At 47.9% G+C, this 284,267-nt stretch overlaps 4 protein-coding genes across 7 annotated transcripts; 3 read left to right on the plus strand and 1 right to left on the minus strand.

Moving 5' to 3' along the window:
* Positions 1 to 9,004: 9,004 nt before the first annotated feature.
* On the plus strand, positions 9,005 to 112,927 carry IGDCC4 (immunoglobulin superfamily DCC subclass member 4). Of its 3 annotated transcripts, none has more exons than XM_052808361.1 (20): positions 9,005 to 9,214; positions 43,783 to 44,112; positions 54,933 to 55,074; positions 60,069 to 60,202; positions 78,317 to 78,451; positions 81,161 to 81,316; positions 81,821 to 82,231; positions 82,981 to 83,145; positions 84,271 to 84,408; positions 87,003 to 87,176; positions 87,753 to 87,986; positions 93,097 to 93,204; positions 93,980 to 94,163; positions 94,839 to 94,966; positions 95,913 to 96,083; positions 96,610 to 96,747; positions 97,245 to 97,350; positions 98,395 to 98,629; positions 105,786 to 105,950; positions 107,786 to 112,927. In XM_052808361.1, the coding sequence occupies exons 1-20, from the start codon at positions 9,109 to 9,111 to the stop codon at positions 108,314 to 108,316; spliced, it is 3,891 nt and encodes a 1,296-aa protein (XP_052664321.1). In that variant the 5' UTR covers positions 9,005 to 9,108; the 3' UTR covers positions 108,317 to 112,927. The 3 variants fall into 3 exon arrangements, with proteins under 3 accessions (XP_052664321.1, XP_052664323.1, XP_052664324.1); XM_052808363.1 differs by having other exon boundaries at positions 87,006 to 87,176; XM_052808364.1 differs by lacking the exon at positions 43,783 to 44,112.
* A 4,522-nt stretch (positions 112,928 to 117,449) lies between these two features.
* Positions 117,450 to 223,779, plus strand: IGDCC3 (immunoglobulin superfamily DCC subclass member 3). Its single transcript, XM_052808750.1, has 14 exons — positions 117,450 to 117,673; positions 129,200 to 129,505; positions 180,293 to 180,437; positions 183,138 to 183,268; positions 188,827 to 188,964; positions 195,887 to 196,045; positions 203,828 to 203,993; positions 214,612 to 214,859; positions 215,242 to 215,406; positions 220,406 to 220,594; positions 220,870 to 220,974; positions 222,051 to 222,189; positions 222,683 to 222,890; positions 223,000 to 223,779. Exons 1-14 carry the CDS (start codon positions 117,607 to 117,609, stop codon positions 223,162 to 223,164), a joined length of 2,331 nt encoding a protein of 776 aa, XP_052664710.1. The 5' UTR covers positions 117,450 to 117,606; the 3' UTR covers positions 223,165 to 223,779.
* A 36,295-nt stretch (positions 223,780 to 260,074) lies between these two features.
* On the plus strand, positions 260,075 to 265,782 carry PARP16 (poly(ADP-ribose) polymerase family member 16). Its single transcript, XM_052808413.1, has 6 exons — positions 260,075 to 260,373; positions 261,070 to 261,207; positions 262,011 to 262,217; positions 263,362 to 263,533; positions 264,305 to 264,446; positions 265,072 to 265,782. The coding sequence occupies exons 1-6, from the start codon at positions 260,176 to 260,178 to the stop codon at positions 265,214 to 265,216; spliced, it is 1,002 nt and encodes a 333-aa protein (XP_052664373.1). The 5' UTR covers positions 260,075 to 260,175; the 3' UTR covers positions 265,217 to 265,782.
* Positions 265,783 to 267,048: 1,266 nt separating this feature from the next.
* On the minus strand, positions 267,049 to 275,474 carry LOC128151207 (gonadotropin-releasing hormone II receptor-like). Of its 2 annotated transcripts, none has more exons than XM_052808411.1 (4): positions 275,134 to 275,474; positions 273,359 to 273,868; positions 272,592 to 272,793; positions 267,049 to 272,320 (listed from the first exon to the last, which is right to left on the minus strand). In XM_052808411.1, exons 2-4 carry the CDS (start codon positions 273,863 to 273,865, stop codon positions 271,911 to 271,913), a joined length of 1,119 nt encoding a protein of 372 aa, XP_052664371.1. In that variant the 5' UTR covers positions 273,866 to 273,868; positions 275,134 to 275,474; the 3' UTR covers positions 267,049 to 271,910. The 2 variants fall into 2 exon arrangements, with proteins under 2 accessions (XP_052664371.1, XP_052664370.1); XM_052808410.1 differs by having other exon boundaries at positions 273,359 to 273,871.
* Positions 275,475 to 284,267: the final 8,793 nt, after the last annotated feature.

Here is a 284,267-nt window from a genome sequence, read left to right on the forward strand (position 1 = left end):
CTGAGCCCTCAGATACTTGTAATTTAAATTAATACAAGTGCAGCTTAATTAATCTGATTAAATCCGGGGACAAGCAATGTACTGTCTGCAGCTTCCCGGAGTACGTTACAGGGAAAAGGAGTTTTTTAAGGTAATGCAGCTTCTTCGTCGGAGGGTCAGATGGGCTCAGCTGGTGAATCAAGGTACAAGAGTGAAGCTGCAGAAGATGCAACCCAAAAAACTGCGCAACGTGCAAGGTGAGAAGCTAGACCTGCAAAGCCAGGCACCTTTCAAATATCATAAAGACTGGCCCCTTGCTAGGGCTCCCTGCAAAAGGCAGGTGCAGTACAGCTGCTCTCTGGCTCTGCCCTGAGACCTGGCAGCCAGGCAAAGCTCATCACAGCTTCAGGGCCAGGGAAGGAGCTGAACTTCACAAACTCACAGCTACCGCTCTGGTTTTGGGGAGTCCTGACCTTCTTGGCACCAATAAATGAATTCCCCAGAAGGTGAGTTTAAGCCATTAGTGAGCATAACCCACAGCCTGATCTCCTTTGCAGTCACTGTCTTGATTTTTTTCTCCCTTCAGTGCTGCTGAGAGGAGATAACGTTTCTTTCCAGAAGTGAATAATCAGTTAAGTGGTTCTTCCTTACCCAAGGGACTAAGTCCCTGCCAGACACGAGCTGCCTTATTCCCCAGTGCTCCGGCAACGAGCAGAGCAGGACGAGCGAACAGAGCAGGCTGATGCGGAGGTAAGTTGACATGCCCCATCCAAGACATACCCACGCGGCAATTCCCTTCCCATCAAGAGTGTTTCTCCTCTGGTGATGTTTCTGGATACTGGGTGGTGGTAGTGGGGATTTTATTGTGGCTTGTCTGTATAGAGGACTAAATGCACCCTCCTGTGGGATATACATTGCAGTGTGTTCTCGCAGGTGTGCACCCATCTGCTTCCCGGCGTTGAGGGTTACTAACCTTTGCCAGGCAGATAACATCAGATACTCGACCGGTGTTTCTGTCTAGTTTTTTCCAGAATGCTCTGGGCTGACAGCTCTCAAGATTGATGTTCCCTGTCTGTACAGCTCAGACAGCTGCCATGCAGCCTTCTCCCTATGCTCCTGCTAATTTGCCTTAATCCCAAGTTTAAGTGAGCTCCCCTATGGATAAGGGTGGAATTCAGACCCCGTGATCCGTCCTAGCCTTGGTTTCTCTGTTGCCCACAAGCAGTCCATGTGGGACGGTGGCACAAGTCTGATATTTACACCAGTTGCCCAGAAGCCGGATGAAAACCTCTTCCAAGATCACCACAGCACATTTAGCAGCAAAGCACCAGCCCAGGACTTGTGCAGCTGCAGGTTGTTTCGGTTAGAGTACGGACGCTGTAAAATATGTTTTCTTTAAAAGCAGGAGATAATGCTATTATAGCAGTTGATTAATCTAATATTCTCCTTCATCTTCAAAAGAGAATTGCCTAAATAGCCAGAGAGAGACACATTTTATGAATCCTTCTTAAGGGCTATCAATCAAACTTTCCAAGAAAGGCATTGATGCCCTTTTTGCTCATGAGAGGGAAATGGGATTCCCCACGGCTTTGCTTTCAGCCTGCTGTAGCCTTGCAGTGTAATAGCTGCATCGCAAATGGTCTGGACATCCTTTTCTTCTACTGGTCTGGAGAAAAACCCCACACAGGGGAAACCTGTAAGAAGAGAGGGAAAACAGCCCAATTAGAGGCAATGATCTCTTAGCTCTCTGCCCTCTCCCCCCTCCCTGGATGAAGCAGATGTAAAACAATAGCTTTATTTGTGAAAATTTTAATTGGGTAGTTCAAAGGGAGCAGCGGAGGCTCTTTTGATCTCTTGGTGTGTTTGAATGCCACATTGCAACGGTGCCTGCTGGCCACGGCGGTGACCTCTTGTGTTAATTAGTGTTTATCTGAAATCGAATTAGCTCACAATTGGGAGAAAGCAGAGTGAAAATCAGAGGATAATCATAGATTTGTGTGATTCTCTATTAGAGGTAAAAGCAGGTCTTTGGCTGCAGAAGTTGACATTAAAATAACTCTAAGAACATTACATTTTTTGCTTTGTTATTCTAATATTCTTCGTCAGATGGTACTATTTCTCTTACTAATACCCCGTGCTGCCTTCATCTTTGCTGAGTCTGCTGGTCCGCGATGCTCATTGGAACTTAAACCATAAACCAACACCGAACAATGATGCATTATTTATAGCAGACCGAATGCTGTAAGGTTGACAATAGTGTAAAGCTTCTCTTTCTTGTGGTCAGTAATCCATAAATAAATACATCATCTATTTAGGTTTGCAGAACTGTCTGATGGATGGGAATAGCCTGCATTATACAACGAGGGCACTGAGGACGCTGTGAAAGCCAGCACCTGCTTTTGGTGCAAACTGGCCATTTCTGAGTACCAGCATTAAAACTCTTTATGTAGACATGGGGGTGCACGAACTGCCCAGCCACCTTTCTGGTGCTCTTCTGTGGGGCTCTCGGGAAGGTAAAGGGCAGTGGTGCTCTCGATACAGGAACAGAAATGCATAAAAGCATCAGGTTCTCTGTCTCTGTGTGAAATATTAGCAAAGGACAGAATTTTATAGCTAAAACTATCTCAAGAGGCAGGTATATGGTCCCAGTTTCTGAGTAGAAAATAGCCAGAGACATAGAAAACAAACATTTGTCCACCATGAACATCTGCAGACCTTCAGTGTGCTGGACTGGAATGAAATCCCATCCTCAGAGCAGCTCCAGATCCCAAAGTGTCCAAAATGCAGGAATGGTTTTATTCCAACCTTGCTTTTTGCTCCTAAGCTAGCTTCAAGTAACACCAGGCTAAAAGGTGGACCTTGCCACTTGCATATGCAGTGTGCTTATCAGCGTGGAGCAGGGCACTCCGAAAATAACCTGGTGGCATTTATGCCACGTCCTTGGGCATCCACAGCTATATTTTCTGGGGTTAGCCACAAGAGGGTGGCATGATGATGTGCACCACGCAGCCTCCCTGCTTCGGCTGCTTGGCTTCTAGCATGGCATTTTATAGCCAGCTCTGTAAATCTAATAAAACTTCGGAACAGATCCTTATTTTTGGCACATGAACACATTTCCCACTACAAAGGAGCCTGACGGGTGTTTCTGAAGGCAGCCCCGACTGTGCAGTATTCCTTGATGTTACATGTGTTCTTTATGCCTAAAACCAGCCTTAGTTAGTAGGTACCATAGCAGCGTATAAAATTTAGACTATTTAGGGATCAAAACTTTTATTGGTACTTGGTAACTGCTGTAGGGAGAAGTCCACAGATGTTGTTTACGAGCAAATATTATTTTTCATAGTCATGCATGTTTACAAGACAGTGATGTTCTATGTGACTGCTTTATAACACATTGCGATGTTTCTAGTAGGTCTTTATTTGATTATAGCTGACGGTGAACAAGCTGGTTAACAAATACGCACAAAAAAGACTCACATGACAGCAAGGGAGACTAACTGAAATGAAACAGATTCACTTCATCTAAAATCTACCCAGCCTGGATTGTCTTGGCATGTTTTTCTAAATCAGTACATCAGTAACCCAACCCAAGTCACTCGTCTCGAATAATGAATCGGCAGATGTGTCTCTGTGTAAGGCAAGTTACCATTTGATTTTGCAAAGCCTCACTTGGGTGACAAGTCCCAGTAAGAGCAAGGAACAGGGTACAGGGGACATCCAGGTGGCAATACAAATTGAAGAGGCAAAAAAACCCCTACTCCAAGTTTTATGTGCAAAGCTTTACAAATGCTAGAATTTTTTAATGTTACTTTAACATGATAGCTTTCCCCATGTAGACAGACAGGTGATGTTGATACTCAGAACAGACTTTAGCCTCACTGTTGTTTCATAGCCTGGCACTCATCTGAATCAAAACTCCCTCATCCTGGATCCATGCAGGTTTCTGCAGGGTGTGAGAGTCTCCACTCACTCACAGCTCTGGCTGTAGGGCCAGGGCCCTTGTTTGCAGAAATCCCTTTTGCCGTGAACATATTTTAAATACAAGCTTCCAAATCTCATTACTTGCTGTCTTTTCCTCTTCCATTCGTTTTTCTCCTAACAATGCACCTGCCAATATCTGCCCCTGAGCCCCATTTTAAGTAGCATTTTCCATAATTAATGTCACACTCTTGCTCCCTATCTATCTTTGGCAACTGTCGACCGCCTGCAGCAGGACCAGAGGAAGAGGGAAAGCCCTCCCTGTGTATAACAATAACACAACACCCATTCCTGGAAGAATGATGAGATAGGCTGTGTAATAAATATTTATAAGAGCAAGCGTAATGAAATGAATGTGTAGTATACTGAGGCTCCCTTAGGGTTTGGTCATCACATGTTTTTTTCCTCTTTTCTTTCTTCTCTGTTATACAGAATTGTCCTGATGTCCCTGGGTTGTCGAGCAAATTGCTTATTGTGTTGCTCACTTACACAATGCATGTTATTATGTGCAACCAGCTGCTCCTGTTTGGCATTGCTCACACATACAGAACAGGAGGCTACCGTCACTTTTCTCGTCTGGAAGTCAATGTTCCCTCTAGCGCCGAAGCTGCTGCCAGACCAGAAGAAGTCTGGCAACGAAGCGAGTCCTGGTGGTAAAGGTCCCTGAGAGACTCCTTTTCTGGGAAGACTAAGGTTACAGTTTTGCAATGAGTTTGAGCTGATCCAGCTTTGTGCTGACATTGAAAGCTTCCTCGTGCCTCTATCTGTGTATTCCCATTGCTTTCCTTGTGCTGGCAGTAACTCTTGGGTGGTTGCACGGGGAGCTGGAGCAGGGGACTGATTTCGTTGTTATTGTTGTTGCCAATTAAGTTTTCAGCACCATCATCCTTTCCTCTATCCAGCTCTGGGCTCATTCAAGCACTCATGCCATCACAAAGGAAAGAGCAGCCAGCTCTTCTGGTAACTCGAGCAGCTTAAATCCATCACAAAATGTCAACCTCAGTGCTGCAAACCTGTCTGGAGTTAGAGATGTTCAGAAACCAGAGCAAGGCTGTATTTTAGGCTGGAAAGTTTTATCCTGCTTCAGAGAGAAAGAACCTAAGCATGGGCCCAAACACGTCTCAGGCACTGACGACCTGCGAGATGGGGGCCGAGTAGCTGTGGGCAGCACTTCATACCCACCAAACTGGAGGGCACTAACCCCCGGGGGGATGCTTTCACTCGGAAGGAAAGTGCTTTTGAACAAGTGCATCTACAAAGGCCTCGATGTGCTTTAACTTTAGAGCTTGAGGCTTTGGCAGCGTGGGGATTTGTGTCTGAGCTGCTGTTCCTGATCAGTGGTCTGGTGGGGGGGCACACTCAATCTGCAAAGTGCCTATTCCAAATTTAAACAGTCCTGTTCAGTGTGAAGTGGATTAAACTAAGAGAACATAAAGCAACCTCTGCCTGGAATAAGAACATCCTCATCATGATTTTTAAAATAGCTATTTTGCTTTAAATTGCTATCTCCTTTAACTTTGAATTAACTTCCATTTCTTTCATTTGCTTTATCTGCTCTGACCCTGGACCACAGCTTCTCGATGCTCTGAACTCCAACCCACGGGAGACAGCCAGACAGCATTTTCAGTGGTAGGATTCAGACTGAACCTAGAACTGAGACAATACTGTGCTGCCTATTGAATAAAAACATGCATTGTGCTCTGAATCTTCTTGTTCCTCACTGCTTTCTCTCTGAAATGGCTTTTCCCTGTTCTTCGGATTTCTTTTATTTTAGGGGGTCTTCTTTGGGAACAAGCATTGTTCTTTACCTGCATGTGTTTAGTGTCTTGCACAACTGGATCCTGGTAGTCTGAATCCTACAGCTGCCAGCTGGAAGTGGACATGGGCTGCTTAACATGGGTTTGCATTCAGAGCCTGGAGAAATTCTGGTTCAGATACCCCTGTAACACATGTTGCTGTGTTTCGAGGCCTCTTGCATGTACGCCAACCTTTCAAAAGCATGGAGCCCCTCTTGGCTACAGGCTGGCTGTATGGGAAAAGCTCCTGCTGAGCTAGATAAATTTATAGCAGCTTTTGCTGGATTTCCCTAATGAGCTTTTCATTGCTGGGATCTTATACAAACCAAGAGATGTGTACGATATACTGTCCATATACCTGACTCACTAAAGATTTTTTTTTTGAGGACAGAAATAATGTCTCCCGAAGGGGGAACAAAAGCTGAACTACAAACACCTGCCACTTGCTGCTGCTACTCTTTGCCATTCACACTTTCTCAGCTCGAAGTATCAGAGGTTTCAGCTATTGAAAGGTAAAAAGAAACTCCTTGCTGACAGGGACAGGAACACTGGGGAGTCTGCAGCACATAAATGGGGGCTTTTGCTTGCTGTAAGTACTGGGGCAGAAATGCCATTTTCTGGGGAAGGAATGTCCCTTCTGTTGGCATGTCTGCTGTCACTTTGTTCTTTACAGACTTACAGCCAGGGAGTTATCTGATCCTTCCTGAATCTAGAGAGTGGCTTTTTCTCCAGGCTCTCCTTCCTCTGTAAGTGCTGCAAGAAGTCATTTCACACAGTGCAGGGCATCCCTGCGGGTGGCTGAAGCAGCTAATGCCTACCAGGGAGGTGTGACACCAGGAATGCCTCCCTGCAGCCACAGGACTAGCTCCTGCGAACACAAGCGTCAGCCAGCGTTGGCTTCAGTTGTGAAGGAGTCGCCCTGCAGAAACGTTGGTTGTTGCGAGCTCAGTTTGTCTGTGCCGATGCGGGTGAGAGGGGTGGACAGTGGGGACTTGGTGTTACTCTCGCAGAGTACGCCTGTTGTTCAGTGTGAAAGGAGCTGGTGCTGTGGGTCACGTTACTGGTGCATTCACAGCTCAGGGGCTGTTTGCTAAGTCTTTTTTTTTTTCCCCAGGGATAGATATTGAAGGAATGTATCTGTTGCAAGCTTGGGTTTGTCAAAATGCTGGTTTAATTCCTGTTTCCACTGACATGCAGGAAGACAGAGAGGTGCCAAGGAGGAATCGAGGGACACTGTAATATCAGGCAGAGAGCAAAGAATTAGACCTGGGTCTTTTGAAGCTAGTGCCTGCTTCTAACCCTGACCTGTTGGCAGGGAGCTGGGTCAATGCCTTAACATAGGCAGGTGCCATTAGTCAGCGTGCAGTATTTTGCAGACCACTAGCAGTTTTCATTATTTATATTATGCCAGACTCGCCTGACTTTTAGGTAAAGGTTTCCTTGCTTAAAGGGAGGGAGAACTGTCTGCGATTTGAGGAAAAAAGGGCAGGGGTGTGTCTGAAAGAAACCACTGGCAGACACAATGAGGAGACATTCTTCTATAGCCTAGTTAAAGCAATCTGACAGCACCTTTAAAACTACCTCGCGCAGAAAAGAGCAGGTGGGAAAGGCCCAAAGAGAAAGGAGGGTTTGCAGAGGTTGTTAATCTTTAGCTCCACGCTGGAATAGCGCAGAAGGGAGTGTGGCTATTACTATCCCCTTTTCCTTCCGCAGGGAGGTATGTGTATGGATGGTGCAGGAACAGGGTCAGTGGATTTGCTGTGGCCTTAATATTCCCTCCTTTCCAGCGAGGTGTGCAGCGAGTGCCCACCCAGCTGGGAGGGCCCCGATGCTGGGCAAAGCCTCCCTGCACGTCTGTCCAGAGCAGGGGGCTGCTGGCTCCCAGGGCTTGTCTGCGCTGATAGTGCCAAGTACTAACTTACAGTTGCATAACTCATACACACGAGAAACCTGCTTCCCACCATGCAGCCTTTCTGGTTTCATTTAAGTTTTTATAGTTCATTATACAAGCTAATAAATAGGAGGGTCTGGATTAAAAAGGTTTCTTTTTTCATATTCTGCATAGCTGGAGCCCTCTCTGCATTCCACACCGCTGCGATAAAACATCCCGGTGCGCTGAGCAGCCTCTTCTTTCGGAGGCTGAAGCAGACCCCCTCCTACCCGCTCCGGATGCGGCTGCCCTCCTGTTTGGCGCCAGCCGCCGCTGCCGAAAGAACGTCTTGGTGTCATTTGCCCTCAGGACTAAGCCTGCACCTGCGGCTTTACGGGCAGACGTGCAGCGTAACTTTGGACCTGGGACCCAGCCAAGCTGGGGAGGCAGCGGCCTCGGTCTCCATCTTTCAGCACCCTTCGGCTCCCTGCCTCATTTCCACTGCTTTGGCTTGGCTGGCGGATGGGTCCTGCCTCTCTCCGCTGCGACGGAGTGCAGACAGGCTGCGCCATGTATTTTATTTTCTTTATTTTTAAAGAGAGCCGAGACGCATAGGCTAGACTTTGACGCCTGAAAAGCCCAATGAACGATACTACACCTGAAGGAGTTGCGCTTCCAAACGAGCCCCTGCGGGACTGCAAACCGATGGCAATATGGTCATTGGTGTCCGTTTGCGTCCGCAGCCCGGCCGGGCTGTGCGGGGTGGCAGCCTCCCCCCCTCCCCACAGACCCAGGCCTGCACCCGCTGAGAGCACGGCCCGTGGGAGGGCGGCCATCAGCCCTCGGGTGGCCGTCGCCAGCCCCGGGCCGGCTGTGGTGGTGTGAGCTGCTGGGTGCTTTGTGCCTGCCCGTCCGTCTGTCAGCGGAAAGCAGCCGGCGGCCAAGGGTGGACCCTGACGGGACTGAGGGGCTGGCAGAGGTGTGTGTGTGTGTGTCCTCCCCCGGGGCACCGTGAAGGGGATGGCTGGTGGTAGCACGGTGTCCCCCACGCTCACCTGCGGCAAAAAGGGAAAACCCCCAACAACTAAAGAGAAGGGGGGGGAATAAAAAAAGACACAAAATGTTTATAACCCCCCCGTTTGCCGGCCTGGGGAGCTGCCGGCCCGGCGGAGGCGCCCCGCACCTGCCGCGGCAGCCCGTTCCCGCTTCCCCCCGCTCAGGATAAGGGGCCGCTCCCCCCTCGCCGCGGGCTGGCAGCAACCTGTTGGTCCCGCCGCTGTCGAGGAGGGCGGGAGAAGACACCCCCACCCCCCCCGCCTCGGATCGGCGGCGAACCCGCTGACAAAGGCGGAGCAGCGGCAGCCCAGAGCCGCCCCCGCCCCCCGCCCCCGGCAGCGGGGCCCGGCGGCGCCGGCGGGCAGCGCGGGGCTGGGGCGCTCGCACAAGATGGCGGTGGGGCGGCGGGAGAGCGCGCTCCCCTCTTAGATGCGGCCGCGGCGGCCCCTGCTCCCGGCGCCCGGCGGGGCTTACATGGCGCTGGAGGACCTGCTTTGTCTCTGCTTCTCCGCCCTCGCCGTCCTGGCCGTGCAAGGTGGGTGAGGAAGGAGGGGAGGGGGGGTCGGGCGGGGGTCGGTGCCCATCCTGAGCCCACGGGCGGCCGCGGTCGCGCGGGGGGCCGCCGCGCCACCTGCCTTAGAGCCGCACCCCGCTCGGCCCTGGGCAGCAGCCAGCTCTCCGTGGGGATGCGCTCCGCGGCCGGGACCCTCTCCCCCACCGGTTCTCACCCCTCCCATAGCAGCCCTTAGTGGCCTTTACTCCACAGTTGCCCTCTCCCACCCCCCAGTAGCCGTCCCCCGTCCCCCCCCACCGTGGCCATATTTCACACACCCCCTCTCCCTCCCCTTCTTTCCCCTGTCTGCTTTTCGTCCCACTGAGTCGGGCGACGGCCACGCTCATGGCCTCAACCCGTGTCTGGATGGTGCCTCCTTTGGGGTCACCTTTTGGGGGTGACACAGGGTGTCCCCCGCAGGGAGCCCCCCTCGGGGCCGGGCTGGGGGGGTGGAGCAGGCCAGCAGCAGCGACCCCCGGGCTTCCACCTTGCCAGTGGCAAGTTTCCTCTGGAGGGATGGCTGCTGTGCCAGGCTGGCCGGGGGACAAAGTGCTTGTCTGGCATGGGGCTGGCCTGGAGCAGGCCCAGGTGTCTGGCAGGGCTGTGGTGGGGACCCTCGCCCTGCTCCCGCCAGCGCAGGACTCCTGGGTGGGCAGATGTCCTGTTGGTCAAGGAAGAGACCCAGGAATAGCCGTGCTCCTTGCGCCCCTGTTTTGCAATGGTTATGCAAACGGCTCCGTGCACGGGTACACGTACGCCTGTCGTGCTGGCTGACTTTCTGCGTTTGCTGTTGAAGTTTGCATCGAGGGTCGTTGGAGCTGCGGACCTTGGGGTGCGTGGTTTGTTGCCTGTGCATGAACAGACCCGCAAAAGCTTTTGTCCTCGTCCCTGAGAAGGGGTTGGACAGGTGTAGGCTGGCAGAGCTGTGCCGAAAAATGTGAGCTGTGCGTGTGCCCTGGAGTTGCTCTCATTTAAAAGAGCCTCCTAAACGAGGGATTGCAGTGGAGGAGCCATCCCTATGTCATTGTACGTTTTTATTCCTTTTTATGATGCATTCAGGTTCGGCAGAACATAATAACAGCACAAAGGATGTTTAGTCTTTATGGCTTTGAAAATAGCCTTTTGGGGGAGAATACAGTGTGATGGACGGCTGCAGGGTTGTTTTCTTTCTTTTTTTCAGAACATTGAGCTCCCGTAAGGTGTAGGTTATCATTTGATATAGGTGCAGCGTTATGGTGGCTGTGTGTAGAAATGAATAGTGGTCCATGTAAATGGCCCATTGTCATCTGTGCCCGTGGGTTTTTTTAGATGGATGGCAGTCTGTGACCCCACCAGCAGATGAATGGGTAAGCTGAGGCGGGTGGGAGCTGCATCTCCTGCATGTTTGAGCTAACAGCTAAGTGGATCCCGAGGCTTGTAACAGAAAACAATGATTTAAAAAAAAGAAAAAGAAAAAGGCAGGGTGCTGGAGTGGATGTTGTTTTTCAAACCCACTTCAACAAGAAAACTTCAAATGCTTTGTGGGAATTTGCAGTTGTGGCTTCTCTGCATTTTTTGGAAGCCAGTAGGCAACTAGTGAAAATTGTTTCTGTTTGTTTTCTAACAATGGGCTACATATTGTGTAGAGAGGTGGTGAGTGCGTTCGCGCAGTCTGTGGACGTGCCACTTGGTACGTACAGATGTGCTTTCCAACAGGTGGGTTTCATTCAGAAAAGAAAAACAGGGACTTGTTTCAATCTGAAATTAATTTGGCGGAAGATTGAAATGGTTTTGGGAAAGTCTGCATTTGATCCCAAAGCCCATGTGTTTTGATCCAAAGTTCAAGCCTCACTGGGTATGGAATACCTAGGAGAGAAGTAGACTGGAAAACCTTCCCCCTTCTGTGGACTTGATGGAAGCTGTGCCAGTTTACACTAGCTGGGGATGTGATCCAGTGTTTTGAAAGCCTTCTGCCTGTCCAACTTTGAGACTGTTTTCCCTGCAGTAGCAGGCAAGGGTTTAAGGAAAAAAACAAACAAAACAAACAACAAAACAACCCCTCTTCAGTTGACTCTGGCAAGGGGGTTGTGCTGGTTGCTTTCCTTGGGGCTCTCTACAGGGGATGTGTCGGTGGGAAGTGGGCTGAGCTTTCCGTTCGAACGATCAGCTGAAATCCGTCTGGGTTTATGTCATTTGGATTTGTGGTTGAGTCCTCTTGCGGCAGAACAGATTTCCTTTTTCAACATCACCTAACTTTAGGTCTGATTTGTTTTATCCTTCCTGTCACATCTGGCTTGGCAGTGTAACCCTGCAGCCAGCTGTGTGGAGTTAGTGCCTCTGCCTGGGGAAGTCAGTGTTACCATTGTTTGGGGATCGTGCGTCTCTGCTGCTGCGGTTGCCTGCGCTTTGCAGGATGTCACCTGCATGCAGATCCGCTTGCCCTGTTGACTGTGGTGTTGCGCTGTCGCCTGTTCATGGGCTGGGTTGCAGGGAGGCAGGATGAGCAGTGCAGGGAAGGGGTATTTCTTACAGTCCCCAAGAAACGGGGGGCACTGGCAGTGCCAAACACTTGTGCACACCACATTAGCGAGGTTTTGCCTCTATCGTGTTTCCAGGGGCAGGTTTCTTGTGCGGGAGCTTGCTGCCGTTGTGCTGCGGCTGTCATGACAGCCAGTCTCTGAGCCCTGATGGCAGAGGCTGTTCGAAAGCGGGGAACGTCTCTGCTGGCGTTTCTCTGTTTTTCTTCTGGTGTGCTTGGCTGAAGGAGAAACCGCTCGGGCTTGGTTCTGGTTTTGTTTTCCCTAGCTTTTTTGTTTTCCTTTTTTGTGCCCTCTCCTTTCACTACCTTGAGGTCCAAAGTGAAGCAGAACCTGCTAATTTTCTGATGTCTCCCCCCTTTCTGCAGCAGACTTTCTCCTGGCAGCTGTAGAAAGTTTGATCTGCTGCAGGGGGCCCCATGCAGGGTGGGTGTATCGCTGATGGTACACGAGCCACTTCAGAGTGGCGAAAGTAGTAATTTAAAAAGAAAATGTTTGGCAATGTGCCTTTCCCTGAAGAAGGGAGACGATTCTCCCTGCATGCATGCTTGCAGCCTGATCTAGAGCTGGAGGTAGCTTCTGTGGTACAGCACAGGTCTCTCTGCATGGGGGGCACCAGAACCCCTTGCTTTTGGGAACTGCTGGGGTGGGCTGGGTGTTGCTGCAGCATACAGGACATCTCACTTGAGTGCCCACTGTGATCCTGGGCCAGTTGCTTCATCTGCTATGGTGTCCTCAGGGCCCATCTTTAGACAAAAGTAGAGACACTGCACACTTCTCTCTGTCAAAGGTGTTGAGAAGATAAAAATCCATCAATGAGGGTGAAATCCATCAATAAGTATTCAGCATGTATATGATCTTTGTCACTATAGTGTACAACTGTCCCAAGGGCAGAGTGCTGCATTGTCCCATGTTGGCTCACGAATTTGTGCCTCCTGATACTGTATTGCTTGCTGGGTGATTTGAACTCTGACTCCCTCCGAGCTGCCTTCCCAAAGGCTGGCTGTTTTCCCAGGGAAGAATCCAGGTGCTTGTGAACCAGATTGAGCATTTGCAGCTTAAGAGATGCTGCTTGCACGATTTACATGCTCCTCTCCTGTTTAAATGGCTGCCTGGCCATTAAGCCTAGTCATGGTTATATAATTAAGATGGGAATTAATATTTAATCTGATTGTAATTTGTTGCTGGAATCCATCCCAAACTGTATCTCTGTGTGAGGTGAGTGTGTACCTGAGGGAAAACTGAGGCCAGTGTTACATGCAGGGGATTTTCTGCTTGGACACTGGGAATTATAGGCCTGCCTTGGGTGACGGCAGAAACCCTAACCTTTACAAACCTCGAGCAATCATAGTCATTTTGTTATCTGTAGGAAGCAAATGTTTGCTTTTAGTCAGCTGTAATACTAGATGGGATATGGTAAATCCTTGTTATCAGTATTTGCCAAGTGTGTGTTGGGCCAAAATCAACTCTGGTGCAATTTTGGTACTTTCTGGAGAAGAACTGGACCCACTTGTCTACAGTATTTTTAGCCTGGTTTTCTAAGGAAAAGAGACTTACGTAGTCATGCTGTCTGGTTGTCTGTCTATCTCCCTTTCCTTTTCTAAATAATTCTTGGACCTGCTGGTCAGTCATAGCTAGTGTGGATATGGAGAATTCAGACCTTTTGAAAATAAGTGATCAAGTAGAGGAGAGAGATGCAGTTTCTGCATGGACTGAAGGAGAGGCACTGGAAAACCCACCTAGGAGAGGAACCTGAAGTGCTTCAACTGCAGGAAGAGCTTTGAACAGATCTTGCAACCTGTTAGGGTAGGACAGGGTAATCCAGTCACAAGACACAAAGCTGCAGGAAATCGCTATCTCAAGTCCTTGTGTCCACTTGTGTATTTTATTTTTGAAGTCTTTTATGCTTTAAAACGTGCTGTTGTTTTATGGTTATGCCAGCATTCGTGTCACAGGGCTTGGTAGTTGTTTTGCTTTCCTCTCTTCTTGGGAAAGCATTTTCCAAACACAGGACTTGGAGCTGCTGTGATATTGGCTCTTTCTGTAGGCTTTGTGTTGGTCACTTGCTGTCTCTGCCTCAGTTTTCCTGTTTGTTTCAGCTGGGCAGAAGATGCTGTCGCACACTGTAAACATATAAAGAACACTGTCACTCTAAGTACCCTTCCTGCATTTATTAAAATCCCATGAGTAAGTGACCTCCAAGTGCTTCTGATGCTTTTCTGACTTAACGGCTTCTTGGTGAGAGGATCCACAGTTGTTAAAACTGAATCTGCCATCTTCATAAAAAGCAGAGTTGAGCTGTGTTTTCATGAGCCTTTCTAGAGATGCTAAACCCCACACCAGATGTGGGGGGAAGGACCAAAGAGCTCCTTCTAGTTTGTCTGACTTTCACTGGTATGCTGAAGTCATCCTTAAAAGACCATTGAATTTCCTAATTCTGAAGAGTAACAGAGCCTTCATAGGGAGGGGAAGAGTTGGTCAGTGTTTACTTCCAGGAAGGTAGATACCTGCTAGAGTTGCAGCTGCTGAGAAGAGACATTCTCCCTGGGAGAACCCCAACATTTGTCATCAGCCTTGTTTGAGCATATCTAACACTTTCCTCTTTGCACGTGTCAAGACACTTTGCTCATGAGTGTGTAGGTCGTGGTGCTTCTCCCTTGGATGTGTTTTTGTTCATGTCACTGATGCCCTTTGGTTTCTCTCTTTGAGTCAGATCCTCTCCTGCTCTTAATCCATGGGATCCTGCTGTTGTGATATGGGCCTGCTTTATCTGAGAAGTCCAGCAGATGCAGTGTGTTATCTCTGTGGCTAATAAACATACTTGGTGGTGGTTATGATAAACAATTACTGTATTCCACTGAAACTTTCATATGAGATGTTCTGAAATTATTTAAAAATCTGTATCTGCATTTTAAATGCAGTTGCCTATTACTGCCATATTAAATTCAGCAGAGCTATTGAATAACCTGATTTATTATTATGCTTTCTTGTTTTTTAACTTTTTAATTTTTTTTCAAGATCTCTCGTGGTTTTCTTGAGGACAGGTCGTTAATATTAAAGGTGTGTTAATGAAATGTGAGCATCCCCAGAGGTTGCTCTCAGCCCAAATTGGTGGGAAAATTAAAATCTAGTGCATGAAGCTATTGCACCTGTGCTCAGTCTGCTGTGGCCCTTTCCCTTATTCTCACTGATTTCTCTGCTCTCATTTCCTGCTTGGGTCTTTGAACCACAATCCCTTTTGAGTCGGGATGGCTTAGTGCCTTGTTAAATACAAGAATTTGGGAAATTAAACAGTTAGAACTCCAGAGAAAGGTGCTGGGATAGCAGAACTTGGAGCAGAGGTAGAGCAAACCTGGGCTGCAGAAGTGATGCCAGGCTGGCGGGGGTTGGGGGGAATGCGATAAGGTCCTCCTTTATGTTTCACTGTCTGTGCTGGGAAATGTGTGTCCTTGATAGTTTATAAATGGACTGTTAATTGGTGTGACTAAAAAGGTCATTACTTAACGGGATGGATTTCCTGTGCTGTGTTGTGTGAATACACCAAGGGTTTTGGCAAAACCTGGCTGTTTATGCATGCAGGGCTTTAATAAATCTTTTTCAAAAGCATCAGCAGTGCTTATAGGTTTTAAAATTACCTGAAGTTTTGCACTTGATGCAAGACTGTCCTCTGTGTCTCTTGGCTGGCTAGCTGGATCCGACTTGCAGAATGGGTGCATGTATTTTCCAGATAAAAGTGGAATTGTGCCCAATATTAAAAGAAAACTAGTCAAGTGTTTACTGATTTGTTATTACTGCAACTGAGAAGGCTTTTATGTTCCTTTGGAAATTTTTGTCCCCTTTTTGTCTCTTTATTTTGGAGATGGCCTAGTGAAAAACTCCAGTGTGCTCCTTATAGTGCTAATGCCACGTGCTGTTACCCTTCTGGAAATATCATTCTGTAGTCCTTCTCTTAATCATGTTGACCCAGAGGGACTGGGCTGGTTGCAGCCCATTTCTATGCCCTACCAGTCCCGCTCAGTCCTGCTCGCCTGTTTGACTCCTGGCAAAGCCTTGAGAGAGCTCGTAAGGAGACTTGGAGCTTCTCGTGACAAAAAAAGACAAAGGTTGGGGAGGACAGAGAATTAGCAGATGTTCAGGCTGATGTTCAGGGGGTTTAGCCTGTGGTGTTGGGATGGGACCTGTCACTGTATGGGAGATAAGGCTTGTGTACAAGATGCTGGGGCTCATTTGAGGTTATCTTCAGCATTGGGTAAGAAATGTGGCATGGGGTGGGGGATCTGAGGCTGCTGGCTTGACTCCATTATTTCCTGCTTGATTGGTATTTTCCCCTGCCATAGAGGCTCAGGCAGCCCTGCTGTTAGAGAATTTAGGTTGTTATAGGAGGGCGATCATGTGCTCCACAGGTTTGTGTGTGCTTGCAAAGGCACTATGGGTTGTTGCATAGCAAGGCATCTTGGCGAAATACACATAGAAGATAAAAGGGGAAAAAAACCCCCAGCATCTGATCCAATACCAGCTCCTTTGCTGGATTGGCAAAAATCGTTTAGATCCTCCTTCCCAAGAACGATTTTGTAAACATAATACTGCCTATTAGCCATGTAAATTACTGTCATTGGTGGCAATTGTTGTGATGGAAAGATAAGTGTCTTGAAACTCTGGTTTGATTTACCCCTCCTGCCCCCCCAGGCTTGCTAACCAGTTGTTTATGTCAGTACTGATTGCGGCTTTTGTCAGAGAAATCAAAATATTGATCAAAATTATTTAGCTGTTTTTCCTAGGTCACAGTAAACACAACTTTTCTTTCTTTTCCTTTGTACTCTTTTCTCTGTACTGAAAACAAAGCGAACCTTTCCTCGAGGAGATGAGCCGTATGTGCCTGAAGTCAAATGTCATCCGCTTGAAGAGGGTCCTTAGGAGCAGACTTCATATCTGGAGGCTTTCCTCAAGAGTCTGTCAGTTGAAAATCTGGCTAGCAGCATTATCTCAAGTACTATTGTGGGGTTTTCTTTACGTGCAAAGTGGGGAGAAAAGGAAGTTTCTCCCAGCTGCTGGCAGAGAATAGCTTCCCATTTACTTAACGCTTGTGGCTGCTGCCAGAATTTTCTCTTTAGCAGCAGAGGATGTTAAGTGTGGGGTGAAAGGCTCCAGCATCCGGGCACGAGGCTGAGCTGTCAAATAATTCTTCTCACTCTTTGTTTTTTATACCAGTCAAGGCACTTGGATAGTGTTGTAGGTTTAAGGCTAGTGAGGTTGCACTGCCTTCATGTGTACTGCGGGAAGCTGAGGACATTTCTTGTTTCGGGTTTAATGGTTGTGCTTGAACAAAAGCATGTCTTAAAGAGCAACACCCACTTCTGACTTAAAAATGTGTTGTGCATGCTTGTCCGTCACAGCCCCTTGGTAAGCTGGTTTGATGTCCTTGCCCAGTAATGTGCACCTTCATTCAGTCTGAATTTACCTAGCTGTGGTTTATAGGTGTATATGAAGACAGGTACTGGTATGAAAAGCCTCCCTGTGAGTATGTGTACACTGATCAAATTTCCTGGTAACCTGCTCTTTACTAAGCAGAATACATGCAGGTCCTTGAGTCTTTCACCTGTTTTCCATCCCTTAATCTCAGCCTTCTGCAGCTAACACTAGTGTAAGTAAGAGCCCTGCTTTTCTCAGCAGTTAGGTGTTTGCTCAGCGATGGAAATTTCTTAGCTGCTTTGATTCAGAGCCTGACTTTTTGGATCTGGACCCTGCAAGTCCCTTGGGGCACCTGTTCCCCTGCAGCTTAGCACAGAGTCGCCATTTAGCTCGGACAGCCAGTACTGGATGTGGCTTTCCAGATGTGATGGGATCGGAGCCAAGCAGAGGGAAAAGTAAAGAAACCTTCAGCTCCAAGAGCACCTCTTTGGTGAGCAGCCGAGCTGTTGCTGAGGCAGATTTCGGGTGTTGCAGCAGGACGCTCGCACATGGGAAACTAGAGGAAGAATCAGGATGGGGCACATATGTGCAGCTTCCATATAGCTTTTAAAGAGAAAGACTGCCATCTAAGCCAGAATCATGCTGTGTGGTTACACTTGCATAGAAAAATACTGTCTTAGTCTTACAGCAGCTTTCACCAAGTAACACCTCAGCCATGTCCTCCATCAGCACTTCAAGTACAGCTGGAGCATATGGAGCTTTGCCCTCTCCCACTCATAAAGATGCCTCTGCCCTTTTCCATGTCGCCTACACAATGCAGTTTTTATATTCTTATGTAAATGTTGCCAGCCCCTGCCCAGTGTCCATGAAGCAGCAGTGAGCCTTCAGAATTAGGAAACCAATAGTAGGACTTCTTGGGCATTTAGTTCCCTGCTGCATGACACACTTAAGAGTGGCTTCAGGCCATTTTGTCTGCATCATATTTTTTAATTTGTAAAATGAGGTATTAAAATTCCTGTCTGAGAGGCTGAATATGAATACTCTCGGGGTGGAGGCATTCAGATGCTGCGGGGCAGTGTGCTGCAGGTGTGTGTTTCAGATGTAGAGCCCTGTAGAGATGGGGAATAGGTGCTGTACAAAATGCATCAGTTTATGTGGCTGTGCAGACATAGTTGTGCCTACCTGTTTGTGGTGCATCAACTCTGGATGTGTGCGGGTTCAGTGTGAATACAGAGATGTGTACATGGTGGGTGCAGGCCTGTAAATGAAAATTCGTGATTACTTGTTTATGTATTTTAAAGTTTGTGGGTTTAAAAAAATACTACCCTCATAGGGAATATTTTCTTCTCACCAGAAACTTGTTAGACTGGAAATTTCACAGTACTAATTTTTATGGCACTTCCTAAGCTGAACTAATTGGGTATTTTGGAAGGGGGAAGACAAGGGTGTGGATGTACGTTTTTATGTAGATTTCGTTAAAAATGTGACTTGGATTATCCTGCTAGCTATCTGAGCGATGTGAAGGTCTCTGCTGGAAAATGCAAGTGATTATAGGCTGGTGACTAACAAATAATCCTTGGCTAATATGGGGTAGGCTCAATTAATGTTAATCCCTGCTCAGCAGTAGTAAAAGTTGGATAAAGTCAAGGAGATTTTGCAAGGCTGTTACTGACCTGAACATGAGAATGACCACACAGCATTCCCTAAAATGAAACCGGTTCTTTGGAAGAGCCATCATTCTCATCATTTCCTTCTTACACTAGAGCTATTCAAAATGGCCCAAAATTGCCTGGTTATGAAGATGAGGATTTCTTTTGTGCTGATGTTACGTGCTGAGACACACAGGACCTCATTAAAAGAGGAGCAGCAGTAATTAGTCTAGATTAATGGAAATAAATCTGGTTTTAGTAATAAATGAGGTTGTGTTCCTTGGTCGAGAGCAGCCACCATCTATAGTGCTCACCTAGCAGTCTGATGCACAGAGGCAAAACCTTTCCTCACTGTGGAGAAAAATGGGCAATTTGGGTGTTTTCGCTGAAATCTCGGTATAAGTCTGGGTGTTGTTTTTAGATGTGTTTTGGTGAAATAAGCAGAAGCCCAGAGACAGCAGGGAGAAGCATTATGTCCGAGCTTGGACCCCGTTGATACTGGAGGGCCCCAGAGTGGTGTGATGGTCCCCACAGGCATTGTGCTGCTTGGATACTGGACCGTTGAAAGCGTGTCCTTCACCATTTGGAAGCAGACTCAGTCCTTTTACTGCTTTGTCCTCAAACTGTCAGGTTTCAGCTGGCTGCAGCTTTGGAAAAAGGATAAATTTATGTGCTCTGAAGAGAAACTTGCACTGAGAGTGGGTAAATGTACTGTAGATGTTGGAAAGTTAAACGGCCAAGTAGGTGTGAGGATTTTGGAACATAAGGCTATGAAATATATTTTCCTCCTGTTTTTATGGTAGAAGTAAGTTTAAATTTGGAAATGGGAGGGCAAATTCCCACCTATTCTGACCCTCGGTCCTAACCATCTTCAAAAGGTGGTACTGCTCATTCTTTTCCTCCACCTTCAAGTGCATCCCAGTAGCCATGGATATGGGTGTTACCTTGCTATTTCTCCCCACATGATCGCTGAGCTGTAAGAGCTCACTTTGCATTTTCAATGATAACTGAGTTTCCAGATCACAATCAGATACTGTCTTTTAAAACTGGACCAGGTGAGATGTTACACCAGGAGGATGCAAAGTCCTGAGATGGTCAAGTCCTTGGTAAGTTCATTGCATTGCCTAGCTGTGGGCACTCCTTTGACTTAACAGTTTAGCATCTCCTGTTTTATTATTTTCAGTGTCTCCTTCTCAAACCTACCCTCTTATCTGCTATTGTCCAAGTAAGGCTGATTGGCTAGCTGTATTGATAATGTACCTTTGTGGGTTAAGTGATAACAGAAAGAAGCAGAGCGTGGCTAGATAAAGCCAGGGGTAGTCCACACCCTTGGAGGGAGCTGGTGTCGGACACTGCAGCCTGTAGCCAGGCAGTGAAGCACAGGTGGGTTTTGTGACTTCCCAGAGGCCGTGCAGCACATGGTGACAAAGCTGTGCCTGGACAGAGTCTGTTGCTTTGTCTGGACTGCCCACGCTGTCTGTTCTCTGCAAAATTAACTCATGGCATAAGCCCCCCTCACCTTTCTCTTGTGTTCCCATGCTGCGTGGGTGGAGTGTGCTCTCTGCTGTCCTTGTGTCCTCCCAGAGAAGTGAAAGCTCTCTTGGGGTGATGCAGGCTTGCAGTGACAGTCGTCTGCAGTGAGCTGTTAAAACATACTTTCCCATTAGTTTTCTTTGTTGCTGTTCTGAATTGTCTTCTCTTCCCCTGTGTGCTGGCTCATTATTTCTCATTAATTCATGGTTTGTGCAATTACCTGGGAAATGCAGGGGAGTTGGCAGGAGTCTGATGAGCCTGACTTCTCTTCTTGGGGGTGGGTGACTTTGTAACGATACAGCATGGGAGAGTTGGTTCTTGTCTTCTTGGAGCAGCAAGTTGCACACCCAGGCCTCACTGCTGGGGCTCTGTGGGACAGGTTGGCTGTTTTGAAGAGAGCTGGAAAGCACAAGGGGCAGAGACAGGGGCTATATGTGCAGATTTCTTGGGTACCTGGTAGGACTGAAACTGGAACCATTCTTGGCGTTTTGTATCTGTTCTGTATTACGACACTTTACACCCTGTCCTGAAGAGACTCTCCAGACTTGAACCCCAGCCTATCAAGAAAATGTGAGCAAACAAGGGAGGCTCTTTGCTTAACTTTAAAAAACAGAAATGTACAGTAAATAGTTCTAAATTCATGCCAGGGGATTTTGTTTGTTGTGAAAGCTTTCAGCTCAGTCTGAGGGGTGCATGTGTCTTGGGATGTGTGTCAGAGCAGTGTCACCCCTGCAGAAGGGTTCTTTGCCCTTTTTCTTTGCAGACTGCATTTCAGGTAAGAACAGAGATGTGACCTGGTCCCTTTTTGGGAGGAGAAAGCCAGCCCACAGCAAGATAAAAGGGCTGTCACTGATTAAAACATCACAGTTTCTCTGCTTGTAGCTGGTGTTTTACTGGCAAATGTGTCATGCCACTGGTTTCCCCATATGAATGCTCCTCTTTTTTGAGGGTTGTATTCAGAGGTGGACTTCCCAGCTGCTAGGAAGGACCTCTTGAGGGAAGCTGGACTAAGCTGTTTGACGGATGGTTTCGCAGTTAGAGTTCAGGCTGTTGGTGGAGAAGGGGCTTTACCTGCCTTCCTCCTTCCTTTTTTATTTTCAGGTGAATGGCAGAATCTCATTACCAACAGCACTGGCAGGGCTTTGAAGATTTCTGGCCTAATTATCTTATTTGCGCTGCGAGTAGCAGTGAAATCCATGTGCTGTCAGGGAGACTTAGCTATTGTGCCAGCTGTACAGGGGTGGGAGAAAAAGGCCTCATGAAAGGGCTTGTGTGGAGGGTTTGTTTCTGATGGCGCAGGCTGGCCTTGGTTGCATGCACATTCCCCAGCTGTACGGGTGCTGCAGGATTTCCTGCAAGACCTGGATGGGGTGAATGAGATGCAAGCGAGAAGCTACCGTGTTCTGGACTCCATCCGTGGCCATGCAGGTGCCTTTTTTGGGTAATGCTTGTGAAGGTGCAGCCTGCAAGGTTGAGTTCTTTTTTCATCAGAACTGTAAAAGCAGATTAATGATATCTAGAATCTGCCAGTTGGCTAAACATCATCTGCTGTCCTTGCGCAAGGTTCAGGACTGTTTTCTGTGTATGTGACTTCCTAATGTCTTCCTCAGCAGGAAGTTTTAGGTACCTTCACATAATTACCAACAGTCTTACATATGGAGGGTTTTGGCAAACTGAATTTTTCCCTCTTTTCTATTCAGCTCACTTCTAACAGGAGAGAGATGTGGAGCAAGACTGTAACCTTGAGAATGGCAGTGGCAGAAGGAGCTGTGTTGGAGGCAGTGGTCCCTGGAGCACATCAAGGGCTTGCAAACTCTTAGCATAGCCAGAGGCCTTCTCTGGAAGAAAAACTGGACAGGGCACAGCTGATGGGTTGTAACAGGAGATGGCCAAAGATACCCAGGAAGGGAAGAGGAGGTGTTTGCTGAGGCTGCGTGAAGCAGTTTCACAAACTAACTTAAGGACCAAAATTGAGATGGATATTCCCAAAAGAAAGCAGCTGCAGCCCTCTTTTTCGGAGGAGAGGCAGGATCCTGGAGCCACAGAGGTGGCAGCTCCATTCTCACTTGGGATGTAGATGTGTCTCTTCTGTGTCAAGGTGGGCCAGAGTGAGGTGGCAGTGGGGATTGAGCTGTGTCTTGCCTGGGGGCTTTCCCTCTGACTTGGCTAGAAAATGCTGGGTGCTTCACAGAGGTCTTCTGTGAACATGGGTGCCTAGCCACTGCTGTGGAGATGCATCCTGTGATCCCTCTCTCTGCGGAGGGGCTGTTTGGTTGTTGCATGGTTTTGCGTGCTATGATATATAATTACAAAGGGGGTGGGTCAAATGTAGCAAGTTTCAGTGGTGTGTGTGCGGGGGCTGTGATAGAGCCATGTATTTGCACCTCATTTCTGAGACTCTGATAGAGATATATCTCTGTATTTATGCTCGGATATTGGATACAAGGAATTATCTGCTATTTGAGTGAAATGGGTCAAAATATTATTAACTCTAGCTATTCCCATCCTGAAGCTTTAGCAAAGTGTTGCCACATCTCTTGTGTAGACAAGGAGCTTCTGAGGCAGCTATGGTCTAAGTAACACTAAACTGCATGTAGCAAGAAGGCAAGGAAAAAGAGTACAGGAATATTTGATGCCTTGATCATCAGTTGAAGGCAGAGGGATGAGAAAGATCTTTGATGCTTAAGATCTTTGGTCTTTAAGATGATGAAAATTCAGAAACACTGGAATGTACTCCATCCTGGCACAGTTCCTTGGGTCTTCTCTTGGTCAGTATCTCTGTGCTGCCCTTTCATCATGGGAACAGGCATGACCACAGCCAAAAAGCATCAAGGGCAATAGCTTGTTTTTCGGATGCTAGAGGTGACTGGACACCGAGGAGGCTGTAAGAGCTGTTTCCTCTGGCCTTCTATCTTAGCTGTTGTTGTATGCGTTGAGAGTCATCTTCCAAGTTTATGTGCAATTGTGGCTGGGTGGAAGGCAATCGATGGTGTCCTGTGGCAAGCTGACCTGGCACAAAAGCTTGGCAAAATGCTGAAGTTCCCCCTTGTACGGCTTGAGGGGTCTGAGTGAACCCTCCCAGTACTGCTTTGTACGTGAAGCCAACCAGTCGCTACAAGGTTATTGCTTAGTCCTAATAACACTCTCTGTGGCTTGTATATCCAGAACACTGACTGCTGAGTAAAACGAGTGTGTAAAGTCAAGGAATCCTTGCACATCTTGAGTATTGCTTTCCCTTTCTGTGGTTCCAGATAGCAGCTGGGAGAAAGTTGGTTTGGAAAACAAAGCTGTTAGGAACCATTTGTTTAGACACAAGGCAAAATGAAAGTGGAAAACATAATCTGTCTGTTCCCCTCAGCCTCCCACCTTCTTTTTGTTTAAAATGTCCACATGCCATTTACTTTCAATAAACAAAAGATGTTTCTTGTAAGCTGGTGTTTACTAGTAGGGAAATGTGATTTATTAGAGAACAGAAATCCCTGCTCGTGCCTGTGTTTTCAAACTGGAGCAAGAGTTCATAATTTTATAGACCTTTCAAGAATGGATTTCCTAAAGCAAACAGTGAGGAACTGTTAAATTATAGCCATGTAAAGCAACAGTATAATAGTGTGATTGCTCAGTACTAATGGCTTTATTATTCTGTACCAAATAGGAGTGGTTTGGGCTGGTGAGAGATAACATGCCTTTCCTGAGATAGCTTTGGAGCCAATTCAGAGCAGAAGCCAATTTGAGATTCTTGGGCAACTTCTTTCCCTTGTAATGAGGGAGATAAGGACTGTATGGGTGTTCTCTTACTCCAGCTTTCTTCCAGGATCATGCAGGGAGGAGCAGCTTCCAGAAAAGCAAAGTATGGTTTCTCTCTACAGTCTGACAGCCACTAAAGTCTCACACTGCCCCTCTGAGTTAGGGTCTCAGCTTTCCCAGCATCTGCTTGGGGCATCTCTGTGACCTGTTTGCCCTTTAGAGGGAATAGGGGAGCGATGCAGTTCCCCTCCAGAATCATGGGTGGTGGAGGCTGTGTCGATGCCTTTCTTCAGCCCTGTCTGAGCTCACCAGCCCTGCAGGACTCCTAGGCAGTTGGAGTGCAGTGTTCAAGCCAGGGACTTTGGGACTGAGCTGCTGTGGGGGCTGCTGAATTCTTCAAATCCCTGGGCTTGAGCAGAAATGACCTTGGAGTGCCTGGCACCAACATCTCTGGATCCTGTTGAGACGCAAGTTTGTACCCCATCTACCCATTTCTTTCCACAGCTGCTTATGTGGAGCTTAAGCAAGTTAAGGTGCCAGATGCCTGGTCTTGTCTCTGTCTTCCATGTGTCTGTCACCTCCAGGTGTTGGTGGCTCAGTGTTGTGCTGACCTGGCTGTGAATGAAGCTCTGAAAATAGTGGCCATCTGAGGAGGGTCTGTGCTCCCTTGTGCAGCCAGCCATTACCTTCTTGGCTGTGCTGGGCAGTTTGTCACTACAGGTAGTGAGAAGCACAAGAGTATGGGTGGTCTCAGCTTGGAGCTCCAGTCTTGCAGTTAGCATGTGTCTGAGGATGCCTGCCTGGAGCCTGGGTGGGATCTCTAACAGATGCATGCACGGTGCCCTGGCCCTTCTCCAGCTTGAAGCCTCTGCTTCGTGACCTCTGCTGAGACATGTGTGTTGAAAGGGACCGATCTCCTGTGTTTCTTGGTTTCTTTCTCCTGGTTCTCAACTTCTACATGATATATTGGGCTCATTTCTGGCTGCCCTACACATATGAATGCTGGAAAACCTTGTTACCAGCTTAGTTGGGCTCTTGGAAGAAACAGTCTTTGCAAAGAGAGCTGTGGCTTGTAATGAAATAACTTTGCAGTAACATAGTTTCAGTGCTGCAGTATGTCTGTGCTGGCTTTCAGGTTGTTCCTGGGCTAAAAATATGGCCCATTAGGACTTCTGGAACAGGATGTATCCGTATTTTAAAGATACTTTATTCCTTATGTGTTATTGCTAAGTGATTTGACTGATACTGCATTTGGAGACCTACTTTGTAAGATCACTTTGTCTGAAGTGGAAGCTGAGAAAAGAATCAAGTGTGTATGTGTTTCTGATAGTGAGGACGTGGTGCTGCCTTGGAGGGCTGGGAGGCTCGGGTGTTGCACTGGTGTCTGATGCTGACTGATTGGGGCCGCTGGACAGCTATTTCCATTTCTGATCTTTACTGCCCTCGGAAGACAAAAGATTCAGAATTGCATGGAAAAGATTAGCATTAGGAGTTTTACCACCTACTTCATTTGAAACTGGATGCGCTTGAGATGTGTTGAACAAATGGACAGTGGCCTTTCTTCTCCCTGGGGACAGCTTTTACATGGATGGGAAGCTACAGATGGGGCCCAAGGCAGAAATGCAAATAGGCAGGGCTGTGATACGAAGCATTTGGCAGGATCACAGGCTTAAAAGCTCCCTCCCCACGGCTGCTTGATCCTGCTTTTTCGGTTGTGCTGACACAGCTGGTTGTGGGCTGCACTGTGAACTGTTTGAGTGGAGCTTTGGCCTCAAAACTGTGGGATTAGGGCCTGTGCTGCTGGCACCGTGAAGCTGGCCAAGCCCAGTCCATCCTAGTGCTGCTGGTAAGAAGCCCTCAGAGGTGTACTCGCTTCAAAATGACTGCTGTGATTACAGCTTTGCAGAGAAGCGCAGTAGTGAGCTGAACAGCTAATTAGTCTTTATAACCCTCTTTTGTTTGCTTTTGAAGACACAAGTCCCTTGCTTGCCTGGCTCCCATTCGGTGTCGTGACAATGTCAGCGCGAGTGTGTGAAGCTCATGTTACGCAGGGAGAGTTCAGACAGGTTTGGTTTCAGCACAGGTCTTGTCCCTGAGCTGTTCCAGCACTTTCCTGACAGGAGGCAATTGGTATTAGAACAGGTTTGGCCCTGAGACTGTGAACAAAACAGTTTTGAGGGGCAGATCGCCCATGGTAATGAGTTCAGTGGAGGCCTGACTGTTTTTTGTAGATGAAAAGGTCAGATCTGTTGCCTGGCTTATGTAGAAAGGTTTTGTTCTGGAACAGCCTGCTCCTGATCAGCTCCAGTCTCTGCTGAGCTGCCAGGTGCTGGTCTGAACAGTGTTTTTCCTACGTTTTCCTCATTGGTGAGTGTTGGAGAGTTTACTTTTTAGGTGAGTATGTTCGTTTAAGGCTGTGAAGTTCTGAGTTCAGATCAGCAACTTGGACAAACTTAAAACACCCCTGGTTTTGAGCCTGCCCTACTTGGAGTTTGGTTTTAATCACAAGTTTTAACAAATTGAGCCTATTGAAAACATTCTTAGTGAAACACCCTCTTTTTTTTTTTTCCCAGAAGCTGTTAGCTGTCTTCAAGAAACAATATTTTAATTGAAGTCATGATAAAAGCAAAGCGGCAGTGGTTGTTGTAAAGCTTAATTATTAAACAGCCTTGTTTTTAATGCAAAAAAATCTGTAAAGAAAAAAAAGCTATGCACTTTAAAACTGTCAAAATAAAACCTAAAACTTTGAAGTCTTAAAATACTTTGGGAAATGCTGAATGTTTTTGACTGGTTATATGGAACAGCTGAACTGACTTAACTGGAACAAAATTAGAGGAACAAAGAGGTTTTGTTTCCAGAGTGTATTCTTTGCCCTTTGACAGCACTGTCTGGCTCACACTCAGAGTTACATACCCAGAACAGGTCACTGTCAGCTTCCCCTCTTTGGTTAGACTTTCCACATAACTAGTCTGCTGGAACAACAGTAATATGCTTGTAAATGAGTAAAAATCACAGGAAGATTCAGGGGCAAGAGCAGAATTTGAAGCTCCTGTAACTGTTGTGTTGTTTTTTTGAAAGAGTCTGAATCTCATATTGACAGTTCCTCTTCCCTAGTGCCACACGTTAGTGCTGAGTTTGAGGTTACCGCAGGCTAGCAGGGTTTTTCCTGGCTGGTGATTGATGTTGAATCCTACACAGTTGGACCTTCTCAACATGGTCTCAAAGTGAGAGGCTTGCCTTCCATGGAAGGTGCTCTGAAAGTCTCCCAATGTACACACAAAGTCTTCCCATGTACACAGCAGCTTTCATCAGCAAAATGGTGAGATGGTTTCTATGCACGTGGGTTATCCTTAGCATGGTAGCTGGCACTCTGGCTCTGGGAGGTGCTCATGTGCTCTGTTCTGTTGTTCAGGGCTATTTGCATGGAAACAAGCTCTCTGTAAAGTCTGTTTTCTGTTGGGGAAGGATAGACAGCAGGAGGAGATGAGCAGCTGAGAAACGGAGCTCTTATTTCCATGCAAGTATCCTATAAAGAACAAAAGAGGGTGAGAAGCATGCTCAGAGATGGGATCTGCAAGCAGAAAGGCTCCGGAGTTGTCTTCCATGAAGCAACATCAGGTCCATGTGAATGTAATTTTTACACTGTTGTGTGCTGTGGGTCTCATGGGTGAGTCACAGATGCTGCTTTTGTTTTGAACTTCTCCAGGGCTAAATCCTCCGCTCTGTCTGGGAGTTTTGCTGCTGACTTCACTACACTAGGATTAGGGCTTTTAGGATCTGCTGCTGAAATGATGCAAGTTATCTGTTCTTCCCAAGTCCCAGCTTATAGAGGAGGTAGGATGCAAAATAACACTAAAGTTGCCTCATCTCCCCCTGTAGTATACTCAGTGTGGCTGGCGCTGAGGATCCTGGGGGCATATTTCACTGTCTTTAGGACTGCCCTGTGATTTCTTTCCCAGTGCATTGGAGAGAGCTTATTTCTCTTTCCTTGGCACCTGCGGGTGATGGGAAGATGTCAGAGGATGGGAAGCCCTGCATCCCAGCTAAGACCACTAGCAAAACAGTGTTGTGAACAGCAGCCTCACTGGAGTCCCCTTGAGCTTGCAGCGCTGCCAAGCTTGAAGGTCTTTGAGAGGAGGTGGCACTGGAGATGGGGACAGCCTCGCAGCGTACTCAAATTCATGTGGCAATGGCAAAGAGCTCTTGGGGACTGATTGGCATTCACTGCAGCAGGCAGCTGGGGTGGTTTGAGACTTGGCTGCTCAGAGCTGCCTGTCCCTGTGGTAGAGGGTACCAGCTTGATAACACAGGTAGCAGGAGCAAATGTATGTCTCCCTCTTCCATCACTGCCTCAAGCAAGGCACAGACCTCTGTTTATCAGTGTTCATGTCCTTTTGACCTACAGGTATTGAGTTAGTTGCAAGCCAGTTCACTGCCTGAGCAGATGTACCTGAATTTTGTAGCTACCATAGAAATAAGTGTCAGCAAGATGTCAGAGAGGTTAGGCTCATTATTAGATCTCATTAATTCTGTGGAATACCCTGTAGAGAATATATTAATATTCTTATTCTGTTGACATATATTAACATATATAATAGTTGTATAATTGTTACTAATAATTATGATAATAATAAGCTTCTTCTCGTAGACAGTAGTCAAAATAGATATTCAGAAGTCCCCATAGGTACTCTTAAATCACAGCTGATGGACAGGAAGGTGGTGGTGTGTGTACAACGTGGTGAGAAGTGCGTTTTCTGCCTGCTTCTGCCTGGGAAGAGTGTGAGCCTGGAGGCCAGATTTCACAGGTGCAATTGAATGTGTTTATCTGTGCTGGTTGGTTGGGTCAGGCAGTTTGGGTCAGGAAGTTCCTATGCTTTTAGCTGGAAATTACTGTTCCCTACCCTGGCATTTGCTGCCATTCAGTAGAAGCACGGTAATTTGATGTGTGCGTGCTCCTATGCCACTGCAGTGATGCAAAAGTAAAAGGACATTGTTTAAATCACCTTCAGCCTAAAGTGTCAGTTTGGAGAAGCCCATTCTTTGCCTTGCAGAAAGATCACAGTCAGTGATAGTCTCATCTGGAGGTGTCCTTTCTGAAAGCACTCTAACTCCAGGCTTTTCAGATTACTACCCTAGATGAGATAAAGCTCTTGGTTGTGCGTGTTATATTTGCCTATATAGTTGCTCCCCTATTAGTTATAACAGAAAACCAGAGAGTGCCCTGATTTTTGGATCATTAAAAGAACTCTAAGACACATGGAGCTCAAAAGGTTCTGGATTAAAATGTGTTCTGCTGTTTTCTTAAATATACAACCTTCTAAAATCACATGGAGACCCACAGCAATTACAATACAAGGCTTGGCTCAAAGGGTACAGCTCTTCTTGGTTTGTTGGAAAATAATACCCTGTGGCATATCTGAAAGCCAGATACAGGGTGACAAACCAGCATGATTATGGCAAAGAAGTAATATTCAGGATTGTCCAAAGAAAGATTAACTTTTCAATCCAACTTTTACTGATGCAAATTGTCAATCACTGTGTTGTAATAAAGAGTAGAAATAACTAAATATGAAATGCTGACTTGAAAAGGGGAGTCATCTAAAGTGCTTTGTGTTGCAAGATTTTATGAAAGTGGTTTTGAAATGTTCAGCTGCATCTGCCTTACAGAGAGGCCAGTTCTGCCAGCAGGCAGGTGCTCTCGGCAGTGCATCATCCTGGAGATGTTTGGGGTGGAGCATGTGTGCTAGAACATCCTGTCTGTCTTGCAGGGGTCAAAACTGGATTGTTCCCAGTGGTGCCTTTTTAAAAAAAAAAAAAATTTTAAAAAGACTTTGTCCAGTGCAGTGTAACTCCAGCTTGGTTTTCAGTCTCTTTTTTTCTGGGCAGCAGTTCCAAATTACTACCTTCCCTGGCAGGGGGATGACTCTCTAAAATATATCTTAGGGTTCCTGGTCTGTAGGATCAATGCAAGTTGTGTTCAGTGAACATCTCTTTCATTAAGTTTGTATTGTACAATATAAAGTACATTTTTCTTCCTTCCTAGTGTGATCCTGTTGCTCTGTGTTGTAGTTCCCTTGCATCTGGTGTCCAGTGTTACAGCTCCTGTTTCCTTTAGGAATTGCTCTTTCTGCTGCTTTGATTGTTATCCTTACCTGGTTTGGGTTTTTGTGGGGGTTTTGTGTTTGGGTTTTTTTTTTCTTTTTTTTAATAGCCCGCATTAAAGTTGCGCATTCTTTGCAGCAACCATCTTGGGCTTCATTTTTATTTTGTGTTTTTGAAGCATCCAGTGCAGTTTTGCCTTGATCTTCAAGCAAGACCACCCCAAGTAAAATAATGCAGCCTGCAGTCCTTATCCTGCTAAAGCTTAGAGGTTCTGATTTCCCTGGGTTTTGCCAAGACCCTGCTGGGCTGGATCCAAAAGGTGAATTCAGACACCACCCAGCTTCTCTAGAACTTTGCTTCCAGCTTCAATCCTTGCATCCTCTCCCCTTAGTCTAATTAAAACCCTCTGTAACAAATGCTGTGAAGCCAGCTGCCATGCTTTGGCAGGTAGCAAACGCAGGGCAGTGAAACCTCCAGCTAATCCATCCATGCTATGAAGTCATAAGAATCTTGTTAATTTTTAAAAAGCCCTTGATGCCCACTAATCCAAATCAATTTTCCTTTCTTTCATAAAGTTGTGCTTCCATTTAGGCTTCAGCTAAGAATTACAGCTAATTTGTTCGATTTTATAACAGTGTAATTGAAAAAGTGATTTTAATGTCCTGGCAACCATATTCCCTTTCTTTGGTTGTTAATGAAAGAATCCATTAAAGTTAAATGATTTGGGCACAGATTCAAGTTGAATCGCCTGAATATTCTAGGGGAGTGTTTTTGACCATCTGCTGCTCTGTCATTGGCGTTTGTGTTGTAAATGGGACTGAGAGAAGGACTTCACAGGTCTTGTTTGAACCATTAAGCGTAAAATATCATTTTAATTTTCTGATCTCAGTGTAAATAGTGGAAATACTCGGGAGAGTTGGAACTGTTCTGGTCTGTGGTATCCTGCGCTCATAAATATCGTGGCTGAACTGTACTTCCACATCCTTTTCAGGGGATCTCATGGCTATTTGTATTGATTACAGTATATCATTCAGTGCCGTATTGTAAGTTCCTTTTAATGACAGGCAAGACAACTGGAAGTGGAGCCTATGAAGGGGAGAGTACACGTGATGGAGAAGCATTTCTCCCGCTGCCTTGAGTCACACTCATCGTTTCTGTCTCGTTGCAAATAGAGCAGTGCATCCTAGTGCAGGGTTGGTGAGTATGAACAGAGACAACTAATAAATCAGAGCAGCTGTTGTCATTGACTTACTTCCTTGCGTATTGCCATGGTGGGTGATTTAGGGCTGTTGGGCCAAGCTGGCATTTGGAAGCACAGGCCTTGTATATTCAAGCAAGGGCAGAGTCAAAGGGACCGCGTCCTCCTTTCCCTGTAACGTGCTCTTCCTTTTTCCTTTGTTGCCAAGCTTTCTTGCTGTCCTCAGTGACACACAGCATGGCTGACCTGCTGGGAAGCAAAATGGACAATGAACCGTGCCATGAAATCCACTGGGGATGGCTATGGCTCTCATTGTGGATGAGTCTTTGGGTGCTCCGTTAAAGCTGGAAGCATGTCCATCTTCTTAAGGATAGCTCAAGCAGCCATCCCCGCATTGCGATCTCAGGCTGCTTATTGTAGGGTTAATATTTACCCACTCAGCCAGGGTGGCTCTCCATCCCTGTTACAACAGCCTGGCAATGGGGGGGTGGGGAGGGGTGGGAATTATACATCGTGTCTTTCTTTGGAAATTACAAAGCGTAGCCCAAGTTTCTGGAGGCCTTTAAAATGAGGGAGATACAGGTTATGCTCTGTCAGTTTGGTCCAGAGCTGTATGCTGCATTTTGTATATAAAAGTTTCAGTTCCAGAGGCTAAAGGATTGTCTGGTAGAGAGGATGGGATTTATTTGCTGGAAAGTTTGGCTGCTAGTTTCAAACCTGCAGTGGGGACACTGTTGATTCCTCTTTGCACTGACTTTTCCCAAGGTTTGAAATTGGGCATGATGCTTCCCCCCCCCCCCCCCCCTTCTCTGTAATGTGGTGAGAAATTGACAGATGAAATATTCACTGTTGGAGCTGAATGTATTTCAATTTAATGTGTTTGCATTTGTATCTTTGGAATATACAAAGCCACTAACAGAGGGGAAAAGAGCTACAAAATATACTTAAGAATTTTAACTGTAGCTCACAGGTGAAAGATCTTTGTGTATTTTATTTGGTAATTTTAGTTTCTGGTTACTGACTGTTCTCAAGAGGCATGATACTGAAGCTTGTATCATATTGCATACTTTTAGCTTTCTCAGGCATGGAGAGATGAAAGTATATCCTAAAAATATGCTAAACTTAAATAGTTCAAGTGCAAAAATAGGTAACGTAACAGGAGATCTTGTTTCAGACTCCCCGTGTTGTTTGCAGATCAAACATGTATATGATGTGTGAAATAAAATCAGGAACTTCTGCATCTAACAAAAGCAAAATGACTGTGTTTCCTTTCCAACATCAGTGAAAAATGCAGGAAGTAGTTATGTGTTTAAATGTTGTCTGTGAAATCATGCAAATCTAAGCCAGTCATTCTAGCATGTTGTGGTCCTTTAAAATGGCAAATATCAGGCTTATTCAGCTCGGACTGCTGCTCAGCAGCGAAATTATAGTCACTGTGGCAAATGGGCCTTCAAATGTTAACACCAGCAGGTAACAAAAATAGCATTTAATAACTTTCATTAGAGTTACTGTTTCTAGGGCTTTGGGGCTTTGCTCTTTCAAATAATTTACATAATTTGCAGGTACAAGCTGCTGTGCCAGACTGTCCATCTGATTCTCTCTCTGATCAGAGCATATTAATGCACTTGTTTGATGGTCTGTTACCAATAATTACCTTGGATTGCATTAGGAGCATTTCCAACATTGCAGCTGGTCTATATTTTTCACTAAGTGTATTTCAGGGCCCAATTACAGGACTCTGATGTGTTATTGTTCCAGTGCGCTTGTTCAAGCTTGTAATTTTAATATGCCTCTACACTGTAAATTTATGAATGCAAAAGCCAAGGCTCTGTCCTGAGTTCCCTGTGCATCCCGTGCTTGCAGCAGCTTCTGCAGAGATCATTTCAGCTGTTTCTTATTGGTTTTTTAAGAAGGGAAAGATGACAGCTAGGAGATGGAGGCTTCCTCAGAGATGTTTATAGAGCAAAGCCTGAAGTTTGGTGTGCTGTGTGCTTGGCATGGAGCAGGTGGGAAAGGGACAGAAACAGCTCAGCCGTGCTTGGGTCGGGCAGTGTAGGGGATTGTGAAGAGGTTTTCAGCAATTTTAGTGTTGAAGTCACTTTGGCACTTTAAATAAGCATCCCTCAATGCAAGGAAGGCTAGTGCTGATATTACTGTACACAGGGACAGCTCTCCCTGTTCCGCTGTCAGTAGCGCGAGACACCCTGGGGAGAAGACCTGAAAAAGGCCTAGATTAACAAGTCTAGATTTTAGCCTCCTCTAGACTTCAGCTGCTGTTTCAGAAGCCTTTCTGGGGTCAGAGAGGAGAAAGTACAAAGGCTTAACCTTCATGAAAGACTCAAGCACTTTATTGTTATGATTGCTGTTGACAATTCAACACGATGAATAAATTATAACTGCTATTGATTTGTTTCATCTTTCTAGACCATTTGTTTGCAGGGGATACATGGGAGTAACAGACCTCTCAATGAAACTGAACTCAATCTCGAGAGCTGCTTTTGTGTTTATCCCTATCTGCTAGGCATCATCTGTAGATAGAGATAAGATGTTTGGGCAAACCTGATGCTTCTACAGAAGCAGGAGAGCATTTAGTCCTTCCTAGGAATCAGTTGATACTTTACTGGATTGGAGTCTGCAGGGTTATGTGAGCCGTGGGTTGGTGACTCCAGTGGTCTTGGGTGGATGAAATGAGCAGCTGCAGTTGGCTTTAGTGTTAGGAGCATCAGAAGTGTCTTTAAAAATACTTAGATGGGGACCTTTTCGGCTGTTTTATTTCCTTGATGCCTGGTGTGTTATATTTATACACAAAGATATTCATTTACCCAGGGCTTTGGCAGCCTTTGCTTTTATCTAAGTGAGTCTAGTCATTAACCTATTTACCTTAATTACAGCTTTAGATAATATCAAGCTTTTCAGGTATGGCCTATAAAGAGTGATGTGGCATTGCATGTGTTTTAGATAGTGTTTCTTTCATGCCATCCTTTCTGCTCTCTTGCTTTTAACTGGGGGTTTGAACAGAACAAAGGCAAGAGGTTCTTGCCCAGCATCATTTGTCAGGGAGAGTTGCATTTGGAACATGCTACAACAAATTGATAAATTATGATTAATTTAACTTTGCAATGGAGGGGCTTTGTATACATGTGAAAATATAATAATGGACCACTATGAAGTGAGTGGGTTGGATCAATGTTCCGAAGACACAAAGCCTCGTAAAGATTTGTTAGATGCAAAGATCTTTATAATTAAGTAAAGTAAAGCTGGATGAAGAGGGTATTTTTGTGCATACTCCCTCCACTGATCTTGTTGCAGTAACTGGGCTCCCTTTTGACCTTTACAGGGATGCACAGCTCGCCTGCTTGGACAGATGCAGTTGATAGGGCTCAAGTATGTTTGCTCCCATGTGACACTGTGCTCAGAAGGGTGTTTGGACCATGATCCCCTTAAAGCTTTAGAGCAATGGATGTCATCCTGAGAGGATATTACAAAGTATTTCTGTCTAAATAGCAGTTCTAGAGCTGTCTGTAGCTGTTGAAACTGGCCTAGGGTATGGGATGGTCAAGCCTGTGCTCAGCAGCCAGCTGCAGGGCATTTCCACTGGACTGGACTGTGTGTGGATGGAGCTGAGCTTGCCCTGCCAGTGCTCATCCTGGGTCCTGATGTGTACCGGGACCTGAGGGGCACTACTGTGCTCCCCAGCCCAAGCTGGGGAGTGACCATGACACTGCACACTCCTCCCCTGCAGCTGGGTCTGTGCAGGGTGTGAGGGGATCACTCCTGGCTTGGCCTTGTACCCTACCCCTTAACGCGGGGATGGTGTGATGGTCTCTGAGTGCAGTCTCTTGCTGCACGTGGTGCCGGTCTGGCACCCAGCTGCTCATGAAAGGCTGGGATCTGCTTAGTGACAGGGGATGATCTGAAAGTCCCTTGCTGCCAGCTGGGTAAATATTCCTGCAGCAGTGGGAGATGCTGCATTATTAAATAAACCATCTAGCTTGCTTATATGCAGAATTAGGATAAGGCCTGCTTCCCACTGGCAAGTGCTCCTCAGTACTGAAGCTGCTCTGCTGTGCGTGGATATCAAGTGTTAATAAAATGGTCTTTCCAGCAGCACTGGAGATAGTTTTAGGAGCCCTCTGTTCCAGAGAGGCTAAATGGAGGCTGAAGGTGTAACTTTCTTATTCTTAGCTTGTTTGCATTGCCATTACAAGGTGGAAAGTTCCAGTAACATCTGGTAACTGGGCAGGGAATGTAGGGATCTTGACCCCTCCATTTCACGGGCCTTGTTACGGTTCAGTGGAGGAATGTTTTCTGTTTTATTGTGTTACGGGGAGGCTGAAGGCCTGATGCACAACGACATTTAGGTGCCCAGCTCGTCTTTCAACCTCCTGTTCTGTAGAGACCATGGGAGTCGGGTGCTCCAACCCCAGAGCTCCTCTGGTTCTGCTTTCAGTGCCAATGTTGCTGAGCATCCAGAATGCAGACTTCGTCAGAGACCTCCGTCCAGATTTCTTTCTGGGTCACCACTTGCCAAGTGCAGTTGCCCTAAAAACAGGCTGAGACCAAGCTATTGACTTTTAATTGTTGACGCATAAAGTTTCCAAGAAGAAAGAGGGCTTTGTGTTGCTTTAATGGGGACACACTGAAGTATAGTCGCTCTTTGAATTAGACAATGGGAATGTAAAGATTTTCTACAGCTCTAAGAGCATCTGAAGAGCATCAGCAGAAGGTTACATTGAGCAGAACAATGGCACAGTAGTTGGCTTGCTGAGAGGTAGGAAAACCCTTTGGAAGTAGTAACTCCACTTTTCTTCAGTGCTGTTCACTCCCGATTAAATGAGATTAATTGTGCTGTTGAGTTCCACGAGTTCAGCATCCAAAATAAATACATAAATTAAGACAGGCGACAGTGCAGAGGCTGAACTGCAGTTTGAATTCCTGCCACCTCCTGTGGGATGTGCAGAGGAGAGAGGAGCCCTTTCCTCTTACCGCCTGATATCCCGCAGGACACACACGAAGACCGAGCGCTTTGCTCGCCTTGCCTGAGCCGCTTTCCTTGCTCTCGGGAAGGTTTTCTTTGGCTGGAGCTCTGCAAGGTGCACAAGCCAGTTCCAAAGTGCCAGATGTGTGTGGAATAGGAAATGTGTTGGCCAGGCTCCAGGCTGTGGGACCTGCAGCACAACAGCGGCTGCCCAGGAAAATCTCCGGCTGCCAAGAACTAGAAGTGATGTCAGCTCTGGAAGTGTGTCAGATTAGAAACCCTTGTACTTTGCTCTCTGTGAAGTATTAATCTCCCAAGGCCTGTGCTGTAATGGGTCCTGTCTGGCTTGGCGCAACTTTATTTGTTTTGTGCTGGAAGTGTCTGAGGGTTTTTGCGTGAAGACACTGGAAGCTGTCAGTGGTTTAGCTGCTTGGGGTTGGGTCCTGTTCTTGAGTTGATCCTGGGGCCTCTCTCAGCTGCGCTAAAGATGGGCCTCCCCTGCCTTGAAGTGAAGGTCTATACCTTGTAATTGCCAGGCTGTGTGTTTGTAGGAATGGGCTGGTTTTTTTAGGAATGATCATACCTTGGGATCTTGCACGTGCCTAAACCTCTTTGAATTCCCCCAGCTGGATCAGTTTGTTGAAGAGAAGATAGTACCTCTCCCCCAAATACTAGCTTTCTGTCTGCTCTTGGGACAGCTCCTTTGGGTGGTGGGTTGGTTGGTGACAAGATTGTGGCTGTGATGGGAAGCTGTTGGAGCTGTCCTCACACCAGCCAGTGAAGAGCATGAGCTGTGCTGCATAACTGGGATGGGTTTATCTGCTAAGTTTATGGCAGTGCTGCATTTGCAGCTGGGGCATACGCTGGCTGTCTGAACCAGCATGACAGCGCTGTGTGTCCTCATGGTGATGTGCCATTTGGGTGCTGGCAGTAAGCTTACTCACGGACCTTACTCAGGGATCGTGGATCAGCTGATGATTGCAGCTGTGCTAGGTGCTGTACAAAAAAAAAGCAGCATAGATACACCAGTGCACAGAAAGGCATCCCTTTTGGTTTATGCCTGTATGTTTTGTTTCGAAAGTAATTACTAAAACACAACTCCTCCTCCTGTGAACAAAGCCATTTGTCTCCTGTTGAACAGTAACCTTTTATTTACTCGTGCTGTGTAACAGAGCTCAAGGACATGTTTACTGCTGATAGCCAAAATTTCACCAGAACAACCATCTCCCTTGTCTAGGTCTTTCCTCCTTGATTTAAGTGGTTAAATCCCAGGGAAGGGAAATAACCCTATGTACAAGGAGACAAGTGAGGTTTTGTGCTGTTCTCAGCCATGCAGTGCAAGCTCCCAACAGATCTGTGGGCTTGGAGTATTGTGTGTCTTGGATGTGAAAATACTGCTCTGAGCGTCTTGCCTCTGATCAAGTAATTGCATTGTCAGGAATCTGTCAAACCTCACTCTATTGCTAGCTCACACTTCACCTGGTTATTTATGGTTTTGAAGTTACAAACCCAAGAGAATTTATTCTTTTTCCCTTTTTGCTCAGTGGTAAGTTGGGCTATTCCTGCCTCCGTTTGATGTCAGGGAGAGGAGATGATAGGAGTGGGTTTTGGCTGTACCTTCTGATGCATGGTTTCGGAAGGGAGATGTTGGCTGGTTTAACGTGGATTTTCAGATGCCTGCTTTGGATCTGGAATCAAGCCTGCTGCTGGCAGGGGCTGTGCTCCCATGGAGGGCAAAGGACAGTTTTGTGCCTTGAAGATTTTACAATCTTTGTTCATCTGAAACGCCCTGTGTTTATGCCACTCAACAGGAGACTTTTTAATTTACCTCACTGGGCCTGGACACTGGAGGTGGATGGCTGGCTGCTGGAAGTGAGGAAATAGATGGGAGAAAAAACACATTTTTCTCCTGGGCTGTTTTTGTATGTAATGTAGTGTAGGGGATAGCAACATGGGAGAGAGTAACAAAAACCCTGCAGAGCCTGGGTCAGAAAATATAATTTTCATGGGAACAAAATGCTTTTAACTTGCTGCATCAAAGACCCTCCCTTTCGGGGCATGCTCTACATTTGAATACATCTGCATTCCCCCAGAACTCTGTGTACATGAACGCACATGCATGTGGTATATATCTACATGTAAGTGTGTATTTGGACATACATTTATAATCTCAATGCTGCTACTGTCTGCCTTGGAATAGCTCAGCAGTTTGCTGGGCTTAGTGGAATTTAGTATGAACTCTGCTGGTTACCTCCAACTGGCTGGGCACAGACTGCACTGTTCTTCTCTCCTCACAACTCACGACTCTGCTTTTGGCCCCTTTTCCCCTAGAGAGGTATTTTGAGATGTTCTCAGTTGTGTTGGGTCATTTCTGGGTGGTCAGTAGACCGGGGGGTTTGTGTGCTGTGATGTAAAACCCTGCTTTGAATGTATATGTGATGTTGCCCACCGTAGGGCAGCGCTGTACAGGGTTCCCTGGCCTCAATTTAGAGATCCATGAGCTGAAAACTTCCAGTTCTGCCAGGCTTTGATGCATGAAACTACATCCAGGAGGAGCCAAAGGCAAAAAGCTCTCCAGCTCCAAAGCACAGATCTGTAGCCGAAACACCTGCCTTGAACTGATGCGTGGAAAGACCTTCTGGCTTCTGACTTGGAAGCCCACCTCTGTGTTATTATTGATGTCCATTGGAGTAGTTGTATTTGCTGTATGAAGCAGGTGGCTGTTCTGGGTAGTCTTCACTACATTCGTTACGGCATTACCTCCAGCAGGTAAGAGGGTGAAGGCGAGCAGGAGGCTGTGTGAGTGTGTGGCTGTATATTTAAGCAGGGTTGTATCCATTTCTTTCACTATATGAAGAAGAATGGAGGTTGGAAATAGTCAGCAGCTTCTGTAAGCACTTAACATTCCTGATTTCATTTGTCTTTGATCTCACTTGGAGTAATTTTACTGTCTTCTGATCCTTTCCCTTGAAGGGCCTTTTATCTCATTGTCAGGCTTGCTAATTTAGTGCAGTGTTTTGAACCTCCTATGTTTCCAGAGCCTGGAAGGTATTTTTTCCTTAATCAGGGAGTGTTTATACAGTTCTTTGAACATCTTAGGACAAGACTCGTAGTGGGGCTTTTTCCAATGCCAAGTCTGGGTCCTGGGTCCTGCTGCTCCAACCTCAGTGTGTGCAAATGGCCTGTCCCCAAAAACCTGCAGTATTTTGGGGCCAAAAGGGCAGGAAGGAGGGCTGGGTGATTTGGGGCAGGTCAGAGCAGCCTGATGTCAGTTGGGGGCTTCATTTGCCCAGCTAGAAGCCTTCCCAGGCTCTGTTAAGTGACAGACAGTGATGGGTGGTCACATGTGTTTGACCTTGTCATGGTCTTCTGCCAGGTGCTCAGTTTGAACCCTGAGGGTTCTGAGTACATTTGGGTTTTTATGTGGCTTCTTGGTCTAGAAACATTTTTGGTGCTCCTGGAGCAAAGGGCAGTGGTTTGAGTGTGGTCAAGAGCTCTCACCATCGTGTGGAGCCTGCATTGCTAGGCAATGCAGTAGACGCTTGCAAGTAGAAACATACCGATACCATGGAGGTTGGTTGCTTGTAAATGGTTTCTGCTGTTACTGCGTGGATTATGTGGTTGGAACAGGTTTCTGGGAAAGGAGTGACTATTGCTCGTTAAAGATGTTGTGCAATTGTGTTTATTGGTGTGAAGGCATGAAAGAAGGCAACCTCCTCCTGTCAATAGTCAGTGAGATGGCATTGTCATCACCAGCTCAGCAAGTGCAGCAAATATTGATGATAGAAACAGACCACTCTGGCTGCTACTGGAGGATCCTTTGCTCCTGGTGTTAGTATGTTCCTTGGTGAGTGTGCTCCTGGGCTGTGGCAGAACAGTTGCCTGTGAGGTCCAGGCTTCAAATGCATTTACCTTCAATGGTTGTTTCTCTTCTCTTGGTATAGCAGAGAGAGACCTGAACCAGGCTGTTGGGTTTGGTGTGGGTGAGCTCTGCAGTCCAGCGCTGAGTTTTGTAACTGGCTTTTTTTTCTCTAACATACCAGCCAGAAGCTTGGATCCAGGTAGGTTTTGACTTTGGGGAAAAGAGCTGGGTGATAGTTAGGGATATAGAAACATCATCACATGTTTTTAAAAAACAAATGCTGCTTCTGCTGTGATGCAAAGTATGGAACTGTCTGTTCTTACTCCACTGCAAACAGGTTGAGTTGATTTTTAAGGGACTGAAGTTTGAGAGGCTGATAATTGCTTCTTACCGACCTGTGCTGGCGTGGGAATCTGCACTGCAGATCTCTGCTCTATTCCTGTCTGCCGGAGCCAGCCAGCTGTCCCCTCGCGCTTCACCTTTTGAAGAGGAGGAGTATTTTCAGCAAAATGCCATTTTAATTGTTGTCTGAAGAAAATTGAAAATAGGACAGATATACGGGCAGTTTCCCCAAGTGATGTACAGGAGTGCCTGGCATGGAGCAGGAGCCCATGGAGAAAATGAAGGCAGGAGGACATCCCGTGTGTGTGGTGGCAGGGTGCAGGTGGGATGCCCAGCATGCAGAGCCAGCTGATTCCACGTGGCTGTGCCCACCCAGCCCTGCTGCATTACAGGAGAGTTGGTGTTGGAGGAGGGTAAGAGTAGGCACAGCCAACATTGGTGCCCATAATGCTGGTGCTGCACAAGAGCTGTCCGAGATGCGTTGATGTGTCGCTGCTGGCAGTGATGTGTAAAGGAGGAGTTGAGGGGGAAGATGCAGAGAGAAAGCTGGAGCCATTGGCTAACGGGTCTGACTTGTGACCTAAGTTAATTCCTTGTCTCCTCAGTCTCTACTTGGGCTTCTAAAGACAACAAATTTAAGGAAAGGCAAAGGATTAAGACTTTAGCCAACAAAGTTTCAACATCTTTTGAAATAAGCTCTGCATCACATGCCTCAGCCTTTGCCTTAGCAGCCCTACCTCCCTGGAGGTGGTGTATACACACAGGCTGACTAAGCCCCGTGTGACGTGCTGCCAGGAGCAGCTACTTCAGGGAGATCCCTTTAGACAAGTGTCTGGGTTGCTGCTCCTCCATGGATGGGTGTTCTCATGACAGTGATGTGGCTCTGAGTGTGCCTCCTGTCCTTAGCTCAGCTGAGTTTTCCCCAGCCTCAAACTGTTAACCTTCTGTGTTTGGCCATGTCACCTGCACATGTATTTGGTGGTAATTTGATCTGTGCTTAACTTCTCCCTATTTCATACAGTTTTTTTTGTACCGGCTGTCTTGGATAGAAGTCTTCCAGTGACAGTGTCTTTCTGGAGCGTTTGGGGCAGCCTTTCAGCTTCATGTTCCCCTACTTCTAGCCTCCTGTGGAGCCAGTGAGTGAGTTTTGTAGCTTGCTCAAATGACTAATCTTCCCTAGGAGACACGAACAGGCAGAATTGCCCTTACAGGAGGGCATTTGCTGAAAGTCCCTGTATAGTGGCATTCCTCAGCTTGCTCCTTGGCCTGAAGGGGGCTGGGCAGCAAGGAACCTGCCAGGGCTGTGCTGGCTGACAAATCCAGGAATTACATTGCGATGTGTGCACGTTCGGAGCACGATGATGTCTGCTGCTTCTTGCTGTGCCTTCTTCCTGCAGAGTGTGAGTTAGCAGCACAGTGGAAGCATCTGTGTGGGAAGACCCTAAATCCAGGGACTGGCAGGCAGCTCCGTGTTGGTGGTAGCTGCCCCTTTGTCATGGGGTACAGTGCCTGGCTTTTGTGCTGGCTGCATAGCATGGTGTGAAATGGGCATCTCTGCATCCTGCCGGGGTTTGGCTTTGGGGGCTGGGAGATTGTCCCCTGGATGTCCTAGTGAAGATGATGGTGCTTGGGGCAGGGTCTGTTCTGTCCTGTAACGATGGCAATCAACATGCAGCAGATGGGTAAGATTCTTGTGTAGCCTCCTCATCACTGAAGGGACATAGCTGGCCAACATCAGGTTCTTGGTGGTCATTCTGCAAACCAGCAATGACGGCAAACCTGACAAGTTCCCATCCCCACGGGCTTGGGTGGCACTGAATCAGCCCCGCGTGTGGGCAGGATTAGGCCCTTCCTTTCAGGGGCACCTGCAGTTTCCGGCACACGCCTTGAAATAATTCCATCTCCCTGCATGTGTAATTTTGCGTGTCATTGCCCCTAATTGCATGCTTAACACCCACTCTTTTAAAATGTAGCCCTTTTATCAGCAGTAGGTAGTAGCGGGTTTAATAGGGTGTTTGAATTCCTATAAAATTAATCTGTAGCCTTCTGCGATAGGAGATGGGCAGGGAGCCATGTGGTTCATATCCAGTGTTGATAAACTTGTTATAGAGGCAGGAAACATTTCTGATTGGAGCAGTGACAAAATAATTTGGAGTGGAGCCATAAAAAGAGTGGATGGTGGTGGTTCGAGCACAGCAGAGATTGAAATTGCTGGTGTGTGGAAGCAGTGCTGCCAGCTAACATTGACTTAGTGTCTCTGGAGAACTCTAACAGCAAATGCATTTTATTAATGACAATATTCTTTTAGGAAATGCTGAGCCTTGTTTCAGAGGTGGAGCTCTCCTACAACTACATGGGTTGGAAATCAGCCAGACCAAGACCTCTTCAGCTTAGCTTGCTGCTGGTCACTGCTCTGGTGTCTGGCTGCAGCAGACAGATTGCCTAAGGGCATGTTCTGGGTACTGGCCACTTGCAGCTGGAATATCCTTTTCTAGTGGGGAAAATCCATCCGTCCGTTCCCATTCTGGATTCACCTATATGGGATAAAACGCTCAGAGACAGCAGGTGGCATTTTTAGCCATTCTTTTGTTGTCTTTCCTTTGAAATGAGTTTCCCAGTACATGAACATCAGTGGGAGATGCTGTCTTTCAGGATTCCCAGCTGGGCTTGAGCTCTTACTGCCAGTTCCCCCTCAGGGGGAACTGTTCCAACCAAGTTGTGATCATTGGCATCGGGATGCCAAGCTGGGCTTGAATACCTTTGCTTGCACTTAGTTGTCTTGTGGAGGTTGATCAGCCTTGGAGCAGGCTCTGGTATGCAGGCAGGTGAGGGGGACCCCTCACTTGTCATGGGCAGCCATGGCAGGTTGCGGCCCTTGCTGCATCTTCTGTGCTTGTTGTCACTTCACCTTCTTCCAGTTGTTCTTCTCTGCTTGAATCCAGCATGGAAAAAGTAAGTGTGGACAGAAGGGGTGGCTGCTGGGTACAGTGTGGGGTGGCAGAAATGGTACAGGTTGTGCAGCCCTAGGGATGCGTGATGGAGAATGCAGTGCACAAGTGTTGTGGGAGGTGCTGGTCACCTAACAGGGCTGAATTTCACCTGTTTCAGTGAATTTCACCACACTCATGGAGAACTGTGCTTCCTTCGCTGTGTAAAGCTGGGATGTGATTAAACCAAGGAAAGCAACCCCCGCTGCAATGCTGTCTTTTCTTTGCAGGGAGGCTGTTGGAAGGGGATTCTCTGGAGCTGAGCTGTAGTGCTGGTCCTGCAAAGGTGATACTGGAGCCAAACCAAGTCGTGGTTTTGGACTGTAACCTGGCCCCTGTTGAGCAGGTGATCAATATCACGTGGAAGAAGAATGGGTTTCCATTAGTGGAGCAGGAACATCTCCATGTGCTTCCAAATGGATCACTCTTCATCTCATCCCAGGCTGTGGCAAAGGACAGTAAATATCCTGAGAGGGCTGGTGCTGAGGGTAATTACTCCTGCGTGTCTCACAGCTCCTTAGGGGCTGTCACCAGTCAAACGGCTGCAGTCAGATTTTCAAGTAAGTGTTGGGGTTTTTTGTTTTGTTGATTTTCTTTTTTTCCCTTCCTGGTGTTTATACAGACCATCTGCCTCCCAGAGTGTTTGAGATGAAGTGTCTATGAAGTGAAATTCTATTAATGATGTGTAGGTGGGATTTGGGGTAGTTCACAAATAAGCAGTGGTGTCTTTCTGTTATCCCACTGTTAACATCCTGTGTAACTCTCCCAGGTAAGTGCCATCAGCCATGAATTAAAAACAGGACCCTCCTCACTCTCCAAAAGACAGTGCTTGTTTTTGCAGAGAACTTGACACTTCAGAGCCCTAAGTGCAGCACCCTCTGCCTGGGGAGGTGGCTGTGGGGGTCTGGCTATGACAGCTCTGGCTCTCCTGGCCAAGACTATTATGGGCTTGTTGCCCCAGTGACATAGATAAGGAGCACTGCCCTGAATCTGTGAGCGCTGACTGAAGCTAAGGGGCTGGGTGATGAGGAAGTGGTTGGGCAGAAACATCCATTGCCTTTCCTCTGCATGAGTCACCTCTGGATGGTGTGTGCAGGAATGTACCTGCATTACTTGCGTGGGGACAGCTGGAAGGACTGGCTGTGTTTGGGACAGGGCCACTTGCATTGGTGTGCTATGTGCTCCCAGCTTGGCTGTGCTGAGCTCTTTATCCCATCCACACCTCAGAGATGGCAGTGGGTGGCCTGCAATTCTGTCCAGATCAGGATCTGCCCTGAGTGAAGAGTGTGGATACACTGAGTTAATTGCCAAGAGACAGTCAGGTGGACGTGGGTGGTCACCTGAGGGGCAAAAAGCACTGGAAACAAGCCAGGCTGTACTTGGGTGGTCCAAGTTTCCCTTTGGTCCTGCTCTTAGTGGCTTGCTTAGATCTTAACAGGCTTCTAGGAGCACCTAGTACACTCCCTGTTTGGAACGTCTGGTGACACTGACAGCTTTACTGTGTCTGAATACAGCCTTACGAAAATGACAAAGACTGTGAACATAGCTGGGAACTGATGCACCAAGGGAGGCCTTGGGATCTTTCATCTTCTGTGCTGTGAGGCCATGATGGATAGGACGTTGGATGTCTCCCCTTCTGATGGCTTTTGTTTGTGAAAGCTTAGCTCTGCCTTTAGCATGGTGAGTAGCGGAAGAGCAGGAGCTTAATCTTCGGCAAAGCGACTTATCTGATGAGAGCCCAGGCTGGTGACTTTAGTGAGCAGGAGTGTTGAGGCTCTCTGTGTGCCTGGTGGAGCCGAGGGAGGTACCAGGGTCCTAGTAGGAACAGATGCACTGAATTTCAGTTCCCAAACATGCTCTCTTAAAGCACAGTGCTGCTGATTTTCGGTGGGGAAGGAAAACAGGTAAGCCAAAACAGTTTTACAATGCTTTGGTGCCAGTGAGCATGTCCTAGCACAGAAGGATGTGTCCAGCACCCTGCTTTTCAACTGCATTATGCAGTGGGAGAACAGTGTGCTCGGGGCTTCTGGATGAGGAAATCTTTGCGCATCAGCATGGTCTGAAATGCCTACAATGAGATCCTCCCCTCCCACAGAGACCAAACTAGACTGTGGCATTGGACTTGTGCTCCCAGGAAGCCTTCTACTATCATCTCTTTCCGTGTCTGACAAATCTTGCCAGGCCCCCATGGCTAGGCAGGACCCAGAGCTCCTGGCCCCATGGCTGCCTCTCCTCCCCTCTTCCCTCTGATGCAGGTTACTGGGCTGTTCTTGTCCTTGACTTTCTAATGGCGCATTTGAGTGGTGTTGGCAATATCAGAACTGCAAAAGGGGGAGTTTGAACTGAAATGGGCAGGCAGAGCAGGGTAACCTTTTCTGAAATCTTTTTGCTAATCTGAAAGTTCCCCTCCTGCAGTCCCAGTTCTTGGTGCTGGGCCTGAAGAGCTGGGTGCAATGCAAATGAGGAGCTGATCAAATACTTTCCAGCCTGTCCTGCTGTGACAGGGTGGTCTGGTCTCGTAAGGACTTGGAAAAGCTTTTCTGTAAGGAACTGAGAGCAAGTGCAACTGGGGAGCTGCAGGGAGGAGGTCACAGCCCTGAGCAGAGAGGATGGTAGCGCTGGGAATGTGCTCTAGGTCTTATGCACTGGATTTGGCTGTGCACATCAGCTCAGCTGCCTCCAGGTCACCGTTGGTCTCTTCTGGGTTCCCTGGTAAACAGTCAGCACAGTTAGGGGAGGAGCACGGAGGGGACTTGGGGAGTTTGATGCTGAGCAAGGAATGTTGAGACCAGGGCAGAGCCAAGCAGCTATAGCTCCCTCAGTAGCTGGTGAATGCAGTAGGTGCTGCTGGGTTTGCTCAAATGTTTCCAACAGGCAGAATTTACCCCATCTCAGCATGGTGGAAGTCTCTGAACTCCAGGGGAAACTCCAGACAATGAAGAGCAGTATGGAGGCTCGGACAGACGGCTGTCTACATGACAAAGAATCTGCGGCTCCACTTGGTGTCAGGACTGTCTTGTGAGGTGAATATCTCTTTATAATGGAAGAGATGAAAGAAAGGGCTCTTCAGGCTGTTTTTCCTTTCGATCTCCAAGAATGATGCTCCAAGATCTGAACCACTGACTCTTTGCACAGTGTTCAAGAATAATATTCCTTTGTATTCAGGAATGGCTCCTGGAGCTATTTTAAGTGTGTGAGTGCCAATAAATGATTCCTTGACCTACCAAACAGGTGAGGTTAGAAAATAATGCAAATACAGTAACATTTCTCTCCAGTGACTTATGTAAATAGAATCATAGAATCATTTAGGTTGGAAAAGACCTTCAAGATCATTGAGTCCAACCATCTTCCATGCGACTAAACCATGTTCTAGAGTGCCTTGTCTACGCGCTTTTTGAATACCTCCAGGGATGGTGACTCAACCACTTCCCTGGGCAGCCAGTTCCAATGCTTGACAACCCTTTCAGTGAAGAAATTTTTCCTGATATCCAGTCTAAACCTCCCCTGGCACAACTTGAGGCCATTTCCTCTTGTCCTGTTGCTTGTTACTTGGGAGAAGAGACCGACACCCACCTCGCTACAACCTCCTTTCACGTAGTTGTAGAGAATGATAAGGTCTCCCCTCAGCCTCCTTTTCTCCAGGCTAAACCCCAGTTCCCTCAGCCTCTCCTCATAAAACTTGTTCTCTAGACCCTTCACCACCTTCATTGCCCTTCTCTGGACACGCTCCAACACCTCAATGTCTTTCCTATAGTGAAGGGCCCGAAACTGAACACAGTATTCCAGGTGTGGCCTCACCAGTGCCAAGTACAGGGGGACGATCCCTTCCCTAGTCCTGCTGGCCACACTATTTCTGATACAGGCCAGGATGCCGTTGGCCGCCTTGGCAATCTGGGCACACTGCTGGCTCATATTCAGCTGGCTGTCAACCAGCACCCCCAGGTCTTTCTCTGCCAGGCAGCTTTCCAGCCACTCTTCCCCAAGCCCGTAGCACTGCATGGGGTCACCATGACCGAAGTGCAGGACCAGGCACTTGGCCTTGTTGAACCTCATACAATTGGCTTCGGCCCATCAATCTAGCCTGTCCAGATCTCTCTGTAGAGCCTTCCTACCCTCAAGCAGATCAACCCTGCCTCCCAATTTGGTGTCATCTGCAAACTTGCTGAGGGTGCACTCAATCCCCTCGTCCAGATCATTGATAAAGATATTAAACAGAATCAGCCCCAACACTGAGTCCTGGGGAACACCACTTGTGACCCGCCACCAACTGGATTTAACTCCATTCACCACAACCCTCTGGGCTCGTCCATCCAGCCCGTTTTTCACCCAGCGAAGAGTACACTTGTCTAAGCCACGAGACGCCAGCTTCTCAAGGAGTAGTCAAAGGCCTTGCTGAAGTCAAGGAAGATAACATCCACAGCCTTTCCCTCATGCACTAGGTGGGACACCTGGTCATAGGAGGAGATCAGGCTGGTCAAGCAGGACCTGCCTTTCGTAAACCCGTGTTGACTGGGCCTGATCCCCTGTTTGTCCTGGACATGCCATGTGAGCGCTCTCAAGACGAATTGTTCCATAATCTTCCCTGGTACCGAGGTCAGGCCGACAGGCCTGCAGTTCCCCGGATCCTCCCTCCAACCCTTCTTGTAAATGGGTGTCACATTGGCAAGCCTCCAGTCATCTGGGACCTCCCCCGTTGACCAGGATTGCCGATAGATGATGGAGGGCGGCTTGGCAAGCACCTCCGCCAGTTCCCTCAGTACTCTTGGATGGATCCCGTCTGGTCCCATAGATTTGTGAGTGTCCAGATGGTGTAGTAGGTCACTAACTATTTCCTTCTGGATTAAGGGGGTATATTCTGCGCTTCATCCTCGCCTTCCAGCTCAGGCGGCGGAGTACCCTGAGGATAACTGGTCTCCCTATTACAGACTGAGGCAAAGAAGGCATTAAGTACCTCAGCCTTTTCCTCATCTCTCGTGGCAACATTCCCTTCTGTATCCATTAAAGGATAGATATTCTCCTTGGGTTTCTTTTTACTATTAACATATTTGTAAAACCATTTTTTTGTTGTCCCTTACAACAAATGTTGATGAATGCAGCTGCGCAGCACACCATCAGGGCCGAGGTGCTTTTGCACTTGCTCAGAGCTGTGGTAGGTGAAGATGCAGAGCAGATGTCCTAACACCCACTTTATTCTGTGATGTATTTAGCCTCTGGTACCCCAGGCAGGGTGGTCCAGGTTTGGCCAAGCGTGTGTGTTAGTCTGTGAGCACTGTGCTGTAGAAACCAGCACTCCTGATGGCAGGTGAAGCTTTTGCCAGATCGGGGGAAAATCTTTGACCTTTGCAACGTGTCCTCCTTTTCTGCTCAGAAAACGTTTAGCATGCAGCACCCACAGATTGCTGGTCACCCATCCCTCCTGTTTCCTCCATTCAGTGATTTGTAGTGCCAGATAAATACCTGGTTCCAGTATTTCATTAAGCAAAGGGACCCCTGAGGGCTGGGAAGATGGAGTCAGGGACCCTGCATGCAGATATTGTCTGGGGAGGTGGGAGACCTGGAGTATGAAAGGTGTCATTAATCTGGGAGGATTTATTTCGCTGTTCCCACCCCAATCCCAGCCACCCTGAATTAGGATATATTCCCTTCTAGAGGTGACTTGCGTTGAGGTTTGCACCATGCCTCTTGCCCAGTGGCAATGGTTTGTGCATCTGTTACGGACCTGGATTTATTGTTTGGTGTCTCACGAGTGAGAACAGCGGAGGCATCTCAAAACCAGGAGACTGACTTAAATTGCCCTTCCCTCCCCCTGGATTTTTCTAGAGAAGCGTGCATAGGTGACATGTCTCTCCATCCCGTTCTGGGTTTCTCCCAGAAACAGGGAATTTCAGGTGAACTCTCTCCTTGTGCATACTCATATGTCTCCTTTTATTACCATCTGCACAGGGAAAGTGCTGCTTCTGTGGCACATGCATGCACCTGACATGACATACTCATTTCTGAATGGAGAGCAGCGAGGGAATTGATTAATGAAATGCATCTCTCCCTTCGATTTGTTTTGTGGGTTTGGCAGAAGCACTTGCTACATTAGCATTCAGCTGGTGCAAATGAGGATTGTAAAGGCCTGGTTTTTTTCCCCCTGCCACTGAATACAGTAGTCTATACAAAGCTGTTTATGTGTAGATGGAGTTATTCTTCGTCCTGATTGCCCTGGGCACTGCTGATCAGTATGGGGCAATAGAAGAAAACCTGTTCAACAGGTGGGATATGTTATCCCTGCCATCAGCTTGTGCTTCTGACCCACAGTGTGTTTCCTTTCCTGGGCTGGGGATCCATCCATGGTCGGCCATCCACACCTTGTGGCAGTGGTGACCGTGGCAAATGAGGAGGAGTGAGTCTGTGATGGCTCTTGGTGTGACTGTGCCTGTTAACAGCTGCTCAGGCTGATGAATTAGATTTGCAGGTTTCTCCGAGCCCTGCGTGCTCCCACGTGGAATACCAGGGGCGTTAGTTTAGTTGTGGGAAGGTGTAGCTATCTACCTGTTAATAACTACATTTGTGAAAATTTGTTAAAGCTGTTAATTTAGCTTAAACATTTTGTGCGAGGGAGGTTCTAGAAAATTACAGTAATTGTGACTGTCAGATGAAGACATTTGCTGTGCCTGGAGGGAATGGGCCTGCGTTGCGTGGCTGCTGGCAGTGAGTGCAGGAGAGGTTTGGGATGTTACTGTACCTGGAGGTACAGGCCACAGCAGGAGTCAATGCACACGGGCTTTCATGATCCGCTCTCCACAAGGAGAGTGTATCTTCTCTGTGACGCACAGCGTGTCTGGGATTTGAGTAAAGGCAGACTGGGATTTACTCTTATTTTAAAGATTTATTTTATGGATTTTATGCTATTTATTTGGTGGATTAGGTGCACAGGTGAGTGAAGGCCAGTGACTGTATGCAGAGCCAGGCTGGGCAGGAAAACCTCCAGCAGATGAATGCACAGGCCCTGGACCATCCACAGATGTGACTTTCAGACGCTGTTTTGAGTAGGTGGGGAACTGGCATCTGTGAAGAGACAGGAGCAAGCCCTGTACGGATTAGCTGGGCAGCACAGGACCTGTGCTGCCATATGGCCCTGCAGACCAAGAGCTGTTCTGGCTCTGCCTCTGCTGTGCTGTGGGGCCATGGCAAATTGCTTCCATGACTTTCTGTGTGTGTTTCCCTTCTACTCCCCAGGCCTGATCAGAGGTGAGCCGTTCAGAGACACGTCATCTGGGTGGTGTATGTGATCTCAGTGGGGGCTGAATTTGCCCCCATCTTAGAAATACCTACTAATAATTGTAAAAGATACAAAGGAGACGAGCACCCTGAGAGTCTGGGGGCAAAGCGCTGTGGGAGAGAGCAGCAAGCCCATTTCAGAAGGCTGAATTCCTTGCATAGACTGCATTTTCTGCCTGGGGTGTAGTGTTGCTGGCTGGCAGTCTTTCCAAGCTCATGGCCTCCTGCACCGATCAGGCTGCTGGGAGAGGGGGAGGGTGCTGTGTTTCACCATACTGCAGTCACCCCTGGGCTTTGGGCTAAAAGCCTTGGCACACACGGCTTGGCTCCAGCTGGGTTTAACATGTCAGCAGGGAGGGAGCTGCGTGCTCCGTTCCTGAAGCCACAGAGCCTGGAGCTTTGGCGTGTTGCTGAGGACAGTGTGCTGTAATGCTCTTCACCTTCTCACCTGCAGTAGGTAATTTTTACTGAGGTAATCAGTGTAACAGGGCTGGGAGGTGTTTTGTGGTTTGGGATGGCTTTGCAAGCTAAACTCTAGCTAAGGAGTTGAAAATAATGTCGAGTATGTATCTGTCATCTTTGTTTCCCTTTTACCCTCAAGCATCTTCTTTCCCTGCCTGCCTACGTGAAAACCTCTCACTCTGCAGCACTTCTGCAGTAGTCCCTTCCATCAGAACATGTTTCTGGGAGGAGAACAGCCCCTCCTAAGGATCCCTCTGGCCCTAGGGTGAGCAGTGTGTTGGAGCCTGTCTTGTGCTCGCTGTGACCCGCATGCACGTCTGTGCAGTGCATCAGAGTAGCAGGACCTGCTTTCCAGTCCTCTCCTTCCACAGCAGGCTTGCCTTGCTCTGGCTGGTTATCTTCTTTCCTCCCAGCGCCAGCTGTTTGCAGCACAGCTCTGAGCCTAGGTTGGGTCTCACTGTAGTTGCTGGACATGTTCTGCCTTCTCCGTTCTACCTGGTACCCCTTGGGATGACAGAGGAAGAACACAAGGAATCACAGCACGCTGTGGTCTTGGCCCCAAGCTGATGCAGAGGACGCTTGTGGAGCAGCAATGAGCCTGACCAGCGAGTCTGTCTCTGTCTGAGCCTTGCCAGTGCTGAGATCCAGGGTTCTTGTTCAGTCCTGCATCAGAGAAATCTTTTCACCATTCTTATCTTATTTTGGTGTTGCTTACTGTGCACAAAAGATCCCTGTTCACGTTCCCTGTCCTCTCCTTCACTGGGGAGGCTGCAGGCTGCTTCTTTCAGAGCTTGCAGAGGTGATTTTTTTCAGGCTGTCCTCAGTGATCCCCACTATCCCTATCCTGATCCTGTAAAAGGAATGTGATGGAGCTGCTCAGCCTCTGAATCCCACCCCAAGAGTTATCATGAGAAGACACTAGAAGACACTAAAAGACACTAAATGGTTTGCTCTGCATTGCCACGGTTGAACCTCCAGCACCCACCGAGCTCTCAGCCTTTGCTGGCTCTGCCGGGGAGCTGTGACTCTGCTTGGGAACCCTGGCTGTTTCTGCATGCTGCCCGGAGCAAGAGGGACACTGCGCTCCCTAATCAGGGTCGCTGTTTAGTCACGGTCCTCCATATCCTAATGAGAAATCTGTCACGGGTGCATTTCTTGGCTCTTTGCTTTTGAAGAGCCATTCCAGAGCCCAGCACAGCAGGCAGATGGGGCTGGAGGGAGGTGAAGGGCAGGATCTGGTTCTCAGCAGGGAATTTCAAGCTTGCAGGTCTGGCAGGTGATGGGGAGGAATAGGCAGCAGCCCCTTGCTTTGGGACAGGTTATTGTCTGGGCAACCCTGGGGAGACCAGGAGGCACTGTCACCTTTTGTATGCCTTTGCACTTCATGCCAAAATGTGCAGAGTTAAGCCTGGCTTGCTAAACATTCTGCATCTCTTACCAAACTGTGCAAAATGTACACGCATGTAGCTGTGAGGGAGAGCAAAGAGAGTGGGGAGATGCCAGCTGGGATTTATGGAGCCTTTTCACCGCTGTTGGTGACAGTGGCGTTGCTGTTCATGCACACCATGTGTTACTTAGGTTCTCCAGTCTCTGGAGACTGATCTAAAGCTGCTGTAAACTTTGGGGCCTTACCATATCAGCTTAAATGATGCCACATCATAATGAACAGGTGACCTGACATGAAGTGGAGGGAACAGAGGTGCCTACAGATTTCATCTTTTTAGAAGGATTCCTGCCTCCCATCATGACCTTTCTGGGTACGTGACCCTTCATAGCCTCTCATTTACACTTGTAGGATGAAAAGAGAATAACAGGAAAGAGCATTAAGGGTATCTGCTGCCAGGAGAATGTTGTTTTGATGGTGCCATCCTGAACGTGCGCTGGCATTTGATGGATTTTCTTTTAAACTCTTGGGTTCAGCAAGTTTTATTAACATGAGCTTAAAAGATCTTGTAATCCGTAGAAACTACTCTGTGTTAAACTGGTCTGCAGTGTATATTTGAAAATACTAAAGCACTTGGCTGAATTGGGGCCTTACATATTAATGTATTTTTCAAATTTTTCCAGGAAAACTTTTTTTATTGCCATTTGTATTGAATTGAAAAACTAGACTTGGCGGACAGCTGGTGGGAGAATTCAGTCTGTAGCTGCTGTGGAGAGCAATGAGTTGCTTTAAACATGTGATAACTATTTAAATTAAAGAAAACCACTAATGACAGCTGAGAATAGGCCAAGGTTAAAATGGGTCACATAAAAGCATTTAATTTTCAAAACTGTACATACTTTCTCAAGCTAACACTGCAATAAAGTGTGTATGTGTGTGTATGTATGTTTGAGTGTGTGTGATGCAAAGGAAACTTCAGTTTTGGAGTCCTATAAAATCCAAAGCAATGATGGATGTTCTTGGGAAGCAGTGGTGGCACAAGCACATAATTGTGTTGGAGGACCAGAAGGTCACTTGGGGTCCTTATAAGCACAGCGCTGTGCTTGACCTAGCAGTCAAGCCTGTTTTCTGGCTGAAATTTATGTTTATTGTGCCACGTTCAGGATTTCTGGCACTTGTGTTATAGCATTGCTGGATGAATTCGTACGGCAGGGTGGGTTTAACAGCAAAGGCGGTTTAACAGAGACCTATTGAAAGCAGAAGCCAGTTCTTCTGGTGGAGAAGAATACAAGCTTTCTGCCCCCATCAAGGAGCCTGCATGCATATTCAAAACTCCACCGTGTGACTGAGATGCCTTCGGGTTATACTATTGATAGGACATCTGGTGACAGCCCCAGGGGAAGGATTTCTGTTCCACTGAAGTCAGTGGGGTTTTGCTGTGTGCATGGAAGGGGAGGAAGATGAGGCAGCTGCATACGAACGATGGGAAGGGTGCGGTCCAAGAGCAATCATAAATATTAGTGCTTTGTCTCTGAAGCAAGTTCAGCCTCTGTAGTATAGAAAGAAGCATATAGACAGGGGTGAGCCTTGGAGAGCAAATAAGTGTCCCGGCATGTAGGAAATCTATCCTCCTCCTCTTAGGAAGGTGACTGTGTCTGTATCCCCTTGGCTGCATCTCCTCTGCTTGAGTAGGATGAAGTTGGTTTTTGCAGGTAAAGCTGTTCACTATGGAGAAGAAGGATCATAATCCTTATGGTCTCTTCCCCTAGTCTCCAGCACTGCCAGCCTGTGGGCAGTTGTTTTGTGTAAGTAACTTGACATCTGGCTTTGTTCTTCCTCTTGCCTTGTTTTAATTTCCTGCGGCTGCGGGAATGCCGCAAGGCAAGGGGAAACTCTGGTCTCTCAGGGTTGTTTTGTTTCTCCCTCTTCTTTTTCTCATTCTACATGTCCTTCCTGAATGGAGCAAGTGAACAAACAAGGAAGCAATTTAGGAAGGCAACTGCTGAAACCCAGTAATTGCCTATCTTTTCTCTCACACTGTTGCCTTAAAGGAGAAAATGAAGCAAGAAGCAAATCTGCACATTGAAACCTTTTAGTTACTGTTTCTAGGACGGCTGAGGGTCTGTAGGGTGTGGGAAAGTGAGGAATTGCATTTCAGGCTATCTTTAGGAGGGAAAAGCCTTCCTCATAACTCATCATCATAACAGGTTTGCATTTCTCAGGAGAAACACTGAGTTATTAACTTTCCTTCCCTTCTTCTTTCCCCAGCCTTATCACGTTTTTTCCAACAGCCAGAGTCGCAGACCGTGGAAGAAAATGGCATGGCCCGGTTTGAGTGTCGGATTGAAGGACTGCCCTCCCCTGTCATCACGTGGGAGAAGGACCATGAAGCTGTTCCAGCAGAACCCAGGTGATGCCCTGATTTTTTTCCTGGGTTACCTTGGAAAAAAGCAAAACAAAACCTGACCATTTACGATGTGGAAATCCTTCATAAAAAGGTAGAATGAAGAGAGAGATGATAGAAGCACCTAAATAAAATTAACATTCCCCCAAACATCATCCAACCCACCAAAAAAAAAGAACCAAGCCCTTTTTTATTACTGATCTCTTGTTCTGGAACCTTTCCCATGATGGACCAAGTGCTTGGGGCTAATGATTCTTCTAGACTAGTGTCTGTGCTCAGTAATCTGGGAGGTTTTTCCATTTGTTTTATTCCTATATTTAGAGGTCATCTAGTAAAAGACCCTGAATTTTCTTTTTTTAGGGGAAAAGATAAGAATCCTGCAGTATGATACCTTTTCCTTAATGAAAGTCAGTTACAGGCATGAGAAGAAGATAAACCATTAGTTGGCTGTTAGTTGGTCTGTAGATATGACTTCTGCAGGGGATCAGTGACTGCATTGTCCTTCAGTTCTTAAAAACTCATTTTCTGTTCTGCAGAAGGAGCGGTTTCCCCCCAGGGAAGTTAAGGCAAGAGGCAGGAGAAGAGGAAGGAAAGAGGGGTGGGGTAAGGTTTAGGAATAATTTTGCAGTAATGACTGTTTCTGTAAGAATGACCGCTTATATCTTTGAGTCTGAAGTGTGGCATCTAAAGGTTTACAGGAGGCTGTTGCTTTGTAATGAGAAGGAAATTAATTAATTAATTAAAAAAAAAAAAGGCGAAAAAGAAGGGGTTGCAGGCGGAAGTGTGCCATAGATAGAGCAATGGCTTTTTAATGAGACAGCTCGATGGATGTTGTGAAATTACTTACTCGGAGATTGCTTTCAACACAGGCAGCCTGAAAATTGTTTTCCTTGTAAAAGCCAGACTGTAATCTCTGGCTGCAGATCTTGCTTTTTAAATCATGTTTCAGCTAATATGCTTTTTCAGAAGTGTTTGCTTTTTTGTTGTTGTCTAGTTGTTGTTGGATTTAATATAACTGGCTTTCGAAGGAATTAAGTGAATTCCAGGAAATGTTGGCTGCCAACCAGAGCTCTCTATTATCCTTACTGCATCATGCCTAAGGACCCGTTCTCAGGCCAGCCTGATTACTGTGGGCTCCTTCCTGTGCACGCTTCTGATGAGCCTGTGAAAATGCAATCATTTGGATAGGTAGGCGTCAGGATGATGATTTCATATTCCAGAATAGCATGGTTAGGTGTTTGTACAAAATCAGGCTCTAGGGCTATAGATACAACCCTTGAGATAATGCTACTACATCAATGTTTATGATTTCTTTTAAGAGGGATAGAATAATCATGGGAAACTGACATTGCTTTTTGTTTTTTTTCCCTTTTCTTTTTGGTGTTTTTTTTTTTTTTTCCTTTTTTTGTGTTGATCTTACCTTTGGGCAGTGTCTTCAGCCTTTGCCCTTGGGTGCAGGTTCTAGCATGGTGCCAACCTCGAGGGTGCTGAAGGCTGAGCTTAAAAAATACTTAGACAGCCCAAAGGGCAGAGAAGTGCTTAGTGATGTTTTCAGAATACCTTTCCTGCCCTGCTGAAGTTCAGGACAAAATCTAACTTTCATATGTAAGGCACAGAAGTATTTTGCAATTCTGGCTCTGAGGTACTTCTAAAAACATCGTCTTAAATCTGTAGCAGCTGCTGAGAGGTGGCTTGCAGGATTTCTCTAGAATGCAGTTGCTTTGGGGTGTGTGCTACTTCTCTTGGCATAATCTCTTCTCTGTTTTAGGTGCTGGCTGGCTTTCACACCAGGCTCCAAATTGCTGTTTATTTTCTCTAGAGCTAAGATGAGTACTTGCTAGGAACTGGAGGTCTTTAGAGGTCTGCACGTAGGCACATACCCTATAGATCACATGGTCTGCAATCACAATGTCTTTTTCCACATTTTGGCTAAGTGACGGTTTTATCTGTGTGGAGAGTTTGCTTCTGTCGTGTGTCAGGAGTGCCTTAATATGGCTTACGTTCACTTACAGGGCTCTTGAGCTGTGAGCAAAAGGGCTTGCAAACTTTGAGTCTGCAACAAAGCTGCAGGTTCCTAACTTGTCCTGAGGACTGGTGCTTTAGTCTATTTTGTGTACCTTCAAAAGGCTGCGAGGAAGGATGTGCCAGCAGTTTATTGAGGAGAAAGTAAGAAAGGGAGTTGGACTGTTGATACCGGAATATTCTCTGCTATACCCACAGCATAGTGCACTGAGCTGTAGGGTTGCAGGGTTTGGACACAAGGCAGCGGTGCTTGATTTCAGCTCTTGAGCACTGCCCTGGTAATCGTCACTGAAGAGGTGAGCAGCTGTCAGCCCCTCTGTGCTCTCTTGTAGAGTCTGTTCAGGGAGGAGCACAGAGGGGAACAGCTACATGTTTGTGCCCTGTTGCTCTTGTAGCTTGCTGCCTTCTGTGCCCATGGTAACTGGGCCCTGGTCTGAGTGTGCTACCCTTTAACCAGCTACCTGCTGCAAGTGGGGGGCTTGCCTTTTGCCCCCATTCAAGGCAGTCTCCTGTGAGATCCTGGTGCTATAGCTGTCAATGGCAAAACTCCTGAGACTGCTGAGGTGCCAGCATTTCTGTTTTTCCCAGGGCCTTTGTCTGTCCTTTGGGTTTTGTTTTCTGTTTAATCCATAGTGAAGGTGAGCAGACAAAGATCAGCCCTTTGTGTGGAAGGAAAGCTAGCATCAGCTGTCTGCTCAGAATCATCAGGCAAACTTAGCTTCCTTAAAGAGCCTGGGGATGGAGCAGAATGCCCTTGCAGGCTGCTTGGGGGCTTCTAGTCCAGGGCTGCTGGGAGCCTGAAGAACTGGAGGCTTTGTGAGCAGCTGGGAGAAATTGTGGGTAGAGAAATCCTGCCTTTCTTCCCTCCTTGCTTCCCTGGGAGAGCGATGCTCACCTCCATCGTGCTTTCCCAACAGGACGTACTGCATTAAGTAGATATCTCTACTGCTGGTCTTGCCGAAGGGACCATCTTGAGCTATGTGTCGACTGAGTCTCCCCACTCACTCCCCCTTGCCTCCAGCTCCTGCTTTCTTTAGAAACACAGTGCCTTGTTTTCTGCCCTCAAGAGAAGCTGGGTGTGTTGGCTGAGCATGACTGTGGACACAGTCCTGAGCAACCTGGTCTAGCTGACCCTGCACTGAAAGAGGAAAGACCATAGACAATTTTGAGAGGTCCTTCCCAGCCTCAGTGAATCTGTGATACATAATTGGAGTGTCTTTTTGTGGCTGGGAGATGCCTTGCCTAGTGTTTGAAATATGTTGATATTAATTACAGACTCAAATGGCAGATGCACGACAAAAATAAATATTATCGCAGTGGGAGGCTTTCCCTCCACAGAGCTGAGAGGATGCAAATATTTGTCTCCTTTCTCCTGTGTCCTGATGAGGCATTTTGATGAGGGCTTTCTGGGTGCCACCTCCTCTGAGGCCTCTGGAGCCTGATCCTGAGAAAAGTGTCTTTGTAAGTAGCGGGAGCATGGCTTTAGGGATGTGGGGCAGTTGCCTTTGTGTACGTGGGAAGCTTCAGCAAGTCTGTGTCCATGAATCAGGCTGTAGGATTGTGCCAGTAGAGACAGTACGGTCACTGGAAGAGCTCTGTTAGCTCTTCTGTTTCTTCATCAGCTGTGAAGAGGACAAGAAGTGATGAGCTCAGATTGCAGCAACTGAGGTCCAGGATAGACACTAGACTCGCAGCTGGAACAGACTGCTTTAGGGCAAGGGAGGTATTTCCATCACTGGAGATTTAGGATAAAAGTTTGCAGGAGCAGGTGTGCTGTTGGTGACCATGGCTTGAACACAGGATAGGTGATCTCTTAAGGCCCTCCTGGTGCCATGACCCTTGCTCATGGCACTCCAGCTGTCTCAGCACCTGGAATACCACAGTTCTACTTACTGGTTGTACTTATTGGGATCTTTGTGGATGGAAGGACTGGCATTCATGATTATAACTTGTCTTTGTGCTGTTCCCATGGAAGAGCTGCTATCCCTCCCCTTAGCAAGTGCCTTTGAATGTGTCCTCTTCATAATGAAGACTGATAACCCAGAGCTGCCTGTCAAAGCTCGGCAGCTCTGTTTATAGAGGCTTGCAATTAAAAATGAATCTCATATATAATTAAAAAGGATCACGTAGGCTTTGCGCCTTGCATTCAAGAATAAAGAGGCTGCCATCTAGGAATCCAGGCAGAAAATGGAGATGCTGACAGCCAGCTCCTACTTTTATGCTAATTGCTAATCATTTGCTTTGTTCAGTATAATGCAGCAAGGATTGTGTTCATGTTATGAGCCACGTAGCCATTTCACTCCATGGAAGTGTTGCCCAGTAGCACTCCATGGGAAAATGGGGGGGATACTGAATGCCCGGCTGTAAGTTTGTCAGCTTGTGAAAGCCAGAAACTTGTGGAAGAGCAAAAGGAATCAACACAACCCAGGAATGGTGCAGCTTCAGGCAGCTGTGTCCTGGCTGCTTTGGGCCATGAAGTTGCAGCTGTCTATCAGCTGGTCCCTTCACGTGCTTGAGGTGCAGCAGGAAAAAGATGATGTTCAGGCTTCTTTGCAATGTATTTTTTTCTCTGGCTCCCAAACCTTTGTGAAAACCAAGTGGTGAAACTGGCTGTAGTGTGTGCAAAGGCACTTCACTTGGAGACATGTGCAAATATGTATGTAGAAATGTGCATGTGTGTATATAGTTGTTTTGTACTATGCAGTTGGTTTGTATCAGCAAAGTCCTATTGGCCTGGTCTCCCAAAAGCAGATCCTATGTTGTGAAGACTCCAGGGTGACAGATAGGTCTGTACCTGCTGCTTTTTAAGAACCACCAGTTGGGTTGCTCAAAGGTTTCTTGGTTCCATTCTGCTGTGGTTACCAGGACCTGCACATGATACATTTGCAGGAGAAAAGGAAGGGATAAAAGGGCTTTGAGTTGATGAATAGCTCAGGTAAGGCATAGCCTGTGTCTCACTCTTCGTTTTGGTCACTCAGGTTTATAACTCTTCCAAATGGTGTTCTCCAAATTGTGGATGTGCGGGAGAGCGATGCTGGGGCTTATCACTGCGTGGCAACCAACGCCGCCCGAAAACGCTACAGCAATGATGCAGTCCTCAGTGTCCTGAAAGGTAAGGTGCAGGCAGCAGCATGTTGGGCTGGGCACACGTCTACCGGATAGCCATTGTGTGTGATGGCAAGCTGAGCTGAAATATTGGTGATGATCTCTTCTGATGGTGTGGGTCTGCATGTGGCAGGCTTTGGTTAAAACTTGCAGAGAAGGTGTTTTATTAAAGATTTTTTCTTTATTCTCATGGGAGAAGCAGGCTGGTTTGGGAGATATTGCCGCCTGGGAGTCGCAGCTGGCTGCTCTGGCCAGCCACAGGATTAGGCAGCCAACAATAATAATGGGGTTGTTTCTCTCTGTACCCAGGGATTTTCTTTTGCAGGTGGATTGTAACAGCAGGTGCATTTTGACAGCCCTAGACAGCCCTAGACTCTTTTATGCTCTGGGGCTCTTAGAAGGGGTCAGGTACCCTGCTTGCGCTTGGGGAAGTGCAGTGTTTTTGTGATCTTATCTTCAGTGGCCTTGGATGGCAACAGAAGCAAAGGCTGGCACAGACAGAGGAAGGTGCCTGCCCAAGCTAGCAAGAGAAATAGTTGGAGTAGTTGGCAGGGCTGTGTCTACCCCAGGTTGCCTAGTGGAGTCCAGAGGATGTTAAGCATGGTGACATCTGACTTGCATTCTGTGTCCCTATTGCTGGCTCTTTGCTGAGCTGTTGGGTAGGCTCCAGAGATCTTTTTGTGGTATTTGGGAACAGTTTCAGCTGGGATTTCTTCTGGTGACACAGACTGTTGGAGCAAGGCTTTGGGTATGGGCTGTCCTTCATCTCCCAATCTGGGCCTCAGTCTCTGAGTGCTTTTTTTCTTTGTAAACCAAGAGTGCAGTGGGCAAGTCTGGACATGAGAATGTAGCTGAAAGCATAAGTGCAGTGGGGGTCTCCAGACTCCAGCATCCTTCCCAGCACGCCTGACTGCCTCCCCAGTATTGTATAATCCCTGTCCTGCAAGTGGACAGATTCACCAGGGCTGGGAGTCTGGCTGAGCTGTCCCTTCTCTCGGGACAGTGCCCTGCTGCCATGTCTGTCTCCTGTTCATGCTGACCCCAGTGTATTTTGTAGGCAGCTTTAACCCTGAAAGCTCTGAAATCCTTCCCAGCCCCTTTTGTCTTTGTTTAGGATTGCATTGCTTGGCATTCTGCTACCAATGTATTTTCACGGAGGTGGCTTTGCCATTCATCCATCAGCAGCGAGTGTAATTAACTGTGGAGCCTGAGAATACACCTCTGATCAATGGATTGCGTCGTGGAGGTAATCTGTGTGGAATCTGCAGAGAATTCGTGAGCGCTTGAATGCTCTGTATCTAATTGCCAGCCCTTGCCAGATCCTCTGTGTGCTTAATGAAGCACAGAGGCGAGGGGAGCGCTTGCGATGGGCAGTTCCACACTCCAGAGACAGGTCCCGTGCTGGGTCTGGTTCGCTATTGATAAGTAATATTGATCAAGCTACAAAGGTGAATATGCTGTCCTTGGCATCATAACTCATGCTGCATAATTGTATCTTGTAACTCTGCAATGTTTAATCTGCTTTGCAAATGGAGGCAATGGAAGAGGTTAAATGGGAAGCGTTCCTTCTGGAGCACCAGCCGGCCTGAGCAGATTTCTGCTTGGAGTTCTCACCCAAATCTCACTTCTGCAGCACCATACCACCCGCTGGCTGCAAAAACAAATATGCGAGGTTGAGTTTTTCACCAGATTGAGCTGATAGTGATGAAAAACATGCCTGTTAAATCTCTGGGGTTTTTTATAATTGGGGAGAAGTATCTCTGAGACAGATGGGAAACTGCAGTGACCTGTGCGGGCTGCAAACTCCTCCATGAGTGACTGGCATGGTATTGATCCTTTTTTGTTTCAGCACTTCACCATCAGAGGCACTTTTTTGGACGCCTGGTCTGGCTTGAGGAGTCTTTTCCTCCCTGTTCAGAAGCAGCTGATAGTAGTTGGAGTCAACTGGTCAGGCAGAAATCCTTTGTTGGTTGTAAAAAATAAAACCAAACTAAACCAAAACAAAAAATTCTGGTGGCGGGGCGGGGGGGGAACCCCAAAGAATAATAGCCTGAAATACAGCTATTTAGTGTTGCTTAAGTTGCTTATTTGGAAATTTCAGGGGCCAAAGTCCTATGTGTCTGCAGGCAGGAGCAACTAAACTACTTCTTCCCTCCCTGCTGATGGCTAGTGAGTCATTTGTGCTGAGGTAAGATGGGAGTCCAGTCTTTCAGTCCTGCTGCACTGCCAAGGCCCCTGGAAAAGGTTTGTGCAGTGGGACTTATTGTCTCCTTACCAACTGTGCCTGCAGGTTTGGTGTCCCACTGACAGCACTGGGCAGTGTTGTGTGATGCTGACCAAATCTGTGTGCTCGTGTCAGATTTTGGGGCCGTGTTGGTTATAATGCAAACACTTCCACTTGCGCTGGGTTGCCAGCCCTCAGGCCTGGGAACATCTTGTGTTCATGCCTCTGCCCCTGCCAGACAACGCTGGATTTGAACTGGCTGTGCATAGCAAAAGAATCCATTTCCCTATAGCTCTTCTGCCCAGTTGTCCTTTTCCTCCCCCCCTCCCCCTTGTTCCCGATATGATGGCTGGGAATTGTTCCGTCTCCCTTACTAAAGGCCTTTTCCCAGTAGAGGCAGCAATTAGCACGACCCCCTTCTGTCATATTTGCATGGCCTAAAAACCCCAAAAGTGTTATTTCCCTTGACGGTGTGACTTCCCCATCATGTGGGGAAGGCTGTATTGTGTGTTGGTGGCTAAACACATGCTGGCCTTACATGGGCAGGGCAGAGAGCAGCGGTGCACAGCGGTGCTGTAAGCACTGCAGATGTTTTGGCTGTGCAGACTTCATGGTGCAAATTTCCAGACGTTCCCTGGGGAAGTGGCATTTGAGCTGGAAGGGAAGAGAGCAGACAGGAGAGCAGGATACAGTCACGCAGCCCTGAAACAGAGCCTGCTGTCGAAATAGGGATAACTTGGATTTTCCCCTTGGATCTCCACTGCTCCCCGGTGGACAGAATGCCAAACACATCTGGCAGCTCCGTCCCTTCACCCCTCACCTGGACAGATGAACGCGGCAGCCTTTCTGTGCTCTCTGCCAAAAAGGGCATTAGGAGCTGGCTGCAGGATGCTTTTCCCAGGCATTCTGTCTGTGCGTGCTGCCTTTGCTTGGGGTCAGTTCTCAGCAGGGCTGTGTCTTGTTTCTTGTAGGTCCTTTTCCTGGAAGCAGGCTCTGGAGCCCTACTCTAAACTTGTATATAAAGTTAATTCCCTGCGTATCCCAGTCATGTTCCCACATCCTTGACGTACACAAGGAAGTGTTGCCATGCTTCATAAAGCAGATCTCAAAGAAGAGTAGCAGAAAGGCTTGGGGAACACGACATTGTGTGGTCTCAGCAGGTCACTGCTTATCACTTCACTTTTTCCCTCCATGTCATGCACGTGCTTGCTCTTTGTGTGTTTTCTTGGGGATAGGGACTACCTCTTGCTATGTTTTTGCCCCACGACTGGTACAATGTGGCTTGCATCCCCAGTGCGGCACAAATAACCGTCAGAGGCTGTGCTTCTGCGAGCACACTACATTTTTGCAAGGACTTCATCCATTCTGTTTTTAAATGACACAAGGAGTCTGGATCCCCTTAACTCCCATTGCATCTTCCCCATTGAATGGAGACTGGGATCTCTAGTCTCCATAGCTAACCGAAATTTTACTTTCCTGCAGTTCATCTTCTTATTTCTAGTTACACAGTGTTGGGGGTCTTGAAAAAATTCTCCTTCCTCCTTGGTTTTTAATCCCTTTGAGTATGTATAGGCAGTGTAGCGTCCCCTAAGTGACGTAAAGAAAGTTAAAGATCTTAGCAATTTTAGAGTATAATAGAGTTTTGACTGGGCTGGGAGAAGTACAAAAGGTTAAAACAAGACCACCCATTTTGAGATACTGACCCCACAGCTCCTTTCTGTAGATTTCAGTGTTTGTATCTTTTCACATTTACAGGATGGTCATTGCAGAAAAGTGAACAAAGCATGGTCCTGGGAGCCAGGACTCTTGCGTTCTCCTTTCCTCTCTGTTATTGGGCCGTAGAGGAGAATCGGTTCCTCAACACCTTTAATTTCTGCCTCTGTAAAGAGGGATAATGCAATAGCCTTGGAGTTGCCCTCTTAGAAGTGATAGGTCAGTCTGGAGAGTGATTATGGGCATTTGGTGCTGGAGGTCTGTCTGCTCAGGTGAGCTGGGCACTGAGGTGCACTTGCAGAGGAAGATGCAGATATGTACCTGATTGTGGGTGTGGTGTTTTTCTTCCCTATGTCCTCTGCACCCTATTCCTGATGTGTGCATGCAGGGTAGTCATGATTGCTGTGACATGTATATGGGTAAAACCTTTGCCTCAGACCAGGCTGGCAAGAATCAGAATGTGCAACAGCCTTGCCCCAACACTGACAAAACGTCTGTGCAGTGATGTTTGTGTGGTGGTCTCACAGGTGTGCTCTGTGTGATCCTCTGCCTGTGCTGCAATAAATGCAGGAATGGGGAGAACAGATCAGGATAATGGGCGTAGGTATGGCAGGGCTGAGGTCTGGGCTGAGCATGCCACTGAAGAGTCTTCCAGCAGATGAGCACGTCCCCTGTGAATTGGGATTTAGTACTGTGTTATTAGAGATGACACTGCAAGATTGCCGTTGGCAGAACATCATTTACGTTGACAGTTGTAGCAGCTTGCTGCAGCAGTGTCCCAGGAAATGTATTTTTCAGCCAAATATTTGTATGAAATATGATAACAGGGACAGTGCTTGGAGGCAGCTGAAACACCTTCATGTTTTTTATTCTTTTGGTGTTTGTATTGTAGTGGCTTGCAGTTACCAAGGGAGAGCCTGGCTCTGGGTGCTGGGACCTGGGTGGTTCCTGCTCCAAAGGACTGTAGGAGAATACAGCTATTGAATGGGATGAGCTTTGGAGATGGAGGGGAAGGTGGTGATGAAGTGAGCAGCACTCACAGTTGGCCACCACCTCGCAGAAACAGACGTGCTGTTACCACAAGTGGATTTTCAGTCCCTGCATGTGCGAATGACATGCTGGATGCTGGGCTGGCGCTCAGCCTGAGCCCTGACGACACGTGCTGTGCTCCCCTCGCAGTTTTGAACATGGATACTGTGCAGTCTAGGGACAGGGAAGTTCAGATTTGGGTCAGCGCTGCTCTGGTCTGACCTCCCTGACTGCAGCCGGGTGTTGATCCCATTGTCTGTGCTGCCATTGATGGCGAAGGGCAGCATTAACCAGAGTGGGGTGATGGTCCCACCTGGTCAGGGGTGGTCTTTCTCCAGCAGGAACCCATGCGGCAGAGGCAGCAGGGCCCTGTGGTGTTATGGGGGGCAGAGCTGCAGGGGGAGAGCTTCCACAGCTGTGTTTGTGGGCACAGGAGGCTGCTAAAGGCTTTGCTTCTGGGACGCGAGAGGGTCATGGATATGCGTAGAGAGAGGAGACATGGGTTGGGATAAGACAGCTGTATGTTTACTGTGAGTTGTTGATTTAACCAGCAAGCGATGCTTCACCTCTGGAGAAGGGGACATCCCAGTTCCAGCCTGCAACTGCTGTGTCCCTGTTCCATGTGCCTCTTCTGCTGGGCGCAGACCTCTGTTGCTTTTCCCCTCTCTTCTTTTAGCATCCTGTTTTTCTTTGCCCTTTCCTCTTTCACTTTACTAACAGTTAAGCAGGGAACCGCTCTCCACTTGACATCCGTAAAGCTCAGCCATGAGGACTCTGTTTATGTGTGTTTTGAAGCCCCAGTTTCCTGGGCAGCAGGTATCTGAAGCTGTTTGCATAATGCATCTGCTGGGTTGTGAAAAATGCTCTTGATCCTTCTCTGTGGCAGAGGATGCTAAGCAAACCATGGTAAGTGTGAATTCAGAGAATGGCAAGATCAAGGAGGAGATACACAGCATTTCTAGCTTAATAAATAGACCTTTAAAGCCTAACATGAGCTGTAAACTTGCACTCCATTTCCCTTTTACTGAGCCTAGCAATGCTAGTGATTTCAAGCACGCATGGAACAGGAGTGAGACCACAGATTTTGGGTGAAACTTGTGAAGGGCTGGTGCAGACATGTGTCAGGCACCCGCCCAAACACACAGCTCTCTCTTTGGCTGGAGTTCGTACGGGGCCAGCATGCATCACACCACTCATGTTGCCGAGAGAAAGCTTCTGGTAGCTCAAGTGTCAGCAGCCTGTTCCCAGGAGCCGCAGGGGGAGTTTCAGCTCAGCTGTCTGTGAAGTTCGGTGGGGCTATGATATGCCACGCTCCTGACAGCTCTAGCAGCCTGCGGTGACAGAGGATTTGATAGAAAATTCAGAGCCCTCACCTCCCATTAAGCAGAACAGCTAAGCCCGGGGTTGGCACTGAAGTGAGTGGCAACAGAGGTGTCAAGGATAATAGAGCAGAACAAGGGATGTACAGCTGGGAATAGGTGAGCTGTTTCCAGGTCCTGAGGGGAAACCGGTCTCTCCTACATGCAATGTTGGCTATTTATGATGTTTGGAGCTGTCAGGTATGGCCAGACTCATGTGTTACAGACAGCTCTGCCTCTGACTCCTGAAGACCAAGGATGGTGGGATTCAGGGATGGTTTGCAGTCTTCCAGCGTTCTCCACATGCAGCTCTTATTAATCCAGATCTGCTGTGCTTTTGAGGCTTCCTGAAATAAGAGCTGGTGTTTGGTAAGTCTCTGACTGAAGCAGGGTTTAAGCGTCAGGCTTCATTCAGCTCTCCTCTGAGAGTCTTTTGGTGGTGGTGTAACCGTGTGGTGCATCAGCACATCTGCACTCCGGGGATCACACCTGGCCTCTCCCAGAGGGTATTGAACAGGCTGTGCCTGCACCGTGAGGCTGGAAGGGAGCTAAGAATAGAGATCATAATTAGGTCAGCAGCTTGCAGTGGGCTGTGGGACAGGAAGGTTGATGTGGTTGGGTTCCTGATGGCACTTGTTAATTATTAATTGTCTGTGTTACAGCAGAGCCTCAGTAGCTCTCTGAGGTCGAGGGCTAGCAGTGCCCTACGGCACTTACAGCATCCTAACAGCTGGAGTGAAGACGTTGCAAGTGTCCAGAGGCATAGCAAAGCTCATGGTCTTGTTGCTTTAGACATGGGACAGGCATATGGAGGAGGCTTGTCCCTGCCTCAAAGACCCACCAGTACCTACAGGCCCAGTGGTGCTAAGGAACAAGAATGGGGTGAGTCAGCCCAGATCGTGGGGGAGGCTGAATCAGGAGCCAAGCCATGCTGCTCTGAGCCCTTGCTTGGATATCTGGGATGCCAGGGATCGCTCAGGACACAGCTGGGAGTTTGCCTTCAGTAACTGAGAGATGCTTTTGCCCAACTCTTGTTTCCAGTGCAGCCAAGGGGCAATACCACATGGATTGTGGACTAGATTGAGAAGCAGGAAAGAAAAGAAGGATGGGATAAGGAGGGGCAGGTGGTGTTACCAAACACTGTGTCTTCAGGCACAGTCTTAGACAGATCAAGGCTCTCTGCGGCACTCAGCAAGTGTCCAGCCGGAGGGCTTTGACAGAATCTTTGGATATCACTAATGATCTTTCCCCATGGAAAGCCAGCTTTCCTTCCAGACTTTTCCTAGAAAAACAGATTTGTATTGTCCTGAGTTAATGCAGATGCATCCATCTGCTTTTAGTTCTTCCTTCCAAGTTGGCAGTCTTTGTTTGCTGCCAGACTGTGTTACTGTAGGCTCCCAGCATGTTGTGTGTTTGAAGCGTAGCTTGTAGGAAGCATTCTGTGTACCTGGCATCAGGGAGACCACACTATGAGGTGGCTTCCCATAATGTTTCTCTTTTCAAAGCCGTGTATGACAGTAATGTGAATGGCCGTCTCTGGCAGACAGAATGGGGCAGAGCACAAGCCCTGGTGGTGAAAAAAGCAGGTTGTGTCCTTCTATACAGCCTAGAGCCTTCAGCCTGTTGCCTCTCTGCTGTGACTAGATGTACGTGAATTGCAGATAGATCTGATGTTGCAAATAAATCTGAACTGCAAATAGATCTGATGAAATAGGTGTCAGCCCCTGGGAAACATCAGCCTCTGAGCACAAGGAGGAAGTTACTGGAGTGAATTGGCTCCAGTCACTGAGACAATGTGAGGTGACTGACTAAGGAGGAATTTCAGGGCTTGTGACCTTGAGCCAGAAAGGTCTTCACTTGACCATCTCTCTGCCTCCTTTCTGTGCAAGAGGTAGCAGAGTATCTTTACTTGCCTTACAGCCTTTTTTCTTGGAGATTTCTTCTGCATCATCCTGGAAGGTGGTGTGCTGGCCTAGGAAAATGATGAAGAGAGCTGGTGTAATGATGGTTAAAGAAGTGTGGGAATGTTTCCACTGAATCCCAGAGACTGGCAAGCTTAGGTCCCCAGGGCCATTTGGTGTTTACTGATTTGGAGAGAGTCTACATTTAAATCTCTGATACCGTGGCTTTTGTTAAGGGTCTTCTGATGCTCTCTGGCTATTACTTTTGCACCTTCACTTTATGAATTAGCTAAGTTACAAACTGAGCAGATGGAGTCGTGGAGATGCCGAGAGATGTGCTGACAGCAGCACAGTGAGTTAGTGGCACAGATCACATCAAGGAAGGGGTCTGGTTATGCCCTTGTGCTGCTGAGAATGGTGTGTTGCAGTAGCATCAGTGTTGTCAGCTGTGGGACATGCCTGGTGTAGCGTGGTGGTTCCTGTTCTGGTGATAACTTTGCAAAGCGTCCTCCTGTAGCCCTTGTCTGTCTTGTCTGTGTTTCTGGCAGCTGCTGGGGAATGGCTGGGGCTTGCAGTGCTTTAAGGCTTCATCTTTAGTAACATAAGCTGTCTGGGTCTTAGGGTTAGGGCAGTGAGACTGCTCTGCCATTCTCTAAACTGCTTCAGAGACACTGAGGTACCTCTGCTCCTTTCTTCACTACTTCTTTTTGTTGGTCTCTCATCCAATCTAGAGGCTTAACTCCTACTGTACACTGAATAACTTTCTTTTAAGGAGTTTGTTTGCACTAAGGTCTGTGAAAATGTGCCAAGAATGGTTAAAGGCTTATTAATTAATAGTTATTATCTAAAATGGTGACATTATCAATACTGCTCCAGCACAGTCCTTCTGGTAGGTCTCAGTTTCCACAGTGCCCTGAACTTGGGTTTCCTATTGCCTCTGCCACATTCTGGCTTGTGGTCTGCTTCTTCTGCCTCCCAGAAACTCTCTGTGATATATCTTCAGGTTTCTGAGGATTCAGATATGTGGCCTGAGGTCTCCAACCCTTTGGCTGACTTGGGCCTGTGGCAGAAAACGAGAAGAGCCCTAATTCTCGTAAGAAGCAGCAGCCGTCCTTGTGCAGTGGGGCTACAGGGCTGCATGACCATGGTGGCTGTCGGCATGGCACCTCCTGGTTATTTTGCCTAGCTACTGCTCAGAGCAGTGCAAATGTAGGCGTTTCCAAGCGCTTGCTGGGGAAGCGAGCAGGAATTCGGCATGCAGTCTGGCTGGCTCCCATCCCTTTTGGCGTGATGAAGAGCAGTTCCAAATGCATGTACACAAACAGAGAGCCAATGTTGACGGCTTTACAGGAGGTGGAGCGGTGGGTAAAGCACACTCCGACTGCTTTGCAGCAGAGCTAAATGTACCCTGGACGTGTAAAACTCCGTAACCTGAAGGATCAAGGGTTTGGGGAAGAGCCCCCTAAAAATCCAATGCAATTCCTGGAAACCTTCTACTGCTGTGCTTTTCTGGGCTTCTGGTTATGTACAGCTCAGGGTGTCAACTTGTGACTGAGCTAGTACATTAAAGGATTTAATTTCTGAGCTGAAATCTGTCAGCTGTATAAAGAAGTCGAGGCGAATGAAAGAGGATTGCCTGATGGCCCTTCTGCCTGTCTGGATGGGATCTGTGTGCTCCCCAGGCTTCCAGACACAGGACCTAGAGCTGGGGAAAATGTTTAACAAGCTGTTTCTCAAGCCAAGTGAAAAGCAGTTCCTAGAGCAGCTCCTCCTGCCACACATGGCATGTAACATGTTCCATGGAGAGACACCAGAAGCTGTGGCAGATGCTGGTCTGAGGAATGTGTCCAGGTAGTAAATGAACACTCGTCATCCAAACTCATTAATCTCTCTTTTTTTTTTTTTTTTTTAAATCATAGAAGTGTATTTCATCTATTAAATTCTCCATTTTGCATGTACGTATATGCGGACATTAAAGGAGCAGGTTTTGTGCCTGCTGTTAGAAGTGTAGGTTGCACCATGTATTTTGGGATCTGTTTGCTGACTTCTTTTTTGGGGATTTTGTGATAGTAGTTTGAGGTACAAGTGCTGTAGGTGGAGGTCTCTTAATAGCACTAAGAAAGTGATTGAACTTCTGTGTTTTAATCATTTCTGCATGTTTCTTTGGATGCTGCTTTAAAGATGACAAATGATGTGTAGCTGCTCTGCTGCAGCACTAACTTAATAAGTAGGAAGAGAGACTCTCTCTCTATTCCAGAACATGGAGATAAATTCTTCCCTGTTCAGCTTCTCCGTTAAATGTTTGCATTGACAAATGCATAACTGCTTACAAAATGTTTTGAAGGTATGTGGTAAAAAGACAATACAAAACTGATTTACTGAGCTCATTTATATTATTGGGCAGAAAAAAACCATTACGCCAATACAGTGTCACTTCTGCAATAAAAGCTGGGCTCCTTTTCAGCCTTCCTTCTGAGATGACTCGTGCGCTGACCCAGGCACACTGCAGCTGCCTGAAAAGGGAAAGATGACGGAGGCTATGGGCACTGGTGCCGCCAGATTGCTCTGGGACAACTTTTGCACTTCCAGTACCCAGGCATTGTCAGTACTGGAATTTCTGCTGAGGCACACACCTAAAAGCTCCTGTAAGGCTTGTGTGCTAAAGCCTGATCCTCTGTAGAGGAGGAGTTTTCAAGGCTGAGAACAATCAAAGCGGTACCAAATGTTTGGTGAATTGAGTCCATGATCTTGTAACCAGAAGTCATCCTTCCCCAACTTCAGTGACAGGAAAACAGAACTTGGATCCAAACTGCCACAGTGGCTGGTATAGCAAATGTGGAAGAAAAACCCAAAGAAGCAAATGGTAATTTTCGGAAAGGATGCGTGGTTGTGAGAGCTGTGTTTGGGGAGAAGAGAAGAGGAGGCAGTGTTTGACTTGTGATACTTTGGAGAGGCCTGAATTGTAGGGTGTTGGAAGGACAGCACCCAGCATCTCTAGCCACATCTGAAGAATCACCGGTGCCAGTCCTCTCTTGGCTGCTTTGCTTTCCTGTTTGCAAAGCTGTGCCTTGCTGTATTCAGATGAAAACAGTTACAAAAGAAGAAATGCTTATTGCTAAGCATGCTCAGGTTTGAGATCTGATATTGTTTATATTGCCCCCAAAGCAGATATGCCAAAGTGCTAGGATATAGTTAGGCAAGCATCCTACCTAGAGATGTTGCGTGCTAGTTATCTCCTGTCCTGGGTCTAGCCCAGAAGTAGAAATAAATTGTAGATAAATTTCCAGGACGGTGTAAAGTGAGGAGGAAGGAAGGTGTGGAGGATGTTTTTTTTTTCTCCTTCATGCTTGCTGTTAGCTTTCTCCCTGAACAGTCCAGGAGGTCTGTGAGTTGTGTGAGAAAAAGGAGAGCGCTAGGGAGCGGGAGTAGGACATGCTCTGCAAACACAGCGCCTGCATTTTTGAAGGTGTGCTTTGCAATGGGTAATTTGCTCCTTTATTGTCTGTAGAATAACAGCAGTGACAGCATTGACTTTCTCTAATGAACAGCTGCTCAGTGCTAGAATCTATTCCCAGAGGAGGCTCGCAGGGATGAATAAGGTTTCATGCTCCTCCTCCAGAGAGGGTGAGAAAGTTCGCAGAACAGAAGATTGTTGCTTGATTGTTGGATATCTCCAAATCTTGAACTGCTGACAGCTGAGAGCTGAATGTGTCACCATGCAAGTCATGTTTAACCTTCCAGCACTTTTGCCGAGGCAGGGTGTTTATGGAGTCAGGAGAGAGGTGTTAGTTCCTGTCCAAGAAGTCATCCTCTTGTCACTGCAAACGACAGTCACAAATTGACTGAACAAAAAAGCATTTCTCCTGTTGCACTGCCTGAATTCTTCAGTGATACTCTGCGCTAACAAGAGCAGGGAGGCAGGAGAGGATAGCTGATGAATTATGGATGTATTAGAGGCAGACCCAAGTTGTAAACTCTTGGAGTTTGAAATCACTTGTGTATGTTATAACTCAAGCTATAACTTCAAATAAACATTTTGAGCTTTGTCCCAGGCAGCTCCCCATAGTGCCTCCCTTAACATCCCTGCTCACAGTTCTCCTTCACTTTGAAATGATACAGATTGGATTTTTGAGGTTAGGCAGCCTGTGTGCTGAGGTCTGTCTGGCATGCTCACTTGCTGTCTCAAGGTTCCCTGTACTCCCCTCCCCACCTCCTTTTGGTTTTGTACTACACTTGATCATAAGCAATTTGTTTTATTTCCTCTGTGCCTGCCCACCACCTGGCCCTGGAACCCAACTCCAGATGCTGAGAGATGCCTGTGAAAGAAATGGTACAAAGAAGTGGAGCACCCAAATTTGGCCTGACTTTTGTGTTTCATGACAGGAAAGTGGAAAAATGCATAAACTGAGAAGTCTTCTGTCGTGAGTTGCTCGTAAACAATAAACCTTGGGGAATATTTTGAAATATTTCTACAAATTATCAGTAAGTCTTGTCTCTTGCTCTGTGATGGCACCCTTGCTGTCTTCCTGTGCAAACACAAGTGTGTGGACAGGTTGACAAACTGTGCAGGAAAAGTGCCACCTTCTTTAACTCTTTCAGTGCCCAGAGGATTTCTCAGTGGCCAGAGGATTTCTCTCAGTCCTAGTGCACTACTCCAAGTCATCCCAGAGCTGCATTTGGCACCCTACAGGCATTTTTTCAGTAAAAGAGGGTGAAATTGATCCATCTGATTCAGAAGGGCAAAAAGTCCACAAAGGTCATCAGTGACAGCAAGTTTTGATATGAATCCATGGGTTGTGCCTTGGGCTGTGCAAAGCTTTTGCCTAGAGCAGTTTTGCTACTTGGAGAGACAAAACAAAGCTGGGGGGCAGTGAGAAGTCTCAAAGATGAAGTTTTAGATAGCAGCACTGTGAAAGCTTTTAGTACCACAGAATGGACAGCATGGTGCAGGTGCATTCAGTGACCTGTTTTGTTCAGGCAGTGAAAGATGTCTTGGAAACTGCAGCTCTTTTTTCCTTTGCCTCTAACAATATTCCCTCTTGACCTGAAATTGTCTTACTGGTAGTGGAGACGAAAATGTTAGTTTTAATCTTTGATGTTTGTTGGAATCCCCTGTGTGGAGGTTTTCCTGGTTAGCTTAGTACCGTTCTTGGGAACTCTACAAACCAAATGAAACCCAGTTCATAGCAGTTAACCTATGATCCATCCTCACAGCCAGGATCCATGTCCAACCAGCCTATTGAGACAGCAAGTGAAAAATGTACTCTAAAGGGGGCTCAGCTTAAGGAGGAGCTTTTCTTGTAGGCTTGCTCTGACAGACCCACAGTGAAATACAAAGCTGAAGAGAAATGCGTTTGTGTGTGCAAGTGGTGTATGGGGTATTCATCCATGCACACACCCAGGAATGTACTGGGAAAGAAAGCAGAACTGTTTGGTTTTGTAATATAATTTCAATAATAATCAGTGACAAACAGACATAGGGTCTGGGCTAATATGTTTTCCCAATAGTTTTTCAAGGCTGAAACCAAAGTTTTGGCCAAGGGAGAAGGAAGCAGAAATGGATGTTTGAGCTACAGATCCCTGTGGCTGTTACCGCTCTTGGTTGTCAGAGAGACCTTGAGTTGTGCCCTTGGATTTGACTGTCAGGAAGCCCCAATATCAGCTCTCTTTCTACCTTCTGCAGAGTGAGTATGGAGCTAAGAAGTAGCTAATTGTCAGCCCTTTTGGGTTGCCTGGCCTGTTTTCTACTGGCTGGCTACCTGGCCACCAGCGAGCTCCTTGCTCTTTCCCTTCCCAAGTACCCAGGGTGTGGGACAGGCAGCACCAGAGGGAACTTCGGCATGTGGTGCTGCTGCAGGACTGTTCAGGGTGAGGGTGGAAGTGTTTCGTTGGTCCTTCCCCAGCCAGCAGAATTGCGAGGCCCCAAGGAAAGGTGAAGCTATAGGCTGTGTCTTTACAGCAGTGCTTCAGAGTGGCTCTGCTAAACCAGGAGATTGTGGAGCTGGGCTGATGTCTCCTGGGGCCATTTCAGAGTGAGGGTTTGTGCAGCTCATAAAATCCCTCTCCTAGTGACTGGCAGCACTGCAAGGCAGCTGTCTAGGGACCGAGTGATGTGATCTCAGGTATGGGACAAGTGCCTTCGCATGAAGTTTCTGTAACCTGTAAGGTGCCTTTGCCGGCTGGCACTTGGGGCCATGCATCTGAATGCAACAGATGAGTGTTTAAGTCAGGTTTGAGGAGCTTTCTCTCTTCCTCTGCCCTAAGCTTGGTAGAGAAAGCTGCTTGGAAATCTGGCAGGGAATATATAGCCATCTGGCTGGTGGTTTTTTTTTTTTCTCTAGATTTATTTTTTTCCCCCAGCACTACAGAAAAGGACAGCTTTATGCACACAGACGCGTTTCAGCCATGTTCTGCCCAGCAGGTACACGGGCAGCCGGTGACGTTGGGTAAAGAAGCTCACTCCCGTGCTAGGCTGGAAGTCTGTTCCCGTATACGCCTGCTCCCAGGACCTGGGGTGTAGGCTGCTGCTCTGTTTGTTTTCATCAAAAGCTGCTGTGGCCCCACAATGGGTGATGGGTCTCTAGGGTGGCAGTTGAGGCTTGCAGAGCCCTGAGCAGGGTGAGCCAGGCCTGAGCCTGTGGTCTCTGGAGGTATGCGACCGCGTCCAGCCATGCTGCCAGCCCCTCAGCAGAGAGCAACTCCTCACCTGGCTCCTTTGCAACTCTTTTCCCAGCTCACTCTTAAAACCAACCTCATCATAACTTGTTTGTTTCTCCAGTGTCTTCCCAGCACTGTGGCCTTCCCTGTAATGGCTGCTATAGAAGCCTTTTCCTTTGCTTCTGGTGCTTTCTCATGTGTTTCCTTCCAAATTCTGGCTGGAAAGCTCCTTCTCCTTGTTCTTTCTCCAACGTTGCCTCATCCCTCTCTGCTATATGGGGTAGAGAAAGGGTAGAGGCCTCACATTAGTAATGTGCTGAGCAGCCTCACCGATCCAGCTGGGTCTCGCTGGAGTCCCTGTGCTCAGATGTTTTGGAGGACTAATGATTACTTGTGGATTTTAGTGCTTTGTTGAACTGGAGCTGGAGTTAAAAGAAAGCTGCTGTTCCAAAGAGCCTTGCATTTCTCTGATCCTTCAGCTTACGTGCCTGTTGTGGAAGCTCTCGTGCCTGTTTTTGCATTAAGCCCATTTTCTGTCTCAGTAGTTCTCAAGCCCGGCCTTGGCGCCACAGTTAAGAGCGGCCAGGACTTTGATCTGTTTGTCAATGAGGCCTCTGAATCCATAGTCTTATGTGGTTTCCTCTTGTCCCTGTTCTGTCCCCCAAGTTGTCCTGCTGTGGCTGGACGTGATGGCTGTGAGGCTGGAAGTGTAGGCATGAACGATGTGAACAGCTAATGTACGTGAATTTAGCAAAGCCCTGGCCAGCCCACACTGTGCTGTAAGCACAAAAGGAGATTGTATGTGCCTGTACACACCAGGCCCTCTGTGTAGCATACTTGTTCCACTGGAAGGAGGATAGCTGGCTTGGCTTTTCCTTTGTGCCCCATGGCAGCTCTTATTGCTGGTGTTTGCCCAGGGCTTGGGTTGCAGTTCAGTGTGGTCCAGCCGTTGCCCCCGGTGGGGGACCGTGGGTGCTCCTCGGTCTCTGCTTCCATCTGCTGGACAAGCAGTGGCTCCTGCTCTCTCCTGTTTTCCTTTAGCGCCTCAGGGGTTTTGCTAGGTCCTTTTAAACTGTACTCACATAATACTACAGATGGAAATCCCTTTCATGCATGTATGGACTGCAAGAAAATGTCAGTGTTGAACCAACTCTCTTTGGCAAGACTGCTGTGCTAGACTAAATGGCAACGAGCCTGGAGATGGGCTGAGCATGGCATGTTTGGTGCAGCAGTGTGTAGCCTCCTACCATGCAGGCAGGCCTGCATGCTGAGGCCAAAGCTTCTCTGGTTTATATTCACAAGAAAGTCAAGTATGAATGAGTGCTCCTTGGATGCCACATGAACGGCCAGTGTGGGCCATGCCAGAGGTCCAGCCATTGCAGTGCCATCTCCAAAAGTGACCACAGCAGATGCAGGAAGAAAGCATGTAAAAAAAACTGGGCAGGGAGGACATGGTGCTTTCCTTGGACATCTCCCTCAGCATCTGACAGTCAGGGATGTGGGAACTTCTTGGGCTGGAGACTGCAGTGAGACCTTCGTATTTAAGAGTCCTGGTAAATGTGTCCTTCGTGAGCTTGTCCAAACCTCTTGGTTTTTGAACTGGCAGCATCCTGAGACAGTGAGTTTGTACTGTGCAAAAAGGTCCTGCTTTCATTTGAGACCTGCTGCCAACAACTTTCTCCGCTAGATCATGGGAGCATCTGGAGCAGGCCTAAGAATTACTTGTACTATGTTACTCATCTGCAGTTATTTTTCCCTTCATGAGGACAACAACAAAAGTGTCCCTCAGAGTTAGGCATATTTGGGAGAGCTGGAAGAACAGGGTTGCTGCTGTTGAGGGTCATGAACAGTCTGGTCTGCTCAAGAGTGCTGCGGTTGTTTTCATCTCACAACAGAAGTTTGGCTGCTGCAAAGGTATTTCCTTAACCTTCCCTTAACCTCTGTTCAGCAGTGGGCAAACACAGGCAGAAGGTTCATTTCAAGCAAAAAATCCGCATCCTGTTCTCAAGACATTGTGCAACGTAGCCTATAGATCTTCCTGTAAACGTTACTTGATTTATGTGTTGGCTGTTCATCTATGCATGTATAAGCTAAATAGCATGCTCTCCTCTAGATGTATAATGACTGATTTAGTCTTTGTACTATCAAGTGAAGGCCTGGACACAGAGGCTTGACCTCTCTTTGTTGCAGTTTACAGTACAACGTCTAGATGTTAAAATTTCTTTAACCAAGTTCTAGATTATTTCTGCGCTGTTACAATGCCTTGGCAAAGGGTGTGTTGTGTTGCTGTTGCTCTGTTTGAGGATAGCAGTGTCTTGTTTCATCTAATTAACAAACATCCATTTAGCAACAATCAATGAAGGTGCTTGTCCTGGTTTCAGCTGGGATAGAGTTAACTGTCTTCCTAGTAGCTGGTACAGTGCTATGTTTTGAGTTCAGAGCGAAGAATGTTGATAACACTGATGTTTTCAGTTGTTGCTCAGTAGTGTTTAGACTAATGTCAAGGATTTTTCAGCTTCTCATGCCCAGCCAGTGAGAAAGCTGGAGGGGCACAAGAAGTTGGCACAGGACACAGCCAGGGCACCTGACCCAAACTGGCCAACGGTGTATTCCATACCATGTGACGTCCCATCCAGTACAGAAACGGGGAAGTGGGGGGCAGGGATTTCGCCGCTCGGGGGACTGGCTGGGTGTCGGTCGGCGGGTGGTGAGCAATTGCACTGCGTATCATTTGTACATTCCAATCCTTTCATTATTGCTGTTGTCATTTTATTAGTGTTATCATTATCATTATTAGTTTCTTCTTTTCTGTTCTATTAAACCGTTCTTATCTCAACCCACGGGTTTTGCTTCTTCTCCCGATTTTCTCCCCCATCCCACTGGGTGGGGGGGAGTGAGTGAGCGGCTGCGTGGTGTTTAGTTGCTGGCTGGGGTTAAACCACGACAGTGCTGTATTGAAACTATTTATTTTCCATGTGAAAATCCTGATATTAATTTTTACTAGGGCCAGCATGATTAGAGTAAATCTGCAGGGCACCCCTTTGTTCATTTCTTTAGCAAAAATATTGTAGTCATATAGAAGCAAGACCTGCTTTTCTCCTTCAAGTGGGCATGAACCATTACCACACGTGAGACTACCTGGGGAAGCGTGGCCGAGGTGTCTGGGCTCTACGTTCTGTGTTTTTCTAGGGACTTTGCAATTTGGAAAGACAGACTTTTCTTTTTGTTTTTGACATTAGGTTCTCAGCCAGCAGGAGGAGATGTCACCATCCTCGCTGCTCCGGAGAACACCACGGTGGTGGCCGGGGAGAGTGTGGTGATGGAGTGCATGGCGGCTGCCGATCCCACCCCCTTCGTCTCCTGGATACGACAGGGTGAGCATGAGGGACAGAATTAAGCTTTTGTTGTCAAGAGGAACCTGTGGATACTTTATTTAAAAAAAAATCAATGAAAAAGCAGAAAAATCTGTGGGACAGGAAGGGTGCTTGTTAATTCAGTACCTAATGATGCAGGTGGTGTTGCAGTGTAGGGTGTCCTTGCTAAACTGGAATTGCTAATTAAATCTAGAAGGTTACAAAGCACACAGTTCACTTTATAGTTGTTTGATCTGTGAAATATGTGAAGTTCTAGTGCTTGGATTCCTTTTGATCTAAATTAGTCATTCTCATTGTATGACCTTGAGCAGTGAAGGTCATGAGATGGGGTCAGGTCTATGCCACTCCTCCAGGGACTCAGAGGTTAGTAGGGATTCTGTGGAATCTGCCATTGCATTGGAGAAATAACCTGTATTATCTTGCAGGATTATAAAACATGGTAAGATCTGTTAATCATTGGAGTGACTGGGTGTGTTGATGGGAGGTTTTTATTAAAAAATATTACTGTGGTCAGATTGGTAGTGGAAGGATTGAGAAGATGCTTGGGTCTCGTCAGAGGTGTACAAATGAGCCAGACTGGCATGTGTTACCCAGGGCTGATAGCCTAAGTCACAAGTAGGATGCTAGTGTCACTTCACTGAGTGTCACATCCATCAGATGTCTTTCAGAGGCTCTGACTGAAGACGTTCTCAGCTCAGGAGTCGATTCTTCCCCAGAAAAAGCTCTCAGTCATTTTCATAAATCCGGGTCACAATTTAAGAATCCTCTCCCCTGTAACCATTTATTGTGCTTGGTCTTCAGCCCAGACTTGTCCACAGGCAGTGATTTTAGTGTATATAAATATTTCCTCTTCCCCACAAAAAAGGAGCAAAAAAATCTTAGAGGATACAACTTTGGAAGTCAAATCAGCAAGGATTAAATGTTCTGGCAGAAATGTTTCTGGTTTATCCTGTGCACTTCTCAATTACAAATACTCAGTTTTCCCATGCTAGATCTCTTATTGCTTTACTGAGAGCTACTGATGCCCATAGTAGAGTAGGTATTATTAGAGTTAATTATCACTATGAAAGTTTTTTGGATGGGAGAAAGAGGAGGGGGAAGGGGGGAAAGGCTGATGAAACAGTTCCTCGCATGCTTTATTTTAAAGTGGTTGCTTGGTCCCCCTCTGCTTCCTGGTGTGGACTCTTCAATTAGAAAAGATGGATTAACAGTGCTAGGAATTCTGTGTTATACAAGCATGTTTCTTTCCAAGACTTCGTTAGGGAGCAGGCTGGGTTACTGGACAATGAGTCATGTAGATAACACTGAAGATTGTACCTCCAGGTTGCCAGTTTGGCTCTTGCCAGCCTTGGTGGTGTCAGCTAATTGCTACCATCTGGAGTCAGATTTTCAAACCGCTCCAGTGCAAATGGGGTCCACAGGTTTTTCTCCTCCTCTGAGCATGCAGCCACTGAACTGTGAGGCCATCTAAAGACCCCCAAAATGGATGGAGAGGGCAGAGGATCTGATCTCAGCTGCATTCCCTGCTGATGGTGCTAAGTAGGTGCAGCTGCTCACAGTGGAGGTGGAGAGCTTGCTTCTGTCTCGAGGTACAGGCTCAGCTGAATCTGTGAGAGCTAAAGGCAGGCCAGTGCTGGTTTTTGCTGTCTGAAAGACATTTGTGCTTCTGCAGGTGGAGAGGGACAAGGTCTAGTGTTGCACAGTACAGCACAAATTGGCTGGCTCTCCCAGTCTGCTAACTTGTGCCAGAGCTGGCCATGGGTGCCTCACCTCCCATCCAAGCCTTTCCTTGGCCAGTCTGTGCTTGCCCATACTCTCTCCCCAGCTCTTGGCTTTGCTTCCCCATACTCATTCAGAGGTGCCAACGCCATGGTCCCCATGTTTCTCACATCAGAGCAGTGCTGAGAATAAGCGGTGCCGAGAATAAGCAGTGCCCAGCACCATCCTACTGCCTTGTCCATGACATGCTAAGGAACCTAGGGCTACTTGAAGTTGTAGGAGGACAGCTCAGCTTCTGACCAGGGAGCCGCGGCCACCCTTTCCTCCTTCCCTACTCAGCAGTGCTGAGCATCTAGCCAGGAGAATGGGGAGAGGGCAGCTCATGGCCCATGTCTCTGACCCAAGCACCAGAGCCCCAAGGAGAACCAGGTGTCTTCCTGATACCTTACAGATCAGGAGCTAAGCTGGAGGCAAAGAATGAATCAAGAAGCTCAGTAAATTTGGGTTCATGTCTGGGACCCAGAGGAGGGAAGAACCCCTGAGCTGTTAGTGATTCAGTGCTCTTGCTGACATTTGCATTAACGAGTGAGGGGAGGAAGCATGTGTGTTCACGCATGGGGGTCAGCAGGCAGATTGAGCAGCTTTTCCAAAGTGTGTGTTAGCATAGCTTTCCCTTGAATGTGCTATTCCTAGTGTGTCTCACTGCAGGCACACCCTAGGCATCAGAGGCTATTTTGATCCAAACCAGAAATTTTTCAGTTACTACAGGCTAAACTAAACCTTGGGCCAATGTTGGCGTGGGCTGGCTGATGCTCAGTCAAGCACTGAGGAGTGTCCCAGCAGGAATCCTCCTCTGGGCTGGGGTTTGGGATTTGGGGGTCTCTCCACTCCGCAGCTGTCATCCTGGCTCTAGTAGACGCATTGTTTACAAGCCCTCGTAAAGGGCAGCTTGGGGCTCCCTCCCACATTTGTGCATGTTTCTTCCTGTAGATGGAAAGCCCGTTTCCACAGATGTGATTGTGCTGGGCCGGACAAATCTCCTCATTCCTTCCAGCCAGCCCCATCACTCAGGGGTGTACGTCTGCCGTGCTAACAAACCCCAGACCAGGCAGTTCGTTACAGCCGCAGCTGAGCTCCGGGTCCTCGGTGAGTAGAGAGCAGGATAAATGCTCCAGGTAGCTGTAGATTACCTGGACCAACATCCAAGAGCTCCCCAAGAAGTTGCGTTTGTGGCCTGTGCTGGGTAAGAAGGGAGCCAGGTTAGAGCCAGGAGGCCCTGGTCTGGGATAGGTCTTGGTGGGAGAGAGGGTTTGGGGTTTAGTTCCTTGTATTTACTGAACCGTTTTATGCCTTATTCTTGTTCTCCAGGGCTCCCCCATGGAAATCTGTATCACCAATTAACTTTCAGTATCGTGGAAGCCAGCAGGGAAAACAGCCTAGGATCAGGGAACGCAGCACATGATTGATACAGAATTTATTTTTCCTTTTGGACAGAGTCTAAATTAAGCCTCTAGAGTCTGCCTGGCAAATCGTATCTTGTAAGCAAAGCTGCTACTGAATAAAACTTAGCACTGAGTGGGGAGGAGAAGGGATTTGCTTTGCTATCTTTTCCTCTTCCTTCCTGCATTAATTTGTCCTCTCTCCTCCCAGCTACACCCAGCATCTCCCAGGCTCCTGAAACCATCTCTCGCACCCGAGCCAGCACAGCCCGATTTGTCTGCAAAGCAGAGGGCGAGCCAGCCCCGACCATTCACTGGCTGAAGAATGGTGAGGCCATCCTCTCCAATGGGCGCGTGAAGGTGCAGAGCAGCGGGAGCCTCGTGATCAATCAGATCGGGTTGGAGGATGCTGGCTACTATCAGTGCGTGGCTGAGAACAGCTTGGGCATGGCTTGTGCCACTGCCAAGCTCTCGGTGATCGTGCGGGAGGGTTTGCCCAGCGCTCCCAAGAAGGTGTCAGCTGTGTCTCTCTCCAGCACCACAGTCCTTGTGTCCTGGGAGCGGCCAGAGTACAACAGCGAGCAGATCATTGGCTTCTCGTTACATTACCAGCGGGCTGTGGGTAGGTGTTATCTGCCTGTGCAACACAGCTGTGTTGCAGGTACAAGACATGAGGCACGGGTTGATGTTTTCCCAGCTAGTGACAAGTGTGAGGCAATTCCAGTTAGTTTAGCCCTTTTCATTGCAGGTAGAGGAATTTTTTCTTGGAGTCAGCATCAGCGTCTGACAGTGCCTGTGAATTAGCTGACATATACTAACTTGTTGACCAGTGGTAGCATGTCCACACAGCTGAGTTGTCTGGATTCTAGCAGGACCAGGCACTTTTGGAAATTTATTTCTGTTCTTTACTTTTTCCTCCAACACATTGATTTTATATGTAAAGGGTGTGATTATTAATGGAGGTATTAAACAGCTACATTATGTACAGGGGTAATCGCTAAATTATTCACACCCAGAATCTGAAGGGAGGCACTTGAGTCTCTTGGGATCTGTCTTCCCAAACAACCAGCAAGCCAACACTCTTGCTGGACTGTTGCCAGAGCTCCCCTGAAAATTAAGCTGGTAACTTCAGCTGCCTTGGCATGCATTAAGGAGCTTGAGTCAAAATGGAGATGTTAACATTGAGGCGTTGAATGTTTCTGCCCAAAGAGTTCACGTAAGAGATGGGTTTTGTGCAGGTGCTGGAGAAATTGGAGAAGACATAGTGATTTTTAAGGTGGATTTACACTATGGACCTTGTGAGTTAAGTGATTTTTTGAGGAGTGTCTTGGCAGTTCACTGACCTGCTGATGAGTGTTTCCTTGGCTCTAGGAACAGATAACGTGGAATATCAGTTTGCTGTCAATAATGATACTACTGAGCTGCAAGTCAAAGACCTAGAACCTAATACCAACTATGTCTTCTACGTGGTCGCATATTCTCAGCTCGGAGCCAGCCGGACATCCTCTTCCATCATCGTGCAGACCCTGGAGGATGGTGCGTTGAATTAGATGGGTACTGGTGCCTAAAAAATGTTCTTGGCCTGTTTCATGGTGAGCATTGAATATGCTATGGAGAATAGTATCAGCTCCTAGAAACCTAAACCTGCTGCTCCTACAGCTTCTTGCCAGAAGCCCTTTTAAAAAACCCAAAAAACCAAAAAACCAACCAAAAACAAAGCACCTTGGTCTGATCATCAGCTTGGGTGATGAAGAGCATGAAAATGACCTCACTGACACTGAGGCCCATGAGAATCCTGCCGGAACTGCAGTCAGCTCCTCTGAGCTTTCACCTAGCTAATACAATATTGCTGCAAGCTTGACTCTGGGCCAGACTTGATTTCAACTCTGAAGGTAGACATCTATTGCAATTTGTAGGGGTGGGAGCAGCCTTGAGGTTGGATCCCTTAAGAGCCAGTAGTTTGTGTTGATTTTACCATTTATCACATAGCATTTTGTGAGCAGTAAAGGCAGAGTGCCAGGAGGACAGCTGCCCAACAGGGGGGACATGCGCAGCTTTCAACGGACTGCAGGACAGAGGCAAGAAGCTATGGTTTTGGCAGACCTCGTGCAAGCCCCTGCTATGCTGCGGGGTGCATTATGTGCTTTTAATACTCCTGACGTAGTGAACTGTGTGGTCCCACGTGTATGTGTCTGAAGCCTGAAAAGCCGAGTTGAAAGCATGAAAGCTGCCTGCAGCACAGAGCTGTGATTCTCGAGGGAATGGGGATTCCCAGACTGAAGTCTGGATCTATGAGCCATTTCCTTTAGTGTTTCCTTCACGCTCCACAGTACAGCATAGGCCAGTTAGCTGGTCTGTGCTAACCTGCTCAGTTTGCAGTGGACACAGGGTCCCTTACATTTTGCTTCCCTAGAGGGTAGTGTGGTGTGGCCAGCAGGCTCTGATCAGCCTGTTCAAGCTGAGCAGCCCACCATCTCACTTCCCCAGACACCCTGCTGATGATCTGAGCTGATGAAGAGCTTTAGGGTCTTGGTTCCTCCCGTGACAGACAGCATGTCACCAGTGGCTGTGCAGGGCCTCCTGCCAACTGAGAGAGCTGGCAGAGATGTGTTGAGGTCTTGTCCTGGTCTTTGCTGACTTCCCATTGTTGCTTCTGCCCAGTTCCTAGTGCTGCCCCTCAGCTGTCCCTGTCGAGCATGACTCCTGGTGATATCCGTGTGACATGGCTGCCTCTTCCTCCAGAGCTGAGTAATGGCAAGATAACTAAGTACAAGATCGACTACTGCACCCTCAAGGAAGGTGAGGGAAGTGCCATTTGGGGAGGGGGTGGGGTTGCGTCTTCTGCTCCAGCAGTGTTAACAGCATATCATGTCAAGGGGAGGAGGTGCAACACTGAAAACTGAGGGACCCCTTTTTACCCAAGGGAGAACAGCCCTCTCTTAGCCTGGCTCAGCAGTGCTGGTGCTGTGCTACTTCACGCTACTTCAAGGTGTCTTTTTCTGTGATTGTGGAGGAGCCTGCGTCCCCAGGGAAATGGCCTGACACTTGCATGTTTGTGCTGCCCCAGGAATGTCTGCATGAGCAACCCTTTGGTGCCATCTGCACTGTGTGTTTTGGGGGAAGAGCTTTATGCTGGTTGGGGAATAAGGGTAAATGCATTCACTTCCTTTAAAATGGAGTCTAATCAAAGTGATCCTTGTGGAAAAAAAGCAAGTAACCTGGCCAGCCTGTCTTGCTGTATTGCTGAGTTTTGTTTGGTTTTATTTATATTGTCAGACACTCTAAAAAGCCTTCAGCAGGGATGGTAACGTTTACCTATGCTGGATGCAGCTGTTCCAATTCCACGTGTGCTTGCTTTGCTAATCCTTCTGGGTATTTACTCTTAAAACCATCAAAGCTCTGCAGCTTCTCACTTGCCAGGGTCATGATTCTTACTAAGAGAAGGATGGGGAGTGTGATGAAGTGCTGGACATATTCCCATGTGTTTGATCTGGATTAGTAGTCTGCACTGTGACTCCTGGCTCTTGTTTTTTTGCCCTGAGCCTGCACATGGCTCTGTGGCATTGTAATACCTTGGAAACATTTGCAGTTGTGATGGGTTAACCCTGGCTGGATGCCAGGTGCCCACCAGAGCTGTTCTATCACTCCCCCTCCTTCTCAACTGGACAGGGGAGAGAAAATATAACAAAGAGCTTGTGGGTCGAGATAAGGATAGGAGAGATCACTCACCAATTACCGTCACGGGCAAAACAGACTCAGTTTGGGGAAAAATTAACTTGATTTATTACAAATCAACCGGAGTAGGGTAATGAGAAATAAAACCAAATCTCAGAACACCTTCCCTCCACCCCTCCCTTCTTCCCGGGCACAACTTCACTCCCGGATTCTCTACCACCCCCCCCCAGCGGCACAGGGGGACGGGGATGGGGTTTACGGTCAGTTCATCACACGTTATTTTCTGCCGCTTCATCCTCCTCAGGGGGAGGACTCATCACACTCTTCCCCTGCTCCAGCGTGGGGTCCCACCCACGGGAGACAGTCCTCCACGAACTTCTCCAACGTGGGTCCTTCCCACGGGCTGCAGTTCTTCACGAACTGCTCCAGCATGGGTCCTTTCCACAGTGTGCAGTCCTTCAGGCACAGACTGCTCCAGCGTGAGCCCCCCACGGGGTCACAAGTCCTGCCAGAAAACCTGCTCTGTGGGCTCCTCTCTCCACAGATCCGCAGGTCCTGCCAGGAGCCTGCTCCAGCGCGGGGTTCCCACGGGGTCACAGCCTCCTTCGGGAACCCACCTGCTCCGGCGTGGGGTCCTCCACGGGCTGCAGGTGGATATCTGCTCCACTGTGGACCTCCATGGACTGCAGGGGGACAGCCTGCCTCACCATGGTCTTCACCACGGGCTGCAGGGGAATCTCTGCTCCGGCGCCTGGAGCATCTCCTCCCCCTCCTTCTTCACTGACCTTGGTGTCCGCAGGGTTGTTTCTCTTACATGTTCTCACTCCTCTCTCCGGCTGCCGAATACCGCCGTCCCAACTTTTTTCCTTCTTAAAAATGTTATCACAGAGGCGTTACCACTATCGCTGATTGGCTTGGCCTTGGCCGGCGGCGGGTCTGTCTTAGAGCCGGCTGGTATGGGCTCTGTCGAACACAGGGGAAGCTTCCAGCAGCTTCTTACAGAAGCCACCCCTGTAACCCCACCCGCTACCAAAACCTTGCCACACAAAACCAATACAGCAGTCCAGGGATCACACTCAGCAATACTCTGTTACATAGCAGGGACAGCACTCCCACCTGAGTTTACGCCAGGTGAAGCTGAAAAGCAAGACCTCTGCATTCACCAAACAGGCAATATGGATCTTCAGCAAGACTAATTAGTTGTTACAGTGAAAATACCAGGCCATTCTCAGTTTAAATTTCCTGTTACCTCCCTTACAAAATTGGGTGGGCTGAAGAGGGAGCAATAAAACCTCAGTCTGGCATGGGTGAAGGTGTGAATTTTGCAGAAAGCAGTGCTGCTGGACAGTTCTGGTTCAAATTAAGGTGAGGATTTAAATACAGCAATGAGAAGCAGTGGAATGTACCATCAGCTGTGCTCATGTTCTGCCATCATGTCAGCAGCAGCAAGGTTTCTGACAGCTCCCCTTCAGGCAGGCTCAATGGTGCTGAAGGCAGCCTGCAGTTTTGAATGTGATGAAGGGGGTTGTCAGTCAGTATATCAGCTCTGCCTGGTCTATAGTTCTAGTTTTTCCTGGTGGCATGAGATTGCATTGGGCAAAGCCAAGCTAGCCCAGGGTGTGCAAACCACACGGGGGTAGCTAGGCTTTGTGGCTGCTCAGCTGTATTTCTCTTTGACTGGGAAAACCATGTTTTCAATGGTGTTGCCTTGGTTCCAGCAGAGCAGGTTACCTCCATTGAAGTGGGTGGAAATGAGACACAAATCACTCTCTACTCGCTCCATCCCAACAAAGTATACAAAGTTCGCATCGCAGCCAGCACCAGCGTGGGCTATGGGGCCCCTTCTGAGTGGACCCAGCATCGGACTCCTGACAGAGACAACCAGACACATGGTAGGAGGCTGGGTAATGCCTGGGATTCGGGGCAGGGTGTGCAGGGCATTGGGGAGCTCAAGGTGTAATCAGAGATACTTGCTTTCATTAGGGAATTATAACCGTTGGTTTTGGTTAGACCAAAGTACCCACCTTTATCTCTGTTGAGCAGCCCCTGTATGTCTTGCTGCTTGCCTGGGTAGTGGGTCTTTCCTCCCTCCATGTGCAGGTGTGAAAATTCTTAAGAAAGAAAGAAAGAAACAAAACCCCCAAACCCAATGTTAGGACATTTGGGAGTGGATAGACAACTCTGCCAAACAGAGCTGAGCCCAAGCCAGACTCCAGCAGTGGTTAAAGACAGTGGTATCTCAGAATACATTGAGAAACTCCCATAGTGGCTTCGTGACATTATTTTTTCCTGTCATCAGTAGAGTGTAACTGTACCACTCTCTGCTGTCAGACTGTGCAGACATCCCACTCACAGGACAGCCTTTCCTCACACCCCTCCCTCACTACTGAGGACAGGGAGGATTCAGTAGAGCAGGGATATGGAGACAAGTGGCTGAATGTTCTTCTCTTGTTGTCTTGTTCTTCTAGTTCCGTTTGCCCCGACAGAATTAAAAGTCCGAGCGAAGATGGAGTCTCTCCTGATAACGTGGCAGCCCCCAGCCAACCATGCCCAGATATCTGGCTACAAGCTCTACTACCGAGAAGTGGGCCCAGAGGAGTCCAGTGATGAAAGCCCTTTGGATGGTGCTGAAGATGAGAGCTGGGACGTAGGGCCCATAAAACTAAAGAAGAAAGTTAAGCAGTATGAGCTGACTCGACTAGGTTAGCTGGTTATGTCTTCTTAGCAGTTGGTGTGGAAACCCAGGGTCTGTCTCTTGCACTTTGTAGTAGTCCCAGGATGCTTCCAAGAGGCTCAATTATCTGCTTGGCTGCAGATACATAGGACCAGGACCATGTGAGATTTTTAAAAGCACCCAAAATCATTTCTGGAGTGGGGCTCTTGGGGCTTATTCTAAGCAGAGTTTGAAACACAGAAATTTCTGATGCCAATGTAGCAAGGACTGTATATTTAATCAAGGGCTACTAGTATACTTAGTATATGCTAATAAGTAGATCTGAATCAATTAGTGGTTTTTATTGTGTCACTATAAAGAGTGCCTAGATTAAAATCTCCAGTCAGGACAATGATCTCTCCTTCCTTGTGTATTTCAAAGAAGCTCCATTACTGCGTGCTATTTGAAGTCTCTCTGTATTAAAATGCAGAGATGGGTTAATTCACAGCATGCTAATTTTGGGTCAGTATTCTCCACCTCCCCATAAGGCAAAAGAAATAGAAGAGTCTGTGGCTGGAGAACAAGTCTGCCCACAGTCAGATCTGCCTGCCTGGCTAACTGCGCTTGGCGTTTCCCGTAAGGAGTTATGTTTCTAACATCTGATCGTACTAATTAGTTGATTTGCCCATTGATACAGGGTGAAGAGAGAGAAAAGATAGTCATGGCAGATGCATCCTTGAAACAGGATTCTGCATCTTAGAGTTCTTCCATCCCCCACTTCATGCTTCATCCCTGTTACTGCCCAGTGAGCTGAGACTGCAGGGCGAGTGTTTCTTGTGCTGGTTCATCTTACATGTCTAGCATATATATTATGCATGGTGTAAAGGTCAGGCTGCAGCACCTGGAAAGACAGTTTGTGTCATCGCTAAGTAGGTTTCCAGCTATGTTGCAGCCATCCTACCACTGAGAGGGTGTTAACAGTTACGAGTTTCTCTGAAGAACTTAGGTCTGTAATTACTGCACTGAGGAAACCACATGTGAACATCATCACGCACTGCTCTAACCACTGGCAAGTCAGTTAGCGGAGGGACTCGGGAGTGGGTTGAATTGGTTCCAGATGCTCTGGCATGATGATGCTGAGAAGGCTGCTTGTTCTTCTGTAATTACTTCCTTAAATTTGGGCACCCGTCAAGCCCTAATGGTTTCCTTATGATTTGGCAGTTGTGTATCAGCTATCATTGTGTTAGGAAGAGTCTCGGGTTTCTTCCAGCCGTGGATGTTCTCTTTTTCTCCCTCTTGCGCTGTTGAATGACGTGCTCTTGCACGCGTACAGTAAAGGAAGGGGTAGGGAATCTGGCTGTGCTGAGAAAGGCAGGGGGTCTGGACATGAAACAAGGAGGAGGAGTGGTTGGGATTTAGAAGGGTTTAGTTTTATGGTGAGGAGCTACCCTGCGCAGGTGCTTACATCTCCATTAGGGGTCTTGTAGGCAGAGTGGGTAGCAGTCTCGGGAAAGGTTGGCAGCCATAATGTGATCTATGCTGCTGCATGTTGGCTGATGGGGAATCAGCTGGGGGGATTTCCTAGCTCATGGATGTCTGCCTGGGAAGCACAGCAGTGGAAACCTCTCCTAAGATCCCTCTGTAAAAACAAACAAAATACCCAACACTGTTTCTTGGGAGTATCTCCTGATGTCAGGGTAAGGGGGCTGCATATGGTGAATGGTGCTGTCTGGTGGGAGAGTGAGATTTGCCCAGGCTGGCCCAGGGGAAGTAGGCTGTTGAAGAGGTGTCACAGTTGAAACTACAAATTGGGTCAAGAGCTTGAAGAGGTAAGAATAGAATAGAATAGAATATTTCACTTGGAAGGGTCCTACAGCGATCATCTAGTCCAACTGCCTGACCACTTCAGGCTGACAAAAAGTTAAAGGAAATTCTTAAGGGCATTGTCCAAATGCCTCTTAAACACTGGCAGGCATGGGGCATCAACCACCTCTTTAGGAAGCCTGTTCCAGTATTTGAAATGGTGTCAGGAAATCCTGGGGTTACGCACTGTCTGAGTTGTAGCTCAGCCATGGTTGCATACCGTGTCAGTGCAAACGAGGTCCATCTTCCCCCTTGGAGGCGATGTACTGCTGCAACACAGTCACTAAATGCCCCTTGGCTCCACATCTCTGTAGTGTCACTGAAGCCAACGCTCTGCCCCTTGTCTTGTCCTGGTTTGGGGTATGGCCTGAGAGACAAAACTCCTGTCCCACTGCTTGTTCCTGAATAGCTGAATTTTGATTTCCTGGTTTTCCTTGGTTTTTTTTTTTCCAGGAGCGCAGCAGGGCAAGAGGGGAAGCACTTTCTGGGGAGACAGCTCCTTTCGAGGCATGCTTCAGACAGAGGTGGATGGGTGTGCAGAAAGCAGCTTTGGACAGAGCTTCTTGAGCACAGCTACTCTTTATTCACAGTTATAGTACAACTATTACACCAGCAAAAAACCCTGCCCACGTTTCCCTCCTTGTAGTTCCCTGTAACGTTAGGCTGTGTTTTAGCCTGCAGTAAGGTTCCTTATGCTGGTTAGGCGCAAAATTCTTCTTTTATCTTCTCTTGCGCTGGCTGGTCCTGCTACTGAAATGGTGCCAGCTTTGTCCACTGCCTCTTCTCTGTCCTGCAGACTTCCTCATCTTTTGCCTTACCCCCAACATCTGGCTTCTTGATTTTGCCTTTGGTAATGACTCAGCTGTCTTCATTTCAGCTGTCTGAAATAAGAGAAGACTTTTCTCCCATGCTCGTGCTAACCTCTGGAGCAAACCATGTCTCCTTAGAGTGATATCGCTAATGACATGCCTTGTATCTTGTCTGAGAGGTATGTGCTGAAATCCTGAGAGAGGTGGACAGCTCTTCAAAGGCACATAAGAAATAGAGCAATTTCATGAGCCCACAAAATCAAAAGGAAGCTGTCCTGAATCACCACGAGGGCTTTTGCCTGAGAAATTCTCATTGATTTTCATCTATGTTCTAGCAGTTAGTCTCTGTAATGGTGTGCAACTACCAGGGCCATAATTTACATGAAAAATATACAGTAAGGATCTAATCCTGTCTTCTACATTCCCCTGAAGGAAGATTGCATTCCTCTGGGAGTGACTCCCTGGAGATCAGGGTATTTTCCCACTTACAGGAAAGTATGGCGTATGGCATCTGGCCAATATGAACACCTTGAAAAACTGAATGAAACAACATATTTAGCATATTGGATATATTATGCAGTCTTCCAGATTAGTGATTTGAAATGATCTGGACTAGATTATTCTGCTTATATTTAATGTATGATGGAATGCAGTGAAATACATCTGTTCTCATGCTGTCTACTAGCTTCGTGACAGCTTGATAGAGCTTTATGTCTGCATGTTTTAAGAGCTTGAACATCTGGGCCTGTGTATAAAAATTGAAGCCAAGCTTCTGACTGAGAAATCCAAAATACCCGTATTTTCAGAATGCAAATTGCTTGATCCTGTAGTAGAGCTCCCCTGGCTTCACGTGTAAGTGGCTGCTGTATTGATCCGACCCAGGGATGGAGATGGAGGACTTGTCCTTTCCTTCATTTCATTCTCCAACAGGAGCTGCCCACAGCTGCATCACATCTGTGAGCTCTTCCTCATCATTTTGGATCACATCATCTGTGACGAGCTTGTGTCCCAGTGAAGCCCAGCCAAATGCTCAGGCAGGAGGCAGAGTGTGTGTGCTGGCAAGAGACAGGCTGTAGGGTTCTTTGTTCCACCAAACCTGTGGTCCCAGCCGTTTGGAAGTTGAGTGCCCTTTGGTCTCATTGCCCTTGTGTGGGTTTGAAACATTTTCCTGTGGCTGGAGAGTGTGGAAATGCAGGTCAGGCTGCCTTGGAGGCAGACAAAACTCTGTTTGCTTTTGGGATTCTTTCGGGGAGAGAAATGTGGCTGAACTGTTTTTATATTCTGAGCGCGAACATGTGTTGTGGAGCAGAGAAAGCCTTTGGTAATTGGTACCATTAGCCTCTGGGAGTGTAATCAGCGCAGTAATAATAAAATTGGCATCAATAAGAAAGGCTTTATTTTGCTTACGTTGTCTGGCAAAGAGAGCAGTGATCTATCAGGGCAGGGAATGAACAGGCACATCCCAAATTAACAAACTTCATCAATGTGCTGCAGCCAAGGCAACCAAAGACAGTCTGGACTGCTCTCACTGAGCTTTTGAATGGGCTGGCTGCTGAAGGGAGAAGCTGGCGAGTGTCTTATTTGAGAACTTCGTATCTCCCAAGTTGTTTCCTTGATTAAACATCTCCATTAAAAAAAACCCTCAGATGTTATGTAACACAGCAGAGGAGTATTTCAGCTGATGAAAGGCTGGAGGAAAGAGGGAAGTGAATTTTGGACCAGGGCAGCACTGCCTGGAGACAGAGGTCCCTGCCCTGCAGCTCCGTTTGGGTCCAAGTGTGAGGTTCCCCATAGAGTGCATGGCTGTCTGATGGGAATAGTGTGTAATGAGGACCCTCAGGTTTCTGGTGTGGGTTTTGTGTATGCTGTTGCTTTTCTAATTGCAAATCAAGAAACTCTGCTGTGAAGGCAAGAGAGTCACCACACAACAAAAGCAGCCAGTGACTTAACAGAGTGTGTGAGGACTTACCAGAAGGAAGATCCTCGCAGCAGCAAATAAATCAGAAAGGACTTTAGAAATGGGAGGTGCATTTTGGAGAGGAGAGGATGTCCTCACTCCTTAGGAATAAACATTGCAGTGCATCCACTTGCATGGGGGAGAGAAAGCAGTCACTGTGCATAGGTTTCTTTTGTAGTTTGCAAGGGAGAAAGATCAGGAGATCCTGAGATGATGTGCTACAGGCCATGACACTGGTTAACCCTTGGTGGCTGGGCCAAGTCCATTTGCTGCTGATAATTTCTGCAAAAAGCGAGGGGAGACCTAGAGAGTAGCTGTAATGATATGTGCACCGCTAGTGAGACAGTATTTGAATGTGGAAAGCCTGTAAGTGGAAGGGGGGCTTCCTCCTGTATTTTTAGCAAATACAACTCTGTTCAAGCTACTTTCTTGGATGGTGAGAAAAGCTGGTCAGACCAAGCAAAACATGTCTAACTGGGGAGGGTTGGTAACAAAAATAACCCCAGACAAATCCTGATTGATTTTTCCAGCTCCTGGGAAACTCTATGAGGTGAAGCTGGTGGCATTCAATAAGCACGAAGATGGTTATGCAGCGGTTTGGAAGGGCAAAACAGAAAAGGCACCCGCAACAGCAGTAGGTGAGGAATGCCCTTCATTTGTTGTCTGTCTCTTCTGCTTGGCACGTGGCTTCAAAGGAAGGGTAGAAGTAAAGTTGCAGAGAATGAACTTGAAGAAGGACAATACGAAAACGGGGAAGGTCCCAATATGAGGAAACTCCCTTTGACAATCATTGCAAATTGCATTGGAGGAGTTATCTTGGGAAGGAGAGAAAGAAGCAAAATATCCCCCTTCTCATTAGAGTGGTTGTTCTACTGGGTGTGGATGGACTTCACCGTGTTCTCTCTGGCCCTGTTAGTGGCTCAGGGATGGTCTTGGAAGTGCCAAATAACCTGGGTTTCATCTGTGACATTAAAAAAATTCAAGAATGTGAATTAGCAGCATGCCAGACTTTTTTTGCAGTGTTACAAAGAAAGTAAAAGCTCTGAACACTTAGGCTCCATTCTCAGCTCTGCCAGTCTGTTGCGGGATGGTGAACAGTCTCGGCTCCTCCTTACCCTGATGTGGGCCTGTCAGGTGGGTAGCTTTGAAGCTGGCCTCCAGTGCTCCACGGTAGTACACCACCACCTTGGTGCATGGATCCTCGTTGTGATCTTTCCCACATGTGAGGAAAAGCGTGGACCGCTGCATGCACAGAAGAGCTAAGCTGGGCATCTAGGCTTATGCTGGGGGCTAGTATATCAGTGCAGGCTTCACAACCTAGACCTGTTTTAATCCATGTTTCCTGTGTCTGTTCCTTGCCATACTGTCGTTTATGTCTCCACATCTCTTTTCTCTTTTTGTCTTGCACCATAGATACCCCTGTGCAGAAGGGTCCTCCGCTGCCTCCAGTCCAAGTCTATGCAGAGTCCAACAGCTCGACTTCCATATGGCTCAGGTGGAAGAAACCTGACTTTACAACAGTCAAAATCGTCAACTACACTGTGCGCTTCAGCCCCTGGGGCCTGAAAAACGCCTCTCTTGTTACATACTACACAAGGTAAAGAGGGATGCTATGCATTCATCTGCTCATGTCAGGAATAAACACGGGGTGGGAGGAACCTGCATGGAAGTTTCAGTACTGAGCAAAATCCTGGGTCTTTCACATGCTGGAAGCGTCTGCCTTGGTCACAGATATATTTAGAACTGCTGAAATGTGGCACTGGGACTTTTCTATGACTTGAATACCAAGGGATCATTTACTGGCCGGTCTCTGCATCTTTTCTGCTCTGGTTGGACCTTACATGTTTGTTTCCATGTTAATAACATAGCTAGGTGCAGTTATGGCCAGTCTCAAAGCATTCATGATTTGTGAGATGGGCCTCACAACTTTGATTTAAAAATTGCTAGAGTTTATACAGTTATAATAATTTGGGGAAGTATTTTAAATGTGGATTCCTGTGCAGGTTTTCAGCCTATAACCAGGCTGTGTTTTCAAGCTTTTCTCTGCAAGTACATCAGAAATGGTCCTGGAGGCTGGGAACCTACTTTGCTCTGTATCTGGGAGCTGAGTGCTCTTGCATTCACATGACTGCAGGAGATGAAGCTTTAGGTGAAAAATCACATACTCTAAGAGTTAGGATAGTCTCTTACGGTGTTCCTGGTAAGGTATCAGGGTGACAGTGGGAGAACCATCTAGGGTTCATGGCCTTATGAATGTGTCCTCTTTTGGCAGCTCGGATGAAGACATTCTCATTAGTGGGTTGAAGCCCTACACCAGGTATGAGTTTGCCGTGCAGTCCAATGGTGTTGGCATTGATGGGCCCTTCGGCAGCGTGGTGGAGCGATTCACCCTTCCTGACCGTGAGTATTTATGGGAATTGAATCCTGATTTTTCCTGGCTCTCCCTGAATCTCTTATCAAATCCCTCCTAATGTGCCCCTGAGAGATGTGATCTCAGATCACCTCTAAGCTATGATGCGCCTGAGTACATGCTGAGAGCTGCTAAGCATCCTGGTGGCATTCCCAAGCCCATTAAAGAAGTGCTGCTTTGTAAACAGAGAGGAGCATGTAAAGAGAATTGGGGGAATGATTGCTGTTACTGCAGGGTTGCCTCTGGGTTCAGAGAAATTCTGCTTGTTACAGAGAGCCGATAATGCATCGCTTAAGCGCTAGGTCCTCCCCAGTACTGAATGTCACTGTCAGAACAAGAGTGCCTTGACCAGCCTGGTTTTCCAATAAAACCTCCACCTCTTAGCTTCAGGCCTGGTGAAGGCTGGGAGGCAGAGATGATCCTGAGAGCTGCAGTGGATTAGCTCCTTACTCTGTGACAGCTTCTCCAGTATTCAGCTTCACAGAGCAGCTTCGATGGCCTTTGGAGGTGTTGTGTGTCCTGCCCCTAGCTGGGACTAGTTGCGATGCAAGCAGGGCTTTGGGGAAGATGCAGAAGAAAGCAACAAGGAGCGAGTGTGTGCTGGGAATATTCTCTCAAAGATGAGCAATGTTGCACAGCCTCAAACTATGCTACGTGGCTTCTTCAGCACTGTCATGTTTCCCTTGGCTAGTTGGCCATGATGCATGAGTACTGCCCTGTATTGGGCTCAGCAGCCTCCTCTCTGCACCCTCCACAGCTTGTTTGGATGAGGTGTCTGGCCACCCAGGTTGCCCATCATTTCATGCTTGCAAACATGGCTGTGGCACCACTGAGAAGGATTCAGAGAAAGCACAGAGCAGTTGTCATGCTCTGGAGGTTGAATGCTCTCCTCCTCTTTTCTGCTGTTCACGCTGGGTCTTTACTTGGCTCTACCAGGTCCCTCGACTCCTCCATCTGACCTGCGGCTGCACCCGCTCAACCCCTATGCTGTCCAGGTGCACTGGTGCCCCCCTGTCGAGCCCAACGGCATCATTGTGGAGTACCTCATCCTGTATAATGCCAACAACACGCAGCCAGATGACATGTGGACCTTGCTGACTCGAGAAGGTGAGCCTCCTTGAAGTACTGTAATACTCCACCAGGTCCTCCTCCTCCTGCCTTCCCTGCCTACAAAGCCAGTTGGTCAGTCCTCCTGCCCTGATTTTTGCCTCAGTTTGAGCACATAAAAATAAACATTCAAGAGCTCATGCTGCCAGCTTTCTTGGAGCGTATGCTGGGCCTTGTCCTGGTCAAATAGGAGACTTCAGGGACGTGACTGCTGAGATGTGAAATCGTACATGTCTAGGGCTGAAATAGCCATTATCATCCGGCAAACATCCTGCAGATACAGGCTGGCAGCCAGTAATTCGTAGGAGAATGTATGCCAGCAACACCACGTGTAGTCTGTATGATCAGCTCTTTAAGCAGCGAGTTCATTAGTACCAAGGAGGTGTATGAATTACCTCTTAGAGCTCATGACACAAAATCCCTCACTTCCGAGGGTCCAACAGAATTCCACTGCTGCTTTGCTGCAGCGTCTGAATACTCTTGAAACTGCATATTTTAAACCTCTTTTCTACTTGCTTTTGATCAGGAAATATCTTCAGCACTGAAGTGCATGGCCTGGAAAGTGATACCAGATACTTCTTCAAGATGGGAGCAAAGACAGTCGTGGGATCTGGTCCCTATTCAAATGTTAAGGATGTGCACACCCTCCGGGAGAAGTTGTCTGGTATGAATTTCCCCTTTGTCCCAGTACAGGAAGTGAGTTGCATTGCTGAAGACTGCAATTTGTCAGCAGTGGCATTTCTGTTTGCCAAGCAATTGCCTGATGTCACTGTGCAGGATGCAAGATGCGACTGTGTGTAGGCCAGTGCAGAGGATCACAGTGGAGTCCTCAGATGTGCAGCTCCACAGGCCTCAGGCAGCTCCAGAACCCATCCCACAGCTGAACTTGATTTCTCTTCCAGCTCCTATGGAAGGGCACATGCAACCTGCGTCTTGCTGCCTTTCTGTTAGGCCTGCGTACCGTGAAATTAATGAATGTGCATAGGTGCCAGTTTGCTTTAAGCTGCTCTAAATTTTCACTGCCAAGTAATCTTCTTTCTTTATGTGTATAGAGGCATCACCTATAGGTTTTAGTGAAGCTGGTGCTTCTCTGAACATCAGACACTTTGTATCTTCCTCCTGCTAGCAGCTGAAATGATGAATCTGTCCTTCCTCTACTAGATGTTCTGGATATCCACTCTGTCACGGGAATCATTGTGGGAGTCTGTCTAGGGCTGCTCTGCATACTCTTCTGCATGTGTGCCAGTTTCCGCAACAGCAAGCAGAGGTAGGTGTCACCTCACCTTTGCAGGAGGTAAAGGAGGCTGATGTGGAAGGAGACAAAAAACACTCTTGAGCTGCTTCGTTGTGTTCAGCTCGGCTCTTTGGGATGTGGTGTATGACATCAGTTAATACAAAGATTGAGTCTTGGGAGTGCTAGCTGGCTAAGGAACATATTTAGTATGGTCTTTTCACTGATTTATTTTCTCAGTAGTTTCTCTTTAATTTGCATTCTTAGACTAATGGGGGGGGTCAGAGAAAGGAAAAAAAAAAAAAAGAAAAGGGGAAAAAACACTATTTGCCAGATTATTACCTGTGTCCATTAGTGTGGGCAGTATTCTGCTTCTGAGGTTGGACAGCTCTAAGGATGTTTGGAAAGGGTTTGTTGACTTCCAGTTGGGAAAATGATGAAAGATTTTCCAGTGAATGACAGGCTGGTTTAAGGAGGATTGGACTCAGCCCAAAACCCCCTGCTATCCCAGAGGTCTGAATCCAGCCACAAGCATTTGGAAAGACCATGATCAGAAACCAGCGTAGTTGTTGAGAAGAGCTTTGAGCTGGCAGCAGATCTTGGGACTAGCAACAAGCAGCTTCTGAATTCTTGTCCTAATGTGGCCACCAAACTTTTCTGTCCTGTTGCACCTCTTACCTGTAAACCAGAGATGACAGGAGCGACACAACTCCCCACGGGCAGGGGTTAGAGAGCACTTGGTCTAGTGCTGGGACTCGTGTTGTCTGCTGCCCTTGTGACCCAATGGCCAGGGGAGGGCTTTGCATCCAGCACCATGCATTGTATGAGCTTTAGGATTAGTGAAGGTGGTGAAGAGATGCAGCTGGGGAGAGGCTATGGCAGTGAAAGCTGTTACAATAGGATGTGGATAGAGGATCGTCTTCCTCAGGAGCGTCAGGGCAGGGGCTTGGGCCTGGTCACTTCCACAAGGACAGGCTGAGTGGCCTGGAGGGGATCACTTTATCTGGCAGTCTGTGGCTGTTTGGGACAGAGGAAAGTGAGGCTCATGAGAGATGTCAGCTCTTGCTTGTTTTCCCTCAGGGACACCCTGCCAGACCTGGATTCCCAGGGAGCCAGCAACCACACTTACTACCACCGGAGCAGGCAAGGGGTGGCAGCTCCCAGTGCCACCTTGGACTCACATGAGCTGGAGTCCCTCATGTCCCCAGTCCCAGAGGATGCACCCATGCCCCTGGGGGACATCACAGAACTGACAGAAGTGCACAGCCTCATCCACACGAGCCTCCCTGAGGACATTGTCCATGGGAAGAGGAAGGTAAGGACCCAGGCATGTGGTGACTGGGCTCCCAGCCTAGGCAAGAGCCTTTGTTTGGTGTGTCACTGCTGGGAAGCCAGGGTCTGATGCTGTCCTGGCTCTGCAAAGTGTCAGTGGTCTTGGCTGCAGGCTGGTGCTGGGCAGCCATGCATTTCACTCTCTGTAAAACTGACTGGCTCAGTCTTGGCTGTCAGATCTAAGTTTGGGATCCCTGTGCCGTCTACCACCCCTTTTCATCTCCTGGGACAGTGGCCCCTCATGCCCAGAGCAGCAGTACCAAACTTAGTGCTGCAGAAAGCTGCACTATTGCTGTTGCTGTGGCATATAGATGGCGTGAGAAAGCGTGATGTCTAGAGTAGATGCTCTGCCTTCCAGGATACTCTTTTTGCTTAGAGTAAAAGGAGCTTTGTCCATAAATAGCGTGTTCACTGGAATACCCTTGAAGATATACAAGAGGTGAAATTGTTTTATTTGTGAACCTTGTTTTTTGAAGTAGTCTTTTCCTGCCTTGCTTGGTTTGCCTGACATTGCATTGTCTTTCATTCCTCCCTGCCCATTTCTTCTCTCAAGCTTGCCTGAAACATTTCATTCCATTAGGGAACCTTTAATTGGCCTAATTTAGTTAATCTGTTTATGTCTCTCTTTGTAGCCCAGGGAGAGCATGTAAAGTAATTAGGAGGTTCAGTAAAACAAATGCATTGTGAGCGCATGGGATTTCACGTTTGCATCAATGATGCGCTCGTGTGTCACTGGGGGAAGGTGAGTTCAGGATACCTGGCTAACCACGAGACCCATCCTTGCTGCTAGTGGCAGTGCAGGTATGGTCTTTTGGAAATGCAATGTCTTCTGTGGGCTTTAGTAGTCCTGTGAGCTGAAGCCGTGCTCTTGGCCATCCCCAAGTGCTGTGGCAGATCAGCGCTCAGCTGAAGGAGAGGCAGTTTGCAGCCAAGCCGCATCTGTGGATTTTGGTGGAATGTAGCTGCCTGTCTGGACCCAAGCCAAAGAGTGTGAGGAATTTCCTACAGCTTTTTCTGTTAAATAAGGAACAAATGTTTTCAGTGATGGTGACTTACCCTAACAACAGGTTGGGGTGGGGGGAAGTTCCCTCCCTTGGGAGGCCTTTCTGGGGGCAGCATATCCAGATTCTCTTCCAAAGCAACAATCCTGTCTGCAAAGGTTTACACGAAGATTTTAACGTGTGCAGAGCAGGGGCTGGAGAGGGCAGTGCCAAGGCCTGGCTGCTCGGGGCTTAGCCTAAGAGCCTGGGGCCCCCAGTGTCTGTCGCAGAGGCTGGCAGCGTCCAGCAGTGGAGTTATGTTCAGAGAACAGAGCTTTGGGGAGTGGGGCAATTCTGATTGTAGTGTCTCTGCCTCCATAGGTGGATGGGGAAAGACCACTGGGACTTGAATTCATTGAGGATTTTTGCCAGCAGAATAAAGAGCTTGGTTTTTTGATGGATGTGGATAGCGAAGCAAGGATCACTGAGGAGCAGCTGCAGGCAGCCACCCAGAGAGCAATGTTGTCACCTGTGCTGGCTGGTGAGGATGACCTGGCAGGTGAAGGAGAGCTCGAGTGACGGCCAGGAGCAACAGGCTGTTGTTGCTGGGAGTGGGCACTGGAGGGAGATGTGCTTCCACGCAGGAGGCCGTGCTCCCTCCACTGCCCAGTTCCTGTGGGAAGTGCCACCTGAGCCAGCGCTAAGCACCACTGCATCCTCCCCATACTCTGTGAAAGTGAGAAGTGAAAAGTCTCAGGCCAAAAACATCTTTATGCTGCAGTTGCCAAGAGGCCATGTGTCCAGATAGCGATGTCATTTTACCTGGCAGGGCGGTGAAGGAGTTGGGCAGGTCTCATGAGCATGGCCGGACCAGTGCACACATGCCTGGTCCCCACAACAGATGTAAATCAGAGTGAGGTGCAGCTAGGGGTGTCTGCATCTCCCTGCTTGTAGACAAAATGCTACTAGCCGAGGCCCAAGAGCAGGTTGTAGGTTCCCTGGGTTGTCTTGTACACTGCAAATAGCTTCTTCCAGTGGCCGTTTCAGCTAGGCTGCCAAAACTCCCCCAGGTCCTGCTTGAGTGTGGCCAGGAGCTTTGTACCCTAGAATGACCAGGCCAAAAGGCCTTTGTTGCCTTCTCTTTTATTCTCTCATGCTGTGTGTGGTTGGGGCTATGAAAACCCACAGCAAGGAATATGGTAGAGCCACAGGAAAGAGAAAATCCTTGTGGAAGGAAATTCCTGGTCCAGCCTGGCAAGGGGAAGCTCCCAGGGTGCTCTAGCTCAGGTACTATCACTTGCAGTCCTAGTCAATAAAGAAAGGGAGTGAATAAATATTTCAAGGATCCCTTTAATTTAACAGCGTATCATGTCACCATAGAGCTCAGGATGTTGGTTGGGACAGACTTAGTCCAATGCTGCTGCCACTCTTGGGGAGGTTTGTATAGCTGTGATGCCGAGCAACTGGCAGCTCCAGACCTGTGTGACCTCCAGTTGCCTGCTTGCCTCTCCATCCTCAGGTTATGCTCCTGAAACCTCTTTTTTGTTGGTTGGGTGGCACTTGCCATTAGCAGTGGCAGTGAGAGATGCTGCCATGCTTGCAGGCTTTTCACATGCTGGCTTGTTACTTAGCATTTCATGGATTATTCTTTATTGTTTTTATTCTTGTGGCAGCCTGAGGTTCCAATGGAGATCGGAGGCTCAGTGTTGTTAGGAGATGTACAAACACAAAGAAGGGACTGTCCCCGTGCCACAAGCAGTCAGAAGTGAGTGAATGTCACTTTGCAGGTGTGGGGACTGGAGAGCAGTGAGACCAAGGGCAGGAAGACTTTAACAATGCTGAGATTTGAACCGACTTCTGCAAAGAATCGTGGGCAAGGGTTTCAAGAAGTCCCCTTGGTCGTTCTCAAGTCAAGATCATCAGTTCCTCCAAACGTAGGGCCGTGATTCCTCTTGAGCTGTTACAAGTAATGCTGGGGGTGCAGGATGGTGCAAGTGGAAGGTGGGACAGTCTTTGTGCTGCTGGACAGCCCACAGGAGCCGCCTGGCCACCCTGCCCCTGCTAGCAGGATGGCAAGGTGCTGCTGCAGCCGAGCTCTCACCACAGGGCCCCTCTGGATGGCTGACAGCTCCATTAGGCAGGAGTACGCTTGGCCATTTAGCGGGCCTTTTTCTTTCCTTTCTGTGTTTTTCCCAGTGGTCACACACAAGGATTTGTAAATACACTGACAAGTGATTTTCCTCTCTTACTCTCTTCACCTTTCAAGTGACCCCCAGACTGATGCCCTCAGTAGCCTGTGTTATAAATGAGACCGTAATGTGCAGGCTGTGGCGATGCAGCTCTGTTCCCTGACAGATGGACTGAGGATGATAAAATGGCTCTGCTTCAGACATCTCTGTCACTGCTGCTTTTGGGCCAAGCAATTTAGGGGGTGGGGGGGGATGTTAAAAGGCATCTGCTTTCCATGGAAGACTTCAGCTTTTCATTGAATGAAGCCAAACCCGAGCATTTTGGCTTGGAAATGTTTGCCATTGTGCTTCTTGTGAGCTGGAACCTCCCTCGTTTGCTGCCCCGCTTCTTCCCTGTGGGCCTCCTCCGCATGGGGACTGCGTTTCCTAGGAAGCAGCCCCATGACTTGGAGAGCAAAAGCTGTAATGCATCAGGGAACTTGGATCTACCCGGGTTGTTTGTCATTTTCATGTTGGAACTTTTCTGTGTGGAAAAAAGTCCCAGTGTTTTCTGAAAAGTCTTAGATGAGAGCTCTGCTTCTGTTGAGAGCTAGCAGAGATTCTCCTTTATCTGGTGGGGAAGAGGTCTGTATTATGTTGCATCTTGTTTAGAGGTGCAGCTGCAGGCAGGGATGCCTGTATGTTTGCATGACATGGAGCTTTTCCACTCCCACCGACCTCTGTGGTGCCATTCAGCAATGAATCCTTTCTTTCCACTACGACACCCTTAAAAGCTGAGCACATCTGAAATGTCCTCAGCTTTGTTCTGCACAGGATTTCAAGCTAGTTTAAATAACCATCCTCATAAAACAGGGAAGGTTTCAAGATCAGCATTTCCTACATGTTCGTTCTCAGCTCATGTATTTGCTTCAAATCATTAATTGTCTCTGAAAACGTAACATGATCTAGGCACATTTTTACCAGTCAGAGTTTCTATAAAAAGGCTAAAATGAAAAGGCTTGTTTGCTTTGGTAAGGATTTAGCTGTAATGGAAACACCTTTTATTGGAAGATGTTTTTATTAGTTTTCATTCTTGTGTTTGCAGCAAATTGACAAAGGGATTTTTCCCTCTTTAAATTAGTATTAGACTGACACTCCTTGCCTTCATTATTCTATTGTAAAAGCCAAGAGAACATTTCCTTCCTTCAGCCATTCACTAGCTCCCCTTGAGTAGAAAGAAATTGTATCATTTATTACACCAAAAGATACTGCTTAAAAAAGCAGAGAAGCTTTCAGGCACACAAGACCTTCTTCAGGTCTGTGATGAAAACAGACCTAGAGTTAATTGCTGCTGCCCAACCTTGGAGACTGAGCCTCAAGAGGGATTTTATTTTTTTTCCTCTCAAACATAATGTGCTTGAACAACATGTGGGAAATAGGCCATGTTGTGTGGCTGATGGTTTTTTCTGTTTGTTGAAAGTTGCAAACTGGTACAAAACAAGTTTGTTCTTCATTGCAGCCAATTTCAGCCAGAGCTGAACAGGCTGTTCCCAGAGTCATCAAAACCTATGTAAACATGGCAGATTGACATTTCCGCTAACAGATGGTCCATTGGGGATTGCAGTAAAGCTGCCTGTTTCTTTCCATGTTTTTTGGTATTCGCAAGATGCCTGCAAGAAGGTTTTCAAGTTTGCTCTGTGTGTGTGTATGCGTATGATGCTCAGATCTTTCTGATAGCAAATATGCATGTAAGCATCTATAATAGGACACACATTTGTGTGCATGTGTGCATATTTGTGTAGGTTCAGCGATGAAATTTCCAGGCAGTATTTGCTCAGTAACGTATGTTCCTTGGAAAAGGCACAGAAGCCATCAGTCAGCAATGTAGCTGCAGAAAGCCTTTCAGACGGCAGCAGAAGCAAATTGAACACGTTCCTTGAGCACTCGCATGTAGTGGTATTCCTTACTGTGAGCTGTGTGTGATCGCTTGGTTGATTTCTTGCTATTAAAGAGTAGTTTAATGATTGTCCACTTAGAAAGGGAGCAATTAGGGAACGTTCTTGGCTCAGAATATATTGTTGGGGATTACACAGAGAGGAATGGCAAAGATGCTGCCTCCAGCATCCACTTCTAAATTAGCGAATGCTTGATATCCACAGCACTAGTTTTGGACATCACTGTTCTGCAGGGTGCTGTCTTATAAATGAGGCCCTTTACTACTTGTTTTCTTAAGGTTTGGTCCTGAGGCAGCAGCAGAGCTCCTATGACTTGGGGTTGGTCAGTGCTTGGATGTAATACTGCTCTGCCTCTCGCAAGGTGTTGAGCCCCCTTGGCACTTGAGTCAGGGTGGATGAGAGTGCTCGGGAAAGGCTCAGGCAACCCTTCAGCACATACATGAGCGCTTTAATGTGCCTTCTGCCAGCGCCAACAGCACGAGGTAGCATTTGCTTCTTGCCAAATAGCTGACTTAGGAATGCCTGGCTCACATGCAACATCTGGTCATGTATTTCTACCTAATTTCCAGCCAGATGGACCGAGGCACAAGGAGGTCAAATGACTTACACAAGGTCAGGCTGATGTCAGAAATCTCCTTGCCGTCTCGGCTGGACTCGTGCTACATTGACTGTTGTTGGAATAGATCTGACCTGTGTAAGTAGCGGCCACATATGCAGAGCAGAAACCTGGGTTTCTCCTGCCTGACAGTGAGCAATAGATGGTTAGTGGGTTTAAATAGATGTGCCGTATATCTTCACCCTACGCAGCCATCATGCCCACACCACCTGTATTCTGTATGCACATGCACACTCGCAGTTGTGTCAGGCCAGGGTTTTCTCTTCACTTCAGCCTTGTGTCATCCTCTTGCTTCTATCCAGGCAACGTGTAACATCTGTGGAACAAGCCCCAAGATAACTGGCTCATGTGGTCCTTAAATCAGTGTGCATCTGTGTGTATGTGTGTGTATATATATATGTATGCGAGTCAGTAACAAGGCTGAGCTCAGGTAAATGCAGGACAGCCCAATAAAATCAAAACCTGGAAAGAAAATACTTTTCTGCCTGTGAACTAATAGTCTGAGCTGTTAAATAACTTCAGCTCTTAAAGGCACACATTTCCCATACACAGAGGTGTGCATTCAACAGTTTATTGCAAGGGGAAGCTGAGAGAACCCAGAACAAATTGCGTTCAGCCCATATAATTTAATTAGATCTACAAACAAGGTAACACTGGTTGCCCAGGGGATTTAAAGCTGAGCTAAGAATTGCTTGGTGGTCTGTTGCAAAAAAAAAAAAATTAAAAAAAATAAGGCCCCCAGTTTTGTGCCTCTGTATTGATGGGGAATGGCAGAGTGTTTACCCAAGCCCTAGCTTAGAGCAGGAAATCTGTCTGCACCACAGAGTGAGCAGTTTAGCATTGTCTTCAACTCTTACTGGAGCACACGTGCCAGTGCACATGGGTGAGGGTCCTTCTCCATGCTGCAGAGCATCGCTTGTGCCAAAGCAAATAGTATAATCATTCAGCTCCGTGTTTCCACCATCCCTGTTCCTTTCCGGCTTTGCTGTATTTTTCAGTAGGCTCATACTGCTCAGAGTTGTTTGCAGCCTTGCAGGAAGTTGATTTCAGTGGACCTTTAAATGATATCTTGTGCCATGATATACCCGTTGGCCTCAAAATTTGAGAATCGGTGGAAAGCCCCTTATGCAACCAGTTGTGAACCATCTGGCAACTTTTATCCACTTGCTCTGCATCAGACCATGTAGCAGAGCAATAAAGCCTGTTCTAATGCAGTGACTGTGTAAGTCCATTCCAATGAGCATTTTTATTTTGATGCTATCAGAAGTGTTCTCTGCATTTAACTTGCATCTTCTAACACCATGGTATTTTCACAACTTGCAGTTTCCTTTTTCAAGCTGCTTCTCATTTCAGGTTTATGAGGATAAGAATCCATATCTGTGATAATCACATCTTTTCTCCTCCCACTTCTCTTCTGCAGTCTTCATGGAATAAATCAGCCAACCAGCCCTGGACAAACAGCATAGCCAGATATGGGGACACTATCACAAAAGAGCCTCTTTCTGCTGTGAATGGATCACTGAAGCTCCCTTCCAGTGCAGGACAGAAGCTTTTGTTACAAGCTCTGGTTTACGATGCCGTGATGGTGGGTGTCTGTGGTGGCTTATTGACTTGTGTATTCTGATGTGTTTTTTCCATTTATGTTCCCCATCTCCCTTTCTCCTTTTTGCAGCACAGGAGAAAATTTTCTTCTCTAAGCTAGCTTTAGTTGGCTGATCATGGCTTTATTTTTTTTCCTGGGTATAGGAGTGTATGCCAGTGAGACTGATGGGATCTGAGTATAAGCTGTTTGGGTTTTTTTCCAAGCATCACTCAAAGCCTGAACTCTTCCCTGATCATCTGTCTTGACTCCAGCCAGCCCTTGAGGGCCCATGCTGTGGGCTTGTTCTTTTGGTGATGGTCAAGTGGGGTCAGACAGCTTGGTTGTCAGCAGGGTTGTGGCAGTCCTGGTTCCTGAGGAACCGAAGCCAGGCAGCAGCAGTCTGCTTTGGGTCTTTGCTATGGCCATGCAGCAAGCAGCCTGCCGAATGAGTTAGGAGCTGCAATGCTCAGCACAGTCATTAAGATCTACAGTGTGCTCGCCTGAAGGAGGGATTGCATTTTTGCCTGTAAAAGGAGTCAAAGATCAAGGGTTGATTTAAACTCCTTCTCCAGATAGGGTAGAGCAATTTCCACTGCACTTGTCATCTGTATGTGGGTGCATAGATTGGGAGGAAATCCTGTTTCTGATATTGCTTCATTGAAAAAAATATGCACTCCTGTGTTTGGGAGAGTTTGTACAAGGATTGTGATGTTCATGCCACAGTCTCAGCAAAGCAAGCTGACACCTGCTTAGGCTGACTCTGAACCCGAAGATTTCTTTGGTTACTGTTTTAAAAAGATCACCCCCCATCCCTCCACCCCCAGCAAATACTTATAAGTAACCTACCTATGTTTCCTTCCTAGATAGTAGTGTGAAAATCAATTATACACAGGATGTAATTAACATTGTGGGTAGAGTTAAGACAATGTTTTACAACCCAATTACAGGGCACTGTTTACAGCACAGCTTACCCATCAGAGTTTGTCAACAAAAGGAGAAAAGTGTTAAAATATGTAAATGACGCATGAAGTTGGCTTCAACAGAAAGTGCAAATTACACATGGGATATCACTTCCATACTTTGAATTGTCGTCTTGCTACTAAATCACACTCAGCCCAGAATCTGAGCGCTGATTGCCTAGATAGCTCTTTGTAAGCTTCCAGAATAATTTGTTTGTTAAATGATTGAATTATAATCTAGCAGATTTGTGGAGACCTGTAGCCTGAACTCTGCTTAAACGCTGTGGAGGAGAACTGATTGTTTTCTTTCTGAATTAAAGTGCTTGAATTTACACCAACTTTTGCAAGCTGTGACCAGGGTTCTAACAAACAAACATTTTGTGGTACGTGGCCAAAATTAAACCACGAAGGCGAAGGGAGCCCTGGTAGCTACTGTGGGGTCTGTATCATGACCTGTCTCAGAAGCCAGTTTCCTAGAGCGCTCCCCACTCACCCTCTAGAAATCTGGCCCTTAATATGGAAACAGACTGGTGAGTTTTGAAAATGTGGTCTTTGACAGAGGCTTGGAGGAATGGTTGCTCCAGCCTGCCAAGAAGCTGTGTGTGAATCACTTCACTCCCTTGGGACTTGCTTTCCCAAATGTAAAACAGGAATAATGATCCTGAGGTGATTTGAGATGCTTCTTAAGACTTCAGCTCTGAGAAACACATCAAGATAATGCTTAATAGAGGCACGTGTACATCCCATTGCACTCTGTGGGATTAAAGAGAAATAAATTTCAGTGCTTGGTTGGGTCACAGCCTCAATTATCTGAATTTCATTTACTCTTTTTTTTCTTTCTTTTTTTTTTTTTTTTAATTTTCCCCTATTTGATAACAGAATGAAGCAAAGAAAAGCCACCCGCCAGCCAGCCTCCACCAAGTGGAAGCAGAGGTCATTGTCCATTCTGATTTTTCAGCCTCTGACAGAGACTACGACTCCCAGCTGCACACCCTGGAGAGCGAAGAGACAGAAACTGAGGACCAGGAGCCTGAAGAGCTCCCCTCCGGAGAGTTGGCTCTTCCCGGCTCTCCCAGCACCCAGCAGGACGCTAGCCAAGTGTTGGTGGACTGCACGGGCAATTCTGAAGTTCAGGCCCAGGACAAGCTGTTATGTACCGGCAGAAAGACTAACAAAACAGAGGCCATTTGCATCCGTGGGCTCACCAATGGCTTCCACAGGCACGGGGAAAGTCTGGATTCAGTGGAGAGCGGAGATTCGGACTCCATCCAGGAAGGCAGGGGGGATGTGCAGCCAGTCAAGTGCCAATTGCTTTCCCCAGCCCCAGAGGAGGGCCCCCTCTGTAGTAACTCTGGTTTAACCAGTTCATCCTCAGCATCTGAGAACATGGCATGTGTCCACAATCATTAAAGAGTGAACTAATCTGATTTTGATCATGGGAGAGCTAGAAGCGCTAGTAAGGGCCTGTCCCTGTGAGGTACCGCATGCCCTTGACTCACTGAGCCCAGCAGGAGCTAAGAAGGTGCAGCATCTCACCAGAACAGGATTTGGACCTGTCAGCTGTACATATTGCCTTCAGAAAATCAGTAGGTAGATTGGTAAGGGCTCATCTTCTTCCCGCTGAATATGATGAGTAACTTGGTGTTAATGGGAGCAGGATTGAGCCATCTGCCAAAGTCTGACATGAAACCATGGCTAGAACAGAGCATTCTGCGTTAGACTGGGGTTGTCACTTAGCTGTAGTCCTCAAGGCAACTGGCAAGACGTCTTTTAATGCTGGGAAGAGGCAGGGTACACCGAGCGATTCTTCTCAACTGTCTCTTCACCAGGGAAAGCCTTGGCACTACCTACTGCCTCGCAGCGTTGGGATGAATTTTGCCAGAGGAGTCCCACAAGGGGGTGGAAGCCAACACAAACAAATTCAGTGAGCTGTAACCACCAGCCTTTTCTGCCCTCCCGTGGTTAAAAAGGATTATAAGGCTCTCTTTGTACGCTACCGCAGTAACTATTACTAGCAGACTGACGTAGTGGCCTTTTATTACACACTCTACGAGTGCCTCTAACAACTTGTACTATATAGAACCTTCTTCAGTGTCTGGGTCATTTCACCAACCTAGACTTTGCTTTATGTAGGTTCTTGTACCTAATATTTTAGGTACACATCTGTCCTTTTAATGTACAACATGTATTTTTATTTCCTTGGAACATCTTTATATTATTTAATTTTATAAAGTGGAGTAGTGTGTGGTATAGAGTAGCATTTTTACTACTTCTCTCTTACTTTATTTTTCCTCCCTAACAACACAACTACCTCATGTCTGTTGGAGAAAAAAAGCAGTATATCTACTCTTTTGTTATAGTCCATTATAGGTTTTAACTTATTCTTATACTGCCTTTTCCTAAAGAATATGTTTGCACTGGTTGTTGACCCTTTTTTAATGCATAGTGCTGCAGATCTGATGTCTCTCTTGCTTTGTTTCTAAGTATTGCTGTAGGACACCTTCCCTACAGCTGGAGAGTTGGGTTGTGTTTCTCTGTAGGACTGTGTTTTGCAGGAGCTGGCCAAAGGAGGCTGCTTCAGCTGGTGGGATGTTGATCCATCTTTCCTTAACAAGCTTATACTAGCAAAGAGAAAAAAGAACCAACAATTTCAAAATTAATTCGTGATCTTGGGGAAAAAAGAACCAACAATTGCAAAAGTAACTTGCGATCTTGGGGACATCTATTTCTTTTTTTTCTTTTGTGCCCAAGTGGAGACATTTTGGATGATTTTGATCTCCAGAGAGCAGCTCTCAGCCTTCTGGAAGCAGTGGACTTGCTGAAGGCTTTGGATGAATAAGTGCCATTTTCCAGTCACTTCTGAGAGTCCTGGCCAAAGTGCTTTTGGTTGGTTGGGTTTTTTTAAGAGCAGAGCACCACCAGAGCTTAAAAATTAAAATCAAAATTTTGGTCTCATACCAGTCAGTCTGGTTTGAAAATCATCCAGTGACTCTTTTGCTGACACTGTTTGCTTACTGCTGACGTGTCTCTCAGCCTGGCCTTCTGGTGTGGGGTGAACTTTTCTCTACCTTTTCTTTAGCCTGTCTCTGCCCTGTTTCAGGCTCGCAGATATTGACTGCGAATGCTACACATTGGACCAGCTCCTCGGGGTTAACAAGGATCGGTAATTCTGTTCATTGGGTGTTTGGTACGTGTTCTGCCTTCCTGGAGGATTCAGAGATCAGGCCATTTGTTTGTTTAAAAAATGAGGAAAAGATGCCCATCTCCCTCTCTTTGTACTGAAATTCCTCCCAAGCTATGTGGGGAGCTGTGTGCTGACCTGGGATCCTGTAAAAGACTTTAGATTTGGGTTTTTTGTGGTGAAATCTGGACTGAGATACCACTGCTTGCAGCAAGGAGAACCTTGTTCCACCAGCACCCTATCCCTGCTTCTGTTGTGAAGAGCCGTGTCACAGTATGCCCTGTGTTTGGAGTGGAGCTGGACCAGCCTGTGTCCTTGCAGTCCTCCATCAAACCCTGTTAGCTCCAGCTCTTCGGTAGAGGAGTACCTCCAAGCCTCCACATACCCTGTTGGGAAGGATATTGGAGCTTCCACCTCTCCCCATCCTACAGCACCTCCTCCCAACATGACACCCTGTTCTGATAAATGGCTGTATTTCCAGTCGTTGTACTTGCTCTGTTGCTCTAGCAGCTGCTTGGTATCCTGAGGAGTCTCAGAAATGCTGTTCCATGCTCTGAAGTGCCATGACTGTGAAAGGCTGTGGCACAGACTGGAAATCAGTGCCAGTGAGCAGGCTTGGCAGGAATTAGTGTGTGCGCTACCAGAGCAAGAAGCTAGAAAGGCAAGAAATCGTAACTGGGCAGAGGAAGTGTGTAAATAACCTCCAGAACTCACTGCCACAAGACTTTGAAACTAATGACTTAGCAGGGTTACAGATAAGGCAGTGAAGTGTTATTGCAGGCAATAAGGGCAATTCACAGTTATATGGGAGCGGATGCAATTACAGAGGTATAAACCCTCCAGCTGGGGAGTATCGGGCACTAGCTGCAGAGGGTGGGAGTAGATTTCTGCAGCTGGATCTCACTTTGCAGCTAGTTTCATGGAAGAGTCCTTGCTCTTCCTCACTGACAGAATAGATCCTGTTGCAAGCCGCACCAGCCGCTGCTGATGTGCAGAAAGGGAGAAGGACCCTTCTCCAAAAAGCTCCCTCCAGAGGAGCCTCTGGTGACCTCCTTTCATCTCTAAAACCAAGTCATCTGCCCGCAAGCATGACAGTATGCCAAAGGACCACTTCTGCTGAGCGTCTCGGCTGCTGAAGGGCAGCACCGGGAGGAGTTTGGCCAGCAGTGGGTATGACTAGGGCACTGGAGTTCTCCCGGCTCCCTGTCATGACACTGTACCTGCGGCAGATCATGCACCAGCCCTGAGCTTTCCATCCAGGGGCCTGTGGGGATGGAGGCATAGTCCAGTGGCTGATTTAGGAGGGTGCCACAGTTTCTGGGGCGCTCCTTTGTACATGCACCCTCTGCTTTGTCTGTACTGACTTTAGCAATCATATAGCCATGGGGTGAGCATTGCTCATCTGCCTAAAAGCTATCCCTGCCTGTCACTGAAGCCGACACAAGCACCATTCCCCTGGATTACCTTGGGCCTATCATGAAACCACCAAGTTAGTTATGTGCTCTGAGAGCTTTGGGGGAGATGCAGCAGAGTGCAAACAATGCTGCTTATGCATCACAAAAATAGTTTGTCTCCTCACGCTGAGGCTTATTCTGATCTCGTTACACCCCACCAGAGTGTGAAACTGGCAGTGTTTGGATGTCCAAGTGCTGTGGTGGCCGTGGACTGGTATGCCAGACCTCAGCTATAGAAATCAAGGCAGTTCTCTCAGAGCCAAGAGATCACCACTGACCGGCAGCAGCGAAGCTGTTCTCTGTACGAACATGTGTCCATGCAGAGCGCTGGGTGTCTTTGTCTAACTCGGCTGTGCCCCAGGTCCCTCCTGTCCTGAATGCACATGGGACCTTTCTAGTCTCAGCCAGAAATGAATGGAAGAAGACAGATAATACATATTTTATGTGTAAAGCTGAAACAACCAGTGCATATATTTTTTTATCATGAAATAAGTAGCTTACTTGCAGATTTCTCACAGGCACACAAACTGTTGATTACCTTTAATTACCCATCATACTTAATATATGTTCTTACACATCAGGCTCCTTTCTCCCTTTTCTTCCTTTCAGTAACACTAAAGATTATTGCTGTTCAACTTTTTGCTGGTATATATTGTTTTACATTGTTAAAATGTCAGGTTTGTCTCACTGGCATAATTTTGTAGTATTAATGTTACTGTTTGGCTACACAACTGTATATTCCCCATGCTGCTGTGAGAGTCACAATTCTCAACCTTTTATTTCTTTTAATTCCTTGTTACATGAAACACATGGATAAAAATATCTTTCAACTTTTTGTTGATTTGATTTCTTGCTTAACAGACAGCAAAGTTCTGGTTTAAATAGTTCAAATGAGATAACTTATAATCTAGGTTTTGAGAATTTTTTGCAGTACTAGCTAACAATCCTGAGATCAGCCCGTGAAATATGCTGTGTAAGAAAACAACCATTTTAGTAGAGCACTATGTATGTTTTTTATCTCATTAGAAATAGATGTTTTGAAGGGATCATCATGTCTTTTCTAATCAATACTTTTATTAGAAAACAGGTGTTTAGTCCAGCAGAAATCTACCATCTAGTTCTGTTATTGTATTCCCTTGCTTGTATTTTAAAATTAAATTTGATTTAATTTTCTACACAATGCATAAGGATGTGTAACCAGAACTTGATCTCGTTTGAAGATTGTGTCTGTGTTTGGTTCCATGCTGTACTTAATTATAACTTTCTTTCTTCAGAGACTGTTCTTACTCCACAAAATACTCTTTAGTGTTAAAGTGTAAGAAGACATTGTCCTTATATTCCTTAACTAATGGGTTATTAATAAAATGTTTTAAAAAAAGAGTGGAATTTGTCTCACAATTCAGTCTGTTACAGCTCTTCGTTACAGAGAAAGCTGTCATGGAAGCCTGATCCTGCAGCTGTGCTTGGAGTGGCTGGACCCTGGGAAATCTGCTGTTAGGTGCTGGGCTGTACCCTGCCCCTCAAAACACAGAGGGGATGGTCAGAGAGCACTCTACTTGCGTGAGTTTGCTAGAGATGGACCTGCAAGGTGTCCCTGCAGGCACGTCAACCTGGCCAGAGCTGTGCCCTGTGGTGTGTGGGGGGCCTTTGTGTGCATTTGCTAACAGCTCAAATCCAGCCTCGTGCTTATCTGAGTAACTCACTTGTGGATGGATCCAAACAAGACCTTGCAGCTGGCAGACCTGGGGCAGCGTGGAGGAGCACCTTCCACGGCAAGGTTGTACCTCGCTGGTGGGAAGCAGCGGCGGGAGCAGGACACAGGATTCATGCTTGTGCCAGTTCAGTGCCTGAGCTTGTAACCGTGGATGTTGGGAATGTGGGATGATGGTGGGTGCCTGGTTCCTTAGGGATTCTTCTGGGGTTTCAGATGCGGGCAGAGTTTGGGTTCATTAGGCATTTCTTGATGCTTGCTCATTTCTCAGTTTTGAACTGATTCCTGTAAGAGAAAGAAAATCAAAATTATCCAGTTTCATGTGTTATCTTGCTGGGGAATTTTTTAATGTGAAAAGTAAGCAGAAGCATCTAGCAAATGAATGGTGAGACTTCTTTCGGATGGCATGCTGGGGCTGAACACTCAGTGGCTTGTGTCCAGCAAGATCAGCTAGAGGATATCTGGCAGTGCCCGAGGACACACTATTAACCTCCCATGCATCTCCCTTTCTTCCTTGGATGCATTCCCTACTTGAGTAGATAGTTTCCATTATTACTTTATGCTGCCAGGACTACAGAGCCATAAAATCTCATTTTATCTGCATTACAGAGGTAATAAATCTGCACTTAGCATAGTATTCTCCGATAGTGGTTAAAGGGAATTCTGTCAGACAGACTGCGTAACTCTGATGAGTCTTTCTCCTAATGACAGGTAACCCCACAAATGAGCAAGGAAGGACCTTGGGGGGGTGATGGGTGACTGCAAATCCCACTTCCAGCTCTCAGTTCGCAGCATGAGACATTGGTGGGAGGCTGCCAAGAGGGGACACAGTGGGATGGCATGGGTGAACAGAGATGGACAGACACAGCAGTTACAGGGGAGCCGGGACCATGCAGAAGTGAAGATAAGAGCGAGGTGTTTGTTTGCATTTCTTTCTCTTCACAGCCTTTATTGCCCCAATACGCTATGCTGCGATGCAGCTGGCAATATTACTGCAGCTGGCAATATTACTACAGCTGGCTTGGGTCTTCTGTGGTCTCGGGTAACTTCAGTAAGTTACAAGTGCCCGGTGCAGTGCATTGCCCAGCTCAACCCTCCGGGAAACGACACAGCATGAGGTGATGGGCTGCGTGATGCAGTGAGGTGGCCAGGGATGGTCCATGGATGCTCAGCGGACACCAGTGGTGGAAACTGCATCTCATGGGAACTCCTCCGACCTCCTCCACTCCAGCAAACCACTGGAGCAGCAGTTACAGCAGCACAGTCAGACCTCTGTGATTTGTGTGGCAGGTACAATTGTGTGGGTTTCATTGTTCGCGCTGGCTCCCCGCACTCATTTCTACTGATGGCAAAACTGCCAGATTGGTGGCATGATTGTTTTCAATTAACGGAGAACACACAGCTCCTCCTCAGCCAGGTACCTAAGTGCCAGGAGGCATTCCCTCGGTGTGGTGACAAGCACTAGCCCCTGCCACCACGACACCTGTGTTCTTATACAGTCAAAAGTGAATGCAAAAGGGTTTCTGCTGGAGAAAGCAGCTTCCAGGAGCACGTCCCGGGGCTGTCCCACCACTGCTGCGATGGCTCTCAGCTCAGTGCCTCGATGTGGGTGCCACGATTTTGGCTCTGCCTCCCTGTTGCTCATTGACCATGAAACATGCTAAACCCCCGCGTGTGTGTACGTAAGTGAAAAGCTCCCAGGCTCTTAGCAGACAGGGAAACCACAATTACACATAGAATAATAAATGGAGTGAATTCAGACAAGTTAATCTCCCACTTCATCTGCTGAAACTACTAATGGTGTCTTGGGGACCTCAGTTTGCAGTTAAATTGGTGTAAATCAGGAGCACTATTAGAGCTGACGGAAATTGGCTGTGCAAGGGGTGAGCAACACCCTCTGAGGCCTGTTCTCGTGGACGATAACCTTGTGTAGAGGGAGGACAGATGGACAGACAGACCCTGTGCCCTTCTGTGGGAAGATGAACGGAAGGATGGACCCCACGACCGCTCTGCAGGGAAGGGGTTTGGAGCCCTGGTTCAGGCTGAGGACCTTCACTCCTGTAACCCTGCTGCTTTTCAAGAGGCTCCAATTCCTACTCACCATGTGATAAGCAAATCCCTGCCCCTGACACAAAGTAACTTTTTTAAGCCCTCAGGGTTACAGAGGAGCACAGGAAAAGAGGAGCACTCCGTATTCCTGCTCTCAGGTGACTCTAAGAGCCCCGAACCTGCCTTTTTCTTTAAAAATCTCATGGCTTTTCACAGAATTCCTGTTGTTTGGCAGGACCGCTTGCACTTGTGATTTTTGAATGTGTCACCAGTGTCATTTGAAAGATGCAGGGCTGAACTTGGTGATGCCCTAAACATGTAGCTACCTCCCCCGGCTCCTGGGTCCTGCCACTGTGCACAGGAGCAAAAGCACCCAAAATCTGTGGTTCCTGGGGGAAACAAGCCCTGTAAAACACATGGCGCTTCATTTCCCTTGGAATTTTTAATTCCCACAAGCCATCCTCGGTGCCGGCGGCATCCCGGGAGCTGCCATGAGCCCACGATGGCTGCGAGCGTTACAGAACACTGGCAGGGCCCCGCGGCGGGAGCCAGGGAGACAGCCTGGGAACAGGAGCAGGGTTGGTGCCAAAAGGTCAGGGACAGCACAGAAATTCAGATGTTACTGAGAGGCTGATGGAGCCAGAGCAAATTTTTCCTCAGCTGAAAGCAACCTCATACAGTTCAGCCCTCTGCTAAATGAGGGAAGCTTTAATGTAGAGCAGATGTAGTGACGTCTTCTTTCCTCGTTAGTCAACTCCAACATGCTCAGGGTGCACTATCCAGGAGAGCCACGCGTTGCTCGTCTTTACAAAAGGTTTTCCACCAGGTTTCTGGGCACGGTTACAGGGTTTAGCAACCCAGTCCATCAAGCTCTGTTTTTATTCTGAAAAAAGAAATGAGTTAGAATCCACTTTTATTTCTTTTTAGTTGTTTTTTCCCCAAGCAAATACCAAAAAAGACTCTGAGCTGCTGTTGCAGAGATGACTTTTGCTGCTGATGGTGATGTGTTTGCAGAGAATGTGGGCCAAGGGACCAGGCAGGATCAGTTGGAAGGCAGCAAAATACCACGTGGGTGCTAGGGCTGAGCACTGCGTAGGGATGCATTATCCGCATTTCATGTCAGGAGGGCAGACAAATTATCTTGAGGGCTGTGGCAGGATTTAGGAGCAGACTCATCCCTTACTGGTTCCTTCCTCACTGGGGCCTCTTCAAGGGTGAGCTGGTTGGACCAACATCTGTGTGACTGACCCAGGTAAGTCACCTTACGATAGCGTTTAAAATAAGGAGCACTGAGGTGGGACAAGCCAAGCTCTTCTTTCCTGTCCTCAGGGACTTCCCAGACATGGGATCCTCTCAAGGCCATCATTCTGCGATCCTGCTGCCCTGCTTCATGGGGACACCATTGCTGAGACTGGGTCGCTTTGAGCAGTGACGGGCAGGAAAGAGGCCCTCAGGCAGAGAGCAAGGAAACTTCTTCCCGTATCATTAGCACAAGCTTGGGAAGGAAGGCCTGGTGCTGGCTGCCATCCCCTTGGCATGGTGGGGCCAGCCAGGACTGGAACAGCCCAGGCTGGACCCCTGGAGGGCTTTCCTGCTATGGGGGTCTGCAGTAGCCCATGGGGCCTGGCCTGAGGGAGGCCGTGACAGGGCACCAGTGAGGGGAGACCTGTGAGGGGGCTCTGGTCAGGGGAGACTCATGAGGGATGACCCATGAGGGTTCTCTGGTGAGGGGCTTCCAGTTGAGGGGAGAGCCGTGAGGTGGCCCCAGTGAGGGGAGCCCGGTGAGCAGGCACCGGTGAGGGGGAGCCCTGTGAAAGGAGCCCCGTGAACTGGAACGGGTGAGGGGGCTCTGGGTGATAGGGCTCCGGTGAGGAGGGACCCGGTGAGGGTCCCCGCGGATCCCGAGCGCGGGGGGCGCTGACCGGTCCCGCACGGGGACAGTTCCCCCCACCCCCGGCTGCCGGCCCCCCAGCCCGGCCGGACCCTGCGCGGCGCTGCCGGCGCCCTGGCTGATGCGCAAGATGGCGCAAGGCGCTGCCCGCCCGCCCCCGCCCGCCGGCGGCCCCGCTCCCTCAGCGCCGTCCCCCCGCCCGCCCGGCGCGGCGGCGTGCTCGCGCGGAGGGGAGCACCGCTGAAATCCGCTTTTTGCCTTCCCCCCCTCCCTTTCCTTTTTTTCCTCTCCCCCCCCCCGCCCTCCCGCAACTGGGGAGTGGTTCTCGCCTCACCTCCCTCCTTCCCTCCCTCCTGCGCGGGCTGCTCCCTCCCCGTGGGGCGCAGGGAGGCGAGCCCGCCCGCCCGGGATGCCATGGCTCCGCCGGGCTCCGCGCTGCCCGCCTGCCTGCTGGGGCTGCTGCTGCTCGGCTGCCACGGAGGTAAGAGCCGAGCCGGGCCGGGCTTGGGGAGCGGGCGGGGGGGCGGACCTGCCGCCGCCGCGCTCGGCACCGGCGCTGCTCCCCGCCGCCCTCGCCCCTCGGTCGGTCTGTCCGTCCGTCGGTCCCGTCCGCGGTCCTTCCTGCGCTTCGCGTCCCCTCATCACCCCTGTAGTGGCCGGGGCCGTGCTCGTCCGCCGTCCCCCGCGTCCCTTCCCAGCCCCGCGGCGGGTCCCGGTCCCCCTTGTTCGTCCTTAACCGGTCCCAACCCCTCAGGCCAACCTCGGTCACTCCCAGCCCCGCGCTCAGCCCGTCCCCGTGGCATCGGGCCGCCGTGGAGACTGAAAGGGGCCGAACAGCTCCGGGGGCTCCGGCACGCGTGTGTCCGCCTGTGCAGCGTGGAGGCGCGCGGCCGCGGTTGTTCGTGTCACCCCCCCGCCCCTCCCCGTGCGAGCATCCCTCTGCGGGAGCGGGGGGTTCGTCCCTCCGGGAAGGCACCTCGGGGTCGTGGCTTTCGGCTGTAGACTTCTACATCAGCCCATCCAACAGCTTAATCTGCAGATAGCCCGAAGTGTTCCCCCAAAACTGTCTTTTCAGTTAGAAACCCCACTTGCGCGGGGGGCTCCCGGGAGGGGACCGTGGTGTTTGTGGGGCCCTCGCCCCCCCCCCCCCCCGGTCAGCTTTGGGGAGGGATGGGGTGGCTGCCGTGGCCGTGGCGTGGTTGGGCATCCGATCTCAGGGACCAGAGCCGAAATCATCAGCGGCAACGCGAGCGGGAGACAGCGCCCGAGCAAACGACTCGTGTTTGTTAGCAAAGGTGGTAGCTACAGAGAAGAGATGTTGGGCTGCAAGTTGCAGGGATGACGGTGAGCTACTTTAAACCTACAAGTATCGTGCTCTCCTGTAATGCCTGGCTCGGTTCACACAGCCGCAACCGGTAACACCACCCACCGGATCAGGGCCGAACTACAAAAACATCAAAGGGATTTTTTCCCTGGACCTACTCTGCACACGCCTTGCTGATCAATCGCAATATTTTCCTTCTACTGGTGATGCTGCATAAGCATGGGTCTAATCTGAGAAGGAAGTGGAGAAAGATGCTGTTCTGCAGCGAAATGCCCTTGTGCCTCCTGCCCCCTCTTCACTTAGCAGCCTTAAAGATAAAGAAAAGTAGGAATTGTTTAAAAAATGTGCAAGCAGCCCAGCATGGTCAGAGGGAGAAAAGCGTGTGTTAGATTAATCAGAGATTAGCTGCCGCGGTGTTTAGGAAACCAGGCTGCGGGCTATGCCCATAATAAATCTCACCACGTGGTTCATAGCAGCCACGGTGAGGAGAAGCCCGTGTAACTTGCAGAAAATATAAGTTATCTGCAAAGAGAATATAACAAAGCAGGTCTCGTTAGTCTGTTGGGATTCCTGGGTACACAGCAGTGCAACGAGGATAGTTGAAAAAGTACTTATTTTGGGGGGGAGGAAAGGAAAAGAAGTGAATTTTTGAAAGCAAAAGTTTAGGAAGCTGAGTTTGTGTCTAGTTTATTGCCTGCTGCTGTCTAAATTGCCCTGTGTGTTTGTTTATGCTGTGACTTGGCAGGTCAGTGGCTCCTGACTTTGGGGTGTGTTTTGCTGGCCCTGCTAAAGAGTGCTTGGCTGCACTTTAAAAGCTTTTCTGTTCTGACTGTTTTTCCCCCCCTTTGGTGGGTTTATATGCTCTAGACATGGTTAACAGCAAGGTAACATGTTTCTGCGCTCTGCTGAATTTAATAAACCCTCCCGCGTCTGTGTCAATCAGCGCTGGAGCAGAAAGCCTCGCTGCGGGGACGGATGCTGCATCAGGAGCAGTGCTGCGCTGCGCGGGACGGGATGCTCCGCTCCCACCCCTGCGATTTTCAAACTCCCCAAAATGCTGGCCTGGCGACTGTGAACCAGGCATTGGAAGCTGCTGGTCAGCGTGCTGGAGTGGGCTCAGCAGTGAGACAGTATTTTCTTTCTTTCTTTCTTTTTTTTTTTTTTTTTTTTTAATTTCCTGGAGCTCTTTGTTCTGGGTGCTGGACAGCTTTTGTCTGTTATTGCTGAGCCCGGCATTCAAAGGCAGGCATAGGATAGGAGAGGCTCCCCGGCTCTGCTCAGTAACAGCCTTGGAATTAAACATCGTCATTTATATTTAAGTAGGCTTAACTTCTAAATTATTGAAGCTATAAGCTTTCACTAATTCCTACTCTGTGTGACTTTGTTGGGTTTTTTTAGATGCGAAAAAAGGATTGCTTTCTCCTAAATTGGTGTAATACCCCATCTTTTCTTCTTAATATATGTAGAGGGTATCTGGTATCATTTTTCCCCAGTAACACTCAGAGACACTATATGAAATTCAAGCCCATGTTTGGGCTTCATCTCTCTCGGGAATTTCAACAGGAGAATCTCAGGACATGGTTTTCGCGCGTGGTGGATGCGGCAGGCGGCCCATGAAATGGGGTGGTCGTCTCACAACTATATAATTGTGCACCGTGTTTGGGACCGGTGCTGGTCACGAAGCTCACGCAGGGGTGTGAGCATGCAGCCACCCATGCTGATGGCACTCAAACGTGTGCTGGGGCCATCATGGTGCCGAAACTAAACTTCCCATTGGAAGTACATAAAAGCTAGCTGAGAGAGAATGGAATAGGGCAGGTTGGTCCCTTCCTGATCTGCCCTGCCACCCCCCACGCAGGGAGTTAGAAATTCTCAGCTAGCCTAATTGTGCCTCTTCTTATTACCTGTCAGGCTCTGGACCTTGCACAACACAAGCTTCCACGCTTGCTTAGGAGCTGGCAGAGGGTCCCAGATCCAAGATTACAACCCAGTTCCCTGCTCCTTTCCTTCCTGCTCATTCCCGGTTTTGGCCCACATACCCTGGTGCAATCAGCCCGGCATGGGCCAGCGTGGAGCAGCTCAGGTACTGCCTGGCAGAGAGCCGCAAAACTGCTCTCATTTTATGTGTGCAAATGAGAAAGCCTCTCTCCCTCTTTTCTGTCTCCCCGAACTTTTCTTTCTCCAATTTTCTTGTTTCTGGAGAGTCCCATGTCACAGCATGTGAAGTGCCAAGCAGTGACCCTGTGAAATGCCAGCCCCTTGTTTCACAAACCCTTGGGACGCTGCTCCTCCAGCACCTCCCCATCCTGCTGCCTTGAAACATATTTCTGCCCCATGCTGGGATGGCTGGACCAGGCTCGCAAGCCTCGCTGCAGCATTAGGATCCAGCGCTGGCTCCGGTGTGAGCAGGATGGGGCCCCGACGCAGGGCTGCGGCATGGGGAGCAGCGTGCAGTGGAGCTCACGCAAAGCTGCTCCGGGCGCCTGGCTTTCCCCCCCAAAGCAGCGAGCTGATCCAGCACGCGTTCGAGCAGACCATGTGCTTCGTTTTGCAGCCTGCAACAGATCTGGGACAGAAGATGCTTTTTTCCGTGTCCCCTTTCCTCCCACTGTGTTTCTTGCTTCGTGCTCCTGGGCTTCTGACCCTGGATATTGTCCTCTTATTTGATCTAACAGAACAATGCAGGAGCCCCCCTCTGCAGATTAAGAATTCCCATTTAAATCAACTGAATAATGTTGGGCAGGAACAGGAATAGTCCGATCAAAATTACTTTGAAATCACAAACTTATTTGAACTTTACTGGAGCTTTTAGTTTTACAGAGTTTAGAAACTAATAAATTATGTAGCAGGGCTCATGAAAATCTACCTGAGCCCATTTATCCAAAAGAATATGCAACATTTTGGTTTTGCAAGAAAATAAAAATAATTGTTTACACATGTTCAGGAGTCATTGGCAAGCATATAAAACTGATGGTTAAGGAGGCGAACATGTCAATAATTGCACTTTAAGAGAAGAGAGAGGCAAATAGGCGAGTGTACTGAGAAAAGCACACAGCATACTGATCTGGCCTTGCTATTATATCAAATGTCACTGTTGTATCGCACCCTCCACTTGAGAGGAGCCCAGTCACTTAACAACCCAGACCTGCTCCTGTGTTGGTAATTTAAAACCAGAGTTTCAGAGCAGAGTCAAGGATTTGCTGCCTTTGTTGTTCTTGTGCATGTGATGGTGTTCATGAAGCTAATGGCAGGTCAGGAGGATACGTGTTGTGGTGGGTGATTCTGCCGAGTTGTGAAGATGCTTTTGCAAAAGGATCTTTGCTGCTGAAACCTGAGAGTGCGTGAAAAGGAAGAGGAGAGCTAGTGTTTCATTAAAACAGTTCTGGTTTTGGATGAGCAGGGATCGGTGCGGTGCTTGGCTCCTTGAGATGAACGAGGTGATGCTTTCCTCCATCCTGAATTTCAGGGTGGGAGGTGATAAGGCAGAGGGGAGAGCAGGGAGGAGAGTGCTGTGTTTTCTTTGAATCCCCTGGATGCAATTAAGAGTTTCAAAGGTTTTCATGTGCACAGAAACTTCTCTTCCTCCAGAAGGACCTTGCCTTTCCTTTCCTTGCACACCATCCAGTCCTGCCTGCCAGTACTCAATCTGAATTTCAAGGGCTGGGTGACAGGGCTGCACTCGCTGGTGGGTTTTGGCACCATGATGCCAGGGTGCTTGCAGTGCTCTCGGCAGCCTCGAGCCATCGCACTCCTCTCAGCCAACGTGTCTCTGATCTACGGGCACCATCACCCACCGTGTGGCCTGTCCATTCCCTGCCGGGTCTGTGCAAGGGACCGGCCATGGGGACAGCCACCTCCCTGCTGCTTTCTTGTAGAGTCAGGGGCTGAAATCAACTCTTGCCCCATTCCGCGTTAGAGCAGCCTTGGGGGCTGAAGCCTGGAGGGACCCCAGCTCCGGGCACAGCGTTTCCCATCTTGGCTGCTGCCTTTGCCGTCTTCTTCTCGTGTGCAGTTGTTTCCTGCTCCATATTTGTATCACTGATGCCCTCTGCGGTGAGACTGTGATCTGGTCAGGGCTGCAAAACACGTGGGGAATGCAAATAACAACACATCCTTCGCTCGGCTTGCTGCTGTGCTCTCTGGATGCCTCACTGTGGATGGAGCTACTGTGGGCAATTAACTCAAAAAAGGTCTTTGCCCTTTCCAGCTATACCAACAGGTTTCACCCTGCTTTCTTCAGGGATGGGGGAGACCACGAGGACTTGGAGCTCATCCTGGAAAGGGTCTTTGTGCTGTGAACGCTTCCAGCTTCCATGCCGTGTTTAACAAGCGACCTCCTGGGATTTGCCCAGTCTGGTCTTGAACATCTGAAAATTATTTGGGGCCACTTCTCTGGCTCTTTGGGATGTGTTTGCCTTTCTCAGCCAAAATCTGTCTCCCTGCTGAGGGCAGCGATGCTGGGCATGTCTCTGGGCTCCACATCAGGTGGCTAAGAGGTTGTGTTATCCTCGACAGAGACCTCCTGCAATTGCTTAATGAGTGGATGTGGTTTATGCGCCCTGATGGAAAAATCGCTTTATATAACCTCCCGTCCAAAAGGGAATAAAAAATTCTGAGCTAGTAAACTTTACTGCCAGCAAGATGTTGGGCCTGTTACAGCCTATTCACCTCTTCTTTAAATGTAAATTTTTCTGGATGCCCTAAAGAGCCAATTTGCACTTTACTGCAGTGTAGTGCTTTTCTCCTTAGGGTCTGGGTCAGCCTCAAGGAGATTTAAAGGGGCACCAGCTGGATTTTTAGGCTGCCAATTTCATCAGCCTGAAACCTGTTATAATCTGCTGGAGAACATCTTTCATGTCCAGATACCTCTTCCTTCCATATCCTCCCATTTGCAGAAGGATTTAAAAAAAAAACCACCACTGAAAAAACAAGAGCCATTTTTTGTAGGGCTGTCCCAACCTGCACCCAGGTTTTTGGTCCTAATACTCACCTGCATCCCACTATAAAAACCTCTGGTCCTGGGCTTGTGGGACTGCAGAGGCATCTTCTTTTGGCTTTATTGAAGGAAGACCGGAGTGGCTATCTTTGGTGGTGGTAAGACTCACCGGTGGGTCGCTGCTGATTTATGCTGTGTTATGCTGGGAACAAACACAGTAAATTGGGAGAGGGCAAATTTCTGCTCATGAGAGGCAGTTTGCAGGTGGATGTCGTGTTGTTGGTGTGATGAGAGAGAGGAGCTGGGGCTGTCTCGGTCTCCCTGCTGGTGCTCCTGATGCTGCTGCGCCAGGAAGAGCAGGGTGGACCTGACTGCTCCTGCAATATCTCGCCTTGCCATGAGCTCAGACTGGGCCCTTGGCAGGTCATTTCATCTCACTGTGATTAATGTTCCCTGTCTAGAACGGGAGTAATAATACGGGCTTCATCTGTCAGGACCATGTGCTCCCAGGGCAGGGATGGACCTGCTGGCTGTGGGTCTGGACAGGGTCCAGGAGGATGAGCTGTGATGTGACTGAGGTCCTTTGCGATGGATGTCACCACTAATTAGAGCGGTGAGATTAGCTGCTGTATTTTTCAGAAGCACAGGAGGGAAAGCCAAAATCGTGTTTCCCAAATGGAAAAGGACAATGCTAGGGTATGAGCAAGTTCTTTCAAAGCTTTGAACATGAATCACAGTGTCAAGTAAAAAATAATTAAACTTATTTTTTTTTAAATGTACTTCAAAGTGTCTTTTAAGCTTCCCATTAATTCAAAGTTCTTTCTCTCAGCACTAAATAAATCTCTTGGTTCAAAAGCACAAGTGCTAATTGGTTTCTCTGAGTATGCCTGTCTGCTTGATCAATAGGGGAAGTAGTTTTTGTTAAATATTTGCACATATAGTCACATATTGTATTGCTCAGGGAGATGGTAAATGTTTCTCAAAAGGAGACTTGTAGAATGAGGATTCCAATAATTTTCTTGTGGCCTTTATGTCAGAGCTAATAATGCTTCCTCCCTCCATCCTTTGCAGAAAGCAAAGCAATTTTCCCTTGCGCGTTCCCTGGCACAGCCTGCTGGTGTTGAGAGAAGCGGTCTGTTCAGCTGCCTGCATAAACCCCTGCCTCTAACTCAAAACTCAAGCTGTTGTGAGCAGAGTTTTACAGTTTCTGCGTCAAGCAGAGAGTGGCTGTGAGCCACGCTGCCGTGCAGTCCATACCGGGAGGTACCCGGGACGTTGTGTGGGATGAGCTCAGTTTGGATATGCAGCCAGCCATTGGAGAGGAATGGATCTTTCAGACTCCCCGAGTCAATGTGCACAGCCTTGGCGATTTCCTCTCTGTCTCTCGTTTAATTGCACTTTTACTGTTTCCATGTGTCTTTGGAGTGTCATTTATTTCCAACTTTGCAGCACCGTTTCTGTGCCTCACTGCTAACTACAATCAGTTATTTATGCTAATGGAGTTGGTTTCCCCTCTTCCCTGTTAACTCCTTGCTTTGTACGTGCTCTCCCTCTTGCCTGTCTGAGCTGACCTCTAGAGCAAACACCGGGAGCCTTCCTGTCCCGCCACAGAGATTCCTCTGTGAGTGTCCCTGTCCCTTTGTCTCTCATCCTGAGCATCCAAGGGAGGCAGGGCTCTGTGTTCAGAGTCCGCCTTCGAGATCTGGAGCCCCACAGTGCCAATCTTGGAAGGTCAAATCACAATGTCCCTGTTTGAAGCCTGGTCCTTGAGAACCATTTTTAATATGAATAATCCTGTGGTTACAGCGAAATGGATGAAGGGGAGCAGTTAGAAAGGGATGAAGAACATGTAAGATGCCCAGTTTCTACCGTGCCTTGCACCCAGTTCTCTCTAGAGCAGCTGTGCATTGGCCATGTGGATCTTTGGTTTTGGCTGGGATAGAGTTAATTTTCTTTCTAGTAGCTGATATAGTGTTGTGTTTTGGATTTAGTATGAGAATAATGTTGATAACACACTGATGTTTTTAGTTGTTGCTAAGTAGTGTTTAGACTAAGTCAAGGATTTTTCAGCTTCTCATGCCCAGCCAGCAAGAAGGCTGGAGGGGCACAAGAAGTTGGGAGGGGACACAGCCAGGGCATCTGACCCAAACTGGCCAGAGGAATATTCCATACCATGGGACATCATGCCCAGTATATAAACTGGGGGGAGTGGGGCTGGGGGCGGTTCGCTGCTCGGGAACTAACTGGGCATCAGTTGGCAAGTGGTAAGCAATTGTATTATGCATCACTTGGTTTGTATATTCCAATTCTTTTATTATTGTAATATTTTTATTATTTTCTTCCTTTCTGTCCTATTAAACTGTCTTTATCTCAACCAATGAGTTTTACTTTTTTTCGATTCTCCCTCCCATCCCACTGGGTGGGGCGGGGGTGAGTGAGCGGCTGGGTGGTGCTTAGTTGCCAGCTGGGGTTAAACCACGACAGGCTTAGGTTGGGCTGTTTGTGGGCCAGTTTCTCATATCTGTTCCTGATGGTGTGCAGCATCCCAGGGCCTCATTCTTTTTTGAGAAAACCTGCAGGAACATGATGGCCTGTAGAAGCACAGTATTGAGAGGGGTATCCTTCTCACCAAGCCCACTCTGTGCCCCCAAATTAGGCCATGAAGCTGAGGGCCATAAGGAATGGGCCTGGCTTCAAGGTGACCTTTGGCTGGAGAAGAGCCCGTGGCTGCTTCCTCAGAGTTTTCTGCATGCCAGGGACCTGCTGTGCTGCAGTGCTATGGTGGTGCAGAAACAGGTCAGCTTGCCAGCTTGCTTCTTGCCGACTGTGCCACCAAAGACTTAACCTGTTTGCGAGACTCAGACATTTACCCCATGAAAGACACAAGTCTGTGGGTTTTGCAGAGTGGGATACCGAGGCTCTTGAGGACCAAAGCTCATTTTTTTTTAAGGCAATTTCAGATCTGTCTCTTTAACAATGCAGATAGGCAGCTTTAGGATGTCCAATGTGCCCATGGTGCCAGGGAAAGGCGTAGGGACTTTTGAAGAGCAGGAGATGCCTCCCTGCATCTTTCAGTTTCTACGTATCTTGGGAGAAGAAAGACTTTTGGCTGAGTTTGCATTGAAAGCCCATGTCAAGTTGAAAGATATAACTTGGCTTCTCCCAAATACTCAGATGGGGTGGGCTTGCTTCTCCCTATGCATCCGGTTAGTTGGTCACCTGGCCATGAAGCCCCATGAAAGTGTCAGTGGGATTTCTTCAACGTTGGAAAAGCATCCCATGATAAAAGCATCCATTGAGGAGGAATTTGTTTTTTTCTGGACACTGCGGGGTATTTGTAGGTTACAAACCAGTTGCACACTGTCCACTGCACAGTGTCACACCTTGAGGCACAGTCCCGCTCTTGACTACAGACCGAGGAGACCCCAGGATCAGCCAGTGTCCGTCCTCACCCCAGCGTGTGTCTGAGGGCACCAGTCCTAATTATAAGTGTCATCACTTCTGCTGCTTGAGAAGCCTGGAGTTAGGACGCAGACCGAATGTTTATGGAGGTAAACATGATTATCTCCAATCACAGGCCTTAATGATGGTTATTATAATGACAGCTATTGTGGGAAGGGCATGTAATTATGTTGATTCTTTCTTTTATTGTACATATAATAATAAGCTGTTTTATCTAAGAGTACAGGGGAGCTGAGGGAAGATGGGACATTTATTTCATTTGGGATTTTTTCTGATTGCCTGTTAGGCTAAATCCTGAAGTCTTGTTCAATCTTTCTGGAGTCAGAAGTCCCCCTTGGTTCAGTGTCAGGACGTGAGGGTCCTTATCCTACCTAACTCCCTGGAGTGCCCACGCAGGGAATGGGGCCCCAGCATGGTAGGTGCTGTTGAGAATCTGGCCACTTTGCAGAAAAATGCGGAGCATTCATCTAATTCCTAATTTTCACAAAAAAAAGTAATTGATGGGTTTGTGCTGGCTGTAGTCTAACTTGCTGAGAGGACCCCAGGGCTATCTCATAAAAAAGAAGTCACAGTGAGCGATAGATCACTGAGATGGCTGGAGCTAGCCTGACATTTTAAGACTTAATGGGTTAATAAAGTGTGTGTTTTAGGTGTCTGTCACTAAGCAGAGTTTGTCCATTCCCTGCACATACATTCATACCTTGACGGCAGTACCTTTGACCTGCCATGCACTACCCCTGCCTTCTTTGTCTGCTCCGTCCATCTGCCTCGGCTCAGGTTGCACTCAATGTTTATCCCCCGTAATCCAATTTAAGTTGCCGTAGAAAGCAATGGGGATTTACAGAAAGAAAGAAAAAAAATCTCTCTGGGTTTTCAGAGCAGAAAAGACAGACTTTTTTTTTTTCTTTTTCTTTAGGATAACTCCCTCTTCTCATCTCTTTTATTTTTACCACGAATTAATGATCTGTCCTCCACTGTTCTTGAGTCTACTGCGGTGGGATCCTGCCCTTGGTGGGGTCTATATTAGGGACAGACGTTACAAAGACTGTGCTGTGGTTGGTTTTTGCCAAGAGAAATTGCCTGTGTGTGTCCCAACTCTGCAAGCAGCTGTGGAGTTGGTTCCCCTGAGCCCATGAAAGAGGGGAGAAGCTGTATCGTAGGTTTGAGTAGCTGGAAACCTCCACCCGTTAAGGGGCTGTTGCACAAGAAAACTGTTAGAAAGGCTTTTCGGATGAAATTGTAGTTTTCTTACTCTGCTTTCATTTCTTCTCCGTTGCTCTTTAAAATAAAAAATATGCACCTCCATCCCTGCATTTACACCCTTCAAATATTTATAGGACTCCTGTTTCCTGGTTGCTTTTTGTCTTTCATGTCAGCTGTATTTTGGGCTAATCTTTAAACAATAGCTCTATTTCTGTCATCTTCTGTAGCATCTAATCATGACTGTATGGCAAATTATACCCTCAAAAGGTGTGCTGGACCAAGTGAAGCATAACATGCCAAAGACATAGTGTTTAAGCGTTCTGTTGGCAAAAGAAGTAAATTAGGATGTATCTGTATGATGGCAAATGAGGGTCTGCCTATTGTTGGTACAAATTCTGCAATAACTTATCTCTCATGGACATCGTTTAGCGTAATTGCTTTGCAAGAAACCTTTTGTGTCGCTGAGCCAGAACATTGTGCATTTGTATTTTGGTGCTTAACTTCCTCTTCATTAAGGGCTGAATAGCACCATCCTTTGCCTGTTACAGCATGAGAGAGACACCAAAGACACAGAAGGGCATGGTGTTACGTGTGAGAGGCAAACAGCCTCCTGGTCTGCCAAGCAGGAGAAGTGTCGTGAAGATAGATGCCAGTGGCAATATGGTCTGAATCGGGAGCTGACGATCTCCCTCTTCACCCCTGCCGGCTGTGCTGCAAAGGGGTCTGGGGCATGGCGCAGCCCGCTCTTTGCCTGGTTACATGGGGAGAGGAGCGGATTTCTTGAACTGATGTAAACTTCTGCTCCTGGGGTGGGAATGGTTGGAGTCTCCAGTGGCAGCCTGGAAGGTCTGTACCTGTGTTTGTGCCTTTGGAAACTGCATCCTGAGATTTTGATAGCAAAGCCTTGGGAACCAAAGCATGCCCAAGGGTTTCGTGTTTCTCTGAAACACTTGCACCCTGTAGTCCTATTGTAGCCCACTCCATCCCAAATGTTTTCATCATCCTGTTAGCTGCTGTAGCAGTTGACTCTTGTTGCTTCTTGTGGACATGCTGCTGACTCTGTCCTTCTCTCTTCATTTTAGATTTTGGCCATTCCTCCGAACTGGCATTCGTTGTGGAGCCTAGCGATGACATAGCTGTGCAGGAGCAACCCTTGATCCTCTACTGCCAGGTGGAGGGCATCCAGCCGATCACCATCACATGGCGGAAAAATGGCGTCATGATCGTGGATAGTGAGAATGCCTTTATGTTGGCCAACGGGTCGCTCTATGTCTCCCGCTTCCAGAGGGTCCGGGGAGATGGGTCCTCGGATGAAGGCGAGTATGATTGCGTGGCGCAAAACCACTACGGGCTGGTGGTGAGCCGGAAGGCGAAGATTCAGGCAGCGAGTAAGTATGGGCTTCATCCCACCTGCGCCTCATGGGGCAATGCCACAAGGGGCACTGGCTTTGCCAGGAAGCAGGAGGGCAGCGTGTGGGTGCTGGGTGTTCAGGGAGGGAGGATTAAAGAGGGGGAAGAGAAAAAAGAACCTGGAGCTGCTGTGGGGATCTGGCTGGCATCTAATCTGTGCAGCTGTCCAGGTGTGAAAGGAGAGCTAATCAGTCTTCTCAGGGAGAAAACTAAAAGCCACCTTCTAGCAGTAAATTCCCTGTCTTGGAGGGATAAGTTACATTAAAGTCATGTGGTGAAGTAGTCTGTAGTTTATGTATCTCCTGCGGTGGGTTTGGAAGTCCCTTTGCTGTGCAGCATGGCTGGGCTCTCCTTGGCAGGCAGCGCTTCCCAAACCATAGACAAAGACCTTCTGAAGGTCATGGTTTCTTTCATTTTGTTATTTAAGGCAGGCAGCATGGAGGCAGCAAGGTCTTATTTACTACCCAGCGTGGCAGTGCCTTTGGGGGCAAGGCTAACAACACCAGACAGATTGTCTGGTGGGGGAGCCCGGAGGAGGAGAGAGATGAAAATGTCAGTGAGGGAATGAAATTTAAAGGTGGGGGAGGAAGAATTACAGAGCAGGCTGTGACTCCAGCCCTACACAGTACCTGGCTTAGCCTGTTGCATTGCCATGGCCAGAACGGTTGGTCCTGTTGGGTCTCCTGCCATGCAGGCTGCTGAGTTCCCCCTTGCCAGCTCTGGTTGCTGGTTTGTTTGTCCCAGGGCTGATGGCAGACCTGAGGTGTCGTGGTGGTTTCTGTCCCTGTTGTGTTGGTGGCCAGCTTTGCCCACAGACTGTTTGTGGGCTCTGGGGGTGCAGCCACTAATCCTTTTTGCATTCAACCAGAAGTCGCTGCTGGGTGTACTTTATATATGGGTGTGAGGACAGGTGCCTGGTATGGCCCCGAGACCTGGCTGAATGCTGGTTTGTTAAATAAGTTCTACTGAAGGGTTCTTCGACTTGTTTGGGAGATGGCTACTGCTCTTCTTTCTGTGCAAGCCACTTACTACCCGATTCTGTTGTGTTTGCCTATTACACTGTGATTTTTTTGGTGCAAAGCAGGAAAAGTCTATGGCAAAGTCTGGGCCTGAGGTCCCCTGGCTGCAGTCTCCAAACTGGGGGGGCTTTTGGAGCATTGCCGCCCGCTCCCCGCGGCGCAGGGGCCTGCTGGCAGCCCACCAAGGGAACACTCCAGCCCTTGTGTATAACAATTCCTGAGTGCATGAAGTGGCCATCTGCAACCTAGCTTTTCAATAGTGTAAGAAGTGACATTGTCCAGGAGCCAAGGGCTTTGGGTCTGTGCCAGATTAGCAGCTGGATCTCAGACTTGTCAGTCTTGTGGTGCTAAACCTTGGAGCACTTTTGGTGAACAGCTCTGGCATTTATGAGCTGGGAGCTGGTTGACGCACGAGCACAATGTCAGACTTCTCGGACCTGTAAACAGGAGACATGAGAGCCGGAGGAATTACCTTTGGGATAGTGGATTGTCAATAAACACTGTTATCTTGGCTCCTGCATCAATATGTATGTGATGTGCTGTGTGTCCCTGAATAGTGTTTCCTTTTGTAGCCATAGTTTCGCGTGAATCAAAATGAAAAAGGGATCGTGTTGAAAATGCTCTGGACTCCTTTCTGGCTTCAGGCTTGGTTTCTTGCCAGCCCTGAGAAGAGGTCTGGGTGAAGCCAGCACAAAACAGCGGGCACCTGGCCTCGATGCCACAGGTGCCTGTGGATAATGGGAATAAACGGGATGTTGTGAGCAAATGTAACCTGCTGCTCAGGGCGAGGTCCCCCACTGTGTCTGAACCGCAGGGGCATGCGCTTGCACTTAGGACTCGGTTTAAACATAGATGAAATCTCCTAAGAATGAATCACAGTTGTACCTTCAAGCCCCCATGTTTCCGGGTGGTTACACACAAGTAGCAGCGATTTTCTTTGCCCCAAGTCCTGATAAGCAAATCAAACAAAGGAGGAGGGTAATTATCCCCATTTTACAGATGATGGGACCATTGCATGGAAGAAATGGGTGCTGGCTGCCTGGAAGGAAAAAAAAACCCAAGCGCTAAGCAGACTTTTGCAAAGCAGAGTAAATACTGCCGGTGGGTAAAACCTCATCCCAACGCTGATCTCTTCTTCCCTCTGAGCCTGACATCTGAACACAAAAGCAAAGGAGAAATAAAAACCTTTCACAAACAAAAATCTTGAAAGTTGATCAAGGCCGTGCTACTGAGGAATAAAAGGGATCTGACAGACCAGAGCCCCTCGAGAGCTCTGCTGCACTTTTCGCTGTCTTCAAAGGCAGGCTGTTAGTCTCATATCACCGTTACAGACCCTGGCTTTGTATTATTGCTTGGAATATAATCTTCTTGGCTCGGAGGAATGTACATATTTGCATTCAGGAAATGTGGGCTGGATATCATATTTTTATGTTTCAAATTTACTTCAACACTTGGCATTGAGTAAAATTTAACTGGAAGAATATGCTGCTGTCAGCCGCTGTGCCTGCGGCCCCAATGGGCTTGAGGTGCATGCAGTTTCCCCACAGAGCAGGCACTTCTTAAAGCCTTCCTCCTAAAAATTGACTCATTAAATTTATTTGACTGAAATTCAGGGGAATTTCTGTATGTCATTGTTATTAACCGAAGATACTCTGTGGAGGGAAGTGGCCCTTGGCTAGTTTGTGGATTGGCAGGTCAGGTGCTAAACACATTGATAATATTTTTGTAGTGTAACTTTCTTTTCACAACAAGTACAAGTGTGCAAGAAGCCTATGTGTGACTGAGTTGAGCAGAGGCGCTCGTCATTTCCACCCTCTGCCTAACGCGCTGGTTGGAATTTTTTATGACTGAAATGTCATAAAATTCGTTGCTGTTTCTGCATCTGTTCAAACCCTGGTGTGTTAGTTTAAAAGCTTGTGCAATGCAGCATGTTTCTATAATCTAATCAGGTTATTGAATACAGATATTTTCTTTTTCCTAATGACAGTTTCATAATTTTGCATGACTCCAAGCTGTCTTAATTAAAATCAGTTTTGTAGGCAGTGTTCTCTGGAGGCACTGCTTGGCTGTGTCTTCCTGGGTCTCTTTGAGGAGCTGTATTTCCCTTGTGCATGCCAGAAGCTGATGCACGCCTTTGCTGTCTGTGGATGGAGATATCCTCTGAGCAATAGTAATGCTAGAGTCCACTCCTTTGGAAGGTGAGCTCCCCAAAACACAGCTGCCTTCCTTCTCATCACAACCCTTTGCTTAACTTGGCCTTACTGATCGTGTTGTCTCATGGCATTTCCAGCACTTTTTGCCGATGCTGTAATTTGATGGAGCTGGTTCCACATCATCATAAATCACAGCCCGGCTGGTGGAGTAAGACCCATTGATTATATCACTCAATAACAAGCAGTTACCACTAATTGGAAATCACCATCAAACTGGGTATCGGATCAGGCTCTGCACGCATCCAGCCTGAGAGTAGCAATTTTCCCTGTTTGATCTGGTGCTATTAAAAAAAAAAGAGGGAAAGTAAGTAAATTGTGCAACTTAGAGCCAAAGAGGTCTCTTGAAGTTTGGTGAAATGGACCTGCCCAATATTTGAAGTACTGTGGGACCTGAGAATAGCTCTGGAGAGATCTGAGCTTGTAAAGACGCTTTCCTCATCGTATCTTGCTGCGGAGGGGGTGTTTTGTAGCCAAGCATAGCAGCACACATCCCTGTGCCCTTCTCTGCTCCCTTACCCCCTTAACTTCTGCATCCTGCCCCAAATCCCGCTCCTCCATCCCACTGTGCCTGGCCATCCATTTCACTTACCCTGCCGGCAGGAGGGCAGGATTGATAGCTTGGGCAAGGCAGATGTTTTATCTCTTCTCTGCATTGATCCCTGCGGACAGCAGCAGCAGCTCCTCTCACCCAGCCTGAGGCCAAGGATGCTCTCCCCGCAAACACAATGGCCGCTGCAACCTCCAGGCCAAGGGTCTCAAGGTCATCTGCAAAATATGAAAAGGGGTGAGATCTGGTGCATATGCATGCCTGCAAGTTGTTTTCGTTGCCAAGCTGTGCAGCCAGGGGAGGAGATCGGGAATCACGGGGGTTTTAAAGCAGCAAAGATCTTCCCATCGTTTCAGCTCCTCTGCACAGAATATATTCAGGGTTTAACCTGCAGTCCCCTTTCCAGGCTCTGGGGTGGTGGGAAGAGCTGCTGAGCCCAAATAATGGCAGCATTTATAAGAGTGTAGAGACAAGAAGGAAGTCTAAAAGGATTAGGGAGAGACAAAGGGGGCTGATTATTTTATGGGTCACAATACAAGGCATTAGAGTGAGATCACAAAGGGATGTAATTACAAAAGAAGGCCATACTGGGGGGATCAAACCAGGATTAGAGTGGGAAATGTTTTTACACAGTTTTGTTCCACTCATTATGAAGTTAGCATTTTAAATTAAGGTTTAAATAAGGTGGCACCAAAGTTGTCACCAAGGTGTTTCCTGGGCAATGCCACTGTTTGGATGCAGATTGTGAGTCTCAGCTCAAAACATGAAGGCAGACCTTAAACACGTGGGTTTGCTGTCAGTTTTTCTTGTGCGCATACAGTATCTGTATTGTCAGCAGAGCCCTACCTATGGCTTGTGCTTAGATCAATTCAACCTGTCTCTGCAGTTGGAAGTGGGATACTTTTGTGATGACATGTTTTAGTGGTGCGAAACACGTGCTGGAGGTAAAGGTATGCTTTTAAAGCAAGTGCCCTGGTGTCGGTTTGCGGCTCTGGAGACATGGTCGTGTTACTCCCAGGAACTTTTGGCTAATGGTCGCTTGCATTTTATTGCAGTTTAACCCCTGGTGTCGCATGCCAACTTTCCTCCATCCACAAATGAGATTTTTTTATTTTTTCAGTTGTGGGTCTGCTTGCATTTAATGGCCTTTCTTCTCAAATGCTGAGTAGAAAGGCTCAGTCCTGATGCCAGTGATGTTTCTTCATTGTCCATGCTTTGAATGCTTACGGTTCCTGGTAAGCCCAGAGCAAATTCTGGGCTTGTAGCAGTGGGTCTCAGAGGGGAAAAATACCCATGAGGAATTACTAAAGGAAAAAAAGGAAAGAAAAAGAAATTAAGTAAAGCAAAAAGACCGTGAGAGGTTTCCAGGGGATGGATATGATGGGTGAGTAGGTTATTTCCCTCCATCAGCTCTTTTGGCTATCTCTAGGACATGACTGGCTCACGTGATGCTGCCTCTAAAATCTGTACTATTGCAGTATTTGGCCCTGTGTGTGCTGCAAAACAAATGTACAAATATAGGAGTCACCGGTGGGAGACCGGAGAGATTTGACTGGGAATTTTAGTAGATTTGTGGGATTAAAAGAGTTTGTCACTTACCACCCACTGCATTTCAGTGTCTGCATGTAACAGCCAGGATTCATCCTGAGACTTGAGCACATTATAAGACCATATTTCTTTTGGCTGCTCATTTCTTAGCAGTGTGATAGTTATTTAAATATCATCTTGCACTTCTTTGCGAGGCTTCTAACGTGGATGCGCCAACCTTAGCTCCGGCAATGTTATCTCTCATATAGGGGGTTTGCACTGCAGGCAGTAATGTCACTTAGTCATTTATAGAAAGCTCAGGGGAAATATATCAGAAGAATTTCATTAATGGTAGCACTGTTGAGTTATTTGTCTCAATTAACTCTTGGAGCACAGCTGAGGAAGTTCTGACATCTCTGCAGCCTGCACCTGCAGCATGAGGCTGCTCCTGAGTTCACTGCCTGCTTTTTTAACATGGGGTGACACTCTGCTGGTACCTGCGCAGGCAGCTCTGTGGAGGCAGCACGGTGCCCAGCCTCACGTGCTTTTACACTGCTTGTCCTTCTGGCTGCTACTTTGCTCCAGCCTCTCCTTGAAGCGTGGGGCCACCCTCCTCTGTTATTTTATTCGGGAGGGCAGGTCTCTGCTACCTTAGTCTTCTGCTTGCAGTCATCACCCCAGGATCTCTTTGATGCTGTCACCTAGAGCAGCTCTTTATCTACTCAGGCTTGTCTCAGCTTAAGGATTTGTAATGCCACTAGTTATACGGCTGTCTTTCCAGCGGGCTGGTGGTGGTGTGATGGTTATATGTGGCTCTCACTCTCATTCTGCCCTATGAGGGTCCCAGCTGGCCAGTAACATCCATGCACCAGCTCTGCCTCAGTTTCCCTTCTCTGAACTCAGGGTGGGTTTACTGTCAGTGCCATCATTTGCACACCCCTGTGAGCACCTTGGTGGGGCAAATTGCTATTTTGTGTTTATTGGGGACCCACGTTAGCTGGGTTCGGTGTTTCATTTGCACTGTTGCTTCCCTGCAAGCCTGCCAAGAGGGGAAGGGTGCGCAGTGCTGGGGAGAGGCTGGTGCCCAGGTGAGAGGGGCTGCTTTTCTGCCGCCATTCATTGGCAAGACTGTGAGTAGGAATTCATTTTTGGGGACATTTGATCAGAGCAATCAATGCTCTTGATCTAGCAGGTAACCAGTGAGTTAAAGGAAAGCATCGCTGCGTTTGCCTCGAAGCTCTTGTCATGGCTGTAACCCACAGTTACTGAAAACAGCAAAATACGTAAATAAATAAAAGGGCACAGAAGCGGTAGAGAAAGATACCTGATTGTGTCAGGGCTATGTCTTTTGTGCTGATCCCTGCCCACAGCAGCCTGCCTGCTATGAGATTGGGATTTGGGTACCCTGTTTTGAATATCTGGGGCCTTTGGGTGCTGTAGTGATATGAGGAAGGGCAGACCTCACAAATCCCCTCTTATGGGTGAGTCCCTGCACGGGGCCCAAAGCTGCTTTCCCAGGGCTGGCAGGATGAGACCTGGGAGAACTCTCGGCCGGAGCCCCCCGACACCAAGGGATGCTGGATCCTAGCTCCCTGCACCGCCTCTTCTGCTCCAGTTTTGGCTCTACCCGCCATTGCGGCCCCGTTGCTGGGAAGGGAGTTTGCTCCCACTCCTCCTAGGCACAGCATATGGTTTTCAGAGAGGTTCTTGCTTTAAACCCAATTTTACAGTTGGGTTGACCGAGGCAAAAGGAGGTCAAACGATTCGCCTGAGGTCACTCAATAAGTGGCTCAAATTAAATCTCAACCCACAACGCTGCTGCCCGTTCCCAGCGCTGGCTGTGCTGGCCAGACCAGATGGCCTTCTGAATGCAGCGTCAAGATCCTCGGCTTTTTCTCTACCTCATTGTTCTCCATTGTGGGCTTCTGAATGCAGGACCTTGAAAGTGAGAGTCGTTTGGATTTGCCGAGTCCAAGTTATTCTGTTTAATGACATGGATTTGCGGGAGAGGGTTTAGACACACTGCTTTGCTATGGAGGTTTGAATTTTGCAGAGATTTACCTCTTTGCTTTGATTTTCTGATATTAAAACTCTCTCTACCCCAACCAGCTAAAATCGGTCCCTTACCCTTTCAGCTCCCCCACTGCTGTCTCACTGGTTGCAGGGCTGCCCTGGCTTTGTACCCGCGCAGGTTTGTCCATGGGGCTCTCAGGCCCTGATCCCTGGGATAATTCCCTGCGTGATTTTGCTGCAGCTTCTGCACGACTCTGGTCCGTCTGTGCCGTTTGTGCCTTCTCCCTTAGCTTGGTCCTGGGCTTGCACAAGGGCATTGGTGCAGAGTGCTGTTGGACAGATAGATAGTGTTGTTTGTTTGGCTCTGGGAGCCTGCGGGCTCTCGTGTTAGCTCTGGAAACACAGATGGAGATGCTGACATCTCCCTCCTGATCTGGTGTGGTGTCCCATACATCACTCCTGACAGTAGTAGGGGCCACGGACGCAGTTAAAGCAGTGCATTGGGTATCGTGAGACAATCTCCATCCCCAGTCTCTAAACAAAGCAGCTGCCTGGAAAAGCATGGCTCCGTAACCTCTTTTGGAAAGCAGGTGGACAGATCCTTGGGACTTGCAGAGCAGAGACCATCTGCCCAGGGAGCAGCAATGCTGGGGTAGCTGCTCCTCCCTGCGCGCACCCGCCTGCCTGGGGCAGGCTGCGGTCCTCAGGGTGGTGGGAAGTTCTTCTGCACCTGCACAGCCCTCTGCATCCAGCCTCCTGCAGGAGGGCCCACACTCGGGACCGGCACCACTCACATGCCTCAGTAAGTTGGCACCTCTTGAGCATGCCTTGATTAATGGTGTTTTTTTGTCAGTCCTAAGAGGCCCCCATTATGTCCCTTTGATGCTGCATTTTGCACTTACCACTGTCACTGAGCTCAATGACTAATTTTCACAGGTCATGGGAGAAGGACAATGGATCAGGCCACATTTGGAAGAAACAAATGAAATTTTGCTGCAACTGAGAGCACTAATTAAGAGTGAGGATCAATTTGGGTGTACAAAAGAGATAGTTTTAGGCTGCTGGTGTGTAAATGAGTGGCAGTGTTGCGGTAGCAGAAAAGGCTCAGTGTGTGCATACTTCAGCTGCAGCATTGTACTCCGCTGCATTTGATCAATCCTTCTGTGCTTATTCATCGAGGAAAAACCAAGCGTTTTCCTGCCTGCCCTGCCTAGGCAGGGCAGGAAGAGCAAACTTGATGGATCAAGTCATCGTTGATCCCTGTGAGATGTTTTTGGCCAGGAGCAGGAGCTTGTGTTTCTTCAGTTGTGTTGCTCATCTTGGAGCGTGGCACTGCAAATTGGCTGGTGGCTTTTGAGTGCAGTGCATTGCGTTCACTGCCCATCTCTCTGGGCAGGATGATGCCCATCCTCATCTCAGGCCATAGCTCGCCCTACCAGGGATCGAACTGCTTTGCCGAGACTGCAGAGGAACGCTGACTTAGAGGAGGTGTCAAAGAGGGAAGGGGGACAGTGAACTCTCATCAAGGAGGATGTCATGGATGCAGTAGGAGGGACCAGGAAAAGCCAAGGGTGCACAAGTTGGGTTCATGGCTTCACTGAGCACTGAAGAAATGTGATTCAGGTTTGCCCAAGTCTTCACATACAACAAAACGTCAGAGCTAATGTGTGTTTGGGATGAGCTGGTTACAAATGTCCAGGCCCCAAGGCTGTGCCAGTTCAAACCAGTTTGCAGATCGTTTTGGTAAAATCATGTCTATTTTTGGTTGGATTTGCCTTGGGCAGAAAGGTAGGAGCATCAGCTGGAGCATCCTTTCACCAAGAATGTCCTCCAGGGCCTGTGGGGTTCCCATGAAGCAAAGGCTAAATGGATTTGAATCCAAGCAGATTTGTGGTACTGAGTAAACCTCCAAAACTATCAGGCGGAAGGGGCAGTACCCTGTTTTCCCTTGTTCCTTGATGTGATTTGCCCATTACCATTTTTTTTGCCCTGCAGCTCAGCATCTTTCCCAGAGGGCAGTGGGACATTCAGCCTCGGTCCAGGGGTTTGCTCTTGTCCTGAGCTCTATGTGGTGATATTGCCCTGAATGGCCAAGCAATGCAGCTGCATCCCTTCGGTCCCCAGTATGGTGGCTCCGTCCGAGGTGAGGGGGCTGACCAAGACACTTTGTTTGCTTGGAGCAGCATCCGTGTCCAGCTCACCAGGGTTTCCCATGGCAACGTAAAGGGGTTGGAGAGAAAGTCCTGAGTGTGTCTTTCATTAGTGATCCTAATGCTCGGGGGGAGAGGAGAGGCAGGGCCCCAAGGGGGTCAGTTTGAACTCTCTCTCAAAAAAAAAGGGAGGGAAGAGAGAAGAAAAAGTCTTTGCATGCTGGACTGGCCATTTGAAAGATGACAACAAAAATAATGTTTTCTGGTTCTTTTATGGTAGCCAAAGAGAAAACAGCTTCCTTGCCCCTTGGAAAACCCATGGGTGCTCTAGACCTTTGCGAGGGCTCAGACTCTGCAGGTGGCCAGCACCTCTAAATGACAGGGACTGGTCAACATCCTAAATAGAGAGCCTGGGCGCTAGTCTTAAGGATCCAGACTTGACCATTTTGGCTGATGCAGCATGGTGTTTGATGCCTTGGGAAGCTCAGCTCCTCTACTGCCATCCTGTGTGACCTTGGGCAACTCTCCTGATACCCTCATATCTCCAGGAATCGAGGACAGAGGCATTGGTGCTCCCCAGCTTCTCCCAGACTTTCTGGGTTTGGGGACCCATCGCCTGCAGACTGAATCAGTGTGGTGTGGGGGGGCCCTGACCCCGCTTGAAGCTGTCAGAGCTCATTATCAGCACCAGCAGCTCATTCCCACCACAGTGGGTCTGGGGAGGCCGGTTCTCGGCCGGTTCCCTCCAGGCGTACTGCTCAGCGCTGATTGCTCTGCGGCACTGATTGCTCTGGGGCTAATCGGGGTTGAGGATTTGGGGCACTGAGTGTACCTCGCATCACTGCTGGCTGTTGATTTTCATGAGGCTTGTGGGTCTGGCTTTTCTGAGACCTTTGAGCCTGTACCCAACCATCCAGGAACAAGCCAGAGGGTTCAGAAGTTCTTTTAGGGGAAGACAGAGGTCCCTGCATTGTACATTCGTATGCAAAAGCCTCTTGGACAGCCAGCGTGGGTATAGGTACATAGGAGGTGTTTGTGTTTCTGTGCTGGGGAACACGTACAAGCCTTTCTGTTTTAAAGTGTAGTTTGCATACGTTTGAAGCACCTTTGTGATTCATGTTGCCGCTTCCCGCAGGGGAAACAGGATTTGTTCTTGTACAGCTCCCTGCCCAAGGGGAGCCTGCTTAATTTTTCTTTTGCTAACTAGGTTCCCCCAAGAATGAGAGATTACCTGATCTTCCAAAAGCATTTCCAATGTGTGGAGAAGTCTGGATGACTCACAACTTTTAATTAGCTCTCCTGACCGAGGCAAGGATCCCTCCCTTCCTCCCTCCCTCCCTTACACAGAGGTGGTGATTAGAATTACAATGAAGATAATCCAAACTGTATGTGTAGGGTTTTCTGTAAGCGGAGAACAAAGCAGGACATCCATCTGGTGAGTGTGAGCCCATAATACCTTTCTGCTCATTTCTCCAGTGCAACAGGAGCTGCCTGGGACGGAAGCAGGCTCATTATTTTGGAAAGGCTTGCTGACACGCAGAGCAGGGCTGCCTTGTAATCTCTGAGGCACTGAAACCGCTGCTCAGGAAGGAGCATTGCTTTTATTTTTAAGTCTACCTTTGTATTTCTCCTTGTTAAAATCTTCAGTGATGAGGGATACCAACCTCTTCTGAGCCCGCCATTAATTAGTGTATGAATGAGAGATGCCCTTAGTTTTAGTAAGGCTAATCAAAGCTGTAAGGGAGTTTTAAAAGGTACTACCCAGCAGCAGAGCTAAGCCTGTCCTGCGACAAACATCCCAGCAGGAGTGAGGAACTGCATTAGCTGGAGACAACCTCCTTTTCAAGTGATGCTATTTGCCCTCACTTAAAATTTTCTTCTCTGTATTGGACAGATCTCATGCCTCAAAACTTTGGCATCTCTTTACGTCCTGTCTTTGCAGTGGGAGGCTCCCCTTGTGCTGTGGGGTCTGCTTTCCCACGCTGTGCCCTGCAGCAGGCAGGAAAGAGGCAGAGTTTGCAGCAGAGAAATGCGATGTTGGGCCCTTAGCCACGGTGCTACTTGTGCTTTCCAGTCAGCTGGATTTTGCCAGCCTGCTCCAGTGTGGCAAGAGGATGGGTGCATTGTGGCAGGGCTGCCTTGGTGAGAAAGGAAAAACAAAAAGCCGTTGTGGAGGAGCAGCCGGCGCTTCGTGCTGCTGCTCGCCGCCATGCCAGCAGTGCAACGCATGCTTTGACTCCTGCCATGGCAACAAGTTCATCCTTAGGCCAGTACAACGGTTGGCCGCAGTGTGGCAAGGCGGCCAGGAGCCGGTCCAGCCAGCGGCATCCCCAGAAGGACCCAGCGAGGCAGGAGGGATGGGGTTAGGTTTCATGCCTGCAAGATGCTCTGTCAGCTGCAAAATTCAGGCTGCTAGTTTCCTACCCAAAAAGGACAGATGAGGCACTGGGTGATCCTTTTGGGATCCTGAGCTGAGCAGCACCGGTGTGCAGAGTCATGATAGCTCTTGCTCTCCAATGTGAATGGCTCGGGAAGCAAGATGGACAGCCCAGGCCCAAGGAAATGTTGGTCAAACACGAGGAATCTGTTCCTCTTATTAGTGCTTCAAGCACTAAAAAAATACCCTCTGCATCTCAGAGCTAGGTAGCCTTTGCTTTGAAAGAATGTCTTTTCAAGCCGGGATCCTGGGTGCCGAACTTGCCCAGCAGTCCCGTGTGAGCCAGGCGTGCCGGTGGGGTGCAGCTGGTGCAGCTCAAAGGGAAAATATGATCAGCTGTTGAATGGCAGAGATTTGAGACATCACGCCAAGGCTTTGCATTTTGATTTCTTCAGTGCATGCTATGAAATTCATAGTGGAGTATTTCTAGAAATCTGCTTGGCTTCCTGTAGGAAAAGGGGAAAAAACATGGAAAATAAATAATGTACTCTATTGACAGCTTCCAGCATTCAAAACCTGAGTCAAGCTATCTTTCCTCTCCCAAAATCATAACTTGTTCTGAAGTCTTGATATTAAAAAATAACAAATTATTAGTTCCTTTAGGTCATCTATTGACTTTTAGCTGTTATGATACACTTAAGTCATGTTTCTAGCATTTGTGATTTGTGGAGAAAAAAAAGCTTGAAAACATCTCGCTTTTAACATAATGAGAGCTAAGGTTGACAGAACTGTGAAACGCTGAAAGTTGGGGCTTCACGGCATTGCCAGACATCACAAGGTCCTTGATGACATGATGAGAGCTGGGAGAGCTGAATAAACTGATGAGCTTCTTCCATTCTGGTCCCTTGTCATGTAAATAGGCTCCAATCTGCATGTCAGATCTCTTGGGTAATAACATTAAAAATAAGGCAGCAAAAACCCCAAGGTGTGTGTGTTAGCAATCTTTAAACAGGCAAAAAATATGCTTGGAGGAGTTTGGATCAGGTGAGAGGGCTCCTTGTTACTGCTGTGCTTCTAATGCAAAAAGGTAACTGCCATGGCTTAAAAGAAAGTACTTTAATGCTACATAAATATAATTGCTTCGATGAAATGTCTTTAGCCTCCTGAGGGAAGTTGTAGTCTGGTAAGCCTTTAGATATGAATGGACGACTCTGTAATTGCTATTGTTTCTGAGACACATTAGGAAGGCCTAATGCTGATCACTTCTGGCATGTTATGGAAGCAGCGTAATGGCAGTCCCACGCAGTGTGCAGGGGAAGAGGGTATTAGTATGCATTTTGCAAGATGAAAAACTGACAAACGCTTCAGGACTGGAAGGTTTTTTCCTAATTAGATTGTGGGCTTGTGAATTTTATTCTTTTTTTTTTTTTTTTTTTTCCCCTGCTGGTATGCAGAGTGAAAGTATCTAATTCTTTGCAATTTAGGCTTTGGATAATGAGCTTGAAGGCAACATCTCAGAGGAGTGCAGAATTGATGGGTTAGTACATCAGCTCTGGTTAATGCAGTCTCCCGACACTGACAGGGTCCAAACCAGCTGGTTCACAGAAAAGGGCAAGACATGGGTATTGGGAATAAGTATTTTTTATTTTTTTAATACTGATTAGTAAAACATGGGATGTTCTGATACATGGGATGTGCTTCCATCTCTGGATTGGGAGCAGCTATCTTTAAAAATCAGAATCTGGGCTTAGAGATAATTTCTAAGAGATATCTTGGGTTGTCTCCTGCTTTTAGATACTGTAGGCATCATGTTTTCCAGCTTTTCTTCATGGCATAGGGGCCAGAAAAGGTAGCAGACTGCTCTGGCACAGTAAGCAACTAGGCAGGAGCTGGAAGACCTTATCCCATCCTAGCAATTCTGGCTTAGGTGGCATTTTTCCTGGAAGCTAGTAAAACTAGCGTCCTGAGAGGCAGCAGTGTAGCCAGGAGGATTGGCACATCTTTTGGGGTATTGATATAATTCTCGTGCTGTTGGTCAGACACAGGGTTATTCCTCATTTTCTGCTGGGCAATGTTTATAAGTGCTTCTCAGTGCTGTTTGACTGCAGTCTTATTCCCTGCCAGAGACAGGGGCCTGTTTGCAAAACCAGGGAGGTTTCCAGACCTGGGTGGAAGAATTAAGGCCAGCACTACAGCCGTGTATGACAGGCAACTGAGATCTCCCATCGTCACGGCACTCACTCATTACAGATTAAACCCTGCATGTGGCTGGATGGTCTGTAGAGGTTAGTCCATCTCCTGTGTCTTACTGGAAGTGGCATTACTTGCCAGCTTTGCCATCGTTTGCTTTGCTTTTCTATTAATGTGCCTTATTTCCACGGCTGTCCTCCCAGAGGTAACATTACTCAGACTAAGCAAGACATAGTCCCTGTTTCCAGAGACTGGTCTGCTGATCCCCAGGGTGTGAACCTGGCTGAGCAAAAGCTGTGGGGTTGCCCATTTTAGCTCTTGCCTCTGTGTGCTGACCTGGACCCTGTCCATGCCATTGGGTGCATGCACAGCCTGACTGCTGGATGTTTCTTCCTTCCATCGGCAGCTCATATACTTTGTCATTGGTGCTCAGAGCTGCAAATCTCTTTTTTTCTAGCTTTTTTAGCACTGACTTCTGTTTAGGAGTGGTATCAGTTTGTAGTTATTTTGTTGCTTGATCCTGCAAGAATAGCTATCAGCTAGTAGCCAAAAAGGAGATGAATTTCTGCCCTTGGGTTGCATGGGTGTCCTCTCTAAAATGCTGCTGTCCTCTCACCATCCTGTGTGCAGCTCCAGCTTGTTTTCCGAAGTTGGTCCTAAAATGTTTGGGAGCTGCTACCCAAAAGGCCTGAGGAGAGAGCCTAGAAAGAGCTCTTCTGGGGACAAAACAGAAGAGATGGGGTTAGGTCCTTTATCATTGCCCTGTCCTTGTGTAGGGACTGATGTAAATGTAGTCCTTATCTTCGCTGCACCATTAGCATCCTATTACGAAACAAAAAGTAATAACTTACTGATGCTTTCCCTTGAATGTTTAGCCTCAAGTGGTACATCTTGGTCTTACTTGGAATTTATTTTCATTCTGGAGATTTTTACTGCCTTCAGAAACTTCACTTAGAAGAGCGGGATTTTATGGCTCTAACTGTTTGGTTTTAAAGACTGTTTTTTTCCCCGTGGGCTTTTTTTTTAAGGAAAATGAGGAGTCATGTAATACTTGACACACAATAGATTGTCCCAGATTGATAACACACTATTTTTCACAGTGAACACGACACTGGCCTGCTGTAATTTACTCTCCATCCTGGCATGCTCTTAATTAGGATGAACACTTAAGTGAAAACTCCACATATGGCCAGTGCCGGCTTTCATAATAAGCTGCCCCAAAAATGTGAGGAACGAGGGGTAGTGAGTCAATGAAAATCCTGACATAAATTGACTTTTTGTGTCCTGGCAGTGCTTGGCTGAAAGCCAATGACAATAAGACCCCGGCATGCCAGAATTCACAGGCAAATAACACTTTTCCACTACAGCATCCTAACGAGACACCCTCCCAGCAGCCGTCCTTCCTTCCTGCCACTCATTTGCTTGTGTCCAAAGAGGCTGCCAAGGAGGGGGGGGGGGAATGTCTCAGTGTTGTGATGGGGTGCAATGAAAACATGAGTGACAGAGTGACATTTTGACAGCTTGACTTTAGGTTCCTACTGCAAATGTAAATACATTCATTTGAATCCAATTTACACAACCAGGAGTTTTTAATGGGAAATAAATGGAGGATTGCTTAAAGGTAATTTGGGGGGATTTTATTTTTTAATCCAGGATATTTGTGGACTTTTTTATGGGTTCAGCTGCAAATTTGCATGATATTGTGGAGGCCAAAGTAGTGTCTGTCCCACTTTGCTCTAGTCATGTGTTTTTCCATCAAATTGCTTTGTTTTCTCCGGTTTGATGCTAATTCCCATCTGAGTCAAGAGACCGCCAGCAATGTAGTTCATTAAATGTACCTATTGAGCAGCTGATAAAATTGAACCACAATACCATCCTCCTCAAATCAAGGACTCTTAAACAGCCAATAGTCCATTTTATCTTTTTCCTAAGGGGTCTAATCTATTGCTCTTTCTCACTTGAAAACTTGCTGTATTTTCACTGGAGAAAAGTCGCTGAGTGTCTTGTCAGGTGGGAACAAGAATGGCTAAATCACGCTTCGAAGCATGATTTATTTAGACAATCTCGGCACCTTGGAGATTTCTTATTCCTTATTAGTGCTCCTTGTAGTAATTCCTCCCTGAGATTTGGGTGAGTAGTGTCAGAAGATGCAAGCTCTGGTTTGCATTCCTGTTGCAGGAGCAATACACCTGTGGCTCAGTAGAAGGTGGCATAAGATGACGGCCAACACGACCTTCTTGTCCTTCTGGGGTCTGATTGCAGCGCTGCTCTGGTGCCTTCCTTCCAGGGTCCCTTTCCTCCTGGCTTTCTCGAAGAGATACTTTTGTCTCTTCCTATCTTCCTTGGAGAAGCTGGATAGCTCCTGACTGCTACAGTATTTCGGGTTAAAGCAACTTGACCAAAGAGTCTATGGGGACAAGGTGGACCATGGCAAGATATGACAAAAGCGCAGGAAAATGAAGCTTGCTGGAGGCCAGACCGTAATCCCAATGTCTGGCATAGCAGAGCAGGATGTGAAGCCTGCTGACCCACACAAATGTGGGTCCGAGTGGGCAAACAGACTGGGCTCAGCAGCAGTTCCCAAAAGGACCATTTGCTAAGGAGGGTTTAAGTGATATTAGGAAAAATTTCTTCACTGAAAGGGTTGTCAAGCATCGGAACAGGCTGCTAGGGAAGTGGTTGAGTCACCATCCCTGAAGGTATTTAAAAGACATTTAGATGTGGTGCTTAGGGACATGGTTTACTGGTGGACTTGGCAGTGTTAGGCTTACAGTTGGACTTAAAGGTCTTTTCCAACCTAAATGATTCTGTGATTTCCCTGGGTGCTGCAAAATGTTAGGAAAGCACAAGGGGTGCGAACAGAGCTTATAGGAGACTGGCTTTTCATGTAGTTGTGTCCTTGGACCAAGCTAGCATACATGCAAACTGCTTCCCTGTGATTGCCTCCTAGCTGAGAATCTGTCTCTCCTACAGGGAGAAGGACATGGGGAGCTCATCATTGTGTTAAATCCAGCTTGTCTTTGTGGGGTTGAAAAGAGACTGTAGCTTTCCACTAGTTGTATGTATACACATCAGTTACTGTTTGTGTCCTATAGGCTATGTCAGAGTCACCTTGTAGCTGCTGGCCCTCAAATGAGGGGCTTAAACCCTGGGTATTTAAAAAATTTTGAAAACAGATCTGGGTTTTTTAGGTATTTTTGGTTTGGGTTGGGGGGGGGTGTGTCTGTTCTTTTTTTCCTCTTAAAACCTTTCAGTGCTCCTTGATTTGGAAGTTTTGCAGTCCATGGCAGGAAAGTCTCAAGCAATAACAAAGAAAGTGCTCTGTAATGCAGCCAATTTAGCTCATTCACCACTCAGCCTCTCCCCAGCTAATGGGAGTTTATGCATGTCTATTAGCATATGGGGACTGTACAATTCTCCATTCCTGGGTCCTTAACTGGAGTGGATGAGTTATCTTGGCTAAGAGCTAGAAAATCTTTAAGCTTATCCACAGATACAGAGATCACATAGACCTTGTAGCTGTAGGCGTTTGACTTGGGCATCTGGCTGCCTTGAGATGTGGAGGTGAGATGGGCTCCTAGCAAAGCCCTAGTTTCACACCTGGAGTTTTGTCCCTCTGTCCCTCCAGGGATTTCAGCAGCATGCATCGCTGCAGGTGGATGGAGGATGTCACCCAGGATTTCTAAGAAGTAGCAGATTGCTTGCTCCTTACACCGAGACCTGTGAACACCCATGATGGATGCTAATTAAGCATCTGCTTCCTTATCAGTTTTAAGTGAAAGGGTGGCAAGGTAAAGTGACAGTCAGACCTCATTTATTTTAATGAGAAGGGTCAGGAGTTTAATGGAGTTTTGCTTAGTGAGGGTGTTTCAGCCTACCCTGTGTTTGTTTGGGAGACATCTCTACATTTTGGGTCCACAGGGCTTTTTAGCTTGGGTGGTGTGGCTAACTGGGATTTGATGCTGATGTCCTCTGAAGTCTTTCCTAGGGAGAGAGGTTTTAGAAGAAATCCAGGAGACTTTCTAGTATGTCTGCTGAGACTTGGTAAATGATTTTGATAATGATATAGTGAATTTTGCAGACAACTTTTCCCTGGCTAGCACGGTGCATGGGGCTGTGTTGCATACATCTCCGAGATGTGTGCTGTGCTAAGCAATAGTCACTTTGAAGCTCTTTCCTATAACAGTTTAGACATTTAGCCAATGTATTTAGCAGATACCAGCAAAAAATGTGATTGTTTTTACATTCCAGACTCTCACCTTGTAGTTACTACTTCTGAGGTTTGTTTGACAGGATGCTGATGTATTTACATTGTAGCCTTACTGTATATAGATGGAGTAATCAGCCAGTCACTCAGGGCTACATCAACTAGGCAGAAGTAAAGCTCTTTTTACTAGTTCACGTGCAGCACCATGCTGTGTGCATAACCTCATTTCTCAAGCCTGTTTCCTAGGTATTGAACACAGACCCGACCAACACCTAGCCCTTAATGGGACATACCTCCAGCTGGCCTATATCAGCACAGCTCCAGCTGAGAACAGCCCTCTATCTACAAAGGACTACACCAAGATTAGCCAGGGAATTCTTGCAGGGCTGATGAAGCAGGTGAACGCTATCACTGTCATTTTTCAGAGGGGACACGAAGATATAGGAGGGGTAGGATGATGCTGAAACAGTCCAGAGCTCTGTTGCAGAGTTGGTGTGGAGCATGAAAGTCTTCAGTCTCTTGTTGGGGCTGCATGCCCTGCCCAGAGAGGAATTCAGACCTGCTCTGCTGGAGTAATTCGTGCTCATTCAAAGCCAACATCAAAAGGTCCCATTCTAATTCAATGCTTTTTAACACACAAATGGTGGTAAGATCATTAATTATTGCACTTAACAAACTTCAGTGATTAAACACTCTGTGTTTGTGAGTGTCAAGAGCTGGTGAAATCTTTCTGGCACTGTAAGTGAAGAGCAGAGATTTTGCTGGCTGGTGAGGTCAGATGATGCTGCAAGCAGGCAAGAGCTACCTGCTCTCCAAAGAGGCACATCTGTGCCAGGGTATAAACTCCATTTGGCCCAGAATATTTTCATGTCATGCTTGATGGCCTGTGAGTGGTCTCTGCTCCTGCCTTGCTGCCCAGGTAGGTAGGCAGGATCATGGCTTTTGGAAGAGGGAAGCCGCAGTGTGAGTATTTTGTGCTGTGGGAGTGTGGAGCACCTTGTCTCATCAAGACAAATATCTCTGAGGTCTCCTGCAGATAAACCTCTGTTGGCTTCTTGATTTCCAAGGTGTTCAGCAGCTCTAACAATGTTACTTTTTCTCCATCAAGCACAATGCAGTGGGGCTGGAGTAAGGACCATGCCCTGAGGAGGTCCCCCTCCACCTTGGGAGGTGTTGTCCTGAGGCAGAGATACGTTGGCCTGAGCTCTTCCCAAGCTGAGGAATTCTGCAGACAGCTTATAGCTATTTTTGCAGAACATGGCCAGTGGGCAGCTAGAGACCCTGGTGGTTATTTTCCGTCCAGCCAGGTTTTGTCACCTATCGCTACCCATGGGGAGAGAATTTTTTCCCCCTTCCTCCAGAGTGTGAGATCTCATTGTTCCCAGCACCTGAGGCATGCAAAATCCCCCTTGCTGTCCTGGAGGAAGGGTCCAAGGATAGCCATGGCTGATTAGTGAGCCCTGAGCAAAACATGGGCCAAAAAGCTCATGCACATTACTGTGCAGGGAGAGAAAGTGGACCCTCCAAAAAGGGTGCAGCTCCTGCCCCGGACCTCAGTGGCTGCAACAACCTCGCTCCTGTGGGCTGCGAGCACCCCATGGGGCTGCAGCATTTGTCCCCAGAGAAAGCCCGTGTTCAGCAGGGCTCTGTGAGAGGTGGAATTCGGAGGCTTGAATTGGACCTGGGATAATCGTGCTCTCTGGCTTGGCTTGCATTCAGCACAGTGGGGGGGACATGTCCCTTGCTGGACTAATGAGACTAGGAGTATGTGACACTTTTATGACTCCTTCCCAAGCTATTTCCTCCAAGTTTTTAGTGTTAAATTGGATTCCTTCCCCCAACCCCCCGGCGTTGTTGGGAAAGCCATCTGCAGATAGAAGAGTGATGCAGAGAGAATGCTACTGGGGGTGGGTCTGTCTTGACTTTATGGCTCTTGCATCTTTCCTTTAGGGTTTCTCTGGCTTTTTGGCAGGCATAGATGCATCTGTCCGGGCATCTCCCATGGCCCTGCATTAAGGGCTGCCCAGCCCGGCACCTCGTGGATGCCGCTCACCCCACAGCCCTCCCAAGGCTTTGTTGCAAGAGGTGTTTTGGAGCAGATGTCCTAAATGAGCATTTCCCAAGTTCTCACCCCACTAGAGAGAGTCTCAAGAGAAACATGCTTCAGTTTTATAATGTAGATGAGTGTGTCTCTTTTTTTTCTCCCCCCCCCCCTCCAGTTTCCAGCCCCAAAAGTAAGCAGTGAATTCTAAGGCTTGAGGGAAGCAACCGCACAAAAGCCTATTACAATCCAGTCGCATTGTGCAAGGTGGGGATTTGCAATTTTAAGCGGAGGGAGAGGGAATCGTCATGATAATTACATATAATACCTAAAGTACCTATAAATACAGCTGTATATTTATATAAAGCCTCTCCCAGCACACGAGTCCCCTGTCTGGCCAGGGTTGCCAGACCACCCTGTCCTGCACAAACAAATGAGTTAGAAAGTCCGAAATTCCATCCCTGCCTTTCGGGGCTTGTCTGGGGAATTCCTGAGTAATGGAGGTTGAATTGGGTCACAAGGGCAACGGGGAATAAATCTTCAAAGGTTAGCTCTGGCATGAAGTCTCCTTTTTTAGGCATGTCAGGGATTCTTTTGTTTTGCTTTGTTTTCCAAAGGCCCCCCCCGGCCGAGGAACAATACCTTGCTGGGGCCAAGCCTGGCCGGGGCTGTGCCCCGCAGCATTGTCCGGGGGGCCAGGGAGGGGGCTGGGGGGAGAAATGACATCTTAAAGAATGGTGCTTCTTCTTATGGACACTTAGTGGATCAGTGTGCATTCAATTAACCCTATAAACCGTGCAAGGTCCAGGGAAAGAGCCTTTCAGGCATTATGGCTTGAAAGTATTAAAGGGGCTGGGGGGAGAGCTCTTGGTGAGTCCTGTTTAAATAAAGCCCGTTAGGAAGGAGCAGTGTGGTGGGGGTGAAAAGAGGGGATGGGTTTTTTTCTGAAAATTAAATTCAAGCACGGTCTCACGTGCTGGCCTGGATTCTTTAAAGAAAGTTAGGAAATCATTGCACAGCTCAGGCTGGGTGTCTTGGTTAGAAAGTGATGTTCGGTCCAACCATCTTTGGGTCTGCTGGCTTGGGAGCAAAGGGATCCTGTAGACTGTCTTGGGTGCAAAAAACATTTTACATGAGTATTTTCTTCCCCCTCAAATTTCTGTTCAGCCCTGAATTGTGTCCTAAGGCCTTGGCTATAATAGCCTGTGGGACATCCCTGACCTTCCCGAGTGCATGTTTGATGGTGCCCTGGGTATGAAGACATCTGAATGCTTCTGTGAAGGACCAAAACACCTTGATTTTTCCAGTTGTGTGTCTGACATCTTGCAGGCACACTACAAGACCCTGCTGTGTTTTGAAAATACAGTATTTATTCCTATTAATATTTGGAGGACAGTCACATTTTGTAACTTTTGTGTGCTGGCAACTCCACCCCCACCATCCACCCTAAACTTCCAGTGCCAGTTGGGGCTAAGTAGCTCCTCCTGGATGAGAGCAATATTGTGAGCAGAGAGATGGAAACAGCCAAATTTCTTTCGCTGCATATGGCTAATATTCACCTGGAGAAATCCAACCCATTTGTAGATATTAAACTAGACACAGTAATAAGTTCAGTATGTATTTCAATTTACTTTGCTGCAGATAGATTTAATTTACCAACTGCAGGGTTTTAGATGGAACTGCCTGTATTCCTGCCATTTTATGCGACGTTCTGAATATATTATACATAAAGTTGTAAATTAACAGGCCTGTTTCTGATTTGTTGCACATATGACATGGACGTACAACTAAATTAACAGTGAAGTCTTAGTGTTGCAGAGTTTAATTATATTTGCAGATGAATTAGCATCTAATTCTTCTATCCCTTCCTTATTGAAGTACACTGGAAATGTTTTTTCCCTAAAGACATTGGTATTTTGTATTATTTTGAGAGGAGGTCTATGAGATCTGCTGCATTTCCAGCTTATCTTGGAGCTGCTCTTTGAATTCACAGCACAACCGCTCTACATACATCTATGTCTATCGATTGTTGAGTGATAAGTGGCATTTCTGGTGATGCTATTGCTTTCTGGACATGGTATCACCAAGAATCCCATAGTGCTAGAATAAGCGATGTGTGTCCCTGGGACCTTGCAGCACAGGTTGGTTCCTGGCAGGTTGCTATGGTCATGGAGAGCTGGTGGACTTCACGTGGGCTGCAAGTGCAGGCTCACGACAACACTTTGGAGGTGGCTAAAGCACAGAAATGGCCTCAGCCTTGGGGAAGAAGGAAAAGAAGTAGCTGGGAGTCATGCAAGTGGTTTGAGCTGTCAGTCCTTCAGCTGGGAGAGTCCCACAGCCCACAGTAAAATGGTGGTGGTGGTGCAAGGTGAGATTTTTTCCTGTGATGATTGTTTATGGAAAGCATCCCTAATCAGCACAGCACCAAGGTGTGGTCTGAAGATCCTTTAAGGCCAGGCTGAGCCTGTTACTTTGCTGTTCTTATGTGGGATGTTTCCCGAACTGGGCTCAGATCAGGCAGTGCCAGCTATATTAATTCACTCTTGTGAGATAACTCCTAATTGCTGGAGGCATCATCATATTGGCGAGCCAGGAACATGGACTTCTGGAGCTGCTCTGCTGATGGTTGAAAAAGTAAAATGCAGTCTGAGTTTGAACAAAACACAGTAAAACAATGGTGAAATGACAGCAGCTATGGTGCTGCCTGCTAGTGAAGTTTGGTGGTGCCTAGCTTGATGTCAAACTAGGAGGGCATCCTCCCATTTTCCCTCTGCTCTGTATTGGTTTCCTAAGGAAATAGCACCTACTTCGTCTTGGGAAGAGCTCCAGAGCTTGGCAATAACAGCTTTGTACCCTGTGCTCCTGAAGATCTGCAAAACTGTTGGGCTTCCTGCAGGAAAAGAGCTGATGCTGCTGGGGCTCATAGTCCTGCCTCAAATTCTTCCTTAAAATGCCCTGTTCCCTCAGAGAACACAGCTACCTCCGGGGCTGGAAACTCATTGAGGAGATGCAACTGCGGAGAGTGGCATCTGTGTGGGTTCCTGCCAGCACCCTGGGGCCACATTGTGCCAGGGTCCCCCTCCCTGGCATTGCTTCCCCATGTTTGCAGAGGACCTCCATAGCATCAAGACTTCGTTAACATGATCTGTTACTGAAAAAATAAAACCAGCAGCTCTTTTCTCTGCTATCCTTCATAGGCTCCAATCCAACCTCCTTGGAGGAACATGCACAGCTTGGCTTTCCAGAGGGCTGTAGTACCTGTCTCCTTGGAGTCTCTAGTAAAGTTATTTTTTCTAGGATCTGAGCCACAAAGTCAACACTTGGTGGCATTACTCTCAGCTGTAAATTGAGTAGGTGCTTTACTGCTCCGCTGGATTGAAGACTCTTTACACAACATCTTTGAAAGCTGCCTCCATCTTTGGCATGTTAGTAGCATCTGGTGACCTTTTTTGAGGAGCAGGGATGAGATAATGGTGTCTTGCTTTATTAGCTCTTTTAAAAATTATTCTGACAAAACTAACGGCTTGCTTTCTCCCTGCGTTGTGCTGATTAGCCTTTTACATAGCACTGTGCCCTTCCCTTAATTTAAAAGTAGCTTGTAAGTCAATTGCAGTGCAGATCACATCCTAGGAATAAATACTTCTTCTTTCTTGAGCGAATATGGGAAGAGTCAGCGAATATGGGAAGAGTCAGCAAATATGAAGCATCTCTTTTTCCTATTGTCACAAAACTCTGGCGTTCCCAAGATTGATTTGCGCTTGCTTGAGGGTGTGCTTTTAGCAGGAACACATTTGGGATATAAAGTGGGAAAGGTTCTCAACAGCTTTTAATTGGAGTTGTTGGTTTTGATGGGGCTACACTAATTTCCAGTGGCTTCAAAGCTGGCGGGGGCGAGGAAGGCTGGTGAAATCCCGGCTCCATCCATGGGTGGTGGCAGGTTTGCTGTTGCCTCAAAGGGATAGCCGCAGGTGTGACGGTGCTGCATTTTGGGGAAAAATGAGAATTAAATCCAAATGACACCGATCCACACACCGGGGCTGTGTGTATGAACTGGAATTTCAATTTGTGTCTGTCACTGCCTAAAAAAGAAATCTGGGCCATGATGAGAGTTTGTAAGGGGAAACCGAGCTATTCCCCCCAGAGCTGCTTTCCTAAGCCATGCCTGGTTGCCAGTAGCTTCCTGTCTGTTGTTAGTTTTTCTTTTCGAATACAGTTTAGTTTCTGCAAGCCAGTGGCTTTTAATGATTTCCTTTGAGTCCATGCATCCTCTGGAGCAGCCTTCTTCTCCCTTGACATTTGATGTGGGAATGTGTACATCAGTATTGTTACTTAAACAATACCCTTCAGGCACCGATGCTGGGCCCTCAGATAAATCACAGATTAAAATGAAGCAGAATTGCTTGATAAAAAGTCTACAGTGTTCTGGCATGCAGGGAACAAACTGCACAGACTCCAGGTAATGGGAAATTGTGTGTGTTATCTGAAGACCCATGTAATTAATGAACAAGAAACCTGTTTACTTTGAAAATAAATGGCAGAGTTACTATAATGCTTTTCTGTTTTGAATGCTGAATGAGTATCTCTGGAGGAATAAAAGGCCTAGCAGCTCTAAGTCACATCTCAACCAGAAAGGCAGTTCAGAGACGGCACTGAGAATCAGAGCTGTTTTGCTTTTATGAAGAATATGAAACCAGCCTTCCTTCTAATAAACACCTCATTTATTTTCTCTTGGCTCCTAAGTGATCTAGTTTGCAAGTCGTGGTGCGGACGGAACAATTAGCAGATTCGATTCAGTGCACATGCCATTGCCAAGCAGGAAACAAGCACGCCGGGCATGAATAGCATCAATCTTATTTTCAGGCATGTGCAAGTATCTGGCACTTCAGAGAGCTTTGCAAACAGGCTGTACTTCTGTTTTTACCCTCGCTTTCCAGCCTGATCATCCTGCTGCTGTATTCATGTGTATTACACCAGGCTCCCAGCTTCCCCGTTACAGCTGCTGGAGTGCTGATGGCTTGGTAGGCTTTTACCGTGCTCGGTATTTCATCGCAGCTATTTTCCACCCGTGGAAAAACACGCCCACACAGGAGCCAGCATTGCAGCGGGCGCTGGGAAGGGGAGAAGGGGAGAACTGTCCCTTTAACCGTGCAGAGCATGTGGCTGGTTTTAGTTAGAGCTCTTTTAACAAGTTGTCTCAGCACATCAGGGCCCCACTTTCATCGTGCCTGGCTTTTTTTTTTTTTTTCCTTTGAGTCCTAGAAGTCAGAGGCCACGGAGGGGGGGTGACAGAAAGCAGTGACCTCTGCATAAGCGGGGGACCAGATGGCCACTCCTCTTCCTCTGAGCCTTTCCCCCCTGCCCCCCGGGCACAGATCTGTGACCTTCTCTTTAACTGAATGCCCAGACTGTGTGACTGGGGCTTTGACATGCTCTTTAATAGGCATACATTATCCCTCCGTTGCTAAAAGCCCAGAAAACTGGGTTCATTTAGATGGAATTTAAGTAAAACTGTTTGGATTGGTCTTGCTATCCCCTAGCCGCCTCCTGCTAAATTGTTGATCTTGGTGCTAATGAAGGGAAATGCACTCACAGACGGGCTGAGAAGCATTTTATTTTCAAAGCTTTGCAAAACCCAGTGTTTTCTGAGGGATGAGGTGTGCGCTCACGGCGTGAGCCTGTTATGTGCCCACCCACAGCACAAGCAATGCTCTGGTACTCAGACCACGTCAAGCCCTTGCCCTCTGCTACTGGCCTGGGCTCAGTTTTGCTCTAAGGTCTGTCTCTCCCAGTTAAAGAAATCTTCTGATGTTGAGCAGTGGCAGAACTTGGGCTTGTAGCCTCTTGCAGAGTTTGCAGGCACAAGGGGGAGATCTAATCACTAATACTTCAATAATTCTCAGTTCCAACCATAAGCGTTGGTCTGATTTCCAAGTGTGAGCCAAGCTAGAGCATTGCAATGTGGTAGCACCCCATGGTACTGAGCATAGGATCGGTAAGAACGGGCAAAAATTCCCCATGAGGAGGACGGCTAGTGCTAGACCAACTGAAAATGGAGAAAATACTTTATTCTCTGTGAATTAGAAGTTATTGCATTTTTCTCCAGTACCCCAGTAACTGAGAAGTTAATCTGATATTTCTGTCTGGTCCCGTAGCTGTTATTAGAGGCGGCCAGGCTCTCGTTAAAGCAATTTGCGTAATGGTAGCTGTGCTCTTCAGGAATGTCCTCAGAAGAGACTGAAAATACACTCTTTTCCAGCAGAATGGAAATGCGGAGGTATGTTTTTCTGCTAATGACCAGCAAACATCTCTGCCGATCAGGCGCGGATGGCCTCCAACCTCTGCCAGGCAAGCGGATGCTGAGGAGGGACTTTATTAATGCCTACCATTTCCGAAGGGTTAAGCACATGAAAGTTATTCCAGGAATTTCCTTTCCAGGGCAGACCTAGGGAGGTAGGTATAGGCAAAGGCCAATTCAGCCCTGCTGAAAGTGATGGATGCAATTCTCTTTGAAGTTTCCAGGAGCTGCACTTCCTCACTACGTGGCTGAATTGAATCCAGAGATCTTCAACCGTGAATCCATAGCCACAAAACACGGTTTTGTGACATCTGCCGTGGTTCACCAGCTACTGAAGGTGGGAAGGGGAGAGCAAAAAAACTGCCAGGAATGCTGGTGCGGATGATACCGGAGGTTTTGACTGCTTGCAGCTTGTGTTCCTGTTTTCAATTAAATTAGAAAGTATTTGTGGATGAAGTGACCCATTAGTTGGGTAATAACACTACCTTATCACGCCTGCTTATCAGTATTAGTTATGCACTATAAAACCCATACCAAAGCCCTTGGGGGAATCAATTAAATTGAAGCGGGCAGCTTTGTGTATGTGTGTGATGGAGCTGTCGTGAGATGTATAGCACATTTGTCCACCAAACTGTTGCAGGTTTGGGCAGACGGTATTTCTGAGGTCCCACACCAGCCCTGCCTGTAAGCTGTAAGCATCACACATCTTTGTTGCCTCTACCAATTCCTCACTGAACAGAAGAAACAGGCCATAAATTTGCTGATTATGTGCATTTAGGCAGACTAGCTCCCTTAATGGCCTTTACGATGGTTGCAGCCGCCAGTGATGGAGTTTTTGCATCCCCAGCTTCTAATAGTGGGCGGTTGCTTGTTCATGCTGTACATCCCGTTAAATAAATCTGAGCCAATGGTAGCTGATTGCCAATATTAAACTGCAGAGGGAGAGATTAAAAATATTTTCCCTGCCTGCTGGGAAAGCTTGGGAGGGCTTTGTTCAAGTTTTGTAGTGTTTTGGTTTTTTTTGAAGAGGAGATAGGAAACACTTTAAGAAATAGTCTCATCTGTCTTCATCAGTGTTGGAGCTGAGAAGCAGGTAAGGGGAACCTAATTTAATGACATATCAAATAGAGAGCTAGCTCTCATCTGATCCTGCTTTGAAACACTGCCCAGGAGCGATCCGTGCCCCATCTGCATCAGTAATTAGGCCTTATAAAGTATTTAGACTCTGGTGGCACAGGGAACTGTGGTGGCCGATTGCCCGGAGAGGGCTTGATTTCGGGTAAAAACTCCCAATGTAGTGATTGAATCTGCTAACATTTCAGCTAGCAAAAAGGAGCCAGAGAAAAGCAGCCTTCTCCTGAGTCTTTCAGGGTCACAGTGCAAGGAAAAATGTGGTGATGGTTCGCAATGTCCATTAGCGTTGTCGCCCCTGGGGCTGCAAAATGGGCAGTTTCCTCTCGGCTGGTGGCGAGGAGCAGTTGGAGGGGAGAGCCAGAGCGCGGGGTGATGCGGGCCTCCTCGCCACGGCCCCTTCACCCCCCGCCGCCAGCCCCCTCACCGAAGGCAGCGACACCGTAGCTGGCTGGGGCTCAGCTCTGAGCATCCTTTCTCTGCTTTGAACCTGAGGAGCTGTCACACCTTAAGGTCAGGCGAGGGGCCCCAGTTAGCGGGCAGGGGGAGGTGGAGGGAGCAGGATGTCATTTTGTCATTAGCTGGGCTTCAAAGGCAGGCAGGCATTGGGGAGGGGGGAGAGGAGCTGTGGGGTCACGGGGGGCTGTGTGCCCCTTGCCCAGCCTCCCCACGGCCGGCTCACCTGGTGCACAGCTGCTCCAGGAGGAAGGAGCCCAGGGAAAGTAGAGGGATGGAGGAGGGAGTGTGGGGAAAGCCACGTCGCCGATGACTTTTACCCCTGTAGCCTGCCAAATTCAGTGTGCAGGTTGAAGGCTGGGGGCACAATCTTTAGCGGTGCCGGGATGACGGTGTGAAGCACTGCCTGTGCGTTAGAGCAGCTCTCAGAACTGTAGCCCCCTTGGAGCAGTGCTGCCTAAAATGATTTAATGGAGTCCTGCACGTCTCCTGGAGTGAATTTGGCTTGCTGGGGGTGCTTATGTTGGAGGCTGGTCGCAAGGCTCCATGCTCTTGTGTTCATACGTCCTGCTTTGGATAGCCTTAAGCTGTCCTGAACCACATCCAACCCTCAAAAATCAGGAGAGTGGGTTAAAAATTACAAGATTGCCAAAGGAGAAGAAAATCTCCCTTATTTTGGGGTTCTGTGAATTTGCGCTCTGGGCCTTGAGGATGCTTTGGGGTCCCCTGTCAAGGCTTTTCTCTGCAGTCATCATGGACGGGTTTGTTTATTGCAATCCAAGCCAAGATCCTCCTGCAGATCCCCATAAGCGGGGTTGGGGAGGAGCACCAGCCGCTACGAGGCTGGAGATCAAAGCACATGTGTTGGCAATACTGGGAGGCTTCTGCGATCAGATGCTCTTTGACCTGAGCCTACAAAAGCTGAGTGCCCTGATGCATGGGGCACGTTGGGAGGTGATGGAGGAGCTGGGTGATGAGTTGAGGGGCAGCAGCTCCGGGAGCAGCCAGGCAGCGCATGGAGCAGCATTCGGTGTAACCCAGCCAGAGCCAGCAAAAACATGGCACAGATCTGCTTTGCAAGCTGCTTCCATCCTGCAGCCCGATCAGGCTTGTGTGCTGGTAATTAGGATGTTTGCTGTCACTTCTAGGGGCGCGACAATGCATATTCATCAAATATGTAAATTAACACATTAAGCTATTTGCATAAATCTTCTGGATCCAAGAGGATGATGGAGATGAATTGCTGTGAGATCAGCTCTGTAAACGATTCCCTGATAATGCAAGTCGCACTAGGGTCCTGCACACTCTCCGTGGGTGCTCTGGTGATGCAGAGCCCGCACTAGTTTGGTTAATTAGTGCAAGAAGTCCAGGCATCATTACCTCTGGAGCAGGATTACAGCTGTGTTTGCACAGACAGCTCTCAGGTGGCCTTTCCTCCTGGGGGAGGATGGGTTGGAGGGGTAGGCAGGCAGGTGAAGAGTTATCCATGGAAAGAGCAAAGCTGCCCATGCGCTGGATATGCCGGAGGTCTCCGGTGAACAGTAACACACAAAAGTTTGCTTGGGCTTGCTCTGAGCAGTGAGCTTCCTAACAAGCCCCCGGCACAGCCACCGCCTCCAACACATCTGGTACTACCAAAAGGAAAATACATAAGACCTGTAACCCTTGCCTGCAGTAGCTTAACAATACCTCTGAGTATTGCTTCAAATACATATAATAAGTCTGAACTAATAAAGTAACGAGTTTATGAGCTTTTTAAAGATTTTACTAGATAAATGGAGGGCCTAATAACATGATTCGATTTCTTAATATAAACAACGTATTTGCTGAGGCCTCTTAAAATATTCCTAACTTTTAACTGCAGAAAATGCAGCGTATGATTTATATTTCTGGCTGCTGGAAGCTCTGGCTTTCATTATCTGTATACACCGCAAATCCAATTATGTAATATCATTGAGATAAGGCATGTAATGTTTCATGTCTAATTGTTCTAACATGCAAATTCTTTCTGAAGCCGGCAGACGTTAGGATGAAAGGAAGGCAGGGGCTGTATTTCATGGGTGTAAGTGTAATCAGGCACTCTGCAGGCAGTTGGATGTGTCAACCTGTTTCTGGCTGGGTGCGTTGTGCTGCAAGGTCTCTGAGAAGCTCTCCAGGAATCATAAGGTGATGCTAAGCAGGATGCTGGTTTTTGGGTGAATAAAGTGCTGGTTAAATGCAACTGAACAGCAGCCCTTGCCTGGATGGGGAGACCTGTGCATGACTGCAGAATATTTCACTGACCCAAGCATTGTGATGCATTTTTTTCCCTATGAGGCCCCTACCATGGGGCTTGATAATCCCTGTGCTTCAGTGTGAATGGGACAGCTTGAGTCTACAGCCTCCTTCCCCTCCCCAGCAAACAGCTGTGAAACCAGTGTGCGTGCTGAATGTACCCCTGGCAGACAGACTGTGCCTTGCCTGACTGGTGGTCCAGAGCACCTGTTGATTCACTTTATTGGATCCAAATTTCACACTTATTTTCTAGGTGGTTTTCACCCATAGGTAGGAAAGAGACCACAGACCTAAGGAAGATCCGGTACATCTTGTTAAACAGCAGCTTACGCGCTTTGCCCCTTCTTCCTGGCCTTGGGTATTATCATTGCTGTCTCTGAACATCTTTGGACGTGTGTGCGCTCATCCAAGACTGTGTACACTTACCTTTTGAGCTGGCTGTGTCCTTGTCCCTTCCCATGATGGGGTCCCATGTGGGCTGCACACCAACGTTTCACAGCCAGGGCAAGTGAGAAGGCAGGCAGGGCTGGAAGACACTCAAATCTCCCCTGTTGCATCTTCAGAATGCAACCAAGGAGCACGTCCTGACATGGGAAGAGGATCTTGTAAATGGATGTCACGTGGGAGACCCCAATCTTCATCCTTGGGACCAGCACAGACACTTACATTAACACTTGCCCACATTAAGTGGGAGGGCTGGTAGCAGCATGCTGTAAATTAGGGGTCTTCATGCAGTCTGCTGATCTTTGGCTTGTGCTCGAGGAGTGCTTGGTTTCTCTGGAAGGGAGTGGAGAGGGGAGGCATATGGGTTGGTGGCTTTTGATGGCTTTGCTTGTTGACCACAGCACAAGGGCACATGCAGATGTGTCAAAAAAATAGCTTTTTTGCCAAGATTTCTATTGCCTATGGTGGAGCTGACTGTGGGAATTTAAAAGAATCAATTTAAGCAAAATGTTGGGTGGTTTTTGGCCTGATCCACTTGCGTGCATGAAATTCTCCTACACGTTGGATGGGAAGTGCAAGCAGAGGTTGCTTCCTCCCTATCAGCTTCTCAGCCTTTGCTTTTCCTTTTGGCCATGCACACTATCTCTGCCAGGTGTCGGTGCTGCAGTGGTGTCAGTGACACCATCCAGCCAGTGGTTCTGGTCCTGGTATTTGGCTCTTTTGAGGAAGTTTCCCACTAGCTATCTTACAGCTACTGGGCATTGTGCTCTGGACGTGAATAGGTCCCATTCAACCTTGTTTTATTCATCATCAGCAAAGCATGAAATTACAGTGGAAATGCTAATAGATTTCCTAACAACTTAGTATCTACTTGGGTGAAACAGTTATTTGTTGACTAATTAGTAAGTTAATTGTTTTATACTTTATTGAGGTCAGGTTGCTATTTTACTGTAGAGGGAGGTGGTGTGTGCTCTTCTAAACAAGACTCTGCTTTAATGAGCAGTTATTATCATCGGTTGGGCTAAAGAAGTATAGGGAAAGGGTAATGATATCTCCAAAGGGAGCTTTTCCCCATCTGTTTGCCATGTGCCAAGCCATGATCTGAGCAAACTTGTGGTCCAGGCCAAGTGTAAAATGCACGGGTGTCACATGCGTAGCCTGCAAATGCCTTGGACCTTTCGGCAGGTGAGGTGTGCCCAGTTGGACCTGCAATCAGGTATTTGCTTTTGGAGCTCTTAGCAATGTTCAGGCACGTGCAGAAAGCTCTAGCCTGAAGCTAGAGCATTGGGTGAATGCCTGTTAGGGGTCTTTGTGCTGACTTCTGCAAACCTTCCAGAAGCAGGGAGGAAAGGGCTGGTGTTGCTCAGAGCCATACCTGGAGTTTGCTGCAGAGCATGGGTGTCCCAAGAAATGGTGAGGGCCTTTGGAAACCTGACCATCTCTCATGACATGAACACCTACCTATTCTCCATTTTCCTGCCCGCTCTCCCATTTGGAGCCAGAGGGATGAGCTGTCCCTGGGAGCCTGGATGAATCCTGCTGGGGTGCTCAGCTTTCTCTGAGACCGTTAACAGGGCAGGCTTCTCAGCTCCCAGAGCTGCTCGCAAGCTTTGGGCATGCTAATTAAAACCATTCCTGACATAAAAAAAGCATTTTGCAGAAAGAAAGGAAAGACCTCTCCTTCCTGGAGTTTATGATTGAATGTATGAGTAACCCGGCCTTGGGTTTCTGGGGCATGAAGTCTTTTCCCTGGCTTGACTTATGTGATCTAAAAAAAAAAAAGTTTCCTGCCCCCCTCCTCAGTAGCTTTCTTCCCCCTTTCTTCCCCCTCCTGACCCTGTGCTATGGCCAGGAGAGGTTTTCTGGTTTTAGAAACAGTCTTAAAAGATATCCATGTGTGGATGGAGGCAGTAGCGGACTGTCAGGGAAGGCTCCTCCAGGGTGGTTAAGCCATATTGCTTTGGATATTTTTTTCCTCTTCCATGTTCTTCCTCTTCATCCTCCTAATTAGGGCTTTGTGGTAATTATCTGCTGTGGCCAACCCTGTTCTTTCTCAGCACAGCCCCTGTGATGTGAGTCAGTGGGTTTGAGCCTCTTCATGCTCATCCTGCTGGGTTTGTCTCCCACGTGGGAAGGGATCATTTATAAAGTATTACTCTGTGTTGGGCAGCATCCCAGGGAAGACCGAGAAAGATTATTGCTTGGAGACAGCCTGTTTTGTGCTGATTCTTCCTCCTTCCAGCTGGAAATATAGTGTGGAAAATACTGATAACCTGTTGGGTTTCTTTGTTGCACTCATGACCCTATGCTTTTTGGAAAACTTGCTGTCATCTTCTGCCTCCAGGTATCTACAAGCCTGCTCTGTAGTCTCAGCAGTTTTGCCCCTACACTTACACCAGTTTGGCAATCCTGGAAATGCAGAGATACGGGTCAAAAGAGCTTTGTTTCTGCTGTCACACAGTCTGTCCAGTAACCAGAGCAGTTTGTTCTGGCAGCAGCGCCAGCGTGGAAGTGCAGCTGTAGGCTGTGCCGAGACCTGTGGTTGTACAAAGGGATGTGCTGGTAGACTTGTCCATCCCATGGCCAAATTTGCCTGTTTTTGGACTCTTCCCCTAATGTAAAATCAAACTGAAAATGGCAGGACAGCTGCCAGGAAATACAAGCTGGTACCAGACCATTGCAAAAAAAAAAAAAAAAAAATCAGGCAAAATAGGATTCAAACCAGCCAACAAACCTCATCTTGGTTGCTTTTATTTTTTCGGTTGCCTTTATTTTTTTTTCCTGGAGTGGCCAGGTAGCTTTCAAATCTTGGCAGTGGGACTTTTGCTGTACTGTGTCCAATAAAGTCTTCTACATGCATTGACTGGCAAGAACAATCCCTGGGCAGCCGGTGAAGGGAAGTATTTTTGCAGCCTGCATCCAAGTGTGACTTTGACGTTTCATGCCACCACCTGAGCTAGGATGGGCTGTGCATACAGATCATGCCGCTCCTTTCCCTGCTTATCCCAGGCTTCTCATTGGGAAAAGGGCCCTTGCTCAGGGACTGTCGGGGAAGTGGGTTATAAAAGTTTTATTAGTGAAGGAGAAAGATGTTTCCAGCCTTATTGTTCCTTGGGAAATAAGAAGAGAAAAGACAGATCATGTTTTGCCTCTTTATTAGATTGGGAAATCATCTATAAAGCAGAAGTGTGTTTGAAGCCAAGCCCCTGTGTCTCTCATTAATGCGGAGTCAGCAGCAGCCAGCCGGTCGGACAGAGGGTTTGCATGCTGGGGGGCTTTGAAGGGGTCCTGTTACAGTGAGATGGGTGCTAGAGAGCCCTGAAGGAGCCAGATGTGAGGCGAGAAGACCAGAACCACCAGCCCGGGCAGTCCTGCACTCAGCCCCTTGCAGTTTCTTGAAGCAATGCAGCCAAGTGCTAATATTCAACTGTGACAATCCGCAGGCTGGAAAAACTCAGCCTTGGGGGAAACTACCTGCCTGGCAGCGGGTAGATGAGAGCTTGTGCATGCTCAGGGGTTGTTGGTAGGAGACTGAGCGATAGCAGTGAACCGTAAAATGTCCTTAAAAGTAGCAAGTCCAAGTAAAGCTACTTGGGCTTAAAATGTTTTACCCTGTCTACGCCAGGGCTATTAGTCCCCTTCTGTGCTTCCGTCAGGCAGCGTGGCAACCAGTAGTGAAGTTTTATCAGATATTAAAACCTGCTTTTGAAATTTCTCCTAAAGCAGAATGCTAAATCAACCTCTTCATGGTGGTGTTTTTTGTTTGTTTGTTTGGTTAGTTATTTTTCTCTTCTTGTGCTGTTTCCTGCCTGGCAGCTTTACCGTTACTTCCATTTCTCTCTCATTTTCCGTCAGCTCTATCTGTAACCATTTTGTGTTTTATTGAGCATGAATGAATGGTGATGCCTTTTAGATGAATGATATTTTTATCTGAACATGCTTGTTTAATATAAGCCTCTGCTCAGCTGTTATCCCAATGGTGCTTTGCGTTTACCAACAGATTATTTCAACTAGCTTGAATTTGGAGGCAAATTAATTGTGTAGAGAGGTTTTCTCCCATTCTCCTACCCCAGCAAAAATTCTGCTTCTCTTCTGGTGGGACGTTACGGACATGAAACGCAATTTGGAGGCGGCATGAGCTGTGTAAGAGCTACAGCATTGCTCCTGGGGCTGAGTGTAACCTACGCTCACCATATGCTACCACCCTCCCCTTCAGGTAAAATGGGGGTGTTTCTGCCTCCCTGCAAATGATAGCAGCTCCACAGAGCAGAGACCGTAATCACTCAAGCTGCTGCCGTGTGGGTCTCTGTGCATTTGGGAATAAAATTTTCCATCTGTGGGAATAGGTTATGAATCCAAAGTCATTAGAAAGGGTCTGCGTTTACCCTTGGTGCTGTAAGCAGGAGCTCAGCTGTCAGTGACAATGATGGATCCCCAAATACCTGCTTGTTGCAAGGCATCGCTGCCACCCTGAGAGGTTCCCTGCGCTGCGCAACAGCAGCTGTACCTAGGGATGCTGCAACGTGCCTCAGTTGTTAAAGATTTGGGTTTTGTTTGGCCCAAGGTTTGTCACAGCGATTCCCTGGAGGTCTCTGCTGGTTGAATTCACCCTGGAGAGGTATATGGCTATTTTTTGGCACTGGCAATAAGCATTCTGCTGCTTACAGCCATGGCAAAGGCATGCAAAAAGCCAGCGAGGGCATCGTTTGCCTCTGTCATGCTGGGGTGCGAGGCAGTGTAGGGGGGACCGGCTGTGGGCAGGAAGCGCTGCTCGCCACAAGGCACATGCCGTAGTGAAACCGCAGGAGTGAGAGCCGTCTGGTGTGCTGTGCTTGTGCGATGCTCTTTTGATCATCCCAGGCTCTTCTTTGCCTGCATCTGAATTAACCTTGCTGCCTCTGGTCCCTGGCTTGGGCCACCGCGGAGCTGGGTTCCCATCAGTTCTCTGAAGCTGGTGATGGAGGGGAGAAGCAAAATCCCTTCCTGAAGGTTGACTTTTCTGTTTGTGCCCAGATGGAGGGGGCAGACCTTTTCGCATGTTCCAGCCAGAGCCAAGTCCCTTCAGAGAGCTCTGACCTGTATCTTACACCATAGAAACAGCATTAGATACCAATCAGCATATCCAGACATCCCCAGGGTAGCACCCCAGGAATTTTCAGAGGCACAGGTCTCTGCATTGGCCCCAAAGCCCACTGCCATGTTAGGAGCAGGGGAGGAGATGGGATCTTGTGTCCCCCACAGGCTGGAGATGGGCTCTCCAATACACATTTCCATGCCTGGGGAGTGTTGAGCATCCTTAATCCCCTGTGGCTTGTTCTCTTCTCGCTCCTCATCCAACAGCATGCAAGAGAAGGGGCTGGAGCTGGACATCGTGTCCTCGACAAGGTGCTCAGCCAACCCATTGCTTCACGAGGACAGCAGGCTCTGGCACCCTTATTCTGTACCATAGTGCTTAGGGAAATCAGATATTTGTGGCAGTAAATGTTCCTTTGGGGCAATGAGTCCTCTGGGGTCCACCCTGCCAAAGTCAGTGGGGTTGCTCCTGGGGAGAGGTACTGCTGTTGAACCTGGCCCCGAGCACTCATATCAACATCTTCATCCCCTTCTCTGCATATACCCCATGCACAGTGATTTCCTAGCTGATCTGCTCCATTAGGGCATTACAGGAACATTAGCTAATGAGGCTGGTTTTGAGAGCGACGTATCTGGCAGGCGGTGTTAATCTGGGCTGTCCCTGCTGCTGCAGAATTTGCATCTGGCTGGCATTGTGCATCTTGCAGTTGAGCTGCGAGCGCTTGGTAAAAAGGGTTGCGCTTCCAGATCCCCTCGCCAACAATTCATCTTGCAAATGAGCAAGGGTGGCTCGCGCCTGCCCCGGCCCCACTTAATACGATGGCTGGACTGTAACTCCGGGCTGGCATGGGGTTCGTGGCACGCTGCAGCCAGCTCACGCCGCTCTCTTTGCTGCCGTTCACCAGCCAAATTTCTCGTGAGCGGGCCACGCATCTGCATTAATTTAGATGGCTTAATGTGGGGAGCTCGTCAGCTTGATTTCCCCCGTGGCTCTGAGAGTCAGCTGGGGCGCCGGGGCCTCCCATTAGCGGTCCAGCCCAGTGCCAGATGGTGGGTGATGGCTTGCGGAGGCTCCAGAGCTGACGTGCCCCATTGTGCAAGAACACAAAAGCAAGCTGGGCTAGATTTTTTTTCTTCCCCCCCTTCTGCTTTCATTTTCCTTCGGCGCTGTCACCCTTACAGCTAATTCCTGGAGCTCTCTTTATTTTGTTTCACAGTGGGGAAGGCTGTGAAGTTGCTGGTGATGTTTTCCACGCGGATGCTCCTGCCTTGTCCCACGCGAGTATCTTACAGACTTTGCTATTTCCCATCTTTTATTCCCCACCTGAATGTGCATGCGCACCCACACAAAATCTCTTCTTGAACAGTTTTGTCGCATAAACAAGTTATTAGGGTACCATAGTGGGTCTCCTGGGGGGCTATTATGTGCCACAAGGTTTTGTTGAGATAGATTTAATTGCCGTCCTGGATTTTTCACCTGTCCCAGCAGTTTTTCAGGTCTCTAACAGTCTGTGCTACAATTGCCTGTTTGTTACTGAGTTTTCATCTCCTTTGTTAATACCAGAGAGGTGCCTGTTTTGGGGTGCATGTGTTTTTTCTGATGAAGATGCACATTTCAGTAGAGAGAGGACTGATTCATTAGGCTCGGTACAGGAGAGGCTGAACATCCCTTTGGAGGCTTCCTGAAGATCAGGCTTATGGGGCTTTGGCTCTGATTTCCCCAGTGTGCTGCAAACACTGGGGCAAAGCTCAAGTTCAGAGCTCAAAGTCAGTAAAAATGGCCCCCCTGCAACCCCGCCGTTCAGGCGCAGCATTTGACCTCTGCCTGCTCTCTAAAACCCACATCACTTTGTTCCTTGGTGTTTTGCATCACTCCAGCCCAGGTAGGTTTCCAGGCAGATTTCCACACTCACGTGCACATCCCAAACCCTTAACAAACCTTAATTAAAATGAAATTTCATGGTGACAGGGAGCTTAGGTGGCTAAATATTGTTAACCCTGGCATCTGGATGGGGAATGTGGCTGGAAAATGAATGGGGACAGCAAATGCGTGAGCAGGGATGGGGACAGAGGAGTCCCAGGTGCGCAAGGTGAGATCACACTCTCCTGCAGGTGCACCCAGCCAGCAAAGCCGGGGAGCCTTTGCAGAAGGGATGTGGCCGCATCCCTCCTCTGCTTGAGCATCCAGCCTTTCTTCTAGCTCTTCTTCCTTTAGCAGGAGCTGTGGTGCTGAGCCCTTTTCCAGGCTGGGCATCGGGTGCTGGGTTTCTTTTCAGGATCTCCTCTTGTCTTTTGTCCATGACACTGAATTTTGCTGTCAGGGGTTGTTTGGAAGCATGGGTGGGGAGTGATGGAGGGCATAGGGGCTTGGTGCATTTGCAGAGGGTTTAGCTGATGGTAGCCACAAGCCTGCAGGAGAATCTGTGTCTCCTAGTCAGGGGACTGCTGCTTGGGAAGTCTGGCAGCCTGCCCACCCCAACACACCCGAATGAGTTTCAGGGTGCACAAACACATGAAGAAGCACAAATATTTGGGTAAAATATTTGCAAATTCCACAGTAGGAAATAACACAGGCTCTTCCTATCTCTTCTCCTCCCAGCAAATCAATAGAGTCCCTCCTTGTAGCCCTGTGAGCTAATAGTTATCCTGTCCAGGAGCACCCCTTGGGAATTATGCTCTTCAAAGGCTTCCCGAGCCTCGCTGCCCTCTCCTTGTGGTACCCCTGGCTTCTCGTCATATCCTGTTCCCATAAATAGTACCAAAGGTCTTTGAGAAGAGAGGAGAGACACCACCCGAGGTTACTGGTGTTTGTCTAATCTGTGATAAAAAAGCAAAAAAATCTTAATATCTGAAGTATATATCTGAATGCCTTAGCAAAGTGTTCAAAGCTGAAATTTTGTTTTGCTTGGTTGATCATTTTAAAAATTCCCTGTGGAAAGGACTTGGTTATTTCTCCTTGCCAGTAATAGATGCATATATGCAAAACACTGTATTTGGTTGTGAGACAGTATGGAGATTGGATGATGGCAGATCACCGATACATCGCTCTCCCATAGGCAAGACAGTGTTATCTTTCTACCATATAGAAACCTGCTGTTGTAAACCATGTTATAGGCAGAAACCACACCCAGCAAGTGCAGCCTTGGTGTGGCAGTATGCACAATAAACTGCAGAGCCATATGTCGGCCTTGCAGTAAAACAGTGCATCTCATCTTTCTGATCTCTGTGGTTTTTCTGCCTCAGTGTGACACTCTGGGATGTTTTGGTGCTGGTGGTGATCTCACAGGCAGTGTTGTCCAACTGGCCACCACTGCTTTGTATGTGCTGGTAAGGATGCGCTGAGCCAGGAGCCGCACAGCGGGCAGTGGGAGCGTTGCCTCCTTGACCCACCACTCTTCTGCGACCTGTTTTCAATGAGTCCTCAAAAGTAATGAGTTTAATTTGATAAACTCAGCCCAGGGTGAGGTGTCGCTGTGATTTCGGGAGATAAGCCTCCCCGCTTCTTATCAGCAAAAAGACAGTCCTTCCTGGAGACCTGTGTTTTCTGGAATGCATCCATGCTCTTTGGGTTTGGTGATGGTCTGGTTATAGCGAGGAAGATAAAGATGGTGAGATTTGTGGTTTGTAACTCTGCCATCACTTCCTTCCTCTGTGTGACCATCCTCGACATCCTTCTTATCTTTATCCGTTCTCCTGTGTCCTCACTTGTGTTTGTCTGTCTGCATGCTTCGGTGTGGTGATGTGTCTCCCTGTCATATTTAGGGCACTGTGGGGTATGTAGGGAGGCGAGAGGACCCACTGTGGTTACAGCAGTGCTTTCTGATGGAGTGGCTGCTTCACGTGGACCCGGTGTGAAGTGTAAGCTCTCACCTTGTCGTGGGAATGGCTGTCTGGAGGGACCCTGGCTCACGGAGTCCAGCCCATATTACCACCCGAGCTGTGTCATACATGCACATACGTGCACGTGTATGCAATCCACTGCGTATATGCTGGCAAGCAATGCTGGGGTACAACCCCAAGTACAACCATCCCAGCAGAGGTGCGGGAAAGGAGTTAACACTCGCTGGCTCATGCACAGAAATACAATCCCTGTCTCCTCCGAGCTCCCAGAGAGAAATCGGTGAAAACATCAAACCACACGTCCTGTACAGTGGGGCTGATACGCCAGAGCTATGAACTTTCTCTTTGAGGTGGTAATAGTTTGGCTAGCAGCCAGGAGCGGCAGCCACGAACGGAAAGGGGGACTTCCAGAGATAAGCTATTTTCAGACAACAGGGCTTCTCGCTGCAAAATAAATAGAAAAAGGACGAGCTCTACGTCTGCGGTCATGTGTCCTGCTTTCGTGGATTTGGCCTATTTTCTGAAGAATGGCTGTAATTCAGCTTGAATTTCCCCTGGATAGCTGCCAGCAAAATAGGAAGCTGTTGCTATTGCCAAGGAGCGAACAGGAATTTATATATGTAACTCAGCCACAGGGATGAGATGACAGCTAACAGCTTAGCCACTGCTAGGAGGAAAAGCAGACCTTGGAGGAAGCTGGATTTTCTCAGTATCACAGTGGTTCAGTCCTTTCTACATCTTTGACATTACCACCTTCAATCAGATCAGGCAACATCGTAACACAGTATCTGTGGTCACCACCAAGGGATGGGAGCAGAGGAGCACTCAGCATTTTGGAAAACCACCTGCATTTGAGTGAAATTCAGTTAAAATGAACAGAAAGGACTTTCAGAGCAGTCCTTTGTAATGCTAACTCTGTGCCCAACTTGCTCTGCATCTGCGCTTGGGTCCTTTGGCCTCTCCTCTCTCCTCCCCATGTGCACAGGGGATGCTGAGTATTTTCCCTTGCAATGGTGTGAGACAGCTCCTCTGCACTAAGCAATGGAAATCCAGCCTTTCATGATTGTTCTTCTATTTGAATAACTTCTTCAGTCAACGTGTGCACCGATTCCACCTCTATTTCATTCCTTAATAAAGAAGGGGGCAGTTTATCATGCTTGGCACAGAGTATAGATGTGGTGAAAGACATACTGTTCTGAAGGATTTAAAGTTAATTTCTGTTGGACAGAGAGACCGTTGTTCGGGTTACTCCCTCTTGAAGGCAGGGCAGCCGCCTTTCTCCTGCGCTGTAGCTGCCTTGGGTCTACAGGGAGCCTTTTCCTTGTGTCTTTGCACAGCTCTTCCCCTGGCTGGACCCTGTGCTGCTGGGAGGTTTGCAAATCTGTAATGTTTTAGAGTCCAAGGAATACAGCTGGGACTCAAACCTGCCGTCCAGCCCATGCTGTGTCATGGGACGTGGCAGAGAGATGTGTATAGGTGCCACGGAGTCCATCATGTCTGACTGCCCGCTCCTTAACAAAAGCCTGAGTCTCTCTCCATGCCATGCTTGGGTTTTTGTTTTATGCACTGCAACAACTTGGACCACCAGATTTCATCAAGAGATGCAGGGCATCATCTTGGAGGCAGTCCTACCTCCTCCAGGCACTCATCCAGCCACTGCTCAAGGGAATACCTCAGTCTGTACAGCTGACACCATGGTACACAGGCAGAATGGGCTGCAGCTCAATTTTCTATGGACTCGGTCATCCCAGCCGTGCAGGAGCAGTGTGATGGCCATGGCTCAGCAGCACTGGGCACTTGCTAAGCTCCCTTGCCCAGGCAAAACTCCCACCACGGCAGGGCTCACCCCACTGCAGCAGAAGGGAAAATGAAGAGTGAATTACCAGCACTGGTGCTGTTTGCTGTCAGCCCGATAAAAATGGCACCTTGCCCAAGTATTCTATAAATCACAGGTTCCATTCAGAAAGGAGTTTTCTGTGGTAATTAATGAGCCAGTATAAAGACATTAAATGGAGAATGTGTGGTGATAGAACGGCTTGTCATTCACTGAGCCATCTTCCCCCATGTGAATAACCATGAGGGAACAAAGGCCAAACTCCTTATAGACTGAAGTGCACTATCTCTGATAGCTGGGAATGAAGTAATTCTCTGAAAATAACAAAGGCGCAGTGAAATACATTAGTAAACTAATTACAAGAGACCTGGTAAAAACAGATGCTGAAAATTTAAAGCTATTATTGGAATGATTGCTAGCAGAAAAATGGGGGCTGACAACAAAAAATTAAAAAATGCATCTCATTTAAAATTCATTAGCCTGTAAATCAGGACAGCTCCCTTTCTGAAAGCAGGGCTGATGGCATTTCCGTGGGCAGTCATGATGAAAAGCTTCCTTTCCTTCACCTTTCTGGATTCCACCATTGCCTCCGGAGATGCCGAAACAAAGCGTGTGCTCGTTGGCGAGCACAAAAAACCAGGAATGGCTGCTGGCTTTGTAGACCGGGAGGTCTGAGCAGGGATGTTTCTACCTAGAGGTGTTGCAAGGCTGTGGCGGGGCAGGAGAACGTCTTGTGCTTGGATGGCTCGCTGCCTCTCAGAGCTGATAAAAAGCAGGATTGCTCATCTGCGCTCAATATCAGAAGCAGTTGGCTGCAAACAAAGTGGTCCAGGGCCAAAAATGGCTGTGTGGGAGCTTCCTCTTGTACCATCTCCATCAATATTGGGAGAGGGATGGAAAACAGTGTTATTGTGCAACAAATCAAAATGGTAACTATGTAATTTGTCTTAATTGTGTGTGTTGGAGTAGGAAAAACACGAGGAGCTCCGGATGGGAATCTGGCAGGAGAGACCTGCCTGCTGGCAGCGTGCTGCATGCTTTGCTTTGCCCTCGCTGAGCCAACCTCTCCTGGAGGCTGGCGGGACAGCTTGCCCTTCATTTTCTCATTATTTCAGGGGTCTGCAGGGGCACTTGAGTAGGATAAATCATAGGTATTTTGTGAAGAGCAAATGTGTGTTTCAGAGGAAAGCCTGGGAGGCAGTGGGGTCCTGAAGAAGCTGTTGCCCGAAGCAGGGTGAGCTGTGGATGCCACAGGAGGGAGCATGTGGAGGGAGCATCTACTTGCAATGCTGAAGAGGAGCCCTGCTTTGGGGTGGGGGAGCCTCGTGTGATGTTGGTGTTTCTTAAGAAGTCACCCCACAGAAACACAGGAGCCCTTCATGGTGACCAGTGCCACTGGGCAGGTGTGACAGCGGCCAGTGTTGCCCGGCCAACATCACCCTTGGTGCTGGAGCATTGTAATGATGATGGATAGATAACCTCCTCCTGCACTGCAGAATCACTAGCCCCATATGCAGTCCACCCAAGGAAATTAAGAGTTGTTTATGACATTTAATACTCCCCCTTCCCTCCAGCAGCAGGGCAGCAGGACCACAGGTTTGGCTTCACAAATGGTTGCCTCAGGATACACTAAATGCTGTCATGAGCCAGAGAGCAATTTCGTCTTGAAAAATTACTGCAATAGCACTCCCTGATAAAGGTCTCTCCCAGTGATGCCTCCCTCTTCACCAGAAACAACTTCTCTCCCTGAAACGAATTTGAGACCACTAGAGGGGCTGTTTATTAGTTGATTCCACTGCAAAACAAGAGGGTGCTGGAAGACGAATAACCACATTGGGCTGTTTGCTGTGCTGCTCTACATAGCAGGTAATGCAATGGGATGCTGCCGCATGCTCTGAACATGGAGGGAAGTGAGAAATTTGGTCTGTGAGATTGCCAAGATGCATCTTTTGAAGTGATTTATAAGGAGCAGCATTGCCTCGTGGGTAGAGTGTGCCATTGGTACTCAAGGGATGATGTTGGATTTGGGTGGTGACCATGGATGTCACTTTGTGTCCCCTGTGCCTGTCTCTGTAAAATGACCGATACGTTTATAGGAAAGGTTTGAGGATGCTCAGACAGGCCTGGCTGCTCTCTGGCTTCAGAGAGGGCATTTGTGCTGATGCAGTGGGACTCACTGCTCCTTATTTCCAGGCTGGGATGATTTCTGGCTGCAGCCATGTTGCAGGAGGTCTTGGGTCTGAGCAGGCAGCATTTGGGCAGTGCTGCTGCATGAGGGAGAACATGGCGAAGGCCAGCTGCTTTCAGGGGTTTCCTCTGGCATGGGCAGCTGCCCTGGCACTTTCTGTCCTCCCACGTCAAGATAGCGAGGGTGGTGGGATGTCAGATGTTGGGGGTGCTCCCTGGCATGCTGTACTGGGACAGTGTGGGTGCAGTCTCTCTCCAGAGGGATAGCACTTTGTGAGCTTTATAGAAATTGTGAGATACTTCAGTATAAAACAGCCCTTGGAGTGTATGGCCCCTGTTTATTTCCATGCAGGGTGCAGAGATTGCATTTATCCAGACAAAAATCTTTCCCACTCACGGGAGAGTACCCCTGCATCAACAACTGATGGTGTTGTAGTTATTTTTCCAATAAGTGACCTATAATCAATACCATAAATATACTAAATGTTCTTAGGACTGGGAGACAAGCTTGGAGGCGCGTGTGATTGTGCAGGAGAGGCTGGGTGTGCTGGTGATGGAGAGCGCTTTCAAGGGAGCCTCAGGAAGAAGAGTGGAGCTGCAGCACAGGCATTCAAAGGTTTTCCAGGTGCCACGATAAAATCCCTGTAGTGACCTTTGCAGGGATAACCCATCCTGCCCCTCCCAGCCCTGGTCCTTCACTTGTGCAGGGTGGGTAGAGCAACCAGGGACCCCTGAGCACATTCCCTCCGATCCCTGGTCTGCGTGCAGTGGAGATGTGTTCATTACTTTCGCAGGATATTTATCATCCCTACGCAGAAGCAGCCCCCGTAGGGCTCTGTGCTTTTTTTCCTCTTGCTTCTCAAAGCACGAAAACAAACAGTAAATCATGGGTCGGTAGACTCCATTGGTGCTGCTTGTTGCAGTGCGGCGGGGAGGTGACCTGAGCTGGATTTGGCTCACAGTCATTTCACATGTTATGCAAAAAATTAAGAAGCCATAGTCCCAGATCAGGCAGCAATTTGCCTCCTGGTGGACTTGAGTCACAAAGTGGAAGATTGTTTTTTTCCCCTCCTCTTGTAAAATATCTGTTGCATGTTCCCTCCTGTGGGCAGCTGCTGTGTCCCACTGTGAGGCATTAGCTCGTTTATCTCCCTTTTATCCCTGTCCCAGTGGCTTAGGGCAGAAGGAAAAAAAACAGTCCAGGTGGAGACTTTGTTCCTCAACCAGAGAAGTCCATCAGATGGGGCGTCATCTCAACCTTGCTTAAATTATTTCACTCAGCTTTGATTGAGTGTGACAACAAGAGAGACATGAGGATGCAAAATGCAGAGGGCAGAGAGCCTGAACCATCTTCCATCCCTGCTCTGAACAGTCATATCGGCTCCAGGGGGAGAAAAAGACAGCCAAAGCAAAAGAGGAATAAGCACTTGTTTGCAAATATTGCAAATAAAAAGCATGCAGGACTGACCCTCTTTCGCTCTATGTCTGCCCAGCACAGAGCGAGATGGAGCTTCCTCCCTCTCTCATCTCACCATGTATTTTGGTTCCTCTTAAATGAACTACATTCCTCCAAAATGTCTTCCTTGCTTCAAACTCTCCTGAGTCTTGCAGCCCATTTTCTTTTGAGATCTGAGGCTCAGCACGGACAATAGAGATTTGGGATTTTCACCCCTATGATTAGTGGGCAGGGGCAGAGGGGATTTTCCTCTGTGCTGGGAGAGGCACGGCTGGTCTTTAATATTTCCCTCCCTTTCCAAAGCTGAGAGAAAGGCCATTTTTCTTCCCTTTAGATGTGAGTGAAGGCCCCCGCTCCTGCTACTCCTGGAGAATTAAATAGATAAATGGGCGGCGCTGTTGTTCACGCTTCACTATGCACAAAGCAACTTGCATTCAAAATTGGGCTCATGGCAGTTCAGCAACAACCTCGCACAATAGCATCATTAGACACGCAGGGCCAGCTCGCAGGCACAGAGGCTGCTCTGCAGCTGGAGTAGCCACCGGGCTGTTGTGACATGGGCTTTTTTTATCTTTATAAAAATGCATCTTTAAAAAAAATGTAGAGAAAAAAGATGCGGTGTCTTTTTCTTGAAGACTTGGGAAAGTATCCCTGTTCGAAAGCAGGGGGAGGATAGGAGAGCATGGGATTTGTGGTGCCCGTACGCCCCCCATCTTTTGTGCTGGCTCTTTCTTGCAAGGAAATCCTCCATTTCCAGAGTATGGAGAGGAGCAAATACGAGACCTATGTCTGCTAAGCCTTCACCTGACGACGTCCTTGAAAATACTCCCTGGCAGGTTGCTAACTTCATGGTGAAGGTCTCCTAAGCCAGGAGGGAATGGAAGAGGATGTAATCCCTCTGCTTGCTCTGGAGCAGGGAAAGAGTTTGGGAAGGAGTTGCAGTGCCAAGGAGGATGGGTGCTTAATAAATCTTACGGATACCAAGGGTTGGTTCTGCTGGGGCTGTCAGCCTGATTTGGGAGTGGTTTAGGTCTGGGTTTAATTGGCACGGTGGTCATTGTGTTTTAAAAATGACCCTGACTTCTGCTGACCCGAGGGGAAATTCAGTTTTATTAGTAAGCTGGAAAATTCAGTGTGAAAATCAGCAGCTGTCACCAGCATCAGGATGGAGCCACTCTTGGAAGGGGCTGGCTCTGCCCATGGCTTGTTCTCTTACACTGGGCAAACCATTTGCCTCTCAGACTTCACCTTCATCAGTTGTAATGGAGCTGACGGATCTTGCCCTCCTTGGCAGGGGTCTCTGGGAGCCCAGATACTAGAGGCACGTCTACATTAAACTCCTGTTCCTTGTACTGTGTCAACTTTGAGGCATTTTAACCGCGTGCCTGCATTGGTCTGAATTTGACAGGTTGGTGGCAGAAATGTGGAGAAAGGGTCTTTGCTTCTGGACTATCATTTGTGGACTGCCTGGCTTCAGTGGCAGTGAGGATGCTCGGCTCCTCCCCAGCATCCCCTTGTGTCAGAGCCAACTTGGGTATCTGTTTCCCCATAAGTAATTTAAAAGCAAAAAGCAATGTGATTGCAGAACTAACTGGGCTTCCCAAATACTCTCCTAAAACCAGGCTTGGCACTGAACCTTTCAAGTCTTCTTCCTCCCCTTGTGCCTGCAGTTCATAATAATGTTTGCGTTTTAATGATTCTAACAGGCCTGGGATTTGCTTTGACATACCAAGTTAATGTTTTCTTTTTCTATATCAAATCTAGGTCAATCTCTGGCTTAGCACTAATGCTGTACTGAGCAAAAAAGGATTGGCCACTAATGGTTTCAATTTAGTTTTTCATTGAGTAAAGAAAATTTCACTCGATACCTATTTTCATTTTTATTCCATTGGCCTTTCCACGGGGCCCATTAGGAAGGAGAGAGTGTTTGCGCTTTGATTAGAGGAGACCCAGCAAATTCGTTTGCCAGAACGAATCCTCTGTGAATATGGGTGAGGATAAGAGTTACTGCTTACCTGTGCTGTGTCCATAGGGCATACCTTCGGGGACTGCATCCCAATGGGGGGTTAGATGGTGGGAGATCCCAAGCGTGGGGTTCTCTTTAGGGAAGAGCCTCGTCTGTGATCCAACCTCATCCTAGTTGAGGTCCTCCATGATACAACATGGGGGAAGGAGAGATGAAGCACAACTCCTCTGCCTCATGTGTCAGTGTGGCTGTAGACAACTCAATCTGAACCTAGCCTTGGCCAACACCTTTGGGAGGAGATTCACCCATGCCTGCAGTGTGGGAGGGCTGCTAGGATCATTCCCCATCTGCTGTGAGCCCATTTTGGTTTGTCTTTCCCTGCCCTGTGCTGCTCTGTGTGTACCATGGCCAAAATCCAGGTGTGATGATAGCAGAAGCACTGAGACACCGTGACTTGGAGCATCAATATGGAGCAATGAGTGTGCATGTGATTTAGGTTGATTTTATGGCTTGATGACTACCCCACACTCACTATGTATGTGGATAGTACCATGCTACGCATGGAGATGGCAGAGAGAAGTTTAATGGGAACAGGGTTGCACTCACCCCATCTGATGACAGCAAAAGGGGCCTGGAGCAGCACCAGTCCCTCTGTTGAGAAGTGGATGCTGCATTGCTGGACGATGGAGACTACGGGCAGATGGATTAGAGGGTGCCTCTCCTCTTAAGAGCTCACGGGTGAATATTGTGATTGCGTGTATTTATTTTTAAAATTATTATGGCCATTAGCATAGAAATGAGATGCAGCTTCCTGGCTGCTGGCCAATCCCACCTGGGCTGGCTGGCATGCAGCTCTTCTCTGTGGCGGCTGAAACAAAAGCGCCCAGCTGATAACAGGGGTCCTGGCATTTGCTGCTGAAAGACAAGTGACAAACAGGAGCAAGCACTCCCCTGTATGAGTTTGTTCCAGTCAGTTGGGATGTATATAAAAATCTCACATTGGTCAGCAGAGATTTAGCCACTCTGAGCAATGCCCTGTAAAGCAGTTGTGCTCCTATTCCTCTTCTTTCCTTACACCCAGTGATTTATTTCCAGGCTGAAAACAGCATCCCACGTATCACTCGCATTCAAGTTTTGTTGCTGTTTTACAGGAGATGCTAGAAAAGCTTTTGTCTCTGCAACTGTAAATAAACTCGTAAACCTGTTTTAAAAATAGTATTTTGTAGCTCAGTGCATGAATTTTTAATGCATCTTCTGCAAACCAGCTGGTCTTGGCAAGGGTCACAGTATTTCCTAGGCATTTAACATAAAACTGTGCTTCAAAGCCACATTATAGGGTCGTTGAAGAGTAATATTTTACTTAACATCCTTATAACTGAATTATTTATAACTTCCCATGTTTTATTCATGATAAATATTAATACTAGTGTCTTTAAGAGTAGAGGTTATTGCTGCAGTTTTACCTATAAGAGATGATATTATTGAAATAAAGGAATGGCAATGAATTCTGTAGCCAGCAGAGCAAAGTCTGTGCTGGGGCTGTTCTCATTCACACCTCCTTCTTCTTATCAACCCTGTCAGCCACTGAAAAACCTCAGCACTGAGCATCTGTACATTTGAAAGGAATTTTCCTGCAGGCATCTGAATTTCTGCTTTTCTTTTTTTTGTTGCTTTTTTTTTCTTTATTAAAGAGCTTTGTGTCATTCTCATTAATTCTTGGATTCATTTCTTGGTGAGAGTTCATAAGATTTGGTTGCAAGATGCTCACCCTGGCCTAGGTCTTCAAAAGGCAGCCTTGAAATACTCTGCAGACTCCCTCGAGCTCTCCTGCCGTGGGCACCCCTAAACCCCCCATTTTTTGAAGCATCCCTTGCCACCTTGGAAGGGGAATCACCCGGTGTGGGAGACCTCTCAGCAGCCTTTGGGCTCCTTCCACATGGCTGAGTGCTCTGGGCCACAAGCAGTCTCATTTCAAGGCTAAATCTGTGTGAATTGGGTAAATTGCCGTTCCACCACCGGGCTCCATTGCTTACCAGGGAGGATATTTGCATTAGCTTTCATCTTGGGAAAGGGAAATATAATTTTGCATGATCTTTCGCTTGTGCTGATGTGTTCTCATCTGGCTGGAGCATTGCACAGCCACCTCCCGGTCCTGCTCCCATCAGTGCATCCCAGTGTGGGGCTGGCTGCCCATCCCAACCTCACGGCTGCAAAACCTTCCCAACCCTACAACCGTGTGGGGCTGGGGCTTTGCTCTATGTTACTCAATCAGCTTAACAAATCTGCAGTCAGTGGGTTGAGAGCGGTGGTTGCGGGAGCAGTGCGGGTTAATGCAACACATATTTAATGTATGATTGCTAATGGCCATCTCCCATCTGCCTGAGCCCAACTGGAGTTTGCAGATGAATGATTAAGCTGCCCCGACACATAGGCAGCTTGTTCCTTAGCAGAGGTACATTCATTGCACTTGACGCATGTAAAAGGGGACAGGGCTTTCTTGCTGGTGAGAAGGGTATTATCGGGCTGGGGTGGCAGAGCAGGGGGCTCTCTTGGAGTTTATTTTGTATGACAGTGTGAGAGATCTTCCCGTGGATGCGGCACTATAAATGAATCATGAGCTAAATAACCACTGGGATGTTTATTAGCTTCGAATATGTTTATTGCAGAGTCAACAGGCAGCACCTTCCAATTAATTAATGGTAATAATTACTGTATTATTTATGTAGCTCTAACAGCATGCCAGAGTCTTTCCACACAGTGGTTACAGCTGTGGCTGTGCTGAAACGGGCTAGTCTGTATTCATCCTGCGTGGGCACACTGAGGTTTGTCGTTTGCTGTTGGGTGGTCCCAACCCCAAAAGCCTCGGTTTGCTGAGCTGCTGAGATCTTGGCAGCTGCTTTTTCTATCGGCTGAAGCCTGTTGCTCCACAGTGTGGGGATGTGACTGTTCCTTCTGCGGTGCTGGAAGGCAGAGTATGCAATGAGCTGGAGCACCTGTCAAAGAGAGGTGGAAATCAAGGGCTGTAAGTTTTACTAGGGTATCTGGGAGCTCTTTTGGTCAAGGTATTTAAACAAAATGAGTTTAGGAGTCAAGCTATGCACATCAGAAGTATATTTACAGCAGATAAGACGTTGGCAGCAACAGAAAGGATAGACATCTCTTTTCTGATACAAGCTTGGATTCGAAGCCTGCTGAAGCTCTTGAGAATGACCTCTGATAAGTGCCAGTGCAGTGTCTGTGTATCTCGCTGCCCCTGTAGACCTTGCTGTGGAGCATGCGTGTCATGGTGCACTGTCTCCTGTCCTGGTTGAGTCAATCAGTTCAATGTGCAGAGGCAGATGTATAGCAAGAGCTTGCCACTAGTCATGTTTCTCCATGCAGGAGGTTAGGCTGCAAACCAGTCTTCTGTTCTTGCATTACAGTCCCATTTGCTAGGTCTGGGAAATCGTGGTGTTTCTAGGTCATGTGAAGATGTTGGATATCTCTTCACATGTGAATATTTTTGTTTCTCTTTATGTCTTCCAGCAATGTCTGACTTCCACATCCATCCTCAGAATGCAGTGGTGGAGGAAGGTGGTGTAGTGAGATTCCAGTGCCAGATCCATGGCTTGCCTGAGCCAGTCATCCTCTGGCAAAAGAACCGCATGCCTGTCAACACAGACAACGAAAGGTAGGACATGTCCAAGCCAGGTACTGCTGTCTTTTCTCCAGGTGGAAAAAGGTGGCTAGTCTTGTTATTGCTCTCACAGTTGTGCTAGGACACAACTAACCCGGGCTGAGCATCTTGGCCAGCATTTCTGCCATGGAAGAATCTTTCAGTTAATGTTGTGGGTTGTCTGGGCTCCTTCTGGCCAAACACTGTGCAGAAATACTGCATCTCCCAAGACAGCTAGATAAAACCTGCTAGCTGATTTTGGAGGGAGCAAGGGCTTGCATTGACCTTCCCTGCAAAGATCAGCCCTCCTCCAGGTTGACTTTCCAGCATGAAGAGCCCACCCAGCAATCCTAGCAGAGCCAGGTAGCTTTGGCATCCATCATCCCTCCATGGCTCCATTTTGTGCAACTCTTGCCGAGCCAGATCCATGACTGAGGGTCTTTCACGTGGGTCTTGAACTCTTGCAAGCACTGAATTACACGATGGCCACTAGGCTTTCCTTCCCAAGTGGACTCCCTTGTGTGTGGCAGCAGGGGAGCTCTGCAGAGAGCATCTCACAGTGCCCTGGGCTGCTGTTTCCCATGCAATCCTCCTAAAGAGAAACCCCAGCTGCCCCCCTTCTCCAGCCTAGACCTGGGACGGCACGTCCTCACTTCCTGTGTTTGACAGGCTGCTCCCATTGCGTCGGAAACGTCCCTCATCACGCTTTGATCCTCCAAGCAGCGGTGGGGCCCGGCGGAGGACAGGTGGCAGGAAACACGTGCTCCGTGCCGGCAGCCTCCGGTGGTCCCAGCTGTGGCTCAGGAGCCGCATAGCCGATGGTGGGAGACAATCGGTCGCAGCACACCTCAGTCGTGAATTGACATCCGTGCATTGGGAATAGGCGAAACCAGGAAGCTGTAAATATTTTCCTGAAAGCCCCTATTCTTAAAAATGTCAGTTATGCAGCAGAACGTGGTTGGGCTCTTTGGAGGCAGGAGAAAACACAAGGGCTGGAACAATGCCTGACCTTTTCAGCGTTACGGTGAACTTACAGTAGAAGGACCCAAGAGGCCCAACCCTGCTGTGGAAAACTGCAACTGTCAGGTTTTGTTTTTCCTTGTGTTTTTCATCTGAGTTTTTTTAGCCCAGCACAGGGTTGATTCGTTAAACTTGATCTCCTCTGAAGGCTCCTTACTCACACAAGTGCTAAACTGGGGATGTGGTGGAGCTGGGCAACTGGTCCAAGGTGATATCAGTAGAAGTAAGGGGTGCAGAACTGGGCCTGATGCCTTGTGTGCATCCCGATGAGACGTTGCAGGACAGGTGAAGTTTCTTTGAAGTCCCTCGTGCATTATTGCCAGTTGAGCCCAGGGTCACAGGTGTGGAGATAGTTAGAGATGTGGCAGGGATTTGAGTGTGACTAGGACTTCTATCCTCCAAGACTGAGGAGCCAAGAGTTTTCTCCAATGCAGAGAGCCCCAAGCCGTACTCATCCTCGCTGCTTCTCCACCAGGGAAGGGAGCTTGCCCAAGCCCGGGAGAATGTGGACTAGGAGCAGTTTCCCTACGTTCAGTGTCCTGATTTTGGCTTTTTGTAGGAGTAAAGTTACTGGGGAAGGTATTTATTGTCAGCTCAGTAGATTAATCTCTGACACCAATGGGCCTGGGTGATGAGGGTTGCTTCTCTAACTGAATTGGATTTCTGCATTAATCATGCTTTGTGCATTTCTGCGTATAAAGTGTATATAAATTTGTATGCCGAGTCTTGCACTTGGAGGCTTTGAAGGCAGAATAATAGCTTTGGAATTGAATCTTCTAATGCTGTGGGCAGATTGTTAACAAAAATGAAAGCTTCTTGTGGTATAATTCATCCAAAACAATGGGCATTTTAAAGTCCCAGAGAGATTGCAATCAACTTCGGGATGTGTAAAACTGATTGCTGTCACGCTGCCACTGACGCCGAGCTGCGGGTTTGGAAACCAGTGCAGGGAGCAGGTTATAGGCACTTAACCATATGCTGATATGGAAAAAGATATTGTTCATCTTCCAGACGGAAATGGATTATTAACTCATCACAGTGTAATGACTTACTACCAGCCAATTTAAACACATGGTTGCCAAGCAACCTGCAATGTATGTATACAAATATGTGTGTATGCAAGCATGATTTAAATGCAGCTATGTTTTAAATATATAAAATATTTATTGATATTTATGTATGCCGACTCAGTATCTATTTTAAATGTGCCTTTCCATGCATTTGAGGTTTTAAGGTCATGTGGATTTGAGTCCTGGACCTGGGAGTGTGGAGCACACACTTCCCCTGATGCTTGTCCATGGTTACTGTGCTTCAGCTGGTGAGTGATAACTCCCATGTCAGCTGTGTTCACATGCAAATGCACTACCAAAGCTTTTCCACAGGTTAAATAGGAAGCATCTACTTTGTAGCTTTCCAGCAAAAGTCATCCTTTCTCAAGGATGCATCAGAAGATAAAGAAAGGGAACATGCCCCCCTGTAAAAGAAGATCAGAGGCTCAAGTATCCAAAAAAATAAAGCAGTGATGCAGGGGTAAGCATGGGCTCAGCCTGCCAGGGGCTGTATCTCCTAGGTGGTGTTGATGCCTCTGCACCGGGATGCGGGGAGCCAGCCTGCCTCACCTGGACGGGTGTGTAGCCTGCTTTCACATCATGTCCTGCTTTGCAAGTTTTTGTTTCTGCTTTTCTCTTCCCGCAGGTACACGCTGCTGCCCAAGGGGGTCCTCCAGATTACGGGACTGAGAGCAGAAGACAGTGGGATTTTTCACTGTGTGGCTACCAATATTGCTAATGTGAAGTTCAGCCGGGAGGCCAGACTCACTGTGTCAGGTTAGTACCAGTAAACACTCTCCTGACTGTCTTTCTGTCTTCTTCTTCCCACTGCTGGTCTGGCCCAGGACAGTTTAAGAGAGCTTTAGGCTATCAGCACTGAGAAGCATCCCTCTGTCCAGCCATAGCACCTTCCTTGTTCTGGATTGTTATTAGTTCCTGCCAGATCAGTCTGTTTGATAGCAGATAAATCTGTCTCTTTGCCTGTAAATTAGTGCCAGTTTCTGGGTAGAGGGAGGACGGTGAGAAAATGAGTTACAGCAGCTTTACAATAAATAAATTCTTTTGGAAAAGTGGAAGATTCATCATTTCCTTATGAGACCTGCCCACTCTGGAAGTAATTGCAGCACACAGGGTGATCAATTATTTATCTAATAGGGAAATTATGTTCTGTAGGCTGTTAGCATTGCATTGTGACTGAAGCAGGCTAACCTTTCTTTGGAAGATGAGAAGAAGAAGCCCTGAGCACCCCAGGCTGAATTTTGACTTGGTTCTCTATCCACATTTGAAGTCAGTGGCTGAAACAGGTTTTCACCTCTGAAAGCTCCAGCTGAAGAAATGATGAAGCCCTATGGTCTCCTCTCCAAAAAAAGGGCCAAAATCACATACTTACTGTTTGATTTCATGCTGCCAGAGGTAGGATGTGATGAAGCTATAAGGGCAAACCAAAGCAACCCACATCCACGCTTTGCATGTGCACAAGTTTGGTCTGTTTGTGAAAGTACACAAAATGGCATGTGGAAGTGACGACCTCAGGCACAGTGAAGGAAGGATTAGGGTGCAAATACACTATCACGTTTCCATAGCTGTGCTGCCCTTCACTGACCTGCCCATTGCTCATCCTCCATTAGCTGTCTGTGTGGGACCCAAGCTGATTTCTTGGAGCCCCTTTGAGCAATAACTCGTCAGCCAATTTCTTAACCTGATGTTAGATTGTCACCTTCTAGTTAGGCTTTCTTTGTTTGTCAGTCTTTTTAATTTAAAACACTTTTAGCTTCAGAAGTCTCCCTTGATGTTTCAGTAGCTGCTCCTAGTATGAAGGAAGTGGGATGTATTAAGTCAAATCATCCAACACAGCCTGATCAAGCAGCCAGGAGTGAATGACACCTTTGTGCCCTCTTAGAAATGCCTTTGATATGCTCAACCTACTTGTATGAAAACAGGACAGCTTGCTTCTCCTGGACTTCAGAGCATTTGTGGGTTACCTTCAGAGAAAATAAGAGTGCCAAAGAAGTAGTCACCTGCAAATTGTGGCTATGTCCTGCTGGCAGGGTGGCCTCTGAGATACAGGACTCCATGCAGGTCTGAACCCCCCCGAGATGCTGGGTACCCACTCTGGTCCCCTGTGACAGCAGTGGTGATGCATCTGTGGGTGTCCGGTAGGGGACCATCCCAGATTCCCTGTGGAAATGGAGATAAGAGACAAGGGAAGTCTGCACAGGGCTAGTTGGGTGTGTGTTTCTCTTTTAGCTTTTTTTATATGCAACAAAGGGTCTTTCCCCTGTGAGCTGTGATCCTCCTGTCCATCAGATACTCGTAATTGCTGGTACCTGGTGGCTGGAGGCTTGTCAGCGTATGCTCATCTCTCGCAGCCTGCCTTCACCCTCCAAAAACAGCTGCCTGGCCAGTGGTTGTGGAGTAGGAGATATAACGCCTGTACCAAGTGGCAGATTAGCCTCTGCCGACCGTAAAAAAGCAACATGTGTGAAATGGGGTGAAGCTGAGGAGAGAGTGATGCTGTGTATATCAACTCTGATGAGGAAGGAAAGCAGGTTAACTGGTTCTGAAAGACTGGGAGCTTTTGATGCCTGTTACTTATCCGTTTTCTTGATCTATGTGAACGGTAGCCACATGGAGGGGAAAAAAGAACAGTAAATTATCAACATGGTGAAGTTCTTTGTGTCAGTTTACCAGTCTGAATTATTATTTCTCACAGGGCAGAAAGCGCTAGTTGTTCTCATCTGACCATCCCTCATTTCAGATGGATATTTTCCAGGTTTCCTGTCTGTGAAATGTTTGTGGTTTTTCTCTTCCTTAAAGCAGTCAGATGATGAATACGGGCACCATGTGTAAGTGTCTGTTGAAGGGCTTGGACCGTGCTCCAGTGACTGCATGGCAGCAGAGCTGCTGTAACGGGACATTTGCATGCTCTCAGCCCATGGAAAACCCATTGCACTGGGTTAAACCTCAGTGAAGAAGGTTTAGGCTCTGTGGTGTTTGCTAAGAGCACACAAGTATCTGTTAGACCAGGACAGTGGGTATGTGCTAGCATGTTAACCCTAGGCTTTGGCACACTGGCAGATGCTATGGCGTGCCACAGAGGTAGCACAGGGATGTTGCTTCACTGGTGTGGGTGTTTTATCAATAAATACTGAACTAATGTGAGTGCTGTTGTGCACGTCATTAGGCATGATGGGGTAAGCAGTAATCTTGCAGATCTTTCCATGGCCTCCCTCTTTTGTAGAGGGGTAAAGGGAATGATGCTCTCTGCTCTTCATCGTGGCAGGAGGGTTCCCTCTCCTCTTAACAGGGCAGCAACTTCAGCCATTGCTTCACCCACAGAGAAGCACTGGGTCTGCCTCACCAGGGTTTCCAAACCGAGCCCTGGCTGGGGAGGGAGGAGGGAGAGGATGGAGATGGGCTCTGGGAGCCCGTGCCCTGCAGGGCACTGCCACAGCCTGGCTGGAGAGGAAGAGGAGGGTAGCTGCTTGTGGGGGATGAAGGACCCCGCTTGCAGCACTTTCCTTCCTCTCCCTGGCAGCGGTGGCAGGGCTGCCAGCAGCGAGCAGCACAGATATGTCTTCCAGTCCTACTGATTGATTATTTTCAAGTGCCTGCTTAGTGGAGATGCTCCCGAGAGGCTGCCTGCCTCTCTGCACTGACACCTTTTCAGCACGAGCTGCGGCTCTCTTTGCTGCTGTCCTTTTGATCAAGATCTAACAGCCTGGGCTGGCGACAATCCCGTCCCTGCTAGAGTGCCTGCCACTTCCAGCGGTGCCGGGGACCTCCCCATCCTCGCTGCGGTTGTTGCTGGCAGAGTCCCTTGGGACCACGTGCATCATTAGAGCCTTTTTCCCTTTCAAAATAAATCCCTGCCATGTTGCCCTGAACCCTGTTGTGCTCCAGCAGCACTCCCCTGCCACGAGTCCCTTGTTTTGTCACTCCTTCCTTCCCGATCCCGCATCAAAGAGCTTTTCTGGTTGGGGAAGGAAACCTCCTCCTCAATGGTCAGGCACGGTCAGCCCCTTTGCATGGTGCTGGTGTCTGACCACTGCATCCTTGCTGGGTCACCATCCCTTCTGGCCCTGGAGCTGGCACTGCCATGGGCATTGGGCTCAGCATCGAGGAGGCAGCAAAGCCGTAAGGGACCATTGCGTGGCCTTTGCAGGGGAAGGTGAGTGGTGGTGGAAATGCCACTTCCAGAGCAGGGCAGGGTTTCACCAAACTCAGGGAGCTGAGCCCACACCTGAAAACCTGAATGCATATTTAGGAGTCAGAGCATAAATCAAAGACTGTGATTTTTTTTTTATTATTTTTTATTGCCAAAATAGAGTGTTTTATAAATTCTGGTTTGGTCTCAGCTCCCGTTTACTGACATTCTTGGGTGACCTTGGACAATTCATTTAATTTCTCTGTGTTTTGAAATATTGAAATCACTATATAATATGATGATAATATTGTATTGTTCTAAGCATGAACATTTAGTATTGTGATTTAGAACAATAAATCTACATGGGTTTTAAAGGCACTCCGAGGTACTGAGGGGGAAGGTATTGTTTTTCAGATCTCTTGGGGTTAACCAGCCGGTCATATGAATTTATTGTGCATTCTGGTTCTCATCAAAAAATCTGCATTTTATGGCTTGCAGTGAAATGCGTTTAGTGAGAAAGTCAGCTCTTAAGTCACACTGACACGGTGATTTTTCTTGGATTTTGCCCATTTAGACACAACCTCTGAGTTGCCTTATGGCTCCGTGTTTAGCCCCTGCAGGAATGATTAACAAACGAGCCGCTCTGATCTGTGCTTGCCCTTGGACCGCTGCAAAATCCCAAACTAATGCCCTGACCTCAGCCCCTGAGCTGCTGTGAAAGGGTAATGCTAAAAAGTGCCAGAAGAAAAGAGGTTTTTTTCTTGGGGAAAAGCCCTTGTAGACGGGTTTTGGTGGATCACTTCTCTTTGACAAGCTGTTTGGACATCGGGAAGTCCATGTACAGGAGTCAGCGTGGGATGGCCCCTACAGCAAAGCCTGGCCCATGGCAGAGCTCAGCTCCCCAGCCCTCCCTGTGCCCCTCTCCTGCTCAGGGGCAGATGACCACCCAAAATATTTCTCTCTGCAGGTGTACAGAGCATTTTTGCCAGCAACAGCTGTTAGATTGTTGAAATTCCTTAAACACTGCTTGACCTCAGCATATCTGGAGTATAACCCAGCTCTTGTTGGAAAAGGGGAGAAGGCTAATGCAGAGATTATCAGTGTTCCTGTTTACTGATGGAGAACTGAGAATATCTACTTTTTTCCCCTCCTCTCCTGCTTCCAACAGATGAGAGTGAAGGCTGATGGGACCTTTGGCCCAGGGATAAGGCACTTTTTAGGGACTCAGGAGATGCAGGTTCAGCTGTGGTATACCTGACACAGGATGATGATTTTGTCCCCTGGTCTCCTCCTGTCTGGTGAAATGTGGTTTCTTTTGCTTGTCCTGTGCCTGTCTGGTTTCCAGAGTCCTTGTGCCAGGGCTTGATTTTATTATGGGTCTGTGCATCATCTTGTACAATGGGTTTCATTCTTGGTTGCTGCCACTTGGTGCTACTGTAGTGCAAATAAATGATTAGCAATTGCATTGTGAGCAATGATTGTATCATGATTATATCAGAGCAATGGGATGCATCCTCTCCCTCCACCCAGTTACACCAGAGTGGGTCAGGACAGGGGTGCTGTAAAAGGCAGGGAAATGACCACCCTGTGGGCTGCAGTCATCAGAGGAGTTTCCTTGAGTTTCCTCTCAAAAAGATCCTCAGCAGGAGTCAGGGACTGGCACCTCCGTCGCTTTCTGTGTCCCAGGACAAGACTTTTGGAGCAAATGACACCAGCAGCAAGAGAGGATGCTCACAGAGAGGCACTATGCACTGCATGGATTACTTTCTAGCTTGAGATGCTGAAAGATAAAGGAACTCCTTCATTTATTTGCATTCCTGTCTGCACGAGCTGTCCTGCAGCTCGTGTCCTCCCTATATACCACGTTTTTCCGGCACATCTGCTCTCTGCAGTTCGCAGCGTGGTTGCTTCTTTGTGCTGCCCATATCTGGGTGTTAACAGGGCTGCTTTTGGCTGGGACGGTTGGCTGAGGGGTTTTCCCCAGGAATATTCAGTGCACACTTAAAACACATTCAGACAATGTGACTGTCACACAAACATTGTGCTCCTTTTGTTTCATGTACAGCTCAAATTTATTGATGATTACACCAGCTACATCATTTGTACTTAGAAGATGCATGAAGCCCTCGGTGTTCCCATTAAACAAGAGAGAATCAGATGCCTTTTAACGATGATGCTGTCCTTGCAGGCTCCCACTCCACCGTTTACAAGGACCCCATGATTCTCGTTGGTCCAGAGAACCTCACACTGACGGTGCACCAGACCGCTGTGCTGGAGTGCATTGCAACAGGCAATCCCCGACCCATCGTCTCCTGGAGCCGCCTAGGTAAGCCCTGGCAGTGATCGGGATTTCCTCCTCCTCCTCTCTATAACTGTCACCTGGGAAATAGGTAGGTGCCACTGACTATTTTATGCAATATATTATGTATATATACACAAGTGATTCACCCTTTCCCTTCCCACTGAAGTTGTAGGCTTGAAGTGCTTTGCATCCTCGTGTCTACACTTTGGTTTTTCTTTCTGCCAAGATCCTGTTTTTACCTGTTAGAGAAATGGGTTGGTTAAACCTGCAGACATTTCATGAAAGGTGATAATTTTATCTTTCCTCGAGTGACAGCATCTTCTTCAGCTGCATCAAAAACACCGCCATTGTTGGCCTAGAGAAGCAAAATCCTACACAAACACATCTTTTGCATAAAACAGACTTGAAAGAAACTCGCTGTCTGTTCAGGGAGTTTAAAAAAAATTTTGAGGGGAAGAGAGTGTTTAAAGTAGCGTGTCTGAAGCTGTGAAAAAACAAACACTTGCTGCTGGGGTCCGTGATATTTTTTTAATCAGCATGGAAACCAGAGGCAGTGTCTGATGGCATCATACAAGCAAGGAAGGGCAAAGTGCTATCTTTCTCCCAGTCTGAAAGCAAGGGTTATTTTAGGTTCTAACTTTGTGATAGTAACTCAGAAACGATTTTGCTCAGAGCAACACTTCCATTGCCCTACAGAAATCTGTGCTGAGCAAAGAGCTAATGGCTTTTGTTTTATCTTCCGGAGCTTGTAACTCCACCTGTGTGCACTGTGGGGTTGTGTTCAGTTAGTATTTCCCAAGTCCTTGTGGTCTGCGAGGTCACGTCGTTTTGGGGATGCTAATCTCCCCGAGTCCCCCAAGGTGGCTGTGAAGCACAAACAGGGGTAATCTGGCCTCATGCAGCTGTGCTGGATGTGGGACTTCACCCCTGTGACTCTCCAAGGGTCAGGGTCCAGCTCATGGAAAGGGTGACTTGCCACTCCAGAGCCGTCTGCCAGGGGATGAGGACACATATCCAGCATCAATCGCACGATTTCTCCATGTTTGCCCTCCTGCTTGCATCCTCTGGTGGCTTGTAAAATCAGCTTGTGTCTGCCACTAGCTGGTTTTTTTTTTCCTCCAGAGCCATAACCGTCAGATTGATGCTGTTTTAAAAATTCCCCAGGTACGTTGTATCACTGTTTTGGTTCTCTTGGACACAAGGCGGCTCTACATTAGCGCTCCACTATAATAAACTACTTTATAATTGCCTTAATTATAAGTGCTTATTACCTTCTTCAAAACACTTGTCTCTGTAGAGCAGTGCAATAATGAAGATGTAATAGCTTCATGTGATGTTTGTCTGGATGGTCTGAGCTCAGCATTGCCTTCCACCAAAAATAAATACCCTCTCCACGCTGCTTTGCAGCACAGCAGCAGAATTAGAGATATTGAATGGGAAAGAGATCCCGTTATTTTCCCTCCCCTTCAGCAGGAATGTTTCCTGTCCAAAGCATCACAAGATCTTGTTTAGTATTACACCGATCTCAACAGCGATGTGGCGTACAGGCTCTCTGATGAGTTGGTGGGTTTGTCATCTCTTTGTAGCCATTTCGGAAGTGCTTTCATGTCTCCATGTCTGTGTGATCAGGAGGAAGGAGAGGGGTTTATGCTGGACAGGGAGGTCCTCTGAGCATCTGTCATCTGTACATGTGGTTTCCTCCTGTGTAAAGGTGGTCTTCCTGAAGTTCCTCCTACAGAACTGGTTTAGCTTAAATACCCAGTTAATTTACTCAACTTAGAAAAAAAACCCCTTTAATCCACTCCCAGAAATAAAAAAATCGTGGCCACAAAATCTTAGAGAGATGCAGCTGCTTTAGCAGTAGGCCTGACTTAATTTAAACAAAAAAAGTCAATTTTATGTGAATCTCTTTCTTGCCTGGTCGAAATAAAGAAGAGTCGTGGCATTGCCGTGGTGCCGGCTCTTTGCACAGGGATGCTGCCGTTTTGGAGTGTCTGTCTGAACCCCATTGCTCACAGTTTTGATGTTGTGGCATTTCTTCTATCAGAAAGGAGCAAAAGAACAATTTTGCTTTCACAGCTTTCTGGTGCAGGGGAAAGCAAGCCATAAACAATATTTGCACTTTTTGCTTTGGCTTTGCTAAAGCCTGGGTGGTTTTCAGTGGGAAAGGCATCTATATTTTGCTTGAAGGAAATCATTCAAATTCTGGGCCAGTTTTTGAGTGTCACACAATCAATTTTGAATTTAATTTCCTTGGGAATATGTTGTAGCCCCCGACCACAAACAGAATTCCTGTGTCTCACCGTGCATGAAATGTCAACATTCATTGGAGGGCAGGCTCTGAGAGAAATGTAAAATCATTAAGGGTTTGTTCGGGGAAGATAGGGCTTTTCCTTTCAGAGCTACGCACTTCAGGCTTGGACCTGTATGTGTGCACAAATGAATATCCTGGGCACTTACTGCAAAGCCTTTTGAATGAGTGACGATTTTAATGTATCCTTACCCTTTAACTGACAGGCCACTGAGCTGGCCTCCATAAAAGGTACCAAGGCAGAATAATAAACTATTTAGAGAGATACAGAAAAGTGAGGCGAGAAAGAAAAGACAGTGATTATCTGATAGCATTATACAGAAGTTGTCAGAAAGGGTCGCACAATGGGAAGGAAATTACTAAAGAGGGAGCCATTCAAGAAGTAAACTATACAACAATTGTAGGAGCCAATTAATTGGTAACTTATTGGACACAGAAGCTTGCAATAGGTGGCTGACTGGTTGACAGGAGCACCGTTCCTGTTAAGTGTTTAGAAATAATAGAGTAAATTTCACCACTTCACATACTGAATAGTCAACTGTTGCAATGTACTCTAAATATGCTAATCCACAGTGCCCAGTGTCCGCCGAAGCAGGAGACCCATGTGTCTAAAAAGTGGAAGGCTACTATGGCACAATACAAAGAATTCACAAAAGACCTAAATGATCAACATTAGAAAGTTGTTACTTTCTTTCTACTTGCTACTTATAAAAGAAAGGCGTTCGTGTTGTTGCATATTCATATTGCCTGGCACGTTTTAACGGGTCTCCGTAATTGGTGCCGGTGTGCCAATCACTTGGTTAGCAGGCGGGAATGGACTCCATAAAGCATCACATACACCTTGGAAAAATAAATAATGCGGCTCCCAAACCGCAGGCATCTTTCATCCAGACTTCACCCCGATGGGGAACCTGGAAGCCTCTACTCGTCCATAGCCAGAGTATCTTTTGGGAGCATCTCCCATTTGGAGAAGTCTCCTTTATTAATGGGTTGCCTGGCTGCTCTTCACAACCAGCTGAACCTCCCCCTTCTGCCCTCATCAACTGAGGATCGACAGAGAGAATCTGTCAGACATTTCCACCCAGACTGGCTTGTTTTCAGCCCTCAAATTTTCTGCTTTTGACTTCGTAAAAGGAAGTACAAGGTCATGTTAAATGAGTGGCAGTTTCAAGCCTGTGTGGGTCCTGAGAGCTTTGGGAACTGAGCAACAGTGTTAGCTTTTGCAGTCTTTCAGATCTCCTCCATGGAGAGATGACTTCGTGATGGCAAGTGATGCCAGGAAGGTGGGTTTTCAGGGTTTGGATCCGTTGATCCAAGCCACTCTTCTGGTCTCCGTGTAAGGGAAACAGGGTTAAAATAGATAGCAACCTTTGCAAAGCAGGTGTGAGACATCAGTTCCCCTGCACAGCACTTCTGCAAAGTGCTGAGCTTTCAGGATGCAAGGAATTTCTTGTGTAAATACTCTGTATTATTTATATGTGTTGTCAGTGTTACTAAGTTGGACTTGATATTAGCTGAAGACCTTCTAACTGAACACAGAATGGCTCAGGTTGAGTGAGGCACAGTACAGTAAGAAGGATGGAGCAGGCTGGGAAAGTAGAGATATTTCTCTAGAAGCCCTTTTTGGTGCTTTTTGGAAGGGAGGAGTTGAGTAAGAGGCATATAGGATGATCTGGCACAGTGATCTTTGCTGGCTGTTAGAGGTGGCCACAGTCTCTGAATCAAATGGCAGATCTCCTGAGGTTTCTGAGCTGGAGAGCTTTGTTCTTCAGGGAAATGAAGGATGCTTGGTTGACAGGAGATGTTTCTTTAGACCACCACACCTCTAATTAATAGTTGCAGCTAGTGAGATAACTGAGGACGTATCGATGCTGGTATTTGGACCCAGCTGCAGGCTGGGTCTTTGCATGCTTAAATTATGTAGCATGTTATAAATAATACAGTAAAACTACTGACATTCAAGTCACATTTCTGTGGTATTTCTTAAGGCAATGATGTGATGAAGCATCCAGGTTTGGCCACTTTGCATCTTCACTGGTCCCATCCCTCCCTCGAGAGAGAGATTTGATTTTTAAGCCTGTTGTAAATATGGACTTCCAAAAGGTCTAATTTAAAAGATGAAATCAAGTTCAATTTGAATTTAATTCAGACCTCTTTACACTTCAGTTCAAATGATGTTTGAAAGGAATGGTTCCTTCTTATTGCTCATTAAATGTGGGACAGGTCATGTTTTACTGTCCTTTTTATGGCTGAGCCATTTACCGCTGCAGTGGCTTGGACAGCTATGTGATCATTTAATCATTTAATGACATTGTTTTTCTCTCTCTGAAAGACCTGAGCATTTTTCTTTGCAATGCAAATAATGAAGTGGTCTGGCATTGCCTGCCTAATGAAGCAAGGAAACCTTTAAGTTTAAAAATTTCCTGAAAAACAATATATAAAGAGCATAGCAGGAGATATGTTTGTGAAGTGCTTTGTAGCTTTCAGTCCATGTTTTGCCGGTGTTTCCTAGCAGGATGCTGCTGTTAATCTGAAATGGGATCCCTCACTTCTATGGCCCAGGCTTGAGAGCTGATGAATGTGCGCTGCTCTCACTAATGCTGCCAGAGACACTTGCTCTCCGTCCGATCACGTGCCTTTCCATGGGGATCCAAGCACGTGCTGAGCAGCAGGTTGCAAAGTGGCATTTCTGGGTTGATGGTTATTTTGTCCCTCTCCTTGAATGCTGCTTTGCCTTCACGTTTTTCCAATCTATCCCAGAACCTGTTGGTTATGAATGGCCCAAATCCTCATAATATTCTTTATTATGCAAAGCATGATATTACAGCTAATGCATACGATTGCAAGATAACTTTTAACTAGCCCTGCATGCCTGTCTGTGTTGAAGCATGAAGCCTGCCCAAGGTCAGGGATGAGCCAGGTCTCTGTCAGGGGCTGTGTTGTTGTAAAGCAGAGCCTATGAAGGAAATCCTTGGGGATAATGGGGTGTCTCAGGGTGACTGCAGCAACCGCATGGCAACTTGTGTTTCCCTCTGTGCTTTTCATAAAGGTTTCCTGTTGCTGGATTACACCAGATGCAGCCACTGAAGTGGTTCTGTGCTGTGAATATTGGTAACCAGCCTGAGTCTGAGGTCCTTCAGCACTAAATGTCCTTGGAAACTGTTCTGCCCACTGGATGATGATAGATTTTAAAGCAGGTTGAACAGCTATCACCTAGCATCTCTCAGGAGGTGGCCTACAGGAGTGGAGACCAGCTAGAGCATCTCAGATCTTTCCCCATGACCCACTGCTTCCTACAGAGCAGTTCTGGTTTTATTTGGCTTCTTCCATTTCCTTAGCAAGATTATGGCACAGACCAATAGAGCTCCAAGGAGGAATTTTTCAGATTAATTTTTCCTTTTACTAGCCACAACTTTGAAGCACAAGACACAAGCTCTTCTGCTGTTGCGGAGCACACATGTATGGAGGGCTTGTGGCATGGTCAGGTGTGGAGATCACCAGGGCTGGTGCTTGCTTATGCCATTTCTGTAGGTTCTTTAGCCTTCTCCATGAGCAAAGGCAAGAGAGGAACTGGATTGCCGTTTCCCATCTGATGAAGTGTGCTCCTTTAACTGCTCCTCCAGTAAAACTACACCCCTGCCTTGCCCCTCTGCTTAGACACCCTGACACATGCTAGGACTGATTTAGAGCTGCCTTTGTCAGACAGTGTCTTAAAACACAAACCAATGAAACAATAAAAAGCAATAGCCTGATACTAATGAAACACATTGTAATTAGAGCTGGCTGGGAATTTTCCAGTGAAAACAGGCTTTGTTGGAAAAAGGTGAATTCACTGATACTGAACTATTTCACGTTAAGCGCTTCAATTTTGAAGACCTTGTGCTGGAGCCCAGGCATGGTTTTTTGGAAACTTCGTTGCTCTCCAGCCAGCCTGCCTCAGACCCAGCACTCAGGATGGAGGCAGCCCTTTCCAGTTGCTCTTCCAAGCCAGAGCAGCTGAGCAGATCTAACCACCAGCTCAGAGTTTGGCTCCTTGGCCCTGAACTCTTGTGTGTTCAAGAGCTAAGGAATTGAAAATCCAGTGTTCACCTAGTTTCCAAAGCCACAAAAATCCATCAAGGGTTAGAACGCAAAAAGGCATAACTGCTGGCTCAGGAAATCACCAAGTCATAAATTGCTGGTGGCTGGGAGAGTGCATCAGGGAAGTACTGCTGTAGGTTGGCTGGTCTCCTCCCCAGAGCACCTCTGTTTGGGGCAGGCTGTTGAGCTGGTTGGATCCCTGATCAGTTAAATGTAAGAAGCTGATATGATTTAACTCGGTTTAACTGTTCTGTTGAAAAGTGTTCTGGGTGCTTCATCTTGATCTGAACAGGTAGCTGAAAGCTTTCACATCTCCTGTGATGATGCCTTGGTTTTCCAAGCAGCACAAAGTGTGGGTTTGGGCAAACACCTGAGGATCCTGGTTTTCTCCAGTAAGCAGTTCTGCTAAGAGCATCAGCTAAAACCCACTGACTTTACTTGGCAAATCCCAGTAACAGAGCATGGCACCACTCCATAAGTGCTTAGATTGGACCTCACCGTGGACCTCACTCAAAGGTCCAGCATGTCACTCTTACTCTTTTCCCTTTCTTTCAGACGGCCGACCAATTGGCGTGGAGGGGATCCAGGTGCTGGGGACAGGAAATCTCATGATCTCAGACCTCACCGTGCAGCATTCTGGCATCTATGTGTGCGCTGCGAACAAACCCGGCACTCGGGTGCGAAGGACTGCGCAGGGCAGGCTCGTTGTACAAGGTGAGCAAACCTGGGCCTTGGGGAGCGGTGATGCCCACTTCGCTGTGCCCTCTGCACAGGCTCTACGTGTTGCCTGGGCGCTGTGATGGGTTGGACAGATGCTGACTTTGCTTCTCTGACGGTATCAGACAAAGGACTTCTTCTCTAGACACATGGTTTTCCAGGTGGGTGTATGTCTCTGTGTCCCACACAGATGAGTGGCAACCAGGTATCAATCAACTGAGGCCTCAGCTGCATGGGTTGCAATGGTTTCCCACCCCATCACAGGCATTTATTTGGCTTAACAGACTCCAGTTGTTACTTGTTATCATACTTGTACATCTCAGCAGAAAGCCTGGGCTGAATTAATCAGCCAAATTCATCTCTCACCTCTGCATGGTCCTTAGTGATATGGGTACATGGGCACTGCTCTTGTATTGGATCCTTCTGCATGATAGATATCGCTCCTGCAGTGATATCCAGGAGTGGATATTGCTCACAGAGTATTGCTCTCCAACTGAAATGGCACCAGTAAGTCTAAAACCATTTCCAAAAAGTCAGTGAGAATGTTTTCTTTAGCAGTCAACACTGTATCTGAGCCCCTTGCCATGACATGAGTAAAGCCCCAGAGATGCAGGTTGCTCCCCTTCCCCGCAGCAACTGTCCTGAAATGCCACTTGTAAAGGGTGATTCAGACCAGAGTAGAGGTCAGCACTCAAGAAACCAAACAAGTCCCCTCCACATGCTCCTTGCAACCAGTCTCCATGGTGAGAGGAGCCAGGCAAGTATTTCAGAAGGCAAGCCCAGCTGGCAGTGTGCTCTGAATGGCAGTAATCCGCCCCTGATTACAGGCACTCACCTCCTCTTCAAGCTAGTCCACTTAAAGCATCTCACGCTCTCATCAGTTCACTCATTAACCATTGACTGATGATATCCTGAATCTAAAATTATACACCTCCTGCCGGAGCGAGCTAATTGAACCTTTCATGCTGGTGATGGGGAAAGTGCCCTGCTCCAACCTTGATGCTCACCTGACCGGTCCTGGGAGTCACTGGCGGTGATCTGGCACCACACCGCTTGTGCAGCAGCCATGGTCCCTGGGTGCTGGCATCCCTTTTCCCCTTTGCCTTGGGAGCAGCAAGGAGCAATGTAGAAAGGGTGCTTATACAGGGCTGCTCATGCCTCCTGAGTCCCAGGTGCTGATGAGACATGAGAAGAGGTGAAAACTCACTGTTTCTTTTGCCGTTGGATTTCTGGGTGAGCAATGCAACGAGGGGGCCTCCCAGCTGGCTGGGGATGGGCACACCTATAAGTCCCCTTATTAAGAAACACCAACACAGGCATTAAGAACAACCTCACTGTACCGACACAAGTCCTTTAGAGCTGCTGCAGGACAGCTCTGCATGTGGTACATGTAGCAGAGGTCTACTAAACCCAAATGCCAAGCTGATGTCCAGGAGGCAGGCAGGCAGATCTGAAAGAAATTGCTTGGAAAATCTATGAAGTTGTAAAAATAGAGCTATTGAATACTGTTGACTGCTCCTGTTAGCAGTTGGATGAGAGGGGGAAAGGTAGCACAACTTCTCGTTGCTACAGATCAGCAGTTTTCAGTCTCTTTGGAGATTTGAACATTAGCTCCTGAGCATCTGGTCTAGTGCTGGAGTTCATCTGGGGCAGAATTACTGTGGATTTTCACCCAGGGAACCAAGATGAGAATTTGTCCCTAAAATGGTAGTCACAGGGCCATTGGAGCCCAGCCTCGCTGTGGAATGCTTCTGCATTCAGCATTAGCAGAGAAGTTGGCAGTGGTATGGAGGAGCGTGGCCACTGCATCCTTGGTGTAGCCCTTAGACATGAGCTGCAGCGTCCAGGACCCCAACCGGTGTTGCCCTTCCATAAAATGCTTCATGTTTTTTGGGGGGCTGCCATTCCCCACGGAAGGTAATGGCAGACCCTGGCCAGGCAGCTGGGCTCATCTCAGGTTTGTTCAGTCTCCCTCTGGAAGCAGCTTTTCCTTCCTCTGAACCTCATTTTGCCGAAATTTTCCAGCTGAGAGGTACAAATAATTGCTGTTCAGGTTTGTCTGGGAAGAAAACAGCAATAATGACTGACATGGGAGACTGTGGGCTTTATCTTTGTCAAGATGTCAGGGATGCAAATTACATCCGTAAAGAGAATAAAAGCAAAGAGCAGGCTATCAAAAGCCTGGTTGGAGAGGAAGTTAGCACAGGGCTAGGACAATACAGCGTCCTCAAAGCACGCCAGGCCAGGTACTTGCTGCCTTTATGCAGGGGCCCTTGAAGTGCCTGGAGGCACAATTTAACTTGCCCCACGTCTTTTGAAGGAGGCTCAGTTTTATAGGTGGGAAACTGGGGGAGAAAGGGCGATGTTTCCTGTTGTAAGGCAAGGAGTTAGCGGGAGGCTGGGACAGAGACCACGTCCTCCCTCCTGCTGCCAGCGGTGGTCCTCGTCCCCATCCCAGCAGCCACATGGGCAGAGGTGTCCCAGCGCAGGGCTCTGCTCTTGCTCTGGCAGTAATGTCCTTTCCCATTGCAGGCTCTCCTTCAGATCGTCTAATGCCGTCTTATTATCTTCCTGGGAATTCCTCCTCCCTTCAGAGGAGAAGGCGTCAATCCCCCACTCCCTCCCTTCCTGCCCTCCCCTGGCCATTTAGGCTCCTTTGATCTCTTTTGTAAGGTTCTCACACAAGAAAGTTTCCATTTTCTCTTCAGATCCCGACACAGCCATTTGAATATTGCTTTGTGCCGGGCTGCAAATGAAAGTCTCACGGGGTGAGTTGTCGAAGGGCCGAATGCCTCGCTGGCTGAAACGGAGGGTGTGCGTGCGTGTGGTGCAAGGGAAGAGCAGGCTTCGGTGGCAAGGAAAAAAGAAAAAATCAAAGCGCTTTCTCTCTACCTCCTGTGCAATCTTTTGTGCTTTATTATGTGTTTGGTGTCATAACAAACTGATGGGCTGTGAATGGCCAGATGGTCACCAGTGTTCTCCACTCCACGCTTCATTTCCTCCTGAAAGCTATGCAGAAAAATGAGATCCCATCTCATAAATGAGTGCCCATCTTAAGGACATGTTTTTGAAGGCTCTGCTGACAATGACTGCCTTGTTCGCCTTGCTTTCTGCCAGCAGAACCGGGCAGCGCTTCTTGGTCCAGCAGATCCGGGCACCGCTGCGTTTCCTGATGTTTCTTCCATCGTTCTTGCTCGCTGGCATTGCAAACCTTGGCCGTGATGTTGAATTCATCAGCAGATGTATTGCAGTTGCTGTGTTTTAGGCTTGGCTCTGTGGTACTTGGTTTGTCCTCGAGTTTAGCCCTAAATTCATGCTGCAAAAACAGCTTCAGTACATGCTGCATGGGTCAGTGTGCCCCATGGAGCAGTTCCCTTCCTGCCCATGTTTTCCTTCTCAAGAAAAGCCACCACACAGGGACAGGTGGGCACTTGGATCTCATCCATTGGAATGCTGGAGTGAGCTGGGGTGCCTGAGCCCTCTGGAGCATCCTCCCAGGAGCATGCCAGTAGGTGACATAGGAACACGTCCCACTGCTGTGGAGCTCTAGCCTGCACCTTGCCGGGACAAGAAGTTCATGATACCTACTGAGGGCTGATGGACAGCCTCCATGACGGCCTCCTTGAGTGGTCTCTGCCTGTTTCCCAGGGGACACAGTCACGGGTTCCATCTTTGGCCCCAGCAATCCCACCAGCTCTACAACTTAACTATTTAAGTTACTTATGTAAGCATCTGGGCATCCTCTGTAGTCAACGGAGAGAAGCCAAGTGGGCAGCAGTTCTTTTTCTTAAATCTCCTGTCATCTGATGCTGTGCTTGACTGACTTCCCTGTTGATCTGCCTTCTCCTTTATACCCTTATTGTAGGTTCTGGTAGCCTAATTTATGAGGTTTTGTTGTTTCCATGTTATTATGTTATTCTTCCTTCTCCTTACCCCAGCCTCCCTCCCTCACCCTGCCACTCTGGCTACTTGAGAATTAATGTCAGCTTCGTACTGAGGCACAAGGGGCAAGGATTCGTCTGGCACCGGTGCATCAGCTGTCAGTGCTCCCTGATCCTTAGGACAGCCTTTCTCAGTGAGCTATCGGGCACTGCAATAAGCACTGCACTGGAAACTCATGGCAAGGGCAGCAAAGCTCACTGTTATCTTGCGGGACACACTGGTGGCTGATCACTGCTGAGATGAGATGTCCCTAAAGAGATGGAGCCTGTCCAGGTCTCTTACAACCCACTGTTACAGTGCATCTTCATGCTATCACAGTTTGTTGAACACAGTAAGAGTTATTGAAGCTCTTCATTAACGATTCTGAGAGTGGTATTAAGCGTTATTGCTTTTTGATACCAATGTCACGCCTTTAAATATTCATTAAAACTGCATGATCCCCTCCCTCCCATTAAGTCCTGAATAATCAATGCTCTGGTTTCTTCATACTCCACAAGCCAGGGCTGGATCCTGCCAGCTCCTCCTTGCCAGGTTTGAATCCTCTGCTCTTAACAGTGATCTTCATTAATATCTTCATTAAGATCTTCACGGAGGACTGAGAACTGCTTCCTCTCGCTGCCTGCGTTGGCCTTTTGGCATGTAGTGTGGAAGGGGGAGAGGCGTTCAGGCCACTGTGTCTCTGTGCAGGGTGAGATGAGCACTGACAAGATGCTCTATTAATTATGAATGACGAGGGGAGTAGAGGGCTGGCAGCAGGCAGGGCTTGGCTGAAGGCAGGGCTTTGCTTCTGCTCCTTTTCCACTAACCCAGGGCCAGAGGTGGCAAACTCTCAGTTCCTGTCAAAATCATTTGAAAAGGCAGGGAGGGGACCTGGGAGGAGGAGAGCAAATGTTCTTCTGCCCAGGAAAGGAGCCATTCGCCCCGAGACCATGCACCAGCAGCCATCTCAGGGGACCCTGCCTGGGGACGCTGGTACGAATACCGAGTCTTGTACACCCTGGTCTGGGGTAGCAGAGGGGCATCTCCTTGCAACGACGTCTGTCCCCATGTTAAGACCCTGGTGGCACCTGGACCATGTCCTTCCTCTGATGCTGTTGGAAGCTGGTGATGGGGACAGGAGGAGCAGGAACAGTGGAAGGGCATCCCATGTCTTGCAGCAAGGGATGCCACTGAGCAGGGACAGCTCGACACAGTGGAGGTGGGAGCCGTTCAAAGGAGTGGCCGCCAGCTCCCCAGAGAGTTTAAGCAAGTTAAACAGGGGCTGGGGTTTTGATCTGGCTGTGTTTAGCAAGACAGCGAAGAGGAGGGACGGCGGAGGGGAGCAGGGACCCAAGGAACCCGAGGGGCCGCGGTCCTGAATAGCATCGCTGGCGCTGAGCCAGCGGCCGCAGCTGCACGTTTGTTACCCCCGAGTCACACGCGACACTGCTCCAATTACTCCCTCTTGACACGGGCTAATAAGGGAGGATAAGGAGAGCCGGCGATTCCAGAAGGGTTATGCCGGATGCTTCTTTCCATATTTAAACTTTGTTTCTGCTGGAACAAATGACGGGTTTGAGATTTGGTGAAGCAGGGGGGAGGCAGAGGCAAAGAGCCAAGCGGCAGGATCTTTAATGAAGCTGCAGCGAGGAACTGGAAGATGGCCGTGCCCTTCCTTGGCATTGTGGGTTTGCACCTGCGAGTATTGCGGGTGCAACTCGTGAGCCCAGATGAAAGCAGGTAGATGCACAGCCACCTGCAAAATAATTGCTCCTGCAAAACTGCGCCAGCACAAAGCGGGGGGCAGGAGGTTAAGGAAGTCTTGAAAATCAAGTCTCTAATGCTCTCACTGTATGCCACAAAGGGACCATTCACTGCAGGGAAGAGGGGTTTTTCCCCCTGTTTATCCATGCTTCCAATTTTTATTGAACCCATCCTGAATTTTATTTTAATTTATAAGCCAAGAGGGGGAAAAATGTAGGAGGGAAATAAAAGGACAAGGGATCGATTGGCACCTGGGGAAGTTTAGCAGGAGGTTCTGGAAATATGTGTCCATTAGGTTGCTGAAATCGGGTTCATTAGTAGGCCTGAGTGCCGATAGAAGTGGCCTGACAATAAACTCTGCCGGCAGATACCTCCTGCCGCTAACATAAGTCAGACCTGCCATGCACCACTTCCCTTTGATTATTAAAAATGAAAGAGGGGGCTCCTTCGAGGTAGACAGGCTCTTCAGTGAATTTCTGTGTCTTTCTGCTTGCAGGACTTATAATGTGTGTGACTTCGCTCCTACACACAAGCCCCTTTGGCTGCAGTTTGGCCTTGTTACAGAGCAGCGATGCTCTTCCCTTGCATGCACACAGCTGGGGAAGAGCTTTATCACCCCGTGCTCCTGCAGCAAACCCTGAGGGGTATTTTTGGCCATGAACCACAAAGCTCAGCTCTTAAATAACTGCTCCTGCCTGCAGCCTGGCCACCCCTCAACACAGTTTGCTGGATCAGTTTGCTCCCTTCTCCCATCCCAGCATCTCTCCTAGTGGCAGAGCCCACCAACCCCATGCTTGGAAAACGCCAGCGCGTGGCACTGAGCGTGTCTCCCTGGATAATCTTGCTTTTGTCGGAAAAATTTAACACCAGCCATCCATTATGTGATGCTAGTCAGTAAATTCATTACAGGCCCATGCTTCTCATCTGTTTGTCTTCATTGCGGCTGCTGCTGGTTCCACCTGATTTTAGGTTTCAGCACCAACATGGAGTATATTTATCACTTTGCCCTTTGAAGTGTAACTACTTGAATAAACTCACCTATTTGGTAGTGTCTTTCAGGCCCTGCTTTCTGTAGGCTGATACACTGGTTTATTATGATAAATTATTTTAAATCTATTTTGAATTGGTGGAAGGGGGGAAATCACTTTCTGTTTAAAAATGTTATTGTTAAAGGTCGAAACATTTGGTTACGAGGTGAGCAGCAGATCCAGGCGTGGTGGAGTCTTCTGCCAGGCTTGGCAGGACCCCAAGGGTCCCAGGCTGCAGATCTGGGGTAGAAAAGGCTCCCCAGTCTATTGCTACCAGGAGAGTCTGCAGCAAATCTGATATTTACTGGGGAAAGAACAACCTGACGGATTGCTGTATGCACATCCATACATTTCTTTCCCTTTGCAAGCAGTTTGCTAATGTCATATGGGTCCTTTGGGCAAAGCCAGGGCGTTGCTCTAGCTCTGGCATTGATGAAACAGCAGATCTCCCCAACCGCAAATACTATAATTGCTGCATGTAGTTGCAGTCTTCCTTCCTCACCACTCTTCATACTGTAAATATGTGCCGATTTTTGCAAGCCTCCATAGTAGAGGGCTTGTTTCTGACAAGGTGATGGCCCTGCATGGTGCCACACGCTATGAAGGGTTATGCATGCTTTCCGTTTTGCATGTGTGCAAACAACTGGAGACTGCTGACCTTCCAGCCTGTTCCCCTTACAGGCAGGATGCATTTTTAAATAACCTTTGTCAGATATGGATTACTTTGCAGCATTGGGGTTGCTTTCAGTGTGAGACTGGGGAGAGGTGGTTGGGCTTAGACCCTGTTGCTGTTTGCCTGAACCCTGAACCCTGCAGGACTCACCTTGGCTCTCCATACAGCACTGAGATGACCTTCAGGTGCCTTGTATGAAGCTGTGACTGCTAGGATGGGCAACCAAATTGCAGCATTGCATTGATTACGGACACACCACCCAAACCATAGTTATCTGCTGCCTCCCAGACAGACGAGGCTTATTGAAGCCCAAGCTACGAGGTTGCTCTCCATACCAGGATAAAGTGGCATCATCATGACTTTTCTCATCCTGCTTCTCCTTCCTCCTTGCAGCCCCCGCAGAGTTTGTGCAGCATCCCCAGTCCATTTCCAGGCCCGTGGGGACTACCGCCATCTTCACGTGTGTGGCCCAAGGGGAACCCCCCCCCCAGATCACGTGGCTGAGGAATGGGCAGATCCTGGAGACCAGCGACCACATTAAGCTGAAAAATAACAACAGGTAAGTCCTCGTGCACTGGCCGCTGGCACTGCAGCGCGGGGTGGAGGGCAGTGTGAGACACAGCTGGGTTGTGCCATTTCCCCAGTTTCAATCTGGAGGATTGACATCGCCTACCTGATGGTCCAGAAATAGCTCTCCCTGCAGGTGTAATTCTTGAGCAAAGAGCAAGTTAGCTCGCGCAGGCTTCAGCTTTTGCACAGATAGCAGATTCGAGGCAGATGTGTGCAGTAAATTTTGGACCAGCTGATGAAGGCTGGCAGAGAGCAGTGGGGTCTGCAGCACGTCCTTGTGAGCCATGTAAGCCCTGCTTTCGCTGTAGCACCATTGCACTGGGCAATGGCTAACGTGCTCGAGGCCAAGAGGGGCATGAGTGATCCCGAGAGACTGCAGCCCTGCTGCTTGAGCACCTTGAGAAGGGAATGGTCTAGAGCTGGCTCGGCTTCAGCAGGTGAGGTGGGTTGCTGTCACGGATCCTTCAGACTGATGCAGTGCTCCCTCAACCTGCTTTTGAGGGAGGCTGAATTAAAAGCCATTATTTTGAACTATCTGGACTCCAGTGGAAAGGGAAGCGAGAGAGATGCTGGCTTGCTTTCTGCATTAGCAAAGAGCTAATGTGAAGGTGGTAATGTTCAGAAGCAGATATGTGGATTCAGCTTGGGCTTTGATAAACTAAAACACTGCTCCAGTCCTACTAGTTGCACTTTGTAGGCTTACATTTCAGCGCTTCATGCTTTATTGTGCCAGGACATCAGCATTACACTTTGATGATGCAGGAACCCAGCAAAAGTTTGTCTTCAGTCCTGATCATCATCTGGGTATTTCTGGAAAGACTAAATGTTATCCCTGGAGTTGGAAGGGACCACACTCACTCCACAGTGGAGGAACCACGCTTTAACCCCTGACCATTGACCTGCCTAGGTGTGCAAATGCAAATACATTTGAAATAATATTTGCGTAGAAGCTGATTTTCACTAAACTTCAGCCTTCTATCTCACTGGGGGAGAGTGTTTTCTCTGAGTACTAAATAACTGCATTTTTGTGTGAGGGGATGGGGATGTTTGTACTGAGGAAATGACATGGTGGGATGCACTTAGTGGGAAAATTACAAGTTGACAACATAGTTTCTATGGAAATAGCATGGAACAGTATACTGAAAAATAATACGACCTGTATCATACACCTAAATTATTGGTAGAGATTTGTACTCTGTGGTGTCATATAGCTGCTATCTGTACTAACAAATGCGTCTCATGAATGCAACTACCCAACATCGCTGGAGGGTCCAGACCTTCAGTTTAGACTGTTGGGAAGTGCTGTGCGGGCACCATGGCTTGTTCCTCAGGAGAGAAAAGCAGTTTTATTTTTCTAAGTTTCTCTATAATATGGCTTTTTGTTTTGAGGTTGGAGGCTCTTTTAAAGCTTTGTTATGTGAAGGAGGGAAGGATGTGAGTTGCAAGAAGGATAAGGTGTGAGTTGTAATAAAATCAATCAGTGCAGGTTTTCTCCGAGCTGGAAGTTTTTAGAGCTTCAGGGAACTTTGTGTGTGCACATAGAGACGCCACTCAATCCAGGCTCATGGTCTTCTAGTTCATTGCATGGGTTTCTGAGGCATGTCTGCCCTTACGATATGAACAGAGCAGAAATGGGAGAAGGGAAATTAATGCATCCCCTTTTATTGACCAGGAAGCAAAGTCAGAAGTGACCAAACACTTTACAAGTGGTCATTAAATCCATGACAAAACTCACACCGAGTCCAGCTCTGCATCTCGCGCAGATGTCTTGCCCGTGAAATCATTCCTCTTCACTGTTTGAGGAAGGTAAAAGTAGGGTCTTTGGTCATGGTCATGTCTCCTGGCCAGGTTCCTGTGGCTGGAGCTGCACTACACGTGCATGTGAACTGCGACTTGGCGAACATAGCTGTAATCGTTTTCTTATGGCAATCATTTAAGGCAATTTAGCGTCAGCCTTTTCCACTGCGAGTTAAATGATCAGATTACATTGCATCTGGCACAGGCTGGAAGAGCTCAGCCAGTTACTGGGGCTCAGCTGACACGTGGCATCTTCTCAAGCTATAGTAACGTGATTGTAAAGCTGAGCCCTAAGGCCATCGTACTTGATGATGTTGAACTTTTGGCTTTTTTTGCGCTAGTCTTGGTCTACTCTGACCCCCAACTTCAGGCAAGTGGCCATGCCTGGTGGTTTGCAAAGCTATCTGTCTGAAAAATGCCCTCGCTGGTACAGCAGGGTTGGGTGCTCCATGAATTGGAGGAAACAGATCAACGGCTGTTTTTTTTCCTGAGCTTTTTCAAGGTGTCCTTTGTTTCATTCTCATGGGCTTGACTAAGTGCTGTAAGCCATTTAGTTCCAGGCAGAATCAGTCTGTGATTATGCCTTGGATTTATCAGTCTATTGCACTTGGAAAATATTTGTCTGTGTAACGATGGATCTTGAATCTACTAGTAATGAAGCTACTAAACTGCACTATGAGCTTTTTAATTAGATTACATGGTTTCCTAGAAAATTCATTTGGATTAAACTCTGCTTAATATGGCAATAAAGGTCTGAATGCCCCCAAAGGGTTTTTTAGAAAAAAAGAGTAAATCATCCCAAATCATATCATGTGCTAATTGATTGCAAAATGTATCATTATGAGCAACTTCATTCTTGTAAACGACCACAGCTAGAAGTAAGGTCCAGACCTGCAGAACACGGTGCTTTCAAGATGCCACTCTGCTCCTGCAAACTTGAGGCATCACTCCTGCGGGCAGCAGCGTGTCTGCACAAGCCCACAGCCGATGGGAAGATCTGTCCATCAAACTGTTGCTTCACAAAGTTGTGAAGGGCCCTTTGGCATCTCTGTCACCCCACGCTGTCTCTCGTGCAGTAACTGCAAACCCAAGGAGAGCAAAACCCTCAAGGTCAGGGGACGTCAGAAACCCATCGTCATTGAGATGGGACAGCAGCTTCAGGACTGGATTCACTGCAGGTTGGATGCGGCTGCTGGTACAACATCAGACGATCACTTGCTAAGCAACTTCCCGTCTTTAAGCACAGTAAAATAAGCCTCACAGGCTGCGTCCGATAAATACCTCTTCCCTCGTGGTCCCTCAGATGTGAATTCTCATCACCTGATGTGTTGACAGTTTCTGGGCACATTAGCATTAAAGATCAGCCTTCTGCTGTGCCCTCTCCAGAGGTGGTTGTTATGTTTTGAAAATGCCAGCTGTGTGGGAACAAAATATCCAATCGATGATTAGCAAAAATCAAAAGCAGTTCTGGGATAGCAGATAATTGTTAATGAAAAATGCATGAAGGCTCAGGCGTAGGGAATTGTGGGGTTTTCCATTAAAAGCTGTGAATAAAAATCACTGAAGGAGCTGACGATGGGGCTGCCTTGCCATGCGGTCCCTGGATTGGGGATGGAGCCGATAGCTGTTGGGGTGATGCTGCACTGAACCATGCTCTTGGATGGAGAAGCTGATGGAGTCTTTTTTACTTTGGTGGAGCTGTCCCTGTGTCCAGCAGCCGCACAGTCTGTCCCTCTCTGTTGATCAGAGATGCCATTTTGCCCGTATTGTTCCTGGGGTGATTCAGATCGATCATGATCCAAATGCCTGAGAGGTGTAATGGGCACTTCCAGCACAATTCCCAGCTGGCATCACCAGCCTGGCCCAAAAGCAGTCATATTGCTGCAGGAGGAAGGGGCGGTTACTGGCCAAGTTAATCATGGGCTTGTGTAAAATCATGCTTTCTAGGTTATTACTTCAAAATTTACAAGGAAGCATGAAATAGTACCCGAATTACGGCTCTGAAAGGTTTATTGCTTTTCTTCCTTTGACCCAATCAGGTTCAGGGGGGTAATTTTCAGCCTAGAAGTATATCACACTATGGGGTTTATATTGCCATAATAGCAAGGAACAAAGGCCAACATCTTCAGAGAAGGCAGGCTCTAAATATCGATTTTCCAAGAAGATTTTATTTACAAAATGGTAATTAAGGGACTTCTTTTGTTCCACCGGAAAAAGGCTTCGTTAGAACCTGGGCTCAGGTGGCGTTTGCTCTCCTCAGTGACCTTTGCTTATGAACTGTCTCTTTTTTAAATTCTTCCTCACTGGTTTGCACTTGTTTTAGTGCTCTGGGAATGACTTACTTCAAGGGCCGTGAATGTTCAAGGTTCATCAGGGAAAATACTCCTCCGTAAATAAACTTCAGGACAACTTTGCTTTTCTTGCACTTGTCATGCTGCTTAATCCTGGCACAGATACGGAGAGTGACCTTGAAGCACAAACACCCAAGCACTTGGGACCAGTGTCATTGGAAACTAGAGCCTGTCATTCACAAAGTGGCTTTTTTCTATAAAACCCACGTTAGCTGGGTGTGGAGAGATGCGGATGGGTTTGTACATCCCTTCATGGTGCACACACCCCACAAACTCTTGAATTTGTAGGGATTTGGACACCTTAGAAGGGAGGACAGGCAAGCCTACAGGTTATTTATGCAATGAGTTTGAAGACCGTTGGTGATTATGGGAAGGGTACCATATAGCAAATCATATTTCCATTCCTGGAAGCCTGACAAATAAGTACTTGGAGGACTGGGATGTGAACCAGCTGCTCCTGATTTAAGAATAATTTAGGCGTTTGACTTTGTTTGGAAGACACTTGGAAATGGCCTTTGCAAGGAGGGTCTCTGCACAAGCGCCCAAAGCCCCGCTAAACAGCGGGGCATCAGCATGATCCTACCTTCCCTGCACTGAGCAGGGATCCCGTGCTGGGATCACGCAGCTGTATCCCATGAAAGGGATCTGCAGCAGCCCCAGAGCAGCTGATGGCAATGGGCATCAGTCTCTCCTTCTCATGTGGCTGCAATTATTTTGCTACCAAGTTGCCCGTGTAATTTTTCTCTGTGTGCTGCTCTGCTGAGCTGCTCTTGAAGTGCATCACCAATTCAGGCTTTTAAGTGTTTCTTCAAACTGTTGCATACAGCAAAATACATCTGCAGAGCATGGTCCTTATACAGGAGCCTTCGAGGCAGGATTGAGCCCACCACAGAGAAGCCCAAAATCAGCCTCCCCTGGATTAAGCTAGCTCTTTTTCCTCTCCAACACCCGTGCCCCTTGCTGGGAAAAAGATTTGAGGGACTTTCCATTTAGCAGCAGATAGCTCTCCCAGCTGTCTGCATTAGCAGTCCTACCAACATAGGCATCTGCCCTCCCTTCCAGTAGCTTTTCCTGAGATCCCTTGTGCTTCCCTGTGGTCCTGCAGATACAAAGACTTTTCTGCTCCCTCCCTGGGACAGGATTCAGTTAAATCTGTGATTGCACTCTCTGACTTGTGAAGACAGCTTGAGTGGCAGCCAACATGTTCACCAGATAACCAGCAAGTCTTGTAACACGGAGAAGCTGGCTCTGGCTGTTGTCTCCTGCCTGTGACAGGGTGCACTTCCCAGCTCTGCAGGGATGGGAGGACACAGCTGCACCACTGTCAGTGCAGTTGGACCCTCCTGCCTTGGATGTGAGGGAACAGACCTCTGAAAAGTCCTTTAATTATACATGGGAAATTGGAGCCACTCACTTGCTGAAGGTCTTCTGCATGGAGCTCAGTGCTCTGCTGGGAGGTGCTCCAAGGCAGGGCTGCATTGCAGCACCAGTCAGATGTGTCCTTCCCACCTGGGAAGGATCAGACCACCTCTGATGTGGGCCAGAACTGAACCAAGGGACCCAGAGCCTCCAATGCTAGACACTTTGGTGTCAGGTTGGATTGTGGAGCTGAGCCTGCCACTGCTTGTCCCCAACGTGGTACCTGAGCAGTGGCAAGTTCCCAGAAGAGCTCAGCACGTGTCGTGTCAAGACAGGTCAAACCCAGGTGTCATGAAGCCAGCAAAGAAGGGTCAGCATTTCAGGATGAAGTGGTGCCACTGCTGTGCCTCCAGTAGCAAATGTGGCACTGCTTACAACGTCCCATTTGCAGAAAACACACTGTACAGCCAAATCCCCATCCTGACGGACTCTGTCCTCTCCCAGGGGTGTGAGAAGGAGCAGCATCTCTAACCAGCTTTGCAGGCTGAGCGTCTGCCGGCCCTTTCATCTGGCACAGGTGGGGAGGGTGGGGTGGTTCCCCACGGCACCATGCGCCCCACTGGGACCAGCAGCATCCCTCCAGAAACTGCGCTCAGGTGAGTCTCTAACCACAGAATCAGGCTGGGATCCTGGCCAGCGGGCTGCAGTACCTGCTAAATATAAACCAGTTTGTATGGAAAGAGTTCCTTCTCCTGCATAACACGACCCAATTTCACCTAGGAAGCCCTGCATATTTAATTTCTGGAGGTGTAAGAACATGCTCATAGAGGGCTGGGGACGATATGCAGTGTCCCTCTGGGCTGCTGAGTGTCACACTTCAAGTTTTGCACCTTATTCTCAGGCTGTACGAGGCAACTTTCAAAATACGGGACATTTCTGCAAAGCTGCCAACAACCAGCACTGGAGGGGAAAAAAGCTCCTTTCCAGTGCAGTACTGGCCCGCAGCCCAGGAGCAGTTCATTTGGCACAGTGTGGCACAATACGACCCATAACAAACAGAGGCAGAGGGAGGCACGGGGACAGGGCATCTGAATGCAGCACTGGTGGCTTTCTGTAGCTGCTGGCACTTAAAATGCTCTCCCTGCTAGCCACAGCCTGCTCTCTGCATTAATTTCATCACACTCCCCCTTTTGTGCGCCTGTGTGCGCGCGCATGCTGATATCCTTCCAGATGGGCCTCTCTTCTTCTTTGTGCTGCTGAATCGATGAAGAGGCTTCCTTCAGTTCTCAGACTTTTTCAGAGGAGCCTTTGGAAAGCTGATCTCCGGTCACTGGCCCAGACCCCTGACCCGAGCCAGATCAGTCATCCTGATTGCCTATGAACTGGGAAGACAGCTTGGGAATACCGTGGCTTTCAAGCAGCGGAGGCCTCTCATTTCAGCTCAGCCGGGTGTGAATCTGCAGCAGCTCTTCTCCCCACTTCCATCAATGCCTGTCAGGGCATTGTGCGGGGATGTGATGGAGCCCTCGGCTCGCTGAGCGGCTTTGGTGACCAGCAGAAAGCCTTCTGGCATCTCGCCTTGTCTGACGTGCTCGCAGCGCTGCCAGTCTGGCACTCGCGGGAAAGTTTTCCAACAGCAGATGTCCCAAAGTGACAGATTTTTTTCCTGTTGACAGGAAGAAATAAAAGGACGCTGCATATTTCAGATGGTTGACGCGCAGAGACGCTCTGCGCCTCCTTGCACGACAACTACATGTTTTCCTTTTGTCTGAGCTTCCTCAAGAAAAAGATGAAAAGCAGCAAAACCTTGGAAAGCTGCTGGACCAAACACTGACCCTGCCTCGCTGCATCCTCCACATCCCTGGGGGGTGATGCAGTGGGCAAAGGCAGGAAGAATTTGTCAATAGTTAAGATGAAAATGGATGCACAGCAGAGGTATCAGCTGGGATGACGCTGGGGTTCATGTAACTCACTACCAGCTCCTGCCCTCCTCATTGCAGTTACCAGCGTGCTTCAGAGCTCATGCTGGGGCTTGCAGGGAGCTTGGCAGCCTCCTTTAGAGGCCTGTGGGTGTTAGAAGGACCGACAGAAAGAGAGAAAACCCTTATTCTCATGAAGCTGGTGTTTAGATGCTGGACATTCTGCTCACCAACTTCTCCACACTCAGTTTCTGCTCCTTACCTAGGTTTATAGGCATAACCAAAAATCCAGGTGTTTTATTGAGCCCGTTGCCTGTGCATCATTGCAGGTAACGTGGGCCCTAGGTAATGGATGGCCAAGGCTCTTAGTGCACAGTACGTCCCAGCACAGCCTTGTAAATCTCAATGAAAATGACCTTTCCAAAGCCTGACGCCAGTTTCCAGCTACTTGCCATGTCCACTTTGTGGAAATTTATTTTATTTATTTCTTCTGACTTGACTGTGCATGACAGTGTTACTGGCCACCCTGGGACCTCTGCAGAGAGGCAGCTGGGATGTCCATGGCTCTGCCCAGCTCTGGCTCCCAGTGGCCAAGTGCTGTCCTGCTCCAGGACCACTGGCATCCAGCACATCATGTGTCACATGAGAGGAGCTTTGCTCACCCCCCCAGTCCTCCCAGGAGAGAGATGACTTTGGCCCCAGCATCATGCTGTTGCCATCAGGCCTCTTGCGCTGCTTTCCAACCAGGCTCCCTTCTTCCCTCCTCCACATCTTTTCCTCTCTCCATGTAAAGCAAATAAATACACTTGGAGGCAGCGGAGCCTAAATACTTCTCGTTGTTCCTGGGCTGCTTTGTGCTTGGGAACCTTAAGGCTGCTCTCGACTTGTATGCCAGCCCAGCCTGGCTGCTCAGATGCACAGCGGCCGCGTGGAAATAATCCCTGCATTGATGGGGCAGAAGGAAGCACTGCTGCTCCTTCCACACATCTGCTTTGTGCAGAGCTGCAAGTACAGCTTTTGGATGGCATGATCCTGCCTTCTGCCATCTGTCCTCACAGGAATCAGCCCTTGTTGACACAGTTGAGCCACACATCGGGTCCTTCCTCCCTGTGCCCCTCTCCCAGCTCTGCCTTTCTCCTCCCATTTAATCAGATACGTTGAGCCCCGTGGCTATGAGAGGAGCTTAGGGCTGATTCTCTAAAATCACCATATCAGCTGAAACCATCACATTTGATATTCCATTTACAATGTTTCCAAGGAAACAAAGGCACAGGACATAAATAGATGACTTTTAAACATTTGCTCACTCACCATGGCCCCAATAATTTGCAAGGCAGAAATATGAATGTTAAATAAACAACAATAATAAATTTTAATATAGGAAGGCCAATATTTTGCTGCAATTAGAAGAAGCATTCGTTCCGACATACAGGCAGGCAGTGGCAGGCTATTCATCATTTCCACTTTCCATGTACAATTTTTCATTTACATAAAAGGCAGCTTTGATTATGACCCCCAAAAAGCCATGAAGTGCCCTTTGTATCAGCAGGGGTGCTTGGGATTTACTCGTGTGCAGTCAAGTCCCAAGTCCACCTGGAATTCACCGCAGGAGAAGAAAATAATTTATTTCTTCCTAGAAGCAAGCAGAGGATATGGATTTGGTTAGGTTGGGGTAATTTCTTACAGAAAAATAGCAACGAAAAAGCTCATGCGAGTTTTGGTGTAAGCCGATGAGATGATGCTGAAGCTTGGAGGCATCATGGTCTCCCAAATATTCATGCCAAGCCAGAAGCAAACTACAGTTCAAATTAACTGGGCAGGACTGGAAATACAGATGCACAAAGAGGGATTAATCCAGAGTGCTGTACATATGGGTGATGCTCTAAAATGGAAGGGGAGGCAGTGGTGAGCGGTGTTTTATTCACACAAATTGAATCACGTTGTTCCAGACTTGATTTTTGAGGAAGGGAGCAAGCCCTGGAGAGAGCGGGGCTTTCACTAATGGGTCCCTGTTTGTGAACAAATGGCATTAAGAAAAGCTGTTTTGCACACTGAATGGCAAGATAGATCTAATGTGTTGCACAATGATTTCTGAGTCAATATTTGCTGGCGTTGTTTTAAAGATATTGGGCAGTGCAACCCTTGGGCTGGCCCTGAACTTGCTCCTGTTGTACACAACCATTGCTGGACAGTCGTGCAGCTCAGAAAGGGCCTTCAGTTCAGGTGCCACATGTACAAGAACTCTAGTTGTCCCTGTGTCCACCAAGCCACTAAACACCCCTCCCAGAGGTGGTGCAGAGATGGGCACCATGCTCAGGAACACACTCATTTGGGAAGCTGGTGCAGCACTGGCTTATCCCCCCTCATTTAGGAATGTTTTCCATCAGGGTAGCCAGTGCCTGTCTTTATCTTGGAGGCTGAAAACAGCATCTAAGCCTGGTTTGGAGGCCCCTGAGAGCTGACTGGAAGAAGTGTTCTGGCTGCTGCCCTGGGAGAGCAAGCTTTGATGCACCAGCATCAAAAACACACTCAGAGGTTTTGCACACAAAACCTGCAACTTGCTTGTAAGCTTTGGCTTTTTGCTTGTGGTGCTCATCTTTCTGAAAATGCAGAAGCAGGAGCTGAGGCTGTAACCTTGCTGGATAAGTCAGCTAATCCCAATGTTACCCTAAGACTGCTCTAATGTGCTATAATGCAATTAGAGCATCACCAGAGGGCTTTCTGGCTGTGCTTGATTAGATTTGGCTTACCAACTGTGTGTGGTGCCTGGATGGGTCTCACTGGTGTATACTGGAACTAAGCCAGTTAAAGCTGGTTTGGGTGTATGGATGCACTTGCCACAGAGCTATCTCTGTAGCATGGCTGGGATCTTCCTGAATTCAGGGCTTCAGATCCTGCTGTTCCCCATCCCACCCTGTGTCCCCACCTGGCTGTACTTGAACCACAGACTCTGCAAGTCGAGACAGAGATAATCTGCCCAGTCACGGGATCTAGGGAATGGTGCATCCACCTCCTGGGCTTTTCCTTCCCGAAAAGCCCACAGCTTCCTGGAAGCTTTCTGTGGAAATAGAGGCACGTGGAATGCCCTGCCATCAGAGGCAGCGTGGGGGCCATGGCATGGCTGGAGGGGAGGGACGTCTGCTGCAGAGTGCTCAGTGAGATGCTTGTCCCTCTCATGCAGCACTCTCTCCATCTACGGGATCAACCAGGCGGATGAAGCCATCTACCAGTGCATCGCCGAGAACAGCGCCGGCTCCACGCAAGCCAGCGCTCGCCTGACGGTCCTGTGGGCAGATGGGCTGCCCGGTCCTCCACAGAGCGTGAAGGCTGAGACTGTCTCTGCAACCACCATCCAGGTGTCTTGGGAAGAGCCTCTGCAGAACACCAAGGAGATCATCGGCTACGTGCTGCACATTCGGAAAGCTGCAGGTACGGTGCTCTACCCACTGCCCAAAGCATCCTCAGCCTTCACATAATTCAGCAACGCGGCCCACTAGGTAAACCAGGTCCAAAATCCCAGGCAGTAGACAGTGCTGCCACGCATGTTCTCCATCATCTCCATGTTTCTGAAAGACAGAGATGAGGCAATAATGCTGATGTAAATACCAAAGGGTGGGGAGGGTGAAGCTGCATGTTCAGATCTTGCTGCCCACTTAGGTCTCTGGCAAAGTGCACAGAAATGTAAGCAGAAAAGGATGTGGGCAGATATATATCCACCTTAGGGACCAAAATTACTGCTTGCAACATCTGTTCAGTCTCTACCTCTTGCAAAGCCTAACGCTGCTCTGTTCTCTCTTTCTTTGCACTTCAGATCCTGTAGAGATGGAGTATCAGGAGGCTGTTAGCAAGAGCACCTTTCAGCAGCTAGTGACTGATTTAGAGCCCTCGACCAGCTATAGCTTTTATATAAAGGCATACACCTCCCGGGGTGCCAGCAAAGCCTCAGAAGTCACAGTGGTGAGCACGCTGGGAGAAGGTAAGGAACGCTTTGCGCTTGGACCATCAGATGCTGAAACCCGCTGTGCGTAGCAGCAGTGCCGGTCACCCCGATACCCACTCCGGAGCGCTTTGGCACATAGCCTGTGGTGTTGATGCTCCTTGTTCCTGCTCCTCCTCATACTCTGGGATATTGTGTAAAATTCACTTGTATCGTTACATGGGGGTCGACGGATTGCCTTAAATGCGGCATTGCCTCTCACAGCTGATGTTGTAGCAGGGGGTGAGTGCAAGTCTGGCTGGTCTTGTGCATTGCAGCTGCTCTGGGTTCTTCCTAAACTGCTTGCTAAATGCAGATTTCCTGCTCAAGCAGCGTCTCAGCATCCTCCAGTAGCTCTGGTACTTGCAGCTCTTACTTGATCGATGCCACACTTTTTTAAATTTGATTTTTTTCTGCTCTACCCTGGAGAAATCACACTAGAGCTGAGCTGTTCTGACATACAAATCCCTGCCTTGGAGCAGCCTTCTGTTTCAGTGGGAAGCTAGGGCAATCTCCAAGGCTTTTTCTCTGACTTGGCCTCCCAGATGTGGCCACCAGTTAGCTTCCTCAGTAAGAAAGTGGGTGCTCTAATGCAGGATCCTTGCACACAGACACGAGACAGAAACCACAGCCCCAGTGTGATCTGTCAGCCAGCATTTTAGGAATGTTTTTGTAGAGACTCATGTACCTCTCCAGCACCTCTGAATCCTGGCTCGTCTCACATATGGAGCCTAATTTCTTAGGAGCATTTCAACATTCTCATGAACACTCAGTAATTATGAATTTGCAGCAGAGAGGGCCTTGGGTGTGAGGATGTTATTTAGGATCACATGAAAGAGTGTGTTGACTTCCAGGTGGGGGATCCAGTTCTCATTCCGTTTTCAGCCCTTGCAGATGTTTACTACAGCATTTAAGCAACACCACCAATAAATCCTCGCCTTGCCGGGTTGTTACCCAGCAAGTTTATTTTCCTTGGTACTACACAGGGAATTGGTCACCCTTGGAGTTTGTTTTTCCTTCCAATTTAGAGGCAGAAGGATGGACTAAGGCAAAACTTGAAACTCCTTGACCCAATGCTCTGAGTTCAGCTACTGGAGCTAGAAGCCAGCCATGCTTCATAGAGCTTGGTGTTTCTGCAGAAGTCTGGGTCAAGCTAGAGAGGACTTTTTGTCATTATTACCTTCAATCACAACAGAAATAGTTAGGTATCTGGTAATGGGATCATAAATTTCCTGGCACTCTGACGTTTCAAGGCCTCACTGTCCTGCTCTGCCATCCTTTAAAAAAGGCTTGTCCTCTGTAACAAACTCCAGCATTTAGCTCCATGTTCAGGATGGACAAGCTGGCCTGGTTAAGATCACTCAACCCCAGCTTGCATTTGCCTTGTAGGAAGAAAAAAAAGAGATTTAAAAGCCCCAGTTCTGGCTTGGTTTATTTGCTTTGCTTCACTCGGGTGCCTGTTGCCTTCTGCCCACAGAGGAGGAAGCGGGTCAGAGCCAGAATCCAGTGGCTTTTGACACCAAGTTAAGGTTTCACTGCCGATTTGCCTCTTCTCACAGCCAAACCATTTCACACCATGCCTTCCCGTGGTGCACCAGAGAGCTGTGACTCCCCCGGGCTCGGAGTGCTAACAGCCTTGGAAAGGGATGGCATTTCCCTGACATGCCGTGTCTCAGTTTTGCCATCCCAGCTCAGCGAAACGCGTGCGAGATGTGCACAGCGATGTGCACAAAGCCCTGTGGTGGCAGGGCCCTCCGTGTCACCACGCTGCCATGTCCTGCCGTGCGTGGAAAGGACATGGTGGGTGAATCTGGCAGCCAGGGACGGCTCGGCAGAGCTGGGCCAGCGCTTGTCAGAGTGGCCAGCCAGAGATGCTGCCAGACAGAGACTGGCCTGAGTGACCACGTTATACTGGTGTTGTCTGGAGTAGGAATATGGTGAAAGTACTGAGGAGCAGGGCTGCTTTCGGCTTGGGGAGGTCAGCTTTTCAGGGCTAGGAATATGCTGAGAGTGCATTTGGCTGAAGCCTCCAATGCTTTCTAGAAGCGCGATGCTCCTTCCTTTGTGCCAGTGATAATTTTAGATCGAAAGTAGAAGGGAAGATGCCGTAGAGAAACCACGCAAGTGAACCTTGTCCTCCATAAACCTCCCTCACTAGGAAGGTCCTCCTGGCTCCTCGCTATCGTTCTCCTTTACACCGTTTCACAAATGCCATGGTATTTTAAATCTCAAACTCTCTCCACTTCATTAAGCAGCACACACTCCTTGTTCTTGTCTTTTAATGCTTTTTAGGGTTTTCTCCAGGACTTTTTGACATTTCTCTAGGATGAAGACTGTTCCTTTAGTCATCTTCGGCTAAAGACTCCTTCAAGAAGAAAGTTGAAATGACCTGGGGAAAATTCCAAACAGCACGGAAGAGGAAAACAAGTATCCCAGCCCTTAGCATGAGGGAGATGCCTCACTTACAGTAGATCCATATTATGTCTTATATATACTTCTGTGAAGCACCTATACACTGGTGTGTGTACATATATTTATACACACACACAGATATACTCCATCTGTATACACTTATTTGTGTAATAACATTATAAACACCACATGCATTCTGCGAGTGCATACATATAATCAATATTATACATATATATACTCAAAGTTTGAATAAACACTATATATTCCATACTTTGAAGGAGAGATATTCTTGTGGTTTTTATTAAATGTAAGGCTCTGCAAGCATAAAATAAAGCCAACTCTTCGCAAATCAGGATGGCCCACATCAGTGTTTCTTTGTCCATGGGATAATGCGATTTCCCTTTCTGTGGCGTTTTCACCCATGATTTGGAAAATGATGCTTTAAGCAAGAGTCCAACTTCTCAGAGGGGGGATCCAGACAATTTCCTAATTTTGCCCTTAAGGGAATTGGGAGTATTAGAAAAAAAGAGTATTTAATTGGATTGCAAAAATATGCAGCCTTGGGAAGAATGGTACATTCTGGTATAAATAGAATTTACTCTGTTTTGCACCCAGAAAATGCTGAGCACAACCTTCCCATCAATGAAATGCGTATCAGAATAAATCCTAGCGAGACGATGTACTTCAACCCATTTTTTTCCCATTGGCAGCACTCAGGCAGGTTGGGATCTCATTAACCTGACCCAGGACAGCTGCTCTCTGAGTCTTTCCTCCTGAATCCTGAGATGCTCACCAGTCAGGAGGGACTTGTTCCTCTCCCCAGGCTTGTTTGGCGGGCATCAGGCAAAGCCCCTGCAACCCTGCAACCCGGATGAAGGAGGGCATCCCTTTGAGAAGAGACAGCATTGCCCAGACCCTCCTGCTCACCAGGAGAGATGTCCTCCCTTCTCCTAAATCTCATGGGAAAGCTTGAGCTCTCAGTGCCTGGGAAAAGGCAAACTGTTGTGCTGTGCGGTTTTCCTTTTACTATTAAATTGGGGAAATGCCCTTTTTAGCTCTTGTCAGTCTTAGATTGACATGGCCACATTTCATCCACTTCTCACCATCGCTCACTAAACGGCTGTGCTGAACTCTCTGCCAAAGGCTGGGTTTGCACTGCTCATCCTTTAGAGACCCTTTGGGGAAAAAGAAGACAAAAAGCAGCATCGGTCCAATGCAAGCCTAGAAATCCTTATATTTGGGAACTTCTAAGCTTGTAATCATGTGGGATTGGAAAAATAGCTCTGCCTCAAAGCCTGGAGGCTGCTGGAGAAGCAGGGCTGTTGTTCTGCTTGGTGCTTTTGCTGCAGGGTTTAGCTGAGCTTGCTGCCTGGTACAGCAGTGCCCGAAAACCCTTCTCCCTCCCAGTGCTGGAGCAGAGCCCTGGGCAGGGCAGAGCCTGCAGCGCCTGGTGCTTTGCACCTTCTGGATGGTGCCAAAGGCTGGGGAACTCATGGGAGCATTTGGCCTGGGGGTGTTTTGTGGAAATGAGGTGAAAAAAAATCATCAGTGAAATGTCCTGCTGAGACACATCTCTGCGTTGGTATGATCAGTGTATGAGAAAGGGAGGGAGAGGGGAAGGAAGAGGCTTGGGGGAAATGTGGTCCTGTGTGCCCCAGCACTGCACAGGGCTCCAGGGCAGGGTTTGGTGCAGAGCCAGCTTTGGAAAACCCAGATATCTGCATCACAAGAAAATTGGCTTTGGTTTGCAAATCCTTGCCTCTCAGCCCAAGGTGACGGGGCTGCTTTTTGGGGACCTGGGGAGGGAATGGCTGTGACCCCCCTGCTGCAGCACACCCTGAGAACGAGGGCAGGGTTTTGGGGCATTGACTGGAGCAAAAGGTGTCCTGGTGGACTTTGAATCAGGCCTTGGTGACACCAGGCAGCAGCAGGGACATCTTCCCAGCTAAACCCCCACGCGCCCTTAAGGCCAGGTAAGTGCCTGCCTACCAAAACAAGCCAGCCACAGCTGTGCAGGGATCTCGGGCTGCTCAGGTACTTAGGGCTGTTAATAAAGATGCCCCGGTTCTCTCCTAAGTCCCCAGCACAGAATCAGAAACCTCCCTCCTAAAGCCGATGGGGAGAGCAAGCTCCCGTGCACCCTGCAAGCCAGTGCAGGTACCTAGCACGCTTTTAAGACGGATGTCTCCAGCTCCATCCCTTCTTGTTCCTTCCTCCCTGGGGGATTAATCACTCTGAAAGGTCCTTGCTACCTTCAGGGCAAGGGCAAAAAAGTGGAATTTGGGAATGCATTGCCGAAGTCGCTGCATTCCTGCCCTGACCTGACAGGGCTGAGCATCAGATTGCAACCAGAGTGTAAAAGTAACCTCTGCTTGCTGAACCGAGCAGAGAAAACCTTTGGAAACTCCTGCAGCTCCCTGAAGAAGTTCAAAGCTGTTAAACCAGGATCTGGTCTGATCTGATTTTTCTCAATCTCATCTAGCACATTCTTTGGTGCAGTGACCACAGGGAAAGGCTGCTGGGGAATTTCTCATCATGCAGACTAAAAAAGCACATGCAACCCACTGTCTTTCTCTCTCTGTTTCAGTCCCAGCCATGCCATCACTCTTTATTAAAGTCATTAACAGCACCGCTGTCCAGGCTATGTGGGAGCCCTCCATCAAACTGGGCCAGCACGAAGGCTTCAAGCTGTATTACCGCAAGGTCCACCTCTCCCAGTACACAGGTCCAGTGCTACTGCCCAGCAACGTAACAGCATACAACATCACCCACCTGGGTGAGTATGGTGACAGCTTGATCCATGTCCCCTCCTGACCCTGGGAGGGTCTGTCATGATTAGCAGGAGAGAGCTCAGATGTGTTGCACAGCCACTAAATGAGAGATGCTGCAGCTCTCCCCCAGGTTTTTGGGGTGCTTTCCCAGTAACAGGTACATGTTTGCAGCAACTTGTGTGTATTTGGTAAGATGTCCGTTTCCTAAATAAGCATCACTTGGGGAGATAATGCTAATGATTAAACCTGAAATGCCCTTCTTGTGTCTCCTCCGAAACAGATGCGTCAGTGGTGTATGAAGTCAAGCTCCTCGCCTATAACCAGCACGGGGATGGAAATTCAACTGTCCGCTTCGTGTCCTTGAGGGAAACTGTGGAGAGGACAGGTGAGATGGGACATCAGTCTCGCTAGTGGTTTTTGAAAACTGCTTTGCAGGAAGGTGGCAAGGCCAGACACCTCCCCCAGACACCCACGGCTCTTCCCCCCATCTCACCTTCAGCTACTCATTTACTTTCAGCATCACAAATAGTGATGAAGCAAAGCTCTGCGGGGCCGGGACCACCTGGTGCTGGTAGGGGTGGCTTCTCTGCCATGTGGCTTCACCACCCCCATTGGCCAGTCCAGCCCGGTGACTTTTTTTTTACTAAGGGGGAGAAGACAAACCAAATGTTCCCATAATTGCCAGTTTTGGCGCCTAAGCTCAAGCCAGAGGTAAGGCCATGAATGTGAACAAACCCCCATGCATAAGCTAAGAGCTGCCATCCTCGGGTGAGATGTGGTGCACCAAGCATCTCCGCTCTCCTGCAGCTCTCCTGGATATTTTGACCTTCACTGGTGCCAGGAAGGGAGGACACATGGCTTTGGAAAGGAGAAGAGCTGCAGAGCATGAGCACTGCAGTATGTGGCAGAAAAGGGGAAATCTCTAGAGGGAATCGCTAAGTGATCACACCTTTCATATTCATCTACGTGTAAAAAACATCCTGCTGCTCTTGGAAGCCTTTTAAGCCTTCCAGTGGGAATATCTTCAAGAGATAGTTATTACTCCTCTGTCTGTGTTGGAGTAAATACTAATCTCGTCGTTATCTGCCTACTCAGTGCTCTCCATCAGGTATCAGCCTGCTCTGGCGTAGTGGCTGCCTCTCACCTCCCACCTCGGACACAGGGTTTTGCAAAAAATTAACATCAGAGCCTTTTTCATTCGTTAACTGTGACTAATAACAGCAGCCCGGGTAATGGGGCTGGCTCTCTACGGGCTTTCCAGTCCTATGTTTGCTGTGACTGCCTTCCTGCGGTACAGGGAGCAGCTTTTGCAGGCAGTGAGCCCCCACCCTGCCCTCCTCTTCCCCCTACACAGCTCCCAGCACCACCCAGGCTCTGACTTTTGCTCTGGGCTCCCCAAAAGCTGGAGGAGCAATAGGAAACCAGCACCGCTGACCCCCCTCTCCCCCCTTCTTCTGGCAGTGCTGAATCCCCCTTGCGACTGCATGAAGGACGAGCAGAACAATAAAACCTCCACGACAGGCATCATCATTGGGATCCACATCGGTGTCACGTGCATCATATTCTGCGTTCTCTTCCTCATGTTTGGGTACAGAGGAAGGTAGGGGTTGCTCGCGCCGCTGCTCATGAGGGGCGATGGTCCCTAACGCCGTGTGGGTATCCCCATGAGGGTCTCACAACCCCAATGCGATGATGGGCTGTTTCCCATGCACATCTCAGGATGCACAGCCCGCGGCGTGCGATTGCGCAACCTGGCTCCCGTGAACACCGGGTGCTGTTTGCAGCATGGCTCCTGCCTCCCTCCCAGGCACGCAGACCCAGCAGGCTTCTCCGAATACACCCCATCAGCTCCGGTCCCCATTGAGGGACCTGGTACTTCCCAGGACCATTGCTATTTCTGCTCTGGCAAGCCTTGACCCTGCCTGTAAAGCAAAAGCCCTTTCATGGCGAGGGGAAGAGATGTGACTTTATAGGAGGGATTTAAGGAGTGAAGGAACGTAGGACAGGGATAAGGCAGACTCAGGCTTGGGGGAAGGAAGGGGGGGAAGGCACCAGCTTTGCTCACCCTCAGGCTCCGTCTCTTTATTCTTCAGGCTGCTGATGTGCAAAAACGTGCAGGAGCAGCTGTCAACCCCGCAGATCCCCAGGAGCCAGCGGAGTGCCACAGGCCTCGTCCTGAACGGGGCCACTCGCAGGGACAGGGATGACCGGGACTTGAATGGAAAGCAGCTGGATATGAACGAGCTGGAGAGGTTATTCCCAGCATCCCCATCCCAGGAGCAGCAGGATAAGGGAATAATGGTAAGTCCGGCAGGATGGGAGCACACCTGGAAAATGCAGACGCGGCTGCATGACTAAGAGCATCAGTGACCTGTCACTGTCACTGCAATGTCCCCTTCTCTCTCTCCAGTCGGCACATAGGCCACCGGCCACCCACGACAACACCCAGATATCCACACTCCCTCTGGATGAGTTCAGCATCATCAAGGAGCAGCCAGACCCCCTCCCAAAAAGCCCCTGCGGTGGCAGCCCCTCTGCTCTGGCTCCCGACCATGGTCCCGCCAATGAAGGATAAAACTGCCAAGACTCAAAGCCTCTTGTAGGAGTTACCAGAAACCAAACCCACGGCTGGTGATGTCTTTACAGCGAGTCGTCAATCTCAGGTCAATTGAAGATTTCTACGGTCTGATTGTTATTTTTTTGTTTTGCTTTATTTTTATATATATATATAAATATATATATATATGTATACAGCCTTTTGGAAACTCTGTGAAGTTTATCTTTCTGACCTCTCTCAGGCATCTCGGTGTGTTTCTTCCGACGATGGCTTTATTGAGATCGGTCACGATGAATTTTCCCTGCAGCTGCTAAGTTAAAGACTCCTTGGCAGAGTTTGGCAAACTCTCCTGTCTCTGACAGACTGGGGATACGGTGGAGCCTCCTCTTGGCATCCCAGACTTTTTCCTGATCAGCAGCTTTAGGACTACTTTTTGGATCTATTTTTTATTTCCAGAAGACTGGATGTGGAGAAATCCTTCTAACTTGACTCCAAAAATCGAGGCCCGGGAAGGCTGTCTCTCCGTGGATTTGAAGATTTTGTACACTTTTGCTATTTCTCAGGATACTTTTTTTGCTGATTGACTCTAAATAATATGAAAAAAAGAAAAAAAAAAAGAATGTGTGTGTCAAAGGATGCCTGCCTGAGGGCTACTGAAAGACTTGGACAGACAACCCGAGTGAACTCAGAACCTACCTCAACCGGAATGAATGTCTTCTGGGAAGCAGAAATACCTGTGTCTTCCTTCACGATCAAAAAACAAGTAACATAGCACTTGGTCAGTACAAGCTTGGTCCTACCTCAGCAGTCACGCTCTGTACCTGCCACCTTGGTGGTTTTGTTATTGTCGTTCCCCTGTAAAGCACTTCCAAACCTTTGAAAGCAATGTTCTACCTCAAGCGTGATAGAAACTTGTGTGTGTGTGTGTGTGTGTGTCCTCTCGCCCAATTCCTGCCTCTCCCACCCAGCCCTGCACAAACCAAGATGCTTCACTAGTGTTATGAGCTTTACTTTTAGGCATGTAGTGGGGCTCTGGTGTGATTTTGCGTGGCGGAGATTTGTATCGTGGGGTTTTTTTTACTTTAAAGATTGTTGGGGCCATCACAGACACGCGGCTCAATGCCCTGTGCTTCGCCAGCACTGTTGCTCTTGCAGGGCTGATTTGGGCACTGGTGGTGGCTGCCTCGGTCCATCCTGGTTGTAGTTGGGATGGAACGGGGCGTGCAGGGTGCTTGGATGCCAGTGCTGGGGCTAGGGCACCTTCCTGCCCCATCAGCATGCTGCTCCCCAAAGCTGATTCCCAGCAGGATGATTCATGGCATGTGCCAGCACGAGACGCATAGCACACCCCTGGGGGGTGGGAACCTGGACGTCACTGTCTTGTCCTTTCAAAGCCCACCCTGCCGTCAGGAGCGCCTACAAGGCAACTCTGATACAGCACTTCCAAAACCCCTCGAGATATTACTGAGCTGCTCCCAGCTCCAGCGTATTTCCAGCTAGCAGGAGATCGTCCAAAGGATGAGCTGAGCCAAAATGGGCTCACTTCCCTGGGAGGGACGAGGCGAGGAGGGCTCCTAGGCAGTGATGCAGAGCGGGGCCCCACGCCGGAGGATGCTGGGGGCTGCCGGCAGCTGCCCCTTCCCCATGCCCAGGGTGGGCAGAGAAGCTCCCGACACCAAAGAGAGGGTTTGTGCATGACCCCCCCCCTCCAGGGACCAACCACCAACCTGCCACCATGGTTTTTTGGATTGTCCTGGCATGGCGCAGCCTTGTGAGTCAGTGTGTGAGCGGCATCATCCGTGAGGTGAGATGGGGGCATGCATGGGGGACAGGGACGTTGGCCAGCCGGTGCTGGAGGGCAGCCCTTTTTCCCGCCACGTGAATTGCTTAAAACTGGGTGAATGTGAAGGTTTGAACTCTTTGTATAGGTGGTGGTAAATCAAACATCACCGTATTTGCAAGGACAAGTGAAAGGAATCAGGAAAGGAAATGAGTTTAAGTTTAAAATGTAATAATTTTATTTTTTTAAGTGGTACCAGTGGGAGAGTCCCTTCTGTCAGAAACATCCCCTATCACCTTCCCATTTGGCAATGGGATGCTACCGATAATTGTGTAAATAACACAATATACAGGACGATAAGGCAAATATCTCTTCCCCTGTGCTCTGTCGTGGTGCTGGGCTGGGTTAGCTGTGAGCAGGACTCTGTCCTTCCAGATCAAATCATCTAGCTTGGCCCAAGCAGATGTAATGGCATTGACCTCAAGAGCGAGGAGCTCTTGAGGCTTGGTGTTCGTAGCCCTCTCCCATTAAAATTCCTCCTCCTGTAGACATCTTGCAGGACAGAAAAAATGCGAAGGGTTAACCTTACATATTAAACCCCCAAATAGCCTCTCCCCACTCCACCAAAGAGGCTAAATGGGCCATCAGACCAATTCCTGCTCAAACCTACCGTGGGGCGATGCTCCCTCCGGCACGATGCTGGACCTGGAGACAGCCTGGGAAGGGACTGTGGGGGGACAGCGCTGGTGGCACCATGCAAGACTGGTAGCACAGCCCAGCCCATCGTGGGAGTCGGAGGATGCCGGGGCTTGGAAAGGGCAGGAGGGAGGAGGAGATGGCAAACGGCTCGCGTTATAACCTCATATCAAAGAAATCCCAATCTCCTCCTGCCATCCTGCTCCTGTTCCAGCCCAGCTTTTCTTTTTATTGTGGTTTTTTTGTGTGTGTAACGCTGACGTTCACATTGAATAAGTACTGTTGCCAAAGTGAACACAGAATTTAGACTAGCTTTCAGCTCAGACTTCCTGGAGCTGTGAACATGCTATTAATTTAATATCATATTATTGTGATATTGTAATAGTAACAAGTATTTGTCACTACTTCCTTTTATTAAAGGGAAATGCTGTGCCATTTGACTAGTTGAAATACAATAGTATGTCAAGAATAGAGCTTTTCCTTTTTTTTTTTAATTATGCAGAAATGTGATGGCTTAAACCAATGCAGACTATGCGTTGGTTTGAGACAGTTGAAGATGGATGTAAATCTTTAAAGACTATTTTTTAGATGTTTAGCTTTTCCTCTTTTTTGGGGTTTCTTTTCTGCTCTTGTCAATCTGTACTGTTGGGACCTAATGTAGATGGTTGTGGCATGTCAGCCTCCTAAGTCTGGAGATCCAGCAGGAGGATATGGTCTTCCCTGAGTTACCCAAGCCTCCCAAGTCCACAAAACTGGGCAAAACGAACTTGAAATGGCACATTCTGGCTTTGTGCTGTGGAGTACCTCTAGCTGCCACTTAGCTGGAGAAGCAACAAGTAACAGCCCCTCCTGCCATTCATCGATGCTTGAGCCAGGCTGGAGGCAAGGCTGTGCCGACCAAAACTTGGGAAAACACCACCTGGAGTATGTCTGGCCTTTAATCTGTAAAACAAGAAGGAAAAAAGAACAAAAAAAAGAGCTTGTGTTTGGTTTCAGCGTGGGGCACAGCTTCAAGTCTGTCCTTGGTTCATCCAAACTGCTGCCCTGTGCTTGAAGGAAACCACTGGATTTTTATTCTGTGCTTGGGCCGCAGTTCTGCTTGGGTAGAGAAGTTGTTGTACTTGGGTAGACACTTTGTACTTGGGTAGACGTAGGACTGCAGGTCCCCATGTGCTGCTGGTGGTTTGGATTCATTTTTACAGGTGTCAAAATGCTCCTCCCAGGTATTCTGTGCGGACATACCTGTTTTCATGGAATCAGAGGCTTCTTCAAAGGAATCACCTTCAGGCTTGGGCCTGGCTGTTGCTTGAACAGGAGCATTGCTGCTCTGGGAGCGTGTCCCTGTGCCACTGGCAGCCGTTGTGGCAGCGTCCCAGGAGGGGTGAGTCCTCCTGAGCCTTGAGGCGAAGCTCTGCTGCGTCCACAGTACAAACCCACTGGCCACCAAAACCACCAACTGGGGCCAGAAGTGGGACAAGGTGTGCGGATATGGGGCTATGCCATAACAAAGGGGTCTGGGCATCGTTTTATCTACCTGGACCAGAGGGCTGAACCAGCCGGACTGTCCCAGGGGTTGTTACCGGTGCCTTGCACCCGTCCTCGCCTGCCCGCCAGAGATCAGCTAAAGGCAGGTGCTCCTTTTGTCCTGATAATTCATTTATACACCTCAAACATTTAAGCAACAGCACGCCAAATTTCTTTCTTCTTTTATTTCCCGCCCTTTTCTTGATGGGAGGAATTAGAGAGTTTTCTTCTGGAGATAAAACTGCTGGATAACGGGCAGGTGTTGGATCTGGTGCAAGCCACTGGCAAGCACCTGTGTTTGGGGCAGGAATCTCATCCTTTAGTATTTTTCCAAGCAAATGATTCCACTAATTCAACTCGCTGCCTTTTCTGGGCAGATCCCAAAAACCTCTTGCTTTTCTGGCTGTGGTGAGGTGAAATTACAGCAAGGAATAAAGTACCCAAAAGCTGATTTTTTTTTTAATTTTTTTTTTTTTTTTAGTAACCCATAATGGGCACAACCTATTCTTGGAGCTCTCAAGTTTACCAGAGATGGCTGCTACCTCAGGGATAGTATCCACATTGTCTTTAGTTGAACAGGGAATAGTTTTATGCTGTGACAGGGTATTTTCACGCTGTTGGATTCAGGTATTTATTTGTCTACCGTATCTTTCTTCTTCCTTGTTTTGTAAAGAAGCTGATATATTTAAGTGCTGGACCAGTTTGGGAATTTTAAACCTTCCACCCAAAATTATACTAAGGGACTGTATGTTTTAAGTTGCCAATAGAAGAGGAGAGAAGCTACAAAGCTTTGTTGCTTCTGGACGGTGAAGGGAAGGTTTTTGCTGCCCATGGGGGTGTTTCTCTGGGATAACCATCCCACGGCATTTTGGGGGGGGGTGTCAGTGCAGTGTCTGAGCCCTCTCCGAGCTGACTGACAGCACTTAAGTCTGGGAAGATCAGTTAAAAAAAAGGAAATTAAAAGCTTATGAAAACAAACAGCAGCGGTGCACGGGGAGCTACTTAGTTACTTCATCTGTGCAAACAGTATTTGGAAATCTATCCCTCCCCATGCTGCACCACTGAAGGCAGATTAAAGATCCTATCTAGCAACTTGATGCCTGATCATTTATTTCCCTTACCCACCAAATTAAAAAAAGGGAAAGGAAAGGAAAGGAAAGGAAAGGAAAGGTGCTTGGGCTGGAGCTGCGGGCAGGGAGATGGTTACGTGGGAAGCACCAGCATCCCCAGCCGAAAACGCTGCTGGTGCGGGGCCACGGCACTGAAACCCACCGTGATGCTGGAAATCAGTGAAACAGATCCAGGTTTCCGAAAGCGGAGTCTGAGCTTCAGCATCGGGTAACAAGAAGGGACGGGGCTGGTGCAAAGCCCAGCGAGTTGGGAAAAAGCCTGATTTCATGGGGCTTTGGATCAGGGTCTTACTTACAAGGCAAAGAGGGATTTTTACTTTGATCCTATTTCCATCATTTAAACTTGCAATATCTTTACGTTTGTAATAAAGTAATAATAAAGACGATGCTAAACCTTTGTCCCAGTCCTCTTCGGGAATCAACTGGTAAGAGTAATATTAAAAACCCAAATTGCAAAGCACTTTTCTACTGTTTATTTTCTACCTTTCTTACTTTGAACTGTCTTGATATTTGAAATCCCACTGATCCTACAATTGTTAGCTCTGTATAAAAAAAAAAAAAATTATAAAATAAAACCCAGTTTTTTTGTAGTTTGCTCTGTTTAGATTTTAGCCTGTGGCTACTTGTACAAGAAAAATAAAGCTAGAATAAAAGAGCTCGAGTGGTTCAGCCAGAGTGGTGCTTTCTTTGTGCTGCAGTACATGCATGGCTGCAGCGTGGGGATTGTGCAGAGCGGCTCAGGGCACTGCCACTTCATGCAGAGGACTGGTGAATTTAGCTCCTCTCAAAGAGCAGCTTCCAAAATGCAGTTTTTAAGGGCTGAAGAGGGGTTTTTTTTGCTTCTTTGCTCATAAACTTCAGGCTAAGCCATCAGCAGAGGCACACTGAAGCGTCGGGGCTGCCGAAGGCTCTTTGGCAGCTGGGGAGGAGGTTGAGATGAAGACTTCCAGAGTCACGGTATGACACCTTGTGCTTGGAGGTGCGAATTAATTTCCAATTAATCTTGGCTTTTGCTCAGCTATTGCTGCCATCTGCTTTTCCCACTGCCTTGGGCACTAATAGAGCATCACTTTACTTGGTGGCTCTTTGCAGAAACCCCGATTAAAACCATGCTCCGGCCTTTTCCAGCCCAGCTGCAAACTGGTCTGCAATGGCTGAGGTGGGAAGGGGCATCCCCAGGAGCGGGCAAAGCCGAGCGGCGGGCACAAGCCTCGGAATCTCAGGCAGAGTCATTAAACCCAACATTGGCATCTCTGCAAGGTACTGATGAGCTGGGTATGAAGCCCAAAGCCTAGTGACACAGCAGCATCCATGGGACTGATGAAGAAGGTGTATCCTTGCCCCAAAACGGGGGCTGTGAACCATGGGCCACCCTCTTGCAAGTGTCCCATGTGCTGCAGCACTGCACAGAGAAAGGACGGTGTTGATGCTGGTTCAGCACTAGGTCTGTTTTCTTTATTCCACCTGAAGAGATGGCTGGTACAGGGCTAATAGTGATTTTGGGGGGGCTCAATTGATCCCGAGGAGGATACAGACACAACCCTGCAGGGACTGAAGGAGCCTGGCCAACTCACACCAGCCAGAAATCCAACCCGGTTATGATATGCTGTATTTTTGAACTGTTTCAGCCATGTTTTCAGGCTCTACCTGCACAGCGGCAGGGAAGGGAGCTGGAGATGATGCCCCTCCATGCAGCCCAAGCTGCAGGACCTGGCTGCCCAGCTGACCACGAGCATCAATTCACCACCAAAACTGAAATATTGCAATGCCTTTGGCCTTCTCCAGGTCCTTTTAGTTTTTTTCTCGCTTCACTTGCACCATCCACAGCCAGAAAGTCCCTCCCAGGACAAGGGCGGCTGCAGCCACCAGCCACTCCAGAAGTGACATGAGCTGCAGACAAGCCCTTCTTTTAGCAGGCAATGAGTTTGCCATGTCTCTACCCACACCACTGGCATCCTGAGCCATGAGGCGAGTCCCCAGTGCGCTCCTGGTGATGGGCTTTTAACGAAAGCCAGCATGTACCCTGCAATAAAACCTAAACACCCAATGCTCAAGCAAACCGTGCATCCCAAGGGATGATAGAAGCTGATGCAGTTGATGTTTTGCGCATCTTAACAGCAACAGAAATGGTTTCAGTGCTCCCCTAAAAGCTCGCCTAAGCACACAGAGGGATTTGATGCTGTGTGGGGGATGCAGAGGCAATTAGCTGCTGCCGAAAGTAATTAACTGCCTTGCAAGCAAGGACCGGTGCATGGGACTCCTCTGGAGGAGCCAGCGTCTCCCTGGTGTTTGTGGCAAAGCAAAACCCAATCCCAGCAGCCCCAGGACAGGTTGCTTTGGGAAAACACCATTTATTGATGAGTTGGCCGGAGGAACAGCCCCGTCCTCTCCTCCTGCTGCTGCTCTCGATGCCAAAGGACAGTCAAAGTGAAGGGCTGTGGGGAATAAATGAGTGAGACTGAGCCCAGCAGCACTTTCTAAAGAGGGTTTCAATAAGTGGGTAAGTGAAGAGTTGCTTCAAACAACTCCCCAAAGCTCTCAAAACTCCTAAATTGCAGCATGGACTGTCTAAATATATACTTCATAATAAATACAAGCATAAAAACTGATTTTATTTCCCAGAGGCAATGCAAGAGGTGAAAAAAAGATCAGAGTTGGCTCACTCGGGGGATTTTCATGTAAGTTCAGTGGAATATGGTGCTTCAGATAGCAGCTGAGGAATCAAGGTATTGTATAAAGCTCGTGGCTTTCATTAAAGAAGGACTTTCCCTGCCTTCACGGCAATAAAAAAAAAGGCTTGACAATATTAATCTAAAGTCTTAGAAACTAAGGAGATAGAAAACCCCAAGCAATATGTTTAAATCGCTTTGATTTTTGGCTGTTGGAAATAGCAGTAGTCTCAAAAAAAAAAAACCCTACCTCAGTGTTCAAGACTCATCTTTAATAAAAGAAATCTCCTTTTGAAAGTGCACATTCAAAATTCTGCTGCAAACATCTCATATCAACTCTTCAGCTCCAGAAATACTAAAAAAAATTGAGTTGGGTATTTTTGGCTCCGAACGCCGGGTTCCTGCCTCGAGTATTGCCGTAGAAGATGTTACCGCTAATGTCCTAGTTATAACCCTGCCAACACAGGGAGAATTTATAATATCCCATAAAGCCCTAACTATCCAAAAGGTCATTTTAGCACTAATACCACTCGGGCATCACCGTTTCATTTACTGACACTTTTACGAAGCCATGCTTAATTCCAGCACGGCTGCTGTAAAACCTTTATAGCGACAGCCTCTGCCTCGAAAAATAATCTTTAAAAATCAAGTGCTGGAACATCTTCATCAGCGGGTTCAGGCAGCCCTGAAAGGCTGCGCTCACTCTCAGTGCGGGGTCGCCCAAAAACGGGGGCTAGGTACCCTGACCCACTGCAGATCTGATTCAGGGGGGTTAATTCTCAAATCTGGGTCTCCAGCCCCATTATTCACAGCTCCATCAGAGCCCACCAAGACTCCCTGCCTTGGCTAAATTAAAAGTCACCTAATTTCATACAAAACTATCAAACCCTTGTCTTGCCCAGAAAGCCATCTCCTTAGCGCTAAAATAGCTAAATTAGTCTTGCTCGGCATTGTAAAGGAACTTGTCTTGTTTATTGAGCGATAAATATAAAGGTACAGTAACTAAATTCATCAGTCCCTAAACACAGCCGCTGGGAACAGCCATTTCCACCATCCAATCTATGACTGCATGAATATTTCAGAGTCCTCTTTCCCTTGGGTGTTCGCCTTATCTCTGGAGCCTGGATATTATTTTCTGCTTTTCAGCTTTTTGGATGTATTGGAGGAAATGTCATTATTTGGACCTGGGTGGATTACAGTTGACTTTCCTAAGCCAATTTATATTGGCAAGCTGCTGTTTTTAAAAACCCCTATAAATCACTCCTATGAATTTTAATAATATAATGTGGTTTCAGACATGCTCCCTTAATACGTGACACACTATTACAGCCGGCAATAGCGCCTCGGGTCGCGAACTCTGTTTTACCACCACCTTCAGCGAGCGCCGTGGGGAGACGAGCGATGCCTTGGCCTGTATTACGGAAATACCCACTCCTGCCCCAAATAGCTTGTTGTGGGGATTGTGATTTAACAGCGTGCAGAAAGCACACTTCTGCTCATGCTGCCCCGCTGCATTTGATGATATCTGCCTACCCAAAGCATAAAAGGCAGAATTAAATCTTAAGTGCATGAAACCCTCATCTAGGGGCTTACCTGGGGCGTTTGAAGCACTGGAGGAAAGGAATGGGGCTGCTGGGATTCGGCCCCGGTCCCCTCGCCTGCCTGAGCACTTGCAAACTCATCACAGCTGCCCACCCATCACAAAGGGTTGTCTCTCTGAGGATGGGTCTGAAAGCACCGTGCTGGGGGGGGGGGGGGGGCACCAGCATGGCTCGCCATGGAGGGTGCCCTCCAGCCCACCACCACCTGTCTGACCCCATCCTCCCCCAGGGACGACGGGTGCTCTCCCAGCCCCGTATCACCCCATGAGTCCCAAACGCTCCTTAAGACAGCCCTCGAGACAGCCCCCATCCCTCTGCTAGGTGTCGGGTACCGGCCACAACACGGTCACCACAGGCAATAATACATTTGAAGCCATTTAACTAATTTCTTTATCTGAAAGTTTGTTTGGAAGATCAGGAATTTCCTCCCTCCTTGCCAAGACCCCGTTCCCAAGGCAGAGGCAGGATCCGGTGCTTGGGGTGAGACCTTACAAGATGGTGGTGCAGAAATTGCTGAGATTGTTTTCTGTATTTCCCTTAATAAAGGGAACTTTGGATGTGTGTCCAGAGTGTGATCCCAAACTGGGATTTACTGCTCTAAGTGTTCCAGAAACTCTCCCATGCCGGGAGACGAGGCCAGACTTCCTGCTCACCTATTGACTTACTTTTTGACAAGCTCTGTCCTCGTCTTGTGCAAATTATATTAAATTTTTTCCCATCCCTGTTGGAACAACCCCACGGTGTCTACCAGCTCTCAAGGGGTGCCCGTGTGGTGGGGAGTGGTCTCCTGGTCAGAAGAAAAAGGGCTAAGAGGGATGGGGAGTAAAATCCAGGGCAGAAAGGAGACCTTGGGAGACCTTCTTCAAGGAACCAGGCCATGGAGCATCTCCTGTGGTCCCTTTGGAGGAGCTGATGGTGGGGTTTGATGCCCCAATGGTGGCACCAGTGACGTCCTCACCAGAGGGGTGACTTTGCTTGTCCACGTTCCCTGGTTTTAGTTGCACAGGACCAAAATATAAAAATATAATACGCACACCTGCAGGGAAGAGGATCATTAAGGGACACACTAATTGCAGGGGAAAAAAGTAATGAGCCAGACTTCGCTTTTTGGCTTCTGAAGGCAGCGAGGGCTCCCCAGCACAGGATGCAGCAGGACAGGGGCAAAGGTGTGCAGGCACCTCCCCAGACCTTGCTACTGCTTGCTTGGCTGCAGCTGGCATTGCTGAGCCTCAAAGCAATTGCTGGTTTAATTTTCTCTAGAGAAAAAAAATAGCCAGTTTGTGCAGAGAGCATACAAGCTTTTCAAAGGCTTTCACTGTGATGATTTACCCTGAAATGTTGTCACGTTCATCATTAACCTATTTTTTCCCTTTTCTGTAACTTAACCTGCGACAAGCCAACATTGTAAGTAAGTAAGTGCTTGATTTTCCAAGAATAAATTACAGTTTCATAAATGGTATTTTGCTTCGCTGCTCAATTTGCAAGTGAAATGATGCCAATTGCTTTGTTCACAGGATTTTATCCAGCATGAACAATACCATCCTCGAGATTATTATTTTTTTTAACCCTCAAGTTATTTTTGTATCCTATATAACAGGAATACACGGAAAAGTACACAACAGCCCACATGTTTTTGCATTATAGACTAACCATGAGCAGATACAAGGGCACACATGCCTATAAAACCCCACGTACGCAATCTAGAAATGTCACACACAGAGCAATCCACTTCCTAAAGAGAAAATAATCCTTTAGATTAGACATATTTACAGTTGCTGCATGCTGGTTTAGAGAGTGCCCCGAGTGACTTTTTACATGCATGATTTATGATTTGGGAAACCAGCCCCCCCCAGCTTCTCCCAGGGACCCCCACATTGCCCGATGGACCCCCCGACTTCCCACGGACCAGCACAGCCCCAACAGCATCTCCAGCATACGAGGTTGCTCTGCCCTATTGAAAACAATGCTGTTTTCACAGCAGTTTATTCTTTTTTTTTTGCTATCATTATAAAATGATGAGAAAAAGGAAAAAAATCATCTTCCCAGCTATTTACATTTTTAAAATGCAGAGGGGTCCTCCCTGCTGGGGATGCGGGGCTCTGCCCAGGGACAGCCAGGACACCCTGGACATGGGGCCAGGCAGGTCGCGACATGCCACCGTTAAACCTGGTAAATCCTCTCATCAAAGGAAGGAAAAGAGGAAGAAAGTCCCTGCATGTGAGAGGTTGAATATTACAAGATTTGGTTAACAGCCTCTAACTTCTCCCAGGACTTTTTAAACCTGCACTTTTTGGGGAAACCTTGAAAGAGATAACGTCTTTGGGGAATATTTTGGATGTTTTTCGCTGTCCTCTTTTGGTATAAGACAAAAAGTGAATGGAAATATACTTATACTTGGAATGGAAACCTTGTATTTGGGGTGCTTGTGCTCACCAATATGTCAGGATAACTTTATGAAAAGCCTGGAGCTTCATCTCCATCCTTTAACCTGAGCCACCCCACCAGAGCTGGCTGGGTCCCGGTTGTCCCGCTGTTGATAAACCATTTAACTGAAAACACAGAGCTCTGAATCTGCGTGACTCGGAGCCCTGCAGGTTACAAGGGCGGGTAGAGGCAATACTTACATTTCCAACAAAGAAACTGAGGCACAGAGAAAATATTTGTCTTCCCTTTCAGATATGAAAATGTGTTTGTTCACATACCTCCTCCACTTCTCACCCTAGTTCCCTCATCCCCCTGGAGGAGACCCCAGGAAAGGTTTTTGCTTTTCCCTCTGAAAATGGATGTTTCAAGACAGTCCCAGACCGTCGGGGGCTTTGGGTTTCTTCCAATGCTGAACAAGGACAAATTTCCAACCCAACAGCCCATCACAAAGCAGAAGTGTCACCTTTTGGCCAGTCCCACGAGGTGATGCCAAAATCCCAGCAAAATGAAACATTCACAGCCAGACAAAGTGCAAATTGGAAGAAAGGAAAAAAGCAGGTTCGTGCAATCCCAGTGCAAATCCGTCCTCCTCGCCTTTGCGCATCTTAGTGGGCAGAGACTGATTTTATCAGACATCAGAGAATCCGCACTGAAGTCTTTGACCCTAGACCCTGGGGATGCCCAGCATTCCTGCTAAGGACATCGCTAGATTTTTACTGATGTTTAATGAGGAAAACAATATTAAAATTTAAATTTAGAATAAATGAGGGGCTACCCATTGCAGGTACCAGGAGGATGGGTCCCTCCCAATGCTGTTTCACCATGCACAGGGCTGCTGGCCATGAGCTACAGGCTACATGGGCCCAGGCTGCTAATGGCTTTAAGCGGCTGCTAATTGATCTGTGCAGTCACTGTAATTACGGATCTGGATGTGGTGGTAAAACACTGGCAGAGCATTAACCGCTGCTGGAGGAGAAATCCAAATCATGGGTTAATTGACCTTCGGGCAGCCGGCACTGAAAGCCCCTCATGGCCCTGTCCCCCATCGCTGAGGGTTTTCCATCATGCTCAGAAAAAGACAAGGTTCTCTGTGGAAACGTGCTGATTTCAGGAATATTTGCTGGGAGGAAGGGTGGCTGCTTTGCTCTTTCTATCTATTTCTTTGCATTTTGCCTTCAAACCCAGGCTGAGCCATTGCACAGTTCCCTGACTTTGCCCATGCTGCACTGGACCACCATGGCAGTCCCTAATAAAAAGGTGCCCAATGGAAAGCACTGGGTATCTTTGCAATTAATGAGACTTAATGACAACCTCCAGCAGCATCAGTGCCTGCAGCCAAGTGTTGCAGGGTGTTGTATGAGCCACCACGAAGAGCTGCATTGTGTGTGCAACAGGGACCCGCTCTGCAAAATCAGTGCAACTCATTTAATTATCCTAATTAAAACACGCATTTGTAGGTACTTCTCATGGTGAGGGGCTGCATGGGGCCGAGGGGGAGCAGGCTCAGCCCCCAGCTCCTGCCCGTGGCCGCAGGCTCCCAGCAAGAGCCAGAGGATGGAGAGAGGAACAAGCAGGGGAAGGAGAGGGATTTGGGTTCGGGGACAGCACTCGAAGTGACAAGATGTAGGAAGACGACACTGTTTCTCAATAACCTCCTAACCTTCATTAATACTTCTGTCACAGTGTGAACGTGCTGCGTTAATTAAAATGAATGGTACATGACAGAGTGGGGAGGAGAGGTGCAATAATGCCATTATTTCTCCATGCTTGCACCTCCCTGGGCTTCATCCTTGAGGAGCAGGGCAGGGGGTGCAGGGGACTGGGGTGCTGGCACCCATCCTGCTGGGACCGGGGGGGCTCTGAGCAGCCAAAGGTCCCCTGACCTGCTGCCTCCTGTCAGGGACTTGGTGCCAAAAGCAAGGATACTCGAGGCTCCACGGTTGCTGATCCCCTCCGGACCCCGCGCCACTGCTACGGCAAAGCCTCTGTGGCCATGAGGGTCCACGTGCCACATCCATGCAGGGACCTGCTGAGGGCAAGGAGGTCCCTGGGGCCGGGAAAAGCATCCAGCAAAGAGACGAACCCTCCTCTCCCACAATTAGCAGCCGCGAGCAACAGACAGGTACCGAATGGTGGCCAATCAACGGGTTTGCTAAAATGCCTCATCTGCAGAGGCTCTTCCTCCCCCCCTCCCACACCTCTCCCTGCCTCCATCCAACACCATTCCCAAAAGACTAAACACCTTTGGTTTCCATGGCAGCCTGATTTTCAATGAGCATCCTTCAAGTCCTAACCAGAAAGAAAGTGTTTCATTAATGCATACAGGACACACTGGCATCTCCCCGGGGCAAAAGTATCCTTCCCCCGCAAACTAGCACCTTCTGCCCATGTGTTTTTTTATTTTAGTGGATTGATGGGAGCCAGCAGCCTTCACTCCTGCCGGAGCCGTGGGAAGCGGCTGGCCAGGCACTGCCTCTCACTCCCAGGGATGGAGTTTGCTTGTTGCCAGAAGAGGGAATTGGGCTGCTTTTTGTTGGAGTAAATTAAATAAATAAAGCACTGTTGAGCGTCAGGAGGAGGCACGCAGAGGCTTCTCTCCAGAGTGGCTGCCTCCCCTCCTTTGGGCAGGGGACAGTGACACCTGCTCAGCTGTCCCCTCCCAAGCTGTCCTGGATACAAATCACCTCACTTTATTTTGCCTCTTACCATCCAGGCTCTGCTTCTTGTCTCCCAATTAACATAAGCCCAGCAGTTTGCACACTCGTGGTTTGCCATTTCTTTCAGGTTTAACTCCATTTAGTAGCTCTGCCGGGCAGAGGATGTCTGGACCTGGGGAACGGGAAACTAATGAACCCACAGATTTGAAGCACGGCACTTCAGTCCTGCAGGATTTCATCAGAAAGTGCCAATCTAAGAGCCAAAGGACTTTCCTCACCAGCCCCGTGGTATCCAGGGCAGGGCAAAGCGTTATGTTTTTGCTATGTAATGTGCAAATTAAGTAACCATTAAGCAGAAGCAGGGAAATTTTTTTGCAGAGGATGCCTGGGAGAGGATGCGGAGGACACACTGATGCAGAGCAACCCAGCACTTCACTAGCCTGGGACCCTTCAAAGATTTTTTAAAAGACTCCAGGTCACGGTGCAGCCTTGGCCCTGGCTTTTCGCAGCCTGGGGGATAATTGCCGTCCAGCCGTGACGTACCCTTTCACTGACCCCACCGAGGTCCCAGCCACCCTCCAGGATTTGGCAAAGACGATATATGGCTGGAACTCAGGAGACTCCTAAAAGCAGGTCATGCTGAAACAATAAAGCTTTGTCGGAGGCAAAGCAGGAACGAAGCCACGGTCAGCCCCGAACGCTGCTGCGGGACTTAGTACCTGCAGATGGGCCAGTGGCTGAGGATGATGCACTGAGCATCGCCCCAGGGCAGCCCAGGGAATGGGGAGCTGGGAAAGTCTCCCCGCAGTAGGGACACTTGGTTTGGTTTTCTGCTTGCATGTGCAGCAACATCTTTAGCTGCAGCAGAGGCTTCTCTCCAGAGGTCTTAGGTGGGGAAGGAATGGGTCCAACACTTGGCTGATGTTCCCTGCCTGGACTCGTTCCCCCTCCTGCTGGGATGCCTAAATCTGGAGCTACCAGAGATGAGCTGAGCCCCAATGCAGGGTTTGGTCCCCAGGGAGGTTTGCTCTCCCTCGCCACGTCACCCCACCACGAGGTGAGCCTGGCCATGTGGATCCAAGTGCCTCAAAGGGACCTGGACCTCAGTCCTCCATCACTGAAAGGAAAGAGGGACACTGCCATGCCAGAAGAACATATTTAGCAGATATATTTATCCCAGAGGTTAGGAAAGAGCCATAGGGACATGATGAAGAGCTGGTCCAGACACCAGGGCGTGGGTCAAAGAGTATCAAAGGTAAATGCAGGTAAAGATGCTGCATAGGATACAGTTGAGATGATTGATAGAAGATATTATTTTGTAGCAAATCACCTAAGGCAAGTTAATTTTAGCGTATAATGACTGTCTGCCTTAGCAGCTCCTCCACTATTGTGCTTTTGAGAGGACACACAATTCTTCATTAAGACTCAAAAGCTTCAAGCACCAAGAAACTCCCCAACACATTTTCACTTGCCCAGTGCCAGTAATGCCACCTGCACTGCATGGGACTGTTTAACAGAGAAAAGCATATTTTCCTAATCCTGCAAAAACAGTGCAGTTTTCATAGCTGAATTTCAGACCAGCCTTGCAGTCTTCAGACCAGCATTGCTCTGCCAGGCCAGACGCATTTCTAGGGCACAGGATAGCTCACAAGTTCTTGCAGCAAAGCCTCTGGCCCTTGCATGAGGCAGCTCTCTGCCTGGATAGAAAAACCATTAGAGCTCCCAAGAGCAGAAACACATTGGAAGCCGGTAACATCATTAAATGAATATTCATAAATTATTTTGCTACATAAACAATATTAATATCACACCTTCCACCTTCAAAAGCCCATCGCAGGCATGGATTCATTAAGACCCCAGATTTCCAGAAAAGACCGCTCGCAGACTTTTGGTTACATTTAAACTCGGCGACTTTATTAAACACTAGCAATATATTTATTTTAATAGAGTACAAAGCCTGGATTTGGCCACCCTAAAACACCACTCGGAGCGCCGAATCTCTGAATAACCCGATCAAACAAAGCTAATGTGTGCAATATATCTTGGGTGAGTAATATACAGCCACATTTCCTGCTCCATTTACCCAGTTTTAACTACACCTGACCTACTCTTATCCTAATAGAAAACGGCTGCTCTTCTCATTGCCCCGTCCTCCACACATGTTTTTCTGATAATGGCCAAACCTAAATCACTTCCCTTTCTCCTAAGTGCTGGGCACCAGCTGTCTTGTGACATTTAACAACAAGAAGTCCTTTTGCAGGACCTCCAGGTTAGTTCCTGGGGCTCTGGACCTCCGTCCCTGTGTCCTGTCTCCGTCCTACATCTGGGCATCGGATCTAAGGCATTAGGCTCAGTGCCAGGTCCTGCATTTGGGCCACAACAACCTCATGCAATGCGACAGGCTTGGGGAAGAGTAGCTGGGAAGCTTCCCGGCGGAAAAGGACTTGGGAGTGTTGGTGAACAGCCAGCTGAGTATGAGCCGGCAGTGTGCCCAGGTGACCAAGAAGGCCAATGGCATCCTGGCCTGTATCAGAAATAGTGTGGCCAGCAGGAGCAGGGAACGGATCGTCCCCCTGTACTCGGCACTGGTGAGGCCACACCTCGAATACTGTGTTCAGTTTTGGGCCCCTCACTATGAGACAGACATTGAGGTGTTGGAGTGTGTCCAGAGAAGAGCAGCGAAGCTGGTGAAGGGTCTAGAGAGCAAGTGCTACAAGGAGTGGCTGAGGGAACTGGGGTTGTTTAGCCTGGAGAAAAGGCGGCTGAGGGGAGACCTTATTGCTCTCTACCTGAAAGGAGGTTGTAGTGAGGTGGGGGTCAGTCTCTTCTCCCGAGTAACAAGCAATAGGACAAGAGGAAATGGCCTCAAGTTGCACCAGGGGAGGTTTAGATTGGATATGAGGAAAAATTTCTTCACTGAAAGGATTGTCAAGCATCGGAACAGGCTGCCCAGGGAAGTGGTTGAGTCACCATCCCTGGAGGTATTTAAAAGACATTTAGATGTGGTGCTTAGGGACATGGTTTAGTGGTGGACTTGGCAGTGCTAGGTTAACGGTTGGACTCGATGATCTTAAAGGTGTTTTCCAACCTAAATGTTTCTATGGTTCTATGACCCCAGCTCCATGGGATTTCCCTGCTTGGCCTCACCCAGGAGGTACATGGAGGAAAACCTGGGAAATGCCCCAGTTCTTGCTGCCGCTGGCTTTGCAAGCCAACATCTTGCTGCATCAGCAAGGCTGATGCTCGCAAGCACGCACGCTGCATCAGTTCACACTGGGGTGAAAGGTTCCCCCAAACCTGGGAGCATCACCTCGCAGAGCAGGTTCAGTTTTGGCAGTTTCAGTTTTTTTGATTTGAAAAAAATCAGGGAAAAAAATCTGCTTCCAACAGTGGTTTTCTCCCCATGGAGCTTAGCTCGTAGTGATCCATCGAGGTGGATTTAAAGCTTCCTGAGCAGCATGCTTAAATGGCCAATTTGACCAGAATATGTGCTTGATTCACAAGCGCTGGCTGCATTTCTCCAGTGCTGAGAAATCACAGCTATATTTCATTATTGTTACTAATTGCTATAAAGTATTATGGGGAGGTGATGGCACAGGCAGAAAGAAATATATACCATTTGCAGTATATTGACCCTGGAGAAAATTTCCCAAGCTTGCTTAGGGGTGCAGAAATTGGTGCTTGGTGCAAATAAATGAGCAAAAGCATTTTCTGAAGGAATTAGCACATTGCACAAGCAAATTGCAGCAATTGTCTCTCTCCTTTCTAAGTGCTGAATTGCCTCTATAATTCCCCATCATTTAGCTGCATAATTCTTGCACAAATAAACCGACAATTTGCATATGCACAGAAAAGAAATTATAGAAACACGAGGAAAGAAGTTATATTTTTCCTGCTCAAGCTGGAAATAAATATGCATTGCTTGCTGCCTAAGCTGTGTTTGGCCCAGCTTGGAAATAAAAATTTAGGAAACCCTTTAATTTTCAATAATAAATACATATCAGAGGATGAAAAAAATAATTTGTGGCATATGCAAGCCTATAGTTTCTGGGTTGTTACATCATGAAGTGCGATGACTGCAGCAGCAGAGCCATGCGTGCATGCGGAGGATGCAGCGTTACAGGCGATGCTGATGCTCTTTGTGAGTGTGGCCAAGGGACACAGCTTGCCAGTGGGGTAGCACAGCCCCACGGCTGATGGGAAGAACAATGCTGTGGAGCGCAGATGCCTCTGGTGTGGTTTGATCCAGCCCTTACTGAAATAAATAGAGAGGTTTTTGGGGAAGCAAATGTCTCTTGAAGGCAACAGCCCTTTATGAATCATCTCGATTTTCAGTCCATGAAATGCCTATTTGTTGCAATTTTTACGGAGGACTCTGAGGTCTTCACTACTACAGAAGGCCTAGAGTCAAGCCCAGAAGTAATTAAATTATATCTCTAAATCATTGAGCCATAACGCACTGGCTGGCCTTAGACCCCACGGGTGGAAGAAGGCACCAGCAGGCAGCAGGCAGTAGGAGCGACTCTGGTAGTCCGACTGTTTGTCATGGTGGTGGAGGCTTCCCAGAGGAGCAAAATAGCTGTTTCCGATTAACTCCCCGTGTGACTGATCTCATTCTGGAATAAGAGGGTGTTATTCCAAAACACCATAATCCTCTTCCAAATGACTTAATCGCATTTGGAATAATGTGCTTTTCTTCCAAAACATTCATATAGGGAAAAAATCAGGGGTGAAAAAAATCAATCAGAAACAGCCATTTGGAATAATATCTCACGCAGAAGAGCTCTCAGTGGGGACGTGTGATACTGCACTGGTTTACAAAGATTTAATAAATCACTATTCGCAGTAATTCCTGCAGGTTGGGAGAGCGGCGCGACCAAGAGGCACGTGGCATCTCCTCCTTCCTCACTTTGTCTCCAAAGCTATGGGGCTCCAAACCAATCCTGCTATAGATATTTTTTAGCACTGGTGCTTCAAGCACCCACCCATGTTCCTCCTGGTCCCTATGGACTATATAATGTGGCACCTCTCCATGCCACATGGCTGGAGTGTAGCTGCAAACCTGTTGCTCAGGGATATGTCAGTCAGGCCAAGTTAGAAAGCTAAAAGAAGTTGACATTTTAGCCTTGGAGGTGAAATTAATTATGCTTCTTTAAAGTAAAAGGTCTTTGGAGAGTGGGAGAGAGAGAGGGAAAATTCAATTTAATCCAATAGATCTTTACCAAAGCTGCTTGTTAGCAGTTTCAGGTGGTATAATGACACCACTGTTGTGTGCAGAATAAACATCCCATTTATCTATCTGGTCTGGAAGGGCACTGCTGGAGTGATGTTCATTGCCCTGCTCAGACTGTGGTGGTAGCAGGTTTGGCCAGAGCTGCAGGGGCTGCATTGCAGTCAAAAGGGTTGTCTAAGCTCCAAGGCACTGGTGGAAAACTGGAGGAAGACTTTGTTTCATCAAGGGGTCATCCTGTGTCATCTGCTGCAACAGGTCCTCTTGGTTTCACCGCCATGGACCAAAGCAGCGTTTCATTTAACATTCCCTCTCCCCAAAATCCAATTGTCAGCTATGGCAGTGCCACCCAGGAAGACCCAGACTGCATCCCTGGGAGAACACTACCAACACCCGCTGGCTCCCATCCCGCAGCCTGTCTCTTGCTCTCCTTTGCATCTCCCACACTGCTGGGGCAGGAAGAGCCTCACATCAGGGAGGAGGAACAAACAGTGACCCAGGATGAAAGCACAAGCTCTCACATCTTTCATCCATTAACTAATCATTCCTCCTCCACGACACATGCGCCGATTCATCATACATGATCAATACCTTCCTTGAGGCCCCAGGATGATGAACGTCTCTGCTGATATTCAAAAGACCTTGAGAGAACGGGGGCAGCTCCCCCAGGCACAGGTCAAAAAGCCAAGACTGAAACGCTATGTAAGATGATACATGGTCCCAAGATATCTCCATAAGGCACAGAGAAGTATTTTTGGCTAGAAAGCTTCTCCAGCAGCATGAGGGAAGATTTTTAGATCATGCAGAGGCTGAAAGCTGATGCTGGACCAAGAGGACCTGGATTTTGTGTGCAAGGCTGGAGCAAAAGGCCATGACATCAGCCTGCAAAAGGGGAATGTGATTTCCCGTCCCACGCTCTTGCTCTGGGCTTAGGATCATCCCACAGCATCGCATTGAGTGCAGTTAGAGATGGAGTCAGACACGGTGACCTCCATTCTCCTGTGTTCATATAGACCATGAGCCCCATGTGCTCCTGCATGGCTCTTCGCTCAGGTGCAGTCCCTTGCTCAATCTCATGCCTGGCCTAAGGTCCTATAATGAGTCTGTGGCAGGGTAAGGGCAAACTCTCAGCCTCTCCAAACCACTGTGCTAACATTCATCTCACCAACCCAGCAGGACCCAGGGGCTGCCCTCCTCCTGCGTGAGGAATTTCTGTCTTCAGCCACAGCTCTCTCCTCTGCCCGTCTCCAGCAATGTCAGCAGGAAAATAAAACCCAGTCCCTCTCCATATGCAATGCAAACAAGGCTCAGCACCACAGGCTGCCCATGGACTACGACGCATAGGGCTTACTTTTCTCAGAAAGGGGAAAAAAAAAGATAACTTAAGCAGCATCCCCACTTTCAGACTCCGGAGAAAGTGAAACCCAACCCTTTAAGACTGCTGTTTGTCCTGCAAAGCTCCACATTTTGCCCCAAAAATGATAATTGAAAGAAATGTTGAGAACCAGGAAAGCTCCTACAGTAATTGTTTGTGTGATTTAGGTTAAAAATAATTGCTGTCCAGGCTTATCTGCCTGACATAAGTAATTAGATAACAGAGTACTTATAAGCTGTCATTTCCTATGAGCATATTTTAACATGGCCTTTATAATTTGACCTTTATATCCGCAGCAGCTTCATCCGCTCCTTGCTCCTGTGATGGATTTATTTTTGAAGATCGGACACATGCTTGCCAGTCCTCAGACTAGGATGCTGCACAGGAGACATGTTACAGACCCAGCGGTTTCTGCAGCAAGGAGGAGAGATCATTCTCCCAGCTGCTCATGCCTCCAATGGTGACAGACATGCCAGACCCAGACCCTGCTGCAGATCCACCAAAATTAATCTACAGGGTTAAACTGGGGGCTGCAGGTTAAACAGGGAAATTACTGATGGGCACTAGAAAAGGTTGGGCAGTGTAGAACTGGTGGGACATGGCAACACACCACTGGAAGGGAAGGGGCCTCATTATATGAGATATATTCATATACCTCATAAATTCATACTTTTCCCCCAAAGTATTCATACTTTTCCCCAAAAAACTGGAGAAGCCTGAAGATCTCTTCTTGTACATCTCAAAGAGCAGGAGATGTGCTTCACGACATGTGGGGGAAGCACCTCCCTGCCCCCCAGCGCCTGGAGGAGGCCAAAACCAAAATGCCGAGAAGGAAAAGGACCCAAGAGACTTAGATCACTATCACTATTTTCAGACATGAAAACAGCTACAGGGAGACACTGATGCCCAGGCACAACAAACCCTACAGATGCATAGCAGGGACTGGAGTCCTTCACGGCTGAACAGCTCTGAGTAAATAAAAAACCAAAAAGCTAAGACAACATAGACTACTTTCTTCCCTTTTTTATGAATCCCAGACTTGGGTAGGCTCCCTCTTCCTGTTGACATCCCTTGAGAAGCAATTTGACTTTGCTGGACTTGTCAGATTTCTAAAATAAGAGATTTCATTTTTACACCTCACTCAATATTTTTTATCAAATCTTCCTTCCTTTTAAAAAACATTTTCAAACTCCCCTCAAGACTGATGGATTTGTTTGTCTTTTATTGTCATAACTTCCTTAACAACATAAAGAGCCTACATTTGAAGAGTAAGCAGGGATTGCTAAAAAGATAGAGTTTGCATTTATTGCAGTGGTGTCTGGGAGGCTGCTGCCAAGACAGTATTTCTTTGCATCTTAAAAATCTACATGTTGACCACAAGGTATGAACCTGCTATGGGAAACCAGTCAACACATTGCCATTTTCAGATTTGGTACTCAAAAATAAGTTCTCTATTTATTTGTTGCGCCACTAAGAAGCAGCACAAAAAGATTAAAACAAGCCCCCCAGTTAAAAAGTAAACCACAGGAAAAACCTGGGCTAAACCCCACACCACCACCATGCAAAGGGCTCCAAGGCTTTCATGTCTGAGGAGGTGTAGTAATGCAAAATATTGTGATTAATAATAAACTCCTGACTTAAGCAGGGTACAAAACTGCACTTCAAGGAAATGTGGATCCTAATAACCTTTTCTGGTTCCCTGGAGCCTGACCTCCACTGTGTATTATTAAGCTTCCTCTCTGCAAGGCTCCTCTTTAATCCCAGGCATAGGAAGACCTGGGTATCTTTAAAGACGGAGGTGGCTTTTATCTGAGTTAGGGATGTTTGTTATCGATTTTCTTTATTCATGGGAAATCAGCAGCGCTGTGTCACTACATTTTTCTACAAGAAAAAAAGAGGCAACGTGTTATCAACTCAAGAGCAAGAAGGCCACCAAGCACCCATCAAGGCAGCAATCCTTTTTCCTCGCAAACCAAGAAGTCAAGCAAAGACGACAACGTTTGCACACGCAGTTTTTGATGGCCAATGACATTGCCCCCAGGTATGTGACAGGTACCAAGCAGCCTTGTCCCAGCCGTGCTCAGCATCTCCGCACGGTCTCGGCTAAATGTGCTTTGCATCAGGTTCCTCTGATAGGAGTCAGAGCACCAGCTCGACTCCCACCAAGGTTCACCTCCCAGTTTGGCCACTGAAATGCTTTTCATGGGGTTTGCCATGGCACCCCTGGGTCCCGCTTTTGGTCTGCACCCAACAAGGCAAGGGTAAAGATTTCACTGCTCCTGTTTGGGTGGATGGTGCTGGCGCGCATGGTTGGGACAGCTGCACTGGTGCATGGAGCTGGGGGGGAAAGGGAGGAGAGGGGGCACAGACCAAGCTACCCATGTCATGAGCTGTGGAGGGCTCAGCGTTGGCCAGGTTCCTGGTTTTCACATTTCCTCAGCCATAATAAGCAGCAAATATTCCCTCCACAGCCCCTTGCCAAAGCAGAGCTTCCCAGGGTGGTTTAGAGGGCCTGAAACATTAGGTCTTACAGTGGCTTTAATGTTTGCAGAGCCATTATGCATCTCCAAGGATGGAAATCTCTATTTTACAGAACGTGAAAGCTTTAGAGAGCTCTGTCCCTCTCCTCACGCAGATAAAGTCAGACACTGAGGTCAGAGTTATTTTGGGAGAAGGACACATAGACTAAGAGGTCTTCTTCTTTAGGGGACCAGGCTGAAAATCCTGGAAGCTGCCAGCCAGGTACTCCTCCTGCTGAGATTCCCCAAATGATGAAGCAGAACAATAAAGCTAACCTCACCTCCGGCTAGCAACGGTGGGAGCTCTCCTGCCCAGCTCCTCTAGCACTCTACACCTTTGGTATATGAGGAAAACCCAAGGGAGAAATTTGTCCCTCGACACAGATAGATAGGACATGCCTTTGATTGAAAAGATACTATATCACTCACTCAACTAGCCTTTCCACCAAGTGCTGCCTTCCTACCACATCTCGAGCAAGCCCGCAATGTATTTGCCGTGGTTGCCTGCTGGTAGCTCGAGGTGGATTTGATGAGCTGAGAAGGACCATCAGTCCCATATAAAAGCCAGGGCTGTGTTAGATCTTCAATTGCTTTCAGAAGTGGTACAGATGGAAACAGCTGCTGCAAAACAGAGCTGTTTCCCATCAGGTAGACAAAGCTAAGGGTCTCTTCCAAGTCTGCCAGGAGTTTGTTTCATCTGCGAGTTTGTCTCTTTTCAGGGGAGGCAGAATAGCTCTTAATAGGATTTCAGGACTGGTTTATCTATCAAGGACAAAATCCCACAATGAGACAACATCACGGAGAGATTATCCTGTGTTCTCTGAAGGAGAGATCACAAGATTATCCCGAAACAAGGCTTGTTTATGTTGAACTAATGACAGATAATTGGTAACCCCCTTTGCATAGCTGGGTGACCGACCCAGTGAGTGCTCAGAAAGTAGAAAAGCAGCAGCATTTCCAAAGGGAAGGAATCCAAGGTCTGACGTGGACTCGATCTGAAAGAAAAACTTCTGGAAAGGATCAGGGCAAGGCCATGAATTTATGAAGTAGTTGTTTGGCTGACTCTAATTTTTAAAGCATTATTATCCTTTTAGCAGGGCTGTCGGGTAGATGGAAGCCAGAGCTGGCGTGATGAAGAGCAGCTGAATAGTGATTTGCAGCAATTCCTGCCTTCCACACTTTCTTTTGCAGAGCGGGAAGCCAAATTGCTTGTAAACAGCTTACTGCAGCCCAAAATGCTGCAAAAGGGGAAATTTCTGGGCTAGGGGTGTGAGGAATGAAGAGGGAGAATGAAAAAAAGAAGAGAAACACCAATGGTAAGTCCTGAGATCCACTGGCATTTGAAAGCACAAAGCCAGGCAGAAGATGACGGGAACATTTGCTTCAAATCCTTGGAGATTCCTTCTAGACTGACCTAAATGGGGCAAACCAAAGAGCCATTTCTACAGGTTTAAATGCACTCCTTGTGCCCTTGCAGCAAATCCTCACCTTGCTCGCAGCTGTATCATCTGCATTTCTCCTGCATTACGTATGTGCAACAGCAGCTCAGTCGGATGCTGCATCTCTCTAACCTTCCAGTCACTCATATGCCACCTTCCAAGTAATGCAATCAAAACAATCCAGCTAAAAGCATTTCATCTGGCCTAGACTGACATGAATTGTTTCTAATAAAACTAAAGCTCTGTGGGACAACTAATGGGTGCTTATTAGTACAGGCAATGGACTATTCAATCAACCATATAGGGAAACTAATGGGGATTGATGGCCAAAATACAAGATGAGGACTTACCTCTTTAAATAAATAGCTGATGGGCTGGTGATCGGATTAATCTTAGGTTTCTATGGGGAAAGTTTATACCTAGCTAATAAAGAGAAAAACAAAACGTGTGGAAAATAGCATCACCGGGTCCCTGGAGGTTTTAATGTTATTGCCTTTGCAGCCGTGGCAGCAGGTGGGTTTCCAGAGACACCTATCTTTCCAAACAGCACTGGTTTGGGAGCGGGTTAGCAGGTGGTGTCTCCCAGATGATGTAAAAAATTCACAGAGCAGCTGGAAAACCTCTCCTAGCTATTTTAGGTCTCTGACTGTTCTTTTCATCTTCACTTGCAACGGTCCTGGGAGTCACTACCGCAACCTTTGCATGGGAAGCATGAGCAGCAGGTGCTGGAGATGTGCTGGCACACAGCATGCTGCAAGGGGAGCCTGGGGAAGGCAAGGTTTAGCCTTGCTTCATTTCAGAAGTCAAAGCCTGATGTGAGCAGCCTGGAAGTGGGGCAATACCCCCAGTCCAGGCAGCACTTTTAATTTGCTTTCTGTACTGCAGTAGTTTGCCCCAGACCTCGGAGCTTGGTTGATTCCTTTCAACTCAGACAGCCCACATCTAACCTGGAGAGTCCCTGAGCACAAAGGAGGCTGCAAAGCACACCAGGAACACCCTGCATGCCTCTCTACTGCTTTATTCTTCTCTGAACATCACCCTCATCTTCCTCTGGGGAGAGGGTTCAAGTCTGGATGAACCTTTGCACTCACTCAGTATGGCCCTTTTTTTTTTAACCACCTTGCAGACAATCCTAACTCTCCCTGCTTCATCTCTTCCCTTCAGCAAAGGTTTCCCAAGATTTTTCCAAAACCCAAGATTTTTCTACCTTTGTCCTCAAGCTGATAGAGGAATGGAGTGATTTGCAGAGCTGAAGGAAGGGCATGTGCACCTCTGGGGCTTCCAAGTCACTCTTCCCTGCAGCAAACCATTCCTTGATCTCCACCCTCCCATTTCCTTCCCTTTGAAAGGCCTCTGACCGGATCACAGATGGCAATTCCTATGTGACAGATCCTAATGTCATTATTGACGACAGACCAGATGTCCAGGGAGGCATATTGCTCCTTTTAATCCAAAATTCATCAAGAGCCTCACCTTTGTAGTTTAGGGTGAGTGTAAAGGTATCTTCATGGGAAGGGGGGCACACACATTTTTTTTCCCCTCTCACCTCATTTTTCCTTTTCCTTTGAGGAGGGGAGACCTTCGCACAGCATGGCTGGGAGAGACTAAACCCGACACCAAAGGGCTCCTGTTCTGAACAGCAGTGTCATTAAAATGCTACAAAAATCTCTCTTGAACTTTACAAGAACATGGGAAGGGATATGCTCTATGTGATAGCGTATGTATGAGCCTCAAGCTGTTATAGCATGCTGGCCCGGCTCATTGCTGCATCTTAGGTACCTAATTCCTAGTCAAGAGAAAGAAATAATTCCTATTTTGGATTATGGAGCAATCCTGACTTCTAATGTATCAATTTTTCTCCCAGTACTCGACAATACCTGACCGCTCTCAGTTGGATGTAAATCAGATCTAACACTCGTAGACACTGATTATGCCAGTGCAAAACTGCTCAGAGAGAGACCTAATCTATGCAATCACCCAGCACGGTTTTTCTTCTTTAAATCACACAAATGCAGTTGTTGTGAAAGTGCAGACTACTGACCTGTCTTATTTTGTCTTCACCTGTCACCTAAACACGGCATATCCTTCCTATAGATTAAGTGCCGTGTAGCTCTCCTGCTATAGGGCATGGCAGTTGGATACAAAGGAAACTACACTGGATCAGGCATAAGTGGGAGATGTGGTGCACATCACAGCGAGTTAGCACCAGGTAAAAAAAAACACAGGTGACTTGTTTCCACTAATATTTTAAAGCAAGAGCTCTCATGCTCGTTATCTCTCTTGGAGACAGGGAAAAAATCCCAACAGCCTTTGTGGCAGTGAAGACAAAGCTTTGCTCGGTGGGAGACGTCCTATATGGCATAATGTATGCCGGGAGCAATCCTGTTGTTTTATGGGCCTGGTTAGTGTGAAGTGCAAAACAGGCTTGGGGCTGAAGCTGCATTATTCATGGGGGAGCGTAAATATTTCAGTGCGAGGCTGAGGTGGGGAACAACATAACAATAGCATATTGTCCTCTTTCTTCCTCTAAAATCATTGTTTGTGTTTAAGAAGGCAAGAGGGGAATATTCTTTTCCTTTAAACATAATGCCATGCACTGACACATCCCAGGGAAAAGCAGGATAACAGCGGGGCAAATCCCACGGCCTCTCCGAGGGGGAGGGAAGCATCCCAACACATCCCAGTTCCCAAGGAAGTATCAGTCCTGTCTTTAGAAGAGAAACAACTCAGCGCCTGGCATTTATTTTTGGAGATGATTAATCGGTTGTGCTGTGCTTGAAGGGGACAAATCAGCCGGTGGGTGCACAGACAAGGAAAGTTTCCTGCAGTTTTCCCCCTCCGAAGAGCAGACTTATTTCCATGCCACTCTCCGATAACTCTCCAGTGCACGACTTATTTGATCAGAGGCAATGGCTGGTTCGCAGTAGGGCAGTGGAAAGCTGCGTTATAACCCTGAGTTGCAATATTTGGGGTAATGTGGTCATAGCAGCAAAGGGAAGAGGCAGGGGAGCAGGCAATGCTGCCTGCCCCAGCCCAGCCGACTGGAGCTGCCTGCTCGGTCCCTCTGTGCGGATGCACTGCTGCCATCAACCGGCAAATGGAAACCAGCACAGGGCACGATCCCCACCCTGGTACGAGGAAAGCTAAAGCAGGCACAACTTATACCAAACTCTCCTTTTGCTGTTTTCACTCCGAAGAAGCATCCTCGGGTGCAAAAAAAGAGCAACGCAGCAGATGGGATGTTCAGACGCAGGGGAAGGCTGGACCTCTCCAAGCAAAAGTTGCCTTTAAGTGCCGCTTTATCCTCTCCAATGCCACAGAGCCAAGAATCGCAGAAGCTTAAGGGTGGAGTGAGGGTGTGGACAGGCCTCTCTGGGTCCCGGGTTGGGTATTTTGGAGCTTAGCAGAAGTGGGATTGCTCGAGCAGCTCCCTACATACTGTTCATGCCATGCTGAAGTTGCACCAGAGATATACACCCCATTCAATACAGAGATTAAACAGTCCTGAGAAGCAAGAAGATTCGTCCATCATCATCAGTTCATGGATCTTTCTTTTAGATGTGTTTTTTTTTTACATCATTCACATTGTAATTTCCAGTTCCTCTCCTCTGCCACCTCCTGCTGAGGTCCCCAGGACCCCACTGCCGCCAGGAGCTGGTTGCACCAAGCTGCCTCTTGCACAGGCTCGTGCCACGTGAAATTGCGTCTCTGCAGCGGTTCCCTGACCTCCTGCTGGGCAGATTGCTGCCGATCTCACAGCTCATTGCCTGCCCTCACCTCTAAAGCAAAAGGCTTTGTAGCCTTCCTGCCATACACATCAGTCATATGCTGGTTTGAATCATGAAAAAATGTATGAAAGAGGATGACAGGTGTTTAAAAGGGAAGCAAAAACTGATCACAAAAATGCTACGGGCAGAGGCTTAATGTTTCCCAAGCTAGAGCCCGGTCATTTCTAGGTAGTGGTGTGTGACCAGGTCCATCTCCACATCCCACCCCGTGCCCAAGGGGGGCTCTGGGCACACTCAGGCAGGAGGTGCAGAGGGGAGGACTGGGGGCTTGAGCCCACCTGCCTGCTGTGCCACCCCACTGCCCAGTGTGGGCTGGCACCTCCAGCCAACAGTGCTCCTTGCGCTGACCGGTCAGCAAAAGGGCACACCTCCCACCACTGACTGCATTGAGACCTTCAGCTCCAAATGGAGGCAGTCCAGACTGCTCTTCTGGGCTCAAACCTCCATTTTTTTAGGTGGGCAGTCCCCTAGCAGACAGCCTGGGTCTTGCTATTTATCCCTGCAGCTCTAGTCTGGCGCTGAGAGTCTCGTGTGGGGTGAGGTTTGGCCAAACTTCAGATAACTAGTTATTTCAGATAACTTGATTTTGGCCAGAGCTACATGAGATTCCAGACCTTTCTCACTTCTGTTTCCCCTCCTGCAAAACACCCCACAAAGATAAGCCTTGGCAGCTATCTCTTGTACGAGATAAAACAGAACCAGCTCCCCAGATCTGACACAGCTGAAGTGCAACAAAATCCCTGTTTCTGCTCTTTTTGGAACCATCAGAAAGAAAGTCAAGTGGCTTCCCCAACAGTGTGAAACCCCGAGCTTTTCAGTTCTCACATTTAATGTCTGTTTCTCTCCCATGTTCCTTCTCAGCTCAGATTGAGGTTCATAGCCAGAAATTCAGATTTCATAGCCAGAAAACCTTACAATAGTCCACTGTAAGTGCTTGCTGTGAGCTCAATTTGTGACCTGTTACATGTGCTGTGCTTCCCACGTGGAGTTATTTGCATTCAGCCACTTCCAAAACGAAGCTGAACAACTTTTCCTTTGGAATCAGCCCTCGGAAGGTGGGGAGACATAAGGCCCCAAATATTTCTGAGATAACAGCCCTTTCTGATTTGTGTCAGGGTCATGGAAAAACAATACTTTAAAAAAAAATACCCTGGGGTTTTACGCAACATCCTCTGTTTAGGGCGTTGGGCAGTGCCACGCTTGGAGGACGGGCAGGGTGGCCGTGAGCCCCCTTTGCAGCCCCCAGCCCTGGAGCTGCAAAACTGCATTTCCCATATGGGCACCTGCAGCATCCAGGGTTTCCTGGGCATAGACAAGTCCTTGCCACATCTCTTTGCCTCGGCCGCAGCAGGAGCAGGTGATGGAACAGTATTTATGGTTATCCCCATATGTTGCCAACAGTAGGATGGAGGGGCAAGTTAGGCAAGCTTCAAAGCACCTTTGTGTTGCTGGGCACTGCAAGCTGTTTTTATCAGACGTCACCTTGTGCCGTAGCATGGCCGTACTAGACTAAAGCGCGATGTATGGAGCAGCCTGTCTTTTGCCAACGAAGCAGTCAGAACAGCACTTTTTTCCAGGAGACGTTGCTGCCTCCAGGCCAACTGGTGCATGATCCCACAGGTCTCTTCCTGCAGCACTGATACAACTACTTTGAAGACGTCTCTTTTGTTTAGATTACCTGATAAGTAACAGGCACAGCTCATGTTGCCTTTTTGAGAAGCTGGAGGAGAATACAGAGATTGCAGCGCAGGGCTGGGCACGACCTGAATGCACCCCATGCAAGAGCACTCAGCTTCCTCCAGCAAGTGCGTTCCCAAGGGCCAAATCCTGATGCAGCCTCTGTGCTGCCCTGGGGATGCCCACACTGGCTGGCTAGGCACAGGATCATATCATTTATCTCCTTGGAAATGCTGCAAAGCTCTCATTTGGGAACGGGGGAAGAAGCAATAGGTTCCTCCTTCGTTGCTGGGTTTGGTGGTGGGTGACAGCAGCCGGGTGGCCCTGCAGACCCACAGTCTCCCTGTGGTCACCACACAGGTGCAGCGCAGACATCGGGGGTGCTGCCATACCCAGCTCCTGCCAAAGCTGACCCAAAGGCTCGCTCCTGACCTGGCTTGGATTGGAGCCTGTGACCTAGAGATGAACTGCTCTATATCCCATATCCAGTCTCCCACTGAGTTTATTTTCTAATGTGGCAGATCAAAGACTGCTGTAAGGAGCAAATCTATCAAAGGCTCAGCACCCTAAGATAGATCCAGCTCGCTTTTATGTTTACTTTTAACAAGCATACTCCTTCCTATTGTTCAGCAATTGCTTTAAAATGGATAATTATCAGATTTCCCTATTAATGGGAAAAATCAGGCAATCATAAATTTTAAAACCTGTTACTATCTGCACACTGCATGTATCACATTAGGGAAAAACCAATCTATGGAGCAAAGCTATTACCGAGTGACCATGTCTTGGCTCAGCAGCTGGTTTTAATTTCAGCAAGAGATCCCCTCTGCTTCCCGCAATGCCACCAGCCCTGCTCTTCCCACCGCTTCTCTGTAAGCACTGCAAAACTCCAGCGTCAGCCTCGCACATCACATGCTCCAGCAATTCAAATCAGGAGAACCTATGCATCCGAGACAATGAATTCCAGCTCATTACTGCATCTGCCTTGCCCTTCTAGACGCTGTAAGCCCAGCTCTCCTTACACTTTTTTAGTCAAAACTAACTCACTTTAGTGGAGTTGTTCCTCAGTTTCACCCAAATAACTGAAAAGGGTTTCTCTGGCTGCCTGATCATAGACATAAGCCATCAGACACCCCTGGAAAAATTGCCATCTAGTAGGAATTAACTGACAGCCCTTTGTACCCTCTGACGTGTTTGGAAGAAGTGAAAACTTCCTTTATTTCCCCTATATAGTGACCTACACAAAGCTGGACATGGACTTAAATGACTGGTGGACACACCACCTTCCAAGTCCTGATATCTTCCTTGTTGCACAAAGAGCAAAAGAATAAGGGAACATGGGCCAGAAGGGTCGGTCTTGTGGTTAAAGCAGCAGACTGGCATTCAGTAAATTCAAGGTGAGATTCTGGCCCTCTCCCCCAAAAACTGTTGGAATCAACTGTAGCCTTGAGGACTGAGTTTTGCTACAGGTTACGAGTGGCTTTGGGTAAATTGCTTAACCAACCTCATTTCCCACTCCCCATGCTAGCTGGGATACTTGTGCCCATTATGCTGGGATGTTGCATGAATTATCTGGTATTTGGGAAGCTCTTAAATCCATGTAACTCACATGCAACAATTAAATATGGTCCTGCTTTTAGATTAGAGCTACAATAATTGAGAGCTGAGCACATTTTGTTTTGATTTTCTTATGACTATATGAATTCACTGAGATAAGTGACAGAGAAATATGATTCATCATATTCCTATGAGTATTTCCAAAACAGTTCTTACTTTTATCTGGGCAATTGGAAAAATGTTAAAGGCAAGACTATTTTACCCAGCTGACTTAAGAAGGTTGCTTTATTCCACATTTCTGTTTTCAATAAATACCTCAGGACAAAAACATCCCCTGCAGCATATACACGCAAAGGACAAAAAGGTGTTAAATCCTAAGAGGGGGGACAGGGGGAAGAGATAAATAGTTTACTTCTATTATCTTTACCATATGTTCTATTCCAACTGGATACACATAAACAGCATGTAATCTTCAAGCTCAGCTTTAGACTCTTTGAAGTGACCTGACCATACTACTGATTTATTTCAGACTAACCTTTCTCTTTGAACCCTAGGTCAAGGTTAATTCTATAATAAAACATACCTTATACAGCTGGCTTTTCCAGTGGTGCTAGCAAGTAACGAACCCCTCAGTCATAAGCATTTGTTTCACTGAGTGTAGTATTGTATTTCTATTTTCCCTTCCCTGTATTAATTTCCTTCACAGACCCTAGTTAAGGGGAAAAAAATCTCTTTTCCGGTCCATGAGATCAATTTTAAATACACTGGAATTAAATGAAGACATTTAAGCCACATTTCTTTGCTGAAATGCATCCACTAACACCAGAAACTATTTTTATTACAGTCTATGTTAAATAATCAGATCTTCAATTTCATAAGGAGCCATACAGCTACGTTATTCAAACTCCCCCACTGGCAATGACCGTTTCAGAACCTTTTACAAAATCATCTTTGCACTGAATCATAGCAAACCACTAAGGATAGCTTTTCTATCGAGGAAAATAAAATTGGAAAAGGGAAATACATTTGAAAGGCACTTCTCAAAAAAAAAAAAAGAGCTCCTTGCAAGTGCTCCCAGCCAGTCTTGCCTGCCTGTAGGTATTGAAGGGTAGAAGCACTCCAAGCAGGGGTAGAAAAGTGCACAAGCTACCTCAGCGGTCTGGGATGCAGTCATGAGGAGATGCTGAGGTGCATGCCATATTGTTCAAAGGCTGCTCATCGGGTTGTTTTTAAGAGGACTGGAAAGATGCTTTTGAATATCAGCCTCCAGCCCACAGCACATACTCGCAGAACTTAATTAAAAAGCAGCAATGCACAAGCTAAAACAGCAGCTGTTACGTATTTCTTCTGACTCCAAAGCCTGTTAGAGCTGTCAGGAGAGGGATGAGATGAGATCTTCTGGGTTTGGGGCTTCCACGAGGTACAGGCTGGAAGACCTTACCTGCCATAGCTAACACGAGGGAGGAATTGTGCTTCCCCTCCAAATGAATGATGACTTTATCCTGGCTTATCCTCACACATTTTGCAGGCCCAAGTCTACAGTGGGTTGATGTTCAGCGTCACCAGCACACAAAGGTGCATCGCCCTTAAAACTAGCACCAAAAGCTTTCGGTACTTCATCTCTGGCTTAGTGGCCGCTTTGTAAAACAGGGTTTTAGTCCAGTGTTAGATGAGTTTGACCAGACAGCACTCTCAGTCAGCATCGATACAGCAAACTTGTTATCTCATCAATATCTGTCACTGCCTAACACAGCTGAGCTTGCTGTAATGGGAGCACCATCCATTTGAAATCCCAAAGGTAGGCATCGGTTTTGGATCAATGCTCTCAGAATCTCCATTAACCATTATGATGCCAGTGATGTTTTAGATCTGTTCTGGGTTAATTTCTTCATGCCAGGACAAGTCAACAAAAGGCCTTCGCTTGTTTGAGACTCTCTTATAGTAATAGAGTGGTGGCACGGTGAGCCCAGCATCTCCAGAATTGACATGGTTCCAAGGCAACCCTTTTGCCTCCAGCTCTCCCATCCCATTTCACCACACTGTCCTTCTCTTCTAGCTTCTCCTCAGGCACTACTGCCTGTCCCCGCTCCTTCATCACAAGCCAGGAAGCCCCATTCGCCACAGCAGAGCCCCAGCTGGCAGTGCCGTATGTGTCCTGCCCTCCGCACCACGCTCTGCCCCAAAATCACAGCCCCGGGCACGCTGTGGGATAAAAGCTACAGCATGCTGCCTGTCACATCAAAGTCCTGAACGGGAGACCAACACACCCTTTGCTAAATGAAGTGTCTTTGCCCATCAGGGGTATCAGGAGCAGTACTCTTCCTCTCTTGTCTACCACAATAAGTGGTATTTTAAACGAGGGCACTGGAGTTACACCAATTCAAGACCTCAAAATAGCAATGTAAAATTCCACCCAAATGTGTTGAAAGACATATCTCTACCATTTTCTAATATTGTTCTTTAATGGGCACCAAAAATTATTACATCTAATGATTTATTAGTGAATGAAATCAGCCAATTAGCTGACTGATTTTCAGAGGGAACACACAGAACAATTTAATATAATGCAAGATAATAAACATGTCCCGAGCTGAATCACTGAATGATGTTGCTAACAGCCTGTCAGAGATATCAGATATTTACAGCAGAATAAGGCACCACATCAGATAAAGTAAAATACATCCTCTCAAGTATATAGAAATACGGAAAGGAATCTCTCCGGCTGCATTTCAAGTCTGGGTAATTTCCATAACTCCTGAGAAAAAGCTTTGTGTAGTGCCAGACCTCTTCTCAAAAGTCACCCATCCATGCTGCTGGCCTGCGGGAGACCCTCTGGACCAAGCACAGGGTGGCTGCTACCCAGTCTAAGAGAGCCAACAGCACAAAATACAGCGGGGAATTGGAAATGTGCTCGTTGTGACACTCAAGACAAACCTCTATCAGTGTGAGAAGTTCTGCAAAGACCAGGCAAAATCTAGATTTCAAGGTTTCATCCAAAACCTGCACAATAATAGTCCATTACCAGTATGTCAAGAAGGAAAAAATAGCATGGACCTCACAGGATGGATAATGTTTTAAAGATAAAAACATGTATAGATATCTAGTAAATTGGGTAACCTAAACCAAAGGTACCTTTAAAATCATGTTGCCATTAAATGTGTCAGACCCAAGCAAGTATTATTTGTGCTGTCCTAGAATTGATGGCTTCATATTGCAGGCTTGTTCATGCAGCTGTTATTGAAAGATGCATTTTTGATAAAACGGTAAAAAGAAAGTAAACAAACCTATAACTCAATTCAATTTATGTACGTCATTGTGAAATCATTTTCAATTTAATGTAACTGTGCACAGTCTACATCTATCTGGTTCTATCCAGAATTACGAAACCTCCTTACACTCCCGAGCCATTCAAGTGGGTGAGTAAGAATATGAGCTCTGCACTTGGGAATGAAGTTCCCATTTTGTTTGCTTTGATATCAGTTTGCCCTTAGACAGTATTTAATACAGCTGGTGTTCCTGTTCGCTATGAGTAAGGCTGCAAATTGCAGCTCCAGCAATCTCTGGAGATCCAGTTGTGAGATGAGAGCCCAGTAACAGGTATCCACAAGTGACCTTAACATTGTTCTGAGCATCTGCAATAGTCTACATGTGCAGCACCTGTATCAGTTACTCCATGGATATGTACAACACCCCTCCTGAATGAGGAAACCAAGAAAGATGTGAGAAGACAACTAATATGGCTATACATTTCCAAAATTGGTCAAAGTAACTTGCACTCAGGAGAGCAACAGAGTTTGGACCTCCACCCTGCCAATGGTGACTTCTAATACATCTTGGAACTGGAAAGATGCTTCACAGCACTAACACTGTGCCAGTATTTCAGAGAGGAAGACTGAGCCCCAGTCTCAGGCAATGTAGTGAATGCAACCTGGTGAAACCACTGGTAAGAGGTTCAATTAAAAAGTAAACTCCTACCACTTAATTCTGCAAGACCAGCCTGCAGGAGATGACTCAAAGCTGGATTCATTCTTCGAGGCTACAAGCTTGGATGATAAAGGGAACTGCCAAGGAGTAACGGCATCTACATGCTTTTGACTTACTATCATGTAAGTCCATTAAAATCAGAGCTACATAAACCCAAACTTTACACAAAAAGCAGTCTCCCTGGATGACTGTTCTGACTAACCAGCGCTGCTGTTTCACATGAATGCAATGCCCAAGCTGGGAGCTCGCATCTGCCGTGCCCCAGCAGCCGAGGACGAGGGCCTGGGACCGTCCCGATGCTGTGCAGGGGACAGGGCACAAGCTGTCTGACAGGGCCACCGTGCAACTCGCATCCCAGCACGCTGCCGCCATCCCCTGCCTGGAGGTCACGACGCACTGGTGTTGAGGGTACAAAGGGCTGGGCTCCCCCTCCACCTGCCTGCCCCACGGGCCACAGACCCTGAGCGGAAGGTGCCATTTCCCCCCTGTACCCTCTCCAGGTCTCTACCTGAGGGAAAAGCGCCATTTCCCCCCTGTACCCTCTCCAGGTCTCTACCTCAGGGAAAAGCGCCATTTCCCCCCTGTACCCTTCTCCAGCTCTCTACCTCAAGGAAAGGCGCCATCTCCCCCCACCCCGTACCCGTCTCCAGATCTCTACCTGAGAGGAAGGCGCCATTCCGCACCCCCCACCCCCCCCGCACCGGTCTCTTCCCGAGGGGAAGACGCCATTCCCCCAAGCCTCCCTCCTCCCCGTCCCCGAGGAACGGGCAAGGCCGCCGCCGTCGCGGCCCCAGCAGCGCGGCCCTGCACGGCAGGAGAGCGCCGGAGCGGCGCGGGGCGGGGAAAAGCGGCCGCACGGCGGCGGGGCGAGCGGCGGGGCCAGGCCGCGGCCCCGGCGGCGAGGCGGAAGGGGCGACACCGCCCGGGCGGGAGCTCTCGCCTTCTCGGAGCGGCCGCCGCTCGGCAGCCCCTGCCGGGCATGCCACCGCCCGGCCCCGGCCCCGGCCCCGGCGAGGCGGCCTCCTGCGTCAGGGAGGCGGCGGGGAGGGACCCGCTGGCCGCCGACCTGCGGTGCAGCCTCTTCGCCGCCGCGCTGCAGAGCTACAAGCGCGACTCGGCGCTGAGGCCCTTCCCGGGCCGCTATGCGGGCGGCGACACCAAGGACTTCGAGGGGCTGGTGAGTGCCAGTGCCGCCGGCCCGGGGGTGTATATCCGAACCGGGAATGAGGTGTTCTGCCTCTGGAGTGAGGAAGCGGCCTCGTGAAAGGGCTAGATAGATGGGGGAGCCCAGGCCGAACGTGCTTGGGCTGTTCTGGGGGAGACGGCGAGGTTGTCCTCTGAGGTGAGGGCAGCGGCGCCTCGGGGTTACGAATAAAGCAGAATGGATTGTTTATCCGGTCACAGAATCCAGGTTTTAAGGTACATTTGGGATTCTGACCAATAAACCCACACGTGAAAACTTCCAAATCCCGTGCTGGGATACAAAGTGTTTTAAGAGCTTGCCCTACGTGAAATTCAGATCAATTTTGAAGGGTTTGTATTTTACACGGCCTGAACAGCCCCCCTGTGTTTATCTGACTGCAGATCCTGTATTGTGATAGGTTGTTTTCTTTCAGGAGCTTGCTTGATTATTCTTGTGTGTACCTTACAGATATTGTTGGTAAACACAAATATTTTATGACTTGTCTGGTATTTGTTGTTAGGATGAGTGACAAACTTTCCCACAAACTGGATACAATTGTTTATATGTCAGAACAGAAACTGCTTTTCAGTTTACAACTTATTAGGGTGAAATATTGTTTTGTTTTCACTAGAGGTCTCTCTTTAATCATAATGAAAATAAGGAGCTTGTACTAAATGCCTGCCTTGTTAGCTTGCAGATACCAACGCTCTACCAAGCCTGAAAGAACTTCTGGAGTCTGTTCCAAACACAGAGAAAAGGACCTGGGATTTGTTTAGTTGGATTTTGTCATCTAAGGTCTTCGTGATACAAAGTACTAAGAAACAGGAGGTAAGTTTTGAATTCTGAAAGTCTTGATTAGAATTTGTCTTTTAAGGCAAACTTGCACTTCAGAGATTGTTTCCTCCTGCTGGAAGTTAGTTGGTTATTGTGACAGCTTGACAGTTCAATGTGAATGCATTTTTTTCTGTGTATAGAGAGGGTTGTTTGCTTTGTTTTTTAAATAAAATTTTCAGGAACACTGGTTGGAAGAAAGTTATCACTGTCAGTAGTTGATGATGGGCAGTGATTGCAGTTGGTTACTCCTATTAACGTAGCATGTACACATGCATGTTCTAGACCAAGATAGTCCAACTCAGGTGTCATGGACCTAGGTCCTGCTTCTCACTGAGAAAGACAACTTTGTACTTCTGCATACTGCCCCGAAAATGGAAAGGTTGAGAGCCACTGAGGTACTTTTGTAACAGGGATCAAAATAGTTTGAGAGATTAGTAGCAAGATGAAAACAACTTCTATTTTCACTTTTTTGCCTCTTCCAAGATCAGCTGATGAATATATCGTCTTAGTAGCCAAAGTAGAATTGTGATATTGCCCTTACATCATCAGTTAATTCATAATCACAATTCAGGTTTTTTTCTGGAAAGAAGAATTAGGATTTATCTTTGATAGCAAGAAACCGTCAAAATTTTTACTGTCCGCTTACTCCTTCTGAATTGTGACAGTATTGAATTCTAACACAGAAAGCATAATCAAAACACATAAGGCAACGTGAAAGACTAAGGCACAGTAGGCAAAATTTCCAGTGAGTAATCTAAGCGCATATACCAACACTCATATTCCTTCCTGTTTTTAAGTACGAGAAGATCCAAGAGCTCACAGGCATGTCTGGGGCTGTGGTTCCTGCTCCGGACTACCTCTTTGAGATCGTGCATTGCGATCAAATGAATACCAAGTTTGCTGAGACCAAGGGAGAGCGGGACCTCATCTATGCCTTCCACGGGAGCCGCCTTGAGAACTTCCATTCCATACTGCACAATGGCCTGCACTGCCATTTGAACAGGGTGAGGCTCCTGGTGTTGGCACCATCTTCTGTTGGTCACTTGCAGCTAGTGACACTTTTTAAAAATAGGCCCGAATTCCTTTAGGGCTATGAAATGTGCTGATGATCTTATACTGCTGTTTTCACTTCAGTGTAGGCCTTTGTGGATGGTTGTGTTGGATTTTCTAGTGCAGCCTGAAGGTAAAAACTGGAAGCAGCACAAACCCCTTTTCTCTGGTGTGATGAATTATGGCTATCCTTTGCTTCTTTGTAAGGAAGTGTAACGCCTCTGAAAATACTGGCCTGTCTGACAGCCTGCAGCTGGAAAGTGCCTGTGCACAGAGGAGGAGGACAGTGGCCCAGACAATGTAGAGAGTCTCTCTTTCTGCCTGGCCTCAAGTTTAGATCAACTAAGTTTTAGGTGCTATTTGCAAATGGAGCCTTCTTTAAATGGCCTGGTTAAGGGAGACATCCCATAGGATTTGCACCTCTTCCGATTTCCACGGAAAGGCAGTTGGGACTCCTGGCTTTTTGTGTCATCCGTAACGCAGCGTTACACAGCAGCTGCTTAACCTTCCAGTCAACCTGGACTATGTTTTTCCCCCACGTTCCTTATAACTAATGGCTTATCAGGTACAGTGGACTTACTGGATTAATAATTTTAGCCAGTGTGGCAAATCCTGTGATTCAAAGTTATTAAAACAGTTAATATTTGAAAGGAATTCACAACTGAAAAGTAATTCCCTCTTTTCTAGTAAAGCATGGATTTAAATGCGAGTAAAGCATTGCCTTGTTTGTGGAGGTTGGATTATTTGAATGATGGCAGTCTCAATAAATCAGTGAAATGCCTCTAACAGCAGTGCAGTCATGTTGATATAAAATACTTACGCTGGCAAACTAAATCCAAATCCGGGAAGGCATGAATCTGTCCACACCAAGGGCTGTGCCAAGCAGCTAATTTGAGGGATGGGAGAGGGCAGCTGCCCCACCCTGAGGAAGTTGTGCCAGGACAAAAACAGTGCATGGACCCGGCCCAACACGGGTCAGAAAAGCCTTTCTTAATGTACCTTCAGAAAGAGAACTGCCAGTCTGAAAGTAATGAACACTTGTATGTTTTTTATAGTTTGCACTACAGGATTTTAGGATATATTTCTGCTCCGTTTCAGACATCCCTGTTTGGTGAAGGTACCTATCTTACCAGTGACCTGAGTCTGGCTCTCCTTTATAGCCCGCATGGTCTTGGTTGGCAACGAAGTGCATTGGGCTCTATCCTTAGCTGTGTAGCTGTTTGCGAGATCATTGACCACCCAGATGTAAAATGTCAGGTGAAAAAGAAAGGTGAGTCTATTGCAGTAATAACTATGTGCAGTTCACCTCTTACTTAGCACTTCTCATATTTCAGCTTTGTGCGTATATGCTGTCATATAAACAGTGCAGTATATGGAGCATGGATACCCTTCAGCAGAAACTGGCTACAGGCTCGTTTTCTGATTGACCCCTCAGCAAATGCACAACAGCCTTGTTGTCTGTGAAGCTTCTCTTAAAATAGTATATTTAAGGGGTAGAAAATATTTTGGTGGCATCATTTGTTTTTCCTAGTTTCAGTAGCATGATAAAATCATGTTCCATAATGCCTGATCATTTCACCTGTGATGGTGGAACAGAAGCATCACAAATGTATCAATAATGAGCTTTATTAGATGTCTAGGAAGCCTCTGCTCAGATTGTCCTTCTCCTTTGATTGCTTCCTGCTTGCAGGGCTCAATCAGTCCTTCAATGTTGTTTTTCTTTCCCTGTTAATATTAGCAGGTCCTCAAGTACTGCATGGGAGACCCACCTCCTTATCATCCTGGTCTGGGCCATAATGCCATCCATACCAAGGATGACTAGGAGTGGTATAGCCTCAAGCAAACTTTTCAGTCTATTCTTGGATGCTCAGGGATTCAGGGGAATACCAAGAGTAGGTCTTTGGTTATCTCATTCCCACTCTTGTGGGAGCTGGGGTGGGGGTGGGGGTGTTGGTTGTTTGCTTTTTTACAGTTACTTGAAGTGCATCTTTTTTTGCTTTTCTGTTCCCCCAAAGACCTCTTCTTTTCTCTTGCCATTCAGATTCAAAAGAAATAGACAGAAAAAGAGCAAGAGTGAAAAACAGCGAAGGGGGTGATGTACCACAGAAATACTTCGTTGTCACAAACAATCAGCTTTTACGAGTTAAATACTTACTAGTATATTCACAGAAACAGCATAGGAGGTAAGAGTTCAGCTATCTAGATTGATGAGCGTGCTATAACAGCCAGATAAACACATCTCATTTTTGAAAAACAACAGAAAACAAGCAAGAAAGATATGCTGCACTGCTAGAATTTGGTTGTAGCCTGTTTCCTGTGGAAGTAAGGCTTACACCATCATGTTGCCTCTGTCTCAGTCTTTGAGACTCCCAGGCTCAGCTAAATATGTTTTTTTTCACCAGACGTGTAAGCACTTAGTATCTTTGAGAGCTCTAATAATCTGTTTGTGGCAGGAAACAAAGGGTAAAACTGATGACTGCAGCTCTTAAAACTAGAGCAGTTTTAACCCTGCCCTTATCTATCCTAAGTGGCAGCATTCACTCAGCTAGTCAACATGGGTGTACAGGCTAGGCAGTTACAGCTCCAAACCACAGAGAAAGATATGAACATGGGGAGAAAGGACAGGATTGTGCACGGAGACTTAGCAAAAAGGGGTGGGGAATCAGGCTTTGTTAGTTACAGAGATTGTGGAACAACTGTCTGGTTTTATTGCATTAGCTTAACAGTTTAAAATAACAAAACCTAAGACACTCTTTGCCAAGGTGTTCATGCATCTCTGACAGAATTCATGTACTTTTCCCTTTTCAGGCCTTCTAGTCAATCTTCCTGGTTTTACACCCACCGTTTTGCCGTAATGATGATGCTGTACCTACTGCTGCTAATAGTGATAGGGGCCAGCAACTCGCCAGCCTTTGTCTACTACTGGCACAGAATGTTTGATTCGGAGAGATGAATTGCCGGAGATGATAAACTGTTATTTTCACCACGTGCCTTAATAATAGCCAATCTGCAATGCACTGCATCTGTTCCAGAGCTCTGGAAATAAAGGTGCCTGGAGCTTTCCAGTTCTGTCACCAATATATTATCCTCATGGCAACTTTCCATTTATTCTTATTTCTGTGTTCCTGTGATTCATGAGGATGCCCAGTACAGCTGAAAAGGATCACAATGGTGCAGCTTAGCATGAACCAATTGTTAAGGGTCCAGGGGAAAAAGTTATTTAAAATTAATGAAAACTAAGCATGGAAACACTCAGGTGTAACTATTTTCTGTCAAACTGAGGTATGTTTGTACAAGTTGGAAAGGAGGATTTTTCTGTATGTTAGGCAAAGCAACCTGTAGGGAGTCTTACCAGTTTGTTTTCAGAAACTGAATTTAGTGATGTTTAGCATGTATCAATGCAGATGGGATCACTTCTAAAACTAACTTTGGCTTTGGCCAGGAATTTTTATATTTGAGCATAGTGATTGTAAGAAAACAACAAGAAATAAAACAGCAACCAAAATGGAACAAGTTAAATGGTTTCTAGTATGGTTTTTTTCCCCGCCCCATAAAACATCTATAAGGTTTGTGCTCTCAGCCATGATCTAGCTTGTCCTTGGTTAGTGTGCACATCAGACAAACTCAGGCCCTTCAGCATCGATACTGAATGAGGATTATTCCTATCAAATTGCCTTCCGCTTGTATTTTCTGCACCAAGAAGAGGGAGGGTGAAGGGTTCCACTTATGCTGCCACCTGACAGGCTTTTGGGGGTTGGGGCTGCCTGGATTTTGGGATCTGGTTCAACATTTTTACCTGTATTGAATTGTTTTCAGCCTCCCCTTACGAACAAATGGACTAACTAACAGTAACTTGCCAACTATTTCCTGAAACAGTTGTAAGAAATGGAGTAAAATGGCAGCAGAACTGGTAGGGTTGTATTTTATGTCTGTGAACATTTGTAGGACAGCTAACTTCATGTAGGTTTCACTTAGGCCTCCACGTGACAACCTGTGCACAATACTACATGTCTGTAAGATAGACTGACCACACTAAGTTCTCACAAAGAGGTGGAGTTTTCTATGGCCAGAACCGTGGCTGTTAACGCTGTTTGCAAAGTGCTTTGGCTTAATGCTGGTGTGTAAAACCTCAGTATCTCTGTCCTGGTTTTGGCTAGGATAGAGTTAATTTTCTTTCTAGTAGCTGGTATAGTGTTACGTTTTGGATTCAGTATGAGAAGAATGATCTTGAAGGGCATTTTGGGGGTTTGTTTGAAAACACACATATAGGTATGCACAAGTTAGTCGTGCAACATAAACAAGGCAACACTCTCCCCTTCCTGTCCAAGTCCTTTGCATTCACTGTTGTTACAAAGCAACCTACAACTACCTGAAACAGAAAAAGGAGCAGAGGACTGTCCTCTGATTAGTGACTGGGCATGGCATAAACCTGATGAAGAGCCCAGGGATTGTACGCAAAGAAAAGCTAGATACGTGCCACAGTTCAAGCTTGCAGTGTAGCTTTTAGTAATAGACTTGATAAATGCAGGTTTTCATTGCACAGTGAACCCTAACGACAAAAAAAAAAAAAAAATCTCATCACATATTTCCAGCAAATGAGTCTATGATTACTACCTTACTCATTAAATATTTCAAAGAAAATCTCTTCTTTCTCTGATGTTGTTCTGGTACCTAATTGCCAGAAATAATGACCTGGTAATCAGGTTTTCTAACTCAAGGCTGAGAACAAGTTCATTTACAACAGCCTGTCTTCTTGGTGGATGGAGCTAGAAGCATTTATTCCAGTTAATTTTGCTGCCAGAACAAATTTATTTATTCACCATACAGCTTGCAAAACAAGAACATTATAATCCAATTCCCCATTGCCTTTTACAGTCCGTTAATAATGCTCACTGTTAAAGTATATTGCGTTACCTCAGCCCAAGAAATGTACATGCTAATTATAGCGTTGATTTGCAATTAAAATATACATAAACTAACAATTTATTGCACAACAGACTCAACTACTTTATAGTAGTTTACTCCTTAATATTCCAATTCAGAAACTTGGGGTTTGAGACATGCATGAGGTTCTTGGGAATATTTGCCCATTTTTGGTCCACCTCATCATGTTACATATAATGTTGGGCCATATATGTGTCAGTTTAGGGTAAAATTAGCCAGAAAACCTAGACATATTTGATGCTATCTAAAGGGTATTGTGTTGTTAAAAGGCTTGTATGTCTACAAACGAAACATCTTTCAGAACAGATGGGCTATCGGGGGCCCTTTGGAAAAGGAGGAGGTTAGGCAGCAGTTGGGGGCTGGCTGGCTGTTTGCACTGCAGGGAAATGCACAAACCCGGAGTCCACGAGTCAGACAAAAGGAACAGATGGGGAGGAATGCAGCAAGGTTTTGAGGCTCTCTTCTTAGGGTTTCTTTGCATAGGAAAGTTTCTGAAGAGTAAGCAAAAGGAATGAATGCATAGCGACCGTTCAGCACTATCTCCTAATGGCTTTTATTTTGCCTTTAAGCCATTCAGCTGAGCTCTCTTCCCAAGTGTGGGGCAATAGCATCCGTGTAGGGAGCTAGTTCCCAAGCTGATCTTCTGCACCAGCTGCTCCAGGCTATAGCCCCAGAGAGAAAAGTATTGCAGGGGCTCTCATGGCAGATGCACGCAGTCCAGCACTGCAATTAAATCAGCAGGTATCAAAGGAAAAAAAAAATCAGCTTTTTCTGCTTTGAACAGTTTAAATAGACCCAGAAGAAAGAGGTGGCTGCAGGTGGGGGCTGAGTCCTGATGGACATCTCAAGTGCCCCTCGGGACATCTCAAGTGCCCCTCGCAGGGCTCGTAGCCCCATCCCTCACTCTCCCAGGCATGCAGGGATGCAGGGCACAGCCTCCTCGGTGCTTCAGCTTGACATCTGTGGAGCGAGGTAACGCTGTCCTCAAAGGCAATGGAAGAATAAATACATTTAAGGTGCTCAGATTCTACCTTAGCAGGCCAGCAAAATACATAATATCCTACTCCCACGCTTGTTTTCTGTGCTCCCTGCTGATCCAGCATGTGTTTCCCACCGTGGCGAGATGCAGTCAGCTGGATTAATGCAAGTATTGTGCTGAGTAACTAACAATATTATGAATTAACCCAAGGTTCGCGTTAACCTCTTAAGCCACTTGCCTGGCTCTTTGAACATGCACAGTACTATAAAAATGCTAATGGGGAATGAATCAGAATTTCCTCCCAAACAAAGGACCGCTGTGTCTGAAGCGGGCAGCCCAGGGTGAGGTCGAGGAGTTGTAAAATATAGAGCTACCTGTGCTTATTAATATGTTCGTTGCATTACTGTGGTGAATATTAAGGAACTGTTACTGAGTCAGACAAAACTGATCCTGCTGTGACTGCAAGGAGAAGCATGGCAGCTGGTGTTTCCCAGGGGGAATAGCCCCAATAGATTTTGGGGAAGTGGGAGAATTTGCCTCCCATAAGGGGAAATAGATTATATATTCAAAAATATAAGTTTTTTTCTATATATAGATATTTTGTATATATATGTGGAGAGATCTCAGGAGCCAGCTGAGGAGGGCAGGTGCTGTCGGAGACCAGGGGTTTGAGACAATGTGGGGGGAGAGGGAACCACCACAGAAAGCAGGACCATCCACAGGGCAGGGAGGAGCAAGGCTCCAGTTTTCACACTCCTGATGAGTGATGCAAAAATCTTTTTCTTTCTAAAGTACAAACTGATTAAGAACTGCAGAATCAGAAATGTGGGGACATCCAAACCAGGCCCGGGCTTCGGTCCACCTCCGGCAGGACCCAGACCCAGGCTGATCCCCAGTGATCCAGAAAACACCTGCCCCAGCTCCCCTGCGGAGATGTTGCCCACCTCCTCACTCCCCCTTCCTGCATACGTTGGGCACACGGCTTGGCAGCACGCTTTTCTAGTGATATTTTCCTTCTATTATGAAAGCTGTCACTTTGGGCACCTTGCCCACACTCCAGGCTTCCCAAAATGTCAGCACCAGCAACAGGAGGGAAGGTATCAAGAGGCAGGCAGAAGGAGTAGCGCTGGAGCGCCTGCAAGCATCCCAGGGGATGCGCCGTGCTTCCACCAAGGACCAAGGTACATATCCTTGCCAGCATCCCAATTTTCCTACTCTTCACCTAAACCCAAACCTACTTCTGCCCTCTCACTGTGCCTGTGGGGTGTAAAGGTGGTGGGTCCCACCCACAAGGGAAAAAGTGCTTCTTGCTCCTGGGAGAAGGTCTCTGAGCTCTCCTGCTGCTGTGCAAGAGAGGACAAGTGGCCTTAAGTGTGTGAACAACGCTGGACCTGTTCTCTCTCACTCAGCAGAAAGCAGATGAGGAAAGTTTTCAGGAGATTAAAGACACGTTCCTGCTTATTTGAGGCTTGCCAGAAAACCAACACACCTTCAAGTTCTACCTCCCATTAGCAATCATCAGTAATATAAACAGAGAGACCAAATGAGTGTCTGGTGAATAAATTAGCTTCCCCTACCGCAAGTCATTCCCATCACCTTACAAGAAACTCTTTTTTGCACCAGTCAAGCCAAGCCAGCCTGGCAGCAGCGAGCCCTGCTCCCGTTAGCGTTGTGTAATTAACCTTGAGCAGAACGAGCCCAGGAAAGCCAAATGGCAATTACGCATCTCATTGGAGTCTGGATCCTTCCTAAAGGGCTCACACTAATCCCCACCAGTTGGTCTGGGCTCCTGCAGCTCTAATTGAATTTTTTTCTCCTTGAGCAGCATGTTTAGCATAAATGATAGTGAGCATGGGGAAAGGCAAGCGTTCAACACCCGTGTACAGCTCGGCATCACCCTGAGCACCATGGCTTCCCGTATCCTCATCGCCCAGTCTCAGCCAACCTGCAAGGACTACTTACCACCCCCCCCAGTTTTAATAATTTGTTAGTTGGGTCAATGGGAAACCAGTGCAGATCCTTTCTGACCGATGGGGATCCATCCCCTCTTGGAGACAGGGGCAAGAAAGCCCCCTCGGTGCCCAAAGGGGATTTGCTTTCTTGGAGGGAGACATCTCCCAGCTTCCCTACACATGCAACCACAGCAAGTCAAGAGTTGTTTTTAAAACAAAGCTCTTTCATCTTGATAAAGTCCAGATGCTCATTCAAAGCTGCAGTGGCCACAAAAATGCTCAGGGAACTGCCTCCTGCCAAGTCCAGAGCTCCTAATCTGGCCAAAGATTTCACAAAAGCAAAAAAAAACCCCAACAACCCCACCTGGCTCAAAACTAAATTTCTCTTCAAAAGCAAAAATGCATTTAATAACAATCAGCAGAGAAAAAACAAAGAAATAATCCACAATTTCTAATTACACAAAAAGGAACAACACAGTTGAATAAACCCATCTCTTCAACCCACACCCAGAGAAGAGGCCTCCACCCTTCACAAGCAACTTCTGGCACCTTGATGAAAAGCAAAAGTCCATTTTACTCACCACAGCTCAGCTGATCCCTCCAACAGCCTCCCTTGCTCATGCAGTGCAGCCAAAGACCATCACCATCTGCCTGGCATCCTGGTGCTGATGGGCCCCTCCACCCACAGGTGCTTCCCATCACCTTCCTCATTGGGACATCCCAGGCATCACCTGCAGGGTGGATGCACCCACCCTGTTTGTGGCAGAGACAGGGTGCTGGTATTGGGTCAAGCACTTAGGGCAAAGCAAATACGGGGACAGCTCAGCGCATGGTCTGTGACCTGCCAGCTCGTGCCCTGGGACATGGGGACAGAGACGGTCAAGAGGGGCTGGGCAGCGTTGGGTCTGGTTCTCACTCTCTGGTTACTCCAAATACTGTCTCTCCTGGTCAACCCTGTGTTCCAGAGAGGTGCTGTGTAAGGATGTGTCTGTACCACCCCCTGCACGCCAGAACAAGGCAGCAGGGACTGTTTTCCCTTCTGGCTGTCTCCAAAAGGGAGAAGGAATCCCATCCCATCCCACTGTGGTTCTTCACACCCCTCTTGCCTGAGCCCCTCCATCCCCGCAGCACCTCCTCGCTCCCCACCATGCCCAGGGGGACTAGTGCCCCTGCATTAGTCACTCCCCAAAGATTTATATCCTTCCCAGGCCTTGACACACAGCTGTGGGAGAACCAGACAGGCTCTGAACCAGGAGATCCGAAATTTTCAGAGAGCTTTTCCTACAATGGGTGGAGAAAATGGAGTAAAAGCCTTTGATTGCACCTTTGCAGCCTCTCAGGGTGACACCACTTAGCGCTGTGCATCCATGCAGCCCCGCACCTGGGTGTAGGTGCAAAGGGCACTTGAAGACTGGCCACCCCACCGGACATGGCCCTGGCCCACAGAGGAGATGGCATGTCTCCTCCCAGGGGTTGAGCTGGAAGTGTGGCAGATGCTTGATCCCAGAATCAGGGCTAGAGCATGCGTAGAGTATGAAAAGGATGGTTTTCTAGTTATTATGGGGCTGCCAAAATACGGAGGAATGACCATAAATACCCCTAAACGTGTTTCACCCCGAGTACAGGCAGGAGATGCTTTCCCAGTTTGTGGCCAGAGACCCTCACCCACTAAAGCTGGGTAGCAAACCTCCTTACGACAGTCTCCAGAATGATCCTACAGGACAAAGCAGCCCCCAAAGCTGTGCCTCCCATCTCCTTTTGGGTACATCTCTTCAGCAGACCGTGTTGACACTTGTCCCATTGGAGCCCCCTGATAGCACCCCACCATTTACAGCACCATCCTTGATGTTCTTCTCCGAGACTGAGACAGGTTGGTGTTTCTCGTGCCTGGTAATGGCTGTTTCAATGCCCCTGAGACACAACTGCACGTCCTCCCGAAAGGAGGGGGTGTACAGCCCGTAAATGACAGGGTCGGTGCATGTGTGCAGCAAGCCAAAGAGAAAGAAGCTGTGGTTGACATACTCTGGCATCTTCTGGATCATGGCTGGCTGGAACCAGTACCACAAGCCCAGGAGGTAGTATGGGGTCCAGCAGATGATGAAGGTGGCAACAATCACTATGGTCATTTTGAGAGTCTTCATACGTGCCTTGGAGATGTGGTCGTTTTGATTTCTTATCAAACCTGCCAGGGAGAGTCAAAAGGATAGCTGGAGACAGGAGAAAACCAGAACATAACCATCCATAACTGTGCTTCTGCCAGAGAGGAGAGACCATCTCATGGTCTGGCCCGTGGTCCACAGGAGCAGAAGACAGCAAAGAGGGGGGTCAAGAAGTCTGTGTCAAGCACCTCAGTTGAGTTACCCTTCAAAGGGCAGATATCCAACAACGCTCCAGGCTGGAGCAGGGTCAGTCATAAAGTCATGGTGGACACTAAAGGTCTGGGACCTGCTTACCTTTGTTGATCTTTAGCTGCTTACTGATCTCCCAAATGATCCGGATGTAGCAAACAATCATGACGCTCAGGGGGGTGATGTAGAGGGTGGTGAAGGTGAACATGTTGTAGACGGTTTCCTCCCAGTGCGCTCGGAAGCTCCCGTGAGTAACACACTGGGTGAAGTTCCCTCCCGGGACCGTGTGCAGGTGAAAGAGGAAAAGCTGAAATGGAGAACCAAATAATAACTTAAAAAGGCTTTGGAACAGGGCACCACATCCTACAGATGCTCCTGGCTGTGCATGGAGAGCACCTCCTTGCTGCTGCTGTACTGGGAGAGGTGCTCTAGGCACCTAACTCATGGGTATGGCCAGGATGGATGGGATCTGCCATCTGTGAAATCCCATTTTTTTGGCCATACCACATGTTATTTTGGTCAGGAAAGGCTTAGGTTTGTCTTGGTCCACTCCAACATGTTTTGCAGTGGTCTAGTGATGCATTTTTAGGAGAGGATAGCCATGTGCATGCAAATTATAGTGGACACAATTTTTTCCCAGCCCTTAGCGTAACACGCTGATGGCATTGCAATGAACGGGTGCTATAAGGAAGGTGCAAAGCAGCACTGAGCACCCAACACAGCGAAAACACTGCTTCGCTCAGCAAAACCAAGCTGGTGGTGGTGGACCCCATGGATTGGGATGGACTTGTGGGGGCTGCCGTCATGGAGAAACCTTGCTGCAAAACCACCCCAGCCTGGGCAAACCATATGGGGAAGGCACCGAGCCCTACCTGGGGCGAAGCCAGGAGCACGCTGCTGGCCCAGGCGGCGCGGAGCAGGAGCCCATTGCGGCGGCGAGCACGGGAGAAGGGGTGGAGGACGGCCGCATGCCGGTCCAGGCTGATGACCACCAGCACCAGGGCAGCCGCGTACATGGCAAAGAGCTTGAGGAAGTTGAAGAACTTGCAGGAGAGGTCCCCGCCATACCACTGCACTGTCACATTCCATGCCGCATCCAAGGGCATCACCGCCACCGTCACTAGCAGGTCAGCCAGCGCCAGGCTGAGGATCAGCGGCTGCACATGGGACTTCCTCCTCTTCCTCAGCAGGCTGCCAAGCACCGCCACATTGCTGCCCACTGCCAGCAAGAAGAAGATGGCCGTGACGATCACGCGGACCCTCGCCGCTTGCGTGAACTGGGGCTCGACCCAGTGCTCGGGGCAGCCAGAGGCTGAGACATTGGCATCCCCCTCCGTGGCGGGGTGGTGGGGAGATGCGGGGAGCTGCTCGTCACTCATCCCCTGCTGAAACGCAAGTGGCAAAGTGAACACCCTCTTAGGCGCTGTGTCGTGTGCTGCGGCTTCGATATAAGGAGAAATGGGGAGATGGTGGGATCTGCACCAGAGGCACCAGCAGCAACGTGCCTGTCCCTGCCTGTCCCCTCCATGTTGCTCATTTTGCCGAGCCGCCCGCGCCTCCTGGTTGCGGTGACACTGCCCGGCTGCCCTCTTTGGCTAACCCCTGCCGTAGCTATAGTGATTGCTCACACAGACATATATTTTTAGCTCTTTGCAAGTCAGTTGAGCAGCTGGGAAGCGGGACCGGTAGCCAGGACCACAGGACAAGCCACTGCCTGCCAGCACCTGGCTGGGAATGGGTCGCACAGGAGCTGGCTGAGCCTGTGCTGGGGCAGCCATGCTCAGTTCAAGGACTCATCCCTTCCAAAGGGGCTTTGCAAGCAGGGCTCAGATTTTTAGAAACCTCACGGCACTTTCTATTAGTGTGTTAAACCCTAATGATCCACCTCCATCTCCAGCACCAGATCCGGGGCTGTGGGTGGGAGCACCTGGGGGTGGCCAGGAGGGGAGAAGGGGGATCCCACGCTGTCCGCGGGCTGACAGCAGCTCTTGCGAGAGGATCACGGTGGCATTTAGGAGCCTGGACCTTCCCAGGACCCAGGCAGCACCAGCTCAACACCTCTGTCCCTTTGCCTTTGGGAGGCAAAGCAGGAGGAGGAGGTGAAGGTAGAAACACACCCATGCAGGAGGTGGTTAGGGGTGATGAGCAGCGTGGTGGTCCCCCGTGGCTTGATTTAATTGCCCTTTTTGCCTGAGCACAACCAGCTTGGGGACAACTCACGTTTCAAGGGCAAATACTTCCAATTCTTGGGGACATGAGCTGTTAATAGTCCCAGCCACAGGCAGGGTATGTCACTTACCATTTCAAGCACCTTCTGGTTTGCTGATACCAAAATAAAGCATTCCCCACCTTTGCACAAATAACACAAACAGCAGAGATTCAGTCTGTCTCCCCAGCTCTGCAGGATGGAGATGCCGACACCTGGCAGCAAGCCGCCCTCCTCCAGCCCCACCACCCGCACCCCAAGCCCCTGAGAGCGAGCCCCCTTACTACCTTCATCCTCCTCCCTCCCCAAAGACCAACCCAACAAGCAAGCAGCAAAGAGAAAAAGCAATTTAAAAGTACTGAGCTGCTTGCTGGCTGTCTGGGAGAAACAAGGGGAAACCCATGTCCAGGTCTGGATTTGTCCCAGCTGATGGGAACGTACCTGACATACGCATGCCCTGACACCGACTAGAGATGCTCCTTGTCTTTCCCCACAGGTCTCCCACCGCCACGGTGCCAAGTCAGGATGCTCCAGCGCGTCTTTGCATCACATTCCTGCAACAAACCCCTTGAAGCAGCAAAATTTCCCCTTGCTGGCAGCTAAGCCAGGAGCTACGCTGTTTTTAGCCCAAGCATATGCAGGCATCTGGAGATGGCAACGCTGATGCAAACATCCCCTGCACTGGCAAACCAGGAGCAGGACATGTGGAGGTGGACACCCACAGGCAGCCCGGCTCAGGCAGCTGCGGGTGTTTCACCCCTGGGTGGGGGCCGGTACCTCTGCCCTTGCGGGCTTAATGAGCTGCCCGATTTCAGGCTTAATGAGTAAGCAGCAGGGATGATGACAAAGCCACCGTATTGCAAGAAATGGCCAAAATTCAGGATGTTGTGGCCAAATGTGGCCCCATCAAGGATAAGTACCAACACTCCCTGCATTGGATTTCTATAAATACAGGAAAATGAGTTAATTATCCCTGGAGTTAGTGATGAACGTCCTGTTGCTCAGACAACCAGGAGACTCGCAGCACGCACAGACACACACACACACGCCCCAGCGATGCTCCTGGACCACACATGTCTGTGGGAACATCATGGATGAACACAGGTACGTGCCTGGACTGGAAATGCTGTAAGGAGGGAATTAATAAGGAGAAACTTAGGTCATTTTGCCATTTTAATGAATACACAGTTTTTTCTGCACTCTATCAGGTCCCACCTTGTTCTTTTTGTATTTCTTTCAGCATAACGCAGTGAGAGCTTGATGTGTGGTGTGAAACCCTGGGATGGACAAAGAGCTCACAAGGGCTTAAAAAATACAATGTGCAATGCAAGGGCAGGGAGGGAAACCGAGGACACCCTGCTCCTCTGACCAGTGAAAGTAAAAGAGCTGTGGGGATGACAGAGGGCCAGCCCCAAGCCCTGCTGGGGCCAGCACCGGCACACAGGCTCCCAGGGGCATCGCAGGGTTTTTAATTACATGCACACAAACCTTCGCATCTCCCGGTCTATTAAATTAAGAAGTACACGGCTTACAGCAGGACTGCAGCTGAGCTGGTCCCAGGCTGGCAGTGGTGGCTCCGCATTGTTCCCCAAAAGGATGAGGTTCACTTTCTGGGATAGGAGGGTTTCCATCATTAAACCTATTCCCACTTATTTTGGGGAGGAAATGCCTGAGCTCCGAGGCAGGCGTTGCACTGTCTTTGAGGCTGCTCTGCTTGCAGGAGTCCTTCTGGGCACAGCAAAAAAGGACGATTTTTTCCCCTTTGTGGGTTTAAGAGTCAAATTGTGTGGCAGAGAGACCAGCTCCTGAGACCCAAGAGATGCTGCAGCCATTGGACCATGTCAGCCCTTGAGGCATCACAGTCCATCGGAGTCCCCTAAACCCTCCATTGCACTTATTTAACCGCTGAAGGAGACCAGGCTGGAAACTCTACTCAGAGCCACAGAGGGCAATTTATGCATTCAAAGTGCTTTACATCTGAAGGGAAAGAGAAAAGCAGACCCACCCCTGGCACTGCCAGCCCTCCACCCAAAATGCGGTCTCACAAGCTGAGAGTGAAGGGACATTGTCCTGCCAAGACCCAGTTTCAAAGCTGTTTAACAGCTGGCATCAACGACATCCCTCCGGAGGGGAATACCAGCCACCCCGGTCCTGCCAGAGCCTGGCTGAAGCCCCAAAGCCACGGTGGGCAGAGCGGGAGGGCAGGAGCTCAGCAAGCACGAGCCACCCCTGCCACGCAGAAGGGGACGTCCCCATCACCTCCTTACCTGGTGAGTGCATCACCCGCCGGTGCTGCAGGAATGAGCCTGGTCCCTGGGGGAAAAAAAAGCACAGAAACCACAAAGAAGTTGGGTGGAAGCCCATTTATTATAGCAGCTCCCTCCTTCTTGCATTAGCTTCCTGGTTAAAGCCGAGATTAATTCGGCCCCACATGCTCATCCTTATTTTTCCTTTCATTTAGCTCTTTGCACCTGCACTAAAGCAATTAAATAGCAAGTCAGGAATGTATTCCCTGTTTGTCCTCCTTCCCGGCTGGCTGCCTTTTTGTCTAGAAATGTCCTTTCCGTCCCCGACTGTATGATGCAAGAGAGGGACAGGATTTTTCTTGAGAACTGTAAGCCTCACTCATGCCACAACAAAGCCTTTGGTCCCTGCTCAGAGAGGATTTTTTTAGCATGCCATCACACAGAAATGTCCTGGACATGCATTAGCAATAAGTCTTCTTTTAAGGGTGGGGTCCCTTACTAAAATGACTATTTTTCTCCAGCATTTGCACAGTAACCCCCTTGTGTTTTCTTTTTTTTTTTTTGCTTGTCTCCTCAAAGGTCAGCTTGGATGTTGTCTGCTCAGCAGCCTTCAGCTGAATCTCTGAGCACTGGTTTAACGATCAGAGGGTTTTGGTCCCCAGGATTAGGAAACAGTGCTGGCAGGCAGGGCTTGTTTCCATACAACCCGGCTCGGCTCTTTCCAAAATCCCCTCCTTTTGGGATGTTGCCCCAGTACATCCCTGGAGCTGCAGCCCAGCGGTGGGTCACAGGGAGTCAGAGCATCTCCAGGCATCCCCAAACAGGACTTTTCTCTTTGAATCCATACAGATCATCCTGGGATGCTGGAGAAACCAGAAAGCCACACCAGGTAGTACAGCCCCAGTGGCAATTTTTGCACGAGCAGACCTTTAACAAAAATGCAAGTGCTGTATTTTTCCTTCGGACTTCCTGTATAAATTGGGATCTCATGCAGGGAAAGCGGCACAGGATATAATTTCTATTAACCTAGTGCAAACGCGGGGCAGGGAACCTGCTGCCGTTTATCCTAATAAATCACCGCCAGGGTCTTGGCTTCACAAAAAAGAGAAAAACTTGTCTTTTCACCTCTGAGAGAAACTCCTGCTGCTGGGCTTTAAGGGGAGGTAATGATTCCTCTTCTTTGAGTAGAGGCATCCCACAGCAGCACTCATCACCTGCACCCTCACCCCCAGCACCCTCACCCCAAGCAGGTGCTTCTGCTAGGCTGGCTGTCCAAAAATTCCCCTTTGCTCAGAAAACACTTGTGATTTCAGAGTTTTTAGTGCTGATTTTTTTTTCCCTCCAATTCTTCTCCTCCTCCAAACCTTGAATTGTCTCAGGAGCAGCTCATCCAAGGAAATTTTTGTCTCATACTGGACTCGAAACAGAAAGTCTAGTCAGGGACATCTGACATGCAGTGTTTTTGTGAGTAAATACCAGCGTCCATGAAGTCATTTCCCGGGGTTAGAAATGAGCTCACCTCTGGAACGGCTTCTCTTTTTACCCAAAGTTCACAAGTCAAGTGGTTGTGAAGCTCCCAGTTTTCAACCTTCTCATTAAAAAAACAGCACTGGGGCTGCATGCAGTGCAGTGCTGCCTCTGACTGTATGCCATGGACCTGTCCGTAGTGGGGCATCACCCTAAATTCCCTGAAACCTTTGCAGCAACAGGCAGAGGACCAAAGCGCAGCAGTCACTGGGGATAAACCAACATCTCATTCCGCCTGCTCACCCGGCCCTGGCTGCTCTGCCAAGCCTGCCAAGAGGGATGATAATTGCTGTCCCTTGTGGGGATAATCTGGGTCATCCCGTCCCCCTCCTAAAAGTCCTTGTTTAAAGCAGAGGGAAGGATCTCTCCTGCCCACTGGGCTCGATATCTTGGTACACTGTGTCTTTGGACTGTTTCTTGGTGAAATAACACGCTATTTCTGATTTGGCTTCATATATTGAAACCTCGCTGGAGACCTCGCTGATAAAAGCCCTTCTCCAGGGGGTACCATGCCATTGGACCGTGGTGCTGAGAAAAACATGCACTCGATGCTCAAACCCGCTGCAATTCCTATCTTTTAAGACCCTGGCTGGTGCTCCTGGTGTTGCTGAGCCCAGCACATCACGCTGGACGTCCAAGTCACGGACCTAGCCAGGATGGTGTAAAGGACAAGGACCCCACTGGCAGGGGAGCCCAGATGTCCCAAGCATCATTTCCAGAGGTTTCCCAAACTTACATCTTCCCACATGGAGCAGCAGCTCTCGTGGTCTTTCCTCCGTCTTTCACCAGAAGATCTTAACCACAGCAAAATCCCCGTTCCCCATCTCTAAACTAGACAAGAGATAAGGGTGAATTTATCACCCTAGACCAGACCCTGAGGTCAAGCTCCAGAAAATGTGGTGGTCTTTGGTGCCGAGCCCGGTCTGCTCACCACCAGACGATAAAACCTGGATGCGTGCATCGCCGCTCCACCCACAGTTCATCTTTCCCACAGCAGCTTCACTTCCTTGCCCTGGAAACCCTAGCCAGGGGGATTTATTTGGGAAGTCTCACCCAGGACCCCAGATCCATGATGCTCCTGTCCCCAGTAAACCAGGAAAATCACCCATGGGATCGATGGAGGGGCTGTGGGTCCCCTTCGGCTCTGGTACGCACCGACCCCGCCAGGGCTTTCACCGCCCTAACTGGGTATTTTTCTTGAGCTGGAAGAAATTATGAAATCCCAATATTTTCATTGTGACTAACCCATGGATGTGAACAATTTTGCCCTTGTTTTTGGATGGGTTTTAGTTGCTCTCCTTTGCCTTTCGTGCCCTCTTTGATCCTCTGCTTTTTTTTACTCCCAGTGGGACCTGCCCATTGCATTGCTCCAAACATCAAATATCTTCCTCTCTCCATGCTTCCAAAATGGACTGTGTGCCCCAAGGTCATATTTCAGTGCTCCCTTTGGATGCTCCTTCCCAAACATGGGCCAGATTCAAGGGCTAGTTTCCTCAGTTTCACTGGGGGAGAGGTGAGATGTGGGGAAAGCTGAAAGCCCCATGGGACCCTTGGCAGTGTTACCTAGGGCTTGCAGGAGCGAGAAGCAGAGAAAACCTCCCCTGGCACCTCTTTCCCCTGCACTTCATATCTCCAAGCAGTTTTTGAGGCTTAAAAACACCCTTGGATGAGCTTTATGCAGGACATGACTGCTTTTAGGAAAGGATCAGTGGCTCGCTGGGGAGAGATGCCATTAATGCTGAATTAAATGAGCTGGAGGAATATAATTTCTGCTCCACCATCCTGTTTTTACCCTCCTGCAAGAAGCCTGCTCCTGGCTGAGCCCTGGGACTGCAGGACCCTGGTGTCCCTTGGGATAAGCATTGGTGCTGACATCTCCCCCCAGCCAGATTTGGCCTCCCGGGGAGATGTTTCTGGGAGGCAGCACTTGATCCGATGCCGGGAGCATTGCACAGAGTTTCTCTCGGGAAGGGCTTATCTCCCGTGCTGCCTTCCCAACCTGCTGCCGGTGGTGGTTTTCATCTCAGCTGGTCCAAGGTGCTCACACTTGGAGGCTGCCAGCCCTTCCCTCCGGCAGCGCTTGGCCCCCACTGAACAACTCTGCCTGCGCTGCCAGCAAATGCACATTTACCCTCCGGCGAAAACTGATACGGCCACGACCATCCCAGGGGGAATCCCGGCAGTGCTGGAATTAGCTCGGCAGAGACTGGTATTTCCAAGCATGCCCTCGGCACGATGCATGAGGTCGTGAGATATATCATGGCTCTGGTCGCCCCCATGACCAGAGGCGCTCTGGGAAGGGGAGGTGTTTCCACATCCTCTTTTGCCAGCACGGATGCTGGCAAACTCTTTCAGAGCCGAAACTGGAAGGCAGATCGGCCCCAATTACCCCAGCTCCACGTTGCTCAGTGCAATAATTCACCTGAAATAAATTCACGCGTGGTTCAACAAGGAGTCCCTGCCATCTGCCTGGCTCCATCCCTTGCATGTTTTCTGCCCATCCCAAGTAGAGCCTCATCCACACACTGAAAAGCACTTTTTAACCTGATGCTCCACTTTCATTGCCATCACCATTGCCTCTGGTCCAGCTTACACAGGCTATACCTCTCCCATGTGCTGCCGGTGCAATCCCTGCAGAGCAGGAGGGAGACAAACCATGGTGTGCTGGAAGACCCAAGCCCTCCCCTGCACACTTACGAGTCATGCGAGATTTTGCTGTTTTTTAGGAAAAACTGGCTGGTGCTTTGCTGGTGTGAATCAGCTGCAAACCTGCCCACCTCAACCTGGTTTATAGCAAGAAAATCGAGGAGGAAAAGGCACAATGAGACCAGGGACTGCCATCCCACAGGTGGGAGGCTGCCCTCCCTGCCAGCATGGAAGCACAGCCTGGAGTGCATTCGAGCCCAAAGCTAATGCCCGTAAATAAGAGCAATACATTAAGGATTTCTTCAGGAGCAATTAATTGCCCAAAGCAACATGTGCTTCGACACAGGATGGTCTTTGTCCACCAAACCCTGTCCAGAGCTAAAGCAAACAGCCAGTGGGCTGTGGGTTGGAGCTCTGCTCCTGCTCTTCCTCCATGGTTTAAATGTCCCCGTTGAGGTGCTGCCCTGGCTCGGACCTGGCTGCGTTCCCATCGCACCCGTTCGTGTCCTGCAATGGCATTTCCATCACTGATCCAACATTATGCAATAACTCAGGCCCTGCTGCTAGCCCACACCTGCCGGCAGGATGTTCCCAGCAAATATTGGTGTTGTACCAGCACATGGCACCGTGATGCTGCCCTGCAAGTGTCCTCAAGGAGTTAATGCTCCAGGCAGAGTGCAGGGAGAGGCTAGGATGAAAATTACTCATGGAGGGCTCAAAAATAATGGCCTTCTCCATCTCACAGAGAGTTTCTAAATGAGCCAGAATACTTATCTTAATTTCCCCAGCTCAGCAATGTAATTAAAAGGGGATTCGCTTTTGAGACACTTCTGGCGCTCTCATAGCATCTCCCATTTCTGCTCTTCTGAGCTGTGACGTGGTAGGAGAGATGGCAGGGATGGACACGGCATCCAGCAGGGGAATCCCAGGGCTTGACAGTCCAGGATATCCCAGTGACCAGCGAACCCCTCTCCAGGTGACGTGGGGCTGTATGTGTGCTGCAGGGATGCAGGTAACAGTCCCTGGGCACTCAGCTAACAGCCATGCCCTGCAAAAGCACTAGGAAAAGCCCTTTTCCTTGACAGATGTGATCACAGAGCAGGGGGCACCCCCACTTTTACATGCCAGGGACATCAGTCAGGTTGCGCTGGTGCCAGCAGACATTTGGAGGCTCACCCCATGGCCAGCCCCCACGAGCAGCACGGCCACAGCCGCTTGCTTTCCCCCAGCTCCCGGCTCTTTCACCACTCCAGAAAAAGCCTTCCCGACCTCCAGAGCTAAAATCAGTCTTTCCCTGGCTCCTGGCTTTCATGGCATCTCCCCTCTGCGGTGCATTTTGCATCTGTTTCATAAATGATGTACGTGGAGCTGAGCACCACTCAGCCATGGTTGAGGCTTTAGCTCCTAAGTAAATCCTGCCAGGGAGGAAAGGTCCACTCACTCCTTTTCTCCCAGCCACAGCCTGTAAATCCTCATCCACACAATAAAAACAAACTCCAGTAGTTCATTTTTTGGGCTCTTTTCCAAAGCTTTTAGGCAGCTGGAGTACGATTTTGTGCTGATGAAGCAGTGGAGGAGGGCTTAAGTGAAACAATATTGTGGTGGCTGCGAGGTTTGCTGGTGGTTCAGAGCTCAGAGTGAACTCCGGGCACCCGCCACATCTCCAAGTTCTCCTACAAACCATGGAAATTGCCAGTCCAGCTCCTGGGATAGCAAAACAGGATTTAAAAAACAACATTAGCCACCCCTGGAGCATGGTTGGAGAAGTGCTGGGAGCCAAGTGCTTAATGAAATCCCAGCTCCCAGCTCGCCCTCCTAAACCACGCAAACTTCCCCAAAGTGTTTGGGATGGAACAAAGTCATCAATCAGTTATTTTAATTCCCATCTCCGTAAACAGGAGCGAGCGCAGAAACACGCAGCAGGGGAAAATAACCGTCAGCTCTCTTCAGTGGAGCGAAGAGGGTGCGAGGAGGGAGGACGGGGGCAGCCGGCGGAGAGCTGAGTGCAGCATTGGCCCCAAAGGGCAATTCATGGACCCCATAGGTATTTCATGAACCCTATAGGATATTTCATGGAATCCACAGAGCATTTAACAGATCCCACAGCCTGTAAATCCCATGCGCAGCCCTGAGAGCAGCCCCACCGTCCCTGCCGCTCTCCCAGCACAGTGCAGTCAGCTTTTGGTGCTGGTCACTCTGCTGATACCATGTCGGAAAGGCTGAGAGGTACAAACAGCCAGTATGAGCATCACTAGCTGGTTTTCCTCTGGATTTATTAGCGGGACAGAAGAAGAGTGATGGAGACAACTATGAAGGAGCATGGAGGGGAGTGGCTGCTGCAGTATCCGCTGTCATATTCCTCTTACACTGCCCCAGCCTTGGCACTGGTGGGGGGGAGCATTAAGCATGGCAGCATTCACATAAATACATTATGGCTTTGTAATTACATATTGGTGATTAAATAATGGAAAAATCCCATGACAGGCAGGCAGGGCCCCCAGGGTTAATCTGGGAGGGGAATGTGTCCGTGGGGCTGCGGCTCTTCTGCACCAATTCTTTCATGGGGAAACACCAGCCCTGGACAGCTGAACCCACAGCCAGAAAGATAAGAGCAGTTTGGTGTGGAATGCATCCTTCCCTGCTGGCCATGGGTCCTACAGCCCTGCAGAGTGACCGCCCTGGGCATGGGGCAGCACCCAGCTTGTCCCCTCCACCCCACGGGTCAGGGCATCATCCATCTCAGGCGGATGGAAAGCAGCTGAGCATCTCCCAGAGCCACAGTGCAGCCAGTGGTGCTCAGTGCTGGGAATATCTGGGGCTCTGCTCGTGCTGCTCCATCCAATGTCAGCCACATGCTGGAGCTGCAGCGAGGGATGGCCAAGCCAAGAGAGATTGCACAACCGGACTTTTCCAGAGACTTGGTTTTTGTATAAACTTATGTGTCCCAGACCCACTCCTGAAACCGCACACGTGGCTCCTGAGCTTGTCTTGCAGGAACCATGCTGGAGAGGAGACACCCATGCTAGGAAGGAGACACCTGTGCTAAAGAGGCTGCAAAATCCCATGCAGAAACACCTGAAGCTGCACTGGACTAGAGCTATCACTTGGTTTCCATAACATAAAGAATAACATTTTTTTCCTTTTGCAGAACAGCAC

This window comes from Harpia harpyja, chromosome 14 (assembly GCF_026419915.1).
Source record: "Harpia harpyja isolate bHarHar1 chromosome 14, bHarHar1 primary haplotype, whole genome shotgun sequence".
NCBI lineage: Eukaryota > Metazoa > Chordata > Aves > Accipitriformes > Accipitridae > Harpia > Harpia harpyja.

Bases quoted from the DNA above. Each gene is read 5' to 3' on its own strand.
- PARP16 (XM_052808413.1), top strand. From the start codon at position 260,176: ATGCCACCGCCCGGCCCCGGCCCCGGCCCCGGCGAGGCGGCCTCCTGC. The intron at 260,374-261,069 runs GTGAGTGCCAGT...CTGCCTTGTTAG, and splicing joins CCAAGGACTTCGAGGGGCTG to CTTGCAGATACCAACGCTCT. The intron at 264,447-265,071 runs GTAAGAGTTCAG...TTCCCTTTTCAG, and splicing joins TCACAGAAACAGCATAGGAG to GCCTTCTAGTCAATCTTCCT.
- LOC128151207 (XM_052808411.1), bottom strand. From the start codon at position 273,865: ATGAGTGACGAGCAGCTCCCCGCATCTCCCCACCACCCCGCCACGGAG. The intron at 272,794-273,358 runs GTAGGGCTCGGT...TCTCCATTTCAG, and splicing joins TGCTCCTGGCTTCGCCCCAG to CTTTTCCTCTTTCACCTGCA. The intron at 272,321-272,591 runs GTAAGCAGGTCC...TCTCCCTGGCAG, and splicing joins GCAGCTAAAGATCAACAAAG to GTTTGATAAGAAATCAAAAC.
- IGDCC4 (XM_052808361.1), top strand. From the start codon at position 9,109: ATGCGGCCGCGGCGGCCCCTGCTCCCGGCGCCCGGCGGGGCTTACATG. The intron at 55,075-60,068 runs GTGATGCCCTGA...TTGGTCACTCAG, and splicing joins GCTGTTCCAGCAGAACCCAG to GTTTATAACTCTTCCAAATG. The intron at 97,351-98,394 runs GTAGGTGTCACC...GTTTTCCCTCAG, and splicing joins TTCCGCAACAGCAAGCAGAG to GGACACCCTGCCAGACCTGG.
- IGDCC3 (XM_052808750.1), top strand. From the start codon at position 117,607: ATGGCTCCGCCGGGCTCCGCGCTGCCCGCCTGCCTGCTGGGGCTGCTG. The intron at 196,046-203,827 runs GTGAGCAAACCT...TCCTCCTTGCAG, and splicing joins GGGCAGGCTCGTTGTACAAG to CCCCCGCAGAGTTTGTGCAG. The intron at 215,407-220,405 runs GTAAGGAACGCT...TCTCTGTTTCAG, and splicing joins GGTGAGCACGCTGGGAGAAG to TCCCAGCCATGCCATCACTC.